This window comes from Capra hircus, chromosome 18 (genome assembly GCF_001704415.2).
Source record: "Capra hircus breed San Clemente chromosome 18, ASM170441v1, whole genome shotgun sequence".
Lineage (NCBI taxonomy): Eukaryota > Metazoa > Chordata > Mammalia > Artiodactyla > Bovidae > Capra > Capra hircus.
The window spans coordinates 45,058,981-45,347,338 of NC_030825.1; the positions used below are offsets into that span (position 1 = coordinate 45,058,981).

General features: G+C 49.1%; 2 protein-coding genes across 4 annotated transcripts; both read left to right on the top strand.

Annotated features, from left to right (window-relative positions):
• CHST8 (carbohydrate sulfotransferase 8) lies at positions 27,011-168,292 on the top strand. Its single transcript, XM_018062281.1, has 4 exons — positions 27,011-27,099; positions 95,631-95,845; positions 166,113-166,150; positions 166,723-168,292. The coding sequence occupies exons 2-4, from the start codon at positions 95,716-95,718 to the stop codon at positions 167,827-167,829; spliced, it is 1,275 nt and encodes a 424-aa protein (XP_017917770.1). The 5' UTR covers positions 27,011-27,099; positions 95,631-95,715; the 3' UTR covers positions 167,830-168,292.
• On the top strand, positions 200,013-216,039 carry KCTD15 (potassium channel tetramerization domain containing 15). Of its 3 annotated transcripts, none has more exons than XM_018062283.1 (7): positions 200,013-200,165; positions 201,807-201,905; positions 203,496-203,588; positions 204,235-204,410; positions 209,207-209,351; positions 211,639-211,944; positions 213,038-216,039. In XM_018062283.1, exons 3-7 carry the CDS (start codon positions 203,523-203,525, stop codon positions 213,194-213,196), a joined length of 852 nt encoding a protein of 283 aa, XP_017917772.1. In that variant the 5' UTR covers positions 200,013-200,165; positions 201,807-201,905; positions 203,496-203,522; the 3' UTR covers positions 213,197-216,039. The 3 variants fall into 3 exon arrangements, with proteins under 3 accessions (XP_017917772.1, XP_017917771.1, XP_017917773.1); XM_018062282.1 differs by having other exon boundaries at positions 201,810-201,905; XM_018062284.1 differs by lacking the exon at positions 200,013-200,165 and adding an exon at positions 200,380-201,502 and having other exon boundaries at positions 201,810-201,905.

The following is a 288,358-nucleotide window of genomic DNA, read 5'->3' on the forward strand; positions in this document are numbered from 1 at the left end:
CTGCAGGACACAGACTCTCTGGTTGTGCTGTGCGGGCTCAGTAGTTGTGACTCACAGGCCTACCTGGTCCATAGCATGTGGGATCTTAGTTTCCCAACCAGGGATCGAATGCACATCTCCAGCATTGCAAGGGAAATTCTTAGCCACTGGACCATAACGGAAGTCCCAGTAATATATTTTGGACCAATCAGGTCACCTAGTCATCATTAATTTTATCTGAGGTTCAGTCACACTATTTGATAATGTAAGAAACGTTGTATAATAAGCGGAAGGCAAATACTTAGCTAGTAGCATTAATAAGGTCATAAGTAAATATATCAGCTAAGGACTTTCATTAGGTGTGGCCCAGTCTCCCCCCAGGTCACCTGACTAGGCTGTTCTGCACAATCTCTATCTTTAAGGGAAATGATATATTGGCATTGTACATAAAGTTCACCAAAGATGTCTGCACACACTAGATGAGTGGTGGGTCATCGTGACCCCTTACAGGACTGACAAGGGAATGTCATCTTCTAAGGAATCACATGACTGGTGCCAAAAGAAGAAAAATTGATCTTTGAGACTGAGCGGGTATTTCTGCCAGGGGGAGGTCTGGTTAACACATAATGCACGTGCACAGAGCGCACTAGAATGGAGGGAGGAGGCTAAAGGGCAGAGGAAAGGTCTCATGCTTAAATTCTTCCTGTCTTGCCCAAAAATGTGAATTTTTATTTCATCACTATCTTTTCTTTCACCTCCATATCAAGAAAAAAGCCTTCCTTCACCCAAATGTCTCAGTTATCTATTGCTGCCCAACACTCCAGTCCAAAGTATAGGGGTTTAAAATATTAACCATTTGCTTATGATTCTCCGGATGGCAGTTGGGTGGTTTTTCTGCTAATCTCATCCGAGATCACTCACATGGCTAAAGCTGCAGTTGGTTTCGGCTTTTGGCTAGGGTGCTTTCATTTCTCCAACACATACCGTCCGTCTCCAGCTCTAAGAAGCTAGCCTGGCCTTCTTCGTGGCATGAGTGGGTAAAGTAGAAACTGTAACATCCCTTACAGCAGAGAATCCGACATGTCCCAGTGTCACCTCCTCACACTATACTGAAAGTTACGAGGCCAGCCTAAGCTTCAAGAGGTAAGGAGATAGGTTCTACCTCCTGACGAAATAGGGTTTCCCTGGTGGCTCCAACAATAAAGAATCTGCCTGTAATGCAAGAGACTGGGTTTGATCCCTGGGTTGGGAAGATTCCCTGGAGAAGGAAATGGCAACCCACTCCAGTATTCCTGCCTGGAGAATCCCATGGACAGAGGAGCCTGGCAGGCTACAGTCCATGGGGTCGCAAAGAGTCAGACTCGACTGAGTGACTAACACCTGATGGAAGGAACACCAAAATCACACTGCAAAGAGGCAGAGGAATGTGATTCAGTGGAGGCCAGTATAGTAACGCTCGACCACAAGGTGTTAAACTCACTCTTCTACAATGTGTTCTTGTACTATTTTAAGGTAAAATTCACTTAAGATAAAATCAACCATTAACCATTTCAAACTCCACAGTTCCACGGCACTCAGTGTATTCACAATGTTAGGAAACCGTCTCCATCTAGTTCCCAGACATTTTCATCATCTCCATCTAGTTCCAAGACATTTTCATCATTCTAAAAGAAAAACACATACTCATCGAACGATCACTCCCAAATCTCCTCTAACTTATTTTTTTCCGTCTCTGTAGATTTACCTATTCTGATTTATCTTTATTTAAAAGCAAAATGGCTGTCTGAGGAGGCCTTACAAATAGCTGTGAAAAGAAGAGAAGTGAAAAGCAAAGGAGAAAAGGAAAGATATAAGCATCTGAATGCAGAGTTCCAAAGAATAGCAAGGAGAGATAAGAACGTAAGACCACAAACTATAAAACTCCTAGAGGAGAACATAGGCAAAACGCTCTCCGACATAAATCACAGCAGGATCCTCTGTGACCCACCTCCCAGGATACTGGAAATAAAAGTAAAAATAAACAAATGGGACCTAATTAAAATTAAAAGCTTCTGCACAACAGAGGAAGCTATAAGCAAGGTGAAAAGACAGCCTTCGGAATGGGAGAAAATAATAGCAAATGAAGCAACTGACAAACAACTAATCTCAAAAATATACAAGCAACTCCTGAAGCTCAATTCCAGAAAAATAAACGACCCAATCAAAAAATGGGCCAAAGAACTAAATAGACATTTCTCCAAAGAAGACATACAGATGGCTAACAAACACATGAAAAGATGCTCAATATCACTCATTATCAGAGAAATGCAAATCAAAACCACAATGAAGTACCATTTCACGCCAGTCAGAATGGCTGCGATCCAAAAGTCTACAAGCAGTAAATGCTGGAGAGGGTGTGGAGAAAAGGGAACCCTCTTACACTGTTGGTGGGAATGCAAACTAGTACAGCTACTATGGAGAACAGTGTGGAGATTCCTTAAAAAACTGCAAATAGAACTGCCTTATGACCCAGCAATCCCACTGCTGGGCATACACATCGAGGAAACCAGAATTGAAAGAGACATGTGTACCCTGATGTTCATCGCAGCACTGTTTATAATAGCCAGGACATGGAAGCAACCTAGACATCCATCAGTAGACGAATGGATAAGAAAGCTGTGGTACATATACACTATGGAGTTTTACTCAGCCATTAAAAAGAATACGTTTGAATCAGTTCTAATGAAATGGATGAAACTGGAGCCCATTATACAGAGTGAAGCAAGCCAGAAAGAAAAATACCAATACAGTATACTAACACATATATATGGAATTTAGAAAGATGGTAATGATAACCCTGTATGCGAGACAGCAAAAGAGACACAGATGTATAGAACAGACTTTTGGACTCTGTGGGAGAAGGAGAGGGTGGGATGATTTGGGAGAAGAATGGCATTGAAACATGTATAACACCATATAAGAAACGAATCGCCAGTCTAGGTTTGATGCAGAATAAAGGATGCTTAGGGTTGGTGCACTGGGATGACCCAGAGGGATGGTATGGGGAGGGAGGTGGGAGGGGGGTTCAGGACGGGGAACATGTGTATACCTGTGGCAGATTCATTTTGACGTATGGCAAAACCAATACAATATTGTAAAGTGAAAAAAAAACTAATAAAATAAAATATGAAAAAAAAAAGAAAAAGAAAAGAAAGCCTTCCTCAGCGATCAATGCAAAGAAATAGAGGAAAACAACAGAATGGGAAAGACTAGAGCTCTCTTCAAGAAAATTAGAGACACCAAGGGAACATTTCATGCAAAGATGGGCTCGACAAAGGACAGAAATGGTATGGACCTAACAGAAGCAGAAGATATTAAGAGGTGGCAAGAATACACAGGAGAACTGTACAAAAAAAGAGCTTCATGACCCAGATACTTACAATGGTGTGATCACTCACCTAGAACCATACATCCTGGAATGTGAAGTCAAGTGGGCCTTAGAAAGAATCACTACGAACAAAGCTAGTGGCGGTGATGGAATCCCAGTTGAGCTATTTCTTTCTTTCTTTTTTTTTTTTTTGCTCTTTATTATTTTTTTTTTTACTTTATAATACTGTATTGGTTTTGCCATACATTGATATGAATCCACCACAGGTGTACATGAGTTCCCAATCCTAAACCCCCCCTCGCACCACCCTCCCCATATCATCTCTCTGGGTCATCGCAGTGCACCAGCCCCAAGCATCTTATATCCTGTATGGAACCTAGACTGGCAATTCGTTTCTTACATGATAGTATACATGTTTCAATGCCATTCTCCCAAATCATCCCACCCTCTCCCTCTCCCACAGAGTCCAAAAGTCTGCTCTGTACATCTGTGTCTCTTTTGCTGTCTCGCATACAGGGTTATCGTTACCATCTTTCTAAATTCCATATATATGTGTTAGCATACTGTATTGGTGTTTTTCTTTCTGGCTTACTTACTCTGTATAGTAGGCTCCAGTTTCATCCACCTCATTAGAACTGATTCAAATGTATTCTTTTTAATGGCTGAGTAATACTCCATTGTGTATATGTACCACAGCTTTCTTATCCATTCATCTGCCGAGGGACATCTAGGTTGCTTCCATGTCCTGGCTATTATAAACAGTGCTGCGAGGAACATTGGGGTACACATGTCTCTTTCAATTCTGGTTTCCTCGATGTGTATGCCCAGCAGTGGGATTGCTGGGTCATAAGGCAGTTCTATTTGCAGTTTTTTAAGGAATCTCCACACTGTTCTCCATAGTGGCTGTACTAGTTTGCATTCCCACCAACCAGTTGAGCTATTTCAAATCCTGAAAGATGATGCTGTGAAAGTGCTGCACTCAATATGCCAGCAAATTTGGAAAACTCAGCAGTGGCCACAGGACTGGAAAAGGTCAGTTTTCATTCCAATCCCAAAGAGAGACAATGCCAAAGAATGCTCAAACTACCACACAATTGCACTCATCTCACATGCTAGTAAAGTAATGCTCAAAATTCTCCAAGCCAGGCTTCAGCGATACGTGAACCGTGAACTACCAGATGTTCAAGCTTGTTTTAGAAAAGGCAGAGGAACCAGAGGTCAAATTGCCAACATCTGCTGGATCATGGAAAAAGCAAGAGAGTTCCAGAAAAACATCTATTTCTGCTTTATTGACTATGCCAAAGCCTTTGACTGTGTGGATCACAATAAACTGTGGAAAATTCTTCAAGATGGGAATACCAGACCACCTGACCTGCCTCTTGAGAAATCTGTATGCAAGTCAGGAAGCAACAGTTAGAGCTGGACATGAAACAACAGAGTGGTTCCAAATAGGAAAAGGAATACGTGAAGGCTGTATATTGTCACCCTGCCTATTTAACTTCTATGCAGAGTACATCATGGAAACGCTGGACTGGAAGAGACACAAGCTGGAATCAAGATTGCCAGGAGAAATATCAATAACCTCAGATATGCAGATGACACCATCCTAATGGCAGAAAGTGAAGAGGAATTAAAAAGCCTCTTGATGAAAGTGAAAGTGGAGAGTGAAAAAGTTGGCTTAAAGCTCAACATTCAGAAAACGAAGATCATGGCATCTGGTCCCATCACTTCATGGGAAATAGATGGGGAAACAGGGGAAACAGTGTCAGAGTATATTTGGGGGCTCCAAAATCACTGCAGATTGTGATTGCAGCCATGAAATTAAAAGACACTGACTTCTTGGAAGGAAAGTTATGAGCAACCTAGATAGCATATTGAAAAGCAGAGACATTACTTTGCCAACAAATGTCAGTCTAGTCAAGGCTATGGTTTTTCCAGTGGTCATGTATGGATGCGAGAGTTGGACTGTGAAGAAAGCTGAGCGCCGAAGAATTGATGTTTTTGAACTGTGGAGTTGGAGAAGACTCTTGAGAGTCCCTTGGACTGCAAGGAGATCCAACCAGTCCATTCTAAAGGAGATCAGTCCTGGGTGTTCATTGGAAGGACTGATGTTGAAGCTGAAACTCCAATACTTTGGCCACCTGATGCAAAGAGCTGACTCACTGGAAAAGACTGTGATGCTGGGAGGGATTGGGGGCAGGAGGAGAAGGGGACGACAGAGGATGAGATGGCTGGATGGCATCACCAACTCGATGTACGTGAGTCTGAGTGAACTCCGGGAGTTGGTGATGGACAGGGAGGCCTGGCATGCTGTGATTCATAGGGTCGCAAAGAGTTGGACTCGACTGAGCGACTGAACTGAACTGAACTGATGTTTTAATTAATTTTTATTGGAGTATTGTTGATTTACAATGTTGTATTAGTTTCTGTTGTTCAGCAAAATGAATCAGTTATACGTATACATATACCCACTCTTTTTTTAGATTCTTTCCCATAAAGATCATGACAAGCTTCCTAGGTGGCACTCATGGTAAACAATCTGCCTGCCACTGCCGGAGACATAAGAGACAGGGGTTCAGTCCCCGTGTCAGGAAGATGCCCTGGAGGAGGAAATGGCCATCGGCTCCAGTACGCTTGCCTGGGAAATTCCATCGACACAGCAGGAGCCTGGCAGCTACTGTCCGTGTGGATGCAGGCAGTCGGACATGACTGAGCACAGGCGTTAGGTCGTTAAAGAGTATTGAGTCGAGCTCCCTGTGTGGACTCACCTGTTCTGGATGTTTCATTTCAATAAAATCATTCAACATGTAGCCTTTGGTGCCTGGCTTCTTTCACTCAGCGTAATGTTTTCAAGGTTTACTCAACACTGTAGCATGTATTAACCCTTCATTCCTTCCCATGGTTTAATAATATACCATGGCGTGGACATGCCACATTCTGTTCATCCATTCATCGGCTGGTGAACCTTTGGTTGTCTCCATCTTTTGGAGATTGTGACTAGTGATGCTATGAGCATCTAGTACCCTTGATTCTTCTTACACTGAAACCTTTCCCGTATCTGGAATCCAATTTTGTACACGATTTGAAGTAGGAATCTAATTCCATTTTCTTCCTTTTATCCCATTGACATGTATTTATAGACTATGCTTCTTACACCGACTTTGTCTGTCACTCTGACCAAGTTACTCAACCTCTTTTGCTTTAGTTTCCTCATCTGTAACTTGGGATAGTAACAGTAGCCAAGCGGACAGAGCTGTTGTCAGGATTAAATGAATCAATCTGTGTAAAGTACCTAGAACAGGGCCCAGCGCAAGGGAAGTATTCGTTAAGCCTCTGCTTTCACTCTTAGCAATCCCAAATGTCTGCATATGTGAGGATCCATTTGTTTATTCTGGATCCACTTCTTTATTCTGTTGTTTTGTCTATTTCTATTTTTAAGGTGCATCCCTTTATATTCTGTTTCAATAGCCAATAAGCCAAGTTTTCCTTCATTGTTTCTCTTTAAAAAACAGGTCTTAGGTCTTCCCAGTCCTCTGGAATTCTTCCAATTGAATTTCATCATGTTCTTCTCCTTAAGTCCCGCTGGGATTTTTCATTGAAGTTACATTTATAGATTAATTTAGGGAAAACTGAAATATTTTTATTACGAAGTCTTCCTATGCCATAACATGGCTCTTCATTTATTAAGCTCTTATTTCATATCTCACAGAACAGTTTTATAGATTTTTCCGGTACAGTTATTGCGTTTTTTTTTATCCCTGGATATTTCAAATATTTTGTTGCCATGGTAAATGAGACTTTTTCACTATATTTAACAAGTTACTATTTGTATATAGGGAAACTATGGATCTCAGTTCTTTTTTTTGTTGTTGATGTTCTTACCATTTTTCAAATTTTTTTTTTAAAGCACAGAATCTTCAAGTAGTTATCTTCTTTTTTGCGTCATTATACACATCTATATTTTTTTCTTGACTTATTGCACAGGCTAAGACTCTCAGAACAATATTGGATAAGAGGCAGTAGCAGGCATAAGAGGGTACAGGGTGACAGTGGGTGGCAGGGCAGGCGTTCCAGCAGAACAGTGTGAACAGGAATATCAGTTCAGATTCAGTCACTCAGTTGTGTCTGACTCTTTGCAGCCCCATGGACTGCAGCATGCCAGGCTTCCCTGTTCATCACCAACTCCCAGAGCTTGCTCAAACTCATGTCTGAGTCAGGGATGCCATCCCCCCATCTCAGGCAGGAGGAAAGCAGTGACATATCTAGAGAGTGGTGCAAAGCAAGGAGAAGCTAGTCTTAATTCCCAGGGTAGAGATTGTGGATTTGACTTGACAAGCGGTGGATGTCAGACTGGCACGGTCAGGTTGTATTTTAGAAGCATAGTGGAGAAAGGACCATAGGGACGTGAGACTCAGAAAGGGTGACCAGTTAAGACCTCCTGAGTCATCAGAGGGGAGATGGTGAGGATTGGGGCTGTGTAGGAGTGTCAGCTGGAGCCCCCTGTAAAGAGCAACACCTAGTCTTCCACTGAGGTTGGGGTTAGGTCCTAAAGCCCTGGGGCCCTGTGCGGCATGGGGAGGTTTGTGCTTTCTCCTGAAGAGGTTCGAGTATGGCAGGACCAAGCTGATGGCCCTCCCTAAGGGCAGGCCCTGTGCCCTCCTTGTCTCACCCTCCAGAAGTATAACCCTCAGTTATACTTCCACGTGGAGACAGGATTTTGTGGGATTTGTTTTTGTTGTTGAATGTCACCTAAATAGCATTCCATAGAAACTCAAGATTTCAGGCCTCAAAGGGTTTTGACCCCAGCCTTCAGTGTAATATCTAAAACATCAGAAAGTGGTGGTAACTTTCCCCCCATGGTCAAGGCTTCCCCACCCACCTCCTCCATTATCTGACCTTGATTAGTTTAGCCCCATAACAGTCTGGGGCTTCAGTGAGCACCTCTAGGTTAGTGGGGGTGACTGGACCTCAAGGGTGTGATATGAGAATGGGGAGCAGGCCTGGGAGATGGTGACTCATTGTGGTGCCAACACCTCCCCACTCCTCCCAGCATCACCAGGGTGGTCATTCAGACCTCTTTCCTATCTTCTCTATCCAGCCATCAGTGCAGAAGAAGAGCAAGAGGCAGCTAGAGGATGATCTCAGACCTGGAGACTAAAGGGAAGAAGCCAGCTCAGCACCCGCAGCAGCAGCGCAATAAGGAACAGGTGGGCAGCAAGCAGGCAAGGGAGGAGGGATGACCGCTGGGGGACAGGGAGGGGAGCAGGTGAATGGAGGCTGGCCTTGTGAGGAGCTTGGGAAGTGAGTGTGTGTTTAAAAATGGGTGTTTGTTTAGGGAAACCAGGGTACCTCAAAGTCCTTGAGGGAAATCAATACAGAGGGAGTCTTGAAAGAGAGCCCTCTGTTGACCCCAAACTGCACCACAGAGCCCAACCCCTAGTGCCGAGAAGTCTATCTAGGCCCTGTTCCCAAGCTTTGCTCTGGTCCTCCGGGCTTTCTGCTGCCCTCATTGTCTTTATTGGCACAGGCATGAAAGCAGTGCATGTCGCTAGCTTCTGGGACCCCAAGGTACAAGGATCATGGGGAGCAGAAGATGGACCCTGATTTTCTGCTCAAGCCCAGCCCTTGATTCCTGGCTGCGGCCTTTGGTCGCTGGCAAATGGGTATCAGGTGGTAATGAAGGTGATGCACTCCTGGATGGGCAGGACCACTCCACCCACGCCCGATGATGTTCACAACCTTGTCTGGCAGTGCCAACGCTTCACCCAGGCGAGGCAGAAACACAGATCTACCTTTAGCAACAGAGGGTACAGAGTTTTCCAAGGCATCCAAAGCAAACCTCAGACTCCAAATAAGGTGGGAGATCACTCACCCTGGCAAGCTGCTTGTTCTGATTTCAGGGACCATGAACCCTGCTTCAAAGGTTCTTCAGGCTCTGAGGGACTTCCCTGGTGGCTCAATGGTTAAGAATCCCCCTTCTAGCGCAGGGCACGCAGGTTCGATCCCTGGGTGGGGAACTAAGATCCCACATGCCACAGGACAACTAAGCCTGCATGACACAGCTATTGAGCTCGCATGCTCTGGAGCCTGCATGCTGCAACTAGACAGAAGCCTGCACGCCGCAAGGAAAGATTCCACATGCCAACCCATCCAAAGAAATAAATCTTTTTTTAAAAGAAGGAGGGCTCTGAAATTGCAGCATCCTCTTTCCGTGCCAGACCGTAGCTTTCGAGCAGTGCCCCCACCCATCTCTGCTTGGCTTGTTGCTCACAGTGGGCGTGAAGATCCAATCCAAGTCTGATCTGGGCTTTTTCTGTGCGCTCACATTTCCTGGGAGGAGAGCCTATTGGAAATGGGCAGAGAGGGAGCATTTTAATTAACAGAGCTGGTCTGAAACATGAGGCTGATGCAACTTCGCTCCATGCCAAGGCTGATCACAGTTTAACATCGGGAGAAGAAAGCAATGAAGGAAATAGATCAGATGAGGCAATAGTGGGAGTTTATGAATCCTGTGCATTTTCTTATGGCTTCCCAGGAATGGCTTTTAAACTGGCTGTCACCCATGCACAAAATTATGGCCTCAACCAGGGAGGATGGGGAGGCCGACAAGACATACACCCGCGCGTAGGACACAGGCACTCACCCGCTCGTAATTCTTTCTTGTGCTGCAAAAGTGGAGAGCACTGTGATAGCAGAGAGAGATGTGACCCTTGTGATGTCTTTGGGAGAAAAAAAAAAAAAAGAACCTGAAAGCAACCCTGGGGGCAGGGGAGGGAAGAAGAGAACTAAGAAATAAATAACAAAGCAGGATGCTATTTACATACCCAGGGAAGACCTTTGAGACTGCTTGGAGCCTTGGATGTCAGTAATAACTCGGTGATGGAAATAAAGAGACTGCTCTGCAAACCCACATCGCCGGAGATAGTATCAGCCTTGTTTCTCCCTTTGTTTCCAGACAAATTCCAGCACAGCAGTGGGCAAGACAGGCCCGTGGAAGGGAACAGTGGGAGTGGGGTGGGGTGAGTCTAGGTGGTCCCCATGAAGACTCAATTATGTTGGCTGTGAAGAGATTAATTAGAATTGAATTTTCTATTGATGTAAAACTGCCTTTTGCACCTGCCGCTGGCATCCTCATTACTGGTTTTCTATTACAGGGGATTATACGATGCAGTGAAATAAAGTTTATGCCTCCTGAGTGATACTCTTAAAATAGGTTTACTGTACTTAACTGGTGGAGAAGAGGGTTACCTGAGAGAAATATGATGTAATCTATTTTTGTTCTGCTTTTTATTAGACAAGGGAACCTATATCCTCTCCTGGAAATTCCGAGGCACGGAGGTCTTAATGTCTGCTGGCCAGGCGATAAGCTCTGTGAGGGGAGGTCCAGGCTTGTCCTATTCACTCTGAGCCTGATGCTTCCAAGGATGACAGCGTGGAAGGAATCATCAGCTCCCTGCGCTAGGATGAGTCTCAGCCAGTGACTCTCTGGAATAGGTGACCCAGAGATCTGACTGTAGGGAATCAGAGTCCCTGGGATTTCTAGAACTCATCTCTTAGAAAGCTAGGAGGAGGGCGGAAGTGTGTGCGGAAGGGCAAATAGTATTCGTGCTTTGGAAAGAGAAATGCAAACAAACTCTATGTGAGAGGAAGCTCCCTCCTGTCCCACAAACAACCTGCCCATCTTTTCTAGTCAAGCATGGGCGGTGCCATCGTGAGTGGGACCATCTCTGCCCAGGTCATCGTCATTGTTGTCCAGTCTCTCAGTCGTGTCTGACTCTGCAACCCCATGGACTGTAACCCACCAAGCTCATCTGTCCATGGGATTCTCCAGGCAAGAATACTGAAGTGGGTTGCCAGTCCCTTCTCCAAGGGATCTTTCCAACTCAGGGATCAAACCTGTGTCTCCTGCATTGCTGGTGGAGTCTTTACCATCTGAGTGACCAGGGTGGGTGGTATCCAACGGTGGGCCAGAACCTGACCTCAGAGCTGTGGATACAACCAACTCAGAAAGAAGAAGAGATGGGCCTTTTTGTAGTGAGGTCACAGTTGTCTTTTCTATGACCAATTACATTAGATATTTCATCCCAACAAAGTGAAACCTCTGAGTCCAGCTTCTGTCATATATTAATTCAATGCATATTTATTGAGCACCTTCTATACATCAGGTGCAGCTGGGACTATGGCAGTGAACACGTCAGGCATGCTGTCTGGCCTGGAGTATATGTTCTGGTGGGTTGACAGGTCCTTCTAATTAGACACTCAGCATCCTTCCTCTGGAGCCAAAGCCCTAAGACATCATATCAGGAAACCAGTCACAGTCACAGCCTTAAGGATGAAACTGGGGATGAGGAGGACTTTTTAAAAGAAGTATTTTCATTGTAAAATAAAACAGGAAAATAACCCCAACAAATGTATACCTTGAAGATTTATTATAACAACCACCACCCAGATCAATACACAGAACTTCACCTGAATGTTCACAGATGCCCATCATGTCCCTGCTTTCAAACTCAGCTGCCATCCTCCCTACAGAAGTGACCCCTCTTTGGACTCTGATAGGAATCTGGTCTTTTGTCTTTCTTGACAGTTTTATCACCCAAGTGCCTTCCTACACGGGGGCTGTAGTCTTGCCATCTTTCAAAATCCCATCTCTCTTTTGAGTCTCTTTTAATTGACAGGCTTTCCTCCTCCATCCCTTTCTGTTCTTTACAATTTATCTGTTGAAGAATCTGGCCTTTTGACCCACAGGTGCCCACTGCCTGGATTCTGCTGATTGATACTCTCGGTGGAGTTCGAGGTGTTCCTCTGTATTTCCTGCAAATTGGGAGCTGAATCCAGAGGTTGGACCAGACTCAGTTCAGTCCTTTTGGGGAGACCATAGGTGGCGTTGTGTTATTTCATCAGGAGACACATAATGTCAGTTTGCCGCTCCTCTGTGTGGTTAACAGGTGTTGCTGCACAATGCCTAGCTCCGTTCATTCACTGGGGCTTTAAAATGGTGGTATTCTAATTCTATCCTTTTTCTTTCATATATTAACTTGAGTGCTTCCACTCATGCACTATTGGGGTACTCAGTGGTACAGTTTACATTTTAAAGGCAGGATAAATGTTTGATTCTTGCCCTTTATTTACCAGCTTTTGAGAGAATAAATTAGTTCTTTCTCTTCTGAAGGTGACTATGTTTTAAGTCATATGCTTTATGCAATATGCTTTATGCACTAAAGGTTTAAATACATTTGATGGATTTCAATTCATTACAATTATAATCTTTATTGAAGCTCAAATCATTCCATATTTGGCCCCTGGGAGCCTCTTACAGATGGTTTCCATGTCTTTTTGACATGATCTTTTAATACTTCAAGTCTCCATGTTATCTCTAGATATGGAATTCTATCTCTCTTTTTAATAAAAACATAAAATGTCAAGAAAATGAAAGATAAGCCATAGACTGGGAGAAAATATTGTAAAATCTGATAGAGGATTGCTATCCAAAGTATACAAAGAAATAAAAAGAATGAGCTTTCAAGCCACAAAGAGGCATGAAGGAAACTTAAACACATATTGCTAAATGAGGGAAGCCAATTCGAAAATCTACACCTATATGATTCTGATTTTTAGGGTAGTGAAAATATTCCGTATGACACTATTGATATAATGGTGGATACAGGTCAGTGTACATTTGTCAAAATCCACAGAACATACAATACAAAGACTGAACCCCAGTGTAAACAGTGGACTTTGGTTGCGGTTGGTCAGTGTTGGCTGATTGTTATAGACACCACACTGACCCTGAATGCTGCTGGCAAGGGAGGCTGTGTTCTGCAGTGGGAGCAGGCAGAGGGAGAACTCTCTGTGCCTTCTCGTCAATTTTGCCGTGAACCTAAAACAGTTCTTAAAAACCAATTCTATTAATTACAAAAAGTGATTACAATGCCTCACAAGCGTGTACAGATTCTTCCAATTTAATTTGAGAATTCTTGAGTATTTATTCAAACTCTTTTTTCTTATACCTGAATTCCTTTCTCTCACCCAAGACTCATAATTCTCAAGAGCGCAGATGACAGCATTAGAATATCCAGCTATTACTTGTTTGCTTTGTCTCATATGACATGCACAAAAGTCTCAGTGTAAGACACTAATACTACCTCAATCTGCATCATTATTAAAAATTATTCATGATACAATGAAGCATCACCTCACACCAGTCAGAATGGCCATCATTTAAAAAGTCTACAAATGATGAATGCTAGAGAGGGTGTGGAGAAAAAGGAGCTTGCCTACACTCTTGGTGGGAGCGTAAACCGGTGCAGCCACTATGGAGAGCAGTATAGGGATTCCTCAAAAAAATACTAAAAATAGAGTTACCATAAGATCCTGTAATCTCACTCCTGGGCATGTATCTGGAGGAAACTCTAATTTGAAAAGATACATGCACCCTAATGTTCACAGGAGCAGTGTTTACAATAGCCAACACATAGAAGCAACCTAAATGTCTATCAGTAGAGGAGTGGGGAAAGAAGACGCGGTACACATTGCCATGGAATATTACTCGGCCATGAAAAAGAATGGAATAATGCCATTTGCAGCAACCTAGGTAGACCTAAAGATTATCATCTTAAGTGACGTAAGTCAGACAGAGAAAGACAAATACCATATGGTATCATTTACATGTGGAATTTAAAAAATGATACAACTGAACTTCTTTACAAAACAGAAATAGACTCACAGACATAGAAAACAATCTTACAGTTACCAAGAGGAAGGCGGGGGGGTGGGGTGGGGGGATAAATTAGGAGTTTGGGATTAAGATATACACACTGCTGCTGCTGCTGCTAAGTTGCTTCAGTCATGTCCGACTCTGTGCGACCCCATAGACGGCAGCCCACCACACTACTGCATTAAAACTTGGTAACCAACAAGGACCTACTGTACAGCACAGCAAACTATATTCAATATCGTGTAATAACCTATAATGGAGAACAATCTGAAAAAGAATATATATATATATATATTTCTACAAATATTATACACGTGTAACTGAATCACTTTGCTCTACACTTGAAACTAAAAGAACACTGTAAATTAACTATATCTCAATTAAAAATAAAAGAATTTTATCACACCAAGTTATATTTTTGCTGACAAATTTGTAACAGATATAACAAGATCTTATTTGACTTCTATTAAGCCTGAGTACAATACAATTATTAGAATTTTAAAACATTAAAAAAACTGTTTTCATATTCTTTCCCCATTCTCTTATTTCTCCCATTAATAAATAGCTGTGTGTGTGAGCATTCAGTTGTGTGTGACTCCTTGCGACCCCATGGACTATAGCCCACTAGGCTTCTCTCCTTGGGATTTTTCAGGCAAGAACGCTGGAATAAGTTGCCATTTCCTCCTCCAGGAGATCCTCCCAACCCAAGGATCGATCTGTGTCTCCTGTGTCTCCTTCATCGGCAGGTGGATTTTTGTACCACTATGCCACCGACTGTGAAGAAGGCTGAGCACTGAAGAATTGATGCTTTTGAACTGTGGTGTTGGAGAAGACTCTTGAGAGTCCCTTGGACTGCAAGGAGATCCAACCAGTCCACTCTGAAGGAGATCAGTGCTGGGTGTTCTTTGGAAGGACTGATGCTAAAGCTGAAACTCTAGTACTTTGGCCACCTCATGCGAAGAGTTGACTCATTGGAAAAGACTCTGATGCTGGGAGGGATTAGGGGCAAGAGGAGAAGGGGATGACAGAGGATGAGATGGCTGGATGGCATCACTGACTCGATGGACGTGAGTCTGAGTGAACTCCGGGAGTTGGTGATGGACAGAGAGGCCTGGCGTGCTGCGATTCATGGGGTCACAAAGAGTTGGACACGACTGAGTGACTGAACTGAACTGAACTGAACTGATGCCACCTGGAAGCCCAATAAATAGCTGTTATATATCTATATTATCGTAATGTATAGCCATTACATATACTATGCTCTTTCATTTTTTATCCGTGTTTATTTTTAATTCCATAAACAACCAAATAGTTAGTGCTAGTGTTTACCTTTTTATGTTGATGTTTCTCTAGTCACTTTGGTTCACTGGTAGATTTCCCAGGAAGGGGCCAATATTCCACGAATTTTTGCACCCTGGTAAGAGTTTGTACCCTTTATACTTGAAAGTCGGTTTCCCTAGATCCTTGGGTCACAGTTTATTTTCTTGATTATCTTCAGTAAAGTCCTCTATTTTCTGGTGACACACGTTACAGTCAGAAAGTTGACAATAAGCCAATTTTCTGCCCCTTACAAGTCATTTGCTATTTTTGCTTACTCGAAGGAATTTTTTCTTCAAAGCCTCATTATTTTACTAAAAATGATACCCTGACATTGGTCATTCTGGGTCGATATTCTGAAGCCCATGATATGAGCCTTCAATGTGTAGTTTCAACCCTTCTTTCTTTTTTTTAAATTGGAGTATAGTTGCTTTACAATTTTGTGTTGGTTTCTGCTCTACAGCTAAGTGAATCACCTATACGTATACATGTATCCCCTCCCTCTCGGATCTCCCTCTCACCCCGCCCCATCCCACCCATTAGGTCATCTCAGAGCACCAAGACGAGCTCCCTGAGATCCACAGCAGTTTCCCACTAGCTATTATTTTACACATGGTAGTGTATATTGTCGATCCTAATCTCCCAGTTCACCCAGCCCTCCCCTTCCCCAAAGCCTGTGTCTACATATCCATTCTCTTATGTCTGCATCTCTATTCCTGCCCTGCAAATAGGTTCATCTGTACCATTTTTTTTTAGATTCCACATATATGCATCAATATATGATATTTGCTTTTCTCTTTCTGACTTACTTCACTCTGTGACAGACTCTAGGTCCATCCACATCTCTACAAATGACCCAGTTTGGCTCCTTTTCGTGGCTGAGTAATATTCTGTTGCATATACGTACCTCACCTTCTTCATTGATTCATTTGTCATTGGACATCTAGGTTGTTTCCATGTTCGGGCTAATGTAAATTGTGCTGCAGTGAACATTGGCGTACATGTGTCTTTTGAATTATGGTTTTCTCAGAGTATATGCCCAGTAGTGGGATTGCTGGGTCCTATGTCAACCCTTACTTTTTCCTGAAAGGTTTCCTTGAATTATATCTTTTAATATTTGTTCTGATCTCTACTTTTGTTTTTTCCTTCAGGGACTTCTATTCTCTGTACATTAAGTCATCTTTATCCAGCTTCAATATTTGTCATTTTCTCTTGACTCCTTTGTATCACGTTCTTTTGGATTTTTAATATTTTCCATTTTCCCAATCTCCTATTTCTTTCTAGTGCAATATCTGTCATGTTTATTTACTCCAGTGTTCTTCCTCGTTTAGTCTTAATTTCTGAAATGTTTTTTAAGTCAAATTCCTTCCTGAGTTTGTCATTTCATTTCTGAGTGTTTAAAATTTCTGATTTATGTTGTTTGTTATACCATCTCCTTAATTTCTTACAGCTTTTATTTTTGCAAATAGTAGGTTATAGCTTTCTGTTTGTTTTGTAGGTGTGTCTTTTTGTATGCTTTTAATTGTATGAAGGGAAGATATTCTATTCCTTATTCTCTCTCTTTTTCTACTTTGTGTGGAGTATGACCTCGTTTTTTCTCTTGTGCTCAGTTCTATAAAGATGAAATTAATTTTTTTAGCATTTAGGAAGAAGTTTAGTTCAAGATAGCTTTTCTAACTTCACAAAGCTCCCTCTTTCATTTCATGCAGTTAAAAGATCCTGCAGTTTGATTTCCAGCATTCTTTGCTCTTATAAACATGTCTCCACTTTTATCTGGGTCTTCTGTTTCCTGCCCCTCTTTTGTCCCTGCTCCGTTCAGCTCTGATTCCTCTTTCAGCAGCATCTCCTCCTGGAAGGAAGACTTGGCTGACCAGTTTCAGGATGCTCCATCCCCTTTAAATCATCTTATCTCATGCCTTTTGCACTTTACCTGATGTTGGAGGGGACAAAACCCCTCCCAGCTTCAGCTACTGTTCTAAAACTGGGTATCTATGCTTCCCAGTGAATACCTGCTGGGTGTTTCAGGTGGGGATTCTCTTGCTCTCAGGTCTGACAAGCACCCTCTTTCTTCCTTTTGCTAGTTATTCCAATGTTTGGGGGGGATACATTGCTCACTCGGTTTTTAGTTAGTTTTTATTTGTTTATCCCTGCTGCATGACTTGCAGGCTGTTTCCTTTCCCCAGCAAGGATGGAACCCCGCACTCATGGCAGTGGCAGCAGAGTCCTAACCACTGGGCCTCCAGGGACGTCCCATTGCCCCCTAGTTTTATTGAGAACGTTTCCCACCGGTTTTCAGTATACCTATCTAGTTGGTCTGTCTGTTTTCATTGCTGCTGTTTAGTTGCTAAGTTGTGTCAGATTCATTTGCCACTCCGTGGACTGCATGGCCCACCAGGCTCCTTTGTCCATGGGATTTCTCAGGCAAGAATACAGGAGTGGTTGCCATTTTCTCCTCCAGGGGACCATCCCAACAGACGGATCAAACCTGCATCTCCTGCATTGGCAGGCGGATTCTTTACCACTGTGCCACCTGGGAAGCCCTGGCTGTTTTCATTAGGGGATTCAAAATTATACTGCTGCCATCTTCTCAAAAATACCACAGGGAGAACTTTTAATACTGGCACTTTAACACCACCAAGGCATGCTTTACCACGACTGAACCAGAGGAGAAAAGCTATGTGAACAGTAATTTGTGTAGAGTGTCTTGTGCTGATAATGACATTGTAGCAAACCCTATTGATCCCCTCAGCCCATCTGAGTTCAACCCAGGAGATGTTTTCCACCTTAAGCTCCTATATCTCTCTTCTCTCTCTAGAGCTTTCCCTGGTGCCATCAAAGGTTGTTGGTCTGCCTTAGGCTTCCTGAGGTCACACTCAAATAAATTTCCTGAACCCAAATACTTGTCTTGGGTCTGCCTTTGGGGGACCATAACCCAAGACAGACACTAAACTCTGCTCCAGTGGCTTTCCCTGTTTTAAACATCTCTCATGTGGCACAACCTGCTTATGATTTTAGAAAATAGAATGATGTAGGCTTCATATTTTTTAATCTCCTTTGATGAGACATCTTTTACTCTACACAAATAAAATACTTGTCTTGCCTTGTCTATACCCTCTTTACTCCCTCAAAAGGCTCTGATTGTTTCCCCTAGACATTGTCATTTCTAAGTGCTACCCGTGTTTTCCAGAATTCAGCAATCTCACCTTCTAATTGTAGAATCTACCCTTTTTCTGGGCATGGAAATGAGAGTCCTTTATCTGTCAATGCCAGGGTATTCTTTTTTATTTATTTTTAATTGGAGGATAATTGGTTTACAATGCTGTGTTGGTTTCTGCCATACATCAACATATGAATCAGCCATAGGTATACATATGCTCCCTCCCTCTTGAGCCTCCCCCACACCTCCCACCCCCTCCCACCACTCTAGGTTATCACAGAGGACCAGGTTGAGCTCCCCATATTATACAGCAACTTGCCATTAGCTGTACCTATTTGCTATGGTATTCTTCATGTTTAACAAAATATTAATATACGTTGAATTATAGGCCCCCTGATTCTCTGTGGCTGTGAGTCTATGAGTAAGAACAGGCCAGATGAGATGAGGTCAGGTCAGATGCCACCTCCTCCACTTAGTCCTTCCCTGATTCCCCGGGAAGATGACTCAGCCATCTCCCTCATGGCACCATCATGACCTGCCTTGAATTCTAGTCCATCCATCTGCCTTCTTGCTTGACTGTGAGCTGCTCTTCTCTTTGCCTCCCCCATCCTGCCCCTAGCAGTTCCCCAAAGAAGGTGGGGCTGGGCAGTCTGTGCCTAGAGGCAGGAGGCTAGAAACTATAGTAGGGGCTGGGCTTCACCCTTGGGCTTGCCTCCAGCTGGTTCACACCTCTAAACAGGGTTATGTCCCACCTGCCCCCACCCTTCTGCCCTAAATCTTGGAACCAAGGCAACAAGGCTGGAACAAACACAAAAGGTGGACTTATTTGATCCTAAGACATCACTGCTAAGAACAGGCAGCTAGGAAGCCCTGGCTGAGGACAGGGATGAGGGACAGAGTGTGATAGGCACCACGCTGGGACCTGCAGGACTGCCTCCATGCCATAGGGCCCTTTGCATGGTGTCAAAAGAGGATATTTGGGTTGTCTTGTTTTTTTAAAGCCAACTTGAAACACTACTGACAGCAAGATGTCTCTGGCACAAAAGCCGACAGGGAGGCATCCGGCTCGCTGTTTCCATAGCTACTGACAGGACGCCACTGGGCAGCGCTCTGAACTCCAGAGCATCTCGGGCTCTGCCTGAAGGATGAAGTTTCCTCGGCTCTGGGAGAACTTGGCGATGAAATGGCAGTTGCTTATCTCAGTTTCTGCCACAACTGCCTTCTATTGTCATTGACAGGGTTTAATGTCATGAGGTACCCAAAACGGTTTTGCTGCAGAACACCTCTGCACCCAGGAGTCCTGGGAGGCTGGAGACATCCTTTCCCCCACAAACCTTCAGCAGGTCATCTGCTTCCAAAGCCTGGTGACCTTGGCATGCTCTCTGCTGTGGGGGATGGCTTCACAAGGCTGGGATGGGAGTTTCCTGGGTGGCTGGCTGGCTCTCCATGACATGCCAGGCTTCAAAAACCTTTGGAGGGGCTCAGGAATCAAACTTTCTCAGGCTTGCCCAGTTTCTCCTTCACCTGCAGAAGAAAGGTTCAGGTGATTCCCACCGACGTTAACTTAGCTGTTTCCTGTGGCAGCATCTTCGCAAAGAGGAGTGGATGGCAGAGACTGCAGGTTAGGGACCTGGTTTGGATGCTGGTCCAGGAACAGGCAGGCATTTCTGATCTGCTGCCCGGGAGGTCGCTCTGGGAGAGGGCAGGGAGTGCTGTCTGACTGATGGACTTCCGATCTGTTTCCTTGGATGCATCATTCACCAGGCTTTTGTTTTCAGCCCCTGTGGAGAGATGCATGCTGCCAGGCACTGTGCGGGCTCCTGGTACACTAAAAAATGTCACTTGCTCAGGCAGGACTGCCTGGAGAAGGGCAAGACCTGCTGCTGTTCTTCCATCTCCGCTGTGACCACCCACAAGGTTTCAGGCACACATGGCCTTTGCCAGAAGGGTTTGAGAAAACCTAGAGACTAACACCCTGCATCTGGGAGATTCTGAGAGTGCCTGTCCTCAGACAAGTACACATTGTAACAGAGCTTAGTGACCATCTTGCCTTCCAGCTCTGTGGGCTCAGACCTATGGCTCTTCTAGAAGGCAGTTTTTCTAGTCTGGCTTGCCACTTGCGTGTCCTCTTTGTGTCACATTTCTAAGCTCATCTTATGATAATTCCCCTCCCCACCAATCAGGGAAGTCTCAAGGTGTCCGTCCTTTCCCAACGGCATGCTCCCAGTGGCATCTGATAAATATTTCTAGAGTGTTCCCGTGGAAATATTTTGTTCAGTTCAAAGCGATCCTTTCTTTTCAAAAATCTCCAAACCCAGTTCTTAATACTAAGCATTAAATTTAGAATAGCATTCAAGTTTGCATCCTTTAAAAAAAAACGCCTTTAGCTATCTCAGGAACTCAGATAATACTTAAGCCCCACTTCCTTACCACATAATGGAAAGAGATGAAGTGATCCATGACTTTGGTGGTAAGGCCACACAGGCTGATGATACTAGAGATGAAATTCTGCCCTCAGAGATCCCACTGCCTCTCTCAGATCCCACAGAGCCCTGCATGAGCTGAGTAACCTACAGCCACTCTACCCCGGGGAGCCACCGGTAGGCACAAGAAAGGAAGCTGAGTTGTGCCAGTCTGGGTGAAGCCAGGAGTCCTATAAAATCAGCAAGCTCTCCCAATCAGTGAGTGTTTAAAAAGAAGTGCCATTTATTTATGTCATACAGTAATTCCTCATTTTAATAGTCACCTCAGTTAATGACTAACAGCACATAGCCCAAAAAAGGTCAGCCAAGTGACCTTGATTGAGTAGGGAGAACTTCTCATAATGAGCTCATTTGTATCTGGATACAGATAGATGCACAGAAACACTGCAGCGGCAAGGAAAGTCAGTGCCCGTTCATCTTCCAAGGTAGGGAGACGTGCCCTACCACCCCATTCCCAGTGACTTTGACACCAAACAAGTAAACTTCAGCTCAGCCCACATGATGTGAAGGCTGAATTCATTTGGTCCAAATTAAATCGCATTTATGAGTTGTGACACATAAATAGTCTAGAATTTTACACTTTTCACCCCAAAGTATGAAGAAAAATCTCCACCATTTATATTCAGGATCCATTGGATCCCCTCCTTCAGTTAAGCACTCTCTTCAACGATGTCCCCTCTCCACCATACTCGGACCATCAGAGGATGGTGGGACTTAAAGATTCGTGGGAACTCAAGGAGTGACCAGCAGCAGACTAGCTCCATAGTGGTTTTTTTTTTTCTTTCTTTCCTTCTTTTTTTTAATTAAGAAGCACCAGAATGAACTTGAAATTGGCAAGACCTCAAGAGAGAAACCAGGCTGGCTCTGAGCCCAGTTTGCACGGATGAGCTGGACATGGACTTGGATCTGGTTCCTTCTTGGACTCTAGAGTCAACAAAAATCTATCTGTGGATGCGCAGATACTAGATGGAAAGCCGGGTATCCCTTTCTGGAGACCCCAGGGTCCTCTAACCTTCTTCCCTGGTAGCTGCCCTCCTCCTTCCCAGATGCTAGGCTCTGCCTCTTCTCTGAAACCCCCAGTGTCCTTTCAAGAAACCCTCCTTTTTTACTTGTTAACCACAGTCAGTTTCCACTGTGTGCTATTCAGCAAATCTTTTCTGTTCCCCCACTCTCATTGTGTTAAGGACGAACACTGGTGTCATATTAGTCTGACCCAGAAACTTGCTCTTTAAAAAGGAACTGTTTGTTATTCTCTGGTGGTCCAGCAGTTGAGTGTCCAAGCTCCCAGTGCAGAGGAGTCTGGGTTCGATCCCCACGCAGGGAATTAGATCCTGCAACTTGCAACTAAGATCCCACATCTGGCACCTAAGACTCAGTGCAGCAAAAAAAAAAAGAGGCTTTTTTTTTTTTTTTGAACAAAGAACAAAGAAACTGTTCTTACGATGGTGAGTTTTGAGAAATTATAGCAGGTGTCTGGGATGTGTGGGCACCTTGAACCCCAATAGCATTGCTAATGCAGCCCACTTTCACACAGGCACTCTGACATTCAGGGAATTTCAGGCCACTCAACATAGAAGGAAACAGAGAAACCCATTTCTTCCAGCTCCTCAGAAACCAAAGCGGGGACAGAAAAGGAGAAAGGTCATGGGAAGTGGAGGAAAAGGGCAGGGAAGGGACATTCATCTGACACGGTCCCGGGTGGGCAAAGGAATCTCTGGGTCTCCTTTCCAGGTGAGGAAATTTTAGGAACTGTGGAATCACCGCTCGGGCCTGGAGGGGGCCTCAAGAGCCTGAGCGGCACTCCCCTCACCGTTCAAATGGGGCGGTGAGGTTGGGGGGAAGCTTGGCCACCATCTCAGAGCCGCTGGGAAGCAGCAAGTTCCCCAAGAGAGAGCCTCCCATCTAAATGGTGCTCAAATCAGCATGTCAGAGGTGTGTTGAACTGACTTTGGGAAACGCTGGGGTCAGATATTTTGGAGGCCAGAGTAGGGCTTCCCTGGTGGCTCAGTGGTAAAGAATCCATCTGCCAACGCAGGAGACACAGGATCCATCCCTGGGTTGGGAAGATCCCCTGGAGAAGAAAATAGCAACCCACTCTAGTATTCTTGCCTGGAAAATCCCAGGGACAGAGGAACCTGGTGGGCTATAGTCCATGGGGTTGCAAAAGTGTCGGACATGACTTAGCAACAAACCACCACCACCACCACGAATAGGGCCAGATGCTAGACACCGAAGCCCTAAGGTGGCTGATCTGAATGTGATTCAGAGCAGGCCAGCCATGGATTCCATTTCCCAAAATGCTTTCCCACCCTTCACCTCATCTGTGAAACCCTGCTGCCCTATAGCAGGGTGGCGTCTATTGTTCATTTTGCTAATGAAGAAACAGACTGGGAAGGGTTGTTGTTGTTTAGCCGGTAAGCTGTGTCTGACTCTTTGAGACCCCATGGACTGCGGTGCCCCAGGCTACCCTGTCCTTCACTATCTCCATGAGTTTGCTCACACTCATGTCCACTGAGTTGGTGATGCCATCCAACCTTCTCATCCTCTGTCGCCCCCTTCTCCTCCCTCTCTCATCTTTCTCAGTCTTTTCCAATGACTTGGCTCTTTGCAGCAGGTGGCCAAAAGTATCAGAGCTTCAGGGAAGGGCTAGGAGATGCACTCAAGGCCATCCAGCCAGCCACTGGAGAGCTGAGACGGGCCCCCAGTCCATCCCATCATTCTCGTCTTTCTCCCACAGGATAATGGAGACGGGTACTCCCAGACCTGCCATTCCAGATGGCTTCCATCTGCCTCCCGAGAACGGTGCCCTGGTGCATCTCACTGCAACAGAATGGAGGGTTTAGGACTAAGGATTCAGTCCCACCAGTGGGCTTACATGCCCGGTATCAAACACAAAGTGCATCCCCCACTGTGCTGCCTTCAGCTCCCTGCCCCAAGGCTTCAAGGATCTCTGTTGCTCCCGGGACTGGCCTGGGGCCCAGCAGGGGAAAGGTGGTTTGCCTGCTGCCCTCAGCCAAACCTGCACAGGCCCCCTCGGCACCCACACCTTTGGTGGCAACAGACGAGCTCACAAGCCTCTGTTTGCTCTCCTGGGGCCTGGGATGTGGACTCAGGAGGCCATCTAGTGCATATGTCCTCTTCCCTTAGTTGGGATGCAAAGGGACCAGTTTGCCACTGATCTTTCAGCAGAGACACACACATTAAGAACCGTAAGCGCTCACAGGGCTCCATGCCGGCTTTGCAGCTTCTCTCCACCTTCCTTGCCGCAGAGGCTGAGACTGACTTTCAAAAAAGGGCATGCAGCCCTGGGCAAATCCCGAGGAGGATAACTCAGTGTACATTGGTGCCAGGGATGGCAGACACCCTTTGGGGATTTTCCTGAGGGCCTCTGGAAACCAGAAGGAAATCTGAGTGCAAAACTGAACGTGTAGCGTATATCAAAGGAATACAGCATTGTTGATTCTTAGCGGGTCTGCCTGAATATTAGATGCAAATAAGTGCTAATAAGTACAGTGGGAAAAGCTAATGGAAAAACCGTTCTTCCCAGTCGGATCACTGTGCACAGATGCACAGGGCAGCTGAGACAGCCTGACCAGCCACACTCACGGCTGGCCTGGCCCGGGGAAAACCTGTGTAGACATGTCCTGTGGAGGTAGAGCTTGTGTAGACTCATCCAGGAGAAACACTTGTGGTCCAGAGCCTCTTCCTGGCTGCAGGGCTGGGGTCAGGGGACAGAAACTCCTCTCCGTATCCTTTCCCCACTGCCCAGTATGTGTATGTGTGTGTTTGTCTGAGTGAGTGTGCATGGTACTGAAGAGGTTCCCTTGACCACCAGGCTTCTTCAGCAACCAGCCCAGCTGCACAGCCAGGACCCCAGGTGGTGAGAGGGGACTGGAGGTGTAGGGAGGAAGGGCACAGGGGCTGGGATGGGGCAGTGCACTATGGGCTCCTCCTCGGGCAAGTAGCTTTCTGCTCACTTCACCAACAACCACAGCCCTCCTCCCTGCCATCTTTCCTCCTGATCTGTTCCGACAGCTTTTGCTCATGGGATGGATAAAGACACAACTGTCCTGCTCTCCTTGGACTGCAAGGAGATCAAACCAGTCAATCCTAAAGGAAATCAGTCCTGAATATTCAATGGAAGGACTGATGCTGAAGCTGAAGCTCCAATACTTTGGCCATCTGATGCGAAGAACTGACTCATTGGAAAAGACCCTGATGGACTTGAGTTTGAGCAAGCTCCAGGAGTTGGTGATGGACAGGCAGGCCTGGTGTGCTGTAGTCCGTGGGGTTGCAAAGAGTCGGACACCACTGAGCAACTGAACGGCCCTGCTCTCCCTGACATTTAAATGCTTGTCCCTTATATTCAGCCCCTCCAATCTGCACCTGACTGAGGTGAAGCACCTAGATTTCAGCTGTATACATCCGCCCCCTCTCACCATCTCCCATACACACAGAAATAACATGTGGCCAGTGGAGCTGTGGCTGGGGCTAGGGTCCTGGGTCTGATAGTCTCTGAGCTCAAAGTCTTGGAGAGGAAATCCTAGCATCCAACCTATTCTATTTGGAACCAGCAGGCCCAGTGCCAGCTCTGCCACCCTCCAGGTGTGTGGATTCCAGCAACTTGGTGGCTTGTGACTTGTATGCTCGGGGCCAAACTTGTACCTCAGCTTCCTCCTCTATAAAACAGGAATAATAACGCCTGGTTTGTTGTTGCAGGAACTGAGGGAGATCAAGGTAGCCTATCAGCAGATAGCACGAGAGGAGGGTGAACATCCTTCACTTTATTTTCCTAAAGGTTTCTGAAAATACTGAGCATCCCTTCAAGATGAAGATGTGACTGATTTATAGTTTCATACAGTTTCTGTGAAAGCCAGCCTGCTTTCCTTCCCGGCACCTGCTTGCCCCCTGCAGGTGGGGGCTGCCGCTTCTCCTAAAGAACAAGGACAAGAATCAGAGCCCCCCACCTACTCCCTTTGCCTCCCTGCTCTGTCCTGGGGTTGTGCGGCTATGGATACGTCACGTGTCCGCTCTGTTATTGTAGGGTGTGTAGGTAGAGGCGATGGTGGACCCAGGCTGACCCCTACGCCCTGACACAACAGGGACTTCAAGCAGACAGCCTTCAAGGGAAAGCCTGGGGCACTTTCAGCTGAATCCAGAGCCCCCGGAATTGGGCGATCCATGCGGACACAGGGTTCGAGGCTGCCCAAGACCTCGACTGAAACCCACCGAGGTTGTAGCCCAGGAACCTCTCACAGTCTTCTTCCGATCTCTCCTCTGCGTTCCGCCGGCCCCGCGCCCCCGCAACGTCGGGTCCTAGGTGCGCCCTCCTGCCCAGCTGCGGTCACGGCCCGCTCTGGTGACGCCTGGTCCTCTTCCCGGGTCCGCGCCGCGTGCGACCCAGCGAGGCAGTGGCAGCGCTCCGGCCGCGGTCTGGAGCCAAGTGGCAGCCCGGAGTCCGGCTCAGGGGGAACCTGGGAGACCGGCGCCGCCCGGGGCATCCCCACCCCCACCCCCGCGGCCGCCGGACCGCGCCCAGCGGCGTTTCCCTCCCGCCTTAGCCGCCCGTGGGGCCGCGCGAGTCGGAGAGCCCGCGTGGGCGCGGCGCCCGTGAGCTCGGGAGGGGAGAGTCGATCGAGGTGTGATCCCCTCCCGACCCGGCCACCGCCGCGGCCGCCACCACCGCGGGGCGGGGCCCAGGCCGGGGGCGGGGCGCCGGGCGGGCGCGGCGCTATTTCCAGCCTCGCCGGAGGCTCCGCTCGCACTTCGCTGGGAGCCTTCCTGGCGCGAGAAGCGGATCCAGCGGGGCTGTGAGGAGAGGAGACGACGGCGGCGGGAGACGGGAGGGGGGCGGACCGGAGCCGGGGACAGAGGAGGAGCACGCCGCCGCGCCCTCTCCCTCTTCTGCCTCTCGCCTCGCCGACCTCACGGGGCTCCGCTCGGAGCAGGAGGAGACGCCGGGCCCTAGCCGGGGCGGAGGGCGCCCTGCAGCCCAGGCGCCCCGAAACGGAGGATTCGCAGTGGAGGACCGCGCCGGGGCTGGAGCCCCCCGCGGCCCCGAAATCGCCGGCTGCGCCAGGTAAGTGCGCTGCGCCCCCGCCCCACCCCGTCCCCGCCCTGTGCCGGCTCCCGCCGGGAGCGGCGCCCCGAGGGGTCCCCTGGGGCTGCACTGCGCCCCAGCCCCGAGAAGCCCCGAGAAACGACGCGGTAAGAGTTCCAAGCCGCGGGCGGGGATAGAGCGCGCGGGGTTCCAGTCTGGCCGCACTTTGGGGACTGGCTCCAGTAGCGGGAACTTTAATTAGACTTCTGCTCCTTGGATTTTCCTCGTCGCCGCGCGTCTGTGAACTGTCACCCCGCGGGCTCAATCGGTCCCTGCGGATCCTCCGCTCCTCTTCTTCGCCCTGGATGCTGGGCGCGGGGAGGCAGCGTCGGCCCTGGAGAGAGCAGTGCGGGATCCCGGGGGCACCCCGAGCTTTCCCGCGCGCTGGGGACGGGGACTCGGAGACAGGTTGTGACAGGGAGGCCCGAAGGAGGAGTTAGAGGCTACCTTCTTGGCTTCCTACGCTACGGCGGAAGGTGCGCCCGCGTTCCATTTGCGCGCATCCTCACCCCACGACTCTCCGGCGCACCAGCCTGTTTTGTACTCAAGGAGAGTGTGTGTGCGTCAGTGATCCTGTGAAGGTGTGTGCGTGCGCGTGTCCAGGAGTGCAGTAGTGCAGGAGCCCGGGGGTGGGCGGTGAAAGGATCCGCTTTGCCGCGGGACCCAGCCGCACTCCAGCGGCGGCTGCAGCTCTAGCTGCTGGCTTCTAGTTCTGCGACCAGCTCTGGCCTCGCTCGAGGCCGTCCCCGCCCGGCCAAGGCGCGTTCGCGGGATTTAGTCGTGCCAGTGGTGGCGCTTGTGTCGGAGGTGACCTCTGTCTCTTCCCCTAACTTTGGCGGTACATTTAGGGCTCCGGGCCCTGCGACCCCGACCTGGAGCTGGCGGCAACCACGCAGCGCCCTGGGCTGTGGGCACCCGTTTCCCGGCTCTCTGTCCTAGCCGACAAGTAGGGGCCAACCCCCGGATTCCCTGTCCCTTAGCGGCCTTCGATATTGTGGTGGACCCTGGTCCTTGGGCCGCCTCCCAGCCGGAGCCTGGGCCGTGATTGGCTCTGCTAAGTGAAGCGGACTGGGCCCCCTGTTTATGTTTGGCCTCAATCTGGCCTGGCAGCAGAGCCTGAAGGAGAGGCCAGTGAGTGAAGGGACCAGTGTCGGGAGGAGCGGTGGTTGCAGAGGGGTTAGGGGCAGACAAGCCCCTTTCCTATCCCTGGCCTGCTTGCAAGCTGCGCTGCCAAGATCCCTTCCTTCCGCTGATCTCTCATATCTGAGTTCACCTTGACCCCTGCCCATGGGGTGGAGAACTTTCCCAAAGTCCAGCGCTAGAACAGTGCGGCCTCCAGGCAAGAGTGGCAGAGCCCTCTTTAAAATTTCCCAGCTGCCATAGCCTCTCCTAGCCACCCTTTGCTCCTGTCCCAAAGGCGAGTCAGACAGGCCACCAGGAAGGGTGACATTTTGGTCCCTGGAGGAGGCCCTGTTTTAATCCAGACAACCCACTGCATGTGTCAGGATGTGTTGTGGGGAGCCCTTGGCCGGTGTGAAGCACATTCCAAAGACTTGATCAGACTCGCCTCTGTGAAGTGACCCAAAAGAGGGGTAACATTCAGACTCTGAAGAGAATTGAGCCTCATAGGATGGTCGATATGCCAATAGCAGTTGAATAGAAAAAAAAAAAAACAACACCCCCAAAAGTCTGACCCCATCCATTGTCTGGCCCCTTCACCCTGGGACAGAGGGAAGGCACAGCATATTTATTTATTTACCTGGAATCAGACTCCGTGAGAGTGAATTATGTTCCCCTAGTATTGATTTTTAAAAGACCCCAAATTAAAAAGTCTAGGCTTTCTTAAAGCAAGGTCAAGGATTAATTATTTATAGAGAGACATCAATCAATCAGTGAGGGGAGGGGCTCACTTCCAAATTGCCTGAGCAGGCAAAAGGGAGCATCTTCTGATTTTCCCTGCTTTGGCTAGGAAAGAAACAGCCTTGTCTGACCTCTTGGGCTTCGCAGAGTTGTCCTGAACGGTGACCGGAGGAGTATGTTCTGTAACTCAGCCTGCAGTTGGAGATGCCTTTTTAATCTTGTAGCCAGAATATCACTTGGGAAATTTCATGCATATTTGCTGTGTTTCCATAATGAACATTTACTGATTACAGAGTATCAAGGGAATTTCATTTTTTAAACATTTATTCAAATCTCTGTTTATGAAAGCTAATAAGTCTGAGAAAGTTCAGTAACTACTTTTTTTTTTTTTTTTTTTGCCATATGGTTGTTGGGAAAATATGCCTGGTGGGCTCATCTCAGAATTCACCTTCTAAAGGAGGAACATCAGGTTCTCCTGATTGGAAATGCCGTGCAGGCTGCTTCTCTGTTCATCACTCCGGTTGATGTCGGTGGTGGCCGGACAGGCTATTTGTGGTTGTGCCGATTGAAGAGACGGGAGTTTTATTCATCGCTAGCTGATGCATCTGGTTGAAGGCACATGCAGTAGGCACTGGGATATTTGGGGGGATGATGGGGGAAGTTGTGGTGCCCAGTCTCTTGCCTGCTGCCTGGCCTAGAGTCTCAGACACTTGTCTTAGCCATACCTGCCACACCTCCCTGGTTTACCCACATGTGGCAACCATGTGGGAGAAACATGGAACTTGGAGGGAGCATATGGGCAAGAAAGTGGACAAAGGATTATGGTAGCTCTTTCATGAACAACTATGGCAATTAGAGTCAGTAAACACTGTGAAACAAGTACCCAGCCTTTCAGCTAATCAGAAGGTAATGAGTTATAAACAGGAAATTTATGTAGTGCTGGCCCAAGGAGACCAATGTGACTGTGACACGGGACAACGAGACATAAAAAAGTGATCAAGAATGATTGTCTGGATGTGTAAGTGGCCACAGTATCTGGGAGCCTGGGGATGTTTGCTGGGGGCAGGCAAGAGCGTGCTAACGGCGTGGTGACAGTAAGCTCCCCAGCACTGTCTTTGGAGCCACTGCCAAAGCTCATCTGATGCCAGAGCAGCTGTGTTCCCTCCCTCCTGGGAAAAGGCTGCCCAAAGGCAGAGGAAACCCTTGAGCTCAGGCAGCTGGAGGACAGAGCCGCATTAGCTCAGGTAGCAGGGGACACAGGAGACGCCGTCTCATTTCCTTCCGGCTGGAGGATGTGTGACCCTGCGGTCGGTAAATCACGGCGACAGAAGATGAGACTTACAAATTGGCCGTGGGAAAAAGTTGTGACTTTTACCCTGTACAAAACTACCTGTCATTTGTGATCTGGTGCTCCAGGCTGCACCTGCTGGCCACAGATGTGTCCTCAGCCACTGGCAGGCTGGAGCGGCCTGCATGCATCCAGGTGGGTTGACAGCAAGAAGCAAAATTCCATCGTGAAAGCAACCTTTGGGGAAGTCAGAGAGTGTCTGCAGGCAGGGGGCCTGGGTCCCAGCATTTCCACTCCCCACCTTGAAGGTCATGCACTCCTGGGAAATCGGTACTTCTTGCTGCTGGTGACTGAGAGCAAGACACCCTGTCCCTGCCAACCCAAGGCTAGAGCTGGGCCTGGTCAGCGACATTTATTTGACCTAAATTAGAACTGTTAACGTTGGAACCTAAAGCTAAAGAATGCTGTGTCCCATACTCCCAGCGTCAGACTCCTTGTTGCCCTCCATTCAGTGACCAAACACAAGCATGTATTTGGTGTCTGTTGTTGGATCAGGCTCTGGGAAAGGCCAAACTAAGAGCGGTCCCTCCTTTTGCAGGTTTTGTCATCTGGTGGAACAGAAACCCCATCACCATCCACTCATCATGCACCGATTTATGCTGTGCCAGACGGTCCCATTACTAAACGGTCACCAACGCATGTATGATTCTAGGCCCTGATGAACGTGTAGAGGAAATATCCGTGTGGTTGTGAGACAGAGGTTTACGATAGAGTAATCTGACCTAGACCGAGGGCCCTGGAGGACTTCCTGAGGAGGTGACTCTCCACTGAGATCTGAAAGAAGAGCTGTAACTAAGCATGGAGGGCGCTTTCCAGTGCAGAATGTGAATGAGTGAGAGAGATGGAGCTGACCAGGAGCTGTGGGAAGGCCCACGTGGCCAGCAGGGTGAAACGGGGAGATGGGGTTGGAGACTCAGACAGAGTCCTGATTGTAAACAGCCTCAAAGGCCGGGGAGGGGCCTGCTGCAGAGCAGGGAGCCCAGCGAGGAGGGGCTGCAGTAATCCTGGAAGGAGGCAGCTGTGGTCCTCCAGCGGGGCGGTGGACCTGAATCTCCTGGGGCCTGGTTCAGTGCAGAGCAGAGAAGACGAGGGGACGTGAGATGGTCAGGACCACGACTGGAAGATGTCAGCACCCTGAGGCAGGGCCCCTCGGACCAAAGTGTTCCAAGTGCTCCTCCACTCTCGCTGGGTTCGACCCCCCAGGGCCGGCAGGTCAGGCTGCCACTTGTGCGGCCCTGCCTCTGTGCCCCTGCCCACCTGTCTCACATCCTCAGCCAACCCCTGAGCCCTTGGGCCTGCTGCTGCCTCCCCCAGGTGTTCACCTTTTAGGCCTAGCTCGCGGTGGGCGCACAGCAGGTGGCAGCGCAGGGTCAGTGTTTTCATGAGGACTGTTGATCGGACACCCGCCGTCATGCCCCCCTGCTGGCCAGAGGTTTCATCCTTGGTAGGTCCTTAAGCTGCCCCGCTCTTGAGTCTGACCGGCAGCTGGTGGGCACCTGCCCAGAAAGAGCTCCTCTCCTGGGCCCTGCCTCAGTTCTCTCTCCTTTCCTTGCCTGCCCCCACCCTCTGCAAGGGGCTCTGCCCATGGCCTCAAGCTCCTAACCCCACTCCGATGTCAGTGAGCTCCCCGTGGCTGGCTGAGCTCAGCTCAGGCCCCGGCTTCCCTGCTGCCCTCGGCTGGGTACCCCCTGGGCTTTGTATTCCAGAACGCGGGTGGGGGGAGCAGGCCTGTGAGTCACCCCGCTTCCCGTTGTTCCCACGCTGCTGGCTTCAGGCCCTGAGCTGAGCGGCTGTGCCGAGCTGCCGGCAGCAGCCCGGGTCACTGTCACCTTGTTCTGCCTGGCCCTGAGCCAGCTCCTCCCTGGCGGGGCCAGACTGCGGGATGGGAGGAGTGAGAGCCCAGGAGAGGATGCTAGGAGGCACAGGTCTACTGCACGGGCCCCAGGCCTCTCTGGGGCTGATTCCTCCAGCTCTTGGGCTCTTTGCCTGGAGTGCAGCCTCTTCAGATTCTGGCTGCTGCCCTGCCCCTGCCTTGCCACCGCGGACCACAGGTCGAGCCCTTGTGCTTGTCAGTCTCAAGAGTGGAAAGGTGACCCAGGAGAGCGCCCCACCAGCAGACCCTAGCCTGGGCTCACGTTGACTCATACTTGGCAGACTGGTTGTCCCCGCTTCCGAGGCTGCCTCTCCTTGGGGGGCTGACTCATCTTCCTGGACAAGTCCCATCTGTCCCAGCCTGTGGGCACCGGGACCCTCCTCCAGCCCTGAGATGTGGGGGCTCTGCTTCTCCTGCTCCGCAGGGAGCATCCAGACCCCCAGCAAACACTGACGATGGTCCTGCCATGCTCTGCACCTCCTCTCAGGTCTGGAGGAAGCCGAGCGAATGCAGTAGGGCTTGATGTAAATCCTGGTCTCCCTGGGGTCTTGGCTGAGACGAGCTGGGCATGGAGAAGGTGGTCCGTGATGGCGGGCAGAGTGAGCTTAACCCTGCAGTCTGTCCACACTGGTGGAGCCCTTGTGTGATGCAGATACTGTGTCTATACCAGCTGAGCTGGTGCATGCTGCAGGCAGTCTGTCTACACTGGTTGAGTCAAGGGCGTGAGCCCTGGAATCTTCCATTTAGTCCGTGCCTGCCCCACTTTCAGTGGAGTCTTTGTACAGACTCTAAAACTCTCTCTGGCTTTGGGGGCTTCCCTGTGGCCAAGCTCAGCTCAACCCAGCTTCCCCTCCGACAAGGCCCTGACCGTCAGGCTGTGTCTCCCAGAGCTGGGATGGTTAAGCCCAAGGTACAACGCAGTCTGTCTATACTGGTTGAACCCAGTTCATGATGTAAGCCATTTGTCTATGCAGGTGGAAACAGTGGGTGACGCAGCCAGCCTTTTGGGGACTCCTCTGCCTTATTCACCAGGAATATTCTTTTTTTATCCTTTCCCTTATGTACATGTATTCATGCTGAATCACTTCAGTCATGTCTGACTCTTTGTGACCCAAAGGACTGTAGCCTGTCAGGCTCTTCTGCCGATGGGATTCTCCAGGCAAGAATACTGGAGTGGGTTGCCATGCCCTCCTCCAGGGGATCTTCTTGACCCAGGGGTCGAACCCGCGTCCCTTATGTCTCCTGTATTGGCAGGCAAGTTCTTGACCACTAGCACCACCTGGGAAGCCCTCCCTTGTACACATCTAGGTCCAATTTGAGCCTTCCTTCCTAGGAGCTTTTCTCAGTGGTTCCCTCAGTCTCCCACGTCTTGCTTGGATCTCTTTGGTGGAGGCTGGCACAGGACTGGGGGTGGTGTGTGCATGGGGCATGGTGACCCACTGCCATATGGTGCCCTCAGCCGGATGCCCCCTCCTGTCGGTGTGCTTGGGGACTGAGCCTGCCGCTGCCACCGTACAGGGGCCACCTGCTGTCAATGGGCACAGCCACTTCAACATCTTGCACAGCAGTCACTCCCGAGTCATTTAGGCCTGGAGATGCTGAGAAAGATTGAAGGCTGGAGGAGAAAGGGGTGACAGAGGATGAGATAGTTGGATGGCATCATCGACTCAATGGACGTGAGTTTAAGCAAACCCCGGGAGATGGTGAAGGACAGGGAAGCCTGGCGTGCTGAGTTCACGGGTCACAAAGAGTCGGATATGTCTGAACAGCTGAACAGCAGCGCTGCCTCGGTGCGCGTGGTGAACTGCATTGCTTCAGGCTGGGTCCATCTTGCCGTCTCCTGCTTAGATTCCGGGCCTCCGTCTCCGCTGATGTCATTTCACCTCCTGAGGGTTGGCGCATCTGCAGATTTAATTTCATGACCATTCATCCCTGGGAAAACACAATCTATGCCTATTATTTAACGCTTCTCAGTTCCCTCTGCCGTGAATTAAAGTGTCAATGGACAGCCATGGCAACCAGCTCCACCCCCTCGCTCCACCCCGCTGCCGCCTTGGGGTTGTGACTGAAGCCAGCTCTGGAGTCAGACTGCCTGGGTTCAAGGCCCAGCTTCACCACGTGGTCAGTCTGTGGACTAGGGACCCAGTTTCCTCACCTGTAGAACGGAGATGACAATAGAACACACCTCATGGAGCTGTTGTGCCTAACAGATAGCCCGCCCACAGTAGATGGCAACCGCTGTCATGTCATCGTCCTCATAAACTCCTATGTTTGGTCTTTTAGCCAAGGCTCAATCCTTCTCCATCTCAGGAGCAAGGGAACCTGGCAATCAAGGGCCTTGTCTAGTGATGTGATGAAGGCTTAGGGGCGCATGTGGCCCTACTGACTGGTGTCCCCTTTCTCAGCAGTCTCCTATGGATGCTTCTTCCTTGTCCTGTATTCAGTACATTTGAAATCTTTAAAAAAAAATTTTATTAAAGTTTAGTAGATTTCCAATGTTGTGTTTCTTCTATACAGCAGTGATTCAGTCATACATGTAAATATTAATATATATTCTGTTCCATGTTCTTTTCCAATATGTTTTATCCCAGCATATTGAATATAGTTTCCTGTGCTGTACAGCAGTATCTTGTTGTTTATCTCTCTTACACATAATAGTGTGCATCTGTTAATCCCACACTCCCAGTCTTTCCCTCCCCCAAACCCCTCTTGGCAGCCCTTAGTCTATTCTCTATATCTTGGAGTCTGTTTCTGTTTCATAGATAAGTTCATTTGCATCGTATTTTAGATTCCACGTGTCAGTGATATCATATGGTATTTGTCTTTCTTTTTGTGGTTTACTTTGCTTAGTACGATAATCTGCAGGTCCATCCATGTTGCTGCAAATGGCATTATTTCCTTCTTTTTCATGGCTGAGTAATATTCCATTGTATTGTGTACCACATCTTCTTATCCCGTCATCTGTTGATGGATGTTAGGTTGTTCTGTCTTGGCTATTGTGAATAGTTTTGCTGTGAATGTGGGGGTGCGTGTATCTTTTTGAATTAGACTTTCCTCCGGATATACGCCCAGGAGTGGGACTGCTGGATCGAATGGCAACTCTATTTTTAGTTTTTTGACGAACTTCCATACTGTTTTCCATAGTGGCAGCACCAATTTACATTCCCACCAGCAGTGTAGGTGGGATCCCTTTTGAAAACCTTTTATTCTAAATACAGGATGCGCTCTGAAGTGCGCACAGATTGTGGTATATGATGCAGTGAATATCTGCAAACAAAACAGGCCTGTGTGCCCTGCACCAGAGTGGGGATCAGAATATGGCAGCATCCCTGTGAGCCCTTCCAGGCGCTTCCCCTCCAGCACGGGTGACTACTCTTCTGATTCATAATGGCGTGGATTGGTTTTCTTTCTTTTTAAAGTTGACAGAAGTGGAGTTGTAAGTCTGCATACCTTTGTGTCTGGCTTTCCATTATGTTTGTGAGAGCTCCCCACGTTGCTGTAGATAGTTGTAGCTTGTTCTTTCCTTTTTTCCTTTTCTTTTTGGCTGCTCTGGGTCTTTGTCCTGGAGCACGGGCTGTTCTTTGCAGTGCGTGCACTCTCTCCTTGTGGCACGTGGGCCTAGTTGCCCTGTGGCATGTTGGATCTTAGTTCCCTGGCCAGGGATCAAACCTGTGTCCCTGCTTTGGAAGGTGGAGTCCTAACCACTGGACCACCAGGAAAGTCCCAGTTTGTTTGTTCTTGTTACTGTATAGGATCCCATCGTGTGAAGACATCCCCGTTTCTTTTTTGGTTCTCCTGTTGATTGATATTGGGGTTGTTCAGAGTTTGGGGCTTATGGACAGTGCTGCTGTGGACCTTCCTGCGTGTATCTCTTGGGCGTGGGTACACATTTTAATAAACATGTACCTGGAAGAGAATTGCTGAGTCTCAGAATATGCCCATGTTCGTTCCGTAGGTGATGGCAAACAGTTTTCCACAGTGGTTGTACTAATCCCCCTGACACATACCAGGCATATGTGAGAGTAGCAGCTGCTCCACCTCCTTCCCCACACTTTGTGTTGTCAGTTTCTTTCACTGTAGCTCTTCTATGAGTATGTAGAGGTATCACACTGTGGTTTCCATTTTATTCCCCAGACGACTAGTACGACTTTTTTTTTTTTTTTGGCCAGGAATGCATTGAAGTTGAAAACATTCTTGAACAAATTTGAAAATTCATTTCCATCTCTAAAACATGAAGTACCTTAAGTATCTAGGGTGCTGGTGATTCTCTCTGCAAAGCCGGTATAAATCCACCACATTGTTAGGCACTAGGTAGCCAGGTGTTTCTCTGGATGAAGCTGGGGACCTGGGCACCTGTCCCAGAATCACTGGATGAGCTCCCATGGTCTATCGCACTCTCCAGGGCTTGTCTTTCTTTGCCTTCACAAGTCCCAGGAGCATTGAGACCACCTCATGTGTTGTCTGCGCAGCTGTGTCTCAGTGCCTAGGACAGTCCCGGTGCAGAGTGGGACCGTGAACACCCACTGAATGAAGGGCCGGGCAACAGAGCATGGCCCGTTGGCTTCTGTCCTCTCCCACCCCAGATGACTTCCAACAACAGGGCTTGTTGGAAGCCTGGGCTGCTATGGGGAGGGCTCTGGAAGTTGAGTTCTCCAACCCAGGAGGGTGTTCCATCCTGGTGCTCCATTCCTCTAACTCTGGGATACCAACCTGTATTGGTCTGTGGCCTGTTAGGAACCAGGCCTCCCAGCAGGAGGTGAGCGGCGGGCAAGGGAAGCTTCATCTGCTGCTCGCTGTCTCTCCCCATCGCCCACATTACTGGTCCCTCATCACCCGGTCCATGGAAAAATTGTCTTGCAGGAAACCAACCCCTGGTGCCAGAAAAGTTGGGGACCACTGCTCTGAAAGACCCCCTCCAGCGGCCGTGCTCACCCCCAGGGCTGCAGGCACTGGCCATTTAGAAGCACCTCTGGGCCCTCGTCCCTGATGGGCTTATCTGTCATTGGGTCCCTCTGTAGAAAGCAAGACTCCTTCCCCCTCCAAGCTGCCTCCTCAGCTTTTCAACACCAGCTTCTCACAGATGACATGCAAAGGGCGCAGAGGAGATGCCCTCCCGTGAAGTGAAGGTGAAAGCGCCGTGTCTGTTATCACCTCATCCACTCCTGCCGTATCACGTTTCGATGGGGACCATGATAAAGCCTCCTTTCTTTGGGGGTGGCTCGGTCCTTTTCTCCTCAAGCGTGACATCATTTTATTTGGAGAGCAGCACGGCCAGTGAGGGATGAGAGCTCTGAGTCAGACCCAGGTTCAAATCCAGATTCTGTTCTTATTTGGTTCAGGGACCCAGCCATTGTCTCCAGAGATTCACACACAACTCTGATGCAACCTGTGGGGAGGTGACTGGGAGGTCGAGATCTCTGGGGCTGGGGAGTGAGGGCAAGGGACTCTAGCCAGAGCATCTGCCTGAAGGGGCTCTATAGAACGAGGGACATGGTCTAGCCCTCAGAGATGGGGAGGGGGAGATGACTCCTCAAGGATCACCCACTGTGAGCCCCACCCCCGAGGGTCCAAAACGTGATGTCCTCAGAGAAAGAAGTGTGTTGAGCCCCCAGGAAACTCTAGTCTAGTTGACCCTCATAGAGCAATGATCAGAGCTCACTGGAGAATTATAGAAGGCTTCCCGGAGGAGATGTGGGACTGCATGTCAAAGGCCAGGGGTGAGAACTTTATCCTGGTGCCAGCAGAAATTTTCTCCAGGATTGTGGGGCAGGGACAGTGTGAGCTAAATACCAATCGCTTTAAAATAGGGCAACAAAGAATCCATGACACATATTGTTTATGTGATGTGGAGGCGGGTGTGCAAAGATGGAAGAGCTAAAAGCAGTTTGGGAAAAACAACACCTTTTTTTGTGAAAAGACAGATTAGAAAGGTTTATGCTCTTCTGTGATAACTAATATGAAAAGTTTATCAAAGTTAAAAAAAAAAAAAACCTTCGACGCTTTCTCCAAATTGATTTGAAGACTTGGCAGATTTGAGGAATCGTTCAGTAACGTTTTATGGGTTGATGCTAATTTGATGCAGCAAACCCATGCATTGCGCCAATTTACTGCCAAACCAACATTAAGCATGGACCTTTCGTGCAAGGTTTATAGGCGGACAGCTCATAAAGATGCATGCTTGACAAGGATTCTGCTTCTCTTAGGATGTGCTCTATGAAGTGTTTATCAAAACCCAACTAAATCGCCCTCCCCTTTTACTCGTAAACAATCTCTGGGGACTTTAGGCCTGAATCTCATACAATATTTCATGCAGTTTCCCATGCAGCATTTCGTGCAGTATTTCACCACTCCCGGGTCCTGGTACCTGGGGAGCCTTGTGTGTAAAAGCCACAGGTACTGCGTGGTGATAGAAGAGGAAGCCCTTTGGGTGGAGGGTGCCCTGAGGGGCCACTTTGGAAATGACTTGATACCCAGGTCCTGGGAAGGCTGGTGACACTCTTCCTAAGGGGTTCTCCTGAAACAAATCAAAGGTTGCAATTAAATGAGATCTGTGTTGTTGTTTGTTGTTTTAATCGCTCAGCCGTGTCCAACTCTTTGCGACCCCATGGACTGTAGCCTTCCAGGCGCCTCTGTTCATGGGATTTCCCAGGCGAGAATACTGGAGTGGGTTGCTGTTTCCTTCTCCAGGGGATCTTCCCGACCAAGGGATCGAACCTGCATCTCCTTCATTGGCAAGTGAATTCTTTACCGCTGAGCCACCAAATGAGATCCGTGGCCCTGAGGAAGTACATTTCACGCTTTCGTTTCTGTTTCCTGGACTGATGTGTGGTGGATCCCCTCTGCCCATCTCTCTTCATCCAAATATGCTGTCACAGCCTCTTCAGTAAGGAGATATCACAGTTTGGTGCTTTGTTCTGCATGTCGAAAAGTGTTTAACAATAAAAATTATCAAAACTCTTGTCTTTCATTGCTGAAAACCACAGCGTCTGTTTTCCCAAAAGAAAATCGGACTTCCATTGATATTAGTCTAGTCTGTACCACTCTAATCCCTCGATTCCTCCCATCTAGTGTTAATTACAGGGCTTAAATGGAGAAGGTTGCTGGAGGGGGCAGGTGGGCATAACACTGTCGGCACAGAGCCTCATGGGGCTTCAAAAGGAGAGATTTGATCTTGGGCAAATGTCAAGGCAGTTTTGAAATCTGTGTTATGATATCAGCTCACTGCCAGTGTAGGGCTTCATCTGGATTTCATAAATATTGTATGGGGCTCTCTTCCTGCCACCTTGGCCAGCTGGAAAATACAACTGCCACCCCCCACCCCCACCCCCACCCCGCCACACACACGCATACACACACACACACAAACAAAACCATCACAATTGCAATCTACTGTAGAGTTGTCATGAAAAACCAATTGGTGATATTTCAATCACAATGTTCCTGTAACAAATTCCATTCAGATTTTGTTGGAAAGGGAGTTAAACCTTCCTCCTGCTGCTGGGAGAATCTACGCTAAATGTAGCTTCCTGGGGCCCTGGCAGCCATCCAGGGCTTTGTAAGTTATAGTTCTCCGACCTGGTTCTCCGAGTGACCTTGGAACCTCCGAGCGGCGGATTCCTCAGGTTGACACGTTGCCCTCTCTTGTCATCCTCTCTTGAGAGAATGTCCCTAAGCCAAGCGAGCGCTACCAGCACCCAGATCCTTCAGCTTGAGAGAAAGACTATGAGCAGAGGCTCTCAGGGAGCTCGTGGCAAGTGATTGGAAGACCGCTTGTTGCTGCTGACCTTTCCTCTGCGATTTATGCCAGCCGTGAAACAGTCCAGTATTGTGTGTAAAGGCAGCCTGCAGGTGACAGGAGTCTCTCCCCAGCACATAGCAGGTAATCCTGGAAAATAAGAAGAGGGACAGTCTGCAATTACATTCATCAGCTATTTTTGGTTAAGGAATAAACAAAATGGCCCAAAGTGCTGCTGTTATGGATTCTAGCAAAGGAGTGGCGTGTAGGAAAGATTAATGTACAATTAAAATCCATGTACGGGTAAATTACAGGGTGACAGCTATCTAATGCAAACACTGCAGACATGTAATTAAGAGGAGTTACGGGCTCTCGAGGGTAGATTTGCTGACGAAAGTCTTAGGGAGCTAGCTGTCTGTGGATCTGGAGGGGCAGGGAGGCTTGCTGGGATGGGGGCCATGCAGGTAGTGAGGAGGAGCCCCCGCCCCCCCACCACATCTGGGGGCACCCTGGGATGTGATGACCCCAGATCTTTCAGGCGGCACAGCTGCCCCTCCACGGGCCGCCGGTTCCTGTTCCAAGCTTCCAGCCCTTTCTGGAGCCATTCTGCTCTCCCCCTCACCTTTGGCTTTGTGACAGCGAATGCCCATGGATGTCTTTTTTCCCCCTCATTTTTAATTTCTCCTGCTTTGTCAGCTTTTTAAGGAATATGTTACATTATGTGGAAATTGGATGCTAACAAGATTTGTATGAATAAATTAGACTCTTAACTTTTTATGTTATTACAAAATTGAAATAGACTCTAATGACAGTCAGAATTAATGTTGTGTTTCAAATAAATGCCGGGATGTGACTGAATTTTCAGTGCACTCTCTTCTTGTGTCTCTAGCTCTCCCTAGAAGGCCTTGCCTGAGAAAGAGGAGCCTCTCTCAGAGCAGCCCCCACTCCCCACCCCCATCCCATCCAGAGAGGCTGCCTCTAGCACTCAGGCTGGCAGTGCCCCTCCAGGACGCTTCCCTGACCATCCCCAAGTGATGCTCTGCCAGATGCTACCGTGAGGGCTGCTGGGAATATCTGCAGCTGATGCTCCCAGCAGCATCCCTCCTCACCAAATAATTGCCCTCGCAGGATTTTCCTGGTGGTCCAGTGGCTAAGACTTCATGCTCTCAATGCAGGGGGCCTAGGTTCAATCCCTGGTCAAGGGACTAGTTTCTGCATGCCACAACTAATGATCTTAGTGCCGCAACTAAGACCTGGCACAGCCAAATAAATATATAGATTTTTAAAAATCACCCAAGGTTGCACCCCACCTGCATCCAATGACTGGCTGTGTCCATCCATCCCCACTCCAGATCCCCCTGTGGGGCTGGTTCAGGCCTGAGTTGTGAGGCATTGATGTCTGTTTCTCCATCTGCGCACTTCTGCCCTCCTCATTTCCTCACAGGAGCCTCTACCAAGAGCCCTTCCCAATAAACCTCAGCATTTCCAGGAAGCTAAGCTCTTGGGGATTTTGGTTTTCATAAACCAACTCTCTGCCTGGTGAGTCTGTTCTGCTGGCATCAGAGTCCCCAAGGATCAGGATCCTTCTTTCCGCTCTGTGTCCCCTTCTTAAGCCGGAGTGAGGCAGGGACCAGGCCTTGACCTCAGTCCTGGTCTCCCTGGGGAGGGTTTGAGCAGCAGCAGGGTCAAAGGACTCCCCCGGATCTGAGCTGCTTTGGATAGGGGGCAAACTTCAAGAGATTTTCTGCAACAAAACCCCATTGTTCCAAAGGAGCAGATCAGAGCAGGGGCTGAGGGCACTGGGATGTGAGCACTGGTTCCCACAGACAACGGTAAGAGGAAAGAGGGGCCAGGTAAGGTGGGGAGAGAGCATGACGTAGCCCAGACATGGAGTTTTCCAGCCGGGTGGAAAATTCAGCCCCCCAGTGCAGCCGGGCCTCCTGGAAAGGAGGTGGTGCAGTTTGGGGTGCCTGGGGGCACCTGTCTCTTCGGAAGAGGAGAGGGGAGCTCAGCTTCAGCTGCCATCGCAGTAACTGGTTCAGGGTAGCCAGATATTTGAATATTCAACAATGGGTAGATTTTTACATGAAGTCTTTCCCTTTCAAAAATCTAGAGACTAATTCAGAATTTAAAAATCAAAGTCTTACATGCCCAAACAACATGCCCACGAGCTGCATCTGGCTTCTGGGCTGGAGGAATTTGGAGCCCAGAGCTTCATTGACAAGGTGATCAATTCTCCCCTGGAGGGTAAGGGCCAGAGCTCTGGAAATGGATGGTCACTACCAAAACTGAAGCCATGCTGAAGAACTGTTGGGCTGCAGGCAGCTGTGACCTGCCCAGATGTGGCTTCTGTCCTGGGACATCCCCATCCATAATCTGCTGGAAAGGGGTCCTCACTGCTGGGGCTGCAGGTATCAGGCTGCTGGCTGGACCCCAAGAGCAGCTGGATCCTGGCAAGTCCAGCCCTGGCCAGTTGGACCACTCAGTGTGGGGTTTGGTGGGTGGATGGGTAGCAGAGGGACCTGGGCAGATCCCTCCACTCCATATCTGAGGGACCTCACCTGAAACTTTCTGCCTTCACCTTCACAAATCTTAGCAATTCCCTGCAGGAATGCCTGAAGAGCAAAAAAGAAGAAAAGTCTACATTGCCCAAACTGCCTTCTGTATCTGGGGTTCCCATCCATCGTCACAGAGTGGGAGAATCTTCTGTTTAAATCACTTTATGTACATAAACTCATAAGTCATATTCATTTTCTAAAAAATTCAATAATTTTTATGCCCACTGCACATAACCTGTTTAATCACTTTATACATCATGAATGGCTTTCCCTGGTAATGGATCTCTTTTCATCCTGCTTTTGACACCCACATGGGGTTCCTTCCAATGAATTTATCATAATTTATATAAACCATTCCCAGTTGGACATATTGGGGGGTTTTCATTTTTTGTTTTTCAGTTTTAAAGAACGTTGATGTGAATTTTCTTACTAGTATTCCCTTGTGTCATTTCAGGATAAATTTCTAGAAGTGGAATTGTTGGCTCAAAGGGTATGCCCACTTTTAAGACTTTTAACACTTCCTGACAGATCACCTTACAGAAAGACTTAGTGGTGCATGAGTGTGCCTTTTTTCATACCAGCAAATCTTTATTTTTTAAAATCTTTGTCAATTTGGCAGGTTAAAGAGTGGCATGCCTATTGTTTTTTTGAAATAACTTTTATTTACATCAAGGTGATATGTCTGCGCCATTTTTAAAGCATGAGAATGAAAGGTGTATAATATATCCAGCAATCCCCTGCATCATCCTTCCCCACCTCTCCCAGCCCTGCTCCCCAGAGGCAACTCCCTAGGACGCTTTGAGCTATTTCCCGGGCGTGTATTACTACTTCTATATTTATTTCCACGTCACATGCGTATACTGCAGGAGCAAAATGGCCAGCCAACCATCCCAGCATTATTTATTGAGCACTCACTCTTTGCTTGCTTTTTTAAAATGCCAGCTTCATCATCTGCTTAATTCTTGTATTTACTGAGCTGTTTTGGATCTCTTCTGTTTTTGTCTGTCTATTCTAGTACCAGAATCCACTATTTCAATGATTATAGCTTAGAAATAAACATTTGTAATACCTTAGAGGGCAAGTCTCCTCTTGTGCTTGTGTGGTGTCACATTTTTATTCATTTAGATACACTCTTAGAAATATTGGGTCAAATTTCAAATACTGTCCAATAGAAATTCGTATTTGGACTGTGTTTCACTTATAGATCGGAGAAGGCAATGGCACCCCACTCCAGTACTCTTGCCTGGAAAATCCTATGGACGGAGGAGCCTGGTAGGCTGCAGTCCATGGGGTCGCTAAGAGTCAGGCACGACTGAGCGACTTCACTTTCGCTTTTCATTTTCATCCATTGGAGAAGGCAATGGCAACCCACTCCAGTGTTCTTGCCTGGAGAATCCCAGAGACAGTGGGCCCCCGTCTATGGGGTCGCACAGAGTCGGACACGACTGAAGCGACTTAGCAGCAGCAGCAGCAGCAGCACTTACAAATAAATTTAGGAGAAGGTTGCAGATAAATTGACCTTTTAGTTTATTTATTATGTTTTACCATATTGAGTCTTCTGATTCATTTACTCAACAAATATGCATTGAAACCAATTGTGTGTCAGGTGCTTGGGGACCCGTCAGGAAACGAAAGAGAGGAAGATCCCAGTCCCCCATGAAGCCATGATGAGAGTTGCTTTGAAGAGCCAAGCAGGGTAAAGTGGGTTGGAGCTGGGGGTCAGGGAGGAGGGAGTGAGTGGGTCAGAGTAGGCCTCAAAGGTGAGATTTGGGGGAAAGGAGGACATAGACCAGGCAGGTGATCTGGGACAGTGGTTCTCAACCTGGGGCGATTGTGCCCCACCGGGGAATTTGGCAACATCTTGGGAGGTGCTATTGGTATTTAGTGGGTACAGGCGAGAGATACTGTTTCACATCCTACAAGGCACAGAGCAGCCCCCATAATAAAGAATTGTCTGGCCCCAAGTGTTGTTGGTGCCAAGATTGAGTAATCCTGATCCAGGCAAAGATTTTCTAGGCAGAGAGGCACTTAGTGAAAGGTCTTTAGGCAGGAGTGAGGAAAAGCAAAGAGGTGGAGAGATGGAGGGGAGGGCACAGGAGGGAGGATGGATGGGGAGACGGTCAATGATTCAGATTGTGCAGGGCAGGATAAAGGAATCTGACTTTACTCCATGTGAGGTGGGAGCAACTGTGGAATTTTAAACAGGGGAGTGTGCCATGATCGAGTTATGTTTTGAGAGGATCATTCTTTTCTTGCTGCCAGATGAAGGGCAAAGAGAGCTGGCAGGCTGTTGCAGTGAGAGGTGGTGGTCTGGGCTGAGATAGTAGCATGATGTGGAGAGAATGGATCTGATTCCAGAGATTTTGAAGACAGCTTACAGGATTTCCTTATGGATTAGTAATAGATGGGGTGTGAGGAACAGAAAGTTTTTGTCTGAGCAACTTGAAAGATGGAGTTACCCACAGTTGAGATGGGAAAGGTAGCGGGCAGAACTGGTGTTGGAGGGGATTCAGTTAAGGACACGCAGTATTTGAGATGTCCAACACACATCCCACTGCAGATGTTGAATATTTGGTTTGATATGAGTCTGGAGTTATAGAGAGTGGTAGGAGCTTGCCATATAAATTTGGCAGTCATCAGTGTGTGCCTTTTGAAGCCATAAGACCGACTGAGGTCAGCAAGGGAGTGAGTGCAGACAGAGAAGAAAAGAGGACCAAAGACGGACACGAAGAATATTCAAACATGAAGAAGCCAGGGAAATGAGAAGGGACAAACCGAGGAGACCAAGAGGTGGCTGGTGGTGTAGGAAGGATGCAGGAGGGTGCCGTGTCCTTGTTGTTGTTCAGTTGCTCAGCTGTGTCCAGCTCTTTGCTACCCCACGGACTGCAGCACACCAGGCTTCACAGTCCTTCACCGTCTCCCAGAGCTTGCTCAAACTCATGTCCATTGAATCGGTGACGCCATCCAACCATCTCATCCTCTGTCACCCCCTTCTCCTCCTGCCTTCAATCTTTCCCAGCATCAGGGTCTTTTCTAATGAGTCAGCTCTTCGCATCAGGTGGCCAAAGTATTGGGGCTTCAGCTTCAGCATCAGTCCTTCCAATGAATATTCAGGACTGATTTCCTTTAGGATTGATTGGTTTGATCTCCCTGCAGTCCAAGGGACCCTCAAGAGTCTTCTCCAGTTCGAAAGCATCAATTCTTTGGCACTCAGCTTTCTTTATGGTTCAAGTCTCACATCCATACATGACTACGGGAAAAACCATAGCTTTGACTAGACGGACATTTGTTGGCCAAGCGATGTCTCTGGTGTTTAATATGCTATCTGGGTTGGTCATAGCTTTTCTTCCAAGGAGCAAGCATCTTTTAATTTCATGGCTGCAGTCACCATCTGCAGTGATTTTGAAGCCCAAGAAAATTAAGTCTATCACTGTTTCCATTGTTTCCCCATCTATTTGCCGTGAAGTGATGGGACCAGATGCCATCCATGATCTTAGTTTTTTGAATGAGTTTTAAGCCAGCTTTTCCAGTCTCCTCTTTCACCTTCATCGTGTCCTCGGAGCCAAGTAAAGACGGTGCTTCATGGAGGAGCTTGTGGCACCTGTGTCAGATGTTGGTGGCAGGTCAGGTAAGATGAGAACCAAGGATTGACCAGTTTCCACTATGTGCCTTGGCAAGAGTGGCTTCAGTGAAGTGGGGGAAACAACATTCAGATTTAAGTGCGTCTGTGAGACAATGGCAAGGGAAGAGATTGTGAACACGGCACTCAGGTTTTGCTGTGAAAGAGAGCAGAGAGATGGAAAGGGGAGAGAGGAGAGGTTTTTGTTGTTGCTTGGTATTTCACTGGGAAAAATAACAGGATATTATTATGTCAATGGTAATGATCCAGTAAGATGTAGGTGGCAGAGGGGAGAGCTGCTGGTTTGAAGTTCTGGAGAACGTAAGAGAGCATTGAAGTTGGTAAAAATGGGGGCATTGATCCTCGGAGCACAGACATAACCTCTGGCCAAGCATAGAGAATGCTGGAAGACAGAATAGCAGGTGCCAAGACGGTGACTGAAATCTGGAGGTTCTCGGTCTCCTTCTCTGTCTCGCTCTCTCCACCCCCCACACACAACTTTATTGAGTTGTAATTACATACCATACTATTCACCCATTTAAAGTGTACAGTTTAATAGTTTTCAGGATGTCCACATCACTGTACAACCATCAGTAACATTTTCATCACCCCCAAAAGAAACTCTGTACTTACGAGCAGTCACTCCTTATTTACACCTCCCGAGTCCTATGCAGTCACTAACGTACTTTCTGTCTCTATAAGATTGCCTACTCTGGACATATCAATTGAGTCGTATAATATGTGGTCTTCCCCTTTCTTTCCTTTTTTTCACTTACCATAATGACTTCAAGGTTCATTCGTATTGTGGCACTTCATTCTTTTTATGGCTGAATAATATTCCATTGTGATGTATATGCTGCATATATTATTTTATCCTTTTATTAGTTGATGGAATTTGGGTTGTTTCTACCCTTTGGCTATGATTAATAAAGTTGCTGTGTACACATTATGGGACAAATTTCTTAGTGTATGTGTGTGTGTGTGATTGTGTGTGTTTTCATCTCTTTGGGGCATATAGAGAGGAGTGGAAATTCTGGGTCTTTAGGTAACTGTATGCTTAACCTTTTGAGAAACTGCCAGACTGCTTTCCAAAAGTGAAGTGAAGCCACTCAGTCGTGTCCGACTCTTTGCGACCCCAGGGACTGTAGTCTGTAGACCATAGCCAGGCTCCTCTGTCCATGGGATTTTCCAGGCAATAACACTGGAGTGGGTTGCCATAAAGGCTGTACCATTTCATGTTCCCACCAGCTATGTATGTGTGTTCTCATTTTTCCACTTTCTTGCCAATTTGTTTTTGTCTGTCCTTTAGATTTTAGTCATCGTAGTGAGTGTGAAGTAGTATTTGATTTGGATTTAGTATTTGATTTCATTGTAGTTTTTATTTGCATTTCTCTAATGATTAATGATTTGAGCATCTTTTTACGTGATTATTTGTCATTTATACATCCTTGGAAAATGTCTGGGCTTCCCAGGTGGTGCTAGTAATAAAGAACCTGCCTGCCAATGCAGGTAGACATGAGACACAGTTTTGATCCCTGGGTCCAGAAGATCCCCTGGAGGAGGGCATGGCAACCCACTCCAGTATTCTTTCCTGGAGAATCCCATGGACAGAGGAGCCTGGCAGACTGCACTCCATTGGACTGCACAGAGTCGCACAGAGTTGGACTGAAGCAACTCAGCATGAGCTCAGAAAATGTCTATTCAGATCCTTTGCCTATAAATTAATTTTTTAACTATCAAATTGTAAGATTTCTTTGTGTTAATATGTTCTGGATACAAGTTCCTTATCAGATACATAATTTGGAAATATTTTATCCCATTCTGTTGGGTTATCTTCTCAGTTTCTTGATAGCGTCATTTTTTAGCGCGAAAGTTTTTAACTTTTATGAAGTCCAGTTTTTAAATTTTTTTTCTTTTGTTGCTGTGCTTTGGTATTGTATTCAAAAATGCCTTGCTTAACTCAAGGTCATGAAGATTTACTCCTTTTTATTTTTTATTTGTATATATTTTTAATTTAATTTTCCTTTCTAATTAAATTGGCAAGTCTTCTCAGGACAATATTACATAATAGCTGGCTTCCCTGGTTCTATTCCTGACTTTAACGTTGCATTATTAATCATGATGCTTTCTATGGGATAAGAATTTCATAACTTAAAAAAGCAAGGTATCCTATCTTTCTAGTATTTATATGTGACTCAACGGACATGAGTTTGAGCAAACTCTCGGAGGGAGTGAAGGACAGGGGAGCCTGGCACACTGCAGCCCAGGGGGTCGCAGAGAGTCAGACACAACTTTAGTGACTGAAAACAACAACATATGTAATCTTTTTCCTCCTCCCCTGCAAATGTATTTAATCTATGTAGATAAACATGATTTTTATCCTTTGACCTAGTGATGCAATAAATTATATTAATAGATATTCTAATATTGAGCCACTCTATAATGCATTTCTGGATTAATCTTAATTTATTGGGGTACATAATTATTATATTATACTGCTTGTTCAGTAGCCAGAAGTTTTATAATTGCCTTTGTGTTTCTTTGACTCATGAATTATTAGACTCTTAAGCATTTCAAGGGCATATTTTTCTTTCCTGCTTTCCAATTTTGCTGCATTATAGCCAGAGATAGTGGTTTACATGTTATTCATTCTTTAATTTTAGTTGAGAATTGCTTTGTTTCTTAGTATATGGTCATTTCTTGTTCTATTCTGTTTGAAATAATATATACCCTCTGTTAGGTGCAGAATTCCTTTATCTATCTGTCTATCTATACATTCTTTAGCTCAATTTTGTTAATTGTACTATTTGTATCTCCTGTATCTTTAAGTTTTTGGTTGCTGAATTTATCAATTTCAGGATGAGATGTGTTAAAATCTCCTACTATGGTTATCCATTTGTTGATTTTTCTTTGTAATCTTATCAATTTTTACTTTTATTTTTTTAAAAACTATTATTATTATTAGGTGCATATGGGTTCAAGGTTGTTATATCTTCCTAGTGAATTATTCCTTTTTTCTCTATATAAGAATTTTTAAAACCCCATTGAAGCTTTTTTGCCTTAGATTTTATTTTACCTTATATTGTAAAAAACAATTTTTGTTATCTTTTAGATGGTGTAGCTTTGTAATTTCTCTTTATTTTTAGCATTTCTGAATCATCTTTTGGAAGAGTTTCTCATAGCAAGATTAATCTGTGTCTGTGTCTGTGTGTGTGGTTACTGGTGTATTGGCATTCTTTTTTCTGTTTCATTTTGTGTTTTCTACATTCCTTGCTTTTTCATTGTTTCTTTCTAAAAAATCTTCTCTGTTTTCTAAAAGATGAATCATATTTTCTTTTTTGCTTCCTTTACTGATTTGAAAGTTATATATTCTATTTGTTATTCTTTCGATGATGACCTTCAATTTTTCAGTATGAATACTTGGCTTAATAGAATATGAATTAAATAAAAATTTTTACTTTCTTTCAAAGCAGCACAATAATTGTAGAACACTTTAATTTTGATTATTTCCTCATCCCATACCTTTTGTCTAGTTAGCACTATATTGTTAATAAACTCGATTTTTAAATCATTGCCACTGTTGTTATTATTTACAGTTAGTGATTATCTAAATTTACAAATGTTTACCAACTTTTTGCTCACCTTTGCTTATTGCATCTTCTTCCTTCTCTCTGGGTCCATTTCTCTCTCTCTCTCTGTCCTTTTTTAAAGATTTTTTTGATGTGGAACATTTTTAAAGTCTATTGAATTTGTTACATTACTGCTTCTGGTCTATGTTTTTGTGGTTTTCTTGGCCATGCAGCATGTAAATCTTAGTTCCCTGACCAGGGATCAAAATGCATTGGAAGGCGAAGTTTTAACCACTGGACAGTCAGGAAAGTCCCAACTTTCATTTCTAACCTTATACCTCTTCAGTAGTCCTTTCAGAAAAGACCTGTGTAGAAGACCAAAGACTCTCTGGGACTTTGTTCATTTAAATATGATTTTTCCCTTAAGGGTTAATCAAGGTATGAAACTCTGGGATGACAGTTCTATTCCTTTAGCTCTTTGAAGACTTTCAGTTCAGTTCAGTTCAGTTGCTCAGTCGTGTCCGACTCTTTGTGACCCCATGGACCACAGCATGCCAGGCCTTCTTGTCCATCACCAGCTCCCCGAGTTTACCCAAACTCATGTCCATTGAATTGGTGATGCCATCCAACCATCTCATCCTCTGTTGCCCCCTTCTCCTCCTGCCTTCAATCTTTCCCAGCATCAGGGTCTTTCCAAATGAGTCAGTTCTTCACATGAGGTGGCCAGAGTATTGGAGTTTCAGCTTCAACATCAGTCCTTCCAATGAACACTCGGGACTGATCTCCTTTATGATGGACTGGTTGGATCTCCTTGCAGTCCAAGGGACTCCCAAGAGTCTTCTCCAACACCACAGTTCAAAAGCATCAATTCTTCGGTGCTCAGCTTTCTTTATAGTCCAACTATCATATCCATACATGACTACTGGAAAAACCATAGCCTTGACTAGACGGACCTTTGTTGGCCAAATAATGTCTCTGCTTTTTAATACGTCTAGGTTGGTCATAACTTTTCTTCCAAGGAATAAGCATCTTTTTATTTCATGGCTGCAGTCACCATTTACAGTGATTTTGGAGCCCCCAAAAATACAGTCTGCCACTGTTTCCCCATCTATTTGCCATGAAATGATGGGACCGGATGCCATGATCTTCATTTTCTGAATGTTGAGCTTTAAGCCAACTTTTTCACTTTCTTCTTTCACTTTCATCAAGAGGCTCTTTAGTTCATCTTTACTTTCTGCCATAAGGGTGGTGTCATCTGCATATATGAGACTATTGATATTTCTCTGGGCAGTCTTGATTCCAGCTTGTGCTTCATCCAGCCCAGCATTTCTCACGATGTACTCTGCATAGAAGTTAAATAGGCAGGGTGACAATATATAGCCTTGATGTACCCCTTTTCCTATTTGGAACCAGTCTGTTGTTCCTGTCCAGTTCTAACTGTTGCCTCCTGACCTGTATACAGATTTCTCAAGAGGCAGGTCAGGTGGTCTGGTATTCCCATCTCTTTCAGAATTTTCCATAGTTTATTGTGATCCACACAGTCAAAGGCTTTGGCATAGTCAGTAAAACAGATGTAGATGTTTTTCTGGAACTCTCTTGCTTTTTTGATGATCCAACACATGTTGGCAATTTGATCTCTGGTTCCTCTGCCTTTTCTAAAACCAGCTTGAACATCAGGAAGTTCACAGTTCACGTATTGCTAAAGCCTGGCTTGGAGAATTTTGAGCATTACTTTGCTAGCATGTGAGATGAGTACAATTGTGCAGTAGTTTGAACATTCTTTGGCATTGCCTTTCTTTGGGATTGGAATGAAAACTGACCTTTTCCAGTCCTGTAGCCCCACTGCTGAGTTTTCCAAATCTGCTGGCATATTGAGTGCAGCACTTTCACAGCATCATCTCTTAGGATTTGAAATAGCTCAGCTGGAATTCCGTCACCTCCACTAGCTTTGTTCATAGTGATGCTTCCTAAGGCCCACTTGCTTCACATTCCAGGATGTCTGGCTCTTGGTGAGTGATCACATCATCGTAATTATCTGGGTCATGAAGCTCTTTGAAGACTTAGTCCATTGCCTTTTGGTCTCCACTGTTCCTCAGAGAAGCTAGGAGTTATGGTGTCAGTCCTTTGTGGATAATGTCTTTATCTCTAGTTGTTTTGTGATTTTTCTCTGTTTTGATCTTCCTCAGCTTCATTCAGATATATCTAGGTATATAATTTTATTTCTGCTGCTGGGAAGTTGAAACATTTATTCAGTCTGATGACTTTCTTAAGGTCTGAAACATTTTCAGACATCATCTCTTCCAATAGTTATTTTCCTTTATTCTCGATGTCAGCCTTTGAAATGCCAACCTCATAATATATAGGAACAGTATAGCAAGCTGGTTAAGAACATGAACTCTGCAGATAACTATATGGATCTGACTCTATTTCAGGGCATAATAGTGGAGGAGAATTACATAAACTCTTTATTGGTTTTCTCACTGCCAAAGTCTTAGGTTGTTGCGATAATAAATGAGTTTTTATATGTAAAGTACTTAAAATAGCTCCCGGAACATGGTCATTTCTACGTAAGTCTTAGTTATTAGAGTTCCCTGGAATGCTCCAGAGACCCTACACTGCACTAATGTTTTTGTCTCAAGATCGTTATTGTAAGTTTTCTAGAAGGATCTGACTTTGTCTTAGTCTCTGGGGATGCATTTTTGCCAGAGTCTCCATGATTGTTAGCATTATCTGGGACTGTCTCATCTGTTCTCTTGCTTGTAACCTCAGTATTGTCCTTTCTATGTATGTATTTTGGGTGATAATGTGAGATTTATATCCTGGGCCACTACACCTTCTGTTATTAAACTCATACTGTATTTTTAATTTCAAGCATTTTTTTTTTATTATTCCTAGAAATTATCCGGAGACCTTTTAAGTCTGCATGCTAGTTTTTGTTCTTTCATTATTTTTAGTGTTTTTTTTTTTTTACTCACTTAATAATTTAAAACATATTATCTTTTGGGGTTTCTCCTTATTGTATTCATGGAACATTCGTCCTTCTGTTTATCTGCTGATTTTCCCTCATGGTGAATCATTTCCTTGAGCAGATTATAATTTCTGTATGATATTCTAGGGAAGCAAAAAATTATACAAGCTAATTTAAGAAGGGTGATTTCCTTTTTTTTTTTTTTACTGGTAGCTTTGTGGCTCTTAGGTTGTAAAAGCATTGCTTCACAACATTTCAAAAATTGTTTCTGCTGAGAGTTGCATGAATGCGTCAGTTGGGACTCGTTTTCCCCATTACTTCTGCATGCTGGGACTCCAGCACCGCACATATGGTATAAATTTGGATTTCATGGCCGTAGTATAGGGTTGGGATTGCCTTTCTTTCTGGAAACTGCTTCTCTCTAAGATCTTTTGTATTTCCCCAGACAGAGGTCGAGTGTTCCAGCCCCCATTTCACTGAGGTGAGACCCCCTCTAGAGCAGGAGCTCAGTTGCAGCTCCTCTTTCTGGAAGATGAGAGCCAGGCCGGCTCTCCTGCCCCTTGTGGACACTAACCCCGTAGCTCTGGCCTCTGGGGTCTGCCATCTGCCGTTCCGGGCCTCTGGGCCCCAGCTGACAGACAGCGTGTTGCTCCAGTTTTTACATCTCTTCATTTTTTGCCTCCAAAGATTTCCCTTTTTCCCTTTAAGCCCGATTAGGTATTTAATTATTTGATATTATATTTTATCCAGTGCTTCCATGCATTTGGAACTGGGAGTGGTGATGGTGGGGGCCGTGTGTCTGCCATGATCTTTTATTTAGTATTTTTACATCTAGAGTGACAAGCAAGATTAGTCTACGATTTTATTTTTGTTTCATCTTTGGCAGGTTTTGGTGCCAGGGTTATGTGTTATTCATAAAATTAATTAGGAAGTTTCTCTCCTTTCTTTATCCTCCGAAACATTTTAAATAGCATAGAAAATTTCTGTTCCTTGAAGGTTTGAAATTTTCCCGTGAAATCTGTCTGAGGACAACGCCTCTGGGGGTGGGAATGATTGTTTCCAACACTTATTTTCTATTCAGCTTTTCTACTTCTTAAATCAGACTGTGTAACTTCTGCTTCCCTAGACTATCATACATTTAATCAAGATTTTAAAATTTATTAGCATGGAATTCCGCTTGGTATTCTTATATTTTAATAGGCTTTTTTTTTCATCTCTGGGTATATCTCTTTCTCATTAATGTTTTTCTCTCTTTCTTTTTTGATTAGACTTACCAGAGATTTATATACTTTATTGACCTTTTCTAAGAAACAATTATTGAATTTTTTCATCCTGCTATTGAACTCTGAAAGATCTATCATTTCTTCTTTCATCTTTAATCCTCTTTTAAGGTTTATTATCTTGTTCATTTTCTAATTTTAAGTTGAATGTCCAGTTCACTTATTACCTTTTTTCTTTAAGAATAAAACATTTAAAATGATAAAAAATTTCCTCTGAGTACAGTTCTGGCTACATTCCATAAGTTTTGATGTGCATAAATTGTCATTATCATAATTTTTCATCGTCTGAAGTTGTTATTTTTATTTTCTTTTTGATATAAAAGAGGTATTCAGGAGAATATTTTAAAACTCTTTATTTTTTGTTATTAATTTCAGGTTAGATAATACTGTATCTCATATATATTTTTAAAACTACTGTGTTTATGTGAAATTTAAATTGATGCTGACTGTAATGTACACCATTATTTTATATGAGAATAAGAAAGAAAAAAAGATCACTGCTATTTAAATTCTAACATCCCCTCTATAGCCAGATGTATCATGGTTTCAGAGATGACATGAAAACATAAATCTTAGGATGCATAAAGTGTGTAGTTTATCATTCATTTTAAAATTTAAGTACAGGGACTTCCCTGGTGGTCCAGTGGTTAAGAATTCGCCTCCCAGTGCAGGGGACCCAGGTTCGATCCATGGTCGGGGAAGATCCCACATGCTGTAGAGCAACTAAGCCCACGCACCTCAACTACTGAGCCAGTGCTCTAGAGCCCGCGAGTCACAGCTACTGACCCCACACTCGCAACGAGAAGCCACCACATGAGAAGCCCACCCACCACAACGAAGAGTAGCCCCACTTGCTGCAACTAGAGAAAGCCCACAGATAGTAGCAAAAACCCAGCTCAGCCAAAAATAAACACATTAATAAGTTTTTTAATTATTAAAAAATAAATATAAGTACATTGTGGTCAGAGAATGTGATCTGCAGTATATTAGTTCTTCAAAATACATTGTAATCTGGTATTCAGTATGTGGTCAGTTTTTATAAATGTTTAGATGTTCTTGAACATAATGTATCTTCTCTATTTGCTGGCTATAAGAATACACACATATATTTGCATATTTCATATATGCACATATACACATGCATATATAAAGTCAATTTTGCAACTGTGCTTTTGAAATTTTCTATACACTTGCTAATTTTTTCTGTTGGTTTGATCTTTCCATTTCTGAGTGAGACCGGTTAAAATCTCCCACTCTGATGATGGATTTGTTAATTTTTCTTGTGATTGCCACTTTCTGCTTTATGTATTTTGAGGTTCTGTTGTTAGATGACTGCAAGTCCCTAATTGTTATACCTTCTTTTTCAGATTGTTTTTTTTCTTCTTGGGTTGTGCCTCTCTTTACCCCTATTAATTCTTTTTTTGCTTTGAATTCACTTTTATTTGATAATAATATCATGTCATCTTTCCTTTGGTTAGTACTTCCTGGCATTCCCCTTTCCAGCTACTTACTTCCCGCCTTTCTGTGTTGCTTTTAAAAGGATCTTACCATCAAAATTAATGGTTTTCATTGGCTGGCAGTAGGCTCTGTGCGCATATAAGCATTGTTTCTGAGGGCAGAGAGTATGAGGGAGTGTATGGGTTGGGGATTCTGCATGTGCAAGTCTGTGTCCTGGCTCTGCTCTCTATCGGCATTGGGCACTTGTGAAGTGAAGAAGTGAAGTCGCTCAGTCGTGTCCGACTCTTTGCGACCCCGTGGACTGTAGCCTACCAGGCTCCTCCCTCCATGGGATTCTCCAGGTAAGAGTAGTGGAGTGGGTTGCCAGTTCCTTCTCCAGGGGATCTTCCGACCCAGGAATTGAACCCGGGTCTCCCGCATTCTAGGCAGACACTTTAACCTCTGAGCCACCAGGGAAGCTTCTTTAACCTCTTGGGGCTTCAGTTACCCCATCTATAAAATGTAATTATAACGTCCCTAGCTCATGTGCTTGTTTGTAGGATTAAATAAGCCAATATGTATAAAATGCTTATACCACAGTTTGACATATGGTGAGCATCGCCAAATTTTAGAGGGGCTTAATCTCTTAAGGGCTTTCCAGGTGGCACTGGTGACAAAGAATCTGCCTGCCAATGCAGGAGGAGCAAGAGACATGGGTTCAATCCCTGGTTCAGGAAGATCCCCTGGAGAAGGAAAATGCAAAACCTGCTCCAGTATTCTTGCCTGAAAAATTCCATGAACAGAGGAGCCTGGTGGGTTACAGTAGTCCATGGGGCTGCAAAGAGTTGGACATGACAGAACAAATTAACACACAATTTTAATATTTATTGTTATCACTAATATTTTGGATTTATTTATATCATCTTTTTTTGTGGCTTCTGTTTATGTTCCTTTCTTACTTCTTGTCCAATCAATGCAATTTTCTTTTTCCTTTCTTTTTTTCCCTATTGATTTGAAAACTACAGATTTTTTTTATCATTTAATTGAGTACCCTCAAAATGTTAACATACATATTTAACTATAAATTTTTTTAGCAAGTCTAAAGTTATTACTTCTGTTGTCCTCCAAAACAATCAAGCAGTTTTGCACATGGGGACTGCATACCAAACACTTTCTCCTTCCATCTTCCTCGTTGTTATAGTTGAGAATTTTTTGCTACCTTAATGCAAAAATAGTATTTTTAATATGTAGAGTTGATCGTTAAATTTGCTGACATATTTTACCATGTTCCTGTTTTTTTAAATCCCGTTCATTCTGAGTTCATTTTTCTTAAAGAAATATATCCTTTAAGAATTCTTTTATTTTAGCTGGCACACCTGCAGCTTTGGGTGTCTGGAAATGTCTTTATTTTGCCCTCATTCTTGAATAATTGAATAGAATAACCTGTATTTTCCTATAACACCTACCAAAAATTGTATTCCTCTACTGTCTTCTAAGCATCTCTTGATGCTAAGGTGCCTGTGCTAAGTGACTTCAGTGGTGTTCAACTCTTTGCGTCCCTATGGGCCATAGCCCATCAGGTTTCTGTCCATACGATTTTCCAGGCAAGAGTACTAGAGTGGGTTGGATGCCCTCCTCCAGGGGATCTTCCCGACCCAGGGATCGAACCTGCATCTCTTATGTCTCCTGCATTGGCAAGTTCCTTATCAGTAGCACCACCTGGGAAGCCCCTAAGGTGTCTACTGTGGTCTAAATGGTGGCAGGTGATCTGTCTTCTCTTTCTGGTAAAGTTTAGGATTTCCCTTTCTGGTTTTCTAGAGCTTTACCAAGATGGGTGAATTTTTAAATTTTTTCCCCCTGTTTTAGCATTGCATGTACATTTTCAGGACAAAAAGCAATCATGTTTCTTCTGATCTGAAACAGTCTCAGTCATATTCCCTCAATTTATTGCTTTTCTACTAGCACCCCATTCTCTTCTTCTGGAGCTCTATTAGATGAATGAGGTGATTCTTTTCAGCAGTTGCATAGGATTCCAGAGTTTGGATGGACCAAAATTTAATGAAACATTCTTCTACTAGTGGAAATTTATATTTTTTGAACTTTCTTCTATTAGAAGCAATGCTGTAGCCAACATTTTTTCCTCTCTCTTGTTTGTTAGATTCTATTTTTATTGCATCATGATAAAATAATGACTTCTATTGAGTTTTTTTTTTGTAGTCTAATATAAGCCCATATTTCTAAATATTCTGAGAGTGATTGAAAAAATTGTATTCTGTTCGCTGAGCACAAAGGTGTGAGAGGGAGTGCCAGATTTTATTAGTCAAGCCTTTAATATTCTCACTTAATTTTGTTTGCATAATTTATCATTTGAAAAGTGTTTAAAAAAAAAACCTTTACGACTGGGGAAATGTCGTCTCTTTCCCCGCCCGCCCCCCCCACCCCGATCATTTGTTTTATAGACCCTGAAGCTATGTTGTGAGATGTATTAGTACCCACCTGTGAAGGTCAATCCGCGGGGCTGACCCTTGGCGTCCCGCTGAAGCTTTCCTGGACATCCTTTGTGGTTCTTGGACTCTTCCAGGCACCCTGACCTCCCAGAGGCTGCCCTGTCACCCGTCCTATGCCCAATGCACTGGGCTGGCTGGAATTCCTGTCCGTGTCTGTCTTCCTGCCCTGTGCCCTGACCAAATTTCCTCCATGGACACAGGCTCAAACTCCCACCCTGCCCGTTTCTAAATTTATTTGATCCATTCAGTGGAAGTTTGGAAGGAAAGAAGTTAGACAAATGGTGTTTGTTGTCATCCTTAACACAGAAGTCCCTTTCTTTCCAACAACTGCTTTTCCAGGCATGAATGTTCTTTCCTTACTCGGCTTGACCTCCTTCCTTAGCCCGAGACTCCTCAGGTGTCCAGGTGAATGATGTCCACCTATACATGCATTCATGGCAGGAAGTTTTCTAGCACCGCCAGCGCCCATGTGAGGGCACAGAAGCCGTGTGGAGCTGGCAGACTGGTCTTGATTCCAATCAATGAACGAAGAGGGACCCAACCTGAGGTTGGTCCATGGCTGGACCATCATGGCTGGACCTTCAGGACAGAGGCAGGGCCCACCCCCCAGCCATGCTCTTCTCTGCAGTCTGTACAGCCCCTGCCCAGTGTGTGGGTCCCCTGTGCCTATGGCCAATGTTTTCCCTGCACCTCTCATGCTTCCCCTGGGTAGCTAGAGCAGATGAGCGGAGCAGCTCCCTCCCACAGATCTGTTCACTGTCAGCAGGAGTGGATCTCTTTCTAATATTTATTTACCTATTTGGCCATGCTGGGTCTTAGCTGTGGCATGTGGGGTATAGTTCCCTGACCAGGGATTGAACCCAGACCCCCTCCATGTAGTCTTAGCCATTGAACCACCAGGGAAGTCTCCAGAGTGGGTCTTTTTTTAAAGGGAAAATCGCATGCATCTGGTGGGAGAGGTTCATACCCCTCAAGCATCCTCACTTGCCCCACTCCTCCTTCAGTTCTCACCTTGATGTCCTAGGCACAGGGCTCTTCCATTTCCCAGACCAGAGCCACACGCCATGGCCCCTTGCTTTGGGACTGTCTTGGCATTGCTGGGAACTCTTCAAGGGTAGTATATACAAGCTGGCGCATAGTGGGTGCAGTGCTCAGGGAGGGTTTGTGGAATAAAGGAAGAGGTGAAGGTAGGGGTGATAATGAAGGCAGGGGGCAATGAAGAGGCGATTCAAAGCGGGGAGGAGGCAGGTGCTCATGAGCCAAGTTCCAGGCTCTGCCTGTTCCTGACGCCCGCCTTTTCCGCACTGTTCCCAGTGGGTGCCAGCTCTGAATGCCTGTTTAAGTCACTCCACGAAGCTCAGCTTCTCAATCTGTTTTGTATTTGCAAGGGCCAGATTCATCTTCCTTTTTTAAAAGTCAAGCTTCTGAGAAAGTCATTTAAATTCACAGTGATTCTCCTTTCAAATAGCTCCTTTGACTGGTGTTTTTGGAGTCCTGGATCTTAGGGACTCTGCCAGGAGCGGCTGAGGGTCATGCAAAGACTCCTCGATGGGGCACAAGTTGTAGAGGAGGAGCAGGGCTTTTCGGGGGTGGGGAGTTGCCTTCAAATAGATGGGGTGTGTGTGTGTGCCAGGGTCCTGCGGTGCATCAGCTGAAAGGTTGCTTTCTGACGTGACCTGTGGACACTGGCTCCTTTTTCTTGGGAAGAAGGAGAGCTTGTTATGCTAAGTTCAGTGGCCACTCCAGATGTTTCTGTGCATTGAGATTAGAATCTGCAACACCCAGTCTTCAAATTTTCTAGATGGTTAAAAAGCATATATGTACTGTCTGGGAAAAATGTCCAAAACGTATTGTTAAGTTAAAAAGCAGACTGAACAGTATGTACTTATATACATTTACAGCTAAAAAATATATGCATGCAAAAAAGCCCAAACTGTATATTCTGTATTAACATAATTATAAATACATAGCTAGAAAGAAGTCTGGAAGGAATTGTGCCCAATTATCCCAGGATTGGGGAGCTTTCAAAATGATCTTTAATTGTATTGTTTGAAGTTTTTTTCCTATGAGAATATATTCCTGTGTATGTGTGTCATTTTAAGAGATGTATGGATTTAGAAGTGGGATTCTATATGGTTTACCTTGAGCTTCTGGGATTTTCATTTCTTTGAGAGATGGTGTTGAATGGCTTATGTGTGTGTGTGTGGTGTGTGTGTGCATGCTCAGTTGTGTCTGATTCTTTGCAACCCTTTGCCAGGCTCCTCTGTCCTTGGAATTTTCCAGGCGAGAATATTGGAGCAGGTTGCCATCTCCTACTCCAGGACATCTTTCTGACCCATGTCTCTTGCATTTCCTCCATTGGCCAGGGAATTTTTTTTTTTTTTTACCACTGCTGCCTGGGAAGCCCCATTGAATGGCTTACCCAATTTATTGGACATCTCAAAAGGTTACTTGATTGATGACTTATAAGTGAATTATATGTGTAGTTCAGGTCAGAGGTCAGCAAACCTTTGCTTAAAAGGCCAGGTAGCAATTATCTTAGGCTCTGTGAGCCAAAAGGTCTCTGCTGAAACTACTCAGCTCTGCAGTCAGAACATGAAGTAGCCATAGATGATATGAAAATGAATGAGTATTGCTGTGCCCCAATAAAACTTTATTTAAAGAAACAGATTGCTGGTAGGTATTGATCTGTGGGCCATAGCTGGGTGACTCCTAGGGTTTAATTGGGCTTCCTTATAGCTCAGCGGTAAAGAATCTGCCTGCAATGCAGGAGCCTCAGGAGATGCAGGCTTGATCCCTGTGTTGGGAAGATTCCCTGGAGGAGGGCATGGCAACCCACTCCAGTATTCTTGCCTGGACAGAGGAGCTGGTTGGGTACAGTCCATAGGGTCCTGAAGAGTCAGACACGACTGAAGTGGCTTAGCATGTAGCACATAGCAGGGTTTAATTGATCCTTAAGACACAGGTGGGTGTGAAAATAGAGAAAAAAGGCAAATGGAAATATTTTAGAAATCTAATCAGAGCTATCTTACTGAAAAAAAAACTGAGGATCTGCAAAGCCAAAGGGAAAAGAAAAACCATTGTTTTTCTTGAGCACTGTCCTGCAGCTTCTTCCAGCTGGACCAGGGAAGGCTTGGCTGCCAGGCCCCAGGAAGAAGTGTGAGGACTTCTCCTCTGAGGAAGCAAGCCTTCTGGGAGGTGCTCCCCAACCCTGTGCCAGACTGGGAGCGGCCTGAGCTTGCACACAGTTGCACTCTGTAAGCTTTGTTTGCCTGAACAGGGCTCTGAGTGGCCTGCCCAGCCCTGGGGAGGTGGTGGACAGGGTCAAATTGAGGCAGGTGAGTGACATCATCAGTTTTGGGAAGAGACAAGTGGCCTCCCTGCAGCTGGTTGCTGAAAACCAGGCCTCTCCTGGCACCAGCCTCAGCCCTTCTGACTGGGGCATCGGAACCCCTCTGTCTTATCCTGTTTTCTCCTGGGTCACCAGGCTGAGGTTGAGCACCATGGGCTGCAGGACAGGAAGGATGCATTAGTGCCCAGTTATGTAGGCCATGTGAATTAGACATGTGGCTTGAGATGGAGCACTTGTGTCTGGAACTGGGCACTTCATGCCTCGTGTAACCAGGGGGACAGGGAACCACTAGGGAGTGTGTGTTTCCTTTCACACTGAGTGAGCACTCATGCATGTGTGTGTGTGTGTATGCACATACACATACAGATGCCTGCAGATAAGCGTGTCTGGGAAACAATCTCTAACAGGTGGACACCCCAGCATCCCCTTCTCCAGCCTCATAAGGAGAGTTCTCTCTGCCTGGTGTTTCTCAGGTCTTTGTGTAGTCAAGGTGATCAAGGTAATGAGAGAAAGAAAGACAGAGGTCATCAGTCCTGGAAGGAAGAGAAAGTGAAAATCGCTCAGTCATGTCCGACTCTTTGCGACCCCATGGACTGTATAGACCATGGAATTCTCCAGGCCAGAATACTGGAGGGGGTAGCCTTTCCCTTCTCCAAGGGATCTTCCCAACCCAGGGATTGAACCCAGGTCTCCTGCATTGCGGGCAGACTCTTTACCAGCTGAGCCACAAGGGAAGCGCTGAAGGAAGAGAGAACAGGGTTACCCAGGAAAGTGCAGAATTATCACAGCAGAGAAAAGAAGGGAGTGGAAGGTGAGAGTGGCTGGGCAGGCCATGAAACTCAGTGCCTGATGCAAGCAGAGAAGGGGTTTAGGGCATTTCGGCCTTCAGAGGAGAGGGGTGGAGACAGCTGCTGTGCATACATGTGAGATATGGAGGCAGGATGGGGCAGGGCTCCAATAGACAGCTGGGCATTATCAGTGGGGTCCTTTTGTTATCTTAGTGAGCTTTGGGGATAGATTTAATTCGAGGTTGATTGTTAAGTGGCCATTTAAAAAATTCCATTTGTTGTAGTTTAAATAATTTATTAGTTTATAGCTTCCCCCAGAAGAATTCACTATTTCTCCCATCCCCCACCCCCCTGCCTCCAACGACCACCAATCCGTTACTTGTATCTATGAACTTGTCTTTGTTACTTTGGCATTTGGTGTCAGATTCAAAAAATCATCACCAAGCCTATGTTGAGGAGTTTACAAACTATGTTTTCTTCTAGTTTTATGACTTTAGCTCTTACAGTCTTTAATCCATTTTGAGTTAATTTTTGTGTTTAGGGTAAGATAGTGGTTCAGTTTCATTTTTTCATGTGTGATGTCTCTCTGGTTTTCTCTATAGCATTTATTGACAAGACTGTTTTTTTCCCCACATTGTATATTCTTGGCTCCTTTGTCATAAATTAATTGACCAGGTATGCAAGGGTTTATTTCTGGTATCTCTGTTCTATTCAATTGATCCATGTGTCTGTTTTTATGCCAACACCATACTGTTTTAAATGCCATAGCTTTGTAATATAACTTGAAATTAGAGATCATGATGCCTCCAGCTTTGTTCTTTCTATTTTTTTATTTATAATTATTTTATTCTTATCAGTGTGGAAAGAGTGAGATGGTAAAGTAAAGCTAACATCTAGAAAGTAAGGATACCACTACAGAATCAAAGAGCCACAAATGGAGCCTTTCCTTACATACTGTGTTGGTAGTATTGAAGGGTGTCATCATTTCTTAAGCATGACAAAAAATCCAGAAGGGTAGATTTCTTGAATTAGATATTGTGAACAAGATTTTCTGAGCATTCAGAGGTGGGGGAAAAGTGAAAAAAAAAAACTGACCTGGAAATTTATGCTCTCATAATTTAGCAGGATATAGTTTTATATGTATAAGGTATTTTATCATTGGTTCATCAATTCACCTACTCACTACCCACTCATTATAATGGTGTTAAGATTGGCATTTAAAAAGCTTCCATGAGAATCTGTTCTTTATCATCAGTCAATGAATTTTTAAGTTCAGTTCACTTCAGTTCAGTCACTCAGTCATGTCCGACTCTTTGCGACCCCATGTATCGCAGCACGCCAGGCCTCCTTGTCCATCACCAGCTCCCAGAGTTCACCCAAACCCACGTACATCGAATCGGTGATACCATCCAGCCATCTCATCCTCTGTCATCCCCTTTTCCTCCTGCCCCCAATCCCTCCCAGCATCAGAGTCTTTTCCAGTGAGTCAACTCTTCGCATGAGGTGGCCAAAGTATTGGAGTTTCAGCTTTACCATCATTCCTTCCAAAGAACACCCAGGATTGATCTTTAGAATGGACTGGTTGGACTCCTTGCAGTCCAAGGGACTCTCAAGAGTCTTCTCCAACTTGTTCTTTCTTAAGATTCAATTCAGTTCAGTCACTCAGTCATGTCTGACTCTTTGCATCCCCAGGGACTACAGCACGCCAGGCTTCCCTGTCCATCACCATCTCCCAGAACTTGCTCAAACTCATGTCCATCGAGCTAGTGATGCCATCTTATCCTCTGTTGTCCCATTCTCCTCCCACCTTCAATCTGTCCCAGCATCAGGGTCTTTTCTAAGAAGTCAGTTCTTCTCATCAGGCCAAAGTATTGGAGTTTTAGTTTCAGCATCTGTCCTTCCAATGAATATTCAAGACTGATTTCCTTTATGACTAACTAGTTTGATCTCCCTGCAGTTCAAGGGACTTTCAAGAGTCTTCTCCAACACCACATTCAAAAGCCTCAGTTCTTCAGTGCTCAGCTTTCTTTATAGTCCAACTCTCACATCCATGCATGACTATTGGAAAAACCATAGCTTTGACTAGACTGACCTTTGTTGGCAAAGTAATGTTTTTGCTTTTTAATATGCTGTCTGGGTTGGTCATAGCTTTTTTCCCCAAAGAACATCTTTTAATTTCATGGCTGCAGTCACCATCTGCAGTGATTTTGGAGCCCCTCAAAATAAAGTCTCTCACTATTTCCATTGTTTCCCCATCTATTGCCATGAAGTGATGGGACTGGATACCATGATCTTAGTTTTCTGAATGTTGAAGGGTTTTTTTTTAATTAATTAATTTTTTATTGAAGGATAATTGCTTGGCAGAATTTTGCTGTTTTCTGTCAAACCTCAAGATGAATCATCCATAGGTGTACATATATCCCCTCTGTTTCGAAACTCCCTTCCATCTCCTTCCCCATCCCACCCCTCTAGGTTAATACAGAGCCCCTGTTTGAGTTTCTGGAGCCATACAGCAAATTCCTGTTGGCTATCTATTTTACATATGGTAATGTAAGTTTCCATGTTACTCTCTCCATACATCTCACCCTCTCCTCCCCCCTCCCCATGTCCATAAGTCTATTCTCTATGTCTGTTTCTCCATTGTTGCCCTATAAATAAGTTCTTGAGTGCCATTTTTCTAGATTTGTGTGTATATATATATATATATATATATGTTATAATATGGTATTTGTCTTTCTTTCTCTGACTCACTTCACTCTGTATAATAGGTTCTAGGTTCATCCACCTCATTACAATGGACTCAAATGCATTCCTTTTTATGGCTGAGTAATATTCCATTGTGTGTATATACCACAACTTCCTTATCCATTCATCTGTTGATGGACATCTAGGTTGCTTCCATGTTCTAGCTACTGCAATAAACAATGTGATACATGTGTCTCTTTCTTTTTTTTAAATTAAATTTAATTTTTTTTAATTTTATTTTTACTTTATTTTACTTTACAATACTGTATTGGTTTTGCCATACATTGACATGAATCCACCACGGGTGTATACAAGCTCCCAATCCTGAATCCCCCTCCCACCTCCCACCCCATATCATCTCTCTGGATCATCCCCATGCACCAGCCCCAAGCATCCTGTATCCTGTATCAAACATAGACTGGCACTTCGTTTCTTACATGATAGTATACATGTTTCAATGCCATTCTCCCGAATGATCCCACCCTCTCCCTCTCCCTCAGAGTCCAAAAGTCCATTCTATACATCTGTGTCTCTTTTGCTGTCTCGCATACAGGGTCATCATTACCATCTTTCTAAATTCCGTATATATGTGTCAGTATATTGTATTGGTGTTTTTCTTTCTGGCTTACTTCACTCTGTGTAATCGGCTCCAGTTTCATCCATCTCATTAGAACTGATTCAAATGTATTCTTTTCAACGGCTGAGTAATACTCCATTGTGTATATGTACCACAGCTTTCTTATCCATTCATCTGCTGATGGACATCTAGGTTGTTTCCATGTCCTGGCTATTATAAACAGTGCTTCCATGAACACTGTGATACATGTGTCTCTTTCAATTCTGGTTTCCTTTGGGTATATGCCTAGGAGTGAGATTGCTGGATCATATGGTGGTTTTATTCCTAGTTTTTTAAGGAATCTCCATACTGTCTTCCATAGTGGCTGTATCAATTTACATTCCCACCAACAGTGCAAGAATGTTTCCTTTTCTCCACACCCTCTCCAGCATTTACTGTCTGCAGACTTTTGATGAGGGCCATTCTAACTGGTGTGAGGTGATATCTCATTATAGTTTGGATTTGTATTTCTCTAATAATAAGCGATGTTCAGCATCTTTTCATGTGTTTGTTAGCCATGAATGTTGAGTTTCAAACCAACTTTTTCATTCTCCTCTTTCACTTGCATCAAGAGGCTCTTTAGTTCTTCTCTTTTAAGGATGGTGTCATCTGCATATCTGAGGTTATTGATATTTCTCCTGGCAATCTTGATTCCAGTTTGTGCTTCATACAGCTTGGCATTTTGCATGATGTACTCTGCATATATGTTTAATAAGCAGGGTGAGAATATAAGCCTTTACATACTCCCTTCCTGATTTGGAACCAGTCTGTTATTCCATGTCCAGTTCTAACTGTTGCTTCCTGACCTGCATACAGATTTCTCAGGAGGCAGGTCTAGTGGTCTGGTATTCCCATCTCTTGAAGAATTTTCCACAGTTTGTTGTCATCCACACAGTCAAAGACTTGGTATAGTCAATAAAGCAGAAGTAGATGTTTTCCTGGAACTCTCTTGCTTTTTCTGTGATCCAACACATGTTGACAATTTGATCTCTGGTTCCTCTGTCTTTTCTAAATCCAGCTTGAACATCTGGAAGTTCATGGTTCACATACTGCTGAAGCCTGGCTTGGAGAATTTTGAGCATTACTTTGCTAGTTTGTGAGATGAGTGCAATTGTGCAGTAGTTTGAACATTCTTTGGCATTGTCTTTCTTTGGGATTGGGATGAAAACTGACCTTTTCCAGTCCTGTAGCCACTGCTGAGTTTTCCAGATTTGCTGGCATATTGAGTGCAGCACTTTCACAGCATCATCTTCCAGGATTTGAAATAGCTCAACTGGAATTCCATCACCTCCACTAGCTTTGTTTGTAGTGATGCTTCCTAAGGCCCACTTGACTTCACATTCCAGGATGTCTGGGTTAGGTCAGTGATCACACCATCGTGATTATCTGGGTCATAAAGATCTTTTTTGTATAGTTCTTCTGTGTATTCTTGCCACCTCATCTTAATATCTTCTGCTTCTGTTAGGTCCATACTATTTCTGTCCTTTATTGTGCCCATCTTTGCATGAAATGTTCCCTTGGTATCTCTGACTTTCTAGAATAGATCTCTAGTCTTTACCATTCTATTGTTTTCCTCTATTTCTTTGCATTGATCACTGAGGAAGGCTTTCTTAATCTCTCCTTGCTGCTCTTTGTAACTCTGCATTCAAATGGGTATATCCTTTCATTTCTCCGTTACCTTTAGCTTCTCTTCTTTTCTCAGCTATTTGTAAAGTCTCCTCAGAGAACCATTTGCCATTTAGAATTTCTTTTCCTTGGGGATGGTCTCGATCCCTGTCTCCTGTACAATGTCAGAAACCTCTATCCATAGTTCTTCAGACACTCTATCATATCTAATCCCTTGAATCTATTTGTCACTTCTACTGTATAATCATAAGGGATTTGATTTAGGTCATACCTAAATGGTCTAGTGGTTTTCCCTACTTTCTTGAATTTAAGTCTGAATTTGGCAATAAGGAGTTCATGATCTGAGCCACAGTCAGCTCCCAGTCTTGTTTTTGCTGACTGTATAGAGCATCTCCATCTTTGGCTGCAAAGAATATAGTCAATCTGATTTCGGTGTTGACCATCTGGTGATGTCCATGTGTAGAGTCATCTCTTGTGTTGTTGGAAGAGGGTGTTTGCTTTGACCAGTGAGTTTTCTTGGCAAAACTCTGTTAGCCTTTGGCCTGCTTCATTTTGTACTCCAAGGCCAAATTTGCCTGTTAACTCCAGGTATCTTAAGATTGTTACTCCAGTTCTTAAGATTGCTTTGGCTATTTGTTGTCTTTTATGGTGTTATGTAAATTTTAGCATTATTTTGCTATTTCTGTGAAAAATGTCATTGGAATTTTGATAGGAATTACCTTGAGTTTGTAGATTGTTTTGGGTAGTATTTTACAATATTAATTCTTTAAGTCCATCAACATGGAATATCTTTCCATTTATTTGTGTCTTTTTCAATTTCTTAAGTTAACCTGTATAAGTTTTCAATATACAGGTATTTCACCTGTTTGGTTAAACTTATTCTATTTTTGATGTAATTTTATAAGGATTGTTTTTCCTAATTTCTCTAATAGTCCCTTTTTAGTATATAGAAGTGCAACAGATTTTTATGTGTTGATTTTGTACTCTGCAGCTTTCCTGGATCTGTTTCTTAGTTCTGACAGTTTTTGATGAGTCTTTAGGGTTTTCTATATATAATATGTCGTCTGTAGATAGTGACTGTTTTACTTATTCCCTTCCAGTTTGCATGCCTTTTATTTATTTCATAATTTTTCTTGCCTATTTTCTTTATGGCTAGGACTTCTAATACTGTGTTGAATAAAAATAGTGAGAGTGGGCATCCTTGCCTTTTTCCTGATCTTAAAGGAAGAGCTTTCAGATTTTCACCACTAAGTGTGATGTTAGCTGTGAGCTTGTCATATATGGCCTTTATTATGTTGAGGTATGTTCTCTCTATGCTCATTTTGTTGAGAGTTTTTAATAATAAGTAGATGTTGGATTTTGTCAAATGCTTTTTACTTGTCTATTGAGATGAGCAAATGATTTTATCTTCCATTTTTTAATGTGGTATATTACAGTGATTTGCAGGCGTTGAACCATCCTTGCATTCTTGGAATAGATCCCATTTGATCATGATATATGATTCTTTTAATGTATTGTGGAATTTGGTATGGTAATGTTTTGTTGAGGAATTTTGCATCCATGTTCACCAGAGTTATCGGTCTGTAGTTTTCTTTTCCTGTGGCATCTTTGTCTGGTTTTCGTAGAAGAGCGATGTTAGCCTTGAATTTGGAAGCGTTCCTTCCTTCCTCGTCTGTCCTTTGGAAGAGTTTCAGAAGGATTGGCTTTAATTCTCTTTTGAATGTTTGGTAGGACTCACCAGAGGCGGTGCTGCCTTGTCCTGGACTCTTGTTTGTTAGGAGATCTTTGGTTACTGATTCAATATTCTTACCAATAATTAGTCTGTTCAGATTTTCTTTTTTAATTAATCAATTTTATTTTTGGCTGTGCTGAGTATTCATTGCTGCGCATGGGCTTCTTGCAGTTGTGACAAGCGGGGGCTATTGTCTAGTTGCAGTGTGTGGGTTTCTCATCGTGGTGGCTTCTTTTGCTGCAGAGCAAGAGCTTCAGGGTGAACGGGCGTTGTGCACGTTTCTCATTGTGGTGGCTTCCTTTGTTGCGGAGCAGGAGCTTTAGCGTGAATGGACGTCGGTTGTTGCAGCATGTGGGCTCTAGAGCGCTGGCTCAGTAGTTGTGGCCCGCTGGCTCAGCTGCCCCTCTGCACGTAGAATCTTCCCAGAGCAGGAATCGAACTCATGTACCCTAAATTAGCAGGCGGGTTCTTCACCACCGGGGAAGACCTGTTCAGATTTTTTCTTTCATCATGATTAAGTCTTGACAAGTAGTATATTTCTAGAAATTTACCCATTTTTTTCTAGGTCATCAAATGTGTTGATGTGTAATTGCTCTGATCTTCTGTATTTCTGTGGTATCAGTTGTATTGTTTTCTCTCTCATTCCTGATTTTATTTATTTGAGCCATCTCTCTTTTTTTCCTTGGTAAATCTAGCTAAATGTTGTCCATTTTGTTCATCTTTTCAAAAACCAATTTTTAGTTTCATTGATCTTTTTTAGTGTCTTTTTAGTCTTTGTTTCATTAATTTAAAAAAATTTTATTTGTTGATTTTGTGTCTTTGTCTGGTCTTAGTTGCGGCATGAAGCATCTTTCATTGCAGCTTGAGGGCTCCAGAGTTCATGAGCTCGGTAGTTGCCATATGCAGGCTTCTTTCTGGTTATGGAGCATGGGCTCAGTTGCCCTGTGGCAGGTGGGATCTTAGTTTCATGACCAGGAATTAAACCCATATCCCCTGCATTTGAAGGTGGATTCTTAACCACCTAACCACCGGGGACATCCCATATTTCATTCATTTCTGCTCTAATCTTTTCTATGTGCTTCCTTCTACTAATTTTGGGTTTCATTTGTACTTTCTCTAGTTCCTTGAGGTGTGAAGATGGCTCAGACCGTAAAGTGTCTGCCTGCAATGTGGGAGACCTGGGTTCGATCCCTGTGTTGGGAAGCTCCCCTGAAGAAGGAAATGGCAACCCACTCCAGTACTCTTGCTTGGAAAATTCCATGGACAAGAGGAGCCTTGTAGGCTATAGTCCATGGGGTTGCAAAGAGTTGGGCATGACTGAGTGACTTCACTTCACTTTGTCTGATGTATAACTATTCAAGCTTTCTTTTGGTGGCCATTTGCATGGATTATCCTTTCCCACCCTACACTTTCAATCTACCTGTATTCCTACATCCAAAGTGAGTCTCTTATAGGCAGCCTACAAATGAGTCTTGTTCTTGTATCTATCTCCTTTCTATGTCTTTTTTTTTGCCATACCACATGTTACGTGGGATCAAACCCTCGCCCCTTGCATTGGAAGCACAGAGTCTTAACCACTGGCCACCAGAGAATTCCCTCTAAGTCTTTCAACTGGAGAAGTTAGTTCATGTACATTTAAAGTAATTATTGATACATATGTGCTTATTCTTTGTTTTCTGGCTGTTTTATAGTGCTTCTCTGCTCCTATCTTCTCTTGCCTTCTTTGTGATTTGATGACTTTCTTGAGAGGTATGCTCATATTCCTCTCTCTTTTTCTTTTGTGTATTTACTATAAGTTTTTGCTTTGGGTGTACCATGAGGCTTACACAAAACTTACAGCTGTAATAGTCTATTTTAAGTTGATAACAACTTAAGTTGGACCCCACTGCAAAGCTTGACATTATTCCTTCCCATTCCCTCATTCCCCGTGTTTCACGGTTCTGATGTCACATTTGACATCTTTTTATCTGTTGTCTCCCTTAACTAATTGTAATCACAGTCGTTTGCACTACTTTTGTCTTTCAACCTTCATACTTGCTTCATAAATGATTAAAGTGCATTGAGTGGGTATTTTTCTGAAAGGGACCTCAAAAACATGCCAAAGTCAGCCTCATGGGCTATGCGTGTGTGCAGTCCTAGGATTGTACATACCAAGGCTGGACCACATAGGTGCAGCCGGCATCACTTAGCCTTGAAGAGTGGAGTGTGTAGAAGAGTGGATGGTACGTTCATTGTGTCTGTGTCCCAACAGACGATGCCAGCCTCGTGTGGATGTTGCCCAGAGACTCTTTTCCTGGTTCTGGGCTTGGTGGTAGGAAGGGCAGAGGGAGAAACAACGTAGGAGAAAGCCTTAACGCAGTGCCCAAACGGAATTTCCTCCCCTGCTGAAAGTTAGATCCAATTCACACCCTCGCACAGCCTGAAGGCTGGTGCCGGCTCTGTTTGATAACATCACAGCAAACGGCCGTCTTGGCTCTATTTTGGTCCTTGCCACTGCTGCTTCTCTCTGCACCTTTCAAGAAGCGCTCCTTCCCTTCTGGAAGGCTGGGGTGCCAAGCTCCCCCAGCTCCTTCCCATTTTGGTAAATTAAGGGACAAATGGTGCCAAATTGTTCTCGTCTCTTTCACGAAACTATTCGTAACCAGCTTATTTTCTTTTCCTCCATTGAGTGAGCACGTTAAAACTAAAATTAAATCATTACCCAAAGCACAGACAACGATCCCCTTCATAATTACATCCTCTTAATTGGCATCTGAGGACCCAGCTCATTTTTACACTTGCTGGAAAATGTCTCAGGCACATTTAATGTTTTTTTTTTTTTAAGGTTTAAAGGTCAACAAGAATATCTTACCTTAATTTGACAAGCGTGCAAGAAATAATGCAAGACTGGTTTATGTTCAGGTAATGCGCAAGGAAATCTATAAATCAGGCTGGGGGAATATGAGATGATGCCATATCAGAACCATCTGCCTTCGTCCTCAGAAGAATCAATACCACGAAGAAAGCACCAAAGATGTAGTGATTTATGCCTTTGTGTCGGCGGAGAAATATTGGCCATTTTTAGAGTCACCTCATATCATACTAAAACAACAGGGCCAGAGGGGAAGAATGAGAGTGGCCATAACCCTGCACGTGTCAGAGAGCAAATCTGACACTTGGTTTTTAATTGTCTCGGCTTGAGAAAGGATGATTCTGAGTTCCCTCCATTCCCCTAACTCTGCCCTCTCTGCTATTGTATGTAGGGAGGCTGCCATGAGTGCTGAGATGTGGAAGGGAATTAACTAAATTGCGTCTGAGTGATTGTTGCCAGGGGATAGAGGCTTAGAGCTTGGGGATCCTGGGTTTTCCATACTAGGCATGCTGTGTAAGCCCCTGCCTTCCTTTTTAAAAAAACGTTTTATTTTATTTTGGAGTATAGTTGATTAACAATGTTGTCATAGTTTCAGGTGTACAGCAAAGTGATTCAATTATACATATACATATATCTATTCTTTTTCAAATCCTTCCCCCATCTGTTGTTGATGTTGTCAGTAAGTCACGTGTGACTCTTTGCAACCCCATGGACTGCAACACGCCAGGATCTTCTGTCCTCCAGTATCTCCCAGAGTTTGCTCAAATTCATGTCCATTGAGTTGGTGATGCCATCCAACCATCTCATTCTCTGTCGCCCCCTTGTCCTTTTGCCTTCAGTCTTTCTTAGCATCAAGGTCTTTTCAAATGAGTTGGCTCTTCGCATCAGGTGGCCAAAGTATTGGAGCTTCAGCTTCAGCATCAGCCCTTCCAATGAATATTCAGGATCGATTTCCTTTAGAGGTGACTGGTTTGATCTCCTTGCAGTCCAAAGGACTCTCAAGGGTCTTTCCCATTTAGGTTGTTACATAATCCTGATCAGAGTTGCTTGTTCTATGCAGTAGGTCCTTGATGGTTACCTCTGCCTTCCTTTTGAGAGCCTTCACTGGCTGAGAGAACACACAGCCTCGGGGAACTCCACCCTCCAGCATGATGGATGTTGGGGCTTGGTCCTGACCAAGATGGGAAGAGGTACTGTGGCTTTGTGGGGGAGGGAAAGAAAGTCTCTGAGCAATTAGGGCTTGGAAAAACAAGTGGTATTGTTTCACCACCTTCCCCAGAGGGTCAACAGTAGTAATTCTCCAGGGGGATGGGAGGAAGAGGGACAGGCAGATGAAGCTCTGGCAGGTGGATCAGTATCTGGGGAGGGAGAGGAGGATTTGAAAGGCTTGAAAAAGAATATTTTGCCATTGGAGAGGTGTTTTGTGGAGAGGGTTCAAAGTATAAAATTAGATTTTCATAATCAAGCTATAGAAAGGAAAGCTTCTCTCAATTCTCCTGGCAGGTGGGACTCTGGAATTTTGAATGAAAGAGATTCTGAGCTTTTGCTCTCTGACAGTTGTGTTATGTATGTTGTGGACTAATATTGTGTGTTTATGTTGACATGTGTACTGTAGTTCCCATTACACATCATAAAAATATGCACTTTCTGTTTTACAGTGAAGACATGCTTTGGGGAAAAGTTTGATTTTTGTTTTTACTAAAGAGTAGCACAAAAAAGGGACAGTGAGGTTGTTATATCTTCCGTTCTATCCTTTCCAAGAGTTGAAGTTGGTCCTAACACTACACAAGCTGGACATCAAAGTAAAATCATTTCCATCACCACAGTACACTGTGCTCACCACTTTTTATGCAAAAGAAACCCATAGCCATATTCCTGCTTCTTGGAGCCTGAGTGTGGATGGGTGCCTGGCCTGCCCCCACTACCCTCTGCCTGCTGGCCCCGGAGGTCACACTGCCATCTACAAATCAAATTGAACATCAAGTTTTGCTTTCTTTGGTCCTTTCTGGGACAAAACTAATGGTAATGATGCATGATTTTTATATCAAGGGTAGATTTATCTGTAGTGCGAAGAGGAGGTGCACCTTCCTTGAGGCATTGGCAAATTCTGGACAGTCATGCCAAACCACCCTCATAGCTTAAACTGTTGGGCCAAGATCACATGAACTTTATTCTAAAGCCTGTGGGTCTAATTTTTCCCTGCAGAACGTCATTCTCTGCTTCACATGAAAGAAACTAGCATTATCAGGATCTTGTCACCAACCTGTGCAAAACTCTTGCACACTTCAAGGATACAGATTCTCACCTTTTGGGAACTCCCATGAAATCTACATTGAGGCAGCCAGACCTTGCCTTAGTGAAGAAGCTGAAAACACAGCCTGGAGGAAATCCGTTACTAGGGTGGCGGGGTAAAAGTTTTGCAAAAGGTCAGCTCTATTATTTGGCTATTAGTTGTGATGAACGGGTGATAAATGACAGCATGCACAGCTACCCAGGTGTGTGTGATCCATGGCTCGGGAGCCAGTCTGGGAGGAAACGCTGTTTTTCTAAGCCTTGGAGACTACCAGTGGAATTGATTATGTCTCTGAACTGGAGTCAAAGTTCTTCGAAGTAAATGAGCCGAATTGGAAAATAATATTAGACTTCCATTAGGGGTGTTCTTGCAATGCCAAATTCAAGAAAAGGACTCTGTGTGTGTGTGTCTGTGTGTGTGTGTCTGTGTGTGGATACAAGGGAAAGCCTCATAAATATTTTCAGAATATACTCCATCATTCTCTGCCAAGTTTCAGCGTTTGCCAGTTTTTAAAGAAGACGTCAACCTCGCTAGCAAAATAATTAATTTTGTTAAAAAAAAAAAAAAAACCTCAAAAGAACCAGAAACACCCACCCAATGCATTGGATGCCATGCTGTTTCCTTAATTCTGTGAAAATTTGCATGCCAGAGACTTTGGATTGCCCACTGGGTTCTCTAGGTCTGAACTGAAATTGTCAAAAGCGCTTGGTGAATAAATGGGCTGAAGGTAGACGTCACCATATTTGGGGGCTTTCCAAGTGACTCAGTGCTAAAGAATCTGCCCTTCAATGCAGGAAACCTGGGTTCTATCCCTGTGTCGGGAAGATCCCCTGGAGGAGGAGGTGGCAACCCACTCCAGTATCCTTGCCTAGAAAATCCCATGGACAGAGGAGCCTGGCAGGCTACAATCCAGAGGGTTGCAAAGAGTCGGACAAGACTGAATGACTGACTGTATTATATTTTTAATCATCAGGGAAAAGACCAACTGCATTGAATTTATGAAATTGATCATTCTGAAGTTTTCGGCACACTCAGCAGACATGATTGAAATAGTTTTGCAAACACGGAACTTCGGAATAAATATCAACCCCATTGCTCATCATGACACGTGTTGTAAAGGTTGCCCAAGGCCAGCACAGGCTGCAGAGGCATAGTGCTTGGAACGGCTGCTTATTTTCCCTTCTTGATGAAGTGCTTGAGGGCCAGTTTCATGGAAGCCCTTTCCAGAAACGTCACATTTTTCTGTAGGTTTGCCTATAGCCTTAGTCCCTGAAACATTTCTCAGAGACCCCTGTTGGAAGCTTCCACAGCTCCTGGTTCTTGCTGATATTCAGGCTTTGCTAGAAGGAGTTGTTTCTTTGGGTCCAGGTTGATGGATTTGCCTGGCAAAAAGCACTTTTGGGGATCTCTGTTTGTCTTCCCCAAAGCAGCCACTAACATGACGGAGCACTCTCTGTGTGCCAGGCATTTCTCTAAGAGTATCACCTTTATTCATTCAGTCCTTATAACAATTTGGGGAGGCAACCATTATTACCCCCACTTTGCAGATGAGAAAACTGAGGCATGAGGAATTTAAGTCACTTGCTCAGGGGCTACAGAGTTGATGAGTGATGGAGCTGGGATCTGGACCCAAGCAACCTGGCTTCTCCAGGCCTTCTCAGTCATCACTGTACATCTCATTATCTCATTTCCATTTGGCTCACATATACCAGGCAGCTGAGTTTCCTGCACTGCTAGGTATGAAAACCAGCTGGGAGGGCCAGGCTTAATGTAAAGAGTAACTTATAGTTTTTTTTCAGGATCCAGAATACTCACATGAGAAAAGCTCAGCAAGTGGACCTGAGACACACAGTAATACCTGAGCATCAAAGTAAAAACATGTAATTTTCAACATCATAATAAAGCTGTCTTCCTAAAGTGCCAATTCTCATTAGAATGGCAGACATGAATTTTCACGTTGTAGCTGAAATTTCTCACCTGGATTATTATGGTTGCCTGTTGCTTGTTTCTGCCCTTGCCTACCTACCTACATGGCCAGAGGGGTCCTGCTGAAATCAAGTCAGATAATGTCTTTCTTTTCTCCCCAGCTCACTGAGTCAAGGCCAACATCCTCTCAGTGGTCCATGTATGCTAAGTCGCTTCAGTCATGTCTGACTCTTTGCAACTCTATGGACCATAGCCTGCCAGGGTCCTCTGTCCATGGGATTCTCCAGACAAAAATACTGGATTGAGTTGCCATGCCCTCCTTCAGGGGGTCTTCCTGACCCAGGGATTGAACCCGTGTCTCTTATGTCTCCTGCATTGGCAGGCAGGTTCTTTACCACTAGCGCCACCTGGGAAGCCCTCAGTGGTCCATGACTGGCCCTTTATTACTTCTTTTTACCTTATCTCATTTCAACTTCGTTATGTTCACTTTTCCCAACACACTGGGTGTCAAGAATGCTCCCACCCCAGGGCCTTTGCACAGGCTGTTCCCTAGATATCCACATGGTTCAAATGCCACTTCTCAATGAAACCTCCACTCACATGCTTAGGTCTTGAGACTACCTCTAGCCTCCAACCCTCCTATCCCCTTCACCCTGCTATTTTCCTTTTCTCCATAGCATTTATTACCCTCTAGTATTATTTGTAATTTACTAATTTATTATTTTGGTAGCACTATCTCTTTCCTGTGTGTGTGTGTGTGGTGTGTTAGTCGCTTAGTCATGTCTGACTCTTTTGAGACCCCATGGACTATAGCCCACCAGGCTCCCCTGTCCATGGGATTCTCCAGGCAAGAATACTGGAGTGGGTTGCCATTTCCTTCTCCAGGCAGTCTTCCCGACCCAGAGATCAAACCCGGGTCTCCTGCACTGCAGGGAGATTCTTCACCATCTGAGCTACAGGGAAGCCCTGGTGGGATGTACTTCTGCAAGGGCAGAATCTTTGTCTGTTTGTTCACTAGTAGATTCCTGTTGCCTAGAACAGTGCCAAGCACATAGTAGGTGCTCATTAAATATTTATTATATATGTGGTTACCTCTAGAGGGAAGGGAGGGGTTAAGTAGAGGAAGGAATACAAAAGAGGCTCCAAATATTGTTAATTGTTTTATTCTTTAGGTTGAGGGTAAGTATACTGGTGGTTCTTTATATTATTTTAATATATTTTTTTGTCCGTCTGAAATGTTTCACAATGAATTTTCAAGAATCAAATTGGGTCCAAAAGTAAGATTTATATATGATTTGTATTAGTGGGATAGTCCCCTTCCCCATCCAAATGAATTACTTCTGTGTACCATCCTGTGTCAGTGGCTAACAGTTCAGGTTCTTGTTGATGTTCAGTGACTAAATTGTGTCCGACTCTTTGTGACCCCATGCGCTGCATCATGCCACGGTTCCCTCTCCTTCCCCACTTACCAGAGAGTGCTCCAACTCATGTCCATCGAGTCGGTGGTGCCATCCGACCATCTCGTCCTCTGTCGTCCCCTTCTCCTCCCGTCTTCACTCTTTCCCAGCATCAGGGTCCTTTCTAATGAGCGCCAGGCTCTTTGTATCAGGTGGCCAAAGTATTGGAGCTTCAACTTCAGATTCTTGGGGAGATGCATTTGTAACTGGGGGATGTCGAGGTGAGACAGGCTGGGACCTGAGATCTGGGACCCTTACAGTGCTTGCACCTGGCCAGATATCTCCCGAAGCAACAAAATTCAAGGAAACTAAAAGTGACTAAAACTAATTGTGTGCTTGTGAAGTTGGGGCAAATTATGGACAACAAGATACAAGAAGACTGAAAAACCGAACTGCCACTCTGAAGGTCCAGGAGCAAAAGCAGGGTATCATGCATGCCCCTGCACATAACATCACCAAAGGAGTGGGCAAACCACCCAAGCCACCCCTCTGGCCTGACCCCTGAACCCACCCCTACCCTCACCCCATATAAGGAAACAGCTCACTCTGCCTCGCTGCAGCAGGGCCCCAGAAAAGCCTTGTATGAGTTTCTTATCTGGTCTTATCAATTTCTATTGATTGAGGAAAGCCAAGAACCCTGGTCAGTAACAGAGGGACAGAAGGAGAAGGTGGGGCAGGGGCTCTGCCCATCAGGGCAGCTTGACTTGGAGGGTGGGCGAATTAAAGTACCCTGAGCTGACTTGCAGAACTGCCCATCAAAGTATGTTGGGGACAGCTGAGAAACAAGAGTAAGGCTGCACTGGGCCAGCTTCCAGAAGCAGGATGCTCAGGGGGTAAGGGATGTGTCTGATGGTCCTTGGCAGAAGGACTCGCGTCCCCTGTTCTCCAGAAGAGAGACGGAAAGAGGAATGAAGTTTCCCGAGCCACCAGGAAGGTGGAAAGTGGTGGTGAGTTCAGGCACCTGGTGAAAAATTCGGATGGGGGCTCCTCTGGGTTGAGATTGACCTGAGCAGGACAGAACTCAGATCTCAGCTCTGTGACTTTCTGTGGCCCCATAAGATCCCCAAATCCGCAAAAGGAGAGCCAGTTTCTGAGAGCCAGCTGTGTAGACAGTCTGTGACGGTCATGGCCGGTGGTCTACAGATGAGGAGGGCTGGTCTCAGCCAGGAGCACAGGTCCTGTCCTCATGCTTGATGGCAGCTTCCCAGGTGTTGACCAGTGACTCTGGAAAGTACAGCTCCTTCAGAGGAGTGCCATTGATCAGGCAGGACGGAAAGCAAGTGGTGGCGATTGTGACGAGTGAATATTCATTTGGCAATGGGAGAGAACACGCGGAGATTATGCCTGCGATGACTGGCTGGGCAGGATCAGTTCAGGACACAAGGTGGACCAGATGTCTAAAGGGCTGAGGCTCGGGGGCTGGACGGGGAGAGAGGGCCAGAGATGACTGGGACCACGAGGTTGCCACGTCACTCCACTCACAGCTCTCCGGATGCTGACTGAAACTGGGGCTGATGGAGTGCTTCTGGGATGTTGGCGGGGTTGGGGGGGGTGGGGTATCCTGTCTGAGGCCTCTGTCTTCAGATCGATCATTCACTGCACAGTGGCCCCTAGGCCTGTGCATGTAAAGAGTAGCTTACAGTTTACTGTACATCTGTGTACCGTACATCTGTACATCTGTGTACTGGGACATCTGTGTGCATGGAGGGGTATTAAGGGCCATTGCACACGCAGTTGCTGGGAGAGAGAAGTGGTGTGCTAAGCCTGCCTCCATCCAAGGGTCCTGCCACCCCCTTGGACACACTGAGGGGAGGGACTTCGATGAGGTCCCGCTGGAGCCATCTCTAGGCTCTAGTTGTACACATGAGGACTCAAACCAGCGAGGCTGTGAGATTTGGGAACCAGGGTCCTGTGTTGTGGTCCTCTTCACCCTGGGATAGGCGGATGGATGTTTGGAGTCACCCACATCACTCTGGGAGCCCTGGTCCTTAGCTGGAAGCTTCCTCGACAGAGGTGAGAGGTCATCACTGCTGGTCTGGGAGGTCAGCACCCTGTCAGCTCGTTGCCAGGTGCCCGGTCACCTGGGTGCAGCCCTGCTCTCCCCACCCAGCCCCAATTAACCATCTGTTGGAGTTGCCGCCAACATGGGGGAGGGACTCAGTTCCACTTCTCCATGCAGGCTGCTCAGCTAATGAGGGGGTTTGTGAAATTTTTAATTATGGCTTCCATGCCTGGCTTAATTATTTGCATATGGCTTTTACAAGTGAGAAAACGATGCCGGCGTGCAGCGCGTCTCCTCAGTCCCACGTTTGACTTTAATTAAAGGCAGAACCTGAGGTCTTTCCATCACTAATGATCGTGGAAAATTAGCTTCCAATTCCCAGGGGTCGCCAGAGTGATGCACCCTGAGGCGGAAGGAGGATGGAGTGGGGAGAGGGGGGCACCCCACAGATGGCAGATGGTCCTGCTGGGCTGCCACCCCTGAGTCCCCCCCACCCCAGCCCAGCCTCTTACCGCCTTCCCTCCAGGCCCTGCAGAAAAGCGAGCCTTGTTCTCCTCTCCCAGGCAGGAGGCCTGACCCCAGGCAGCGGTTGGGGTCGGGGAGCACTGCTGGGCTGGGGGTGAGGGCCGCTGTGGTCATCGTCCAGGCGCTGGGAATGGCCTGGGCTGCAGCTGGACTGCTCCTCGCTGGTGGCCACAGGGCAGGGAGGTGAGAGGCTGTGGATCCCACACACATCGGCACACATATGCACACACATCCACACATATGTCCACTCATGCACATATTCATCCAGGCACACGTACATCGGCCTTCACTCACTCCGTCCATAGGCCAGAGTCACAGAGACAGGTCTGCCTGTTTACACATATGTGGGCACACATGTAGTCACATAAGCGTTCATGCACGAGCAAGGGCCCTCTTCCTCACTCTTGTGGTCCCTCAAGCTCTCACTGTGTCTCAAGTGTCTGCTTGGGAGCCAGGGGGCCAGTGTTGCAGGCAGGGTGTGGCTTAGAGAGGGCTCCTGAGAGCCGCAGAGCAGCCCTGATCACCCCCCTTCCTCTACCCCCTGCCCACAGCCAATACAGGTCTGTGCTGGTGAGTGTCTGGAATATGCCTCCCTCGGTCACAGGCAGGGTTGATTCCACGGTCAGCAAGAGGAATGGTGGAGAGCATGTCCTTTGAACTTAGCTCTGAATTCAAATATGACCACCAGTTCCTAGCAGTGCGGCCTTGGGTAAGTTACTCAGCCTCTCTGAGTCTGTTTCCTCATCATTAAAATGGGGGTATAGTTGTTCACACAGCTTTTGTATGGAGCAGACAAGATAACTGTGCAGTGAACTCAGTGGCCAGTTCCAGGTCACCTCTCCCTCCTCCTCTTGTTCCCTAGTCTTTGAGATTGGGAGGAATTCAACCCACCCTCAGCTCCTGGGAGGCCAGTTCCACCCCACTGGTTCCAGGAAACCCAGGCCTGCATCCACCAGCAGAGGGCATTCCCCCAGCCCAGAGGTGTCATCAGCTCAGGGTTCAGTTGGGGATGGGACTCTCTCTGTCCTGTTGTAATGAGGATGGCTGCAAGTTGGACCATGGTTTAGCCATCATACAACCATAAAGGAGCCATCTGAGGATAAAACCTGTGTCTCAGGGACCCTTATAGCGCTTGTAGAGGAGTAGAGCCCCAGGAAGGACCTGAGTCCTGGTGACACCGTGAAATTTTGAGATTCCCACCAAGCTGGGGTTTTCTATTATTTACCTCCAAACATGTGCTGGTTGTCACAGGGATCATGGCAAATGCTGAGCCTGACACTGAACACAATTGATGGCAACCACTGAACCAGGCGAGAGCCAGTCTCCTGGCAACACCCCAGCTCCTCCCTCTCCCACCGAGGATGCTGCCTGGTAGGTGAGGGCTGAGTCTTCTGCTACAGAGGTATATTCCTTTGCTGAGACTGCCGTAACAGAATACCACAGGCTGGGGGTGGTTAAACAACCCAAACATGCTGTCTCAGTTCTGGAGTCCAGACGCCTGAGATCAAAGTGGTTCCCTTTGAGGATGGTGAGGAGGAGTCTGTTCCAGGCCTCTGGGGGGTTGCCTGCAGTCTTTGGCATCCCCTTGGCTTCTGAATCTCTGCCTTCATCCTCTCAGAGCATCTCTTCATGGGCATGTCTGTATCCAGATTTCCCCTTTTTTACAGGAACCTCAGTCCTGTTAGGTTAGAGGTTCACCCTCCTCCAGTGTGACCTCATTCTAAATCATTACCTCTGCAATGATCTTCTTTTCAAATAATATCCTATTTTGAGCTACTGGGGATTAGGACTTAAACCTATGAACTGGGAGGGAGGGACACCATTCAGTCCATAGCAGGAACAGTCGAATGTGAGCCTGTGTGTTTGCCACTACTCTGTGGGGATCCTATGTCGTGATTCCCCTGTCTCACCATAGTGACTCTGGGCAGAGACAGATGCCCTGGGCTGGAAGCCCCTGTTTCTGCCTGAGTGCCATCCGGTTCCAGAGCTATAGGAAGCCACTCTGACCAGCGGGGCTGCTGCAGCTTTGCTCCAATGTGACTGACTCATAAGCTTTTTCTCCCCTTAGCTGATCTTGCACAAAATTCCTTGAACTGTTAGGCATCTTTTTATCCAGTGATCAGGTGCTTTCCTTTAATCCAGGCTTTGCTTTTCATGGCATAGGCAGCAGTAGTGGAGCCCAGGCCAAATCCAGCTTGAATATGAGTTTTTTATTGGCTCAAGTCTATTTTTAAAATGTACATTGCTTGCCAATTGGATAATCAGGAAATTTCAAGTTAAAAATCCAGGTTTACAAACAAGAAAATATGAAGATTTGGATCCACTACCAACAGTCATTTAAAAAAGAATTTTCATATCGAAATTTCATATGATTATTTGACCCTATGGACTGTAACTGACCAGGCTCCTCTGTCCATGGGACTCTCTAGGCAAGAATACTGGAGTGGGTTGCCATGCCTTCCTTCAGGGGATCTTCCCAACTCAGGGTTAGAACCCAGTTCTCCTGCATTGCAGGCAGATTCTTTACTATCTGAGCCATCAGGAAAGCCCATTTTAGAAAATGGGCTGCTTTAAGCAAAGGTTCACTGAAGACCATCGCTTGGCATTCTGAGTCTCACATCATAAAAATATGTATTTGTACCTGTGTCTTCCTGTTTTTAGCAACCTGTAGAGAGTCAGGACTCAAGTGCCCCTTCACATGCAGAGTGGTACAGGGTACAACATGGGGCCTGTGTGGATACTATTCTGCTTTCAGATGCTCCCAGTTCACTGAGTGTTGTCCACTATTCCAGCCTGGCAAGCATGGCATGTCCAGGGTTGTAAAGGTTCAGCCCTTTCCTGCCTGTGTCCTTGAGACTGAAAGATGAGGACAACCAGGACTCAAGGCTTCAGAAAAGAGGTTACGGGCTCAGGGAGAGAAAAGCCAGACCCATCCCCACCCCCCACCCTTGCCTTGTAGGTTGTTCAAGGTAAGCAAAAAAAATCAACAGAATCGTTTGGTGAGAGGGGCAAGATCAACCACAGGGAAGGGACAGGGACCCAGCATCCCATTCCACCTGCCCTGAGCCTCTTTACTCCACCGCAGAACAGCATCCCATCACAGCAGGAATCTTCACAAAGAGCCTTATGCTATCAGTCTCCCAGAGACTAACTTCTTGGTTGAGAAAACTGAAGCTCAGAAATGTAAAATGATGATGCCCAAAGTCTCCCAGGGAGAAAATTTAATGTTAAGTAGCAGACAGTTCAGAGTCCAGTGATCGTTTCTCTACACTAACTTCTCACTGTTAACTTGTGTTGGAGGAAAGCCTGCAGCCTCTTTAAAACATACAAGGCAGATGCCTTGCCTGGCCTGGGGCTGTCAGGAAATGGTAAGACATGAGACTCGGTACTCACAGGCCTTGTGGGACATGCTGAGATATTTAAACTTGGACCACAGGGGAACTGGACACACTCAGATGGTTTTAAACAGGGAAGGACCGCAAATGCAAGACAGGGATTGGGATGGAGGTAGGGAGCTGTCCATGACCCCAGTGCTGAATCAGCCCCCCCGAAAGGCTGGAAAACATAGGACAGGTTCAGAGGACCAAGTCTACAGTTGGATGTAGGGGGAAACAGAAGGGAGTGGAGGTTAGTCCTAAATTTATGGTTTTCCAACACTCTGTGATGAAAGAGGGGGAAGGCATTGAGGGGGAGGAGACTTGAAATATGGGAAGTCAAGTGAAGGAAGAAATGAGGCAGAAGCTCGTGAAGAAGGCAGGCTCCTACCTCATGCATAGCCACTCATTAGAACTTCCAGGTCACTCACAGTCTTGGTGCCTTCCTGAGAGCCTGAGAAAGACCCGATTCTCCACACAACAATCAGAACAGAGCCAACAGACTTGATTGTTCTGCCATATCCTTAGTCTTTGAGCCCTCAGGCTGGAAGGAGCCAGCCTGTTTTGAGAAATCCAGGGACAGTCATGCTGGACTAGTAAAAATCAAGAATGTGGTTGGTCAGCCCCGGAGCCAGCTCAGAAAAGCCAGCTTGGTCCCACAGGACACCCAGGGGACACCTGCCAGGCTCCACATGACGTCAACTTCAAAAGGACTCAGCTGGCCCTAGGGCACAAGCATTCCTCCCCTTCCTCCCTCCTCTTCCTAACCTTTCATCACTCACCACACGTTGCCCAAATACCTCCTCTGTGCCAGGCACTTTTGCCAGCTGGGAGCACAAAGGCAAGTCCTCTGGGGGCGGCACAGGGAGAGGGATTCCCTGGAAGGAAGCCAGCCCTCCTTGCCATTCTCTCCTCCTCTGGAGTCTATGGATTCCCATTTGCAACTTGGCAGCAGCTGCACCCTGCCAGGGGCCAGGGCATTCTGGGTTTACTCGTACACTCCTTTCTGTCCATATTATACCCCAACTCTCAATTTTGAGAAGTAAATATGCAATTTTTTCCTCCCTGTAATTTTCCCTGCTGTGGCTGTTGGATGTCAGAGCAGCTGGAAAATGTGAACAGCTCAGTGCTTTCTAAAAGTAAAAGGAGGCCGTGCAGCTTCATACATCGTCTGCTGCTCTTGGCAAGATCCGACAGCTCTGCTGGGAGGGAAGATGCTCTCCAGGCTGTACTGTCAGGGGAACTTTTAACCCAAATAATCCACGTCCCCGCCTACCATTAGCAATGAGATAATTGCCAAAAAGTAAGCGTATGTGTGTTCGCACACAGGCACACGTGTGTGTGTTGCAGAGATGTTAGTAGAGGTGAAACGAAGGTGTCTGCTTATGCAGTCAAACTTTCTGCGTGTTCCTCAGGAGACTTTCAAACCCTTGTGTCTCAGTAACTGAAGGTCAGGACAGTCTGATCTACGCCTTTGTTTGGAAGAAGCGAGTCAAAGAGATCTGGGGTGGCTTATTTACTGTGTAACCTTGACAATGTTTAGTCTCTCTGGGTCTTAATTTTATCATTTGTAAAACAGAGCAGAGGACTTGGAGATATGCTTCCTCGAGCCTCTTCCAGGAAGGACTTACTGACCACCCATGGGACAGAGGGGGTCAGCTGTAAGCTCCCTAGGGATCTGCAGGAAACTGCCTCATCCCACGTCATGCCCTTCCCCGGGCACCCTGCATCCAGCTACCGAATCAGGTGGAAGCATACGGGCACAGCCATTTCTGCTGGCTGCTGGATGCTCTGACAGCTGACAGCCACTCCTGAGCTCCCATCCAGGCTTTGTCGAACCTGCGTCCCTGACCAACTTCTCCTTCTACTCACTTCCCCTTCCTCCCTTTTCTCTTCATAGACATTGAACCTTGATAATATCTTGCACCCCAAACTCTATCTCAACCTCTCCTTACAGAAAACCAATCCTGTGACAAACAGGGATAAAGATTTCCACTTCGAGAGGTTATTGTGTGAATGCTAAATGGGTTGTTTATGTAGTACCCAGCATAATGCCTGGAACATTAACAAAGCATGACAAATGTCTATTCCTTTTCTCTTAAAAGCTGTGACACCCAGAAAGAGAAAAATGAATATCGTATACTAAAGCATATATGAGAGAAGGCAGTGGCGCCCCACTCCAGTCCTCTTGCCTGGAAAATCCCATGGATGGAGGAGCCTGGTGGGTTGCAGTCCGTGGGGTCGCTAAGAGTCGGACACGACTGAGCGACTTCCCTTTCACTTTCCACTTTCATGCATTGGAGAAGGAAATGGCAACCCACTCCAGTGCCTGGAGAATCCCAGAGACGGGGGAGCCTGGTGGGCTGCCATCTATGTGGTCCCACAGAGTTGGACACGACTGAAGTGACTTAGCAGTAGCAGTAAAGCATATATATGGAATCTAGAAAAATGGTACTGATGAACTTATTTGCAAAGCAGCAGTGGAGACCCAGACATAGAAAACAGACTTATGGACATGGGAAGTGGGGCAGGAAGGAGAGGATGGGATGTATGGAGAGGGTAACAGGGAAACATGTTACTGTATGTAAAGTAGACGTGCTTAATCTCCCAGTCGTGTCTGACTCTTTGCAACCCCATTGACTGTAGCCCACCAAGCGCCTCTGTCCATAGGGATTGTCCAGGCAGAAATACTAGAGTGGGTTGTCATGCCCTCCTCCAGGGGATCTTCCTGACCCAGGGTCAAACCCAGGTCTCCTGCATTGCAGGCAGATTCGTTACCATCTGAGTTACCAGGGAAGCCCAAGAATACTGGAGTGGATAGCTTATCCCTTCTCCAAGGGATCTTCCCGACCCAGGAATCGAACCCGGGCCTCCTGCGTTAGCAGGCAGAGTCTTCACCATCTGAGCTACCAGGGAAGCCCCAACAGGCTGAGGACAGGCCCTGCTGGGATAAAATAGGTAGCCAATGGAAATTTGCCCTATGACTCAGGGAACTCAAACCAGGGCTCTGTAACAACCCAGAGGAGTGGATGGAGAGGGAGGTTAGAGGGAGGTTCAAGAAGGAGGGGACATAGGTATATCTATGGCTGATTCATGTTGATGTTTGGCAGAAACCAACACAATACTGTAAAGCAATTATCCTTCAATTAAACATAAATAAATTTTTAAAAACTTAAAAAAAAAAAAAACTGATGCTAAGCCCCATTCCCGGCCTTGCAAAGCACTTGTTCATAGCCTGTGCTCTGTGATACTGGTTTGGATAAAGTCCAGAGGGGAAAGTGGCCCTGAAATTTCCTTCCAGCTGCTAAGTTTAAGGACCTGGCAGAGGACTCTGGAGCCAGCCTTGTCCCTGTGAAGTTCATTATCCATGGATCACATCAGCCCTCTTCAAGGTTCCTCACTGAAAAGAAATCGAGCATGCAAATACTCTTTTATCATAATCACCACGTATCCACAGGGTAATTCATAAAAGAGCTGGAAATATATTGAAATTCAATATTGTTTTAGTCCAAATCAATATTAATAATTGTTTGCATTTTTAAAGTGCAATTTGCAATTGAAAAATGCACAAAGATCAACCAGTAGTTGCTAACACATCAAATTTTCCTGTTAAAGGCATATTCCCTTACCTTTAAAGTGTTTCTTATACAACAGAGGATGGCGCTGATCCATGAAAATGTTATCTATTATTTACATGCACAACATTAGAATTTAGCTTCCATTATGCATGAGCTGAAAGGCCAGTAACTTTCAAGTGCTTGATTTTTTTTAATTATACTTCTTATTTTGAAATAATTATAGATTAGCATATGATTGTAAGAAGTAATACAGAGGAATACTGTGTACCCTTTATCCATTTTTCCCCAATAGTAATGTCTTATAAAACTACAGTGTAGTATCCCAGTAAGAATGTTGACATAGATACAGTCAAAATAGAGGGCATTTCTATCACCACAAGGATGCCCCTTGTTGCCGTTTTACATTCTTTAAAAATTAAAGATTTTTAAATGACAACGGTGACCATGAATATGGTGGGACTTAAATCATTATCCCTGTTTAGACTTTTTAGACTTCTGCCTTAAAATGATTTTTATCATTAAATGAGGCGCTGTCCCAGCTGGACTTGATGGGTTCAAACACAGAGCAGTGGTCACCCAGGTAGAGTGGACCCAAGAGAGACTCGCCTCAACCAGGCAGGCCTCAGGCATGACTGTGGACCAGAAAGAACCTGAGAACATGTTTTCCAGTTTGACACTTGCAGGGGGGTCCTTTGTCCTTTACAATAAGGATGAGATTATCTTGAAGGGAAACAGTTTGGCAGCTTTGGTCCCTAGAGACACAGCATTGGCCCAGATTTGTGGCAAGGGACAGTCAGCAGCTGTGGGTGAGGGACACCTCGCCAGAGGGCCACCTGCTCTGCCTGAAAGTGGCCTCCTGCAGATAAAATTCACAAGATGTCTTTCTGTTCTCCAAGACGTGTTAGTCACACTCTAGAGCTGCAAGGAACTTGGAAACTCATCTACAGTGCTTATTTTGGATGTAGATTGATTCCAAGATTAGGCAAATCAAATCCTAAGGGTCAACAGTTAAATTGGAGGGACAGCCAGGCCCAGAACCTGGGCCCCCTGCTCTGAGCCTTGCTTGCATCCCATGACATCTGGCCACTTTGCAGGGAGGGGGCTGCCTGGGTTTGTAAACCCATTTCCTCTATATCCTGGTCATGTTTCACACAGGCATGAACTTGACAATTCTGGTCCTTCTTAGCGCCTGGGCCTGCACCTGTGGGATGAGTGAAACGATAAGATAGTGATTTCTGCTGTTTGCTTTCACTGATTTTTGATTGAAGTAAAATTAATATTGTTGTTATTTATATACACGATGTAAACCATTTTAACCATTTTTAAGTCCAAAGGCATTAAGTACATTCACATTGTTGTGCAGCCATCACCTCTGTACTTCTCCAGAACTTTTTTCATATTCCCCAACTGAAAGTCTGTCCCCATTAAGTAATAAATCCCCATTCCCCGCCCTCCCCCCGCAGTCCCTGGTAACCACTATTCTACTTCCTGTCTCTGAGTTTGTCTACATGGAATCATGCAGTATTTGATTCTGCCTATTGTGACTGGCTCCTTTCCCATAGCATTATGTCCTCAAGGTTCATTCATGTTATACCATGAATTGCTTTCACTGGGTTTTGATCAACCCATGCAAACTACTGTTCATGGAGTTCTCATGTTAAAAAAAAAAAAAAAAGATGCACAGAACTATACAAAGGAGATCTTCATGACCCAGATAACCACAATGGTATGAGCACTCACCTAAGCCAGACATCCTGCAATGCAAAGTCAAGTGGGCCTTAGGAAGCATTACTATGAACAAAGCTAGTGGAGATGATGGAATTCCAGCTGATCTATTTCAAGTCCTAAAAGATGATGCTGTGAAAGTACTGCACTCAATATGCCAGCAAATTTGGAAACCTCAGTAGCGGCCACAGGACTGGAAAAGGTCAGTTTTCATTCCAGAGAAATTTCATTCCAAATTCATTCCAAAGAAAGACAATGCCAAAGAATGTTCAAACTACCGCACAATTACACTCATCTCACACACTAGTAAAGTAATGCTCAAAACTCTCCAAGCTAGGTTTCAATAGTATGTGAACCAAGAACTTCCAGATGTTCAAGATGGATTTAGAAAAGACAGAGGAACCAGAGATCAAATTGTCAACATGTGTTAGATCATAGGAAAAGCTAGAGAATTACAGAAAAACATCTACTTCTGCTTTACTGACTATGCCAAAGCTCTTGACTGTGTGGATCAAAACAAACTGTGGAAAATCTGAAAGAGATGGGAATACCAGACCACTAGACCTGCCTCCTGAGAAATCTGTATGCAGGTCAAGAAGCAACAGTTAGAACCAGACATGGAACAATGGACTAGGTTCCAAATATGGAAAGGAGTCCATCAAGGCTGTATATTGTCACAATGCTTATTTAACTTATATGCAGCATACATCACTCAAAATGCACAAGCTGAAATCAAGATTGCTGGAAGAAATATCAATAACCTCAGATAAGCAGATGACACCACCCTTATGGCAGAAAGTGAAGAGGAATTAAAGAGCCTCTTGATGAAAGAAGAGAGGGAAAAAGCTGGCTTAAAACTCAACATTCAGAAAAATAAGATCATGATTTCTGGTCCCATTGCTTCATGGCAGATAGATAGAGAAATAATGGAAACAGTGAGAAACTTTATTTTGGGGGGGGGGCGCCTCCCAAATCACTGCAGATGGTGACTGCAGCTGTGAAACTAAAAGACATTTGCTCCTTGGAAGAAAAGCTATGACCAACCTAGACAGCATATTAAAAAGCAGAGACATTACTTTGTTGACAAAGGCCCATCTAGTCAAAGCTATGGTTTTTCCAGTAGTCATGTATGGATGTGAGAGTTGGACCGTAAAGAAAGCCGAGCACCGAAGAATTGATGCTTTTGAACTGTATTGTTGGAGAAGGCTTTTGAGAGTCCTTTGGACTGCAAGGAGATCAAACCAGTCAGTCATAAAGGAAATCAGTCCTGAATATTCATTGGAAGGACTGAAGTTGAAGCTGAAACTACAATACTTTGGCCACCTGATGCAAAGAACTGACTCCTGAGAAAAGATCCTGATGCTGGGAAAGATTGAAAACAGGAGGAGAAGGGGGGAACAGAGAAAGAAATGGCTGGATGGCATCAACAATTCGTGAGCATGAGTCTGAGCAAGCTCCAGGAGCTGGTGACGGACAGTGAAGCCTGGTGTGCTACAGTCCATGGGGTCGCAAAGAGTTGGACACAACTGAGCGACTGAACCGACTGACCAGTGCAAACTACATTTTTGTTTGGGAGTTCCCTAGCATCATACTGTATTTTAAAGGTTTGAGAATCATCCATTTTATAGGATCTAAATCACATATATTTGTTTGTGTTGTGTGTTCTAATATACTCGTAGAAATAGAGTCATCATTTACCTCTACAAATATATTAGTCTTCAAGCCCCATGTTTTGAAATCTGCCCTATCAAACATGAAGATACAAAAATGGCATCCTGGTGGTGAGTGTGCCTAGGGTGTTTGGGAGCTGTCAGTTTCTGTCGGGTTTCCTGGTGGAGCTCAGTTCCTTGTCTCTTCTTTAGTCATAGGATTGAACTACTCGTTGAACCTGATTCCAGCTCAGACCTGATCAAAACAGACCCTCAGCTCCCTGAAACAGAAATAACCTTTTTAAAATTCCAGGTTCATGAAGTGCCTCTCTCCAGATGGTCCAATCACCTCTATTAACTCACACTCATTCAACATGTGGCAAAGGTTATTGATCACCTGTGCCAGGCACTGTGCTAAGTGCTGGGAATACAAAGATGTGCGAAGAGTCCAAAACAGGCATGAGAATGCTCTCCACATAGTGGAGGGAGGGCTGTAACTGAGATACCCGCACTCACAAGATTGAGGATACTGCCTGCAAGCTGGTGGGGAGGGAATTAGTTTTTTTACCTGTAGGATTATTTTTCCATACCCTGTCCTTTATTTAGGGTAATAAAGTACCCTAAAAATATAAGTTCTGGGCAGAGATGATACCCATAGTTTGGTCTATTCCTCATAGCAAAGAGGGAGGTGCAGCCTGTGGCATCTTGGCCAGGCTCTCAGGACCCTCCTGCCATGGCTTCCCTTCATCCTCTTTGTATGAGCTGGGCTGTGGTGTTCCTAGTGGGGCCGTGGGGACAAGGTTTGGGGCTGTTTGAACCTGATTTGTACCTCGGCCTTCGCCTCAGGGTCGCCTTTCTCTCTCCCTGCAGACAGCATGGGAGATTGGAGGGAATCCTTGCTTTGTAACAAGGGAGTGGTTATCAAATAAAATGCTTCCCCCAGGAATGGGGTGCAGTCATGCCTGCCCGGATGTGCTGAGGCTGGGCCCTGCCCATTTCAGGACCCAGGTCAGCGCTCTGCCGTGTCAGCGGTGAGGCAGGAGTCTGCAGCGCCCCCCCTCCTCCCCCCACCCCCGCCTCAGAGTCTTGAGCCCTTGCAGCCATCCGTCATCCTCGCAGAGCATTGCAACTTTATGCCTGTGTATAAAAACTGGAGGGACTCGTCCCAGAGTTTGCGGCTGCCATCGCCGCTGCCGTTAGAGCAGTTTTAATTAGCTGCAGGATTTTAATGAGCTGAAATCTAGAAGAACCCCATCTCAGAACTAAGCAGGAGCCGAACACAGGGAAGAACTCTGACAAAACAGATGGAGGTGGTGTTCTCAGGGGACTGGGCTGTGTGCTTTGTTTCAGCAAGGAGCAAATGAGTTACCGAGGCCAGGAGGTTGAGGAAGGAAGCCAGTGGGTCAGCCCCAGCGCCAGCCTTGGTGTGGGCAGAGCTGGAAGCGTGGCCCCCTCTGCTGCCATAGCGGAATGCTCGGTGCTGGATTCAAGGTGACGGCAATGTCTGGCTCTATTCTCCTCAAGTTGCCATAGCAGCCTCTCTCCCGATGAGCAGCTTCTCTTGGAGCCCTCAGCCAGGAGGGACGTCATTGTTCACTCCTGCCGGTTCGAGGAGGAAGCGACTGGACAGAGAACTTTCCCAGGCCTGAGGCCCGCACACCCACTGGGTGCACCCACCGACGCAAGGCTGGACGCCTCCTCCTGCCTCCAGTGGGGCACAGGGGTGGGTCTCCACAGCCTGAGGGGGTCCTCTGGGTGACTGGGGGAAGTATCCGGGCCTTGGAGCATCTGCAGCCAACTGTGTCCTTGGAGCCATCCGTCCGTCTGCCTGCCGGCCCTTCGCCACTGGAGGTGCGTGCGTTTTGGCTGAATTCCCAAGTCCTTGCTTGTGCCCTGAAGTGAATTTTCTAGAGACAAAATTTTAAATCAGATAAATAAGGAAATAGGAGAAATCCTTGGCCCTGCCCTGTGTCCCAGGAGGTGTTTACAAGATTAATTGGATTTCTCTTTCTTCCTGTAAAAATTGGTGACGCCATTCGGGGCCTCAGGGAGAGAAGCCACCAGGAGCACTAGGAACTGTGAGGAGGGCAGGACCTTCTGAAATCTCAGTGGGCTATTTATTTTTCTTGCCTCACCCCTCCCCCTTCCACTCCATCATTTGAATTTTCTTCTTGTCTGCTGATCTTAGAAGGGAAGTAGCAGAGGGTTCTTCACTTGTCATCGGAGTGTGATGCAGTGCGTGCTGAGCCTATACCCATTCCACTGGGAGTGGGGGCTTGTGAATGTGTTTGCGGGGTCCAGGGCAGCCCACCCCCAGCCTTGACTGTCGTGACCTCCCTAGGCAGCAGCTCAACTCGCAGGGGAGGGAGACAGCCTTTGAGCATCATCTCCCTGTGGCCTTGAAAATAACATGTGACTTTGAAGACAGGGACTCTCATGGGGACTATAGGGGATCAGATGTGCCCACCGTCTGGAGTGTCTCGTGGTCTGTTGGTGATCTCTCACCTACCTCTCTTTAAAGGAAGGAGTTTCCTACAGATTCTGTGATGTCGTTCTTTCCCTCCTGGGGCCTTGAAGACTCAGTCAGGCTGCAAACCATTCCCCCAGGAGAGGAGGCAGGCTAACCTTTGATTCCTGTTTGCACAAAGCAGGGAGTTAGCTAATCAGATGGTCTCCAGTGAGAGCCAACCCTGGGAGAAAGGCTGGGGCCTGAGGCTTAGAAGCTAAGTCTGGGCAGGGGAAGCCATGCATGTCTCTAACACCAGTTTCCCTGGGTGTAGCGAGGGTGCTTGTATTCTCTTGGGGGAGAGTCTCTAAACTGAGATGCTTGAATGGTTGATGCTCCTGCCACCATGAAAGTGCAGGTTCTGAGGTCAGGGGTGTGGTCTTCAGCCTGGCTCCAGCCACATGGGCTTCTGGAAGCCTGGCTCCAGTTGGTGGGCTTGGTTTGGGCTGCTTCGGAAACAAGTGAGAACAGGTCGTGGCTGGAGGAGGCGGGAGATCTGTACTGGCTTGAACGGTGACCGTGTGACAGATTAGAAAGGAGAGGAGGCTGACCAGCTCTTCTGCAGCCACTTCCGCAGTGCCAGCCACCATGCAAACAACGCGATAATGATCACACGTGCCTCTGAGTCCCTTTTTCTCATCAAATAGTCTTTGGGTCAGGATTGGGCAACACATTATTAGCTGCCTTACCAGGCCACTGTGTCTGCTGGCCATCGACTTGCCATCCTTTCTTCCCCTCTTCCTCTCTTCTTTCTTCTCCCCTCCTTGAGAAATGTCCTAATTTGGGGATTCACCCTAGATCAGATTGGTTTCCTGACCTCGTGTCTCACTCTGAAGGCTGGTGTGTCTGCAGGCAGTATGTCAACACCTTGGCCAGCATAAGCTGGGTGTCCTTATAGCCATGGCCTTGTGTATAGGTTCAACCTGTGGGTCCTGCACAGAGGGCCTGTCATCACTGAGGGAGGGTCCTGGGAGACCGCCCGCCATCAGGCATGCTGTGGGCTTTGTCCTTCCCTGGAGCCTGGGGCCTGCACCCCTGCACCTGCGTCTTTTCAGAATGATGAGCCAGGTCCCCAGGATGGTCCCATCTGGGGCCACCATGGAGAAGGACGCCACAGACCCTGAGGGGCTTCAGGGTCTGAGCCTGTGGGGACATGTTGCTGCCCATTTTAACCCACTGCAAGCTGGAGGCAGGGTATCCCTGGTTTTGGCAGGAAGCAGCCACCTTTCTCTGCAGCGAGGTGGTGGGGGGTACGGGAGGGGCCGTTGCAAGGAGGTCAGGGCCATCTGGAACCCCAGAGCCAATGCTAGAGGCAAACAGCGCCCGGTCAGCACTGCCTCCAAAACATGAAAGCTGGGATGTCGTGGGAAACTCCTGTTCGCACAGCCCAGAGAGCCTGGCATTCAGGCGCGTTCCCGAGCATGGAGGCCTGGGGCAGGTTAATTAAAGTTAACTGAGTGAAAAAATAATTACAGAGACTGCGGAGGGGAGAAACCCAAACCTGCAATTTAACTCTCAGCCTCAGAGCCTTGCTGAGAACTGTCTAGTCCTTGGAAATGTGTGTTTGGGCAGGGGAGGATGGGGTTTCTCTGATTATCACTTCCTGCCTCATGCCCCATCTTCAGGTTGGATACAGAAGGACAAAAGCTGGGCTTTCCTCCCCCAGCACCTGGGTGCCAGGTCAGAGATGGGTTCCCTGTTCAGAATGTCAAGGCAAGGAGACTCCAGGCAGGGCTCATCCTTGCGCTGAGTAGCACACTGGTCTGGGGCCTGATCAGCACCCTGCTGTGTTTCAGGGGTTACTGGGGACTGCCTACCTGGCCTCAGTCTTCCTTGGGCACTGCCCTGTGCCAGGCAGGGACAAGTTCCCAAAGGGCTCCTTAGGTGGAAAAAGGGTGATGTCCCTGAATCCAGGTGGGTAGGGTCGGGTGAAGATAAGGGGAACAAGTGATAGCCTGCTTGAACCACCCACCACACCCCCGCCCCACCCCCCACTGCAGGAACTTACATCTTCCCTTTAGGCAGATGGCCTTGGGGGGCTGTCATCTCTTTCTTTTGGCCACGCCACATGGCATACAGGATCCTAGTTCTCCCGACCAGGGGTCGAACCCATTCCCCTCGCTGTGGAAACTCGAAATCCTAACCACTGGGCCACCAGGGAAGTCCCAGGGTGCCCCCGTCTTGACCCACAGCTTGACCCAACTGATGTCACTAGTTGGTATCGGGATATTTGGCAGGCGTCTCTTCTACTTCAAGGGGAGTGAAGGTGGGGGCAAGCAACATGGGCCTGGCCTGGGTCTGCAGTGGCCGGATCAGCAGGTGTCCATCTGCAGGGACACAGCCTCTGAGCCTGGGATCTGTCAGATCTGGGTCTGGCCACCCATCTCAGCTCCAGACTGCTTCCAGAGCTCGGATGACCATGATCTGGCTGGAACTTCAGCCCCTGTCGGTGTGACTAGCCAGCAGGGCTATGATTCCACCCAGCTCAGCCTTCCGTCTGTCGGGGGCAGGGACAGCTCTGGCTGATACAGTGGCGAGTCAGTCAGTCCCTGACATCTCTGGGCCTGAGAGGCCCTTTCTCAAAGCTTCTGGTTCTATGGAGACCCATGTCCCCAGCATCCTGAAGATGGGAGCCAAGGCAGAGACAGGCCCAAGAACTTCTACTGGGCCTATTGTGAGCCACAGGGACCTGGATTCCTGCCTGAACAGGGCAGGTGGTGGCTGCTGTCCCCTGGCTGTGGGTGATGGGGTCCACACCAGGGTCCCCCTCCTGGTGGGAGCTGGGGAGTATCTCTCTCCGTGGCTTTTCTAAAGGTTCAGATACAGGAGACCCTGGCAGGAGGCTGGTGTCTCAGCCCCAGGTGGTGACCCGGCTTCACCTCCTTGGGCTTCAGAAGGTCAAAGGGACGCACGTAAGGGTGGAGGGGTCCAGGGACTCCGCTTGGTCGCGAGCAGTGACCGGGGCCCTGGGCCTCAGTGATGGGCCGTCTTTCTCCCCCACTGCTCCGCAGACCTGGCCTGATGGACGCCCGGTGTGGACAATGAGGGAAGAACGCACCTCCCGCACCCGAGAGGTGACCCCCGAGCGAGCCCCGGATGTCCCCGCGAGCAGGAACGATGCGACTGGCTTGCATGTTCTCGTCCATCCTGCTGTTCGGAGCTGCAGGACTCCTTCTCTTCATCAGCCTGCAGGACCCCACGGAGCTCGCCCCCCACCCAGCGCCAGGTGAGCCCTTGCACTCGGCCCTGCCGCCTGCTTGACCCGGCTCTCCCGCCCGAGGTGCAGGCCTTCTTGCTGCCCCGGGGCCAAGGCAGAGGTTCCAGTCACCAGCCGCAGCGTGGGGGCACTGTATCTGAGGTCAGGCCACCAACCATGTGTTTCTGGCCTCTGACCTCTGGCCCGTGCACTGCTCTTGGGAAGAATGGCCAGGCTGCCCCTCTCTCATCTGGTCGTTGCCTCTGGTGAAACTCAGATTTCAGGGAACCACCACCTCTCGGGTCCTCTCCCACATGGTCTGGGATATCAGAGGACAAGTGACTTCTCCCTGAGCCCAGGCCTCCCCAATGGGACTCTGATTCTCTGCCCAGCGCTGGGGACCTCTTGAGTTCAGCCTCTCCAGCCTGGGCAAGAAAGTCGGGGTGCCTCAGTGCCTCCCGGCTTTGTAAATGCTGAAGAGCCTCCTGATGGCCTCCCCACCTGCTGCCTCCCAGCCCACTGGACTCGCAGAGGTGGGGATGGCAGTGAGGGGAGAGCAGGAAGGATGGTCCTGAAGCCTCATGGTGGACAGAAGGTAGAGAGGGGCGCTCAGGCAAGGCCCCTCTGACTGGGACGTGGCCGAGCCCCAGAGAGCATAGCCGACCTGGAGGGCCGCCAGCTTGGGGCCAAAGCCAGGAATCATTGGCATCATGTGAGGGGAAAGCACAGTTGCCAGGCCAAGCCCCTGTGTTTACAACAGAGGTCCCAGAGTCCTTGTTAGGGGAGGGTCCTTGATGGCTGGACACCCCTGGGCTCCCAGACACGGACAGAAGAAAAGGGGCGTGGAGGCTGGAGGGTTAGTCAGAGGCATTCCCCCGCACCATCCCTGCCTACAGCCCACAGCCCAGGAGTGCAGGACACAGTGTTAGGGGGTCCCTAGCCCTGAGTGGGGAGGGCACAGGGCCCGCCACGGCTCACATGCTCAGGGCAGCCTGCATCCACGCTAAACTCAGCCTGGGGGCCCATAGGTGCCACGTGGAAAGGCGGAAGGAGCAGGAGGCCAGAGCTGGGCCTGGCAGCTGCTATTGGAGACCCTGGCGGGAGAGGCTGGTGAGTCGTTTCTTTCATCCCTGAGCTTCAGCCGGAAGCAGCCCAGCGTTGGGCGGACCCCCTGGGGCCGGTGGTGAGTCACTGGTGCTGACTCACGCTTGGGCTGGACCCTCCATGGAGGTGGCTGTCGAAGATGGGTCTGGCTGCTTCCCAGCTGCAGAAGCAGAGACCCGTGACTGAGCCGGTCCCTCTGTGGAGACTTTGCAGCTTCACGTGGGCCCCAGTGTGGCCAGCGACTCTGTGAGCAGCACCTAGCTCCATGGGCCGCATCCCCCCAGAGTGCTCAGAGTTGCTCTCCACAGTTGTGTGTTATATGAGCGGGAGCAAGCTCCCAAAAAAGGCCTCTCGGACACGGCTTGGGGATCACGGCGCCGTGTGTTCTCTGCACGTCTTGGTGTGTGCGCGCGCGGTTGGGGCACACATGGGCAGAGGGTTCTCATGTCCTCTGTCTGCTTTCTGTGGGACCAGCCTGGGAGAGAAGCCTCGAGCGTGTCTGTGGTGTCCACTGGGGCCGGGTGCCCACCCGTGGTGTCTTCTGGGGACCGGTGTGATAGTCCTGAGTGGGGTCGCTGCCTGGTGACCTCGACACGTGCCCTGCCGTGCTCCAGCAGCTGACAGCGCAAAGACCTTGCCTCTTGTGTCACAGATTCCTGTCCTCGCTGGCTGGCATGGCCTGCACAGCTACCCTGGTGCACATGTGCGGATTACCTTGATCACTGGTGGAGTGGGGGCCCAGCGGACAGTGAGGGTTTCTGGGGTGGGTAGACTGGCAGGCGGGGTGGCAGGAAGCTGAGGCCAGCCTCCCCCTGCAGCCGGGGATGTCGAGGACCTGGCAGACCCAGGTGAGGAGCATGCTTGGGTTTTGAGCTCCCTTCTTCTGGCTGTAAATGGAGCCGGACCACCTGGACGTAGCACCTGGACGTTCTATGTAAATCACCTCAAACACAGTCGTAAAACTTTAAGTAATGCTTACGTTACTCTCCCTGAGCAAAGTGTTCCTGACACAGGCTGTTTGTGTTGATTTGTTACTATTCATTTATTCTTCCCCTGTACTTCTCACGGCAGCCTAATTGTGATTCGGTACCAAGAAAGCAATATCAAAGTAATTTTCCACAACATTAGTTACAATTTTCTTCTGATCTTTCAAGTGAAACAATCCCATCCTGTTGTCTTCTCTGTGCACATAAACCTTGATTACATTTATCTGTTGGAAACCAGTGCTTACAAAGTGTATGTATCCAGCTGCATGGGTGGTTTGGCCCCAAGAGTCCTGGATAAGTCAGAATTTCAGCCCTGGGAGATGTAGACGTGAGAGGCTGCCCTGCCATCCAGATTGGGCAAGGCGGTGGGGGCATCTAGAGAGGACATTCCCCACGGGCTCTTCTGGGGTTTTTTCCAGCAGCAGAAACTTTCCTGGGAATGCAGTCTGGGACCCGCTGTTGGTGGCGTTGGCCAAGATGGGAGGGGGAGGGTGGTCAGGTGAAGATGCAGAAACAAGCTTGGAAAGGCGGACAGAGCCATTAGCTGTTTGTGCTCCCTTGGGGCTGGCGTGTCCTTCAGATTTCTCCCATGCAGCTACCAGCTCTTAAAAGCACCTGAACTTTTCAGAGACCAGTCAGCAAATCTCACCTTGCTTCGTGCATTAGATGCAACCCTGTGGGATTGCCAGCTTCTGTAAACCAAGCGCTATTTTCCAAAATGTTTGCTATATTTTAGACCAAACCTTTTGGAACATAAATCACTGCTGGTTCACCTGCCTTCATTCTAAGATTAGGTGTTCTTAGGTATCAGAGAATCTACCTATCCTACTGTTTTTCATGTCTCCAATATTGCCAGGCCCTGAGGCCTCCGGAAACTCACGTCTTGACCCAGGAGACTACTCCTGCCCCTTCCCACAGTGGAAGAGAGCCGACCAGAACTGGGAATAACACATCCCATCATGCTGGCCCTGCAGGTGCAGAGGGCACTCTCCACGTGTGTGTTATGAGTGGCCCGTCTTTATATACAGGCTTTAATACAAAGCAGAACTTTGTATTTTGGAGAGCTTGGGACACACAGAGAAGTAGATTAGAATAGTACAGTGAACCCCACATCCCGGGCACCCGACAGCCTCAACGGCGCCCCATCCACAGGCCCATACACTTGTCTCTTTTCAGAGCATATATACTAGGGCCAGTCAGTTCAGTCATAAATATTTCTTTTTAAAAAAGTGTCCTGGTTTAGTTTGGCTGCACTGGGTCTTTGTGGCTGTTTGCAGGCTTTTTCCGCTTGTGGTGTGAGCACTTGTTATGCTGTGGCTTCTCTTGTTGCGGAGCACGTGTTCTAGGAGCACGGGCTTCAGCGGTTTTGACTCTCAGGCCCTAGAGCACGGGCTCCGTAGTTGTGGCTCACAGGCTTGGTTGCTCCACAGCGTGTGGAATCATCCGGACCAGGGATCCCACCCGTGTCCCCTCCATTGGCAGGGGGGGTTCTTATCCATTGTACCACCAGGGATGTCCCTTAAATATTTCTTATAAAAAAATTTTTTATTGGAGTATAGTTGATTTACAGTGTTGCGTCAGTTTCTGCTGTACAGCAAAGTAAATCAGTCATACATATGCCTACATCCACTCTTTCTTAGGTTCTTTTCCCATGTAGGTCATTACAGAGTATTGAGTAGGGTTCCCTGTGCTACACAGGAGGTCCTTATTAGTTATCTATTTTATGTATAGCAGTGTGTTTATGTCAGTCCTAATTTATTCCCCCCCCCCTTGCTTCCCTGCATAACCATAAAGCCATAAAACCATAAATATTTCAATGTATTTCTTAGCTGAAAAGATAAGAATTCTTTCTTTTAACATTCAACAGTTGTTTAATCTCATCAAATGTCCAGTGTTCACATTTCTAGTCATCCCACAAATGTGACAAACACCTTTATTTCCAATTTGTCTTGTCAGTATCCGGATAAGGCTCACGTGTTACAACTGGTGGGCGAGTCGTTTAAGCCTCTCTCAGTCTCTGAGATGTCCTGCATGCCTTTGCTTCCCTCTTGCTATTTACTGGAGGAAACTGGGTCACAGGTTCTGTAAGTTTCCCACAGTTTGGATTTTTGCTGATCGTGCCTGTTTGGTATAGAACAACATAGCCTTCTGCCCCTTGTACTCCCTGTAAATTATGTAAATTACATAAATTTAGCAGTTGATCAGATATAGGTTTGTTTTCCCTTTTTTGGCAAAAATTCATATGTGATCCTGTGTTCTTCTGTGGGGAGGAGTACATCTGCCCAGCTTTGAGTTACTGGTTAGCCACTGACCCTGTGGCTTCCTAAGTGGCTCAATGGTAAAGAATTCGCCTGCTAATGCAAGAGAGGCGAGTTCGATCCCTGGGTCGGGAAGATCCCCCGGAGTAGGAAATGGCACCCCACTCCAGTATTCTTTCCTGGAAAGTTCCATGGAAGAGGAGCCTGGCGGGCTACAGTCTGTGGGGTCGCAAAGAGTGACCCAACTGAGTGACTAAGCAAGCAGGCACTCTGCCTGCTCAGTGGCATCAGTGACCAGTTTCATAGAAGACAATTTTTCCACGGACCAGGGCAGGGCGATGGTTTCGGGACGCTTCAAGCCCCGCTGACCTGACAGGAGGCGGAGCTCAGGCGGTAATGTAAGCGATGAGAAGCAGCTGTAAATACAGATGAAGCTTTGCGCCGCCTCCCGCCGCTCACCCGCTCTACAGCCTGGTTCCTAACAGGCCACAGCCTGATACTGGTCAGTGGCCCAGAGGTTGGGCCCCCTGGCCTAGACCATCCAATCAAGGCTGCACAATTCAATGTTCTTTTTTAAATTTATTTTTTAAGTTGAAGTTTAGTTGATTTGCCATGTTGTATTGATTATTGCTTTACAGCAAAATGATTCAGTTATGCACACATATGCTTTGTTTCTCGTTCTTTTCCATTACGGCTTGTCATAGGGTGCTGAGTATAGTTCTCTGTACTATGCAGTAGGACCTCAGTGTTTATCCATTCTGTACATAAAAGCTTACATCCGCTAACCCCAGCCTCCTGCTTCGTCCCTCCCCCGACTCCCTCCCCCGTGATCTTCTAATTGTACCATTTCTTCTACATTCTTTTAAGTGGGATGGATTTTGTTTTAATGGAATGAGGTGAGACATTGTTAGTGACCCGTGAAGCCAAAGTGAACAGTGCCTGGATTGGGTTATTTGTTGATATGTTTTCAAAAATGTGACCTTACGATACAGATTCTGTTGCTAGCACACTACAGATTTTTTTTTTTTAATGCTTGGTTTTTGTAGAGTGGATTATTATTTTCTTAAATGCTTGGTTTTTGTAGAGTGGATTTTTGTTAAAGCAGGCCACCCCCACGTTTTAGTGAAGTGGCTCTTTGCTTTCCCAAAGCCGTGGAACTGTGGGTGGGGGGGGATGCTGGGGACTGAGGCTAGTGCTGGGATGCTCAGGGAGGAAGGCAGCCACAGGGTTGGCCCAGGGTGCCCTGAGTGCAGACAGTCTCTGATGACTCAGCCCATAACCAGCCCTGGGGTGTTACTTCCAGGGCATCCAGGAATAATAATAGTCATAACAAAAGTTTACCACATGCCAGCTCTTGTGCCAAGCCCTTTATGTGGTTTTATTTTCCCCTGTGGCTGTGCCACCCAGCATGCAGGATCTTAGGAACCCATGCCCCCTGGGAGTGTGGAGTCTTAGCCACTGGACCACCAGGGAAGTCCCCCTTTCCGTGTGTGTGTGTGTTCAGTCACTAAGTCCTGTACGACTCTTTGCCGCCCCATGGACTGCAGCACACCAGGTTTCCCTATCCTTCACTGTCTTTCGGAGTTTGCTCAAATTCATGTCCACTGAGTCAGTGATCCAGCCATCCAACCATCTCATCCTCTGCTGCCTGCTTCTCCTTTTGCCTTCAGTCTTTCCCAGGATCAGAGTCTTTTCCAATGAGTCAGCTCTTTGTATCAGGTGGCCACTTACAGAGTGGACACAGACATACATCACTGATGGGGGCTAATGCTCCCAGTTGCTCACTGTGTGCCCAGCAAATGTGTGTCAAAGACACACGTTTGACATGTATTTAGTGCCCATTTAATACCTTTGGAACCCCTTAAGTTAAATACCATTACACCATTTGACAGACAAGACTCCTGTGGTAAGAGAGGTTACGTGCCATGCCGGGATTCATCCGTAGGGAGCCAACTGTTGCCTGCAGCACCTCCTGCCTTTGCAACACCAGTGATGCTCGCTCGATCCGACCTGTCCAGATCCAGAGCAGAGTGTGGATCAAGGACACATGAGAAAATATGCATGAGAAGAGCTCCCAGCGCATCAGGGGCTGGCGTGAGACTTACGGACCCAGACTCACGGCTGAAGGCTCAGGCAGGCCCCGGTTCCCATGAGCCCTTGGAGTGCTACAGGGGCGCAAGCCTTTGCTGCAGGCTCAGTCAGGGAGCCCTGGGGATTCTGAGGGTGCAGCAGCCGTCAGAGAGCCCACTCCAGTGACTGCATGTCATGGAACTGTGGACAATAGCAGAGGAAGAGACCTCAGGCACGCAGAGAGTGGCTGGGAGGGGTGGAATGGGGACAGAAGAGAGGGCGAGGCCTGGGGCAGGCAGGCAGGGGCAGGAGAGGGTGGTTCAGCGGCATCATAAGGTTGGGGCAGAGTTGGCGACCACATGGATGGGAAGCTGAGGAGGGCAGCTGTCAGGGTTTCAAGGTGACTCTGGCTCCGGGTTTCTGGCATTGGTAGAGGGGAGTTGGGGTGCCACCCATCAAGGGAGACACTCCAGACGGGGAGTGGTTGGGGGAGGGGAGTAGAGATCGCGTGTTCTGTTTTGGGCAGATGGCCTCTGAGATGCTAGGCAGGGTGTGTGGAATTGCCCTGCGTCTCCTCCACCCAGGGTTGCAGACTCACAGACCACGGGAACAGGTGAGAGGAGCAGAAAGCTCCCTCCCTGCCCCACTCCTCCTCCATTGCGTCTCCTTTCACACAGGTCACACACTCACTCCTTCGCTGTCACACACCTGAGGGCAAAGTCCCGACTGGAGGAGTCAGGAGGGCTTCCTGGAGGAGGGGAGCTGTGGCTTGCTTGATTGCCTTCTCCAGGGCGCAAGAGGTGACAAGATGCTGACCATCGGCAGCAGCAGTGAAGTGGACTTGGGCAAGACTCAGAGCCTGGGGTGTCTCTCCCCAGTGCATGTTAAGTGTTCGTTGCTGTTCAGTCGCTCAGTCATGTCCAGCTCTTTGCAACCCCTTGAACTTCAGCACACCAGGCTTCTCTCTCCTTCACTATCTCCCTGAGTTTGCCCAAATTCATGTCCATTGAGTCAGTGATGCCATCCAACCATCCTATCCTCTGTCGCCCCCTTCTCCTCCTACCCTCAGTCTTTCCCAGCATCAGGGTCTTTCCCAAGGAGTCAGTTCTTCTCATCAGGGGGCCAAAGTATTGGAGCTTCAGCTTCAGCATCAGTCCTTCCAATGAATATTCAGGGTTGATTTCCTTTAGGATTGACAGATGCTAAGAATGGTGCCCTATATCTCATAGAAACTGACAGAGCCAGAATTGACTCAGAAATCAACAGAACTTCTTTGGTTCCCTGGAGCAGGGCTGTGTTGGCCAGAGAAAGTGTGGCTCTCACTGTTGGTTCCATGGTTACTGCCCGTGCCAACTCTGAAGGCTACAGAACAATCTCAGAGGATTTGTCTTGTTCCTGCAGTGACTGCCTTTATTTGGGTGTGACCCTTTTAACCCTGAGATGCCACCAAGCCAAAGGCTGTAGGAGTAACTGCTGAGTTGCTCTCAACAGCTCATCCATGTGGAAAGAAAGTGAAGTCGCTCAGTCGTGTCCGACTCTTTGTGACCCCATGTACTGTAGCCTACCAGACTTCTTCGTCCATGGAATTTTCCAGGCAAGAGTACTGGAGTGGGTTGCCATTCCCTTCTCCAGGGGATCTTCCCAACCCAGGGATCAAACCTGGGTCTCCTGCATTGCAAGCAGACACTTTACCGTCTGAGCCACCAGGGAAGTCATGTGAGGGTGATGGAATAACCAGAAGTGTGCTGGCCGTCCTCCCCCCTCTCCACTGCCAGAGGATGGGCAGCCTGTGGAGCCCGGGTGCCTAAGCCCACACTCCCTCCCTGGCCAGGGGAACCAGCCCCTCCAGTTTCCATGGTGCTGTCTGCTTTGCCCAGGCAAGTGGGTTTTATTGGAATCCTCTTGAGTCTGTCTCCTGAAATCCTTTCCTAACGGCATTGCGGAACATCATATATATTTCCTACAACCCTTGCGAAGCTGACACCTCCTTGTTGTGACTGTGAATATCAGAAGTGACATGTAATTGCAGTGATCCATCCTGTTAAGTAGCTGGCAATATATCATTGCAAAATCAGCACGGCTGGGACTCTCAGAACTCGGTGTTTCTAAACAATGCACCTGCAAACGTGTGTGTTCAAACTCTCTTCACCAAATGCTGCCCAGGATTCACTAAGGCTGCCTCACCCGCCATACCTTGCCTTGCCTTTCTTTGACCATAGCGAAGAAAAATTAACGCTAGGTAAAACCAAAAAGAAGAACTTCCCAGGTGGCACTAGTGGTAAAGAACCTGCCTGCCAATCAGGAGACGTCAGAGACGTGGGTTCAGTCCCTGGGTCGGGAAGATCCCCCGCAGGAGGAAATGAAATCTTGCCTGGAGAATCCCATGGACAGAGGAGCCTGGCAGGCTACAGTCCATAGGGTTGCACAGAGTCAGACACAATTGAAGTGACTTAGCATGCATACACACAAAACCAAAAGAAAAATTAATGCTGGGTAGTGTTGTTGCCTGAAGAATCCCAGGGACGGGGAAGCCTGGTGGGCTGCCGTCTATGGGGTCTCACAGAGTCAGACACGACTGAAGCGACTTAGCAGCAGCAGCAGCAGCAGCAGCAGCAGCAGCAGCAGCAGCAGCAGCAACTGAGTTTTCAGTTCTCTGGAGGGTCTGCCTCGTGACACAGAAAGCAGTGGATTCTCAAAGGCAGAACTGAGGCCAGGATGCTTGTGGCAGTACTCCTTCCAAGCGTGGCCCCGGGGCTTCCTGTCCCCCTTTCCTCAACTCGAGGGGCTTTACTGGGAGTTCCTTCTGGCGCCACAGTTCGGGCGATGAGCAGGATCAGCCCAGCTATCACTGTGCTGGCAGAGGGAAGAAAACTGGTCGGGTCAGTGTAGATAGTTGGAGGGTTGGGGACCAGGGGTGACCAGAGCCCATGGCATGATGGCTGAGCCCCACCTTGATGGAGTGGGAGCATTGAGGCAGGGCCTGCACACCTTAGGGCACCACTCACACTGTGCTCTGTGCTGATTCAGCATAGAGTTGATTTAAACTATGGTGTGAAGGGCGCCCCCTGGAGATGTGCAGAGAATAGTACTGACGAAGGGGCAGACATGGGACCTCCATGGCAATCAGACAGTGAGAGCCAGAAAAGGGAGGGGGATGTGTCCGAACACATAGCCCTCAAGGGACTTCGCTGGTGGTCCAGTGGTTAAGACTCTGCCTTGCAATGCAGGGGACGTGGTTCGGTCCCTGGTCAGGGAACAGTGATCTCACATGCCATGGAGCCACCGAGGCCGAGCCACGGCCACTGAGCCCGAGTGCCCTAGAGCACGGATGAGGCAACTAGAGAGTCCGTGCACCGTAACAAAGGATCTTGCGTGATGCAACCAAGATCCCTCATGCTGAAACTAAGACCGAACACAGCCGAATAAATAAATTTTTTTAAAAGAAGATCACATGGCCTTCAAGTGTTGGTACAGGAGCCCAGAGGGGCTGGTGGGCGCTGCGGGTGCCGGTTTCGGAATCTTCTTTGAAGTCTGCTTTTGAGGGGAGCTTTGTAAGAGACCTAGCCCTCCCTCAGGGGTGCCCACCATGAGCCCCTCTGCAGTAGGACTTTCTCTGCCCCCATCCCCTCTCCTGAGACACTGCCCCAGCCCCCAGCACCCTGGTACCTGCCTCTCTGATGTGGCCCCATTTCCGGGGTCCCTCCCTCCCCACTGCAGAAGACACCCTGGAGGTCTACCAGCCAGAGCCTTGCTTTTCCTTTGGTGCATTTAGAAGACGCTAAATGAAAAATAATGAGCGTGTAGGAACTAAATACAGGAATCACCTAATTAAATTAGGAAACAGACATCTTATCACTGTAATCTGAAAATTGATATTAATAGAATATGGTCCCAGCATCATTATGCTAAAGGTTCCTCAGGGTGGGGAAATTAAGAAGGAGAGCGGAACGGAAAATTGGGACAATCGTATCCAATAAGAGCAAGACTTATGTTTTAAAGGAACTAAAGTAAAATGCTAAAAATAGAATATAGGATCACTGTGAGGCTCTAATGAAGTAATGGACAAAGATGGCTTTGAAAACCACAGAGCTCTACACTCATGTAGGATGATAATTTTTTAAATGAGACAATGTAATTAAGCTTCAGTGTGCATGAAACCTAGTAATAGTTATCATTTATTGGCGCCAGGCACTGTCTCGGGTGCCTTTACTTTATCTCCCTTCACCCAGTGAGATACAGGCATCCTTGTCCTGAACTTAGATTCAGAGAGGTTAGGTCAGTTGCCCAAAGTCCCGCAGCTAGAGTGGCAGAACCCAGATTCAAACGCAGCTTTGCCTGCTTGCAAAGCCCTTCCTAGGCTCACTTTGCAGCCCTCGCCTGCTGCCACTCCTTAATGGCACGGTCAGCAGTTCTTACATTTTCTGATGTCTTTCTGCCATCTTCTCAAAGGGCATTTCTTGCCGACACGCAGCAGGTTTCTTTGGCAGCCTGACTCCCTGCCCAAACCCGAGGGCTTCTCTGGCTTCTTGGTTAATACAGCCCACACAAAGACCCCTTCTGAAATTACAGTGCAGCTGGGAAACTGGGTCTCCCTTTGTGTCCCAGTCCAGGTGGAGCTGGACGGGGCTGAGTGACCTGAGCTGGACTGGAGGTTCCGAGGCTCAAGCCTCCCCCGGAAGCCCTGGTTTCAGGTTGTGTCTCCACAGCAGCTGATTGTTCCGCAGCCCCCAGGCCCCCACCTGGGAGGCGAGTCAGGCTCTATTCCCCTGCAGTGTGAGTCACTACTCCGTGGGCCCAGAGCGGGGCTCAGGTGTGGGTTGACCCCTTTCCCATCTGCCCCGCCCAGAATGAATAGGCGGGACCCAGTGGGGAGGAGGGGGGCTCAAGATCTGAGTGTGAGATGCCCAGAAGTACTCCTGGTCTGGGTCACTGCGGCGAGCTCACCTGGGCAGGCAGCAGTGGGGCATATGCACCCCACACCTCCCCCGCTTTGTGCCCATTCACCAGCCAGGCATCTTCAGCGGCGGTGGGGTCACTTGACTTGACATCAGAGTCAACCCCCCCCCCCCAGCTCAGCCCGAGAGCTCTGCCAGGAAGAGCAGGAGGGTAGGGCAAGACCTCAATCCCCAAGGCACAGGCCTCCAGGGGTGGCCTCGTGCCTGGCTTGTTTCCCTGCTCAGCCCTACTTGGTCTGCAGTCTCAGGGCGGTGGGAGGGGGTGTGGGGAGAGGGGCTTGGGACACAGTGATTTTCGCTGCCAGCATGGGAAGGGCCCGGTCAGGTCCTAACACATGCTAATCCAGGCCCCACTATCCTTCCAGAAGTCCTAGGCTGCTAGCGTGGGCGACACAGAGGTGGTTCTGTGCGGGAACCTGATCCAAGGACAAGGGCCGTTGCTATGATTGTCGCATTTCTCCATGTCACCAGGTGGTTCTTGTGGGTTTTTTTCCAACCTGGAAAAGGTCACGGTGGTAGTTATGACAACAGAAGTGCTGGAGGACGGTTCTGGAAGCCTCTGTGGGTCCATGGTGCAGCGGGCACATCAGGGTGCTCTGTGTGTGGGCTGAGACCTGAGTGCCTCTGGCCAGGCTCTGTGGGGGCTCTCACCTGAACCCCACTGCCTGCCAGGTGGCTGTATACATAAACTGCCTTTCCGTTTATGGTGACACTTTCCATGTGGCTTTAGGGTCACTAAGGGTGTCCTTCCCAAAATCTTTGCAGGAAGCTGGGGACTTAGGCAGATCTCATCTGAGTCAGAAGCTCATTGTTATGTATCTGCTGATGTTTCCATTATAAAGCTTATCCCTCAGGATTTGGGACTCTACAGTTTTAATTTGGAAGTTTAGTTGCTCAGTCGTGTCTGACTCTTTGAGGCCCCATGGACCGTAGCCCACCAGGTTCCTCTGTCCATGGGATTTCCCAGGCAAGAATACTGGAGTAGGTTTCCATTCCCTTCACCAGGGGATCTTCCCGACCCAGGGATCAAACTTGGGTTTCCCACATTGCAAGTGGATTCTTTACCATCTGACCCACCAGGGAAACCTACAGGTTTAACTTGGATCATGGTAAAACTTGGTGGACAATTCTCTCATTTAAAATTTTCTATTTATATGGGGAAAACAGCCAAATGTAAATGGGTTCCATTGCCCTCAACAGCTGCTGCTCTGATGCCCCTGCACAGCTGATTGGCTCCCAACAGAGAGGTGAGGAGCCCTGGCGGGGTGTGTGGGGGGGGGGTCTTTCCATGCTCCTGGTCTGGGGTACAGGCAGGAAACTGGGGGCTGCCTCTCCCCGAGCCCTACAGCCTGGCCACAGCGTTTCCCAGCCCTCCTCAGAAGTGCTGAAGACTGACCACCTACAGGGTAGGCTGGCCCCATACAAGCTACCCGCTCACCCCAACTTGGGTGCCCCAAAGCAGGTCCCATGTTGCTCAGTTGGTAAAGAATCTGCCTGCAATGCTGGAGACCTGGGTTCGATTCCTGGGTCAGGAAGATCCCCTGAAGAAGAAAATGGCAACCCACTCCAGTATTCTTGCCTGGAGAATCCTGTGGACAGAGGAGCCTGGCAGGCTACAGTCCATAGGCTCACAAGAGTCGGACACAACTCAGTGCTATTTTTCTTTCTTTAAAACAGGTCAAGGGTCCAGTCCCCAGCCAGTGACTCTCAGTCCAGGCAGTTCCCAACCTGGGTTCGATCTGTGAACCCCTCGCTGCATTTTGCTCATATGTCTCAATGTGCATAGGTCCTGGGAAGAAAAGGTAGCCTGGAAAGAGTCTAGGATCCCCACCCCAACTCCCCAAAGGCTACAAGCATCTGTGAGTGCTTTCCACCCCTTTCCCTCAGGGTCTGGGCGTGCCCGGGACAGAGGGAGATAAGAAAGAGGAAGGGATGGGGCGGGGCGGGGGGGGATGTCAGTAAAAAATAGAGTGGGGTCACCAGGCCCATCAGAGTATGTCCCTGCACAGAGCTGCCAGGGAGACCACCGGGAGCGGCGTTCGGGGGAAAGGGGGACAGATGGCTCCTGGCTCCTTGGGCAGGGCTGCTGCTCAGCTCCAGCCAAGAGTTCTGTGTGGGATGTGGGCCCAGGGTAGCCAGATCTTCCTTTTTATTCTTTCAAGGAAGCGAGACATCTGTAACATACAGTTATGTCATTTCTTCTGATTTATAAGTGGCTGCTCAAATTTTAGAAAGTGTTTTCAGAGTTAGTTGGTCACACTTGGCACCTCCTGTTGGTCAGATGGGCTGGAAGGAGAGGGGCTGTGTACCGCCCCAACCTCCTTGGGGCTGAGACCTGCCCCTTCCCACCTTCTTTGTGCTACCGACCCCCATCGTCACCCCCAGGACAGAGAGGTGGTAGGTCTCCTTGCCAGACAAGGAACTCATTAACTCTTTCCAGCCTTGGCAAGATTCCCTTTAAGCCAGTCCCAGGCAGAGCTTTTCCAGGTGTCTACTGATCAATGGTGGCCTCCCGGAGCCCGAGGGGCCCCTACCCAGCTTAGGGGCCCCACCAGATCACCCCTCACCATTCAGGCATGGGACCTGGGGTGAGACGCCCAGAAGGTGACTGATCTGCAGAAGTGTCAGGGAGTCAAGGGTCAGGGAGTGGCTCCACGTCCGGGGCAGTGGCCTTGGGGCTGTGAGTGGCACCTGAGTGTCCCAGTAGCATCCAGGGAGGGCCACCTGGGAGTGTGCTGTGAGCAGTGTGTTGGTCTGAGTGCTGGGTGCCTGCTGGGTGCCAGGCACTGCAGCTGACCTTCTTTATAAATATTCTTACTCTGAAGCCTCACAGCAGTGAGGGAAACTGAGGCCCAGAGAGGCAGAGTCAGCTGCACAAGGTTACACAAAGAGGAGGCTTCCCTGGTGGCTCAGACGGTAAAGTGTCTGCCTGCAATGCAGGAGACCCAGCTCTGGAGAAGGAAATGGCAACCCACTCCAGTATTCTTGCCTGGAAAATCTCATGGACAGAGGAGCTTGGTGGGCTGCAGTCCATGGGGTTGCAAAGAGTCGGACACGACGGAGCGACTTCACTTTCACTCTTCACATTTCACACAACGAGGAACTAATAGTACCTAAACTAGAACCTGGGTGTTTGGGTCCCAAAGACACAGATCAAACCAGTCAATCTTAAAGGAAATCAACCCTGACTATTCCTTGGAAGGACTGATGCTGAAGCTGAAGCTCCAATACTTTGGATGCAAAGACCCGACTCGTTGGAAAAGACCCTGATGCTGGGAAAGATTGAGGGCAAGAAGAGAAGGGGGCGACAGAAGATGATGGTTGGATGGCGTCACTGATTCAATGGACATGAATTTGAGCAAACTCCGGGAGACAGTGAAGGACAGGGAAGCCTAGTGTGCTGCAGCTATGGGGTGGCAAAGAGTTGGACATGACTCAGCGACTGAACAGCAACAACTGACCGCCACTCAGAGCTGAGATGCACAGTGTTGGAGGGCCAGCCGGGGTGCCTGCATACGCTGCCATGCTGATGTGTGGGGTGCACTTCTTTCCTGTGAGTTGCAGGCATATTCTGGTTTGTTCATAGATCTACTGGTGAAGGACGGAGACCTCTGTGAATGGTGTGCGTGTCTGACTCTCATTCACGGTCCTGTGTAGGAGTGTATATGTGTGCAACCACGAGGTACGTGTGTGTGTGCCTTGGGCTCGCAGCTCACACAGGGACCGTTTCCCACTGAAGTTGGGGGCTGACTCCTCGTTGTGCACACTGACAGTCCCGCCTGCCACAAGCAGCGTGGGACACACACAATCAGGGCCCGGGCTGGGGCAAGTGACTTGAGTACCAGGGCAGGAGTTGTCTGCAGGTTGTCAGCACAGAAGTGGGTGAGAAATTAATTACCATTCCAGCAGGAACTCGGCAAACCAGTTATTGTAACCCCCTGCCTGCGACCGGAGCAGACCAAATAATGAAATTACATTCATAATATTTCAGGTTGAGTGATTGCTGCTCGAATTAGTTCCTTCCCAGAACCCAGCCAGAAGTAGCGGCAGTAATTAAAGGATTTTCTCGGCTAAACCAAGTCTGCTCGTCAGGCACGTACAATATACAGGGCTTGCGAAATGTGTGCCAGCCTGCACCTGCCTGGGAACGGGATGACAGTCGGTGAGGGCAGGAAGGCCACCAGGCAGGAGGAGGTGGGTTCTTACAGCTTTCCCACTTTCGTTCATCTATGTTAGAGGTATTTATTGAGTCCCAGTATAGCCAGACACTGGGAATCTGCAGGGAATAGGGCCATGAGGCCCCTGTGCTCATGGAACTCAGCAGTGAGTACTGTGTCTGCACACGGTCAGTTGCGTCCAACCCTTTGAAACCCCCAGGGACTGTAGCCCGTCAGGCTTCTCTGTCCATGGAATTTTCCAGGAAAGAATACTGGAGCAGGTTGCCGTTTCCTACTCCATGGCATCTTCCCAACCCACGATCAAACGCGAGTCTCTTGAGTCTCCTGGCAGGAGGATTCTTTACCACTGTGCCACCTGGTAAGCCCCAGAAAGTAGGGTGATGGGGAATTCCTGGTGTCCACCCACCTCTTTCCAAAGCAGACTGGTCCCAGGAGTCCTGTGATGTCTAGAACTGCCTCTTCCTTCCACTTTAGGGCCCCAAATTAGGGTCTGAGGCTGACACCATGCTGGGACTCCCTGCTCATCAGAGAAGGAGGAAGGAAGGGCATTGGAATGGCATGATCCCCACCTGACCTGTCCTGTGTCCTCGAGCGGGGGTGAGGGAACCAGGTCCAACCACAGGAGTCAGGTGGAGCTCGTACCCAGGCTGGACCCTCCCTCCCCCAAGCCAGTTTTGTGTTTCTTCCTTTTGCTTCCCTGAGATTAACACACAGCCCTCCTCGGGGAGCAGAAAATGCCAGAATCCCAAGAGAGCAAAGATCGGTAGCGTCGCTGACAGAGCTGATGCACCCACCCACCCTGGGTAAAACAGAACCTACAACTTCCTTAAAACTCCAGAAGGAAAGTGAAATCCCAGGACTAGCAAGTGAGAAGGATTAGTGAGAAGCAGTGAGCACCAGGGGACACCTGCCACCAGGCCTGCGGCTAGAGCCTTTTATACAAAACAGCTTTATCCGGGTATGATTTACATGCCATAAAATTCACCTGTTTTAAGTGCACGCTTCAGTGATTTTTTAGTAAATTTACAGAGCTCTGTAATCGCCACAATCCAATTTTAGGGTATTTTCATTGCCACCGCCCCCTCCCCAGGTCTCTGCAGTCACTCCCCATTGCCTCAGGCACCCACTAATCTGCTTTCTGTCTTTATAGATCTGCTCATAAATGTAATCATACAATATGTAGTCTTTTACATCTGGCTTGTTTCACTTAGCGTCATGTTTGTGATCACTTGTCATCACGTAACCTTTCAGTAGTTACCCCTCTTTATCGTTCCGTAGTATTCTGTTCCATGGATTTTTGGTTTATCCACTCACCAGTGGATGGACACTTGGAATGTTTATACTTTTTGTCTGTTATGAAGAATGTCACTAGGAACATTCATATGCAAGTCTTCCTGTGAACATATGTTTTCGTTTCTCTTGGGTAGATACTTAGAAGTAGAATTGCTAGATTGCTTAGTGGCTTTATGTTGAATTTTCAAAGAAACTGTTGCCAAAATGGCTACACTGTTTATGTTCCTGCCAATAATGTATGAGGGTTCCAATTTCTCCACATTCTCATCAACACTTGTTATTATCTGTCTTTTTCATTATAGGCATTCTAGTGAGTATAAGGGTATCTCATTGTTAGTTTAATTTGCCTTCTCTAATGACTAATGCTGTTGAGCATATTCTCATGTGCTTATCAGTCATTTGAATATATTCTGTGGTGAAATATCTATTCAGATCTTTTGCCCATCTTTTAAATTGAGTTATTTGTCTTTTATGGAGTTGTTATTTTGTTTTGTAGATACAAGTACTTATTAGATTTGCAAATAATTTCTCCCATCTGTGGTTTGTGTTTTCATTTTCTTAATGGTGTCTTTTGAAGTGCAAAAAGTTTTTAAATTTGAAGAAGTACATTTCTCTCTCTCTTTTTTTTCTTTTATGGATCATTCTTTTGGTGTTGTATGTAAGAAATCTTTGCCTAGCTTAAAGTTATAAAGATTTTCCACCTATGCTTTCCTTTTAAAGTTTTCTGGTTTCAGCTCTTCTATGTCTATGATACATCTTGCGTTAATGTCTGTGTTTTATGTGAGACTATGGTCTTTTTCTTCCCTGATGGTTCAGATGGTAAAGAACCTGCCTGCAATGTGGGAGATGCAAGAGATGCGGGTTCCATCCCTGGGTCGGGAAGATCCTCTAGATAAGGAACTGGCCACCCACTCCAGTATTCTTGCCTGGAAATCCCATGGACAGAGGAGTCTGACAGTCCACGGGGTCGCAAAGAGTCAGATAAGACTCAGCGACTAACACAGTGATCTTTTGCAGGTGGATATCCAGTTTCCTAGCACTGCTTATTGAAAGCTGTCTTGCCCCTCCCCACCCCCATTGAATTGCCTTGCTGCTTTTGATTTTCCAGGCAAGAGTACTGGAGTGGGTTGCCATTGCCTTCTTCTGGTCCAGATAAAGTGGCTTTAAATGTAAGGATTTGTTGCTGGTGTCTTAATTCGTTTCCACTGATCTATTTGTTGATCCTTCCCTGGTGGCTCAGTGGTACAGAACCTGCCTGTGATGCAGGTGATGTGTGTTTAATCCTTGGGTCAGGAATATCCCCTGGAGTAGGAAATGGCAACCCACACCAGTATTCTTGCCTGGAGAATCTAGAAGAGCCTGGCGGGCTACAGTCCATGAGGTCATGAGAGTCAGACATGACTGAGCAACTGAGCATGTGTGTGATGTAGAAGAATATAAATATTTACTTTAAAAAATAATAAAAACCTGGACTTCTCTGGTGGTCCAGTGGTTAAGGATCCACCTGCCAGGTTCAGTCCCTGGTCCAGGAAGATCCCACATGCCTAGGTACCACAACTACTGAGTCCACACTCTTTAGCCCACAGGCCACAACTACTGAAGCCTGAACACCTAGAGCCTGTTCTCCGTAAGAGAAGCCACCGCAGGGAGAAGCCTGAGCATTGTACCTAGAGAGTAGCCCCCCGCCCTTGCCACAACTAGAGAGAGCTTGTGCATAGCAACAAAGACAAAATATAATAATAAAAATAAACACTCATCTTGCGGGGGCTTAGGAATTACAATAACATGGAGGCTTGCATGGGGGCCGGTAATTGGATTCAAAAGTTCTGAGATCTTTATCTTGTTACAAAGCAAAATGAGATAGTAATAAACTTTGGACTTTACTTTGAGCCACAATGTGGCTCAATCCTGGAAGTAAAATGTATATCTTCTGAGTCTCTGCACTGGCCCCTCTCAGTGTAGAGCTGAGCACCTGTTCACCTCTTTAGTGAAAGGGGATTCCCAGCCTGTGTTTGTGGGGATGGTAAACCCTCAGCACTAGACAGATGAGCTCAACAGCCATGGACTAGTCACAGCCTGGGGGAGGAGGACCCCGCGTGCCACACCCCTCGGGAACAGGGAGAGAGAACAAGCAGGAGTCACAGGAGGCAGGCTAGTAGTATCAGGAGGGTGAGGCGGCCCCTGGGTCTCACGGGAGGATGTCATTGGCTTGTTCGAACGATTCCACAGGCTGCTAGGGCACTGAAACCTGCTACTTGGGGTAAGCAGAAATAATCTGGTCCCCTTGATGGGTTTTCGGCTAGAGGACCTTCTCTGCAGGAGCAGAGTTGGGAGGGGCCTTGCCTTGGGCCGCTGGAGGCCCTCCCGGTTTCACCAGGCAGCACATGGCATTGAGCCTTAATTTTAGGCCTTACCCTTCAGCAGCAGACTGTCCCATAGGAGCCTAAGAGTAGAAATACCTCATCCCGTGTGGGGGCAGCCCTGAGCCAGGGTCTGGAAAAGGGGCTTCTTGCCGTAGTCTCAGGACTCCCCCCAACCCGGCTAGGATGCTGGGACCTTCCTGGCTCCTGCTCGTTACCCTCTGCCCTTCTACCCTGCCTGTCTGTACATCCATCTCTCTCCACCATCTGTCCATCCTCATATCCATTTTATAGGCACATGCTGTAAAAACCCATAGCCTCCAGGCCTAGTCTGTGACCCCTGCAGAAATGATGTCGGGGCTTCCTGAGTGGTTCAGTGCCTAAGGCTCCATGCTCCCAATGCCGAGAGCCCAGGTTGGATCCCTGGTCAGGGAACTAGATCCCACATGCTGCAACTGAAGGTCCCACACACCCCAACAATGACTGGAGATGCCTCAGGCTGCAACTCAGACCCAGGGCAGCCAGATAAATAAACATACACATATTTCTAAAAAGAGGAAGAAAGGATTATATAGAGGGAGACTGGCCAACCAGTGTGGCCCTCACCCCATGGACTGCAGCCAGGATCCAACAGCGAGGCCCTGAGCCCAGCACTGGGGTTTCTGGTACTCATACCCCCGACCTGCCACAGGTAACCCAGCATCACCTGCCACAGACCCCTTCATCCCTGATGCACACAAGGGGTCTGGAGCCTGGGCCTTGCTCACTGCCGTTTCAGGAACCAGCGTAGTTCAGCGGGCGGTTGAAGCGAGGCTCCACCTGCCACATGTGGCTGCTCCCAGTCCACAGGGCTTTGTGAAAAGCGCCGCATCTTCCAGCGTCTCCTCTCAAAGCAGAAGAACGGGCATGGGTCCCCCTGGCAGGTACCACTTCAGCAGTAAAGCAGCAGCAGGCTCCCCCCTCAGCCCTTTGAGGCACCGTCTCAGAGGCAGTGGAGGCAGTTGTGCTGGTGAGGCAGTTGCCCCCCCACCCTCTTTCCCTTCCCAGGGTCTCCATTCTTTGAGGCATGTAGCTACCAGGCAAAACCCGAGCATTCCGAGTTGTTCCTGTTGGAGAGGCTGGGACGGGTTTTGAGCCATGGATTCTAGACAGAGGCTGGCTGAGGAGTGTGAGGCTGGATGAGAGCAGCCTGCATGCCAGCTTCCATACCTGGCACCTGAAGGGGCAGCTGCAACTTAGAATAATGGTTCTCAGCCTGGGCTGCGTGTTAGAGTCACCTGCGTGCTCAGTCACTCAGTCGTGTCCTACTCTTTGCAACTCCATGGACTGCAGCCCGCCAGGCTCCTCTGTCCATGGGATTCTCCAGGCAAGAATACTGGAGTGGGTTGCCATGCCCTCCTCTGGCAATTTTCCCGACCCAGGGATCGAATTTGAGTCTCATGTCTCCTGCATTGGCAGGAAGGTTCCTTACCACTAGCACTACCTGGGAAACCCTGCGGAAGTGTTAAAAATCTGATGTCCAAGTTGCCCCCACCAAGCCCCACCAAGCCCCAGCCTTCCCATCCAAGACCAATCAAATCCAAATCTCCTGGGGGAAAGGGACCCAGGCAGCAGCAGTTTTCCCAGCTCCCCAGGCCTCTCCACTATGCAAACAATTTTGAAAGCCACTGGATTCAGAATAGTGTTTCTCAGACTTTAACATAACTGCAGGTCACTTGGACAACCTGTCAAAATGCAGATTCGGATTCTGTAGGTCTAGGTTGGGCCCAGGATTCTGCATGGCTGACAGCAAGCGTTCATAATTGGAATCACGCCTCTGAAAGTGTGGCTGTGGACCGGCAGCATCCACAAAGCTTGGGAGCTCCCTAAAGATGCTGGGAGCTTCCTAAAGATGCAGACTCTCGGGCCTGCTGCCAGATGTACTGAATTAGAATCTGCATTTTGATAAGATTCCCAGGTGGTCTGAATGCACTTGGGGGTTGAGACATGCTGGTTTAGGAGACTTTAATGGCCTAGCAAGGGCTTCCCAGGTGGCATTAGTGGTAAAGAAGCTGCCTGCCTGTGGAAAGATCCCCTGGAGGAGGGTATGGCACCCCACTCCAGTACTCTTGCCTGGAGAATCCCATGGTGAGAGGAGCCTGGCGGGCTACGTTCCATAGGGTCACGAAGAGTCAGACACGACTGCAGTGACTTAGCATGCACGCCAGCGGCCCAGCAAGCCTTAGAGAGAGGGATAGTCCTCTCTGCTTCCGGGGCCTCATCAGGGGTCACAGGCAAAGGTCTCTTTGCCATCAGATGACAGAGCCCAGGCTTGGGTCCTTCCAGAATCCTGACAGCCCTTTCGTTCTCTCACTCTCCTACGCTGGGGCCTGACCCAGCTGGATATGGGCCTCCCTTTGCTCTCCCCGAGCTTCAGCACTTCCTTCTGCATCCTGCCTGGTGGGAGATCCTGACACCGGGCCTGCTCACACTGCCTGAAGCCTTGAGACTTTGGCTGCAGCTTTGCCGAGCAGCCTTGCCCATTGGGGGAGCGCACAGCCTGCTGGCACACAGCACCCGCTCCAACACAGGTTCCCACTGCACCCTCCCTGCAGAGCCAGTCAGCCCCACCCTCCACAGAGCCCTGACCCCAGCACCAAGGCCACTGGCTGCCGCCCTCTCCCACATACCCACTTCCTTCTAGAGGGCTTGGCTGGGGTGCCTGCTCTGCTGTTCTCATAGTTACCCTGTTGCCATCTGAGCTGCCTCTCTGCTCCCACCAGTAAAGAACTCCAGCTCTGCCCTCAAACAAGTCACTAGCTCACCCTGCACCCTTGGCCCTCCCTTTCCCCACCCTCTGGGGCTGCTGTTTGATCCAGTCATGGGTGGGCTATGAGTGGCCCACCGTTCCCAGTCCACTGTCTACCTGGCCTGTCCCCTGCCTTGTCGCCTGAGACAGGGGCATCAGAGCCAGGGGTCGACCAGAGCCTTGTCGATCTGAGCCCCTTCAGGAGCTGGGACTCCCACTCCCAGGGGTGGGGAACTCAGGAGGTTTTGGCCTCAGTCTTGCAGCTTCTCCTGGAACTGGGGGCAGGGCGCGAAGCAGACCCAGAGGACTGGTTTGGGAACTGATAGAGACGGACCTTAAGGTAGTGCTGATAGGGCTGTGATTTAGAAAACGGAAGATAAGACTTGCTGGGACTGTCAGCTCTGCATCCCAGCATGCTTCTGGTTGCCTTGGCAACTCAACAGGTTCAACCCCTTTTCCGGGCATCGCTGTCTGCTCAGTCGGGAGGTGAAAGGAGCCCTGGTGATGTGCAGGTCTTCAGCAAGCAGATAGCTCAGCGCCCAAGATGTTCCTCACCTCTTCACTGGATTTGCTGACCTCGCTTGTCGTCCTGCTACGTGCAAGATCCTGTGATCATGTCCAACCAGCCACCCATCATCCGTAAACAGTCCCTGAGTGTCTGCTGTGTGCCTGGCTTCGTGCTGGCCTCTTTAGGCCAGTATATGAGTTCCCAGCTCTCTAAATCAAACAGGAATGCCCTCTGTGGGTCCAAAGATAACTGGGCAAGCCCGGAAGTCAAGAAAGCCATAGAGATTTTTTGTTTTTTACCAGCACATATGTGAGTTCATTTAGAAGATATTCTCAACACATATACACCATGAGCCTGCCTACCACCCTCTGTCAGGCCCTGCTTATATACATGTAATTTGCATAAACACAATCACGTTCTTCACACTGTAATCTGTTTTCTTTCACCTGATGCTACACAGGGGCTTCCCAGGTGTCGCTGGTGGTGATGAACCTGCTTGCCAATGCAGAGACATAAAGACTCAGGTTCCATCCCTGGGTCGGGAAGATGCCCTGGAAGAGGGCATGGCAACCCACTCCAGTATTCTTGCCTAGAGAATCCCCATGGACAGAGGATCCTGGTGGGCTACAGTCCATGGTGATGCAAAGAGTTGGACACAACTAGATCAACTTAGCCCACACACATGCAACGCTGAATGATGGACCTCTTTCCACAAAACATGTAAAGATTCTTTTCACCCTTTTTAATGGCCTAAAGGTCTTCATTGTAAAGATGTACCATCGGTTTATTTAACCAGCTCCCTATTGATTTATGTTTCAGGCGTTTGCTGTTTTCTGGCTAGTTTGTGAATTATTTCTGTTTCCTCTGGGGTCATCTTTACCTGTTTGCTGCTTTCGGTCTCTGTCATGTTGGACGCGGTTCTCAAATGCTTGACGACCCTTAGATGTCAATTCATAGTTGAGAGCAAGTCACCAAACGCCTGATTATTTGATGTAAGGTTGGGGGCAGGGCTCTACTTCATGAGGTGCGGGGAGGAATCGACCATCTAACTGGAGTCTTCCAAGGAAGTGTGAGTTATATGCTAGGCCCACCACGGACTAAGGGGCTCAAGCAACAGAAATGTGTTTAGTCACAGTCCTGGTGGCTGGAAGTCCAAGATCAAGGTGATGGTAGCATTGGTTTCTTCTGAGGCCTGTCTCCTTGGCTTACAGATAGCTGTCTTCTCCCTGTGTCTCTTTAAAAAAAACAGTATTATTTATTAATTTATAAGACCTGGCTGTGCCAGCACAAGGAATCTTTCAGCTGGAGCGTGTGAACCCTTAGTTGCAGCATGCAAATGCTTAGTTGCGGCATGTGGTATCTGGTTCCCTGATCAGGAATCGAACCCAGGCCCCCTGCATTCAGAGTGCTGAGTCTTAGCCATTGGACCACCAGGGAAGTCCCCTCCCTGTGTCTTCACATATCTTTATCTATGTCTGAATTCTTCTTATGAAGGACACCAATCACATTGGATTAGAACCCACCCACATGACCTCCTTTTAACTTCACTGCCTCTTTAAAGACCCTATCTTTAGTCACATTCTGCAGTCCTGAGGGTCAGGGCTTCAACATATGAATTTGGGGGGGACACAGCTTAGCCCGTAACGGAGAGATTTGCAGTCTCCAGTCTGAGGGGGAGACCCTGGTGCATGCAGTCAGTCCTCTTATTTCAGAGCTGCCCTGCTCCCCTCCCAATCCGGAGCCCTCAGACCCTTTGCAGTTTCCTCAGAGGGGAAATTTTCCATCTCCTGCTCTGTAGGTCGGGGTGCAGCTGGTGCTTAGGGAACAGTCTGCCTGGCTGCTGGGCTTTCAAGCCCACACGCCAGCTCTGGCAGCTGAGCTGCTCTGAGTCTTGAGCTTCTCCGGGTTCTGGGAAGCAGATCAGCCCTCCACACGCACTTCCATAAGCTCTGCTATGCCTCTCTGTCACCCTACAGAATCTGTTACAACCCTCCATCCAGCTCTCCAAGTTCCAAATACATGTCAGAATCTGTCGTCTGCTGTCCCCCTGCAGGTCTCTGCTCCCGTGGGGCCTCTATCTGTTTCATTCCCTGGCTGTCATTACGCTAGAATCTTGGGAGGACGATGAGATGAATGTGTATGTTCAACCCACTGTGTCCACCCAGAAGCCTCCTGGCCTGCAGGGGTCTGGGGGAGGCCCAGAAGCAGCGTAGACTCAGCTCAAAGTCCCGCATTTCATGGTGATGGGGTTAGTTTCCAGGTTGTTTCTGGCCAATCATTCTGACTCAGGGTCGTTCCTGGTGGCGCACGCGTAGCCCTGCCAAGATGGATGGCAGCGAGGATTCCTGGAGGTCGTTAGGACATATGCTCTGGTGTCTCCTCTCTCCTCTTGACCTTTCCCAATTCTTCTGGTTGGTGGTGGCTTGTTAGTTCCGTGTTCCTTACCAGGACCTCCTGTTGTAAAATGACTCATGCAAATGGTCACTGCGGTGCCTGGCCAGGATGGGCGGTTTTGGTCAGTGGTTTCCTGAACACAGACACCTGGGGCTTGGGGGTGGGATAAGACTGAGGCTGCTAGTGCGGCCTGTGGAGCTGCCCTTTGAACCCTGAATCCCTGTTGCTACTCGAGAGAGGGAAGGAGGTTTCCAGGTCTTGCTCCACATGAGAGGGTCTCTGGACCACAAGGCTTGGTTCCCACGACCTGGAACTGCCTTGCCTGCCAGCCCCTTCTTCCCCTGGTGATGTCACAGGTGTGACACTCTACAGCCAGAGACAGGGCGGGCGTCTGACACCTCCAAAATAATACATGTTTTCCAAACTGTTGCTGAAGCTGCTAAAATGTTTTTTAAAAACCGTTTACACTTCCTTTGATATAAGGCAAATACCTTCTGTCGACTGGGCATGGGTTGGAAGGCAGGGGCCTGACTGGAGAAGCTGGATCAGAGCAAGGACTCCTCAGAACTTAAGGACAGACCTGGAGGGAGACCCAGCCCTGGGGTGGGAGGGTGGGGGGCTGTGTCTGTGAGGGAAGGGGACCTGCAGGGCAGGCAGGAAGAGGCGGTGCTGAGTTGCAAGATAATCCCTAGTGAGAGTCATCTGTGTTTAGTCCTGGTTTGAATTTTTCCTTCTGAGGTCTCTGTGTGTCTTTGGGGGCTGTGTGTTTATATCTGAGGAGACACTCCCCGACTTCTGGTGTTTGTTTTGGAAAGCCTGAGCTCGTGGAGGAACTATTCTCAGGCAAAGGGAGGAGGGGGTCTTTTATTTTTGGTTAAAATTTTTTTCTTTATTTACACTTTAGTTGCAGCACTCAGGGTCTGTAGGGACATCTGGGGAGACTGGCAGTCTGAGGGTTGTTCCTCCACGTACCTGCAGTGGTCAAGCAGAACCAAAGAACAGAGGGCCTTCACGGATACCCCAGACTGTCTAAGCCTGGGGGCTTCTCAGGACCCTCAAAGGAAGAGAGGGGGCCAAAAATGGCTGGGCTTGAGCCTCCTTTCAGCAGAATGGGGCCTGGAGCAATTTACTTTATTGTTTTTATAATATTTATTTATTATCTCTTTGACTGTGTTGGGTCTTAGTTCCAGCATGCGGGATCTTCGTGGCTTCATGCAGGATATTTCATTGCGGTGCATGGACTCTCTAATTGTGGCCCTTGGGCTTAGCTGCCCTGTGGTGTATGAGATCTTACGTTTCCCATCCAGAGATTAAACACTGGTCCCCTGCTTTACAAGGCAAATTCTTAACCACTGGGCCACCAGGAAAGTCCCTGGAGCAATTTACTTCGGTTTCAAGAAATGAAGAAACTTGTGCAGTGGGGCCAGAACCATTCACAGCAAGCTGGGCTTCACATGGCTTATGACCATCCCCTGCAAACCAGCCAGGGAGGCTGCCGGCCGTCGTGACAGTGCCCCTGGACACTCAGGTGTCAGCCACTGGATGAGGGGTAGGGCCACAGGGAGACACCTGGGCTCCAGCTTCCCCGCCTTGGGAGCTTCAGCACTGAGTAATCCATGGGTAGCTTTTGGGACGTGGGGCAGCCTTGCTGTCTGTCTGAGTGGCCGTCTTCTGCAGAAGCTGAGAGTTACCCCTCTGAACGGTGAAAACTCCCAGCCAGACCTTCCTGACCAGGGACCAACCTGGCAGACGAGGGAAAGGACCCAACACTCCCCATACCTTGGTGAGCCAGGGAGGAGCTGTGTGGGCCCTGTGGTCCACACACATCCACACGTGCACACACAGAGACCACCTCACAGACTACATAACACATACACACGCATCACGTGCACACACACACACACACACACACAGGCCCTATCACAGACCGCATAACACGCGCACACACACACGCACACACCACCACCCATCCCATCAGCTGCAGTTCACCAGCCAAAGGCGTGCACAGTTGAAGCTCTGCTGCCACACCCGGCATTTGCCTGCTGCAGGGTGGCAGCCCCTTCCCCGCCTTTAGCCTTCTGGGGCTCCCACGGTGACTACAGCACACGTCGTGATGAGAGCTGGGTGCCTCCTTCACTCCAAAGCAATGAGGGTACAGCAGGCAGGGAGCTGGTCAGGCAGAGGTGTGCGGTGCAGGAGCCCACCTTCCCATCCTAAAGGCCACCCCTTGGTTCCTCTCCCCCTGCGGGGTCAGCCTAGCCCGAGAGCTGGGCCAGGGATGGGGAGCCCACAACACGGATGGCCCTGCCCATCATTGTTGTGCTCTGCCTCAGCCTGGACACAGGGAGTAATAGTGCTTGGACCCAGCCCAAGCCAGGGTGGTGGAAGCTGGTCTGACCAGACATGGTCTGTCTGTCCTCGGCCTGTGCCTATGGCCATCCCCAGGCTCAAAGCCATTTGTCCCAGATGTGGCGGGTAGGTAGCAACAGGAAACCAAAGTCCACATATACACAAATGAAAACCTTGTGGGAGGTGATAGGGCCCAACAAGAAGATTGGCAGTCCCTTGGGGCCCTTTCTGGGAGCTGTGACCCACGCTGAAGCCCAATTGCAAGGTCCCTAGAACCCATGTTGGCTTTCGAGGTGTGCGTTTGCCTTTCCACCAGCAGAGGGCGCCCTGAGTCAGCTCACCACAGTCTAGTCTCCCCTCAGTCCGCTGTCCTCTGTCTGCAGAACTGGGCACTCCCAGGACAGGGCACCCCCAGGTCTGTTCCTGCCTCAGTCCACCTCCAGCCACCTTCTCACCTCTCATCACCTCAGTGGGTGCTGATCTTAGCATGCTAGGTGCTTAATATGCTGTCTGTTGAATGGACAGAAAGATGGATAGATGGACAGATGAAAGGAAGGAAAGAGAGGGAAAGGAGGAAGCACTTATGGGTAGCTGGACAGATGGTGGGTGGTGGACAAGCAGCTGGATAGACAGATGGACATATCAACTGTTGGATGGATGGGTGGGTGGGTTGGCAGGTTGATGGGTGGATAAATGGATGGATGGACAGACAGACTGATGGACGGATGGACAAGTAAATGTACTATAAGAAGGAAAGCAGAGGAGGGCAGTAAAGGCTAATTGATCAACTGAAGCTATAGTCCTTCCTGTGGACTAAATTCAGGAAACAGAGAGGAAGCTTGTTTTCCAGCTTCTTCAGGAACAAGGTGCAAATGCTGATATTTCCTCAAATTCAGGGGTTCCTGTAGTCTTGTCATGAAGTTTCTCTCTGATCTCTGGGGGTCCACCTCTTCCCCTCTCCAACCTGAGCTGGACGTTCATGACTAGGACGCAAACCTGAAGTGGCATGACTGCCGAGATGAGGTTCCTGGAGAAAAACCACCATTTCCCACGCAGTGTACACCACTGGCCCAGCACCCCGCCCCTCACGCCGATTCAGCCCTCGTCTCCCCTGCTCCTCGCGTTCTTTGTCTGGCCCTGGCTCAGGCTGTGGGCTGCTGGCATGAGTACACTAAGTGGATCAATAGCATGTCAGCCCTTTGCCAAGAGCAAGCGACATCAGTCAAGTGCCGAGTGACAGCTAATCATTTTTCACCTGGTGTTCACCCTTCCCCAGATCCACGGCTCTGCTCCGAGACCTGCTGGAGATCAGGAGGCGGTGTCAGACTCTGCCCACCTCCCCCGCAGGCTGAGGGCGCTCACCCAGGTCACGTTTCCGCTCCCAACATGCAGTCCCACCGATTGTGTGGCTTAATGGGAATGTGAGCACGCCCTGGGCTCGTGTGCACACATATGCCTGTGTGTGTGAACAGATCTGTGCATGTGAGCAGCCTGGAGAGTAAGTGCCTGGCCTTTGGGGTGTGCATAGGCCTGTGAACATAGTTGAGAATGTGTGCACCTGTATGTGTGAGTGTGTCTGCGTGCATCTCTGAGTGTCTGTGTGTGTGCATGCACTGGTGTACAGAAGCCCGTGTCTGTGAGTGTGTGTGCATGTGTGTGTCTACATGAAGGTAGGTGTCAGGGCCGGTGTCCATCATCAGGGTGCTGCTGTACATGCCAGAGGTCCCCTGAGCCCTCTTCTGGAAGAAGGTGCCTGACGGATGTGCTACTCTGGGCCATCTCACGGTCACTGCCCCCTTAGCTGGTGCCTGGAAGGGAGAAGTGATGGCTGGAACTCTGCTTATCCATTGTCCCTTTGCTGCTGGAGGAAGCAGGTGCTAGAGAGAGGAGGGGCATCTGTAGGGAGAAGGGTCCTGGGCTGACGGGAACTTCTCAGTTGAAAGGGACGGCATCAGGTAGGGCTGTATTCAGGTGCTATCCTAGTCATAAGCGCCCAGCTTCTCCCTTCGTAACCTGTGTTTCTCTTTAAGGGCTTTACTCCCAGGCGGTCTCTCCCCAAGGGGCAGCCCGGCATCTCCAGGCCTCCACTGACAGCCTAGCTTCATCATCACCTGAACCTTCCTGAGCCAGCGCCTGTGGCTAGGGATGGACTAAGCGTGTTGGTGCAGCTGGATCACAGGTCCCTCTTGGCGTGGGTGTGTGTCACTCTGTCCAAACTGTAGGGACTGAGAGTGGGGGGCAGGGGTGCAGCGGGTGCTCATGGGATGGAAACAGGGAGGTGGGGTGAGAGGAGCAGGGTGTGGGTACAGCTCTCCCTGGTATAGGTCTCACGTCCCAGACAGAAACGGGTAAAGCCTAAAGGGTACTGAGGCCACCTCCTCGGTGCCCCAGCCCTTCGTGGGGGCTCACAACAGCCACTCTGCAGGCCCTGGGTGAGCTCAGCTGCTCTGGTTTCAGGCTTTCCATGACCATGGCCTCCAGCCACATGCCCTTGACCAGGCTCCACTGGTTACCAGCCACCCAGGCCCTGAACTGGCTCCTCCCCATGAAACCCGAACCCTACCCCAGTCTCCCTGGGCAGGCCCTGTCCATCTTCTGCTCTGTAGCCTGCCCCCTTCCTGATGAACCCTGACCCACCGGTGGGATCTGTGCCCTGGTGTGGGGCCCCTAACCCCTTGCAGCCTCTCAGAAGAAGGGAGAGGTGCTGGACTGGCCCCTCTCTCCACTGCCCTGCAGAGTCAGGTACAGCCTATGGGGTCCTTGCTCTCCCAAGTGATCCTTTCTGGATGGAGTCACCCAGGGCCCTTCTGGGGTCCAGCCAGAGGGGCTGCAAGCAGCTCTCTGCATGAAGCTGCTGGGTTGCTGGAAGCAGGAGGCAGCTCTTCCAAGTGCCCATGAATAATTGAAGACACCTTAACGTGTGCGTCTGCAGCCTGGAGGACGCCCCTCCCCCACTGCATGCAGGAGCAGGCCCAGACCTGCGGTGCAGCTGGGTGAGTTCCATCTGCCCTTCTGGGCCTGCCCTTCCCCCACCCCTATGCCAGTCTCCTCCCCCGCCCCCCTCCTTGGAGCCCTCAAGGCGGCAGAGGGTCTGCTGAGGGCCTGCTGCCCAAGGCAGGCATGGCAAAGCAGGAACGACCAGGTTGCACACAGAGGGGTGGGGGCCGGAGAGGGGCCTGGGCCATCCCCACCAGCTCCTCCTCCTGGAGCTGTTCCAGGGGGCCCAGAGAGAGAGCGGCCACAGCTGGGCTGATCCCAGCTAGGGGCCAGGCTGGAGCTGCTCCAAGGCAGTTCCCTGGTGGAGGGACCGGCAGGTGATGGAGAGAGGGGGCAGCTAGTGAGTGTGCCAGCTCTGGGGAGCTGTCTGTGCATGTGACATGCTGAGGGTGGGGGCAGAAGTCACAAGGGCCATGAGCGTGCGTGTGCAAGGGCGTCATACTGTGTGGATGCACCAGGATCTGAGTGGCTGAGGGGTCACACCTGGGTCTCCCATCTGCCCTTCTGGGCAGGTCTATGGCTCTGCATGTCACAGAGCCTTGATCAGGGTTGGGGGGTCCCAAGCTTGGAAGGGCATCTCCCTTTGGCTCCAGGCTGACCTCACCCTCATAGTCCCAGAGGCACCCCAGGGCCATCCCGCCCCAGAGCACATCCACCGGTCGCTGTCAGGCTCCTCCAGACCCTCATTCTGAGAGCTGAGCCTGAAGTCCCAACCCTTCCCTTCAAACCTGAAATTTTCGGTAATGAAATTTGTGAAAGGTGAAAATTAAAAACCAGCAGCCACATTCCTTGGTCACTGCGCCAGCCCGGGCTCCCTGCTGGTTGCCGGGGGCGGTCTTGGAGGCAGCTGCAAGCCCTGCTCTGACCTCTCCCCTCTGCTGGCATGCAAACGGCCTTGGTGTCCTCCTTTAGAAAGGGCTGACTCCTCCCTCCTTCCCTTCCTCCTTTGTTCCGAATGCCACCCAAGTGGGAGGTGGGGGTTTCTCCTGTGGCTCTTTCTTCCCTCCCCCCGACCTCCCGCCTGGCCCTCACCTGGGACTCTGGGAGGTTTTAAAAAGGTGTGAGCAGGGTGGGGAGACCCAGGCTGGGGCATCCAGCCACAAGTGACCGTTCACCCCGGGGCCCAGTGTCCCCCTGTGCTCCCTCGTCTGGCCATGGTAGATCCTTTGGGGAGGCTCGGGTCAGGGTGGACTGGGTGGGGGCCTGGGCTCAGCTGGACTTGCCGCTGGGGATGCTTGGAATGGGGCCCCTCAGGGCTCTCGCCTGCCCCCACTAGCCCAGAGAGGAGCAGCCAGGATGGGACAGAAGCGGCATTACTCATGGGGGTGTGGGCACGCTGGACCTGGAAGAGGGTGGTCAGCTGGAGACTGGAATTGACCTGGCTCTGCCCTGAGACCTTCGTGCACCTGGGCAGAGGGTCTTAGGGCCACTGCTCTCTGGAGATAGCTGTGCTGTACCCCGGGAGTGCAAGGTGGGGCTCAGGGTAGGGCAGGGGACACAGCCGGGTCACACGGGCCTGGCCGCTCTGGGCATTGGGCCACTTAAATGTGAGGCATCAGCCTAGGGGTGGCCCAAGGTCTTGGGCCCTAGACCTCCCTGCTAGGTGGGAAATAGGATGGAGCTGGGTCCCTTTCCTGGGAGCAGAGAGACCCACCAACTCTTTGCCCCTCACAAAGTGCCCAGCCCTACACTTAGCAAAGGTGGCTGTGGGTTTATATTTTCATCACGACCACCACGCCACGAAGTAGAGGCTCCCCTGGCAAGGGGCAAGAGAGCTGTGGGCTGAGGATTGTGAGCCAAGGGAGCCAGAGGAAAAGGTGACATCGGGGCTTCCCATCTGCCCAGCCTCAGCGCTGCTCCCTCCCCACAGCCCCCACACCAGCACAGGCCTGGCTGCACTCCCCTATTGCTCCCAACCTGACGGGTCCCCTCCCAAGTACATGTACCTGATGGGATGACGTGCTTTGTCCAGAATCACGCGGGAGCCAACAGCTGTGTGTCCGGCTCCCCAGGTGTGCCCAGGTCACGGTGCCAGACACACGGCGGTCTTCAGAATCATGTGTGTTCTGGCACCAAGGCTGAACCTGGGTTCCTGCCAGCAGGGAGATCCGGCACTGTGGGCATCCCCTCCTGAAGGTCCCCCATCTGCAGAGCTTCGGATGGAAAGACAGGGCTGGACCACAGTCTCGTGCTAACCCAGGAGGCTCTCACAGCAGCTCTTAGCATCGCCCCAGGAGTCCTGGCTCTGGGATCCCCCGAGGACAGGGCAGGGGGAGGGGGCTGCAAGCCTGGGGGCCGGTGCATCCATGCACTCGAGTGTCTGTGCACGTGAGTGACATGTGGCCCTCAGGGGAGCTAGGAGCCTGCGACTGCCCCAAGGAGTGGCACTGGGAGTGGGGGGCTGGCTGCTGTTCGCTGGGGGTCCCTTGTCTCAGCTGGCTTCTTTATTAATCTGTTGTGCAAGCAGACTCTGGGTTCATGTTGTGAAGCTGGCCATTTGCTCCTGTTTCCTGCATGCCCCCCGGGAGGAGGACCACATGTTAAATATTTGCGGTTTTGCTGCGTTAGGTTTTAAAGTTCAGCAGTAATTACTGTGACCAGGTGCCAAGTGGATCTGCTCCCCGGTGACGTCTCCTGCTGTAGTGGGCTGGTGGCTGCATTCCAGGCCAGCTTCTATGTGCTGTTTGCAAAAACTTCTGTGCCTCCCCTTTGCTGCCCTGGTCCCACTGCCTGAGCCTGGAACCTAGCCAGGCTCTACCACCTGTGGTGGGCCATGGATGGGTGGTCCCAGAGGGTCAAGGGCAGGACTATGGGCACCAATGTGGGCCTGCCGCGAGCAGAGCCCGGGGGCTCCAGCCAGCCTGAGCCTCATGGCAGGTTCATAGCCCCACCTTTGTGACAGTCCACAAAAATTCTGGCAGAACTTTATTTCCAGAATAGATTTCAGTTGTTCAGTTCTAGACCACCCACTCCAACCCACTTTGTGCCTGATTGCTTAGCTACTCTTTCAGGTATATTCTGCCCAACCCAAGGTTTCTTGGACAAATTCGGGATAATAAATAGTCCCATCTGGTTCAGAACCCTCTCCCAGCTCCAGCCTGGGCGAGGGGTGGTGTCTGTGTCCTCCATCTGGTCGTATGCTGCTGCTTTGGGGTGGCTCCTATACAGGGGTGGTGGTACCCCTCAGCTTCCTGGGTAGCATCTGCTTCTTCCCCCGGCTTTTCTCAGGACTTCACAGTGCAGCCCTCAATGATGGATGTGCTTCAGGGTAGCTGCTAGATCCAAAGAAGGGGGATGGAGAAGTAGTGCCAACTGGTGCCAGGTGAAGAAGAGGCGTGTCCAGGCTGGACTTCACATAACCATGCCCCAGGGGCTTCAGCAGTCTCAGGAGAGAGCCTCCAGCATGTCCCAATACTTGGGTTTGGTTCACCCAGGTCTCTCTGGCCTTGCTGGGGCTGGCTGCAGGTATAAAAATGTGCACCTGTCCTCAAAGGCATCAATTGATGCTTTTGAGCTGTGGTGTTGGAGAAGACTCTTGAGAGTCGCTTGGACTGCAAGGAGCTCAAACCAGTCCATCCTAAAGGAAATCAGTCCTGAATGTTCATTGGAAGGACTGACGCTGAAGCTCAAGCTCCAATAATTTGGCCACCTGATGTGAAGAACTGACTCTTTGGAAAAGACCCTGATGCTGGGAAGATTGAAGGCAGAAGAAGGGGACGAGAGAGGATCAGATGGTTGGATGGCATCATCAACTCGATGGACAGGAGTTTGAGCAAGCTCCGGGAGTTGGTGATGAACAGGGAAGCCTGGTGTGTTGCAGTCCGTGGGGTCGCAAAGAGTCAGACACTACTGAGCGGCTGACATGAACTGAACCGACCTGTCCTCAGGAGACTCACAGCCCACTAGGGAAGAGAGGTGTGAGGGAGCCTGGAGCAGGGGAGGGAGGGAGATAGACCCCACCCCTTCCAGCTCCCTGGGAGACTGTGAGCTGGGGTCCAGAGGGGCTGGGGCTTCCCAGGCAAAGAATGCATCCTAAGGCAGGCTTGCCCCCTTGAGGGAGCCTTGGGCCTCAGGATGGAGGCAAGCACACACCCATGGTCTCGACTGCTCTAGTCCAACTTTCAATCCACCCTCTGTGGACCACATCGTGTCCTGTGGGAGGGGCTGGGAACAGGCAGGACGAGCATCTGATCCTGTGCTGACAAAACGCGGGGAACTGCTCTGCTGGCGTCTAGCAGGAGTGAGACGCAGATGAAATGGGGCCACCCTCGTTTTGATCCAGAATGCCCTGCCTTTTGGGCATCCCAAGAGCTCCAGGCCTTAGTCACCAATGGAACTTGGAGGGAAATCCAGTGAGAGCTCAGAGGGAAATGGGGCACAGTCAAGGTGCAGTCAGGGCGTCAGGCTCATCTGAAGGTTTGACTGAGGGCGCATCTGTTTCTAAGCTCAACCAAACGGCTTTTGGGGGGAGTTTTTCCTCCCAGGCCCAAGAACTCCCTCGGTTCCTTGCTGCATGGGCGTCTCCATAGGATGACTTACAACCTGGGAGCTGGCTTCTTTCAGAGCAAGGAAGCAGGACAGGGCAGACCAGATGGGGCATCTCAGTGTCTCTATGATTTACCCTCAGAAGCGGCGTGCATCACATTAGCTGGCTCATGCGTGTTGTGTATTAGGGGCTGGTCTCCCACATGCAGGGAGAAGGGATCAGAAGGCAAGTTACCAGGCAGGGCTTTCCTTGGGTACCAGCTCGGGCGTGGCCGGCCACAGGTGGGATGTGATTGAGGCGCTTTCACAAGGAAATAACATTTTCTGATTCACGTCGTAAAGGATCACTCTGGTGCTGTGTGGAGGAACAACTGGGGTGGGGCAAGGATGAAGCAGGGAGACTTCACTGCTCTGAGACTAGTTTCCCTATTTGTAAATTGGGTGTAAGATTAGTCATAGAGCCTTCCTCACAAGGTCGTTATGAGAATTAAATGAGATAAATGGGGATGAAGCTCAGCCTGGGCTATGCAGTCCTGTCCTCTTTTTCGTTTGAAAGTGTTGCTGCCGCTGCCCCTCCCAGGGTCTGGCATTTGCTGCTGCTCCCTTTGTTGTTTTGTTGCCAAACCCAAGTTTGTGTATCTGACACACAAACACACCAGACCATCAGAGTGAAGCCAAACAGACCGAACCATCAGTTTGGAGCGCAGAGAGGTTTCTTAACTGAGTGAGCCCCAACCGAGAAGATGTGACACATAGTCTTGTTTCAGATCCATCCTCCCGGCTGGCTGGAGCATAAGGTGTTTGTTTTGTTTGTTTGTTTGTTTAACTTTATTCATTTATTTGGGCTTCCCAGGTGGTACTAGTGGTAAAGAACCTACCTGCCAATGCAAGCAGCGCTGGTTCGATCCCTAGGTTGGAAAGATCCCCTGGAGGAGGAAATGGCAACCCAATCCAATATTCTTGCCTGGGAAATCCCATGGACAGAGGGGACTGGTGGGCTACAGTCCATGGGGTCACAAAGAGTCAGACAGGCCTGCAGTGACTTTGCATGCGTTTGCTTATTTATTTTGGGAGCTGCACCATGTGGCATGTGGGATCTTAGTTCCCCGACTAGGGATCAAACTCGTGCCCCCTGCGCTGGGAGCTCCTAGTCTTAACCCCTGGACTTTCAGGGAAGCCCCAGGCCATACGGTTTTTAAAGGTAACGTTTGGGGTGAGGGCTGCAGGGGGAATGCCTTTCTTCTGATTGGTTGGTAGTGTTTCAGGAATCCCAATCATCAGCCTCTGGCGCCAGCCAGTCTGGGGTCTACACACCTGTCCCCAGCACGTGGTCACCTCCCTCCACCTGGGTGGGGGGGTCTTAGTTCCTGCAGAACAACCACATATCCTTTGAGGAGGAACTAGGACTCTGTTTTGTTGCTGAACTGTTGTCTCTTGACTGCTCTTCCTTTGTTTCTGCCTTCCCTCATTTCCCTAAATAGTACTGCTTGAATCTCCTCTTTGAAACTCAGGGAAGCCCGTGGAGACTGAAGCCTTTTTCTACGAACCATAAACGGGCCACAGAAAGGCCTCTGCACCCAGGAAGGCCCTGCAGGGTCTTGCTCAGCTTCGATCCCCCTTTGCTTTGCTGTGATCCTGAGGGAAATAGGCATAGGACGGGAAAAAGAATAACATTTTGGATAGAGAGGTTAACCCTAAACTTGTAGGGGAACTCAGTTTCAGGGGGACTCGGCTCATGACCTTCAGCTCATGGGATGTGTTTCTGTGTGTCTGGATGTCTGCACACAATGATTGGAGACAAGTTCAAGTTCTTCCCATGGAGCCCTGGGCCCTGTGTGGCCAAGTGTGGCCCAGTTCTCTGGTTTGCCCAAGAAGAGCCTGGGCAGAGGAAAGGTATGAGGTTGCTCTGTTTTCCTTGCTGGCTGCCTCAGATCCCATTTCCACCTGAAGCAGCTCATAGCCTCAGGGGAAACAGGAGAGACTTTTCAGCACCTTGATCACGTGGCAGAGATCGGGGTGCAAGTGTGGGGGTCTTTCATCCACACGCTGGGGTCCGGCCAGGTCTGCCACCACACTGAGCGTTGAGCTGTGAGCCCAGCCAAGAGCTGGGTGTGTTCCCTGCGATGCTGTCTCTTTCTTTGGAGGGTCTGGAAAACAGCTCCCTGAAGCTCATGACCCCTTAACCTAAGGATGAGATCAGCAAGAATCCTTGCTCCGCCTTGGCCCTTAGGAAGCTCAAGCCCACGTTGTTTCTCGGTGGGCACCACAGTGCAGCTGCAACACCCAAGACTTGGCATCCGACCTCGCAGGGAGGCCGCGGTCCATGCAGCTAAGCGCCAGGGAGGCCACAGTCCATGCAGCTAAGCGCCAGGGAGGCCGCAGTCCATGCAGCTAAGCGCCAGGGAGGCCGCAGTCCATGCAGCTAAGCGCCAGGGAGGCCACAGTCCATGCAGCTAAGCGCCATGCAGACTCCAGCCACAGGTGGCGTCCCCAGGCTACCCACCCTGCTCAAATTCAGGGCTCCAGCGATCCCCTCAAGTCTGATACCCAGGAAAGTGGGATATTTACAGTTACAGCTTCATTATAAAGGGCGCACAGAGAGCAGGTATGGGAAGGTCCTGAACCCAGAGCTTCCATGTCCTTCCCCGTGGAGTCAGGGCATGTCACCCTCCTGGCACGCCGTTGTGTTTAACCAGGAGCTCCCCTGAGCCTCAGTGTCCAGTGTTTTAACTGAGGTTTCTGAATGGAGGCAGGATCTGTTAATCACTGACAAAAGGGTGGAACTCAGTCTCCAGGGCCCCACCCCTCTTCCATCAGGGGCTGAAAAGTTCCTGCCCTCTAAGCCGATGGTTGACCCTTCTTCTGGTGACCAGCTCCCATCCTGAAGCTCTTAGGAGAGCCAGCAAGAGTCCCCTTGTTAGCATAACAAAGACCCCTATCACTCAGGAAATTCCAAGGGTTTTTATAAGCTCTCTGCCAATAACCTGAGGACAAAGACCAGTTATATTCTTTATTATATCACAGCCTGTTCTCAAGCGAATGTGTCATTGTGAAATGCAACTTTCAGCTTTGCTTCAGGATCCATTTATAGGCCTTCTCTTGCTTTTCCTTTGTCAGTCACTCTTTTAATTTATGCTGTCGTATCTTGTATGCCATCCTTAACCCTCTCTGCACAAGACGGAGTATGATTGATAGATGAGCCCTAGTTCTAGCTTCAGCTCCCAGAGAACATGTGACCTCAGAGTGACGGCTTCCTGTGTGTGGCACACCTGGCATCTATCACCACGGATCCTGCACAGATCTGGAGGGCCCCCCGCACATCCACAGCCTGCTGCAGAGACTTCAGTTGACCATCTGTGGGTTCTCCAAGTTAAGGCTCCTTTCTCTATGAGCAGACAGCATTGGGGTGTGTCTGCTGGGGTGTGCCCCCATGACATAACTTGGGGTGCTGCCTTCGGATGGGGTGGGGAAGAAGGGGAGGAGGTGGTGGCTGGCCAGGCCAGATCCCAGGCTCCTACCTCCAAGGAGTATGCACTGCCTTTGTCTCTCCAGTTATAGGAGCTCAGTGCAGAGAGAAGGCGGGAGGGCACCTGTGCGGGGCAGGAGAGGCAGCTCCAGAGTCCACTGAGAGTGGGGACCCAGCTTCCTGCCCCCAGAGCTGCCCCTCCCATCAGGCCTAGCACCCCTCCCTGGGACCTCTGACTTACCCTGAGTACCTTTCATACCCAGGAGATGGGAGAGTAAAGATTGTGCCTGGACAGTTTGGGGGTGAGGTCCCAGTGACAACCATCAACCCCCCCAGTTGGTCCCCAAAGCAAACATCCCCGCTCCCTGCATCAAGTTGAGCAGAGGGTGAGCAGGGTCCCTGTCCCAGGGTCCTCTGTGCCTCAGTCAAGAGAAGCTAGAGGCTATAGTCAGTTGCAGGTGGAGAAGCCTGTGGCCCCGGGCTGGGAGGAGGCAACCTTCAAAGGCATGTGCTTGCTGGCAGGGAGCAGTGTCGGACCTGGCTTTCTGTTAGAAAAATCCCAGCTGTTGGCAGAGACAAAGACAAACCCTGGACACAGCCTGGGTGGGGAGAGATGGAAGAGAGGAGAGGCGGGGTCAGCTTCAGGTCCCCTCCCCCACCCCCTCATCCAACCACAGAAGCCACCTTGCTTCCCAGCACGGGGTGAGGGGGCACCTCCAGCCAAGGCTTCAAACACTTCACACACAGAGTAAGTGGGGGTGGGTTGGAGAAGAGAACTCACAGATTGATAGGGAGAGGCACCGAGTATGCCCCTGGCAGCATGAGGACGTGGATGGGAGAGGGGGCAGTGCCAGTCTCCAGCTGAGCACTGACCCATCTCCTGGTTCCCTGCCCACAGATGGCTGGGGGCATCCGCCCTAGTCTGTCTTCTCTCCCTCTCTCTTTCTCTCTGTCACACACACACACACACACACACACACACACACACACACACACACACTTCTGTCTACATCAGCCACAGAAAACCAGACTCTGCCTTCCACCATCACTAACACCTGTGGATGGAATCAAACATCTCCTCACGTCCTTGTGTGTTAAGCCACTCAGCCGTGTCCAGCTCTTTGCGACCCCATGGACTGTAGCCCACCAGGCTCCTCTGTCTGTGGGATTCTCCAGGCAAGAATACTGGAGTGGGTAGCCATTCCCTTCTCCAGGGCATCTTCCTGACCCAGGGATCAAACCTGGGTCTCCTGCATTACAGGCGGATTCTTCACCGTCTGAGCCACCAGGGGCATTTTTCAAAGGTGTCATCCCCCCCATTGACAAGGCGGACAGCTCCCTGTTGAGGAACCGAGCCAAGAACTTGTGGTGACCGGAGAGACACCCGAGCCCCAGCCTTCTCTTGGCAGGGCCTTTAGCCTTGCTCCCTTGCATCGACTCTCAGCCTGGAGATGGCCCTGGAGGCCTTCTGGGCGGAGGCAGTCTCTGAGATCTCTGCCTAAGCCTGTGCGCCTCGGAGTTCCTGTTGTTGTTTAGTCACTCAGCTGTGTCCGACTCTTTGTGACCCCACGTGTCATAGCACCCCAGGCTCCTCTGTCCATGGGCTTCTTCAAGCAAGAGTACTGCAGTGTGTTGCCATGTCCTTCTCCAGGGGGTCTTCTAGACTCAGGGATCGAACCCATGTCTCCTGCATTGGCAGGCAGATTCTTTACCCCTGAGCCACCAGGGAAGCCCCCATCAAGTTCCTAGCAGCAGTCCAAACACTGCCCTTGGGCTGAATGACTTGCTTCCATTCCTATCAGTCATGCTTACTGAACTGAGAATTGGGCCCTGAAGGGCAGGAAAGGAGGCTGGCAGGTGGATTAGAAAGAACTACAAAGTCCAGGTGCTTTGGGGGGAACCGGCAGTGAAGCGCTGGCCAGGAACTGATTAAGCCAGACTCAGTACTGCCCTGGGGTCCTGCCTGCCACCCCCAGGGGCCCTCTAGGACTCCACTCCCAACTCCTGGGGAGACCGCCTCTCTTCATCAGCTAGAAGCCTGGATGTTGTCAAGGGAGGAGGCGTTAGTCTAACCCAGGGCTCAACCCCAGATGCAGGCAGAATCGCAAGGGGCCCTCCCAGAGAAGGAGTGGGTGGTGCTTCCTGCTGGCACATAAAAAGGCTCCCCACCTCACCCTGGCTAACCCAGTTCCCCTCCCACCTGGCTGTTTCTTTAGCCAGGCACTGCACCTCCAGAGGGGACTTCCCTGGTGACTCAGAAGGTAAAGAATCCACCTGCCAATACAGGAGACAGGGGCTCGATCCCTGGGTTGGGAAGATCCCCTGGAGGAGGGTATGGCAACCCGCTCTAGTATTCTTGCCTGGAGAGTCCCATGGACAGAGGAGCCTGGTGGGCTACAGTCCATAGGGTTGCAAAGAGTCAGACACAAATGAGGCAACGTTGCACACATGCCCTCTTCTCCGGAGAGTGGGGCTTTGCTTTTACAGAGAAGTGGTCTCCCTGAGGACCCTTGTGAGGCATTCGGGGAGCCCTGCTTCAGCTCAGACTAGGTGCACAGTCCGTGCCTGCCAGGACAATCCGGGTGATCACCTACTTGGCAGACAGTGTATGTGGGCAGTTTGGGGGGCTAGGACACTGCAGACGTCCCAGGTCCTTCGGGCTTGGGAAGTGTCCTGGCCAGACTCCCTTCCTGTTCCTGAAGAGATGGTCTAGCACCAGTGGACACACTACCCCGCCCCCCACCTCCCTCCATCACAAAAGTTGGAGGTCTGTGGCCTTGTAGGATACAGCCCACAGCCCTGTCCCCAACATACAGGAAAGAAAGAATGCGTGGTGTGTCCTTCTCCATCCACGTGCAGAGCCACGTGCAGATGGGAAATACATTCAAAGCTGCAGTAGGAATCACCTGCCTGGTGACCAGGCATAAGGGTGGCCTGGATTAGAGCTGAGACAGTTCACTTCCCCTTGCTGTCAGGTCCTTACAGTCAGCTTCACAAATTCAAGGGAAAGGCCGCAGGACAGAACTCCTAGAAGGAGTTATCCTCAGGGAGTGCCTGGGCTCGTCGCGCCCTCCTCCCAGGCTGGGTGCTGTAGCCATTGCTTCCCCTGGGGCTTCCCCGGGGCCTTCAGCTTGTTCTCCACCCAGCCTGTCCCCGTGCCTGATGCTGGGCTCTCTGTCTTTCCCTGACCACCTGTCGCGTGACTCCTGCATTTGCTAGTCACCCACCTGGCCCCTGGGCTGTGACTCAGCATTTAGCTCCGGATCCTGGAGAATTTTCTCCTGTCATCCTCAGCAACAAGTGGTTGCAGCTTTCATTATCATAAGACCAAAAAAACAGTGTAGCTGAGAAAATAGATGTGTGCCTTCCACCCTACACTGGGAACATCTTGACATTTAAATCCAATTACCCTTTTCCCATTCTTGATGAGGATATGACATGTAGCTAGAGAACATTCTGCTAGATAAATATATCATAATCTCAGCCTGCTCATAACATCCCAGAGCTGATCCGGGGACTCTGTGTCTCCCATCCTCCCTGGCCGCTCTCGGCCAGTGTGAGAGGATGGGGGTCACGGACCGGCCACTTCAAATGGCCTTGAAAATGTGTGTTTCAAAAATTTGGGCAACATTTGATCTCTGCCCTTCCCAGAGTCATTAAAATTAATTGGGGAGATGGCAAGATTGCAGAGGCAGGACCTGTGTCAACCTTTGCAAAGACTCTGTGGCCATTCTGAGGTCTCCATCCCTGGGTTTTTGGCAAAATGCCACAACCCAGGGAGGCTGTAGCCGAGTGGAATTTATGAAACACTTTCCCATATTACTGCAAAACTTCAGTTCTGTCAGATGCAGGGAGTCATGGATACCCAATGAGTGAGAAAACCAATACAGACCTGTGTGCTTTTATTCTGATGTCAATATCAGTTCTCTTGGACATCAGGGACATCTGGGGCTTCCCCTGGTGGCTCAGAGGTTGAAGCGTCTGCCTGGAATGTGGGAGACCTGGGTTCGATCCCTGGGTTGGGAAGATCCCCTGGAGAAGGAAATGGCAACCCACTCCAGTACTCTTGCCTGGAGAACCCCACGGAGGGAGGAGGCTGGTAGGCTACAGTCCATGGGGTTGCAAAGAGTCAGACACAACTGAGCGACTTCACTTTCACTTTTTTCTTTTGGACATCTGGAAAGATGAAGCTCAAGTTCTTTAACAAGGGCACACATGCTTGCCTGGCCAGAGATGGGGACAATGGGAGGAGAGGAAATTACCAGAATTAATTAAGGCTGTGAGAATCTTGCCTTCCTTCCCTTTCAGCTGAACTCCCTGTTGTGGGCTGTGTCCAAATTCAAGACACAGCTCCCTACCCAGCCCTCACCCCTTCAGAAATCCATTTATCAGTTAAAGTCACAAGGCATGTCTTGACCTTCCTCTCTCCATTTCCACCCACAGAGAGAAAGGGAGAAAGTGAAATGTAAGGTCATGGAGATTTTAGAAAGAGTATCCTTTTAGGTGACTCTCCTTTTAGGTGTTCCAAACACCTAATCTGTTTCTCAACCCACTCTCAGCCATGGCTGTTACCAGCCCAAGCTGACACTTCTCCCACTCCCACGAGACAGAATGATAATAAGCAGAGAAAGGTTGCCCTCACCCCATCTTCACCCATTCCCCTGGAAGTCACAGAAGCAGAAAACCTTCCCTCCTTCCTTCCTTCCCCTTCTTCAGAACTGGGTGACCAGTTGTCTTCCTCCCCTGAGGCTCTGATTATCCTCAGATACTTCACACAATGTCTGGCCTTACTCATCCCAAATAATACTTGTTTTATCCTGTGTGCTCAGGGCTAGTTAATAAATAAGAATTAAGTCATTCATTTTCTTTTTGCTGCAAATCACAGCATGAAACTCGAGGAATACTTACATTTATGAATGCATGGGTGTGAAATCGTGTGTCTGCTTGTGTGTTAAATGGAATTCAAGGCTTATTCCACCAGTCCCAAAAACACTGTTCCCAAGAGCTCACTGGTATTATGTATTTACAAAAACACACTTGTCTCTTCTAATAGTCCCTGAATGCTCAGGTAATAGTTTGAAAATGACAGCTCTCTTCTCTGACATCCAGGCTCTGGGCATCTCTCAGAAAGAGAAGATCTAGGGATCTGATGGGGTTTGGGCTGATAAACATTCCCTGGTGGCTCAGATGGTAAAGAATATGCCTGCAGTACAGGAGGTAAAGGTTCAGTCCCTGGCTTGGGAAGATCCCCTGGAGAAAGGAATGGCTACCCACTCCAGTACTCTGGCCTGGAGAATCCCATGGACAGAGGAGCCTGGAGGGCTACCGTCCCTAGAGTCACAAAGTGTCAGCCACGACTGAGTGACTAACATACACACATGGAGAACCAGACAAGCCTAAACCCAGGAAAGTGGTGCCCCGCACTCAAGGCTTTGGTCAGGAGCAGCCCAGGTAGAGGTTAGCTCTCAGAAAGAAACGGGAGTAAGAATGGGGACCTTGTCACCTTCTTTACCAATCCTTCCATACCTTTTAAAAGAAGGCTGTGCTTTAAAATATTTTCTAAATCAATTTTTAATAAATGTCTACAACTTGTCCTGGGATTAAATGCAAATATGAGGCTGTGCTAGACCTGTGCAGCAAGTCCTGAGTAGAGAAAGTCAAACCAGGGCATCAAGCAGACCTCTCGCAGCTTCCTACAAGAGTGCCTCACTATGGGTTGTGGGGTTCCTTAGTAGAAATTCCCAGTCCCTGAAGGTGAGGGGGCAGCCCCAGTGACCCCCAAGGCTGTGGGTATGTTTGCAGATCTGTGTCATGAAAACCAAGTGCCACACTAAAGTTCAACATCTGAGCACCTGTCAGGCAAGAAGACTTGGGGTTTCCCTGTGGCCTGTGGGTTGTGTGGCCATTTGAAAGTGAGTCTGGGTCAGAGACATTGCTGGCCGAGGTCACTTCAGAGCATTAGTGGAAGCACCCTTTCCAGGCAGAGGAAAGTCACTGTGAAACAGGCCTAGGTCGGCAGCCTAAGACATACTCTTAGGTTCTTGAGATTAAACCACATCATGGAGGTTCAACTGGAGGAGTGGATCCTAACATTTGGGGGCCTTCCTCTTCCTCTCCTTTTCTCTCTTCTCCTGTTCTCTCTGTCTCTCTCAACCACCCACACACACGCACACACCCCCCACACAGCACACAGACACACACACACACACACACACACACACACACACACACACACACACACCCATCCCCCACACACACACACACGCACTGCTCACCAGCTTACCATCTCCGGAGGTTCAAGGACCCCTAAAGGCCATTACATGTTCACCTGCCTGACTTCCCCACTGGACGTTGAACCCCTCTAGAGATAAATGCTTTATTTTTATATCGGCCCCCAGAACTGGTATCATGTGAACATCTTGGCTTCTGAGCTTTCTGAAAAGTTCATGATGTTGAGACTCAGTTGCAGTCATTTCACTTGATCATGCTAACGGCCAGGACTTCACCTGGTTATCCACAGTGATGTCTTTTGATAGACTTCACACTGCATCTCCAAGGGCTCCTGGAATGGGAGACCAGAACACAACCTGGGGCCAAAACCTGGAATTTTGTTTTTTTTTTTTTTTAAAAAAAAGAAGCTATTTGGAGCTGTCCGTGGTCCTGAAAACAGCCTCCCTTCTTCCAGTTGGCTGAGTTGCCACCACAAGTTCCCGTTTCAGGCATGTCTTAGTGCCCAGTCTCAGCCTGGTTTCAATCACCTAACTGCTAGTTGCTATACTTCTTAGTGCAGCTTAGATTCCAGAAAGAATCTGGCCTTTTGCTTCAGTCACGCTATTAGTCCTTGCAGCTATGGACATGATCCTGTCTGAATCAGCTCTGCTCAGGGCTTCTGCCAGGACCTCAGTCTTGCCAGGCCCTGAACCAGGGCTTGGCCTCTGATTGCAAAGCTGTATTTCTATTTCAGGCTTTTGCATGCTTGCTTCCTTGGGAAAGCAGACTCTGAGACAGAGATTTATGTGCAGGAAGTTTATTGGGACTATATTGACAGAGGACAGGAGAGTTAAAGTAGTTTTGGAGCAAACTAAACATCTACTGTTGTCCATTCCAAGTCAATGTGAACTGTTTCTGATACTCTTTTTTGACAGGGATGGAAAAGAATCTATTTGTCAAACCATGGTCATATACCATGTACCCGCGGCCGCGTAAATCTAGCAAAGATACCACACCTGACACAGTGGTTACAGCTGGGGCTACAGCTTGAGAGTCTGCAGCAATCTACTGTCATCCTCCAGTATCCACTTGTCATTTGTAGGGACTAGACTAGTGAATTACATGGCAATTTGATGGTTTGACTATTCCTGCATCTTTTAGGTCTTTAAAGGTAGCACTAATCTGCCATTTCCCCAGGAATGGCAAAATAGAAAATTAAATATTACCTTTGATTTAATATCTTGGCTCAGGGCGTACAGTAAATTCCAGAGGCTTCCTAGGCTCCTCACTATGGTAGCTCTTATCCCATGGGTCAGGACCTAGGGGCTCTGCCAACTATCACATGTGTTCATTTCAGTGGTAAATTCAGAGATGGGGAGAATGACCATTGGAGTGGGGAAGTCTGTGAACCTGACTTGAGGCAGATATGGGCCATTTATTGTTGTTGTTCAGTTTCCCAGTCATGTCTGACTTTTTTTGATCCCATTAATGGCAACACTCCAGGCTTCCCTGTTCTTCACTATCTCCTAGAGTTTCTCAAACTCATGTCCATTGAGTTAGTGATACCATCCAGCCATCTCATCCCCTTTCATCCCCTTCTCCTCTTGCCCTCAATCTTTCCCAGCTTCAGGGTCTTTTCCAGTGAGTCAGGTGGCCAAAGTATTGGAGCCTCAGCCTTAGCATCAGTCTTTCCAATGAATATTCAAGGTTGATTTCCTTTAAGATTGACTGGTTTGATCTCCTTGCTGTCCAAGCAACTCTCAAGAGTCTTCTCTGGCACCACAGTTTGAAAGCATCAGTTCTTCGGTGCTCAGCCTTCTTTATGGTCCAATCCCACATCCATACATGACTACTGGAAAAACCATGGCTTTGATTATATGGACCTTTGTCGACAAATTTATTACCTGGTCCCTATATTCTCTCACTGTACCAGGAAGGCTACGTGACAGGTCAGGTTTCCAAGAGCCAAGTCCCTAGATACAAATGTCAACTCAGACAAAAATCTAGACATATTTAGGTGTTGTTTCCCCCAACCCCTGCAGCATGCACTTATCCAAATAAATGGTTGCCAGTCACTTTGAGGAAGGCCTGCTATGCACAGATGCCGTGATGATAGAAGGTTCATCCACTTGGGGACCCAACCTCCCTTCAGTCATTGAGTTCTGGATTTGAAAACTGGTCCAGAGATCATGCCATTTTATTGAAACAGCTACCCTCAGCCTCCTGGTTGTCCATCTTTGGCTTCTTCCCATTTTATATGTTGATCACTACCCTTGATGGCTGCCCATCTTTCTTGCCCTTGTGATGCCATGTTCTATTAACCTTCTTCATAGCTTTCTGCAGGTCAGCTCCTCTTGGTTGATGCCCTGACACTGCTGCTCATTAGAATTTGTTTATGATGGCTGAGCACTGCCATGTAGGTTTTGTAATATTATTTCATGAGCCTATCATCTCCCCTTGATAACAGGGACTCCTGATCTCTAATGATGGGTCTTTATTCAGTCCTGTCCTACATAGGAGAGCCACTACTGAGCTCCCTATTGATGCTGGTACCCCTCTCACCAGTGCATTCTCTATTGCTTTAGACAGGGGAGCACCCCCCGGTCCTCCTACAAAACACAGTCATGTGGTGAGTTCTCCAGCCTTTCATTCATCACCCTGGCATGATCACCTTTGTGAGCCTTTTGATCTCTTCCTGCACTGTCTGCCACAGCAGTTCAATCTTGTCTGCTTCATTTGTGTGGGCCATAGCCTTCCCTGTGCTTCTAAGAGCCATCCTAGCAGTGTTTTAGCAGCAGCATCTGGGCTCCTTGCCATACTCCTCAATCCTGTATCCCAGGAGAGCGCTCCCCTGTAAATTGTTCCTCCTTATTCAACTTGATGTTCTGATTTCTCGCCTAACACCCTCGGAATAAAGTTCAATGTATATTTCTGGGTCCTTCACCTCTCTCAGGAGTATAGTCCCTTTCCTCTTTACATCCATCCATCCAGATATCGCCAACCCATTTCTCCCGTTCCCATTCCTTCTCCATCAGGTGCTTGACATTGCTGAGAATTAACCTTCTCTGCAGCTCTGCTACTCCTACTGTGAAGTCCTAGGACTGGTCCTCTTACTGCAGAAGATGAGAGTCTTTCGATACCCTGCCAGAGAGGTGAGAGCCAACCAACTCCATCGTCCCTCACCTTAGCATCTGCTCTCTGAGATCTCTGGCACCGACAGTTGGAGTCCTGCAGAGCAGACTCTGGGGATGTGCAGGAAGTACGTGAGGAGGGTGTTCTCTTGGATCAACACCTGTGGGGGAAGGGAGGGAAGCAAGAGTGGGAAGAGGGAGAAGTCAAACTGTGATGTAGCCAGCCAGCCCCACTTGGAGCTTTGGAGCTGGGATGGCCCTGAATTCAGGCAAGGGGCTGCAGCCTTCATTCTGCATCAGCCAGTCACTGGATGCAGACAGCCCCAGGGAAGATGCAACCTTGGGTGAGGCGACTTTCTGCAGCCCAGCCGAGAGCAATCTCTGGAGGGAAATTCGGCTGTGAGCAGTGTCGCTGGGCTTCCATGGTGGCCACTTCACCCAGTCATCCCCCAAATCTTATCTGATCCCAGCCTCCCTGCACTTCCGGCCCCACTCTCCTGGCTCCTTCCTCCCATATGTGCCTAAAGGCTTCCTTTATGAGAGTAGTTTTTTCCAAATTGCTTTGCTTACTCAAGGATCATTGAAAATTAACCGTGGCTAATGTTATAAAAAAAAACACTTTTATATTTATTTTTGTTTATTTATTTGGCGACACTTGGTGTTGGTTGTAACACATGGGATCTTTAGTTGCAGTGTGTGGGGTCAAACCTGGGCCCTGTGCACTGGGAGCTTGGAGTCTTAGCCCGTGGACCAGGGAAGTTCCTGTTCAAGTCCTTGAATTCACTTCTTTTTTTCAGTTTTATAAAAGCTTTTTCCTTCCAGGAATTGCCATTTGGTTTCTGAGATATGAGCATGATATCTGTAAAGCGGAAATAGCAGTGTTTTTAACACGGCACTTTAGAGTTCTAAAACGTGTTCACACAATTTTTTATCAGTTTAATTGAGGTATAATTTATACACAGGAAAACATTGTGTAAGTGAGTTCTGACAAATGTATACCATCTTCCCAATCAAGATATACAGCATTTCCTTCACCTCCAGAACATTCTTTTATATGCCTGCTCATTCAGCTCCCTCCACCCCATCCCTCGGGTAACCACCCATCTTATTCTGACACTAGAGATTAGTTTTGCCTCTTGTAGAATTTTATCTGAAATACTGCAGGACGTACAGAAAGGCTTCTTTTGTTCAGCGGGAGGTCTGTGAGCGTCACCCATGGTGTGGTTTGTTTCTTTTTATGGACAGTAAAATTCCATTGTATGGATATGCCACAATTTGCTTCTCCATTGGTGCAGGTGGTGCTAGTGGTAAAGAACCCGCCTGCCAAAGCGGGAAACAAGAGACACAGGTTCGATCCCTGGGTCAGGAAGGTCCCCTGGAGGAGGGCATGGCAACCCACTCCAGTATTCCTGCCTGGAGAATCCCATGGACAGAGGAGCCTGGCGGGCTACGGTCCGTGGGGTTGCACAGAGTCAGACACAATTGACACAACTTAGCGTGCATACACGCGGTTCTTAGAGTTTACAGTAAATGGGTGTGACCCGTACACAGCCATGCAGCCTTGAGTAGCTAGGAGGGGGCTTCATGAGCCAGGAAACCAGATCTCACTCCAGCATCACTTAACCAAAGAGCCCTGGGAAATGGTGCTCTGGCCAAATAACTGGAGCATTTGGTAATTTCTTCCAAGGTGTGTATTTTTCTAGAAGATTCTCTAGGCATTTTGTTTGGATGCTAGTTGAGTTAGTATCCTGCCGAGCAGTATTAATTTTCCTTGCTGATTCAGGGTAATAGTAATTGAGGGGCAGACCTGCAGAGCAGTGGGCTTGGGCACATGCATGTCAAATGGACTGTATATCATGACATCAGACATTTCGAGAAAATTGCTTTTCCTCCCTGAATGCCAAGTCATAAATAATTTCAGGTTGGGAAGAGCTCTGGTAAGCATGTGCTTGACTCCAGGGAATGGCCTGTAAATACTGTGAGCCACAGAATAAAAAACGAGGGGGACAGATTTGTGGGGTCACATCTTATCTGGATCTTGCTATAACTCTTTGCAGTTGATGCTGTGGGTGTCCCGTTCAGCTCTGCTTTCCCGGTGATACACCCGTCACCTGCCACCATGAGTATGGGCTGCTAATGGCTCACAGCTGCACCCTTAATTCAGAGATTTGACCTCAGCTGACAGGAGCCTCTTCCAGAAGGTGACGCCTCCCTCCCGGAGGTGGCCTGCAACCAGGCACACGCTGGTAAATGGGCTTTGGGGGCAGGGAACAAACCAGCCAAGCCCTGATGTGTAGCATTGTCACACTGTCCAATGTCTGCGGTGAAGCTGCTCCCACCGTGGCCAATTCCAGGCTACCTTGCAAAAATAAACAAGTTGCTTAGGAGTATAAGCATGTGCAAAAGAAAAACGACCTTTAAAAGGCAAGGGAATGATAAACACAAAATTCAGTGCAGTGGGCGTCCTGACCGGCCAGGATGGGAATGTTGGAGAGGGGCCAAGGGAATCTGGGTGATACTGATACTATTTAATAAAGCTGTGTTTCTTAAGCTGGGTGGTGAATGCCTGGATGTTTGTGTTCTTTTTCTTTATACCATGTAGATTAGATGCTACATATTTTCTTCTGAGTAAATGAAATATTTGGTGACAAAAGCAATTCTAAAGACGTCTTCTGAGCTTTGAACTTGTCTTGGCCTGCACGTGTGGGGCATGGCTTTTTGGTAGAGACCAGTAGAAGCAGCTTGAAGGCTGGTCTTGACTCCCCCTGCAGCCACCCCCTGGGTGTGGCTGCAAACTTTACACTCCTAACAAGCTCTGAGTGTGGTCTGGGGGATAGAGATTCCTGTTTCTCTCAGAATGGGCAGCAGGAGGAGATGAGTAAGGGACTGTGGACACAACTGCCCTGTGCAGCGCCCACCTCTCATCAGGAATCAAGGGGAAGGCTCTCCTCAGGCCTGAGGCTGGATCTGCCCCCACCTCACCCAAAGCAGTTCTTCTTTCGACCTGGAGGGGCTGTGAGAGCCGGGCCACCCCTCGGTGTGATACTGAGTGTGTGTGCTAAGTCACTTCAGTTGTGTCCAACTCTGCAACACTATAGAGTGTAGCCCACCAGGCTCCTCTGTCCAAGGAAGTCTCCAGGCAAGAATACTGGAGTGGGTTGCCATGCCCTCCTCCAGGGGGTCTTCCCGACCCAGGGATTGAACCCGCGTCTCTTAAGTCTCCTATATTGGCAGACGGGTTCTTTACCACTAGCTCTATCTGGGAAGCCTGTGATACTGAGCATCTGGATCTAAATTTGCCCCAGGTACTTCGTAGGCTTGGGCACTCTGCTTTTCCTCTCCCGTAGATGAGCTCCTGCCACCCTCCCCACAGTAACCGTTATCAAGCCATTCTCCATGAGAGGAGATGAAATACTGGAGCAGGTCTGGAACCTGCCAAGGCAGAAGATGGAGCCACAGCTTCCAGCAGGAGGGCTTGCTCCCAGAGTCACACAGAGCCCCCTCCATTCTGGTGCCGGCACCTCTGAGCAGCTTACAGCACTGTCCCCTCCAGCAGCCCAGGTTCTCTTCACCAGAGGCTTCCTTCCCGGGGCTTCATTTCTGCTTGCAGCCTGGGCAGTGCTCCCCACTGGGGAGGGAAAGACAGAGGCTGTGATCCAGACCTGGGTGCCCAGGGGCTCCTACCATCAGAACACAGCTGAGGGGTGCATGGGGAGCGGTCTGCACACTCCCTTACCAGTTTGTTCACATCACCCTGTCCTCTGGGAGACACAATTTCCTGTGGGCACAAAGCCACTGATTTCCTGCTATAGAGATGGTGAAACTGAGTCTGCAGGCCAGTGAATTGGTGCTGCTCACAGGCTTGGTGGGGACTCTCACAGCTCAGACCTCCAGGGCCAGGCCACCTTCATTCATCTGGAAGCTGGTGCCGCAGGAAAAGAGGGACCACAGCCCAGGTGGAGGCAGCCAGGACTGCAGGCAGAGAGCCAAGGGGAGTCTAAAGAAAGATGTCAGGTTGGGAAGCTCACGCCCCTTGGGTGCACACAGATGCCTGAAGGCATCAGAGATGTTCCAGATGCTGTTTTGGATGAGGCCAGCGCTGAAGGCTGGAGAGGGGTTAGCAAGGAAAATTCCCCTGCCCTGGAGTCGACCCCGAGAGAGGCCCAGTGGGGTGCGGGTGAGGGGCCAGGTGCTGAGGAGAGGGGGCGAGACAACCTGTGTCTCACACTCAGCAGGACCCTGCCTCCGGGCAGGAACGACTCCGTGAGAAAGCAGTGGTGGGGAGGAGAGCTGACCTGGGGGCCAAGGACCACGTGGTTCAAATCCTGGGTCAGCCACTGACCAGCTGTGTGTCCTTGGGTGGCTTCATGTGTGTGCACCTCCGTCTCTTCGTGAGTCCATTTGGGTCAAAATGGCACCAACCTTGTGGGCTTGTGTAAGGGTCCAGAGCTTCTACAAGGGTACCTGGAATTGACAAATACCCTCACTGACCAGGGACAGCAGGGTCAGTGTGGGAGCAGAGCAAGGTCTTCCCTGGGTGGCCCCCAGGGTGGTCTCTGGGTGCTGTGGGAAAGTTGCTGAGACCGGAGACCCACCCCTCTAGGATCAGAGCTCCAGGGAAGGGAGGCAGGGGCCCCCTGCAGAGGGAGGGCACGTGTGGCAGGCCCCCACCTCAGATGGGGAGGGGCCGTATCAGGCACTCGGATCTCCGAGTGGCTCCTGCCCTTCGTCTGTCCACAGACTGTACTGCCTGAGTCCTGCAGGCCCGAGGGCCTTGGTGAAGCTGGAGCCTGGGTCAAGGGTGATCCCAGGCAGCTGAAGTGATTGAGGGGCCACGGCACCCAGAGGCAGGCTAGGGGGGACAGGCCAGGAAAGACTCAGACCCTGCATCAGTGCATCAGGCTGCTCTGATCTCTTCCCAAGGAGGAGAGGCCAGGGATATGGAAGCCGAGAGCGACATGGGGCTGGAGAAGGGTATTCTGAACAGGAAGGTGTCAGCGTGGGGTCATTAGTGAGTGGGGTCACAGGGCGTGACTAGGTGAGGTTACCCAGTGGAGTCGGGGGGCGGGTAGGAGTATGTGCTCTTGGACAGGGGGCTGTCACATGACCACGGATGGACACAGCTGAACTCAGCTTTCCCAGCTGCACACACAACTAGATGCCCTCACCCGGGGCTCTGGTCCCCACAAGGGCACTCACTGGGTCAGACCCTTTCTCCTTAGAGTCTTTTGTGCATTTCTCCCCAGGGCTACTTGGACCTGAGGGCCTGTCCCCCGAGAAGCCACAGATTAGCACCCCGCTGTGTCCCGGACCACCCCCCAGCCAAACCCCAACCTTGGGCCAGGCCATCCCATCTACAGAGGTTCTGCCAGAAGAGTGCTTTCACTCCCCTGATTCACCAGCTGCCAGGCTCCTGGGGGCCACCTTCTCAGCTCCCTGTCAGGGCTCCTGAACTAATGAGCCTTTTAATTGGTTGCTCAGAGAGAATCAAAGTGGGAAAAAATAGGCAAAGCAAAATAAAACGTTCCTTTCGGTTTACCAGGAGTTGGCATGAAAACCTCATGGTTCTCCCATGAGACCCTAGACAGTGGGTGCCCACCCCCGGGGGAGGGCGGAAGCAGCTGTGGGCACTGGACTGAATAGCCAGTATCTGACCCTAGACAGCGGGTGCCCACCCCCAGGGGAGGGCGGAGGCAGCTGTGGGCACTGGACTGAATAGCCCGTATCCGTTCAGGCCAGCGTCACCGTGTCACTCAACTGCAGACCAGGGCACCCTCTGCCGACCCCGCAGCCCTCCCAGCCTGACCAGGGAGGGCCTGAGGATTTCATTATGAGCTCAGATTATCATCAAGTACAAGGGGCAGTGAAGGGGACGTTGTAAGTGCTCCCTTTAATAATGAATCCCATTTCCTCTTGCAGTTGGTTTTCTTGCAACAGATGCTGTTGCAGAAAGTGGAGCAAAATGGAAAAGACAAAAAGGCCCCATGGCCCCAGAGCCTTCCCGGCAGATGTCTGGGAGGGCAGGGCAGGGCGCCTGAGGCCCGCCCACAGGGACTCATATGTTTGGATGATTCTCAGCTTGGCTCGTATTGGGGAAGCATGGAGCCGCCTTCCCGCTGTTCAATAACTGATGACCATTTTTCTCCAATTAAACTGAGATTGAAGGATCCTCAGACTTAGACACCCAAGGAAAATAATTAGTGCTTAAAATGTTAATTGTGCTCAGATGTGCCTTTGCCTCTGGAAGCTGTCTACAGGCGAGCGTGCAGGAAGGCAGGGAGAGGGCTCTGCCACCACCCAACTGGCTGGTCTTCCCAGGAACCCCAGAGTGGGCAGTACCCCCGAGTACTCATCCTATCCATGTGAAGCCAGTCGTGATGACTCTGTGAGACCTGCTGTGAGCCCCTGCCTGGCCAGCCTACTGTCCCCAGACACTGGCAGGCAGTGTTGCCTCATGGTTAGAACAAAGGCCTGGAGTCAGACAGGTCTGGCCTGGCCCCTGGCTCTGCCACCGACAGGGCCAGCAGCCTGGATGCCAGCAACATAGGTAACCTGAGACTCAGGCCAGGCCCCAGGTAAGTAATTCCAGGAGCACACCAGTCCCCTTTCATCAGGACCGGGAGGATTGGGGGTTGAGGGCTTTCACTGTGTTCTCTCCTCGGGGGTTATGCAGGCTGCTCCCCCCAAGAACGGTTCTTCCTCGGAGAGGAAGGGATGTGGGAGCCACCCACACCTCCCCCCAGCCACGTTCCCACCAACCAGCTCGCCAGCTAGGGGAGACGTCTCCCTGCCCCTGAGAGGATTCATCCCACCCTGGGTGCTTCCTCTCATATATTTCCACATGCGCGCCCCAGTTCCTTTCTCTGTGGAGACGACATGCCTAAGAGGCTTAGGCTCCTTCATGCCATGCATCCCAAAGAAATCCACTTAGAAATTCCGTGTTCCCTGATCCCCTACATAATAAGATTCCTTTATCTCTTGTTGTCATGGGAAGTATATATTAACTGATTAATATTAATGTGTTGGCCGATTAATATTAATACCAAGCCGGTTCGTACTTCACAAGGCAGGGCTCTTGATGAGCGCCGTGGAGCCCAGACAGCTGTCGGGTTTTGGCAGATCCCAGGAGAGATGCTGACCCTCTCTGCCGTGCCTCGTTACGGACAGCGTGTCATTAGTGGTGTCTGTCGGAGCTGGCATGGGAGTGTGTTTGGACTCTGAGCGTGGCAATTAGAATCCTTGCCATCCAGGACAGCATATTTTATCATTTAAATAGCATTTTCACATTCTCTTAACATATTTTCCCAGTAACATTGTTAAATTAGGTGATAAAAGGTTATTTCTTGCTCCTGAAGTTGAGATACATTACCATTACTCCTTAGCTGCCTGGGATTAGAAAGGTTTTGGTTTTCTATGTTCTGAAGTTTTCATTATCAAAATTTGCCAGACTTTTTAAGACAGACAACACTTTTTTTTTTTTTTTTTTTTTGGCCTTTGTTTTCATCAAAGATGGGCAGAAGCTTTGTCTCTCGACATCCTGGAGATTGCTCCCAGCGTTTGGTGGAAAGGGTCATGCCATCTAAGTTGAAGCAGCCAGGATGTACACTCAGGGCGCAAGGGGGTCAGAGGGGGTCCTGGGTTACCACGGCTGCTGTACCCTGGCCACCTCCTGAGCATCAGGGAAGCCAAAAATGGTCAGGGGCTGGGCTTTCTGTCCATCTTGCTCCGGGGAGGGCATAGCCCCAGGCTGCATCGCTGGCCAGTGGGGCTGGGCTGGGGCCTGCCTGTGTTTGTGTAGCTTCCTCTGTCCCCCCTCCAGCTACCCACCTGTCCAGTCCTTGCCCAACCTCCATCTCAAGTCCTTTCCCTGAGTGACGTGCACAGCCTACTAGACATCAAATAAGTAACTAATGAGGACCTACTATGCAGCGCAGGGAACTCCACTCAACACGCGGTAATGACCTACATAGGAAAAGAATCTAAAACAGAGTGGATACGTGTGTTTGTTGTTCAGATGCTAAATCGTGTCTGACTCTTTGTGACCCATGGACTGCAGCACACCCTGTCCTTCACTGTCTCCCAGAGCTTGCTCAAACTCATGTCCATTGAGTCAGTGTGGCCATCCAACCATCTCATTCTCTGCTGCCCCTTCCCCTTTTGGCTTCAACCTTTCCTAGCAGCAGGGTCTTTTCCAATAAACTGTCTCTTCGCATCAGGTGGCCAAAGTATTGGAGGTTCAGCTTCAAGTATATGTATATATATAGCTGATTCACTTTGCTGTACACCTGAAACTCACACAACATTGTAAATCAAATCTGTGTGCATGTTAGTCGCTTAGTCATGTCCAGCTCTTTGCGACCCATGGATTGTAGCCCATAGCGCTCCTCTGTCCATGGAATTCTCCAGGCAGGAATACTGGACTGGGTAGCCATTCCCTTCTCCAGGGGATCAACTATACTCCAATTAAAAAATGGTCTTAAAAAAATCCCTTTCCTGGACCTCAACCCATTCACCCACTATCTGCGTTCCATCCATGTCCCCCATCCACCAACCGTCTCCCCACCATCCACCACCACCACCCACGTGCCATCCTCTGCTCATCCCACCACTATCTGCTGTGCCACTCACATGCCATCTCCCATCCATCACCTGTGCTGCATCACATCTGACGTGGAAGACATTCTGTGTGTACCACATGAGCCTTCCCCCGCCCCAATTTCCCCACCCACACCTCCCAGTTAAATGTGCCATGAGCAGCGGCGGGAGCCAATACCTGGTTGTACATCACTTTCCCCCAGTGCTCAGCATCCCTGAGTTGCCTCTTGTCATGACCTCCAATGGCACACAGTCTTTGATGTGGCACTGTAGGCCACTGGGTTCTTCTGAGAACAATCCCTTTGCCTAGAAAGAGAGTGCATGGACCAGAAGAGCCGCTGTGTTCCCATGCAATGAGCAGATGTTGTTTAGTTGCTAAGTCGTGTCTGATTCTTTTGCAACCCCATGGACTCTAGCCCGGCAGGCTTCTCTGTCCATGGGATTTCCCAAGCAAGAATACTGTTAGTGGGTTGCTGTTTCCTTTTACAGGGAATCTTCCCGACCTAGGGATCGAACCTGCATCTCTTGCATTGGCAGGTGGATTCTTTACCACTGAACCACAATGGTAGCCTGAGGGATGAGCAGATGTCTCCCCAAAACTTGACCCCAGTCCAGCCTCCTCCCATCACCCTTCCCCCAGTTTGATGCCAGGGACAGGATCCATTTTACCAACGTGAAGGCTTGCACTCTCACAGATTTCTGGCCAGAAGGGAGCTTCATTTGGTCCGGTGGAAATGGTCCAGGTTGCTTCATGGCTGCTCCTCGAGTGTTCCCTCTCTTGCGTGCCATCTCCAGCCTCTGCCCTGCCCCCATTCCCAGACACTGGGGGCACGGGGGATGGCGTCTCTGACTTCAGCTGGGGAAACGGCTATGGAATTCTTCCTGAGCCCAGGCTGGGGTCCTATCTAAGCCTTGAGGTTGACTTCAGTCTCTCTGAGCTCTCTTCTGCAGGGTGAGGTCTCCAGAGTGTGTGTTGGGCGGGGGTGGAAGGGGGTGTGTAGAGATCCCCTATCTGCAGATTGTGAGTGAGAGATGCCAGCCAGGGGCACCTGTCTGCAGTGGAATCAGCCCTCATTCTACCCAGGAGCCCTGCCCTGCAAAGTGACCCTAGCCTGGGCCAGCCAGGTCCTCTCTTTACCCAAGACAGGGCTGCAGACTGGAAAATGGCCCAAGTGTGTCCAGATGCTGTTTGATGCACAGAGGAGAAATGTAGCCTCCAGAAGCGTACAGGGATTCCTGGGCCCCGACCTCAGCTGGCTCCTGTTCTCAATTGGAGAGGGTGGATTCCTGGGCCCCAACCTCAGCTGGCGCTTGTTCTCAGCCCGGATGCAATAGGGCAGACAGTGGCTGAAAGCTGGAGATGATATTCTCAGGATGTCCACCAACCATGAGCCTCCCCCAGTACCCAGCATAATGGTACCTCCCTGTGAGTTTCCAACTCTTCCGAAATCTCTGCCAACTCCAGCCACAGATTCTCACACAAGCCTTGGGCATTCAAAGCCTGATACCCGCCTATCCAGGTGCCCCTCTGTCTGATGCCCTGTGTGTTCTGGGCACTCCCTGCCCCACATATGCTGTTACACAGCAGCCCCTCATTCTGTAATCACCTCCCTAACAAACAGAAAACATGCTCGTCGCTGTTGTAAGCATCCCTGGTGTGATTTATTGCCATCATCACAATATTTTGTTTGGAGCTGTAAACCTCCAGACATAAATCAAGTCATTAGAAGGAATGACGTTTAATCCTGCAGAAAAAGCCTCAGTGGGCTGAACCGTTCTCACCCAGCCAGCGAATCATTCATTCTAGAGAGGATGGCTGCAAACACGCTAACACATTTGGGCCCTCATCTCTGCTGCACACAGATGTGGACGGGTGGAGGCCTGAGTTGGGCTGCTTTTGTTTTGTGGAATTGCACATTCTCGACTGCAAAGTGATGCCCAAAACACGTGCCCGGCAATCCAGACAGGAGTCTTAATTCAGAAAGAAATGCACACAGCCGGGAGGGGCCGAGTCTGTGCCTGTGATCTGTGCTCGTCGTCCTGAGAGCAGCTGCTGGTTGGACTTCAAAGGAAGCAGAAAAACAGCTCAGAACATCTTCTTCAGCTCTCTGTTCACAGTGACCCTCGCCACCCTTCGAGCAGCTATTACACAGGGACCGTGTTCTCTTTGCAAAGTGGGCAGGTCTGATTTCCAGGGCTTTGCTGCTCATTCGCAGGCCGAGGCTAAGAGGAGAACTGAGCCTTGAACGGAATGTTCAAGGACCTCAGACAGCGCCTGCCAGGAACCCGGCAGCCCCCGCCGCACGCAGGCAAACAGACATCGCATTCCCTGCAAAGAGTGCCTCTCGGAGTTAACATGACATCCCCCAAATGCGAGGAGGATCAGATGTCTGTGCTCCCCAGGATGGCCTGGGGCTGCTGTGGTCAGCCCCTTGTCAGCCCAGTGTGGTCCATTGCTGGTTGGACCTCTGGGTGCTGAGCTGGGAGGAGCCAAGGGCTGGCCAGCCAGAAGAAAGAAGGAAGAGGAAGTAGGTTTTAGCCAGGTAGTTAGGGAAGGGGCATCTCCACAGCCAGCTGGGATTCGGGTTAGCTGTGAACTGCATCTCTCCAGACCGATGGCAGAGAACACTTGGGTTGACTGCCAGGGTCCCCCGCCTACCCTTTGCCATCTGTGAGTCACCAGAACTCCATTCTGCTCAGGGACACAGAGGATGATCTCTGAAATGCTGCTGCCCCTTGAGGGTCTCAGTTGGGCTGGAGGAGACCCTGGAGACAAGTTGGGCCTGGGTGGTGCTGGAATCAAGGCCAGGGACCCCTCTGGGCATGATCAGTGGCCATGCATGGCCATCTGCGGCACCCTGCTAAGGACCAGCGCTTCCATCTCTGAGCACCTGGGCAGCCCTTTGTAGGAACCCGACTCCCCAAGGGGGCCTGGGGCACCTCCCTCACTGAGCAGCCCCTGCAGCAGTTGGGGGCTGGGGGACGCTTCAAGGAAGCATCAGCTAGAAGGATTTGCTTTGTGGCTTTTCAGGGTATCGCAAGCAACAGCTGTGACGGGTCTGACAGCCGCAGACCAGCTCAGTAATTGACGCGGCGCCTGGATCGTCACATCCAGAAGCCGGCCAGAACCAGACCGATCATTATCTTGCGGTCAGTCCACCATGGTAATGAGGCTGCCCCGTCGGCAGCCTCCGATGACCTGACTCGGCTCCAGTGAAGAAGTGTCTGTCACAGGCCTGGGCCAGTTGGTGTGGTTGGCATTCTTCCTGCAAACAGACAGCCCCTTGGTGGGCCTACTGCAGCCTTGGGCTCCAGAATGGCTCCCTCATTTTTATTTTCTGGTCACCCCCGATGGAAACTCACCAATATTTAAGCCAAATTAGGCCCTTTCCTGCAGAGCTGGCTGGAGAGCGGTCACCAGGGGCCCTGACAGCCAAACAGGAGGAACATTACATCCACCCATTTAACCTGGCCACGGCCACTCAGAGCTGAAGCCGTGGCTCCCCACAGGCTCAGGACAAAGGCAGGACTCGGGCCAGGCTCACTGCCGGGGCTTCAGGTAACTGGCTGCCTCAGCCCTGCTCTCTGTCCTCGGAAAGTGCTGGTCCCACACTGTCAGTGATCCCCCGAGAGCCACAGATGTGCCTCCACTTATGCTCCTGCTAACCCTGGCCTCCCTTTTCCCCCTCCTTCAGCTGTAAATCCATCTAGCTGATGCTTCCTTGACGTGCTCCCCCCACCTGCTGCAGCGGCCACTCGGTGAGGGAGGCACCTCAGGCCCCCTGGGGGAGTCAGGTTCCTACAAAGGGCTGCCCAGGGGCTCCGGGATGGATGCACTGGTCCCTAGCAGGGCACCCCAGATGGCCATGCATTGGCAATCATGCTGATTGTGGATGTCTGCCATTGGGAGACCCATCGGCATCTCAGACTCGGCAAGGATCTGCCTCCCTTTGTGGGAAGGGGCATCAGCATCCACCCACTGCTCAAGTCAGAAGCCAGCATCCCTGACTCTGCTCCCAGTCAGTCCCCGGGGCCTGCTGATGCAGGGAGCAGGCTGGTACCAGCCCACGAGGTCCCAGTTCCACATTCGCACCTGTAGCTTGGAATCTGCCATGGTAGGAGTAGGTACACCACGGAAATCAGCAAACGCTACAATTAGGCTCCTCCCCACCCCCACTCCACCACCCCCAGAGCCAGTCATTACACCTTAACCAGCACACCCACTGCTGACTATTCCTCCTGAAATAGTCTTCACATCGTTCTCCACTTTCTTTAAGATTTTTTTTTAAAGGACCATCTTTATTGAATATTACAATACTGCTTCTGTTTTATGTGTTTTGGGGTTTGGGGGAGTTTGGATGTGAGGCATATGGGATCTTAGCTCCCCAGCCAGGAATCAAATCTGCACCCCCTGCAATGGAGGGTGAGATCTTATGCACTGGATCACCAGTAGGTAAGATCCCTTTTCCGCCACATTCTGCCATCCTCACCTGGGTCCAGGCCTCAGATATCTCCGCCTGAACAATGGCAACATTTGCTGACCAGACCTTCTGCTCTGTTTTCAACTCTTCACCTCGGAATGACCCTTAAATTCACAATAATGCTCAGCTTAAACCCCTTCTAGGCTTCCCCTCAGGGCTTAGGAGAGAAGCGAAGGACCTTCTGCCTTTGCCAGGACCATAAGGCCTCTGCAGCCTTGGCCCTGCCATTTCTTGACACCCTTCCATGAACCCTGATGTCACGGTGCAAGGCCACCAAAGTCTGCCAGCGATGCCCTCGTTACCCACGTTTGGACTTAGTTGCTCAGTCACATCCGACTCTTTGCGACCCCGAGGACTGTAGCCCACCAGGCTCCTCTGTCCGTGGAATTCTCCAGGAAAGAATACTGGAGTGGGTTGCCATGTCCTACTTCAGGGGATCTTCCCAACCCAGGAATCGAACCCGCATCCCCTGTGTCTCCTGTACTGCAGGCAGATTCTTTATCCACGGGACCATTGAGGAAGCCCAGGTGCCAATTGATTGTCACTACCTGAGGGAGACCTCACCTGATGCCCTGGGGTTGCTGGCATGCCCCACCACATGCTGCCTACCACATCCTAAATTGCCCCATCACACATGGAGGGCAGCTGTTCAGTGCCTCACCTCCTCACTGGACTGAAAACTCCATGGGGCAGAGCCATGACGGTCTCGTTCACGGCCAGGACGCTGTCACCGGCGCCTAAGACCCTGCCTGGCACGCGCAGTGCTCGGTGTGGGCGAATGGATGGACGGCGGCCGCCTGCGTGACTGTTCTGTCAGATCGCATAATGCAGGGGAGGCAGGGACGGGGCCGCCGCCAGGGGGCGCTGTGGCTGTGCTGGCGAGCGTCATGAACTGGGCTCTTTCTCGTCTGCAGCAGCATTCACTCGCCCCTGCTTATCCTTCCAGGCCCATGAGTGCTGAATACGTAAAAGGAAGAAAGAAGCAGGACTTGCTCTAAAGCGTGTGCCACAGGCTCTCAGAAACTGCCTGGGTGTGAACACACCCTCCCCGCCCAGCGCAGGCCGCAGCACACAGCAGGGAGCACACAGGTGCCCTCGTGGTGGAACACAGCACAAGACCCACCAAGTCCCACTCCATGCAACATGCACACACGGCGGAGCAGCTGTGTGTGCGTGGCGTGTGCACGGGGGCCACACACCCCCAGACACGATGGAGTCACCCCTGGCTTGGACAGAGGAGAGCCTCAAAGTGGGAGCTGAGGACCCTTCCCCCGAGAGCAGGCGGGCACACAGAGGATGCTCAGGGACACCCCTCCCCCAGCCGGGTGGTGGGCGGCAGCACAGCGGGGGGCCTTGCAGACCAGCTAACTGCCTGGCTGGTTGACTGACAGGCAGCTCCAAGGGAATTCACAGCCAAGGCTGAGCTGACAGGGAACTACTCAGTTGAATCGTGGATCCTAATCACAGAGGCGAGGGGATGGAATCACTAAACAAAACGAGGAGCAGTCAGAGCCGTCAGGTGCCCATCTGCCCAGGACGGGAAGATTTCCGCTTCCCTCCCCCGCAGGCAGGTCCCAGAGTCCCTGCGCTGGTGCAGGAGCTGGGCTCGGGAAACCCAGGCGCTGCAAAGTGCCCAGGTGATGGGACATCACAAGCCGGGGGCCTCCATCCTCTGAGCTCTCTCTGTGCCCAGCACCGTGCATCACTTCATTTACACATTTGCAGACCCACAAGATCCGTAATTTTCATCCCCTTTTCCAGATGAGGACGCTAAAGCCCAGGGAGGTTAAGGTCGCAAAGCAGTGTTCTCATTTTTTTTCCTCTTTTTACATATGCTGCCTCTTGTGTGCATGGACAGTCATGTCTGACTCTGTGACCCTATGGAGTGCAGCCTGCCAGGCTCCTCTGTCCATGGGATTTTCCAGGCAAGAATACTGGAGTGGGTTGCCATTTCCTCCTCCAGGGATCAAATCGATGTCTCCTGCATTGGCAGGAGGTTTCTTTACCACTGAGCCACCTGGGAAGCCCTTTAAATATACTGAAAGTGAAAGTCACTCAATCATGTCCAACTCTTGCAACCCCATGGACTGTAGTCCATGGAATTCTTCAGGCCAGAACATCCCCTGAAGTTCTCCAGGGGAACTTCTCAACCCAGTGATCGAACCCAGGTCTCTCGCATTGCAGGCAGATTCTTTACCAGCTGAGCCACAAGGGAAGCCCAATATACTGACCCCTTGTTAAAAGCTGTGACTCGGGGTGCAGTCTCTCAGTTAAGGGAGAGGAAACCCTTGCTCAAGTCTGGGCCAAGGGTCAGGGGTCACTGTGGGATCCCACTGTGAGTTTGGGTGTCTCAGAACAACTTGAAGAAGCTCCCCCACCCAGGGGCTGAGGCCAGAGGGCAGGGCCCTGCAGGGCCACCCACCGTCCTGCCTGGGAGCACGTTTGGCCTGACCCCTGCCTTTCCCCAAGGTCCAGGTTCTGACCCCAGAGCCATCCATCTTTGGGGGCCAGCAGCAGCTGGCACCTTTGTCTGGGGCCCCCCTCTCTCCTGGAGCCCCATTTTCGTGCCCTGGGCCATGGGGGCAGCAGAGGTGGCAGGGCCGTGCTCTGAGGCCCTAGCAGAGAATCTAATGGGTTGAATGTCCCAGTGAACACAAGTGAGAATTTAAGGCCCTTTGGTGAGGCTTCTTCCATTTGAATTCTGTGCCCTGAGTCCAAGCTGCCCTCTAATTGCTGAGAGTGTTTAAACTTCCGTTTTGCATCAAATCTGCATATATTAACAACCGGCCCAGAGGAACACAGCAGCTCACAAGTAGGCAGGCAGAGGCCAGAGGGGGTTTGGGAGGGCTTGCCCCTCAAAGGGCAGAGCCTGAGCTGGTAGGAAGAGTCGGAGGAGGAATGGCCACCATGGGGGCCCAGAGGCAGGCCCAGCCAGGGGCCCCCCAAGTGGCAATGGGAGGCAGCCAGCTGAGAGTACCCAGACCCCCAAACCCCACATAGCCTGGGTGGGTGGACAGACCTTCGGCCAGGGCAGCACATGTCTACAGCCAGCCACTTGGCTGGCAGCTGCCACCAGATGCACAGACCCTCCCCAGGCTGCCAGGCTGAGCTGGAGAAGCCCAGCTGGGGGTTGGTGGACTCCAGCCAGAACCCTGGAGAAGCCCAACACCCTTCCCCTACTCCAGGGCCAGCTCTCAGTTCAGGCAACATCAGCTTTTCCACAAGCATTTATTGAGCTCCTGCTGTGTGCCAGGCCTGGTGCCAGACGTTGACACAGTCCTTGTCCCAAGAACACAGAGAACTAACACAATCCTTTGTCACTGATGGGGCCACCCAATCCTGCAGCGAAAGTGTTTCCTCACCTCCTCTAGGCAGTTCCAGCCAGTGCTCTTAAAGCCCCCTGAACTCACTCCCCCCTCCCCCATTATGACTTTGAATTGTGCCCCACTTCCCACCAAATAGGTTGAAGTCTCAACCTCTAGTACCTGTGAAGGTGACCATAATATATATAGGGTCTTGCTGATGTCATCAAGATGAAGTCATTAGGGTGGGCCCTAATTCAGAATGTCCAGTACTTTGGCCACCTGATGTGAACAGCTGACTTGTTGGAAAAGACCCTGATGCTGGGAAAGATTGAAGGCAGGAGGAGAAGGGGACGACGGAGGATGAGATGGTTGGATGGCATCACTGATTCAATGGACATGAACTTGGGCAAACTCTGGGAGATGGTGAGGGGCAGTGAGGGCTCACAGAGTCGGACACAATGACTGAACAACCAAAAAATTCAGAATGGCCAAGGGAGAAGAGACAAGTAGACAGGTACATAAAATAATCATGTGAAGATGGAGACGGGGGGACTTCCCTGGTGGCACCATGGTCAAGACTTTGCCTTCCAGTGCAGAGGATGTGAGTTCAATCCCTAGTTGGGGAGATAAGATCCAACATGCCTCCTGACCAAAAGACCACAACATAGAAGCCATATTGTAACAAATTCAATAAAGACTTAAAAAGATGGAGGCAGAGATTGGATGTAAATTGCCACAGCCAAGGAACATCTGGGGCAGCCCGATAGCTAGACAAGGCAAGGAAGGATGCTCCCCTTGAGCATTCAGAGGAAGCAGGGCCCTGCTGACACCTTCATTTCAGACATCTGGCCTCCAGAACTGTGAGAGAATAACTTTTCGTTATTTTTAAACCAGCTAGCCTTGTGATACTCTGTTAGAGCAGCCCTGCCTGGAGAATCCCAGGGATGGGGGAGCCTGGTGGGCTTCTGTCTGTGGGGTCGCACAGAGTCGGACACGACTGAAGTGACTTAGCAGCAGCAGCAGCAGGAAATTAATATGCCTCCTGTGAGGGTCAAGTTTATATGTCAACTTGACTAGGCTATGGTGCCCAGAGAGTTGGTCAGGCACCAGTCTAGATGTTACAGGGAGGGAATTTTTTGACGTTATTACCTTGAGATCAATGGACTTCGAGTGGACTTCCCTAGTGGTCCAGTGGTTAGCAGTCTGCTTGCCAATGCAGGGGATACAGATTTGATCCCTGGTCTGGGAAGATCCCACGTGCCACGGAGTGACGAAGTGCCTGCACCATAACTACTGAGCCCACACCCTGCAATTACTGAAGTCCGTGTGCTCTGGGGCCTGCGTGCAGTGACTGCTGAGCCTGCTTGCTGCAAATACTGAAGCCCGTGCACCTACAGTCCATGCTGTAACAAGAGAAGGCACTGCAATGAGAAGCCTGTACAAAGAGTAGCCCCAGCTCACCACAGCTAGAGGAAGCCTGAGTGCAGCCATAGAGACCTAGCGCAGCACCCCCAATCCTTCTCATTAATTTAAAAAAAAAAAGACTTCAAGTAAAGCAGATTACCCTCCATATGTGGGTGGGCCTCATCTAATCAGTTGAAGGCCATAGGAGGAAAGAAGGCACCAGACGGCCTCAGATCTGAGCTGCACCATCAGCTCTTCCCTGGATCTCTAGCCTGTTGGCCTGCCCTGCAGATTTCACCCAACCCCCACAATTACAAGAGCCAATTCCTTAAAATAATCCCCCTGCTATATGATATACAAATTATATATAAATGTGTATATATATATATATATATATATATATGTATGTATGTATGTATGTATGTATGTATGTATCCTATTGGTTGTTTCTCTGGAGGACCCTGGTTCAGAAACCTTTCAGATTTCCTGTGGAGTAGAGCCTGGCAGCTCCCTTGGGGTTTGTTCTCTGACCCCAGTGGGAAGGCAGTACATGTGCCCTGGTTGCGTTTTTTTTTTTTCCTGCCGGCATCCCAGTTTCACACCCTGTAGCTCATCACCGCTTGTGTGAGGTCCTGCACACTGGCCAGCTGTGCAGCTGCCCCAGAGCAAGGAGGCCTTTCTCCTGCACGCATGGTAGGTGTCTCGTTCTTTCTAACTGGGATGTGGAAACATTCATGCCCCAGAGGCAACTGACAGGGAACCTGGGGTGGGACCGATGCCTGGAGGCTGACTCTAGCACATGAGGGAACCAGGCTGCAGTGGGGGATTTGCCTTCAATGTCCCTTCTGGCTCCCTCCAGCCTGAAACCCCTAAAGTTCCCTGCCAGATGGGCAGCATAAGTGGATGTGGGCATGGGGATGTCCACCACACAGGCTCAGCCACTAGAAGAGCCAGGCTGTGGAAAAGGAGCCAAGGAGCCCCAGCTGAGTGCAGAAACCTCTGGGGAATCCAAGGACCATGAGTCTGAAGCTCCCGAAAGGTCAGGGTCTTTGAACTTCCACTCATACCCTGTGACCTCTCCAGTTCTCTCCCATCTCTGCCCCACTTTGTGGGTCTGGATGACCATGCTTTCCCCAATGTTCCAGTGTTTAGAGTGGCAGGACCCTCTCCCCACTGCCCATCAGGGCCCAGGGCTAGAATTTGAGCAGCCAGAATAGCAATCACTGTCCTCAAATGACCCACTTGGGGCTAAGGGGTCAGGGGCTCATGAGGCAGCCCTTTCTAAGTACTTGGGTCCTTTTTGGACCCACATCAGTGTTGCCTGTCTACACAACCTGACTGAAAGACTAGTTTCCAACCCCTACCCCCAGTGGGTCCTGGGCATCCAGGATTGAGGCTTCTGAATGCAACCCACCAGGTCTCCCTCTTGTGATTCAGAGAGGAGTGGTGGGCAAGGGACCCTCCCCTCAATAGCCCACATGCTTGAAACCTCCCCTCCCCAGCTCTGCCTCAGGTCCAGGCTGCCTGGCCTAATTATAGGAAACTGGCCTCACACACTCTCACATCAGCCTCTGCCTCGCCTTGGCAGGTAACCAGAGAGCTTTTTCAGCCAGACGCTCAGAAGAAAACCTTCAGCCAATGAAGAGCTCACAGTGTGGAGCACAGTTGGCAGCCTCAATAACTCACGCCTTGTTTATTCTCACTGATGCTCACTCTTATCGTACTGCATGTGTTTCAACCACTCTGCGAATGTCCTCTGTCCAGAGAGAGAAAGTGGTGGTTTATTTCTTACTGTATGGGGGGAGAGGGCTCCCTTAAAGGTTGTTAATATTATGCTGAAGGGAGAGGACAGGAGACTCAGACACTGAAAGGAGAGTGTATACATGACTGGCCCTGGGGGTTCCTGTTGCAGAGTGAAGGTCGGGGACAGGAGATGAGAGGCAGCATGGTGACACTGGATGGAAGAGAGGGCGGGGCTGTGGCTTTTATCTATGTTGTACACCTTTTGGGGGGCTTGGCAGGTGGTCTTATAGTGAGGCGAAGCCCCCTCCAGGTTCCCCATGGCATGGGTTCCAGGGCCCCTGGTGGCAGTACTTTCCTGGTTGTGCAGTAGAGGCACTCCCCTGGCTGGCTCCCCAGAGCTGTCCAGGGTCCTGAAATTCAGTCCTCTGGGGAATGCACAGACACCCGCCCCAACCGCCACCCAAGTCTCAGATGCCCAAGACATCTCCTAGCTGTCACGTCTTAGAGCTGCAGGTGGTCTTTGTTTCACCCTTTATCTGAGCAGTGGATATAGAGCCACTTCCTTGATGGAAAAAGTAGGGACACTTAGCCTCTGGCCAATGGGGCCATTTCTGTTACACTCCACTGTTAAGTTTCTTTACTCCAAAGTGGCCAAATGGGATGGGCTCACAGTCTTTGCAAACAAGCTGCCATAAGTTTAAGGGTCATGACCATTCAGCTTGTGGCAAACTCAAGCTCCATATAAAATCTGTTATTGGGTTTTCCACAAGGTAATCCTTTTTTTCAAAGGGGGCAATTGCGGCCAGGTTAGCTTTGTTGGGGAAAAGTGCCCAAGAGGTCAGGAGACTCACGCAGCCCTGGGCTCTGTCAGGAAGGACTTTATTGCCAGTCCGCGCTCAGAGATCTGGCCTGACCAGCCTTGGAAAGCCCTTAGGCTCAGGGCCCTCTTGTGAAGTCTGCACAGATAAAAATGGGTCAGGCCTCACAGTCCACCACCCTCCAGGCTGAGGGAATGGTGCCAGTGGGAGGTCAGGGCTGTAGAAGCTGTGACCTCTGTAAGCGCATCCTTGTCTCACTTTGCCTGCTGGCAAGATGCCTTCTGTAAGTGGCTCCTCAGCCCCATTCTCAGCCAAATCTGGCATGACTCATTTGCTCCAGAAAAGGAATATAAATAAGCACCATTGCACCTTGACAAGCTGACAGGATTGACAAGCAGAGTAAATTCCCGTATCTGAGACTCTGAGGAGGAGAGGTGATTTAACAGAGCCAGCTGCCGTCACCAGAAAAAAATAATTAAGGAAACCCGGCAGTGTGGAGGAAAACTGAGTGTGCAGAGGAGCCCTTCTGGTGGAGTATCAGCTGGAAATGAGCTTAGGAAGCTCATGCTGGGGACAGGCCGCATGAAGAGATGAGAGAGTGCAGCGGGGGTGGGAGGTGGCTAGCCAAGGGAAGGAGGCTGTGGGCTGACTAGGGGATCCTGGTGAGGGGCTTAATTCTAGAGGCTTCTGCCTCAAGGTCAAGCACCCACTGCTCACACCCCACCCTCCTGAGGGGTGCAGTCAGTTCTACATGGAGCTTGCCCCTCTCCATGGAAGAGTCAGGAAGGCCTGTTCCAGAGCTGACCCATGCACACACGCACACATAATGCTCATAAGCTGGGGGATACCCAGAAAGGTATGGACACTCTGCCCTTTACCCAGGGAAGGGCCAGTCCCTGGACAAAGAGGTCAAAGAAGAACACTGTAGCAGAAGAAAGATGCATTGTGACAAGCTGTGCCTTCACTTGCACCTCTTTGGGGTCTTGGGAAAGGTCCTGGCAGGCTCAGGGAAGTTAGGTTTCCCAGCCCAGAGGTGTCCTCACAGCCTCCCACTCTCATTTGCTGATGAATGAAGAATTGTGGGCACATGCTCAGACTGAGCAGTATAAGGCCAGGGTCATAGCAGGGTCTGCACCTGTAAAACTGGACCTCACAAGGAATCAGCAGAGTCCCTGGGTGAGGGACAGAGAGCCTGGGTGTCCCCTGGCCAGCTGGGCTCCAGACACTGGACCTCTGCAGAGTACACAGACCCAGCAGGGGAAGTGTCTCCAGAACAACCCCACCCCCACCCCCAAGCAGCAGCCAGAACTCAACCAGGTATGGTTTATGCAGTGCCCCATTGTGCCAGCTGGGAGCTGGAGCTCTCTGCTTGTTTTAAGGATCGTTGGTTCTGATTGTGACTGCGGCTTGTGGGAAACCCTCAGAGAAGCCATGTCCACTCACATGGCACAGGGGTGGGAAGAGCCCAATGCCTCCATGGCCCGGTAGGGACGGGGAAGGAGGCCAAGACTTCTAAATAGCACCGCCTCCTTGAAGGAAATCCTCTCATCCTCGCAGGAACTCCCTTCAAATAGGCCAAATCCTCTCTTCCTGGCCAAAGATTTGCCTCTCCAAAGCTTGCTCGTCCTGAATGACCCCAGCCCCAGTGCAGACAAAGCACCTCCTTGGTGGGGGCAGAGGGGATGATCCGAGGTGTGGCCAGTGATGCCCTGATCTCTCTCCATCGCCTCCTAGTCCCCAGTAAGGGCTTGCTGGGCGATCAGTCACTATTTGGGGCTCTCCTCCGCCCTTTGGAGGAAACCAGGGTGGGCAGAATGAGATCAGCTCACCCTAGAGCTCCAGGACCAGCTAGGGGCCCAAATTGCAAAGCAGATGCTGAGGTGAAGGAACTTTCCAGAGCCAGTGGGGAGGCCCCAGTCCAAGGGGAATGAGTCCACTCCCAGACCTGTGTGCCAAGTACAGACACAAGTGTGCCATATTCACGGAGCCAGGGCACAGAGAGAAGATGGACAGATCTTCCTGAAGCTCCCTTCCATATGTCTCAATGACAGTGTGAGGTGGGGGCAGCCTGTGAGGTTCCCAGCTGCTCCATTGAGCAGGGATGTGGGCGAGGCACCTTCTGGACTCTCCAGGTCACACTAGGATGTAGGATGCTCAGAAGTTAACATCAGGCGGGAGCCAGCGGGACCAAGTCTTTGCTGCACCCTCTGCTCTCCACGTGGGCCAGGGAAGTGGAGGGGCACTTGCACCATGCCTTGCGTCTCCTCCTGGCCCCCTGAACTGTTTTTTCACCGAGCTCACACCAAGTGCCCACCAGCCCAGGCACCCACAGTCAGGAACTTACAGGCGGGTTCCACTGCTCACAGGAGACCACGTGGTACTTCCACTGCCAATACTATCCTCTCTGTTTGCTTTTTAGGAATAAAGTTCAGCATCAGGCCACAGCAGCCGCACAACGTGAGTTCTGAGAGTTTGATAAATCTCAGCATGGGCGGCTTGGGGAAGGTTGGGGAGGCCAGGGAAGAAATTCAGAGCTCACATTAAATCTATTCTTGGAAAGAAAAATGTGTCCTGCCTTTCCCAGGAGCCTTGGGAACAAAGCCGGGGACCTTGGACCCATGAATTTCCCTTTCCCGTGGATGGCGGCTCCCGCCTGTGCTAATAGAAGCGTTAAATCTGAGCCTGGTTCCTTCAGGCCACCAGCTTCCCCTTCGCCTCCTCGCCAGGAGGTTGTTCCTGGGAGACCTGCGCCATCTCGTGGCCAAAGTAACACTTGCCCCCCCCACCCCCCACCCCAAGACACACACCACGGCCCTTGAGGGGAGACGGGGCTCTGGCGACTGTATGCGAGCTCAGACCAAAGGGGTCGCATCCTGCAGGGCCAGGCTGTCCGCTTCGCCCTCATTTGAGAAAAACCTCAGTCCACAGAGGAGGCAGGGACCCCGGCCTTGGCGAGTGCCTGGTCCCTTGGGCGCCTTAGTGCCCAGCCGATCTGTCCACGCTGCTAACCACCTCTCTTCTTGCCCCAGGACTTCCCACCAGGCAGTTCCCAGGATGGTCCTTTTAAGGCAGCCACGGAGAGGGTCACCCGAGACTTGTCCAGCCGCGCCCCGCGGGGCCTGAGCCTGCGGATGTCCCAGGACCCTCAAGCTCAGCTAAACGTGGGGGCCCGTCTGCGACCCCGGCAGCGCCGCCGAAGGCTGCTCATCAAGAAAATGCCGGCTGCGGCGGCCCTCCCCGCCAACAGCTCGGCCCGCACGTTGGTCCGGCCGGCCCCCGGGGCCCTGGACGGCCGCTGGGCCAGCCTGCGCGAGACCCAGCGGGAGCGCAAGCGGGTGATGCGGGAGGCGTGCGCCAAGTACCGCGCGAGCAGCAGCCGCAGGGCGGTCACGCCCCGCCACGTGTCCCGCATCTTCGTGGAGGACCGCCACCGCGTGCTGTACTGCGAGGTGCCCAAGGCAGGCTGCTCCAACTGGAAGCGCGTGCTCATGGTGCTGGCCGGGCTGGCCTCGTCCACCGCCGACATCCAGCACGACGCCGTGCACTACGGCAGCGCCCTCAAGCGGCTGGACACCTTCGACCGCCAGGGCATCCTCCACCGCCTCAGCACCTACACCAAGATGCTCTTCGTGCGCGAGCCCTTCGAGAGGCTGGTCTCCGCCTTCCGCGACAAGTTCGAGCACCCCAATAGCTACTACCACCCCGTCTTCGGCAAGGCCATCCTGGCCCGCTACCGGGCCAACGCCTCTCGGGAGGCCCTGCGGACGGGCTCGGGCGTGCGGTTCCCCGAGTTCGTGCAGTACCTGCTGGACGTGCACCGGCCGGTGGGCATGGACATCCACTGGGACCATGTCAGCCGGCTCTGCAGCCCCTGCCTCATCGATTATGACTTTGTGGGCAAGTTTGAGAGCATGGAGGACGATGCCAACTTCTTCCTGAGCCTCATCCACGCGCCGCGGAACCTAACCTTCCCGCGGTTCAAGGACCGGCACTCGGAGGAGGCGCGGACGACAGCCCGCATCACCCACCAGTACTTCGCCCAGCTCTCTACCCTGCAGCGGCAGCGCACCTACGACTTCTACTACATGGACTACCTGATGTTCAACTACTCCAAGCCCTTTGCAGACCTGTACTGAGGGCCGGGGCCGGCGCCACCACTCACCGGTCCGCAGGGGCATCCCACTCCCCCTTGGGTCCTCATCTGGGAGCTGAGATGTACCCAGAGCAACAGGGCTCTGAGGAGGCCCTGAGGGTGGCGCAGGCCCTTCAGGGGGCGGGGGGCGGACAGAGGCCCAGGCCTTGGACCAGACCCTGGTCCTTGTCCCATAACCCCCTCCCATACTCCTCAAATAAGGAAGATGCTGGGGGCTGGTGGGGAGGGTGGTGAGCTGGACACTCCAGAGTCCCGGCTGCCCACACCCAGCTCCGTGAAGAGTCAGGATGACCAGGGAAGTCTGAGGCCCAGCGGACGAGGGCCCCAGCAGTAAGGGATTTCCCTTAGCATTGCCTTGAACCAAACCGCAGGGTTTGCAGCTTTTCTACGACCCAGGGGGGAGTTTCCCTTGGATGAGGTTTGAAATAAAGCACATGGTTTCCAGAGCAGGGGTGTCTATACTTTGTGTGTTGGTGTGGGAGCACAGGGACCCTTCCCCGGGGCTTTCTGGGGCTCTTTCCCCCTTGGGAGGATGGTGGGAGCCAGGCGCCTGCAGCCCCCGCCCAGGGCCTGCGCAGAAGAAGCAGAGGCCCCAGCAGTGCCGGTTCAGGGCCCGCAGTAGCATCTCCACCCAGGCTCCCAAGGCCAGGACGCCACCAACGAGGTGCTGAGATCTCGGTACCGGCACACTTCATCCTGAAAGAAGACAGACCTGTCCCCGTGGAGGCCCTTCTATCAGTGCACTTTGTGGGGGCCTTCTGGGACTGCCAGAGCACTGACAAGCTCTCTAGACCAACTGTCCTTTGGGGCTGCCCCTGCGGCCAATGCTAGGCTGCACATGGGTCTCAGGGGATGCGGCATTTCCAGGTGAGAATGATGCCACCCCTGGCTTTCTTTTCTATTTTATTTTATTGGCTGTGCTGGGTCTCTGTTACTGTGCACAAGCTTTCTCTAGTTGCAGTAAGAGGGTTTCTCATTGCAATGGCTCTCCTGTTGCAGAGCTCGGGTTCTAGAGGACCCAGGTTCAGAAGTCGTGGTGCATGGGCTTAACTACCCTGAGGCACGTGGAATCTTCCCAGACCAGGGATCGAGTCCATGTTCCCTGCATTGGCCAGCTGACTGTTAACCACTGGTCCACCAGGGAAGTCCTGTCTCTGGCTTTCTGAACCTCGGGATAAGTAGGGCTTTGGCCCAATGATGTCATCTGCAGACCCCCTAACACTGGCCTTGATCCCTGACTTCATTCATCTGACAGAACCACCTCAAAGCCGCCAGGGTTGCCTGCTTCTATTTGAACTGACGGAGGGAGGGGAGAAGCTGTAGAGGAACCACCTCCTCCAAAAGCTTACACTGTCACATGCAGAAATGGTTCTGAAATTGTCAAAAGCCAGGGTGACTATTGAAAGGTCTCAGAGAAAGTGGTGGAGCTCTGAGTGTGGGCATGACCGTGGCAGTTTTGGGGTCTTGTTTTAATGGGAAGTGCAGCCTGGCTGTTTCTAGGGCCCTGTCTGTCTGTCAGACACTTTGGGCCTCATCTTTCTGTCAGCCTGTCCCCCAGTAGTCTGCCGCAGGCCCTCCTGGGTCTTTCTGTGGCCTGTCTGCGGATCCCTCCCAGGAGATTGCTCTCTATCTGTTCCCATGTGCTAAGGGGGAATCTCCCAGACCCTGACAGGATGCTGCTGGTCCTCAGGGTGAAACAAGCTCCTGGATCCCAGCCAGGCTCATGCTTACTCCATCTCTCTTTTGGGGCTCTAGAAAGTTTAAGAGTAGTAGAACAAGGGAGTTAGGCTGCCCCTTTCTTGCTCCAGGCCAAAGGCATCCAAGAATGCTGAGTAGGGCAAGGCCTCTCCTTGAGTTGCAGCTGACAGCGACCTGGGCCATAGGACAGAAGGAATTCAGAGGGGCAGGGAGGAGGCCGGGGTCAGGGCCCGAGACTTGAAGGTGTGGAAGGCAGGAAGAGGCTGCGAGGCTGACCCACACGCAGGCCAGGGCCAGGTCAATGTGAGAAGAGGCAGGGAGAGCCTGGCTCACCATGACCCAGAAAGTGCCTCTTCTGGGCTGCAGTGCCCACAAAGTGAGGCAGAATTCATTGTGTAGAAACAGTGTCTCTGGTCGAGGACACATTTGACAAATGTGTCTCCAGTATTCTTGCCTGGAGATTCCCATGGACAGAGGAGCCTGTCAGGCTGTAGTCCATAGGGCCTCACAGAGTCAGATACGACTGAAGCGACTTAGTACGTACGCACATGGCAATGTCACTGGTCTGCTCAACAAAGAGAGAACCAGAAGCCAGGCTGGGGCAGCCTGCAGGATGCCTTCACCTGGTACTGCTGCTTGGAGACGATCAGGATTGCCCCGGGGACCATCCTTCCATGGTGTTGTGTGTGTGTGTGTGTGTGTGTGTGTGTGTGTGTGTGTGTTGGAAAGTAGGAAAGGATACCTTGTGTCAACTCACAGAGACAACCAGGCCTGGGTTGGGCAGATGTGCACACACAACACAGGCTTCCCAGGTGCGCTAGCGGTAAAGAACCTGCCTGCCAATACAGGAGATGCAGGAGACTGGGGTTCCATCCCCGGGTTGAGGAAATCCCCTGGAGGAGGGCGTGGAAAGCCACTCCAGTGTTCTTGCCTGGGGAATCCCCGTGGACAGAGGAGCCTGGTGGGCTACAGTCCATACACATGACTGAAGAGTCGGACACAACTGAAGTGACTGAGCATGCATGCACTCACAAAACATCCATCAAAGAGGGTCTTTCCTTCTGGTGCCAGTGGCCGGGGATGCAGTCCAGGCAATGATCGTGATCACCATTTGATGGTCCCCAGCACAAGCTCCAGAAGCCCAGCCCTGAGACCTCACCCTGGATCCACTGAGGTGGTCCTGGACCCAGCTCCAGCCCCCAAGCCCAGCCTCATCTAGCCCTAGCGCTTGGAGACAATGGACTTAACTGTTGACATAGGAAAGTGTGTGCGTATTTCTGGGGGAGGAGGGTAGCATGCGAGTCTGTGTATGTGTATTTTGTGAGTGGTGTGGCAGGGGTCTGTCTTATGGGCATCTGTGTCTGGGGTGAGAGTATGTGTACATGTGTGTGAGCCTATATATGCGTTGAGGGGTTGGGGGTACTGTGGACAGTCCTCCTTTGTTCACCATTTTGTGGGGTAGAGTCTGAAGGGGGCCGTTTGGGTCAGGGACCCAAGAAGGGGCTACAGGCTCCCCCCAGGGGTCATGCAGGTCCATCAAGTTAGAAAAAGTAACCACTGAACCCCAGTGCCCTTTACGGACTTGGTCCTCCAAATGGGCCCTTTCTGGGAGCAACCCACAGTGAAGTCCCACAAGGCCTTTTTCCTGACAGTGGCTAAGACCTCCCCAGACATGAGCCCGGTTCTCTGAGTATTAAAGAGAAGGCATGCATACTAAGTCATTTCCGTCATGTCTGACTGTTTGCGACTCCATGGACTGTAGCCCACCAGTCTCCTCTGTCTGTGGGAATCTCCAGGCAAGAGAGAATACTGGAGTGGGTTGTCGTGCCCTCCTCCAGGGACTCTTCCTGACCCAGGGATTGAACCCACATCTCTTCTGTCTCCTGCACTGGCAAGCTGGTTCTTTACCACTAGTCCACCTGGGAAGCCGGTTAAAGAGAATAGCTGTCCCACAAACCTAGGGTCCCCATGAGACCTGTGAGCCCCATAGTCTCTGGGGAGAGGAGATGCCAGGTCAAGCCAGGTGGCACCTGTGGCTCCAAGACAAGACAAAACTCTCCCGTTTGCTGTCACCATGGGCCCTGGCCATCCAGATAGTGATGGGTGAGCAGTGGATGGAGGGACAGTTGTCCAGCATCCTCTCCCCTTCCAGGCAGGGCTTGTCAATTCCATCCTCAGGTTGAGTCCCCTCGGTGGAACTCAGGAGAGACCTGAGGGCAGGAGGTGGTCTCCTCTCTCTCCCACCATCTTCTCAGCCCTCTCCTCTCTGGGGAGCACGCATGGCTAACCAAGGGAATTTCCTCCTAGTATGTGCCCCACCTCACCCAGTGCTGGGGAACCACAGCTGGGACAGGATGATTAGTGTTGATCCATGGCCCCAGGACCCCTGGTGGCTCAAACGGTAAAGAATCAGCCTGCAATGCAGGAGACCTGGGTTCAATCCCTGGGTTGGGACGATCCCCTGGAGGAGGGCATGGCAACCCACTCCAATATGCTTGCCTGGAGAATCCTCATGGACAAAGGTGCCTAGTGGGCTATAGTCCCTGGGGTCGCAAAGAGTCGGATACGACTGAGCAACTAAGCACTAAGCACAGGGCCCTAGGAGTGGACCAGGGTCATCTCCAGGACCTGGGGGTGGATGGGTCTGGGGCTGAGCAGGGCTGAAATCATCCTGCCCCATCTCTGGGCCCCCATGCTGGTGGGTACAATGACCCTGAATGAGGCTGGCGGCATGTGTCAGCCTTGGCTCCTCTTGCTGGAGAGGGCGGCCTCCAGGGTCTACAGGGCCCAGGCGAGGGAGAGGGCCTGCGAGCCCTGAGCTTTGGTTCCTCTGGATGGTGCGCCTGACGGTGAGGCCGGTGCTGCTCCCTGACTTCTCACGCTGTGCAGAAGGGCCCTTTGCACAGGAGATTCAGTTGCAAAATGACAGCAGACAGTGCCCAGGGGTCTGCAGGAGCTGGGGCCACCTGGGAACCTCCGTCCCCTCCCCCACCTCTCGGACGGCCTCCGAAAGAGGAGGGGAGGGGAGAGAGTAGGCTGGAGGGCTGCTCCTGAGAGCATCTGAAGCCCAGAACAAGGGTCCGGGGTCAGAGGTCAAAGTGAGTAATTCCAAACCGTGGGGCCCAGGATGTGCCGGCATGAATCAAGCGCTCTTGATGGGCAGGTGCGATGCTGGCCACTCCCACGCGCTGCTTGATACAGCCCTCCTGGCAGCTCTGACCACGCCTCTACCTTATAGATGAAAAGACCGAGGCACAAGGACTCCCGCCCAGAGCTGCACAGCAACCGCACCTGGTGCCGGAATCCCACCCGGAGGACTGGGCGCCCTCGCTTTTGTGCACGCCCACCGCCCCGCCCCGGTCAACCTCAAGGCAGTTCAAGAAGCGGGCGCGGAAGGGGGCGCGGCAGGGCGCACGCCTTCTCAGGCAGAGACAGCACTAGGCCACCAGAGGGCGCTAAATCCTCACTCCCGATCCGCGGCCTGAGCATCCCCGACCGGTCCACGAGGTGGCAGCAACGCCCCGCTTGTGTGTAGCTCTTGCGGTCCGGAGCGTGCCCCAGACACAGAGGAGACTGTTGGTCTTCTGCCCGTTGCCCCTCCCAGCCTTGGGGCCGCAGGGACCCTGCTTCCCCAACTCTCTCTCCAGGCAGACTGTGGAGGTCAGTCTCAAACCCACCAGCTCCGGAGGACCCCAAACATCCCCAGCGCCCCTCATGGGTCTAATGGGGCGGTAAGCTTTCAGGAAGCCCTGGAGGGCACAGACCAGTCCACACGGACAGAAGGGTCAGGGGTCAGCTGCGGTGCTGCCTTCAGGCCTGCTGGCTTCACTCCCCTCTTTGGCAAGCTTATATGGGGGGCACACCCTGACCCACCTTGGCCATTGTTCCTGCTGTCTCCTGACCCTGGCAAACCCCAAATCAGCCAACCCCTGCAGCCTGCCCCCTCAGCTGCAAGGGGCGAGGACTCACTGGGCTCTCCGTACACTCGCCATCACAACCTCTCAGGGCTACCAACAGCCTGCAAGCATCCGTCCTCCACTGTGCATGAGGGTGACCCGAGCCTTCTGTGGCCTCAGCCCCACCACACACACATGTTCACATGGATGCGCACACACGTGTTCACACGGGTGCGCACACACATACACACATGCCTAGATCGGCACACACATGCCTAGATGGGAACACACACGCACATGCACGCGCGCGCACACGCACACACACACAGAAATGTGCAGAACTGACAGAGTGCCTTACTGCAGTGCAAGGAAGGGGAGGGCCAGGTAGGCCCTCACGTCTCCTGTCAAACTGATGCTCCAAGTGCACTGAGCCCAGTTGCCCCCTCCCCCTGCCCTGCCAGGGTCCACCCTCCAATCCCTCTCAGAGCCCAGCCCCTTGTCTCCTCCTCAGAGGCATTGCCCTCTCTCTGCTGGCTCATTAGGCTTCAGCAGCGCCCTGTCTTCAAAACCAAAGGAGCCTTAGCCCCCAAACCAAAGAGGCCCTCCAGCCCTGGCCCCATTTCTGTCTGCTCCTTCTCTGTAAAACTTGTCTCGCCACCTCACGCATCCTCCAGCCTTTTGCTCTTGACCCCACTGTGGTCTGCCTGCCAGTCCCCCCACCCACAGAAATGGCTCGCTTCTGAGTCCCCAGCTATCCCATGTTCTGAATTTGACAGTTACCCCTCAATCTACATGCTCCCTGGACCAGCTCGCCAGACACACTCCGCTGTCTGGTGGACTCCCAAACCGGCACCTCCAGCCCTGACCTCAGACCGCACCCCTGCTGGCTGTGTCAGGGCACCTCCCATCTCTCCCAGCTTTCCTCCCCAGGCCTCTCATCAGCCTTCCATCCCTGACTGGCCCTGGAGGTCATTCTCTCCGTGCCCTAAGGGTATCCTGAATCCATGCACTTCTCTGCTTGTCGAGTACCCTCATCTTTTTTTCCATGTGGGATCTTAATTCCTCAACCAGGGATTGAATCCATGTCCCCTGCAGTGGAAGCATGGAATCTTAATCACTGAACCACCAGGATTCTGCTTCGTTCCCTTGTAGGCCCTTGAAGCAATGTTAAGAATTCTGGCTTTACTGCTATACTGCAGACTGCTCTAAGCATTTCATATATATTACCTTATGTAATCGTCACCACAACCCTGAAAGGTAGGTACAGTCATTTATCCTCCCAGTTTTTACAGAAGAGGAAACTGACACACAGAGAGGTTATGTAATTTGCCCAAGCTCACACAGCTATGAAGAGAATGTTCCAAGATTCAGCCCCTGGCATTCTGGCCCTGGTATCCCCCAGTGTGCTCTCATGCTTCTGCAGAAAAAGGTTAGAACTAGACTCCTGCTGGGCACATGGGGGTGGAAAGAAGGGAAGGGAGACAGAAGTAGTGGCCCAAGGGATCTGGGCTCAACAAGAAGGGCTGCCGGCAGGGGGAAGGTGGAGGTGTCTGTAGAGGAAGTAAGGTGGGCATTGGGAGTCTGTGACCTTGGAGATGGTGTGGTTTCTTGTCATGACAAGAACCGACTGTAGCTGGCTGGGGAGGGGAGCAGACGACGGGGAGCACAGAGCTTGTAGAAAGTCAATGTCTCACAGACATACGTTCTTCAGCTTCCTCTTGGCCTAAGGACGCCCTCCTCCCACACCTGTGTCTGCACCCAACCCCAGCACGTCATTCCTGTCACTTGCCTGTCACCTGGGACAGTCTGTGTCTACCTGACTATCTGGAACCGCTGTGTGTAGCCTGACTGCGGGCTAGGTGGTGTCACCTGGGCTTCGAGTCGGACCTCTCTTTGGGGTACAAAGCCTGGCAGTGGGGCTGGGACCTGCTGGTGGGGAGACCCAGGTGGGCGAAGGGCAGTTTGGGCTAACTCGGGAAAGACGACCCAGCCAGGCAGGATGGGCCAGGGCAGTGGAGGCGGATAGGTCAGGAAGGAAAGCTGCATTCTTACTTTCCAAGCCCATGTGCTGAATTTTACTTTTCCTTTTATTTATTTCTTCTGCTTAAATCCTGTTTCTCTCCCTGAGGCATCTAATCTATTATTTAACATTGGATTGTGCGATTGAAACTCCCAGGCAAATTGAAAATTATTTGTGTTTGAGGTTTCAGGCATGAAGCCGAGGCAACTGTTTCTGGGAAATTCTGGGCACCTGGGTGAAGGTGAAGAGCCCGCAGCCCTGCCCCTTGAAGGGGTGGGGGGAGCGGCTGGGGGTCCAAGCCCCCAGGCCCCGCCCGGCTCAACCCAGGCCTCATGTAGCCGGTGCCCACAACTCAGGAGTCATTCATCTCCACTTGGCATTTCACTTGGAGACACCGTCTGCACCTCCCACCAAGCAGGTGCCCTCGGCCCCCAGCCCCGCATCCACCCTGGAGGAGGCCTGGGTCACAGGAGAATGAATGGCACAAGGACCAGGTTCGCCATTATTTCTTAGGGCTCAGGCTCTCCGTGGGTTTGCAGCCAGGGTTGCTGACCTAATGGGGTCTGTGAGGTTGCAGGGCCCAGGGTGGGGCTGAGGGCCCTGATCTGGGGCAGGGAGTGACCGGCCTCGGGAGCCTGAGGGCTGAGAGGAAAGTCATCCCATAAGGCTGCCTCCAAGGACACTCCTCCAAGGAATCCCCAACCCCGCCCCTACCCCCAGGCAGAGTGGGCTTGAATTTCCACAGGGCTCTTGCCTCCTGTGTGCAGGGTGGGGAGGGCAGCACCTCTTCGTGGTGATAAGGAGATTGGATTTTGTGCTAGAAACAACGGGAAGCCACAGAAGGGCTTTGAGACCTGGAGATGCAACAGCTTTTCTATGTCAAAAAAGATGGGTTAAAAAAAATGCATAAGGGACTTCCCTGGCTGCCCTGTGATTAAGATTCTGACCTTCCAATGCAGGGGTTTCAGTGTTGATCCCTGATTGGGAACTAAGATCCCACTTTCTGCAGGGCACAGCCAAAAGATAAAATTTTATATATATATATATATATTTTTTTTTTTTTTTTTTTTTTGAGAAAAGGATTTTCCTGGCAGCCCAGTGATTAAGACTCTGTGCTTCCACTTCAGGGGACTCAGGTTCAGTCAGGGAACTAGGATCCCACATGCCTCACAGTGAGGCTAAAAAGGAAAAAAAAAACGTTAAAAAAAAAAAAAAGAAAGGTCCATAAGAGGAGAGGCCATGGGCACTCATCCCCACCAGGTTTCCTGAGCCGCCATACGTGCCAGGCACTGTGCTGGGCGCTGGGGGCACATGGAGCTGGCTCCCGTGTGCTCCTGCTAAGAACCAGGGCCCAGTACGTGGGATGACGCTGGGACTGTGGGTCCCCTACGTGGATCAACCCTCAGCCACTCAGTCGGGTCAGAGAGCTTCTGCTGCCCCTACAGGAACATGATGGGGAGGGCGGGTGTGTCCACGTGCGCGCGCGGCCGCTCAGTCGTGTGACTCTTTGCCACCCCAGGGACTGTAGCCTGCCAGGCTCCTCTGTCCTTGGGGATTCTCCAGGCAAGAATGCTGGAGTGGGCTGCCGTTTCCTCCTCAAGGGGATCTTCCCACCACAGGGGTGGAACCCAGGGCTCCCGCACTGCAGGCGGATTCTTTACTGTCTGAGCCAGTGGGGCAGGTGCACAAAAGACTCTCCCAGAACAGCCTGCCTCCAGCTCCTGTCGCAAACCTCAGGAAACGCTGATAAGCTTATAGTATAAATGTCGCTTTGCACCACTTGCCCCAGAGAAGGCATCGTCTTTTCAGAGGCCTCTGGAATATATACAAAAGTTTATCACAGGGCTTTCCTGGTGCCTCAGTGGTAGAGAATCTGCCTACCAATGCAGGAGACCCTGGTTCGATCCCTAATCCAAAGCCCACGTGACAGCAACTAAGCCCGTGCGCCACAGCTATTGAGCCAGCGCGCTAGAGCCACGGAGCAGCACGACGGAAGCCCGTGTGCCCTGGAACCCGTGCTCCGCAACAGGAAAGCCTCCTCAATGAGAAGCCAGCACACCGCAGCTAGAGTAGCCCCCTGCTTGTCACAACTAGAGAAAAGCCCGTGCAGCAACCAAGACCCAGCACAGCCAAAATAAATACAAATAAACAAACTTTTTAAAAAAGGTTTTCACAGCTCCCTCTGAGTCTCTCTGTCTCTGTCACACACACACACACCCCTCAGTTCCCAAGGAAGGCATGTAAAATATAAAAGTCACATATTCAGACATCAGTGATGTGATTGGAGCTTACAAGAGCTGGGACCTTTTGGTAGCAAGTATAAGAAATGTGTTGGCAGCAGCTTCAGTTGAAGGAGGACCTGATGAGAGGTCCAGGAAAATGGGGGGACACACAGAGCAGGGCTGCAGGGGCCCAAGCCCAGGACCCGGAGTGCCACCAAGGCTCTTTATCGGGCTTCCTCTGCTCCCCTGGAGGGCTGTTTCCTGCTTCTCTGTCCTACTGTGCATCATCCACTTCCTCTGCTCCTTCAGTGCCCACAGTAGAAACTCAGGCAGGGGACTCGCCAGGGACCCCGCTGCCCAGGGAGGGACTGGACCCAGCCCCCGTCCCAGGGACACTCTCATGGGCCCTGCAGGTCTGTCTCTAGAAATCTGTCCTGCAGAAACTCCAGGCAGGAAGACAAGAATATGCAGGAAATGATCACTGCAGCATGATGCGAACTAGCTATTAAAACACTGGAAACACTTAAATGGTCATCAGTGGAGAAATAGACAAATGCTATCCACTCATGCTGCCAAACTTGATGTATCCGCCTAATTAAGAAAGCAATAGTTCCCCTCATTCACTTATTCAACAAATACCTTCTGAGCACTTGTGGGAGGTGCACTGTGCTCAGTGAAGGGGACGCAGTAGTGAACAAAACCAAACCCCATCCTTGCCTCACAGAGCTCTCTCTACCTGGGGAGTCTGACGCTAACGATGTATTAACACCGCAGGTGCAGCTTCCTGAGCTCCGGAGGGCTGTGTTGCAGATGACCTGGATAGAGAAGTCAGGGAAGACTTCCTGGAGGAAGTGGTGATTGCACCCAGATCAGGACAAGAGGGAGATGAAGGAAAAGAGCATGTACAAATGTCCAGGGGTAAAAGATTGTGTGGCCAATGAGGGAAGGAGGAAAAGAGATGGTGGTGGATGCCACGGTGAGGCACGCAGATGCCCCTCGGGAGGGCAGAGCCTCCAGTGTCAGCAGCACCGCTGGCAGACAATGCTCTTATGGGATTGTCTAGACTAAAGACGGGGGCTTCCCAGGGGGTGCTAGTGATGAAGACCCCACCTGCCACTGCAGGAGGCACAAGAGAAATGGGTTTGATTCCTGAGTCAGGGAGATCCCCTGGAGGAGGAAATGGCAACCCACTCCAGTATTCTTGCCTGGAGAACCCCATGGACAGAGAAGCCTGGCGGGCTACAGTCCCAGGGGTCAAAAAGAGTCGGACACGACTGAAGGGACTTAGCAGGCACACACGTAGGCTAAAGACAGGTGCTTGCTTAAGGTCACGGCACACCCAGTGTCTAATCGACATGGAAACAGAAAGGCCCAGCACACTCATACAACAATTCTGAAGGGCCATCCAGCCTCAAAGCTCCACCTACGTGGTCTGAACGATGGCCCCCCAAGACGTCCACACCCTAACCCCCAGAACTTGTGAATATGCTAGTTTACAGGGCCAAAGGATTCTCTTCACTATTATTAAGGATTGAGAGGTGGGGTGGTGATCCTGGCTCATCCGTGGGGGGAAGGCACAATGTAATCACAAGTGCCCTTATAAAGGGAGGCAGGGGCTTCCCTGGTGGTCCAGTGGCTAAGACTCCAAGTTCCCAATGCAGAAAGTCTGGGTTCGATCCTTCATCTGGGAGCTAGATTCCATATGCTGCCGCTAAGACTTCAAAGGCCACAACTAAAGATCCTGCATGCCACAACTAAGACCCCCCTGCAGCCAAATAAATAAGTAAAGAAATAATTTCTTTAATTAAAAATGAATTTAAAGGAAGCAGAAGGGTCAGAGTCAGGGAGGAAAAGGAAACAATGAAGGCAGAGGTCAGAATGATGGAAGGAAGAAGCTATGAACCAAGGAAGGCAGAAAGCCTCCAGAGAAAAGCAAGGAAACCCCTTCTTCCTGCAGCCTTCAGAAGGAACACAGCCCTGCGGACCCATTCTCAACTTCTGAACTCCGGAACTGTAAGGTAAGAAAGTTGTGCTGCTCTGAGCCACTCTGTTTGTGACCATTTGTTATAACAGCAACGGGAAACTGACACAGCTTTGGAGACCAACTTCTGGGTCCTGGGAACTCTCCCTTATCAACCTCTTGCGTGCTAGTAAGTTCCGCTTGCTGGGGAACCCCTCCTACAGCAGCGAGGGCTGAGGAGTCTGAGAAAGCAGGTGCTGGGGTGGGATTTGGGGGCAGATTCACCCCTCTCCTGCCTGGCGACAGTAGTAGGTGGATTGCAACAAGCTGACAATACGTTAGAACGTTAGAACGTTCACCTTCGATGAATTAAGATAGTTCACCTGTGAAAGGCAATGCAATGCTGAGGGCAGCTATTTGGATACCTGAGAAATAGCAAAATAAGTGGATTTAGGTGGCTATGGCTAAACTTGACTAGCCCTTTGAAAAAAAAGATAACCAAAAGCTGAGAGTAATTAAGAGCTAAGCGTGAAAGGAAATCCTCAAGTCCTGTAGTGGGAGAACGGACAAAGAGGAGGAGCTCAGAGCAGCCAAGTTCCAAAGAAGATTAAACTCAACCTAACTTAGCTCTGTGTCAAGACTGTGCTCTGATGGGGAGAGGATGGCCCCTTGACATTTCAGATGGGACATCTGAGTTGATGCACTCCAAATCTGAAATCCCTTGATTGTCTTGAACCCTCTGAGCCTTGCAGAAGTAACCCATTCTTCCCTATTAAGGGCTGCCGCTGCTGCTGCTGCTAAATCACTTCAGTCGTGTCCAACTCTTTGCAACCCCATGGACTATAGCCCACCAGGCTTCTCTGTCCATGGGATTCTCCAGGCAAGAATACTGGAGTGGGTTGCCAAGCCCTCCTCCAGGGAGTCTTCCCTACCCAGGAATCGAAGTCATGTCTCTTATGTCTCCTGCATTGTCAGGCAGGTTCTTTACCAGTAGCACCAGCTGGGAAGCCCCTATTAAGGGTTGTGAAGTTGTGAAGTTGCTCAGTCATGTCCGACTCTTTGCGACCCCATGGACTGTAGCCTATCAGGCTCCTCCATCCATGGGATTTTCCAGGCAAGAGTGCTGGAGTGGGTTGCCATTTCCTTCTCCAGGGGATCTTCCCGGCCCAGGAATCGAACCTGGGTCTCCTGTGGGCCCGGTGCTGGTGGGGTCAGCTCTCATGGCACAAGGGTCCCTAACAGCAACGAGGGCAAGGGAGCCCCAAACAATCATGGTCTGGTGGTGATGCTGACCCATCTGAAGAGAGGTAGATGCAATCATTATAATGAGTGGTCAGGTCAGAGTGGCCCCAGGTGACCAGGCCTAGAGCAAGTCCTCCAAAGGTGTTCCCTGGAACACGAAATAGGTGGGCAGCCAGCAAATGTCCTACTTGAGCTGTACAATCAGAGAAATCAAGAATGGACAGTCAGGAGGCCAAGGGCAATCCTCCCAGTGAAACAAAAATGTCAGGACTCCTCATCAAGTTTCCGGAGGTCAGTTTTCAGATCCGGAACCCACTGACTAAAGGAGACACTGAGCCCGCAGGATGAGCCAGTAACACAAAGCAAGTGTATCTAGCGATCATACCTCAGTCCTCCTGAAACATGTCCCACAGAAAGAGGCCACCTGAGTAAATCTAGGACATAAGACAGAGCGTGGCTTGATGAAGATGTGCTGAGCTCTGGTGTACCGTGGTGGCCCCCCATTAGTGGGGCCCTACAGCCCAGGTGACAGATGGAATATTGGACCAGGCCTGGCTCACAGTGGATCCAGTGGGTCCATAGATTCACCCAGTGCTCATTTCCCCACTCCCCAAAGTGCGATTAGAGACTGTAATTGCCACAACCCCCACTTTGACTCCTTGGCTTGCAAGGTGAGAGATTTTGTGGTGGGGTAGGCAGAGAGGAAGCCTCTGAAACTGTCTTCTTTTCCCTTCTGAGATAATAAATTAAAAAAAAAAAAGATATCTCTGGGACTTCCCTGCTAGACCAGGGGTTAAGAATCCACCTTACAGTGCAGGGTACGTGGGTTCGATTCCTGGTCCGGGAACTAAGATCCCAGATGCCAATGGGGCAACTGAGCCCCTGGAGCTGAAGGCTGTGTGCCCACACAGCTACTGAAGGCCGTGTGCCCCAGAGCCCATGCTCCGCAGCAAGAGAAGCCACCGCAAGAAGCCCACTCGCCTCAACTAGAGAGTAGCCTGCATGCAGGAACAAAGACCCAGCACAGCCAAGAACAAATAAATAAAAACTTTAGAAAGAATGTTAAAAAGCACACAATATCCCATCCCAAATGGGGGAGGGAGAGGGGGAGGGTGGTACCAGATATTGGAGCTCCCTTTTAAAAGCTCAAGGATCAAAGGGTAATGGTCCTCATTACAGTTCCATGGAACTGACCAGTTTGGCCCCTGCAAAAACAAGACAGATCTCAGAGATGACAGCGCAAATCCAGTCAAGTTCTAGCCAGAATCACAGCTTCCATGACAAATGTGATAGTCTGGCTAGTGGAGATCATCACGGCCTCAGTCCGTAGTACTCCTCGGTCCATAGTACTTGGCCACCGATCTAGCAAATGCATTACATTCTATCCTTAACAGGAAAGGGGATCAAAAACAGTTTACAGGGACTTCCCTGGTGGTCCAGGGGCTAACACTGCATGCTCCCAATGCAGGAGGCCTGGGTTCTATCCCTGGTCAGGGCACTAGATCCCACATGCTGCAGCTAAGACCCGGTGCAGCCAAAATAAATCTTTAAAAAATAGTTTGTGTTCAGTTGGAATGGCTAATAGTATACCTTCACAGTCTTACCCCAGAAATATATTCACTCTTCAGGCCCCTGTCTAATCATAGGCCCCAAAGACCTGAACTGGCCCCCTATCTTGCAAAAGATTGCATTGGTCTGCTGTATCAATAACCTCGTGCTCATCAGAATGAATGAACAAGAAGTAGCTAGTATGCTATGGATCCACACACTCCAAAGGGTGAGGGGGTAAGCCCAGTGAAGTTTCAGGGACCAGTCACACCAGTTTGACTTTCAGGAGCTGCAGTGATCTGGAACACGCCGGGGCAACCACAGCAAAGGACCAGTAGGGACTTCCCAGGTGGTCCAGGGGCCAAGACTCCGTGCTCTTAGGGCAGAGGGCCTGGGTTTGATTCCTGGTCAAGGAACTAGATCCCTCATATGCAAATAAGAGTTTGCCTGGGCTTCCCCGATAGCTCAGCTGGTAAAGAATTTACCTGCAATGAAGGAGACCCCGGTTCAATTCCTGGATTCAGGAAGATCCGCTGGAGAAGAGATAGGCTACCCACTGCAGTATTCTTGGGCTTCCCCGGTGGCTCAGCTGGTAAAGAATCTGCCTGCAATGGGGAGACCTAGGTTCGATCACTGGGTTGGGAAGATCTCCTGGAGAAGGGAATGGCTACCCACTCCAGTATTCTGGCCTGGAGAATTCCATGGACTGTATAATTCATGGGGTCACAAAGAGTGGGACATGACTGAGCGGCTTGGTTTCACTTTCACTTCACGCCACAACTAAGAGTTCACATGCTGAAATGACGATCAAAGATCCCGAGTGCTGAAATGAAGACCTGGCACAGCCAAATAAATAAATCTGTCTTTTTAAAGTGAAGTCGCTCAGTCGTCTTCGACTCTTTGCAACCCCATGGACTGTAGCCTACCAGCCTCCTCCCTCCGTGGGGATTCTCCAGGCAAGAGTACTGGAGTGGGTTGCCATTTCCTTCTCCAGAGGATCTTCCCGACCCAGGGATCGAGCCCGGGTCTCCCACATTCCAGGCAGATGCTTTAACCTCTGAGTCCCTGGTTGCTCAGATGGTCTTTTTAAAGCGAAGAACAAATAATAGCACCTTGCACCTTCCACCTCAGAGAAGGAAGCGTAACGCTTGGTGGGATTCCTTGGGTCCTCAAGGCACCGTCCGCATGTAGAAGTACTCCAAACCACATACCAGGAGACCTGAAAAGCTGCCAGCTTTGATTCAGCCCAGAGATGGACAGGACTTTGCAGCAGGTCCAGGCTCTGACACAAGAAGTGCCGACTCGGGCTGTACCACAGAGAGGGCCCCTCTCGGTGTCAGCAAATGGAGGTGTGAGGCCCAGCACACGATCTTAAGATGCACTAGTCAGATCACTTCCTGTATCTCCCTGAATCTGCCAGTTACGAAAGCGATGGAAGAGCCTGTACAAGCACAGTTAAAGTGGTGCTGGAGGTATCAGCACTGGGAAAGAGACCATGTACAGTTTTTGGCAAGCCCCATGGAGAGAATTATGATGCAGACTCTTCAGGTTCTGCCATAAAGTCATGCCATATGGAAAATTATAAATCTTTTGAAAAGCAGTTCCTGGCACGCTGTGGGTCCTGGTATAGACAGCGTAAAGTGAAAGTGAAGTCGCTCAGTCGTGTCCGACTCTTTGCGACCCCATGGACTGTAGCCTATCAGGCTCCTCCGTCGATGGGATTTTCCAGGCTAGAGTGCTGGAGTGGGTTGCCATTTCCTTCTCCAGGGGATCTTCCTGACCCAGGAATCGAATCCAGGTCTCCCGCATTGCAGGGAGATGCTTTACTGTCTGAGCCACCAGGGAAGCCCATAGACAGCGTACGTCACCATAAATATTAAAAAGGGAAAAAAAAGTGGTTGGGAGATGAGAAGGAGAATGATTAGACAGAAGTGAGGCTGTCCGGGGCTGTCATGCAGAAGGGACCTGGCACAAAGAGTGATTCTTTCTTAAAAAAAAAAAAAAAAAAGAGTGATTCTTTCTGTATCACTGGAGAGCATCCTTCAAGGAGGAGGAGGCACTAGACAACCAGAACCAACTCAACAGAATGACTTGGCCAAGTGACATCAACTGGCTCCTGCCTGTGCCCCTGCTGGTCCCAGGGGCGGAGGTGGAGCTCTGAAGAGGCCTGAGAGGATGGGCTCTCACTCAGCGAGGCTGCTCCAGCTGCTGCTGCTGCTCAACAGTCACTCTTCCAGCAACAGAGCCCAAGCTAAGTCGTTGACACAGGGTCGTTTCTTGAAGACACTAGAAATCCAAGTTGACCACACTGGATCTCTTTCATCCTGAAAGAAGCGGTGATTCATTTTATTAGGAGTAAACACAATAGATCAAATGTCTGTCAACAGAGGAACGGGTAAAGAAGATGTCGTTCGCGTATACAATGGAACATTGTGTGTGCGTGTCCAGTCGCTTCAGTCGCGTCTGACTCTTTGCGACCCCATGGACTGTAGCCTGCCAGCTTCCGCTGTCCATGGGACTCTCCAGGAAAGGATACTGGGGTGGGTTGCCATGCCCTCCTCCAGGGGATTTCCTGACCCAGGGATCAAATCGGTGCCTCCCGTGTCTCCTGCACTGCAGACAGATTCTTTACCAGAGCCACTGGGGATGCCCCACGACGGAATATTTCTCAGCCATAAAAAGGTACAAAATTATGCCATTTGCAGAGACCTGGATGAACCCAGAGACTATTGCACAGAGTGAACTAAGTCAGAAAGAGAAAAATAAATATGGAATATAAATGCATATAGGTGCAATCAGAAAAATGGTATTGATGATCTTATCTGCAAAGCAGGAAAAGACACAGATGTAAAAAGCAAATGTATGGATTCCACGGTGGAAGGTGGGTGGGATGGACTCAGAGATGGGGATTGACATATATACACTATTGACACTATGTATAAAATAGATCACTAATTATAGTTAGTTGTGTAGCACAGGGAACTCTACCCGGTGCTCAGTGGTGACTTAAGCAGGAAGGAAGTCCAACAAAGAGGGGTACATGTAAATGGACACCTGACCCACTTTGCTGCAGAGCAGAAACTAACACCATCATAAAGCAACTATACTCCAATAGCAATTAATTTTAAAAAATCAACAGGTTGACGTGAGTCTACCCATGTGTGACTGGCAGAATAACAACCTTTCCACACAAAGACGTCCTTGCCCTAATTCCCAGAACCTATGAATATGCTCCCTTTACTAAGCCAAAGGGACTTTGAAGGTGTGATTAATGATCTTGAGATGGGGAGACTTTCCTAAATTATCTAGGTGAGGATAGTGTCCTTCTAAGTAAAAGAGGGAGGCAAGAAAGCATCAGAGTGATGTGCTGTGAAGGGAACTTGGCAAGGTTTCAGCCAGAAGTTAGTTGCAGGATCTTTTTGAAAAGATCCTTCTGGCTACCACGAGGAAAATAAATTGTGAGAGTGAGACTGAGGCAATGAGACCAGAAGATAGTCCTGCAGGCATCCAGATAAGAGTTCCAGATGAGATGAGATGAGGAGGTGGCGGGACCAGAGTGGTGGGGGTGCAGACGGAGAAACGTGGGTGGGTATGAAGGATAATTTGACAGACGCTGGAGATGGCTGCAGATGAGAAGTGGAGAAGAGGGCTTCCCTGGTGGTCCAGTGGTTAAGAATCTGCCTTGCAATGCAGGGGGTATCGTTTCGGTCCCCGGTCTAGGAAGCTTCCACACGCCATGGAGCAACTAAACCCGTGTGCTGTAACTACAGAGCCTCGCACCCAGCGCCCGAGCTCCAGAAGAGAAGCCGTGGCAATGAGAAATCCGAGCACTGCAGCTAGAAAGTAGCCCCCGATCACCGCGACTAGAGAAAGCCTGAGCGCAGCATCGAAAACTCAACACATCCAAAAATAAAAATAAATTCATTAAATAATTTTTTTTAAACTGACATGGTCTATTAGTTACAAAAGAAAGAAAGAAATGAACAACAGGCTCATAGAGAAGGAAATTCCTGGATGACTCCCAGGTTCTGTCTTGTACAAATAAGCGGTAGGGTGAGATGGGGACACGGGGAGGAGGCCAGGTTGGAAGGGGATGAGGCTGAGTCGGGATATGTTGAGCCTGAGGAACCTCTGAGACATCCCTGGGGAGGCGTCGGGTGGGCAACAGGACCCATGGGTGGGAGGAGGTATAAATACGTGAGTCACTGTCAGGCAGAGCTGCTGTGAGTGAGACTATAGGGGGAGAAAGTGTAAGAGGAGAGGAGAAGGAGGCCTGGGAAATAGCCAAATAGGGTGAAAGAGCCGGGAAACAAAGCTGCAAAGCAGTGGGCTGAGTAAGAGGGGAAAGAAACAGGCAAAACTGGCTCTGCGGATGTCAAGTGCAACAGCCCGTCCAAGGATGGATATGCTGCAGAAACGAACATTCCCTAAAAAAACCAAAGGCCGCAAAAGACTGACGTTTATTTCTCCCTCACTGTGTGGGGCCAGTGTGGGTCAGCAGGGACTCTGCTCATCCTGGTCCCTTGGGAACTGGGTTGACAGAAGCTCCAACCCAAAACCAGTCTTCACAATTGCCCAGGCAGGGAAGGGGCGTAGTGTGGCCCATGCGGCACGTACATGAAGGGGCGTGTGGATTTTTTTTTTTCTGCTTTTGTTTTTATTAAATTTCACTGTAATGAGGTCCACGCAAAAGGAGAGGGTGAAGCCTGGGGAACATGCAGGGGACACAGGAACACGGTCTTGTGTCAGAGCCACAGCTTCTGTCTTGCAGGAGAGGGATGAAAAGAAAAGGCCAGGCTGGAGCTGGGGTGGAAGAGGGAAGAGAGAGACTGTGCGGCTGCCTCCCCCCACACCCGGGAAGCACCTCCAGGCCCTGGACCCTGCCCCTCACTTGCCCTGGTCCCCTAGGGGTCCATCTCTTGTCCTGCTTCTGGCCCCAGTGGCTCTTTCTTTTGCCACCTCTTTGGTTCTCTTATTTTGGGGGGTATTCTTCTTTTGGTTTTCCTTGGTATTCTTATTTCTTATTTGGTTTGACTTATTTTCCCCTGACAGATTCAGGCTTGGCACACACTTTGAGGGCCTCGCCTAACTTCAGAGGAGGCAGGGAGGGAGTTCACAGAGAACGAGAGCTGGGAGCTATTGAAAGCCTAGATCAGCAGGGGAGAAGTGGCTGGCCAAGCCACAGGCTGCTGAGAGACAGAGTGACATGAGGACTGAAAAATGGAGGTGATGTGGGTCCTTGGAGGCCTGACAAAGAGCTCTGTGGTGGTCTTAAAGGATTAAAGGCCAGAAGGATCCCACTCCTGGGCCTACATCCAGAGAAAACCAGAATCCAAAAGGAATCACACAGCCCAAAGTTCATTGCAGCACTGTTTACGATAGCCAAGGCATAGAAGCAACCTAAATGTCCATCAGCAGAGGAATGGATAAAGGGGATGTGGTGCACATATGCAGTGGAATGCTACTCAGTAAAAACAGAACAAAATAACACCATTTGCAGCCACATGGATGAACCTAGAGATGACCGTATGAATGAAGTCGGGCAGAGAAAGACAAATACCATGCGGCATCACTTATAGGTGGAATCTTAAAAAAATAGTACAAATAAACGTATTTACAAAACAGAAATAGAGTCACAGACGTAGAAAGCGAATGTCTGGTTACCAAGGGGAAAAGCAGGGGAAGGATAAATTGGAAGATTTAGGGTTGGCCTAACATACTGAAAAAAAGTGAAAGTGTTAGGTTCTCAGTCATGACTGACTCTTTGTGACCTGCCAGGCTCCCCTGTCCATGGGGATTCTCTAGGCAAGAATACTGGAGTGGGTAGTGATGCCCTCCTCCAGGGGATTTTCCAAACCCAGGGATGGAACCCAGGTCTCCCACATTGCAGGCAGATTCTTCACCACCTGAGCCACCAGGAAAGCCCAGGAATACTGGAGTGGGTAGCCTATTCCTTCTCCAGGGGATCCTCCTGACTACGGAATCAAACAGGGTCTTTTGCATTGTAGGTGGATTCTTCACCAGTTGAGCTACCAGGGAAGCCCAAGAGTGGATATATGTATACATATAACTGATTCACTTTGCTGTACACCTGAAATTAACACAACATGGAATATACTCCAATAAAAAGAAATAAATCAGTGCCAGAAGGTGACTGGAATTGACTGGGGAGGGACTGGAAGGCGAGAAGGGAACAGGAAGTGTAGACCACACCGCCCATTCCATCAGCTGGGAAGGCGGAGCAAGGCAGAGAAGAGGCTGGGAGAGGACGCCCAAACAGTTCAGAGTTTTGTTTCCTTTTTCTTAGCGGGAGATAATGAATGTGTGTGAAGGCCAATGGAAAGCATCCTTTGAAAGGGAGAGATTAACTGTGCAAGAGAAAGATGGGTTAGTCACAGGGAAGAAGGTCTGTATTAACTGATGCAACTGGAACCTTGGAATTTCCTGCCCCCAACAGCCTTCAGCTCACTCCAGGACCTGAGTGGGCCTCTTCCTTGGGTTCACTGTCCCAAGCATGAACAGCACCCACAAATGTGTGCACCCCAAGGTCTGAGAGGTGAGCAAGTGGCAGTCATCTGTGGGCCATGTGGACAGCCTGGATGTGCAGGGTGGGTATGAATACAGTGTTCAGGAAGCCTCCCACTGTGGGGATGGAGACAGGTGCAGTGAGAGATTGGGGTTGGCCTGGACCAGTTCTCTTCACCCCCCATCCCCACATTCCAGCATGCCACGCCAAGAAATCTGAGAATTTCAAACAGAATCCCACCTTCTAGATCACTATAAAGGTATATTTGTTGAGACTGGAGCGTGTAATGTATTTTGATGTAACAATTGTGAGCTTCTTTTATAGCTCAATTGGTAAACAATCTGCCTGCGATGCAGAAGACCCCAGTTCAATTTCTGGGTTGGGAAGATCCGCTGGAGAAGGGATAGGCTACCCACTCCAGTATTCTTGGGCTTCCCTCGTGGCTCAGCTGGTAAAGAGTCCTCCTGCAATGCGGGAGACCTGGCTTCAATCCCTGGGTTGGGAAGATCCCCTGGAGCAGGGAAAGGCTACCCACTCCAGTATTCTGGCCTGGAGAATTCCATGGACTGTAGTCCATGGGATTGCAAAGAGTCAGACATGACTGAGTGACCTTCACTTTCAAGTATTTAGACATAAGATGTGTGGATCTCCACTTATCCTCTTGTTCTGAACCCTGTCAATATTAAGGGTGGGCCAAGATATGTAATAAATAAACAGACAAATACACATAAATATATATTACTTTATATATGATTTATATTGTATATAATCTATAATAAATATGTATTACATAATTCTAAATCATAGAATAAAAGGTATCACATTATATATAGTATATACATTCCTACTCCAATTGGATTGGGATTGTGTGCGCACGCGCGCGCACACACACACACACACACACACACAAAAGGATACAATTTGTATCAGTCAGCTTGTGCTGTGTGACAAAGAAACCCACAATTTCAGTGGCATACAACACTAAGCATTTATTGCTTCTGAGCTGGTGGTTGCTAGTGCAGCCCCACCCCACGTGTTTCATTCTGGGGCTCAGCCTGGAAGGTCAGCGGCAGCCTGGGGCATTTTCTTGCTTCTGCAATGGCAGAAGCTCGATCCTGAGGCAAGTTCACACACTTCAAGCCTCTGCTCCTTAAGCAGCATCTGCCAACTTCCCTTCAGTGAAGCCCAGGATGGGGGACTGGAGGAGTACATTCTCCCACGCATGATGCCCTGGCAAGGGTATAGATGTTGAAAGCCACTGCAAGGCAGGGAAAAGCTGCTATCAATAATTTAGTCTATCAGGTACCAAACTGAGGTTCCCTAGGAAGAGGAATATGAGACTGTCAGGGTGGATATGGTGGTGGTGGTGGTGTGTGTGTGTTGGAGTGGGGCATAATTTGGAACTCTAATTACTACAATAACATTTTTTTTCTTCTTTTTACAATTTACCTGTAATCCTACATTCCTCTGTAGGAAAGCAAAAATCAGACCTTCATTCTCCCAAGTCCCAGTCAAAATCCTAACATAAAATTTTTACTACTTGATTCACCAGGAAGACGGGCTAGCCATTTTGAAAAACAAATTCTTTGTTAGATCCTGACCTCAAACCACATACAAAAGTTAATTCTAAGAGGATAAGAGACCTAAATGCAAAAACAGAGCTGTAACAATTTGTTGGGAGATAATATTTCGAGATATAGAAAGATGCCTTTTCTCTTTGCACTTCCTTGGGTGACCTTCCAGCTTTCCAGCCAGAGGCTTGCATCGCCTAGAGGTGGAGAGAGAGAGAGACAGAGAGGGAGGCGGAGGGAAGAGAAGGGAGGGGGACTGAAGAAGGAGGAGGAGGATGGGCAAAGGGAGGGGGTGGGAGAGGAGGCAGAAAGGAGGGGAATGAGGGATGGGGGAGGGAGAGGGCAGAAAGAAGGGAGAGGGAGGAAGGGAGCAGGGAGGAGTGGACCACACCCACCCATGCAGCTCTTCCAAAAGCAGCCTGCTGGGAGGTGGAAGGTGGGAGATGGAGGTGGGAGGTGGGGCCGTTCCTTCCCTCTGACACCAGTGGCCAGAAACCACAGTTTTCAGCAAAAGCATCAAAGACCCAGTTCCACCAGGAAAGGCCTTTGGGGACCCCTGGCACATAACACACAGATGCGCTGGCTGAGGGAGGGGCCAGGGCAGGAGGCAGAGCCCCCCATCCCCCAGCAGATCAAAGCAGTGACAAGGGAGGGTGCCTACCATGACTGTGAGAAGAGTTCAGTGGCCAAAACACAGTGCAAGAGGAGGCACCCACGGATACCACCTATGTGAAAGTTCAACACACACACACATGTCATCACTGTTTCTGAATACACTCATGTGTTGCAAAAAGTATAAACATGTGCTCAGGAATGTAGCACCTTTGCGGGTGCAATTACAGGGTGGGGGGAAGAAGGGAGGGATTTTCATTTGATTTTTAAAAAGGGATCTGAAGCAAATATTGGAGCTGTGACTATTTGTCATGTCTGGGTGGTGGGTATGTAGACATTTGTTAGGTGATTTTCTGTATTTTGAAATACACAGTAGCGGGGAAGACAGACTGCAGACTAGTGGGAAGAGTTTGACGCCACAGTTTAAACACCATGTACCGCGTGCGTGTGTGCCTAGGTGCTCAGATGCATATGCACACGTGCCTTTGATTCTGCGCAGCTCCATGCGTATCTGCGCTTGTGCAGCACTGCGTGTGCGTGTGTGTGTGCACTGCGTCTCCCTTCGTGTCTGCCACTTCTATGTGCATGCGTCTGTGCGACTGTATGTGTCCACGGTTGTGCTCGCGTGTCTTTGACTGTGTGTGCGCTGTGTGTGTATCTGTGCTGTGTGAACAGGAATAGGAAGGCCACTGGCTGAACAAATACCAGATCACTGACTCATTGCTCTCTGGGAAGAAGAAACCAATTTTTGTTTCTCCTTTGTACGTTTCGCTGTGTGTATGGTTTTTGATTTTGTTTTGTTTTATAATGATCATGTAGTCTTTCTTCAAATTTAAAAATACTTTTAAAAAGACAGTAAAGAGTTTCTCAGTTTGAAAAATGGGAAGAATTTATCAGCAGACCCTAGATGCCCTCCGGGGCTCCCCTTTGCCCCTGGGTCCCAACCTGGGATTCCATCCACCCCCAAGCGCACTGAGCTCCGAGGAGCCTAAGGACATTTCCTACCCCCACCCCAAGGGCATGGCCCAAAGCAAGCATGAAATTTCTCTGAAGTTTGTTTTATCTTGCAATGTTAGGCAACCTTTACATTCTCCCCTTTAATGTATACATGCTTATCTTAATTATACAATCACGAGGTTTTAACCCCGAAATCTTGCAGTCAAGGGGCCTCCCTCTCACTCACCTTGCCTAGCTTATGTGTGTCTCCTGTAGGTAGGTGTTGGGCCAACACTGCTTGAAGTAGGATCCAGGGGTGTAACTACGGCCCCACCAGAGATTCTGGAAGGTCAGTTGGAAGAGCAAGCAACCATGCTCCTTCCAAGGGTGCTTACGCTGGGCTGAGCCCAGCTCTCTGTGTCAGCTGTCACACTGAAATCTCCCAACGAGGGCAGCAGCTCGGCACTGTTACTGTTCTCACGTTACAGGGGCGGCTACACGACTTCGTGAGATGAAACCGAAGGTCACCCAGTTGTACTCAGAAGTCCAAGTTCCTGCCATATACAGACTGTCTCCCTGCAGCAGGAGTCCCCAACCTCCGGATCTGATGCTAGATAATCCAGGCGGAGCTGACGTAGCAAAATAGAAGTAAAGTACACAATTAACGGAACGTGCTTGAATCATCCTGAAACCATCCCCCACTCCCCATCCAGGGTAAAATGATCTGCCACAAAACCAGTTCCTGGTGCCAAAAAGGTTGGGGACTGCTGCTGCAGAATAGGCCCCGGGAGAATGAATTGCCTGGGACAAGGAAGACGGTGGGTGTGCCGAGCTTTGGCCGGAGGAAGGAACCCTGGGCAGGTTGCTGACTGATCAAAGGCTGTCTCCCTGTCTCAACTCTATTTTTCCCTGAGGCCCGTGTCAATGCATACGCAGGGCCCCTGGGGTCCTGTGACCCAGGGCCACTTCAGTGGTTGCCTGGAGCCCGAGTGGCAGCCACACAAAGTCATTTAGGGGCAGGATTTGGTGCTTCCCAGGCATCCAGGCCAGCCTGACACTGACTGAGAGACGTGCAGGACCCTAGAGAGGGCCTCGCGGCCCCCAGTGACTGCAGCAGCCTCATATTTCTGGAATTCTTTTCTGTGTGTGTCATGGGGAGAGCCACACATGTCAAATGCCCTGATGAACACCAGGCGCTGTTGACAGGGAACAGCCTCGTCTTCAGACCTTGAGGGGTTGCTGGGAGGACCTCATGACTTCACGGATGTAGCTCCAGAGAAAGAGACCTGAGACGAAGCCAGAAGTGAGAAGGGCGGAGGGCCTGGGGCCAGTGGCCTGGCCTGGTTGCCTGGGGGCAGCCATATTTCGGCAGGTCAGCTGTCTCCTGGGACTCTAGAAGGATCTGGAGCATCATCTGTGTGGCAGCCTCTCTGCAGGTGCCCTTTGGGGCTCTGCCTTCCTTCCAGGTGGGTCTGCCCTTATGGCTCAGATGGTAAAAGAATCTGCCTGTAATGCTGGAGAACTGGGTTTGATCCCTAGGCAAAGGAAAGGCTATCGACTCCAGTGTTCTTGCCTGGAGAATTCCATGGACAGAGGAGTCTGGCGGGTTACAGTCCACGGGGTTATAAAGAGTTGGGAACAACTGAGAGACTAACACTTGTCCCTTCCTTCCAGCTCAGGGTTCTGGTCAATAGCTCTTCACCTTTGGGGTCCCCAACACAAAACCCATCCTCTCCTCTTTTCCCCAGGCAGATCCTGACTGTGCTCGGGGTCTACCTTCCTCCCCATGCAGTACCTCCAGCCCCCTGCAGGCCAGGACTAAGCCTGATTGGTTCACGTTTTCCCTGGGACTGGCTTGCAGGTTGGCCAGTGGGATGTGCCAGAGAGAGCTGTGAGGGCCACTGGATTGATAGGGACAGGGTAAAGGGACAAAATAGGTGATTAATTAATAGATTAGTTAATCCTATTAGGGGATTGTAAGTAGAAAAAATATCGGAGACCCCTGTAAGTTAATGATTACTCAGGAGAGCAGGTTTACTTAACCACAAAACCAAGCAGGCTTGCTTAACAAAACCAGGCAACAGAAGCACGGAATGTGCCCCCAAACAATATAACAATGTTGGCATCAGATCCACATCCTGCCCAGTGAGCTCAGTAAGTTAATGATCCCTAGGACATGCTCTCTGCATACATGAAAAAGGATAATTTGTGGACCTAGCTTGTACACCAGGCTTCCCTGGTGACTCAGATGGTAAAGCGTCTGCCTGCAATGCGGGAGACCCAGGTTCGGTCCCTGGGTTGGAAAGATTCCCTGGAGAAGGAAATGGCAACCCACTCCAGTACTCTTGCATGGAAAATTTCATGGACAGAGGAGCCTGGTAGGCTACAATCCAAGGGATCACAAAGAGTCGGATGCGACTGAGGGACTTCACTTTCTTTCTTTACCTTGTTCGTACAAAGACAAGAAAACTCTCCTGCTTAACCTGGAGGAGGAGCTGATGATGGAGGCATGATATCTACTCAAGAAAGGGAAAGAAATTCTTCTCTCCCTCCCCACTTTTCCTTTGATTATAAAACTGTAGCCCAGTAAGTTCCCAGGGTATGACATAAAGGACTACGGTACTGGAGCTCTTTGGAGGCCCTGAAACACCACCAAACAGTTTCAGGAGCATTTCCTTGTTCTCTGTGCAGGGAGCTTTGAACTACATTATTTTGAAACCAGGGAGGACATGGCATAAGAACAGGAGGGTGTGCAGAGGACAGCAGGGAAAGTGGAGGGAGCCTGGGTCCCTGGACACTCTGCTGAGTCTCCGAGTGGACTTTAGGGCCACTCGTCTCCACTGGCCATTATACCAAAAAGAATCTGCTTTCCTTATCATGAAGCCATTGTGAGGGTTTTGTTGTTCAGTCACTAGTCATGTCCAACTCTTTGTGACCTCATGGACTGCAGCATGTCAGGCTTCCCTGTCCTTCACCATCTCTTGGAGCTTGCTCAAACTCATGTTCCCTGAGTCAGTGATGCCATCCAACTATGTCATCCTCTGTCACCCCCTTCTCCTCCTGCCCTCAATCTTTCCCAGCATCAGGATCTTTTCCAGTGAGTTGGCTCTTCGCATCAGGTGGCCAAAGTATTGGAGCTGCAGCTTCAGCATCAGTCCTTCCAATGAATATTCAGGGTTGACTTCCTTTAGGACTGATTGACCTCCTTGCAGTCCAAGGAACTCAAGAGTCTTCTCCAGCACCGCAGTTGGAAAGCATCAATTTTTCATCACTCAGCCTTCTTTATGGTCCAACTATCACACCAGTACATGGACTACTGGAAAAACCATAGCTTTGACAAGCTGGACCTTTGTCGGCTAAGTGATGTCTCTGCTTTTTAATTTGCTGTCTAGGTTTGTCATAACTTTTCTTCCAAGAGAGTTTTATTACTTGCACACAAATTCACAGAGACTCAGAATCTGGTAAACATGCTGAAACTTCTCTTGGGAAGAAGGTTCAGATGCCGAATATTGATCAGTGGTGGGGTTTTGATCCCCCAGAGGTCATCCACAAGCTGCCACCATGTTAGGGTTCCTGGTCTTGTCTCACCGCCACCCTGATGCTGGCTCCTGGAGAGGGCAGGTGGCTTGGCTTTGAGCAGCATACCTGGGCTGCAGGCAGAAGGCAAGAAGGAGGGGATGGTCTATAGCCCCTGCAGACAGGCTCTACTTTCGCTCCATCCGAAGCCTAAGTCCCTCAAAGCATGGTGCTGGGGACTGGGCAGAACTCCCTGAGAGCTGGGTGGTCCTGTTTTATTACCTCCCATCTCTCAATCATGTTTGGACTGCAACTCTCCAGGGACTAGGCCAACTGGCTGACAGTCAGGAGCTCCGTTTGCAGGGGGCAGTAGTAACCAACCCCCATTTCACTACCCCCTTTATTCTCTAGGTTCACTGGGATCCTAGAAAGAAGACTGGGGGATTCCTGGTGTGGAGGCAGAGGTCAAGTAGATGTCAGACTGTGATCTCTGGGACAGGCTGGCTCCATTCTAGCCTGGAGGTGGGCACAGAACTACAGGGGTCTGGCTTTCACCCCAGGGAGCCTGGGGTGGGGAAGCAGACAGCCTTGCCACAACACCTCAGCTTCTCCCCATACCCCCCACCCCACACTCGCCCCTCTCAGACAGCAGCCGCTGTGTTACATACAGCCTGTTCATCTGCTATCTGGTCACGGATTTTCTGAAAAGGCTGAGTTCAGCAGACCCTGGGACCTCATTTTCTTATTTAGGTCTTCACCTTAAAATATAGTCTACAAACAGCAGCAACAAAATACAAAATTACACTGGAAACCACTTTGAAATGTCCAGAGACTGTCTTATCCATAGCACCTACATGCAGGGCCCGACCTGCATCAGCTTTGTGTGAACTCACGGACACCAACCTCAAAGCAAGCTCAGGTTTGAACTCACTTTTTAAAATGTGTAAACCATAACGGCTCAAGGGCTAGTCAAATCTACTGATAAAGCAAGTTCCATTCTGATTAGACTCACATCCAATTTCATCCAATCACTCACATCCAATTTCTTGGACTATAGTAATGAAATGAGATGTATTTCACAAGATGTTTCAGTATGTTTTCAGTTCTAATTATACATCTTCAATTAAAAAAGAAAACCCCTCACCATTACATTATACACCACAGATCATTAAGTGCCTATCATAGCCCATGTCCAAGTCTCTCAATGTAAAAGATGGTTGACATTTAGCCGGGAACTTTTAAAACACTTGAGAATAAATTATGGCCCAAACTTACTCTTCTTAATGACACGTATAAAGTTCAGCTCTTTAATAAAAGGATTCAGGAATATGAAAACAAAGTTCCCAGCAATATTAAGGAAATAAAGGTCTTCCAAAATGGTCAGTTCTTATTTCGATTAAATTGTGCATTTTTAATACAGTTGGTATAAAGTGAAACTCTTAAAAAAACATAGAGGAATTTAAAATGAAACGGAACCTCCTCTTTGCAGGGTCACCAGTACCACAGTGAGATTTGTCTCTTAAACAATGACACTTACTATCTCTGTAGTCCCATGAATACTTTTGAAGTGTCATATTAAAACCAATCTCGTGGCCTTGAGGCAAAGAGAAGCAATTAGTCTTGGAGTTGTGAATAAATAAAAATCCATTTATACACCCGTCCTTGACATGTACCTTGCAAATCTTAGAAACTTCATCTAGTGGGAAAAGAAATGTTAAATCATGAATACCAATACTAATCACATCGCCATGTGGCTTCCTAAAACAGTTTAGTTTATACCCATCTTTTAAGTATTAATTTATATGTATATATTCATCCATATTGAACACAAAACAAAGAAGCTCTAGCAGGCACCTGGGGGTGAGGGGAGAGTGGTGAAGGGTGATGGGAGCCACAGGGACGGCCCCATGACAAGCAGGTTTTCAGTGGGTCTGTGTTTCTCAACGGGCCTTCCGGGATGCCTCAGCAGTAAAGAATCTTCCAGTAATGCAGGAGATGCAGGAGGCTGGGGTTCAACCCTTGGGTGGGGAACATCCCTTGGAGGAGGAAATGGCAACTCACTCCAGTATTCTTGCCTGGAAAGTCCCATGGACAGAGGAGCCTGGCAGGCTGCAGTCCATAGGGTTGCAATGAGTGGGACACGACTGAGCCTGCACCCGGGTGCTCCTGAAAAGGGAGCCTGAAGCACTCTTCCTCATGCTTCCTCCTTCCCCCTAAGCTCTCAAAGGCTGAAAAGGTTTGTTTTATCTACACATGCCCTTCTCCATTTGTGATCCCAGCCAGCACTGAAGTGAGGACCCTGGAGGTCCAAGTATTTGGATACTTGCTTCACTTCTTATTTGGGTCCGTCCCTCAGTGCCTGAACGGAAGGGTGTAGATGGGGGCTTTGCTGCTCCTTAGCCTTGAGCAGCCCTGGAGAGACTGGGGCAGTCACCAGGGAGCAAAGCAGGCCTGCAGGGCCTGGCCCAGATGTAAAGAGCAGAGAGTGGTGCTGTCAGGCCCGAGCTGGGAGCCAGAAGTCTGGGGGGCGCCAGGGCGTGGGGAGCAGGGTGGGCAGCCCCTGGGCCGTGCTGCAGCCGCTGCACAGATCCCTGACCTACTTCCACGGCCCCTTTCTGTTCTAGGAGCAGCTAAAAATCCATAAATTAAGGAAATTAACTGATGGGGCCTGCGGCATCTTTGTAAGCTATTTAAATCTATAAATTTACAACATCTTCTGCATATATCAAGTAATTGAACTAACTGCAGGGATGTAACTTTAATGAGAAAATTTCCCCCTTCTCCTGTAGTTCGAGCTCTAAAATAAATAAATAAATAAAACCTTCCCTCGGAGGGAAGTTTCTGCTTATTCCCGCGTGGAGAAGTTACTGGAGCTCTTTCCACGCGCGAGGTCCCCTGGTCAATGGCAGGCAGGCTCCCACCGGGTCCTCCTCTCACCACCTTCCCCCGCCCGGGTTCGGAGCCGCCCCGAGCGCCCCTGTGAGTGAGGCCGCTAGAGGGCGTCCAGATCCGGCTGGAGCTCGGGGTGGGGGCCCCAGCGCCGCTCCGGGCCGGAGCGCACCGGTCCTCCAGCTCGAGCCTGGCTCTGGCCCGGGCGTCCCCGGAGAGACGGACGGGGGCGCAGTGCAGGCGGGGCGGACTGCACCGGAGGCTCCGCGCTCCGTTTCCTAGGAGCCGGGAAATGGTCCAGGAGGGGGGGGGGGGCGGGGGGGACGGACGGGGCGCAAGGGAAACAGGAGAAAGAGGAAGGGGAGGAGGAGGAGGTAGGAGAGAAGGAGGAAGGGGCAGCCGACCCGGGGACCGAGGGGACGCCCGGAGCGCAGGCCTCGGTGCCGCGAAGAGTCTTGGCGGTAGACGTCTCCATCGCGCCGCGCGCGGAAAGGAAATGGCGCGTCTGGCCGCGGGCGGCCGGCCGGGCGCCCCCCGTGCTCCCCTCCCCGGCGGTGGCAGACCGCGCGCCCGCAGACGTCACGCGCGGCGCGGCGCCCCGGTAGAGGGGCAGTCGGGGCAGGGACCCAGGGAGGACGGCCGGGAAGGGGGAGGGGTGGCCCTGGCCCCCAGCTCCTCTCCTGCCCGGGCCGACTCGCAGCCTACTTTCTTCCCAAGTCCCGCCCCTACCCCCGGGCGCCGCGGCGGCGGCTGCTCTCCTCTTTGTAACCGAGGAGTCAAGAAATGTGAGAAACGTGCCCTGTGTTACTTATTTGGGAGCCGAAAATTTATGCCCAGCTGAAAGCGCCCGGGGAAATATTACATCAGATGAAATGACAATGATTAAAATCAGCTTCTCCCCCGCCCCCTCTCGAGCCCGGAGGAAGCCTGGGCGCCGCGTGGCTGGCCGGCGGGGGGCGGGGGGCTGGGCGGCGGAGGGCGCGGGGGCCTGGGCGCACCGCTCCCGGGAGGGTCCTGGCGGAGGCCCCGGCGGGAAGGCGCGGGCTCCGGGGGAGGCGGGTGTGCTCGCCCGGCTAAAGGAAGGGAAACAGCGCATTTTTGTCGCCGAGCGCGGCAGGCGCGGGCGCGCGGAGCTAATTGCGACTCTAATCCTCTGCCCCGCGGCACAGCCGAGCCCCGAGCCAGGAGTCGCCGCGCGCTCCCGCTCGCGCTCGCCGCGCTGGGTTAATTTTGAGCCGGATCGCTGCCCTTTGCGTCCGGGCTCGGCCGAGACGGGGCGCGGGCTACAGGCTAAGGTGGGGGGCTGGTTTTCTCGCCAGCAATCGGAGAAGGCCGCTGGAGAAGAGAGGAGGGAGGAAAGGAGGTGGGAGCGGCGGGAGGGCAGCCGGAGAGCGGCGCGAAGAGGAGGCGGCGGCGGCGGCCGCGAAGAGGGGAGGAGGCGAGGGGAGGGCGGGGAGGGGAGGCCCCGGCGCGCCGCGCCGCGAGGGGCCGCGCGAAGCGGGGGCCGGGGCGGGAGGGGTGGGTGGGGGGAGGGTTGGGGGCGAGAGAGAAAGTAACTCCAGGACGAGACCGGAGCGACCCGCGCAGCGAGCACAGGCTGCGAGGCTGAGCCCGGCTCCCAAGACCGGCGGCTGCGGGGGGCGGGGGCTGCACCCGAGCCCGATCCGCCGCTCCGGCTCCGAGGTAAGCACCGCGCGGGCGGCCACCACTCAGCTACGCGCACCCCTGTCCCCGAAGTGGCTGCGATACCCAGAAAGTCGCCCGGCCGGGATTCGGACCTGGGCGGGGGCGGCTGCTTTGTCCGGGTGCAGGGTGGCGGGGGCTGACGGCGAGGGGGCACCCAGCACAAAGGCCTGGCGCGGGAGTGGGGGATTGCCCACGTGGGCCGGCCCTCGCCCCGGGTGGACCCTCCCCTCGCGGGCGGTCAGCGAGCTTCCTGCCGCGCGGGGTGGGGGTTTCCTCAGGTCTCGGCACTCGGGCCTCGGTGCAGGGCCGACCGCCCTGCAGGGCCGGCGAGTTTCCGAGGTCAGAACCCGGCTCACGCAGCCTGGGCTTCAGGCTGACTGGGCCCGGCTTGGTGTCCAAATCAGAGCGAGGAAAAGTCTCCAACGGGACGGACGTGCGTCCTGTGACGCCCACCCGCGAGTCCGAAACGGAGCGGGAGGGGCTGGCGCGCTGGTGGTCGTTCCAAGCGCTCGGGGTCTGGAGCCCCCAGGCGGGCCGCGCGGAGACGCGATCGCCGCGTCCGGATCCCTGCTGCCCGGCGGTAGCCCCTGACCTGGTCGCGGGCACCGCTCACACTCGCAAATGCCTCCCCCCTCCCCCGCAGCTGGAGCGCGTTTCCGTCCTCCCGTTGCCCCCCACCCCCGACTGCAAAAAGATAAGCTTCAAGTTTTCCACTCCGTGTCTCAAATGTGCATGGAGGAATTTAACTGCACGAATGAATAACAGCATTAGTTTCAATTAATTTTTTTTTAAACCCTGGCAACAATAAACTTTGAGAACAAAAGCGCTTTTACGTCCTTAATTAGGCGAGCTTCCCATCTGTGGTCTCTAAGTGTCTGCCTCCTGATTTAACTTCGTCTTCCGCCCCGCCCCTGCCGCACACCCTCCCGGTCCTGCCAGGCGGTTTGGGTTCCGCGGCCACCCCAGCCCCGCGGCGCCGCCGGCCTGGGCCCAGCCAACTCCGGCCGCCCCGAAGTTCACACCGGCCGGCGGGCTCCGCGGCAGGGCAGGCGCGCGCCAGGTGGCCCGCCTGCCTCCCTTCTGGCCCACCTCCTGGACAACTCGGCAGGCCCCCGGCTCTCTGGCCCCGGGGCTGGCGCCCTGGGCACAGAGCTGAAGAGAGTTCTCCAGCCGCCTTCTGTTTACCTTTTATGGTTAAAATAACAGCTTAGCAAAGAAGCGACTTCACGAAGAAGCGATTTAGTGAAATCGTCTCAAGCTGCCGCAGCTCAGCCAGTTTAATCACCCCCAGAGAGCTGAACAACTGCGAGCACAATGGGACACAAAATCATTTTGTGTGTAAATGAGCGTGGCATTCTGCTCGCTTCCCTCTGCTCTGGCGGGCGGGGCTTGGCAGCGGGCGGGCGTGGGACCCGGGGATCCCGCCTCAGCTCGGAGAAACGGGTCAATACCCAGCCAGTTTGGAAACCCGCGGGGCCGGGCCGTGGAGCCCGGTACCGCCGAGGCCCCTGCAACAGGCGGTCTTGGCCGACCTCGGGAGGGCCGTGGCGCGCGCGGGCTGGGTCGTGGGTTTGATGCGGGTGCTGGCAGAATGAACTTGCGTCTCTTCCTGCACCCACTTTGTGCTTCTGATCTCAGCAGTGGTGTCGGGGAAAGGGTCCTTGTCCAGCACAGATGTGTTTGTCGGAGGGAGCAGTGGAGGTTCGCGTCAAGGCGTACAGCCTGGGGCTTCCAATGGTGAGTGTCTGGTTTGCCGTGAACATCAGGTTGTGCTTGTGATGGAGAAGAGGCTGGGTGAGAACAGGATGGAGCAGCTTTTTGATGGGTACTTGGTGTGAAATGTCACTTCCGAGCAGTGTCCTGGCAGTTGGGCAAATATTGTGCTGTCCGCTTTGACAGAATTTCCACTGGAATTCCTTCCAGCTCAGTTTATCCTCAGTGTGGCTTTCCTTCTGACTCCTCCCCCCAGCAGAGCCTCCCAGGGCAGGGGAACCCATTCCTGAGATGTGTTTTGGTTTCTCAGAACTTGAGATAAGTGACCTGGTTTTCTTTCTTGAAACTTGAGGGAACTCAGGAATGCCAAAAGCAGCCGAGCCTGGACGGCTGTAAATTAAACATCACTGTCTGCTAATGGCAACCCCCACTCCAGTTTCCTGTCAGAGAACTTGCCAGCACACGGAGGGCAGAACAAATCCTAGGAGAATGACCTGAGTGAAATTTGCAGGCTTTGATTCTCATTCGACCTTGGTCCATGTATGAAAACTGGATGTTGACTTTCAAGGCACAAAGTCAATCCTTGAGGGAGGGTGGGGTTAAACCTGCAAGAGATAAGTACAGCTTTAGGTGTGGGGAAGCCAGTGGGGGGAGGGGAGGGGGTGATACTCCGTGTCCACCTTCCCCAGCCCCAGGTCAGTGGAAGGGTCTGCTTAAAACTGATCTTCTCCCGGCCCTCCTGCGTAGGGTCTGCAGAATGTCTTCAGGCAGCTTCTGGAGACTGTGGGACAATCTTATTTCAGGTGGCCAGGGCACAGAGGAGAGTCGCTGAGTGACTATAGGGAGAGGCAGGGTTCATTAGCTAAGCTGCTCTCTCCTTCTGGCCATCTCTGTAATGCCTTGGGGCTTGATTCCCAGGGGATCTAGAATATATCAGGCACAGTCAAGACCTTTCTGGGGGCCTGGGGAGAAGCTGCAGAGGTGCAGGCTGAGCAAACAAAGACAAGTTTTCCTCTCTAAGGAGCCATAGGGGGAGTGGCGGCTTCCTCGGTGACTTTTGCTCTTCCCTGGCTTCTGCTGGAAGAGGCTTCTCTGGGTCCAGCCAGTCTCAGGCTGCATGTTAACACTGCAGAGACCGTGTTTAAAGAGGTAGTGGGGCTCCCCAGCCCCTGGAGGGTGGGAGATCCTCTCCGAGCTGTGGTTCCCAGGGTGCTCTCTGAAGCAAGAGGAGACACGCTTGGTAACGTGGCTCGAAACCAAAATACCAAGCAAATTGGATTTATTCTGAAACATTTTGGGGGCAATAATGGTGAGCATATGTTTCAGTACTGTCATTAGCTGAATTAGCAGACATGGAGCTGCCCTGAGAACACGTGTGTGAGTGAGTGTGTGTGAGTGAATGTGTGTGTGTGCATGTGTGTATAACTAATCTCCTATGGCCCAGAGGCTTGCCTTGGGGTGTGGGGACAGGCTAGTTGCCATCTGTGTGGTAGGGCATGGGATCTTGGGAAGCATGTTGAGAGAGGACGATTATAAGCATCTTTGACTGGGAGACACGGCACCCCAGACCACTGAGGAGTAAGTCGTGTTTGGTTTTGTCGGTGCTCCCCACAGATGTTCTGGGCAGCGATGGAAGCCTAGATGCCTCACCGCAAGGAGCGGCCGAGCGGGTCCTCGCTTCACGCCCACGGCAGCACCGGCACGGCGGTGAGAGCTGGCAGGGTGGGCTGGGTCGGGGGCTGGTGGCCCCCTTTATGCCCTCTTCCTGAGCACCTGCTCACTGGCTGCCCTTCCTCGAAGCCATAGCCGTGGTGCTCAAGAGATGGCTGTTGACTGGCTGTACAATTATGTATTTTCTCGAAACAAAAATGCTCTTAATTTGATGTGAAATTTACTACATGTATAAAACTCAACGCCTTAGGTGCTGAGGAAGTCACTAATTTAGAGGTGTCTCGTTACTGAGACAAACTTGCAAAAACCCCTGAATCCCAATTCACAAATTGGTGATTCGTTTGTCAGGGGATATTTCACATCTAACACATAAGCCTGCGACCTTTAATTAGAATTTTGCAGTTTGTTTTATGCCCCTGGAGGCTGACACCTTGAAAAAAATTTTTTTTTTCTTGATTTCTTATTGCTAATAAGCATCTTTCTTTTTCTTCCCCCTCTGGTACTTTGAAGAAAATGATGCAAATGCACTTAATTACAGTGGTGGCCATAATTTGTCAGGCGAATATGTGATCAGGCACAAGCAGAAGTGATCTGATTAGATCTGTGATCACATTGGCAATCAAGGGAGTGCCTAGCTCTGTTGTGGAGAAACCGTTGTTGTGTCCCTTGTTTCCATCTCCAGGAGGGAGGAAGCATGTCTCGGCTGTCTCTCACCCGGTCGCCTGTGTCTCCCCTGGCCGCCCAGGGGATCCCGCTGCCAGCCCAGCTCACGAAGTCCAATGCGCCTGTGCACATCGACGTGGGCGGCCACATGTACACCAGCAGCCTGGCCACTCTCACCAAGTACCCAGACTCCAGGTAAGAGCCGAGCCCCTCACGGCACCGGGGCGTGTGGTGGCCATAGGGAGCATGTGAAACCTGCTGCCAGCTGACACACAGGGCTCCCCAGGGTCCCTCTGCTCTCAGACCTGCCTGCCCATGGCTGCTCAGCGCAGGGACTTATGACCCTGAGCTGGTGGCGCTGGTGGAGCTCCTGACCCACTGGCAGAGGCCACTTTTCAGAGCCAGCCCCATCTGAAGCTGGCCAGCAGCTGGCTGGAGAACCTCATGTTCCTTCAGGTTCCTCTTGTGTGTGACTCACGCCTGGCCTTTGCAGGAGACTGGTTGTGAGCCATGCTGTGTACTTCTTGGGGTCATTTGGGGGAGAAGTAGTTCATCCTATTTCCAAGTCTTAATGACTGGGATAGTGCATAAGTTCAAGGATGGTGGCGGGGGAGGGGGCGGGGGCGCAGCTGCGATTTGTCATCTTTGTTTGAGTGGCCACTGCTGGACCCCCAGGGCTAGCAGCAGGCTCCTTTGGAGTTGGGAGGGGGTGGGTGGCAGTGACTGGCTAAGAATTCCAGGATGTCCGGGGATATCCACAGCTATGGACGAGCATGAGCCACATACCACCATCAGCAGATGAAGGATCTCTGACCAGGGAGCTTTACCCTCTGCCCGGCTCCCTGGTGACCCTGACTCCTGAGCCTGTGGGGGCTCCAGGCACTGCCGACTGCCCTGCTCTTGCCTGTCGGGCATTTTCTCCTAGGTTTCTTCGTTGGTATGTAACAGCAGGGCTGACCGGAGGTGGGATGGGTCTCTGAGCAGCCCTGGGCGGTGATGCTGCATGCTGCTGGCTGAGCCCAGGACCGCCTGTTCCGAGTACCGCAGGGTGGCCACCGCCAAGGGCTGGCAGCAGGAGGGCCACCCCTGCAGGCATCACCTCTGTTTTAGACATTTAAAATAAAAAGAGGAGATAATTAATCCCCCAGACGCCAAGGGATGTCTCTGGGAAGCTTTCTGATCTAGCCGCCTTGTTGCTGGTGTGGTTGCTTATGGAGGAAGGGTTTGTAGCGTGTGGAGGTGGCTGCATAGAGAGCGCACTGGAGGCCAAGGGGGTGCCCTGGAGGAGGGACCGCTGGAGGTCGATGCAGCGTCTGGTTCAGAATTTGGGGTATGGGGTGCAAGTGTGGTTGGAGCTCTCTGCCTCCTCAGACAGAGGCTAGGCCTGGGGCACTCGTGACCCGGGGACCTTGAGGGGCAGCAGCCAGGAGGCCACGTTGGCGATGTTGGCCTGGCACTAACCGGCAGGGCCCTGTCTAGGATGGGAGATGGATTCTGCTTATTTCATTTCAATTTTGCCTTCTGCGGCATTCACGCGTTGTTTGAGATAGATCATCCCTTAATCAGCTGACATTTGCGAGTGACATTCATAAAACCCTTGCCCACCACCTCTCTGAAGAGTGTTTTTTGAAATCAGACACTTGCCTTTCTGGAGTAATCACAACCCAGGCCTGGGAGGACCAGCTTCCTCATTCTGCCTCCCGGCTGCTGCCTGGAGCATGGCGGGCGGGGGTGGTCCTCCCCTCCCAGCCATCCAAACTGCACCCCCCCACACATCCTGCTTTGGGGCAGGCCCCCTGGCCAGGCTGCCTCAGTGGTCCCATGACCTGTGGGACCCTCAGGCCACCAAGATGGGCCCAGGGGGGTGGCAGTCTGCATTCTTCCCCGGGGCTGAACCTCAGGATAAATCTGCTGTTCTGCCTGGATGGCTCTGCCTGGCCTGGCCCGCAGGAGAGGTGCTCCCGAGACGGAAGCTCTGGCCTAGAGGCCATGGAGGTGGAATGACTTGTAGGACAGTCAGGACAGTGGGTCAGGCCAGGTCTGACATGTGCGTTGGGCAGCTGTGCTGGCTGGAGCCCTTCACATCTCTCTCTTCCTTCTTTGAGTGAATGTTAAAATTAAAAAAAAAAAAAAAAAAAAAAAACAGTTTTTCACTAATTGTGGAAAGAATGATCAGTGGCTCACCCAGGGTCACTGAGGTATAAGTCACCTGGAAATAGAGGATTGTGTTAAGGTCACCGGGGAAGGGGGCTCATTCTGGATGTCAAGTCCCACCCTGGGCAATGCTGTGAGATAAGGGGGCTTGTGCCTTCACCCCTTCGGACCCTGTGCCCACAGAGCTAGGTCTGGGCTCTCGTTCTTGGTTGGTCAGGGTGGCTCCATAGCAGGGAGCCCCCACTGGTGCTAGTCAGCCCAGGATGGCCATTGGTCCTCGCCTGGAACCCGCCCAGCCCAGCTGCCCAGGACTGGGAGTGGACTCCTGTGTCTGCCTCCACGCTTGCTGGACATCACTTAGCTCCTGCATCACAGCCCCATGCTGGTGTCCATCCTGGCTGTGGGAGGCCACCAATGTCCAGGAACCTAGGAAGTAAACCTGGGTGTAACCACTGAAACATCCAGGAAATTAGAGCCAAAACTTAAAAAAAAAAAAGAAGTAAAAAGAAGGTGACCCTATCAGCTGGGGTCAGAACTGGCCAGATTATTCCTTATACACCTTCTGAAGTCAGTACCCCAAACTTACAGCCTCCCTTGGAGGGTGGCCCGGGGTAGGAACAGGCTCTCTAAGACTTCACAAGTGTCAGTGGGTGCCTTTGAGGTGACTGCCCTAACCTTCCCTCAAGCTGCACACCTCTTTAACAGCTTCAGACCCTGAGGGCACAAGAAGCCTTACGCTGGGAAGAGATGCTGAACCATGGAAAGACCTAGAACCAGCCAGTCCCAAGATAAGACAGAATGAGAGCCTTCTAGCCTCAGACCCTTAAGACGACCTAGAACCCAGGCAGCCCTGGAATGTGGTGGACTGGGAGTCCCCTAGACCACCAGGATGGTCTGAGGGGTTTGCAACACAGAGGGCCTGGAAATATTGCTTGCTGCACAGAACGCTTGAGCTCAACCAGGAAGGCTGGAGAAAGTTCCGTGGGGAGGCTGACCTGCAGACGTGGCTCTTTCATCTTCCTGCCGGTGGCACGTGGGGGCCCTCGGTGGGCTGCTGATGACTGCCCATGGTGCCTGACAGCCTCAGTCAGTCCTGTCTGTCTCCAGGCAAGTTGGGTGGCCTTCATTCTGATATCTGGGTGCCCGTGCTCTGCTGAGGTTAGGTCTGGGGGAATTTAACACCTAGAATAGGCATGGAGCCCACAGAGCTTGCCAGCAGGGTGATGTCCCCCAGTGCCATTGTCACCAGGCCTGGAGGTCAAGAGGGCTCTGTGGCTTTTGGAACTCTGAGATGAGTTGTATCTGGGTGACCGCAGCACTGGTTTCACAGACTCAGGCTGCTCCACACCTCCCCATGGGTTCTGACCCGCTCACACTCATTTATGAGGCAGCCTTGACTTATATACAGCCCTATTGGGCCATGTCCCAAGTGAAACGGGGTTAGTCACTCACCCTCCTGGCTGATGAGTGTGCCAGGCCAGCAGAGCAGACAGTGTTGGTGCGGGGCCCCTAGAGAGGCTGTGGGTGCTGTGACCCCTCAGCTTCTACCCAGCTCGTTGCCCTGGGTGGCAGGGGTGAGACAGCCTGAGAGTGGTGACTTGGAGCGGAGGGTGGGATGGGCTGCCGAGGGAGATGGGAACTTTCCTGGAGGTCCTTGCCGCTGCAGGTAGAGAGTGGGGGGGCTGAGCCTCGACTTGTACAGACTGAGCTGGGAGGCCTGGGGCCGGGATCCAGCCACCCTTCTCCCAGGCTGTGCTGAGTCCAGCTGGGGACACGTGTGCGGCCTGCCTGCTACAGTGGTGTCCCTGGGGAGACCCTGCTGCCCTCCCTCCTGTTCCTGAGTCAAGCTCTTGATGCCCCCCACCCCTCTTCAGGGGATCCTAACCCTCCCCACTGGGGTCTGGGGTCTGCAGGGGATGTGCAGAGCCTGCCACCCTGGGCAGTGGGGAGGCCTGGTCCTCCGCCCGGAAGTGGAGGGGGCCAGGCATCGGGGCTCCCCAAGAGCGTCCTTCAGGTCAGAACCACCGCCCTTCAGAGGATGGGGTGCTGGGAGCTGCCTCCCTCCCAGCCCCCCTCACTGGTGTGCACACTCTGTGGCAGGTGTGCACACTTACGTTCCTGTGTGTGTGCACACACTGGACACTGGGTGTCTGCCCTGTGACTGCACCCACACGTGCTGTCCCTGTGGTCTGCCCTGAGCCGAAGCTGTGGGTGGGTCGTTTGTAAGTTTGTTGAGTGTGCGTAGCTGTCTCTCTGGTGGACTCGTGTTGTCAGTGTGTCCCTCACCAGGATGTGTCTGGTTCTGCCTGTGGTCGGTGTGCTTCGAGGGCGGAGCCCGTGTGACCCTGTGCCTGTTGCTGGGTGTGTTGTGTCCAATGCTTGTTCATGCAGGTTGGGTGAGGCGTGTGACCCAGGAGTGTCTTGGCTGGCTTACACATGTTCACCAGGCGTGTGGCTGCGGGCTGGGGTATCTGATGGTTGGTGGGGGCTTTCTGGGCGGGTCTGTCAGGCAAGGGTTTGTGTGCATGGGACAAGGTGTCTGTCTCATTGTAGTTTTCCAGGCCTGTCACCTGTGTCAGCGGGCAGGGGTGTAGAGCTGGATGTGACTCTCTCTGGCTATAGCTTGTGAGTGTAGGTGGGGCATTTGCATGTGCTGGTTGCCACGCTGGTGTCCTGGCTGCCACTGGTGTGTGCACACGTCCTTTTCAGGCCTGGTATAGTCCCAGAATCACTCATGTAATGCCCCTCACCCATCCAGCAGGGTGGGCTCTAAGGAGTAGGGGGCGGGGCAGTAGACCAGCCCTACCATCCCACATCCCACCTTCCATCTCTCCCAGAATAAGCCGCCTCTTCAATGGCACCGAGCCCATTGTCCTGGACAGTTTGAAGCAACACTATTTCATCGACCGGGATGGGGAGATTTTCCGCTACGTCCTGAGCTTCCTGCGGACATCCAAACTGCTGCTTCCTGATGACTTCAAGGTAAGTCCGCAGCCGGCGGCTCCCCGGCACAGCCTGTGCGGTGGCATTACACAGGGGACGCTGTGACTTAATAAGCGGACCCACGGTTGTTATGGCAACCATAAAAACTTAAACGATGAAGCCGAGGGCTAAATCAGTTTTTCTAAACTAATTTTGTTTTCTCACATTTTTAGCTTATTTATCAGGGTGTAACAACAATTAAGCAGCGACAGCAAGCACTTACCCCAGTTGTATGCTGAAGGACCGTCATGTGCTGGAGTTACAGGAGTTAGAGGTTCCCAAAGCTGGTCCTTGTCGGCACTTGGCAGAGGGAACACCCTGATCCACCCCAAAAAGAACTTTAAACAAAAGTTCTCACCCCCCAGTCCTGGGATGAGCCTGTCTGCAGCAGCCAACCTGGTTCTGAGAGTCCTGCCTCCAGGGTTGGACTCCTCTGTGGCTTAGGGATCCCAGAGGCAGGAAATCCGGGCTGGGACTACCCCAGCTCCAACCAGCAAATGTCCTTCCTTCCTTCCAGCACCCAGAGGACCCATTGGTCCTAGGGCCGTTTTATCCTTCATTGAATTCAGTTTCTGGGTGCCAGCAACTGAACTCAGGCTAAAAATGCAGTGGGAGAAGGCAGATATAGGTCCTGTGCTCACAGTGGTTATAGTTTATGGGATGATAGATGTTGAACAGAAAACCACTTAAATTCCACAGGGGCAGAGAAGCAGGAAGTACTGTGAGAGGAAACCTCGGGGAACCTGGCCTGGGTGGGTTTGGAGGGAAGAGTGTTTCTCTGGGTGATGATGGAGAAACAGAGCAGAAGGGTATGAGGGCCTTGGGGGTGAGGAGCAGCGAGGGTAAGGAGCTAGATAGGTGGCAGCCTGGGGCTGTATGAACTGGGAGGGGAAAAGCAGGAAGAGGCTGCAGATTGTGTCTGGTCCCTGAATGCAGAGGGAGGGTGAGTAGGGGCAGGACCCTCAGATCTGTTGTGTGAAGGATGTGGAGGGAGCAGTAAGGTGGAGGCAGCGAAGGTAGAATGAAGTGGTAGATTCGATTCACATTTGGGAAAAAGATGCAAAAGCCACAGTGTGGACAGTGGGGGTCAGGGGGCTCTTGAGGGTTCCCCTGACCTGCAGCTTGAGTCCTGAGTGGATGCGTGGAGGCCCAGGGTAGAACAGGCTGAAGCAGCCCATGCCTGTGTGGAAGAACTGGTGGGGCGTCTGGGGGAGGTATTCTGGGCTTTAAGAAAGGATGTGGGGGTTGCTGGTTTGCAGATATCATTTAAAACCTCTAGTGGATGAGAACAGGGGCCCAGCATGAAGCTGTGATGAACTCTTGTGGTTCTTGACAGGATAGGTTCTTGACTGATGGCAGGCGTGGGGTGACTCTGAAGGCTAGGGTCAGTCAGCAGGCAGAGTGACTTAGGGCCAGCAGTGTGGGCCCAGCTTTAGGAATTGGACTTCCTTGCCTGCTCCCAGGGGTCCTCGGGCTCACCAGTGGGACTTGAGCTGAGTGGTTTGGTCATGGGTCATCAGCTGTTCAGGGCTGGGGTGGGTGTGGGTGGACATGTGTTTGAGGGAGCAGGGGACCAATGTCAGGGCCTTGAGGGGAGGTCAGTGTGAGCCCGCCAGCCTGAGTTTGAGCTGCTGGTGAGAGGTGAGCGGCCCCCCTCAGACACCTCCTCACACTGCTGGCCAAGGCAGGGACCAACCTTGCTGCTGACCTTTAAGCTTCACCCACTCTGAGCTGTGTGATAACATCCATTTTATAGATGAGGAAACTAAGGCTCAGAAAAGGTCTGGTAGATGCTGCTGCTGCTGAAAATCCAACCCAGGCAGGTCCCTTTCACCTCCCTGGAGGACAGTGAGCATCTCCAGGGAGGGAGGCAGGGCTGTCCTGTGCCCACCCCAGCCTGTCCTCTCAGAGAAGGCAGCAGGTCCCCAACCATCCGCATAGCCTCAGGCTCTTCTAGTCTAGCTTCCAGGTCTTTCTAGAAACTTCTCTCTGCTTCGGGAGAGGGGGATAAAGCTTCTCCTGTGGCTTAGGGCCCGATGGAAGGGCTTACAGGGTCTGGGACAGGTGCACACCAGCCACTGCCCTTGGGCGGAGGCCAGACGTTTTGGGGGGCACACTCTCACTGGAGCCTCACTTTCCTGATCTGTACAATGGGGACAACCATCCCAGCCCACACTGTGCTGGGGGTGGGGGTGGGGGCAAAATTCCCGCGGACTTTGAGCGGGCGGGGTCGCTGGAGCTCTGGAGCCAGAAGGGCGGGCCCCCCACCGTATGCGCATGCCTGCAGGACTTCAGCCTGCTGTACGAGGAGGCGCGCTATTACCAGCTACAGCCCATGGTGCGCGAGCTGGAGCGCTGGCAGCAGGAGCAGGAGCAGCGGCGCCGCAGCCGGGCCTGCGACTGCCTGGTGGTGCGGGTCACGCCTGACCTGGGCGAGCGGATCGCGCTCAGCGGCGAGAAGGCCCTCATCGAGGAGGTCTTCCCCGAGACCGGGGACGTCATGTGCAACTCGGTCAACGCTGGTTGGAACCAGGACCCCACGCACGTCATCCGCTTCCCGCTCAACGGCTACTGCCGGCTCAACTCGGTGCAGGTGAGGGCCGGCCGCCCCTGCCTCCTCCCGCTCTGCCTCCCCGAAGCCCTGGGGCTGCGGCAGAGGGAGAGTAGTGGGGGGGGAGGCCGGGTCCCTAGGATGGCGAGGCCCTCCGTGCCATCTTACAGAAAAGGCAACAATGTGTCGATGCATAATTTATGTCCCGCTCATAATTAAATGATGGCGCCTGGGGGATGGACTTAAAAAAATTGATCTGTGCTTTTTTTTTTTCCAAAAGGATGTTCTATAAAAATGGCCTAGAGTATTTTCAACTAAGTGTGCTTCATTTGACACCCAGAGTCTGACTTTGGATTCAAATTAAACCCAGGCAATAGGAGCAGCAGGTCAGAGGCTGAGAGTGGGGGCGGTTTGGAGCCCCCTTCCTCATCATGCTGACCTGGGGCCACCAGCATCCACGGCACAGCTTCCCAGAGCATTTCTAGACTGGTTTTCCCCGCATGGGTCTAAGAGTTGGGAAGCCCCTGATGGAATGGGGGCCTATTTTCCACCTGCTCTTCCAGACCCAAGAGCAGACTCCTGCTTCAGGCTTGGATGGGACAGAGCGCACTTGGTAGGGAGAACTCTGTAGCCTGTCCTTCAGAACTTGCTAGTGAGTTGCCGGACACAGGTGTCAGACACACTGACTGGGCCTCCCTCTCACAGAGGCACAAACCCACGTGAACATGGAGACCTGCAGAAACGGAGAGAACTCCTCTCCACCGCGAGCTCCCTTGAGCTGATCAGGCCCCAGGCCTCAAACCATCTGGGATTCCTAGCTCAGGGAAGCAGGTGGCTGCCCTGAGGCCAGGGGCCGGCTCTCTGCTGCTGGGGCCTCGGTGAGGGAGGGGGACCCAGGACCATGTGTCTGGGAGAGAGGGGCCCAGTCAAGGTTGTGGACCCCCGAGGGCAGTGGGATGGCACCCATCCAGGTTTTATCTCTTAAGGGGCCCTGACCCTTCTGTGGCTGCCCCGCTGGTGGTTGTGCCCAGACTCCTGTCAGGAGAAGGTAACTCACCCTGGCAAGTGCCCACCAGGCCCAGGGGGGCAGACTCTTGCGTCTGGGCTTTGCTGACCCCTGTTTCTTCCCCGGCAGGTCCTGGAGAGGCTCTTCCAGAGGGGTTTCAGCGTGGCCGCATCCTGCGGGGGGGGCGTGGACTCCTCCCAATTCAGCGAGTATGTGCTTTGCCGGGAGGAGCGGCGACCACAGCCCAACCCCACTGCTGTCCGAATAAAGCAGGAGCCCCTGGACTAGGCCCTGCCTCAGTGTCCACCTGAGGCCCCTTGGCCCTAGGGACACCCCCAGGGACCTGGAAACAGTGCTGAGGAGTTCTGCCTACGCCTTCTTAGCAGTGGGCATGAGACTGAGGGTGGGGCCGGAGGGTCCAGAGCCTGCCTGGGGAGCCCCAAGGCCCAGGGCGTCATAACAGAACGTGGGATGCTGGAGGCATGCCCACCAGAGGACCGTGGATGTGACCCAAAGATGCCGAGGGGGGAACTCGCCGCCAGTCTTCTGGGCCCCTGGCTCCCAGCCTGGTACAGCACCCTTGAGGCTCTGCACGTGCAGAGGCAGGGTCAGCAGAGGCCGCCCTGGTCCACTCCAGAGGAGCTGTCCGTCTTTCTCCATGCGGCAGACTCCAGTGGGTCTCCTTGCGTCAGAGATGGCTTATTTTTCTACAGTATTTAAGACGGAAGTAATTGTCAATGCACAAGTCAGAGAGGCCGACAAGGACCCCTGCTTCTTTATCTGGTGCTCAGCTCAGTGGGACGCGGCAGCATGTCTGTGTGGGGGCGGTGGAAGAGCTGCGGGACCCTCTGCCCAAGTTCCTGCAGAACAGGACTTGGAGACTCCTGGTCTCTGCTCTAGGGACAGAGGGCAGGCATGGCAGTGCCGTTGGGGCTGAAACACGGCCCGCACGGGGTGGGGCCGCTGGGAGGAGGGTGGTATGGGCGTCGGGGAGGGACCACTCTGGGACCATTCGAGAGCCTGTCTTTGCTGCCGCTTGGGGCACAGGCCACACTTGAGCGTCACTTGACCTACTCATGCCCGGGGGCTTTGGTTTCTATCTGTGTACACCCACACGGGCTCCGAGAGAAGTCACTCCCCGTCGGGATCAGCACCGGGGCCACGCTGCATCCTTACCTCAGGAATGGGCCCCACGGTGAAGGAGCCCATCTCTCAGCAGCATCCTCTGGGTCCCCAGCTCAGGAAGCCGTCCTGCACTCTGATTTTCCCACAGTCACCTGCATTACTGAATTTTTAATCAAACTATGGTTACACTAGTCTGCCAGTAAGACCGGGACACAGTCAGGCCTTGGGTTCTTGGCCCCAGATTCCAACGAGGACTGCCTGCTAGAGTCCTTGCAGACCTGCTGCCTCCCAGATGACAGGCCCAAAGATGGACACCCTCTGTCTTGTCACACTTCCCCTCCCCAGATGGCTCTTCCCCAGGGGCTGGAGAAACTGCAGAGAACTGCTGGGCGGGTGGGGCGTCCCGGCCGCCCCACCCCTTGTATGATGCCTGTAGACTTGTATATGACTCCTTTAATATTGTAAAGATGCTGATGTACAATTGTCGTGTGTTTGTGTAAACACATTATGTTCCTAGTTCATGCCATAAATGATGCTACAAAGCGAAAGACTGAGGCTCCGTCCTGTGCCCAAGCGGGAATCCAGATTCCAGCATTCCGTGCCCCGCAGGGAGCTTTGGGGATGAGATTCCTTGGGTTCCAGGGAGGAAAAACCAGCGGCGGTAGTTGGGGGAGGGGCAGGGACGAGGGTCCTGAGCTGGCTATTTATTGCTTTGGGGTGTTTCCTCACGGCTGTAGCTGTCCCCTCTGGGCAGCACAGTTTCTGAATTCTGATTCACAGCCCCTAACCAGATAACAAGCTGAGGGATGGCAGACCAAAGGTGTCCAGGGGAGCTTTTGACCCCAGTTTTCAGTGTTTGTGATTTTTCCCTCTGGTTTTTTTGGTTGAGGGTTGAGAGGCTGAGGTCCTCTTTGGAGCACCACAGAGCAGTAGGAGAAGGTGGCAGTCCCTGGCCCAGGTCAGCCTGGAGACATGCAGCCAGCGAAAGCATGGGGAGCTGCCGGTCCCCCTAGGTCGGGGGGTGGGTTGCAGGGGGAGGAGTTGGAATGTATTCACCAGACGTCCACTTTTAATGAGCCTGTTTGTATTTTCCCTCAAAGTCCTTATGTTCTAACTGAGCAAGAGCCTTTTCCCCTGCTGCTAGGGGCCACCAACCTCGCCCTGCCTGGAGGGCATGCACAGCCACTCCTCTGAGGCCACAGAGCTGTTGCCATCCCACCATACAGTGAATTTGCTGGACAGACTTGCCAGCCTTCTTTGCTCAGCAACATGCCTACAGTTGGCACATGGGCATTTTGGCTTCTGAGGTTCACATCTGAGAGGAGGAGAAAGTGTTGTGTTTATTAGAAAGGAAGTCTGGTGAAAACAGCTTAGTGGCATGTGCGTTTATGGATTTTTCTGGCATGATAGCCAGCATAGTTGCCCGTTGGTGGAGATCCCCTAACATTTTCAAGCAAACATATTTGATTAAACCATTGTACTAAAAAAAAAAAAAACCATAAAAAGAGTAACTACCTACCTTACTGAATGTTTCTCTTAATTATTTCCTTACAATTAAGTCAAACCAGGAAGTTTGATTTGATATAATCTAGGGAATTTCTAAATTTGTAGAGAAATTCTATGTTCCCAAAGTAATGCTAAAATTCTAAGATAGTCCCCATAAACAATAAGTAAAAACATTTTTATACTTCCTGGAATGAATACACTATATTGTAAGTAATCTCTTGATCACAAGCCAGCAGTATGAATGTTACTTCTGCTCTTCATAAATTATTCTTGATTATAAGCAACTGGACAGCTGACTGTGCCAATACTTCCCTGTTTCCCACCAGGCCTCTCTGCCTGTGCAGGAGAGAATTTGTCAAAGCCACAGCAGGAGATGTTGGCCACTGTCCTGATCAATGGGGCTCAAAACCAGGTCACAACACTATTAAGTTTTTTTTTTCCCCCCAAAGCTCCCTCTTGACTCTGTTCCATAGAATAAATAAAGGACATTTTATAAATTATACACCCAGCTCTAGCGCTTTGTTTCTCACCCATTGAGGCAGCCACAGAAAGGTACTCTGGCGTGGATTTCTCTGGAGCCACTGCCCCCACACTTGTGACTTGGCTTGACCACTGAATAAGGACCTTGAGTAGCCCTAGTCCCACATACGGAGCCTTCTTGGTCTAGGTGAAGAGTTGCTGTGGAGGGTTGGGCCCTTTTACACTGTATTCATTTTGCTCATGAGTATATGTCAACCAGGGGCTTCCCAGGTAGCCAGTGGTAAAGAATCCACCTGCCAATGCAGGAGACACCGGTTCTATGGGTTGGGAAGATCCCCTGGGAGGAGGAAATGGCAACCCTGGAAAATCCCATAGACAGAGGAGCTTGATGGGCAGTAATCCATAGGGTTGCAAAGAGTTGGACACGACTGAAGTGACTTAGCAAGCATATGTAAACCAGGGACTTCCCAGGTGGCTCAGTGGTAAAGAAACTGCTTGCCAATGGACGAGACTCAGATTAGATCACTGAGTTAGGAAGATCCCCTGGAGGAGGAAAGGGCAACCCACTCCAGTATTCTTGCCTGGAAAATCCCATGGACAGAGGAACCTGGCAGGCTGCAGTTCATGGGATTGCAGAGTCGGACACGACTGAGCAGGCATACACTCACATAGATAAACCAAACCCAACCAAACCAGCTGACAAACGGGTAGAGAAGCAAGGATGTGAGAAATGGCTCCTGACCAACGGAAGATCAATTTAGCTGAGCCTAAATTAGACCACAGGATTGGGGGCGACCCTGCTCCCCATCCAGGAGGCAGTCCTGTGATCTCTGGAGAATGCTGTCTGTTAAGATGGCCCCATCCCACTGGGCCCCTCCTACCCTCCTGACTCCCAGACACAAGAGGTCAGCTGCAGTGGCCCTGGAGGACACTGTAGGACCCATAAGATCGGAGTGTCCCCTAAGGGGATGACAAAGAGGGACATACAGATGCAGGAGCTGCTGGAGAATCTCCAGTTTGAGGCAGAGCACTTGACTCAAGCCACTGGGCAGTTCTAGATCAAGCTGGAGGGCCAGCTGTTGGTCAGAGGACACATGCTGGCCTTGAGCCTGACATCTAGGTTGACAAGGGATGTTGAAAGAACTGTGATGTCACAGACTGATGGTCATCAGACCAAAGTTTGACTTCGGTTGACTTTAAGGTGGGTAGGCAGATGTTTTTCAGCCACGAACTGACAGCTACATAATGCTGGTCTTGTCTCAGAGGTGATGAGGACGTGGCTGGCCCCCATTCTGCTCACCCACTCTCCACCCAAAGAGGGCAACTCCATGTAGAGAGAAGCCTTGCCCCACCCGGAGACAAAGGCTCACGGGGCAGCCTTTTGTGGACGGAGGTAAAGAAAAAGGCATGGGTGGCAGCTAGGGGCAGCTTCCTGCCAGGGGTCAGGCTAGCAGTGCAGTTCTCTCAGGAGCCGCAGATTGACCCAGATGGAACCCAACCCCGGTGTGGTTCGAAGGTCAGAACAGGATCTCACAGCCCCTGCATCCGCCCTGCCACACGTCCTCTGTAAGTCCAGGGGCACTGCCCTGAGAGCTTTTAATGCAAGGAGAGCCCAGCCCCTGGGAAAACTCCCCAATCGTACCCCCTGCTCCCCGGCTGGTCTTGTTTGGGAATGCCAGATGGCAGCTCTCTGCTCCCAAGCCCCAGAGTTGAAAAAACAAGGCACCTGAATGATCCTCAGGGAGCTCTTCAAACCTCAGAGGCTCAGGGAGAGTGGGAGCCACTTCTAGGATACGTATCCAGGCACTGCTGCCTGTAAGCAGTTGACTATTCACAGGGAAGAAGCACTCTATGTTTCCAATCTCTCCCTCCCACCCCCATTGGAAGGTTGTCCTGGGACAGTATTTGTTCTATTTTGGGATCATGTAACTTTGACTTGAACAGCGGGCTAATGCGGCTGCAGCGGCTTTGGACCTCAGTCAGCAAATGGGTCCTCACTGCAAAGATCTTTATCTTCCTGCTCACCCGATGAATGCCATTGACTGAGGGTCACATGTGCCAGTCACTGCAGGTGCTTGGAGAACAAGACAGCCCACAAGGCTAAGAGAAGATGTCCATTTATCCACAACAATTGTTGGAGGCTCTGTACACTTATCTGGAAGAGAACTTTCCATATGACAGTTTTCAAGTTGGTCACAACATCGAACATAGATTACCCCCAAATTCCTCGGTTTGCAAGTAGAGTCAACCACCTCTCCAGCCCCAATGACTGGTACCTCTATAGTGAACGAGGCGTCCTTGAAATTCTAATGAGACATCCAGGGACTGAAGCAGGCACACTCCCCAGGAGGAACACAAAGGAGAGGGCTAGAGGTCGGTGGCATTTGGATTTTCGTCTTAGTTTCCGTTACACTAAACAGCCAGTCCTGACAGCCGTCTCTGGGCCTGACAGCAAGCCGGACAATCATCTCCTTGACCCAGAGTCATGGCTCTAGGATGACAACAGCTGGGTCACCCCGGCCCTGACTCCCAGGACCTCTTCACATAGCCATCACAAACCGCGACAAATCCGTAGAAGAGCAGGGGCGGAGCCCGGGAAGCGCTAGGATGCCTAAGCCAAGTGCCTGGAAGGATGCCCGCCCAGCCCCCAGGAGAACACGGGTCCCCACATCCCTGGCTGGACGGGGTGGGAGGTGCGCCACCTGCCACGGGTTTAAGCGGCTGGGAGCCAAGCTTGCTGCTCGAAGCCCATGTCTAGAATGTCACCAGAGCTTCCTCTTCAGTGTCCTGGACTCCGGCCAGGGCTCCCGCGGAAGCTGCGGTCTGGGGCGAACAGTCTGCACCAGCAGGGCGGGGCGGCTGCTCCCATTCCGGACGCGGGCCACGCCCCCTTGGACGCGAACACACCCCCATTTCCCGGGGCTCACGGGACACGCCTCTCCCTGCAGCCAAACAGCACCAAGCAGATTTGTACGAGTACGCACAAGGTCCTGGAATTCTCGCCCGGTTGCCACACAATATAAGGAGCATAACTGGGGCGGGGGGGAGGGGCGGGGGGGGCGGCGGAGGTTGTGCAACTGCTGGAGGAGCCGGGGTGCGCGGCCAGGGCTGTCCAAGTTCTCATCGCAGGGATCCAGGGAGCCTGGGACAGAGTCAGACACCAACATTGCCACCTTTGGGTGTCACTGATGGCCTCGCTCCATCGGGGAGCAGTGTGGCCCTGGCGAGAGTTGGGGAGCCCAGGTCCCTGCTGGGCCAATGGGAGTGAAGCTTGGGCAGAGGGGCCCGCGCCTGCAGCCAGGGTAGCAGAAGTCGAAGCAGCGGCGACAGCCGGGCCTGGCAGTGTCCAATGAGCACAGGGCCAGCCCCAAAGCCCCTAGGCTGGATGCATACCAGATCCTGAGGGAGGGCAGTAGGGGGAGCGCTGGGCGAGGCCCCACCCAACAAAAGTAGGAGACTGACACCCCCTTTCCCAGCCCGAGGGCAGCTGGGCTGCATTCTCAGGCCCACAGAGCCCCCATGGGTGGGTCCCTCCTGGGGGCCCTGTGAGTCACTTCCCCAGGCCCTGGAGGCCTCGGCTGAAGGTGCCTCCCTCTGCAGCAAAGCCTCCTTTGTTCTTCTGCTGGCTTCACTTCACAACCCTTTCCTCCCCTCTGGGTTGCAGATGCAGGTTCTGAGGGTTTGGGGGGCACTGACTATCAGCAGCACAGAGGTGGCAGATGGAAAGTGGTCTGGCATTGCAGAAGGCTGGCACCTCCATTCCTCTGTCCCCTGCTCTCAGAGCTCAGGCTCTCTCACCACCCCAGACATCTGGGGAAACCCCCACCTCCCGCACAGGTAGTGGGTGTGCAGCCTTCAGAGCTCAGTCCTGGACGAGTACCAGGAGGGAGGGTGGTTTGAATGTGCTCACCCTGGCTGGCACCGCCTAGAGCTGCTCAACTGGCCCCTGACGCTTCTCTTGCATCACGAAGAGGCTCCCTTGGCTCAGATGACTGAGGCACCATCACTCACTCTCATGCTCTCCATTCCCTCAGCCTCCCCTACCTCCCATGCCCCATTGGAAGCCCAGCCCAGGAATGGAATTTGTCAAAGTGCCCTCAGACACAGCCTCTTGTCTGCCTTCTCTCCCCTCCCCACCTGCCATCTCCAGCTGGGCTGACCACGTGGGGGGCTCACTGTCCCCAAGGGATGGGAGGGGGGTGGTCACCTGCCCACTCTGCTCTGAAGGCAGTCACCCGCTTGGTGTGATGAGCACCAGCCTTGCAGCCAACTAGAACTCTTGTTTGGAAGAAGTAGAAAACTTAAATTTCAGGAAAAAAAAGCTGTGCACAAAGATTCTCAAATTTTATTTACAATAGTAAAAATGAAAATAGGGGTTCAGAGATCAGACAAGACAGGGCACATTCAGGGTAGTATGGCCGTAGACGATCTTATTTACAAAGCAGAAATAGAGACACAAATAAAGAGAACAAACGTATGGATACCAAGGGGGAAAGAGGGGTGGTGGGATGAATTGGGAGATTGGGACTGGCATATATACACTCTTGATACTATGTATAAAATAGATAACTAATAAGAACCTACTGTATAACAGAGCACTCTACTCAATGCACTATGGTCACCTAAGTGGGAAGGAAATCTCCAAAGGAGGGGATATATGTGTACGTGTGCTGATTCACTTTGCTGTATCGCAGAAACTAACACAACTTTGTAAAGCAACTACACTCCAGTAAAAAATGTGTTTAAATGGGAGAATGTGTCCTAAAAACAGAGAGAAGATGAAATCTATTATGGAACATCATTTGATAAAATGTATTTATCCTTCTATAAAGACTTATTGTCTCCAGTCTGCCAGGCCCTTGTAGGGCCTGGGTTCAAGCAGAGCGGCTTCTGGAGGCCAGGCTCTGAGCCATGAGTGTTTCACACATTAACTCACCAAATCCTTCAACCACAGCTGGGATGAAGGAGCGATCAAGTCTCATTTATAGAGAAAATGAAAGGTGTGAGATCCCACAGCTAATGAGGGCTAGAGGAGCAATCCCAGAGTCCACGCTCCTGCCACTGAAAGCAACTATTGTGTTAGCTTCATATTGCTGCTGTGACACAGTACCACAAACTTAGTGTCATAAAACATAAATTTATCATGATGCAGTTCTAGAGGTCGGAATTCTGACATGGGTTTGCCAGGCTAAAATCAAGGTGTCCGTGGAGCTGACTGGTGGCTCTAGGGAAAAATATGTTTCCTTGACTTTTCCAGTTTCTAGAGGCTGCCCACATTCTTTGGCTCATGGCCCCTTCCATCTTCAAAGCCAGTACAGTAATATCCTTAAATATTTCTGACTCTGACTCTTCTGGACTCATGATTACATTCGGCCCACCCAGATAATATGGGCTTCCTTTGTGGCTCAACTGGTAAAGAATCTGCCTGCAATGCGGGAGACCTGGGTTCAATCCCTGGGTTGGAAAGATCCCCTGGAGAAGGGAATGGCTACCCACTCCAGTATTCTGGCCTGGAGAATTCCATGGACTCTATAGGCTATGGGGTAGCAAAGCACTGGACACAACTGAGTGACTTTCACTTTCACCCAGATAATCCAGGATAATCTCACTATTTCAAGATCAACTGATTAACCTTAATTCTATTTGCAACCTTACTTGTTCTTTGCCACAACACCTAATACATTCACAGATTCCTAGGTTTAGGATGTGGACATATTTGGGGGCATTATTCTGTCTGCCAGAGCTAAGTAGCAACCTTAACCAATCAGAGACTTTTTATTGAGCACCAACTATATGCCTATGAGCTTCCCTGGTGGCTCAGATGGTAAAGAATCCGCCTGCAACGCAGGAGACCCGGGTTTGATCCCTGGGTCAGGAAGACCCCCTGGAGAAGGGAATGACTACCCACTCCAGTGTTCTTGCCTAGAGAATCCCATGGACAGAGGAGCCTCCAAGGCTTAGTCCATGGGGTCACAAAGGGTCAGACATGACTGAGCGACTAACACTTTCACTTTCTTTCAGCTATATGCCTAGCACTAGTGTAGGTGCTGTGCATGTGTGTGCTAAGTTGCTTTAGTCATGTCTGACTCTGCACAGCCCTATGGACTGTAGCCCACCAGGCTCCTCTGTCCACGGGATTCTCCAGGCAAGAATACTAGAGCGGGTTGCCACGCCCTCCTCCAGGGGATCTTCCCGACCCAGACACCAAATCTGCACCTCTGGTGTCTCCTGTATTGCAGGCAGGTTCTCCACCCCCAGCGCCACCTGGGAAGCCCAGTGCAGGTGCTGCTGACGTACAACAGTGAAAGAAGAAGGCAAATCCCTGACCTTGTGGCGCTTATGCTCCAGCAGAGGGGGATGCCCAGTAAAAATAAATAAATAAATGAGCAAAACATAACATAGGTTAGATGGTGCTAAGTCAAGGGGAAAATATTAAGCAGAGAAAGGGATAGGCCATTATGTGTGCACTGCTATTTCAGCCAATGTACTGGACATCTACCATTTGTCCCTCTATTCCCACCCTGCTCCTGGTGGGCTAACATCTGTGAACAGCATGGTTCTCTTACCCTCTGCCTTCCTTTTGGTCATGGCTGATGAGAAACACCTTCAGGAGACCTGAGGGCAGAATACAACTGAGGTCAGCATCCCTCATCCAAAGGCCTCACCCCCTATTAGGAGTCTTTTCATGCAGCCCACCCAGCTCCAAGAACATCTTCCTTTCCTTGCCCTTTCAAGCCTAGGGATGGTAACTATGGCTGCCTTTATTAGTCCCAGGGTGACTCATCACCATTTCTGGTTTCCCTAAACCCTGTCCACTTTTTGTAATAGTATTTTATTAAACTCTCTTCAGCTTGTTCCAGCTGGAGGGTGCCATCTGTTTTCCCAGGAAGCCTTGCTGAGCTGGTAACATTTAGATAAAACCCCTAAAGAAGGTAAGGTGGGAGACATGCAGATATCTGGTGGAAGAGCACTTTGGGCATGGTGGCTGCAAATGCAAAGGTCCTGGGGTAGGTAAAATCATGCATGATGTGTTTGAGACACAGCCAGAAGGAAGCTTATGTGGCTGGAGTAAGTAAAGGAGTGATAGGAGGTGAGGTCACAGGGGTACTTGGTACAGGACAGAAGTCAGATCATGTAGGGCCTTTGAAGAAAGTACTGCTAGTGCCCCACCTGTATCCCCTCAGCACTGCCCACTGATGCGTGAAGACCCTCTGGCTTCCTACCGCCCCTGCAGCTCTCTGTCTGAGGGCCTTTTCTGGCCACAGGAATACAGCAAGGCATGTCAGGGAGTTATTATCCTTGCAAGTAGGTCTCAGACAATGTGGAGTTAGTGAATAAATACCCAAATGCCTTAGCACTTGTGAGGCATGCCCTAGGCAGCCTCCCAGAGGTCCCCAGAAGCACAGAGCTCTGGTGCCCACAGCGATAACTCACTTATTAACACACCTTGTATTGGCATCTTTCCTTTCCCTGTCTTACTTCCCCATTTCTCTCTCTCTCTCTGCTCTTGGGGACCTCCCAAATGAACTTCTTGTACTCAAGCTCTTGTCTCAGCATCAGCCTCTAGAGCATCCTAATCTAAGGTAGCCTGTGGGCATTACTAGGAGTTGGACTTTTAAGAGACTAAGATGAGCTTTCACTGCAGAATGGTCATTAGAGGAATGACATGGACTGAAGGGAGCAAAGGGAAAGGAAGAGAGACCAGTTAGATGCTATAGTAATAGTCTGGAGGAGAGATGAAGGTGGCTTGCAGCAGGGTAGAAGCAGTGGAGATGGTAAGATTTTGGAACACACTTTGAAAAGAAGAGTCAAGGTGATTTGCTGTCTGTTTGGATATGGGATATAAAAGACACTAAACTGTCTAGGGCAATTTCAAGTTTTTGCCCTGAGCAAAGCAAGGATGGAGTTGCATTTTACTGAGATGAGGAAGACTATTGGGGGGAGAGTAAAATACAGAAGGTTGGGAGCTCAGGTTTAGACATGCTTAGTTGAGATGCCTGCTAGACATATGAGTGGAGATGGTGAGCAGGCAGATAGTCAGGTACACAAGTGGGGAACTTGGGGGGAGGCCAGGCTGCAGGCAGAAGTTGGAGGATCAGCGGTTGAGAGGTAGTAGATAAAGACTGGGTGAGGTCTCCAAGGGAGTGAGGGGAGAAAGAATAGGGAAGAGGCCCCAGGACTGAGCCTTGGCACCTAAGGTCTAAAAGTTAGGAGAGATAAGAAGGGATTAGCAGAGGAGTCTGAGAAGGAGCAGCCAGCAAAGTGGGAGGAAGGCCAGGAGGCTGAACGAGGAAGATGAGATCAATCTGCCAGATGCCACTGATGAGGCAGGTATGAGGCCCAGCCTGGGGCTTGCTGCTGGATTCAGGAGCATAGAGCGCATTGATGACTTCAATACTCACCCCATCAAGTGGAATGAGGAGGCAAGAATCTAAATATTCTAGACAGAATCGGAGAAAATTGGAAACAAGTATGGACAACCTTGAAGGAAAATGTATCAAATATTTTAAATTAATTTTCATTTTGAAACAATCCCAAATCCATAGAGATGTTGCAAGCCCCATATAAAACAATTTTTGTTTTGATGAGCCATTTCATAGTAACTCATTGACATGATGTTCCTTCCATCACCCCCCAAAACTGATGTGTGTTTTTCACAAACAGGGACATTCTCTCCTATAGCCACCAAACAATCTCAAACATCAGGCAAGTACACTGGCACGTTATCAGCCTCTACTCCTCTGGCCCACTGGGTCACCGCCTCTTCTGATAGCTTTAATAGCAAGGTAGCCAGTCCAGAATCACGAGTTGCATTTAGCAGCCATGGCCATGTGGTTTTAGGATCTCCATCTGGGAAATTTCCCCTGTCTTTCCCTAACTTTCATATTCTTAACATCTTTGATGATTACAAGCCAGTTATTTTACAGAATGTCCCTCAATTTTGGCTCACTGGTATTTTCTCATGATAAGAGCAGGATATATGACCCAGCAATGCTACTCTTAGGTACATCCTCAAAAGAATTACAAACAGATGGCCAAATAAATACTTGCACAGCACTACTCACAACAGCTGATAAGTAGAAACAACCCAAATGTCCAGCAGCGGTTGAATAGACAAACAAGATGGTATATATGTGCGCAGTGCTAAGCAGCTTCAGTCTTGTCTGCCTCTTGGCGACCCTACGGACTGTAGCCCGCCAGGCTCCTCTGTCTAAGGGATTCTCCAGGCAAGACACTGGAGTGGGTTCCCATGCCCTCCTCCAGGGGATCTTCCTGACCCAGGGATTGAGCCCACATCTCTTTACATCTCCTTCATTGGCAGGTGGGTTCTTTACCACTAGCATCACCTGAAAAGCCCTGGTATATATATGTGGAATCTTAAAAACATGGTGTGAAACAGAAGGTGAAAGTGAAGAAAAATGGTGTAAACGAACCTATTCACAAAACAGAAAAAAGCCTTGTGGTTACCAAGGGGGAAAAGGGAGAAGGATAAATTGGGAGATAGGGATTAACATACACATACTGCTCCTACTGCTGCTAAGTCGCTTCAGTGGTGTCCAACTCTGTGCGACCCCATAGACGGCCTCCCACCAGGCTCCCCTGGCCCTGGGATTCTCCAGGCAAGAACACTATATATAAAATAGGTAACTAATAAGAAGCTACTGTATAGCACAGGGAACTCTACTCAGTATTCTGTAATGATCTATATGCGAGAGGAATTTTTTAAAGAGTGGGTATATAACATGTATAATCTGTATGTATAACAGATTTACTTATCTGTAAAGCAGGAACTAACACAACATTGTAAATCAACTATACTCCAATAAAGTGAAGTGAAAGTTGCTCAGTCGTGTCCAACTATGCAACCCCATAGACTATACAGGCCATGGAATTCTCCAGACCAGAATACTAGAGTGGGTAGCCTTTCCCTTCTCCAGGAGATCTTCCCAACCCAAGGATTGAACCCAGGTCTCCTGCACTGCAGGTGGACTCTTTTACCAGCTGAGCCACAGGGAAGCCCAAGAATACTAGAATGGGTAGCCTATCCCTTCTCCAGGGGATCTTCCAGACCCAGGAATCAAACCAGGGTCTCCTGCATTGCAGGCAGATTCTTTACCAACTGTGCTATCAGGGAAGCCTATACTTCAATACAAGTTAATTTTAATAAAAGGGTGGCATAGCTATACAATGGAATACTATTCGGCCATAAAAAGGTGTTGATATATGCTTCATGGATGAATTTCAAAAGCATTATCTAAGGTGAAAGAAAGCAGACACAAAAGGTTACATATTATATGAGTCCATTTATATGCAATATCCAGAATAGGTAAATCCATAGAGGCAGAAAGCAGGTTAGTGGTTTCCAGGGACTGGAGGTAGGTGGTAATAGGGAGTTACTGCTTAATGAGTAGGGTGGGGTTTTTTTTGTTTGTTTGTTTGTTTTGAGTAATACTTTTGAACTAGATGGAGGTGGCAGTTCCATAACATTGTGAATGAACTAAATTTCACAGAATCATTTGCTTTAAAATGGTGATGTTTACGTTACTTGAATTTTACCTTAATTTAAAAAATAAAGATTCAGGTTTTGCATCTTTGGCCAGATGATCCCAGACAGGTATTCTTGTTTTGCTTATTGCCGTCTACCAGGTTGTAAGTGATTTCCATTTGTTCCCTTACTGATGATGATCGCTTTGATCATCAGATCAAGGTGGTGTCTACCAGGTTTCTCCTCCTCAAAGTTACTCTTTTCCTCTTTGTAATGAACAGTACTGTGAAGTTATGCAACACTTGGTTCTTTGTGGAATTTTCCGTCTATTTGTTTATCTGTTTATGTCAATGACTTCATAGTTATCCATTTCTATTCTATTCATTGGGTTATAATCTATTACCGTATTTGCTTTGGTGCTTCAATTACCCCAGATTTGTCCAGTAGGAGCTTCTTTATGCTGACTTTCATATTCTTTTGACATGTCCTCATTATTTTTAATACCTCCTTGCTTCCTGGCATAACAAGGTCATCTTGTATTTTTCCTGCTCTGATCCTAGAGTTCCTAAAGGGATTCTATTTCTTTATAATGGAGACTAGTATTTAGAAGCCAAGATATAGGGCTAAGCATACTCTTTGCTACTGGGTATCATTTCTCCCAGACATTCTCAGTGGACAATGCCAGGGAATATAAGTGTGTGTGTACATCTCGTGCTTTTATACATATTTATATACTTCCATGAGCTTCCCTGGTGGCTCAGATGGTAAAGAATCCACTTGCAATGCAGGAGACATGGGTTTGATCCTGGGTCAGGAAGATCCACCGGAGAAGGGAACGGCTACCCTCTCCAGTATTCTTGCCTGGAGAATTCTGTGAATAGAGGAGCCTGGAAGGCTACAGGCCATAGGGTTGCAGAGTCAGGCACTATAACACTTTCACTTTCATATACTTCTATACATATAGAAAATTATGAGTTCTTACCAATAATTCCAATCTAGTATTCTCCCTTTTCCAACTATGAGAAACACAGTTGCCAGAGGCTTCAAGTATCCAGTCACTGCCCTCTTCCCAAATCCTCAGATGCCTTCCTCATCCCCCTTCAGCTCTGACATCTGTACTAGGTCACACCCTTGCACAGGTGTTCTCATCCAGCATGGGTTCCAACACCCTCATCTTGCACTGAAACACTCTTTTCTGCAGATGTCTTGCTCAACTCTCAGGATGCAAGGTGTACCTTGGATGACTTCAGCTTCCTGCCTTGTTCAGCCCCACCTAATAAATGTTTTCTTGAATTGTTAAGGAAAGAAAAAGAGATAGAAGAACTCTGATAAAACACCAGGCATAAAAAGTAGATGAACAAACTCTATGCAGTCTATATTTACAGTTTTAAATTTTTGAAAAAAATAAAATAAATTTTGGGTGAAAAAAAAGACTGCAGAAATTACACTAAAATAATAATCAGTATGATTGTAGAGGTTTTTTCCTTTTCCATATTTCCCAAATTATCTGTAATATGTTACTTTGCAATTAAAAGCATAACTAAAATAGCACATTCTTTTTTAAAAAAATATTTATTTATTTGGCTGTGCTGGCACACAGGATTGTTAGTTGTGGCGCATGGGATCTTTAGTTGTAGCATGCAAACTCCTAGTTGGGCACATGGGATCTAGTTCCCTGACCAGGGATTGAACCTGGGCCCTCTACATTGGGAGCACAGAGTCTTGCTCACTGGACCAGAAGGGAAGTTCCAAATAACACTTTCTAAATCATTGCAAGCTGCATTCAGTGTGCTCAGGATTCATGCTGATGGCCCAAGAAGATACCCACAATTTTAATAGAAGGTCTGGAGAAAAGCAGGTTTAATATCAAAACAAACCTGGATCAGAATACAACAATTTGATAAAAATTCAATTCTTAGGAATTTTTAAAATAAAACTTGAATACCAGTTCTGGCAAAAGATGATACTTTTTTCTGCTTCTATGTTGTAAGACTCAATACGGTGTGCTGTCTTGACATCTGGTACAATCAGGAGGCCCTCAAATGGCGTAACTGCAAGTTCCCTCCTCACTCTGCTCCCACAGATACGATCCCCTAGCCAAACAACCTCCTTATCAAAGGGACCCTGGTCCCTTTGCATCCTGAGTATCAGGTTTCCGTACTCTATCAGTCCATGGAATTATTCAAACAAGTTGATAATTATTCCACATTCACTTGTGGGAATCAGGGGGCACCCCATCGTCTTGATACTATGTGGCCTGCCTCCTACAGCTCCTGTTTGTTCCCTCTGTTCCCAAGCGCAACCCCCATGTGACCCTACGTGGCATGTGGTGTCCTGCCTCAGGCTATGACTATATGTGACTATTAAAAACCTGGGGAGCTCGTTTACCCATCTCAGCAATTGTATATTCAACCATCCCCACAAACCTAGGGCAGGAAGACCTCCCTCACCAGTGGAGTAAAGAAAAGGTGTTAAAACACTGCCCTCTAATGATAACTAAATATCTTGGAAATTATTTAACAGACAACAGTTAAAAGACTCTTAAAGTCAGAAAGCAGAAGGCAGACTAGCTAGGGGCTTCAGGACTTGAGGAACAACAACACAGTGAATTTCCCATTTTCTTTTTTATCTTACATATATCAAGAAGTAGGTGTCAAAGAGTCCTACAACTCAGAACCACCGACAGATGTTAAAAAAAAATTAAAGACAAGGAAGGTCTGCTCTTTCTGGACAAAGGACAAAGAAAAAGACTCAAATAGACTTAGCGGGGAGCCTCTGTGATGGAGGCACTGGCAGATGGTCTGGTCCACCTGCAACAGTTGACCAACCAGAGTAGAGGTTGGTGAATTGGTCAACCTGCAAGGGGCGGCAGCAGCTAGAGGCATAAAAAGAGCCAGGCCCAGCAGCTTTTGTCCCCCACCCCTAACCCCCCGCTGAAGAAGACGTTGCAGCAATACCAGGCAGCCTGGGGAACGGCACCAGCAAATGGCACCAACAGAGACTGAGCAGTAGCGCCAGCAGCACTAGAAGAATGAAGCTGGAAAACCAGAATCACACCGAGAGGCTTCCGTAAGCAAACCAGCACTGTGACTAACGCATGTAGGTTCTGGTATACATACACATCTACATATGATGTAGATACCAGCACCTATATGCTAAAACAGATTTAAATAAGTCAAGAGTTCAGTTTAGTTCAGTCACTCAGTTGGGTCTAACTCTTTGCAACTCCATGGACTGTGGTACACCAGGCTTCCCTGTCCATCACCAACTCCTGAAGCTTGTGCAAACTCATGTCCATCGAGTCAGTGATGCCACCCAACCATCTCATCCTCTGTCATCCCCTTCTCCTCCTGCCTTCAATCTTCCCCAGCATCAGAGCAATCTTTCCCAGTGAGTCAGTTTTCCCATCAGGTGGCCAAAGTATTGGAGCTTCAGCTTCAGCATCAGTCCTTCCAATGAATATTCAGGACTGATTTCCTTTAGGATGGACTGCTTTGATCTCCTTGCAGTCCAAAGGACTCTCAAGAGTCTTTGCCACAGTTCAAAAGCATCAATTCTTTAGCACTCAGCTTTCTTTATCATCCAACTCTCACATCCCTATACTACTACTGGAAAAACCTTAGCTTTGACTAGACAGACCTTTGTTGGCAAAGTTATGTCTCTGTTTTTTTAAAATGCTGTCTAGGTTGGTCATAGCTTTTCTTCCAAGGAGCAAGTATCTTTTAATTTCATGGCTGCAGTCACCATCTGCAGTGATTTTGCAGTCCGATAAAATAAAGTCTGATACTTTATTGCCATTGTTTTCCCATCTATTTGCCATGAGGTGATAGGACCGGATGCCATGATCTTACTTTTTGAATGTTGAGTTTTAACCCAGCTTTTTCACTCTCCCCTTTCACGTTCATCAAGAGGATCTTTAGTTCCTCTTAACTTTCTGCCGTAAGGATGATGTCATCTGTATATCTGAGGTTATTGATATTTCTCCTGGCAATCTTGATTCCAGTTTGTGCTTCATCCAGATCGGCATTTCGCATGATATACTCTGCATATAGGGTTTCTCTGGTTGGCTCAGATGGTAAAGAATCTGCCTGCAATGCAGGAGACCTGGGTTAGATCCCTGGGCTGGGAAGATCCCCTGGAGGAGGGCATGGCAACCCACTCCAATATTCTTGCCTGGAGAATTCCCATGGACAGGGGAGCCTGGTGGGTTATAGTCCATGGGGTTGCAAAGAGTCAGACACAACTAAGCAACTAAGCACGCACGCATGCACGCACATGCACACACACACACTCACTCTGCATATAAGTTAAACAAGCAGGGTGACAATATACAGCCTTGATGTACTTCTTTCCCTATTTGGAACCAGTCTGGTGTTCCATGTCTAGTTCTAACTGTTGCTTCTTGACCTGCATACAAAAGTCAAGAGTATCATAACATAAAGACAAAAGCATCTAGGATACAACTGAAAAATCAACAACAGTTTAAATGAGAAAACTGATTGTAATAACTAGATAAATTAGATGTCAGAACCACCTGACAATTTTAAAGCCATGCCATAAAAATTCTTCAACAAACACAAATTCTCTAGGAACAAATTTAAAAATTAAAAATTTTAGCAAAAAGTAACTGTAATAAAAGACAACCAAATGGAAATTATAAAACTAAAAAATACAACAACTGGAAAAAAAAAACTTGCTAGATGGATTCAACAGTAAAATGGAGATGACAGAGGATAGAAATGATGAACTTGAAAACAGATCAATAGCATTTACTCAATCTAAATAAACAGAAAGCAGATTAAGAATTTACAGAGCTTCAGAATTCTGTAGACAGTAACAAAAGATGTAACATTAATATGATCCAAGTTCAAGAAAGAGAGGAGAAAAGAATGTGGGACAGAAAAATATGAGAAGAAATTCTAGAAGAAATCTACACCAAGATATAGCTTCATCAAACCTCTGAAAACTAAAAGTGATGGGAAAAAAAATCATAAAACCAGTCAGTGAGTAATAACACATTACCTGTAAAGAAAGATCAATTTAAATAACACTGAATTTCTCATTGGGAACAATGGAGGTTAGAAGGAAGTGGCACAGCAGTTTTTCAAGTGCTGAAGAACCATTAACTATGAATCTTCTAACCAGTGAAACTATTCTTTCAGGAATAAGAGAAAAGAAAGTCCTTTTCAGATAAAGAAAAACTAAGATAATTTGTTGCTTGCAGACCCATCCTAACAGGAAGCTCTTCAAACAGAAAGAAAACGATAAAAGTAGAAGACGGAGTCATTCAGAAAAGAAAGAAAAGCAATGGAATGGGTAAAAAATAGAAGTCAGTACAACAGACTATCCTCCACCTCACGAATCTGTTTGATCATATTTTGTGGTTGAAGAAAAGGTTATAACACCAACTGGTATATAGAGAGGAAACTCAAGTCCATTATGTTTAAAATGTGGAGATGGTAAAAGGATCTAAATGGAAGTATGGTTTCTACCCTTCACTTGAAGTGGTCAGACACTGACACCAATAGACTGTGATGCTATATATGTATATGGTAATACCTAGAGCAATACTTAGAAAACTATATAAAGCGACATACTCAAACATATCATAAAGAGTTCAAAACAAAGCTCTAAAAATGCTCAAATAGCCCATGGGAAGGTAAGAATAGAAGAAACAGAGCAATGAGAATCAGAGACAACGAACAGAAAACAAATAATAAAATGGCAGACTTAAACATATCAATAAGTGCTTTAAAAATGAATGCTCTAAATTCACAAATTAAAAGACAGAGATTGACAGAGCATGTAGAAAAGCACAACCCAAGGATATGCTGCCTACGAAAAACTCACTTCAAACACAGCAACCGAGAGAGGTTAAAAATAAAAGGATGGAAAAGACACATCATGCAAACATTAATTTTTTTTAAATTGGCAGTGACTTTTTAGATTTGACACCAAAAGCAAAGGCAACAAATGCAAAAATAAATAAGTGGGACTATATCAAACTAAAACGCTTCTGCACGGCAAAAGAAAACATCAACAAAAGTGAAAAGGCAGCCTACAAAATGGGAGACTGCTACTGCTGCTGCTAAGTTGCTTCAGTCGTGTCCGACTCTGTGCGACCCCATAGACGGAAGCCCACCAGGCTCCGCCGCCCCTGGGATTCTCCAGGCAAGAACACTGGAGTGGGTAGCCATTTCCTTCGCCAATGCATGAAAGTGAAACGTGAAAGTGAAGTCGCTCAGTCGTGTCCGACTCTTTGCGGACCTCATGGACTGCAGCCCACCAGGCTCCTCCGTCCATGGGATTTTCAAGGCAAGAGTACTGGAGTGGGGTGCCATTGCCTTCTCCGACAAAATGGGAGAAAATACTTGCAAATCATATATCTGATAAAAGGTTAATATCCAAAATATATAGCAACCTCAGTATATATTTAAAAATTTTAAATGGGCAGAGGATCTAAATAGATGCTTTTCCAAAGAAGACATACAGATGGCCAACAGGTACTTAACATCACTAATCATCAGGGAAATGCAAATCAAAACCATAATGAGATATCACCTCGTATCGGTTAGAATGACTATTAGCAAAAAGACAAGAGATCATAAATATTGACGAGGATGTGGAGAAAGGAAACCATTATGTGTGGGTGGTTGGAGGTAAAGTGGTACAGCCACTATGGAAAATAGTATGGAGGCTCCTCAAAACATTAAACATAGAACTACCATATGAACCAACAATTCTACCCCTGGATATTTATCCGCATAAAACGAAAGCACTAACTCAAACATGTCCCCCAAACGTTCATTGCTCCCATGTTCATATACTAGCCAAGACATGGAAACAACGTAAGTGTTCACTGATCGATAATGGATACAGAATATTTGGTATATTTATACAATGGGGTCTTATTCAACCAGAAAAAGAATGAAGTCTTGCCATGTGGAACAATATGGATGAAACTTGAGGGCACTATGCTAAGTAAGATAAGTCAGAGAAAGAAAAACACTGTTTCACTTATATGTGGAATCTAAAAAACAAAACTGATATAAACAAACAAAAGCAAACTAAACTCACAGATACAGAGAACAGACTGGTGGTTGCCAGAGGCAGGAGCTGGGGGTGGAGAAAACGGGTGAAGGCTGTCAAAAGATGTAAAGTTCTAGTGATAAAAAAATTAGTCCTGGGAGAGGTAATATAAAGTATGGTGACCACAATTAATAATATTGTACTATATATATTTTAAAATTGCTAAGAGAATAGATCTTTTTTTAAAAAATTAATTGATCAATTAATTTTGGCTGTGTCAGTTCTTAATTGTGGCCCATGGGATTTTTGCTGGAAAACATGGGCTCAGCCAACAGAGACCATGTCCTGGGTTATACAACAAATCTTAACAAATTTAAAAGGACTGAAATCATACAGAGTGTGTTCTCTGACCATAAGGGACTCAAACTAGAAATCAATAACAGAAAGACAACAAGAAAATCTCTGGATGCTTTGAAACGAAACAACTCACTTTTAAACAGTCCATGGATCAAAGGAGAAGCCTCAAAAGAAATTTTAAAAATATATCACTTTGTGAAAATGAAAACAATGAAGACACAACATATCAAAATTTGTGAGATGCAGCTAAAGAAGTGATGAGAAGGAAATTTCTACAACTAAATGCTTACATTCGAAAAAAAGGAAAAGTCTCAAATAAATCATGTACACTCCCATCTCAAGAATCTAGAAAAAGAAATTAAAAGCATACCAAAAAAAAGAAAAGAAAAGAAAAGAAAAGCCCACCTCTCTCCATGGACTTCTCCAGGCAAGAACACTGGAGTTGGTAGCCATTCCTTTCTCCAGGGGATCTTCCTGACCTAGGGATCGAACCCACGTCTCCTGCATTGCAAGCAGATTCTTTACTGTCTGAGGCACTGGAGAAGACCAGAGAAAGAAGTTAAAAGCATACAGATTGGGATGGAACAAATAAAACATTCTCTTATTTGCACATGACATGTTGTTGATGAGTAAAATTACAAGAAATTTACAGAAAAACAATAAAAACACCTCCTAGAGCTTATAAATGAGTTCAGCACAGTTGCAGGAGACACCATCAACACACAAAAATCAACTGCATTTCTATATACTCACATGAATAAGTTAAAACTAAAATAAAGAATGCAACAGCATTTAAAATTGTACCAAATAAAATTAAATACTTAGGTATACATCCAACGAAACATGTAAAAGGTCTATTTGATGAAAATGACAAAATGCTGATGAAAGAAATCAGAGACCAAAATACCTGAAGAGACATACTATGTTCATTAACTGGAAGACACAACATAGTAAAGATGTGACGTCTCCCTAAAATGATCTACAGGTTTAATGCAACTTCTATCAAATTCTCAGCAAGATTTTTTGTAGATGAAGTCAAACTTACTCTAAAATTTATATGGGAAGATATAGGCCCTAGCTTGACCAAAACAATTTGAAAAAGAATACAGGGATAACCAAAGAAACAAAATAGAATTCAGTGCTGAATGCAAATATAGAAGCTTGACATATGAGAGAGGTGACTTTAAAATGAGTGGACAAAGGAATTACTCAATAAGTACTGTTGGGACTACTGACTACATATAGAAAAAAATAAAATCATCTCCCCCTACCATTTCACAGTATATATGAAAATAAAATCCTAAATGTGAAAAGCAAGATGTAAACACTTAAAAGAAATAACATAGGTGCATTTCTGCATCTGGCCATCATATACCACAAACAATTAGAAAATTGGACAAAATATACAAATCCACCATTTTCTTTTTTGTTTTTTAAAGCAACTTTTTTTTTTCTATTTTTTTCTCAGCCAGTTTTATCGAGATATAGTTAATATGCTGTTGCTGTTTAGTCGCTAAGCCACGTCTCACTCTTTGTGACCCCATGGACTGAGCCTGCCAGGTTCTTCTGTCCATGGGATTTCCCAGCAAGAAACTAGAGTGGGTTGCCATTTCCTTCTCCAGGGAATCTTCCCGACCCATGTCAACAGGCGGATTCTTTATCACTGAGCAACTTGGGAATCCCCCAAATCACCTATTTTCTAACACCAAACAACAGGCAGTGCAGGACTGTGAATCACTTTGGCTTTCTGCTTGCTGGCACCTTTGGACTGTGCCACAGGGGAAGGAATTATTCAAGCAGAGCAAGGCACTCCTATTCAATTGAGAATACAGAGACAGAGTTCAGAGAAGCGAAGGAGACTGGAATTTTCAGGACACAATAGAGGAAGAGGAGCTATGTACAGTACAATCTCTAGAAATATGTATAGGCATTCCCTTGATTCTTTAGTTGCAATTAAACTGTATGTGAGACTCAAAGAGGCTGGATAAGGAGCAACTTATCCTGAAAAGAATAGTTATCAAGAAGCAATAAGTGGGAAAATTCCCAGAGCTCACGCAGAGCTGGAAGATGTTAGAATTCTAACAGGCAGAGTGGAGAGAATTCATTGAACACATAGACCATTCTGTAAATACCCTAGAAGGAACACAGTGCAGTATCGGAGCCAAACTAGGCCTAGCAGAAAGACAACTCTAGACCCAACAAACATTAAAGAAAAAAAAGCTTCAAATGATCCACAGGTAACTTGGTTGGTTGTCAAAATAAAACTTCACTTTCTTAAAAGGAAGACAACAAAATCCAGTCACTAAACAATGTCTGCTACTGCTAAGCTGCTTCAGTCGTGTCCGACTCTGTGCGACCCCATGCAGCCCACCAGGCTCCTCCGTCCATGGGATTTTCCAGGCAACAGTACTGGAGTGGGGTGCCATTGCCTTCTCCGAAACAATGTCTAGCATCCAATAAAAATTATTAGGTATGTGAAAATGTGACCTATAACCATGAAAAAAATGAGGCAATACAATATACCAGAAATAATAGAGATGATAACATTATCAGGCAAAAATTTAATCAGCTATGTTTTTAATTGCAAGATTTAAAGGGAATATAGTGAGACTAATGGAATGTATAAAGAGAAAAGCCAAAGTGAACTTCTAGAGATGAACAGTTATCTTCTGAAAGGAAAATCTCACTGGATGGGATTAATATCAGAATAGATACTGAAGAAGATAAAAACCAGCAAACATGAAGACAGAATTTGAAAGCATAGAAATAAATTTAAGCAGAAAGAAAAAAACTTTTAAAAATGAACAGCTTCAGTGATCTGTAGAACAATATCAAGCAGTGTAGAAAATTGAACATGATCAACCATCTTGACATAACTGACATTTATAGAACACTGCACTTAACAGTGGAAGAATACACATTCATTTCAAGTGCACTTTAATCAGTCACCAAAATAGACTATTGGCTGTTATATAACACAAGCCTCAATAAATCTAAAAGGTTTGAAATAATAGGCTTTTCTGACCATACAATGTTAAATTAAAAATCAGTAACAATAAGACATCTATTAAATACCTGAATATTTGTAAATTAAATAATACAGTTTTAAATACTCAATGAGTAAAGAAGAAATCACCCTGCTTATTTAACTTATATGCAGAGTACATCATGTGCAATGCTGGGCTGAATGAATCCCAAGCTGGAATCAAGATTGCTGGGAGAAATATCAACCACCTCAGATATGCAGATGATATCACTTTAATGGCAGAAAGTGAAGAGGAACTAAGAGCCTCTTGAGGAAGATGAAAGAGGAGAGTGAAAAAGCTGGCTGAAAACTAACATTTAAAAACCAAAGATCATGGCTTTGGTTTTATCACTTCATGGCAAACGGACAGGGAAAATGTGGAAACAGTGTCAGATTCCATTTTCTTGGGCTCCAGAATCTACATAGACGGTGATTGCAAGCACAAAATTAAAAGACACTTGTTCCTTTTAATAGCTACGACAAAGCTAGACAGCATATTCAAAAGCAGAGATATCACTTTGCCTACAAAGGTCCATATAGTCAAAGCTATGACTTTTCCAGTAGTCATGTGTGTATATGAGAGTTGGACCATAAAGAAAGCTGAGCATCAAAGAACTGATGCTTTCGAATTGTGGTGTTGGAGGCTTGGACAGCAAGGAGATCAAACCAGCCAATCGTAAAGGAAATCAACCCCGACTATTCATTGGAAGGACTGGTGCTGAAGCTGACACTCCAATACTTTGGCCACCTGATGGGAGGAGCTGACTCATTTGAAAAGACCCTGATGCTGGGAAAGATTGAGGGCAAGAGGAGAAGGGGACGACAGAGGATGAGATGGTTGGATGACATCACTGAGTTAATGGACATGAGTTTGAGCAACCTCAGGGAGACAGTGAAGAACAGGGAAGCCTGGCATGCTGTTCATGGGTTGCAAAGAGTCACATACAGCTTAGCAACTGAACAACAACAGAAGAAGAAATCACAATTAAATGAAACAAGCTTAATTATTGGCACACAGCAAATGTGGAATTGAGTGTAGTTAAATAGTGCTTAGCTGAAAACTAAGGTCTTTCAATGCATATATTTAGAAAATAAAAGTCTAAAGTTAATAATCTATGATACTATATTAAGAAACTAGAAAAAGAAGAACAAATCAAACCAAAAGAAAATAGAATATAGGAAATAGTATAAATAAGATAAAACATAAACAAATTGAAGATAAAAACAACAGAGAAAAATCAATGACATTAAAACATGATTTTAAAAAAAAATCAATAAGATCTAAAAACTTCTGGTTAAATTGATCACAAAAAAGTGAAGATAATTACCAACACCATATGCAAAAGAAAAGCCATACTAAGTAATATACAAACATTAAAAGAATAATGAGGAATATTACAAACATCTTTATGACAATAAATTTTATGATGCAGAAAACTGGACAAGCTGCTTGAAAGATACAAAGAAACAAAACTGACTCAGTAAGAAACAGAGATTCTAAATAGTCCTCCAAATCTCGACAGCATATTAAAAAGCAGAGATGTCACTTTGCTGACAAAGGTCCATAGAGTCAAAACTATGGGGGCTTCCCTGGTAGCTCAGCTGGTAAAGAATCTGCCTGCAATACAGGAGACCTCAGTTCCATTTCTGGGTCAGGAAGATCCCCTGGAGAAGGGATAGGCTACCCACTCCAGTATTCTGGCCTGGAGAATTCCCTGGACAGAGGGGCCTGACAGGCTCTAGGCCATGGACTCGCAAAGAGTCAGACATGACTGAGAGACTTTCACTGTCATGGTTTTTCCAATAGTCATGTACGGATGTGAGAGCTGAACCATAAAGAAGGCTGAGCGCTGAAAGACTGATGCTTGTGAATTGTGGTGCTGGAGAAGACTCTTGAGACCCTTGGACTGCAAGGAAATCAAACCAGTCAATCCTAAAGGAAATCAACTTTGAATATTCATTGGAAGGGCTGATGCTAAAGCTGAAGCTCCAATACTTTGGCCATCTTATGCAAAAGCCAACTCATTGGAAAAGACCCTGACGCTGGAAAAGATTGAAGGCAAAAAGACAAGAGGGCAGCAGAGGATGAGGTTGCTTGAAAGCATCACCTACTAAGTGGACATGAATTTAAGCAGATTTTAGGAGATAGTGAAGAACAGAGAAACCTGGTGTGCTTCAGTCCATGGAGTCGCAGTCTGATATGATTAGCAACAGAACAACATTTAAAACTGACAAAATTACTGGGCCTAGGTGGCTTCATTGATTATTTCTGTGAAACACTTAAGAAATCATTCATCAGTTCACTTCAGTCGCTCAGTCGTATCCGACTCTGCGAGCCCATGAATTGCAGCATGCCAGGCCTCCCTGTCCATCACCAACTCATGGAGTTCACTCAGACTCACGTCCATCGAGTCGGTGATGCCATCCGGCCATCTCATCCTCTGTCATCCCCTTCTCCTCCTGCCCCCAATCCCTCCCAGCATCAGAGTCTTTTCCAATGAGTCAACTCTTCACATGAGGTGGCCAAAGTACTGGAGTTTCAGCTTTAGCATCATTCCTTCCAAAGAAATCCCAGGGCTGATCTCCTTCGGAATGCTGGTTGGATCTCCTTGCAGTCAGGATACATAAATTTTTTCCAGAAAATACAGAAGAAAGGAACCACTTCCCAACTCATTTTATGAAGCCAGTATTATAATTGGCAATATTATAATTGCACCTGATAATACAGCCATGAAATTAAAAGACACTTACTCCTTAGAAGGAAAGTTATGACCAACCTAGACAGCATGTTAAAAAGCAGAGACATTACTTTACCAACAAAGGTCTGTCTAGTCAAAGCTATGGTTTTTCCAGTAGTCATGTATGGATGTGAGAGTTGGACTATAAAGAAAGCTGAGTGCCAAAGAATTGATGCTTTTGAACTGTGGTGTTGGAGAAGGCTCTTGAGAGTCCCTTGGACTGCAAGGAGATCCAACCAGTCCATCCTAAGCGAGATCAGTCCTGAGTGTTCATTGGAAGGACTGATGTTGAAGCTGAAACTCCAGTACTTTGGCCACCTGATGTGAAGAGCTGACACATTTGAAAAGACCCTGATGCTGGGAAAGATTGAAGGCAGAAGGAGAAGGGGACAACAGAGTATGAGATGGTTGGATGGCATCACTGACTCAATGGAGGTGAGTTTGAGTAAACTCTGGGAGTTGGTGATGGACAGGGAGGCCTGGAGTGCTGTGGTCCATAGGGTCTCGAAGTTGGACATGACTGAGTGACTGAACTGAACTGAAACCAAACACATACATTATAAGAAAAGAATACTCCAGGCTGATATACTTCATTAACTTTGGTGTATACGTCTTCAACAAAATACGAACAAATTAATTCCAACAATAGATGACCAAATGTGGTTTTCCTGAGGAATGTTAGATTGGTTTAACGTTTTAAAAATCAATGCAATTCATTTTGTTAATGGAATAAAGGAGAAAAATTCATATGACCATCTCAAAAGATGCAAAAAGAAGCTTTTGACAAAATTCATCATTCATTTATGAAAAAGAAAAAACTCAGCAAACAAGGACTAGAAGGGAACGTCTTGAGTATCGGGCTACACCTAACATCATACGGAATGTTTTCATTCTGAGGTCAGGAATAACAAGATTTCCACTCTCACCCCACTTCTGTTTAACATTGTATTGAATATCCTAGTCAATGCAATAAGGTAAGAAAATTTTAACACAGACATCTTGTTTAGGAAGAATTTTTTTCTTCAAAGATGACATAATATCATACAGGAAAATCCTAAGAAATGTTCAAAAGCCTACTAGAAATAATAAATGAATTTAGCAAAGCCTCAGAGTCAAATCCAGTATTAATAACCCAGCTTTTTTGCATATTAGCAACAAACAATTGAAAAGTTAAGTTTTTAAAAATTGACAATAGCACCTAAAACCATGAAATTATATAGGACTAATTTTAACAATGGGGGCTTCTCTGGTGACTCAGTGGTAAAGAATCCACCTGCCAATACAAGGGACTCACGTTCGATCCCTGAGTCAGGAAGGTCCCCTGCAGAAGGAAATGGCACTCCAGCATTCTTGCCTGGGAAGTCCCATGGACAGAGGAGCCTGGTGGGCTACAGTTCATGAAACTGCAAAGAGTTGGACACAATTTAGTAGCTGTAAGTGTGTGTGTCTGTGTGTCTGTGAGTTTAGTCACTCAGTTATGTCCAGCTCTTTGAGATGCTTTAACTGTGGGATTCTCCAGTCAAGAATACTGGAGTAGGTTGCAATGCCCTTCTCCAGAGGATCTTCCCAACCCAGGAATTGAACCAGCATATCTTGTGTCTCCCGCATTGCAGATGGATTCTTTACCCACTGAATCACTGAGAAGCCTAAACAACAACAAATGTAACAATAGATTTTCAAGACTTTTATATTTAACACTATAAAACACTTGAGATAAACTAAAGAAGACCTAAATAAGTGGAGAAATATTCCATGTTTATTGATTGAAGACTCAATATAGTTAAAATGTCAACTCCTTCCAAGTGGATCTACAGATTCAAAACAATCCCAATTAAAAATGTCAGTGGGCTTTCATGTTTGGGTTGACTGGGACAAGTTTATTCTAAAATTTATATGGAAATGTAAAGGTCTAGAACATCTAAAACAATTTTGAAAAAAAAAGGAAGAGAAAAGTTGGAGGACTTGTGCTAACTGACTTCAAGACTTTTGGTAAAACAATAGTAACAAAGACAGCACGGGGTTTCCTTGGGGACTCAGTGGTGAAGAATCTGACTGCCAGGGCAAGAGGCGTGAGTTCAGTCCCTCATCCGGGAGGATTCCACACGCTGTGGAGCAGCTAGGCCCAGAGCCACAGCTACTGAGCCCACGTGTTACAACTACTGAGCCACGTACCCAGAGTCCATGTACCGTGACAGAAGCCACTGTAATGAGAAGCCCAAGAACCAAACTAAAGAGTAGCCCCCCACTTGCCCCGACTAGATAAAAGCCTATGTAGCAACAAAGACCCAGCCCAGCCAAAAATGAATAAATAAATAACTTTCTTTAAAAAGGACAATTGGTGTCAGGATAGACGTATAGATAACTGGATATAGATTCTGAAAAACAGATCAGAAGTCCAGAAATAGACCCACACTTAAATAGTTTCTTGATTTTTTTTTTTTTTCCTTTCAGTTACTTGATTTTTGACACAAGTTCTAAGGTTATTTGATTGGGAAAATGATAGTCTTTACAGCAAATGGTGCCAGACCAATTGGACATGTGTAGGGGAAAAAAATGTCACCAACACTCCAGTACTCTTGCCTGGAAAATCCCATGGATGGAGGAGCCTGGTAGGCTGCAGTCCATGGGGTCGCTAGGAGTCAGACACGACTGAGTGACTTCACTTTCACTTTTCACTTTCATGCATTGGAGAAGGAAATGGCAACCCACTTCAGTGTTCTTGCCTGGAGAATCCCAGGGATTGGGGAGCCTGGTGGGCTGCCATCTATTGGGTCACACAGAGTTGGACATGACTGAAGTGACTTAGCAGCAGCAGGGGAAAAAATCAGCTCAACCCTTATCTCACAACTTACACAAAACTTAACTTGAAATAGATTCATAGACCTAAATGTAAAATATAAAATGATAAAATCTACAGTAGTAAACTTAGGAGAAAATCTTTGTAAGCTGGTAGTAAGCAAAGATGAGTTGAATAAGACATATTTTCTTTTCATAAAAGACAGTTCTGACAAACTAGATTTTATCAAAATGAATAAAAAAAAACTTCTGCTTTCTGAAAGACAATGTCAAAACATAAAAATTCAAGACATAAGTGGAGAGTAAATGTTCTTAACACATGTCTTACAAAGGACTTCATAATATCTACAAATGGTTCAATAAGACAAACAACCCAAAATGAAAATGGGAAAAAGATATGAACAGACATTTCACAGGCCAAGAAACACATGAACAGATGTTCAACATTATTCATCATTGGGGAAATATCAATTAAGACCACAATAAGATACCACTAAACACCCACTAGGAGAAGGCAACAGCATCCCACTCCAGTACTCTTGCCTGGAAAACCCCAAGGATGGAGAAGCCTGGTAGGCTGCAGTCCATGGGGTCGCTAGGAGTCAGACACGACTGAGTGACTTCACTTTCACTTTTCACCTTCATGCATTGGAGAAGGAAATGGCAACCCACTCCAGTGTTCTTGCCTGGAGAATCCCAGGGACGAGGGAGCCTGGTGGGCTGCAGTCCATGGGGTTGCTGAGGGTCGGACACAACTGAGCGACTTCACTTTCACGCATTGGAGAAGGAAATGGCAATCCACTCCAGTGTTCTTGCCTGGAGAATCCCAGGGACGGGGGAGCCTGGTGGGCTGCCATCTATGGGGTCGCACAGTGTTGGACACGACTGAAGCAACTTAGCAGCAGCAGCAGCAGCAGCAGCAAACACCCACTAAAATGGGTTAAAATTAAAAAGACTGACCATACCAAGTTTTGGTAGAGCAACTAGAACTCTTTTATATTTCAGAAGTGTAAAATGGTTCAATTTGTTTGCAAACAGCCTAGAAGTTTTCATAATAGTGTTAAACATATACTTATATATGAATCAGTGATTCCACACCTATAGATTTACCTAAGAAACAGCAAAATGCATATACATAACAAATATGGGCACACAAATGTTCACAGCAGCCTTATTCATAATAGCCCTATTGGAAATAAACGTGTAACAGATTTCCTGGAAAAATAAATTGTGTTATATCCATACAATGGAATACTACTCAGCAATAAAAATGATGTACCTGTGACAGCATGGATGAAAGTCAAAACCGTGATGCTGAACAAGAAGAAGCCAGAAGTCTATCTATGTGCCATATATTTTATTGATATGAAATCTGGAAAAGTTAAGCTCATTTATAGTGACAGAAAGTTGATGAGTCATTGCCTAGGGCTGGAGAGTAGGAAGGCAGTTTGTCTGGGCACGTATGAGGTAACAGTCTGTGTTTTCTTTTGGGGGCAGGGTTACATGGTTGTATACATTTGTCAAAACACGGCAGGCACTACACTTCAAATGGGTGCATTTTATTGTGTGTAAATTATGTCTCAATCCATTTGAATTAAGAAGTATAGGAAAATAATTTTGTCATTGAGGTTACAGAAGGATTTTTTGGAATAAAATAGAAAAATTACAAACCACAAAAGAAAGAGAGACTTTTACCACATTAAAATTTTAAAGTTCTGCACATCAAAAGACACCACTAGCAATGTTAAAAACCAAACCAAAATAAACAAAAAAAGCCACAGTCCAGTCAAAAGAAAACCCAAGTCCACAAGCTTGGAGGAGATATTTACAACCCCTATAACAACAACAACAACAACAATCATATCCAGAGTATTTCACAAACTGTTATAAATAAGAAAAATATGAATAATCTAATAGAAACAAGTCAGGATATCATCAGGCAAATCATAGGTGAGAAAAAAAAGAAGAAAGTCCATAAATATGTGAAAAGATATTCAAGCTTACTATTAAATAGGGCAACATAAATAAGAATGGCAAAACGACATCAGCTGTTGGAAGGATGTTAGAAATGGGACCAGTTCTGTGTTCCCTGTGGGAGTGTGCCTTCACAGCAGAATCTGGAGGTGAACTGGGCGAGAACTCAGCAAGCTGAAGCTACACTCCCCAGAGTGCCCAAGGCTGGGTGCACAAGGAGATTCTAAAAGGTGTTACCTGCTGCATTGTCTATTAGCCCCAAACTGGGACTACCCTCAACTTTCATTAACTGAGCAAGGGATAAATAAAATGTAGCACATGTAGACACATGGCTGATTCACATTATTGTACGGCAGAAACTAACACATTATAAAGCAATTATATTCCAATGAAAAAATGTAGTACAGTCATATGATGAAATATATTCAGCAATTAAAATGAATAACCTAGATCTGGACACATCACCACGATATACATTTTATATATAGAGAGAGAGATGGTGGAAAAGCAAGCTACAAAACCTGCCCCAGAAAGGGGACCCTGAGAGGGCTGTCCCCACTCTATAGAGATAAAAGGGGGACCTGCTGGGCAATAAGGCATTCCCCCAGACTGGGACTTCCCAACAGAGACCTGGTCCAAGCTGTTCACCAGCAATGCAGGTCTTTTGAATGTGTGGGATGCTGCTGCTGGCCTCCCGTCTCACCGTGGCAATAAGATATGAACAAGTGCCGGAAAGCGCTGTGATCCCACACAACCCGCGCTGCAGAATTCCAGATGAGCAGGCCCACAGGGCCTCCTGCGCCACACCACATCACAACCTTGCCTCCGTGTTTCTTCTCCACTCCCATTCCACTTACTTAGGCTCCACAGACTTGCTTTGAGGTTTGACACTTTCACATTTTTAATATAAATTCAGATTCTTAAGACACTAGCATCAAATAGGAAGAAAAAGAAAAAATAAAAAGCTACTTCCTAGTTTCCCAACTGCCCTTTGTCTCCAAAACCGACATGCATGGAAGAGTAGCTTGTATGTTGAAAACTTTTAACTCAAAGAGAAATCTGCTTCTTTTCCTTCCCATGCACTCTGACCTCAATAATCCCAAATGAGTTTGTGGATGGAGCCTTGTTGTGATTTTAAACATGCGACTTCTGATCCCCCTTCTGAGGCTGGGGTGTAGGAAGGTGGGGTATGGGGATGACCGCAGTTTGTCTCTGAGAAGGACCCTACCTGAGTCTTTGTCTGTCTTCTGTGGGGAATATAAAAAGCAACAGAATCTGTTTGCCCAAGCAACAGGATGGGCAAAGCAGATGAAGGCCCTTTTTTGTAGCCATCAGAGAACACTACTGAGAAATGAGACCCACTTCCCCTTCTCCAGAGAGCCAAGCCTGCTCCTTTTGGCCTTCCACATCCTCTTTACCTGGCTCTCCACCCTCAGGGCTGGCCCAGGTGGTCTGAAATAATGGGCTCCTTTGTCTCTGGCTTTTAGTGGGGGTTCAGCCCCCAGGGATTCTCCGGCTCAAGACTGGAAAGAGAGAGGGCATTTATCCCCTATGGGGCCACCCTTGCTAAAGGTTACTGCCCAGAGGAGCTTCACACAAGCCCACTCACAACCAGCTTCTTGTGACAATATCCTAACAGTGAAATAAACCTTCATTATCATTGTCTTAGCAATCTCTCTCCATTAAGAAGAAAACTTGGTCCTTCCTCCTCCTGTGTCTTTCTCCTTTACTTCCACATGGAACGCATCTCATACTTCTGGTCACCAGATGTGTGTGTGTGGTGGGGGCCGTGGGGTGGGGGGTGGTGGTTCCCACAGCAAGCAAGTCTGCACCATCAGCTGGATGTCCTACCATTTAACTCAGTTTTGCCACAATCAACCTGAAAATATCGTCAGATCCCACGGTTAAGGGCTCAGTCTCACAAGGCTGCCCCACCCCTCACCCTACCTTCAGATGCCGGTTGCAAGTCTGGGTTGCCACCTGTGCTTCTGACGGATCAGCTATAAATCAGAAGCTCCCACGACCCTCTCTTTGTTGTTACTGTTGTTCAGTCGCTAATTTGTGCCCAAATTTGTGACCCCATGGACTGCAGCACTCCAGGCTTCACTATCTCCCAGAGTTTGCTCAAATTCATGTCCATTGAATCCATTCATGTTAGGTACTGCCTCATCCTCTGCCACCCCCTTCTCTTTTTGCCTTCAGTCTCTCCCAGCACTGGGGTCTTTTTCAGTGAGACAGCTCTTTCAATCAGGTGGCCAGAGTATTGGAGCTTCAGCTCCAATAATCCACAACCCTCTCTTTGGGCTCAATTAATTCGCTAGAGCAGCTCACAAAACTCAGGGAAGTGGTTACTTACATTTACCAGGTTATAAAAGGATATGATAAATATGATGAGCAGCCAGATATAGAGACACGCAGGGCAAGATCCAGGAGGGTCCCAAGTCCAGGAGCTTCTGTGTCCGTAGAATTAGGGTGCTTCACCCTCCTGGTATGTGGATGTGTTCACCAACATGGAAGTTCTCTGAACCCTGTACTTTTGGGATTTTTTGTGGTGGCTTCATCAGACAGACATGATCTATCATTAACTTCATTTTCTTCCTTTTCAAGAGAATCAGGGGCGGGGCTGAAAATTCCAAGCTTCTAATCATGGCTTGGTCTCTCTGGTGGCCAGTTGTCATCCAGGAGCACCGCCTCCCACCCCCAGCCCCGCCCAGAGTCACTTCATTAGAACCAAAGACACTCCTATCACCCAGAAAATTACCAGGGCTTCAGGAACCTCATGACAGGAACCAAAGGCAAAGACCAAAACATATTTTCTGTTATCTCACACTCTCTGTCTCCTTCCACTCATTCATTTACAGCATCTATTTATGCAACACCCATCATGTTCTCAGCATTGGGAAGCTGACAAGGAGGAGCTGGATGCAGTTCCTGCCTTCCTTAGAATGTGATGTGTCTGGGAGAGAAGTGCAGATACAGAGCTGGGATGGTCACAAGGAGAGGAGGGTTGGGCATTCCTAGGTAGTAATTTCAGGCACTCGAGATTCAGAGCAGTTGCCTCACCCGCAACTTCTACAAGTGCCTCGGCGCTGGAGGCAGGTGTACAAGTTGGAAAACAACCCCTTCCCTTCCCTATTGAAGATTACGGTCTACTAGGGGGTATGCGGGCTTCCCTGGGGGCTCAGTGGGTAAAGAATCTGCCTGCAATGCAGGAGACCCCAGTTTGATCCCTGAGTCAGGAAGATCCCCTGGAGAAGGAACCCACTCCAGTATTCTTGCCCGGAGAATCCCATGGACAGAGGAGCCTGGTAGGCTACGGATCATGGGATTACAAGCGTCGGACACGACGTAGGGACTAAACCACCACCACTACAGGGGAATGTCGGCTGAGTGGGGCTGTCTGATGAGGAAGGATTTCTGGTGGGGAAGCAGCCTGTTGGCACAGGGGAGAGTGGGGAAGGAGGGAGTCCACTAATGCTCTATCACACCAGGAAGGGGCTCCTTTAGTGAAAGGCCTTGAAAGTGTTTACAAAATAGAGTGGCTTCAAATAATACGAAACACTGCTCCTGAATTCTTGAGTCACCCAGAGACTAACCAACTCCTACGTGCGTGTGTGTGCTCAGCCATGTACGACTCTTTGCGACCCCATGGGCTGCAGCCCGCCAGGCTCCTCCATCCATGAGATTTCCCAGGCAAGAATACTGGAGAGGGTTGCCATTTCCTTCTCTAGGGGATCTTCCTGACCCAGGGATCGAACCTGTGTCTCCTGCATTGGTAGCAGGTTCTTTACCACTGAGCCACCAGGGAAGCCCAACCCGTTTCTAACTAGTATTCAACGGCTAGGACGTTACCACCTGGTTCCCCGGGAGCCTTGGGACCAGCTCCGTAAGAAACACCTGTAAGTGGACCCACGAGCAATGCATATGGGCTGCCTTCTTGGGAGAGTGTGGCCCACTCTTCCTTTTCATTCAACCCAACAGCAAAACCCGTAGTCTACCAATCTACCAACGAATGTTACCCCCCATCTTTGCCTGTGCTGCTACCCTGACCAAGTCCCTGCCCTGCAGGTCCCCTGCCTTCAGCCCAGCATGAAACCATCTGTCAGAGGTGCAGAAGGAACTCCACAAGAAGGAGGTGACCCCTTCAATGGAGGGGATCAGTGGGGTGGAGAAAGAATGGCGCCCCGAGGCCAGGTGGAGTTTGGAGAGGTGGTAGTAATAGGAAGCATAATCGTGATGATGATCAACGCATCACAGCTAATCATCAGTAGCTGTGGCTCAGGTGCTGGGCTAAGGGCTTTGTGTGAATCTGTCCCTCAGTCCTCTCTGAAATCTGCAGGGGAGACGCTGAGGAAACTGAAATGAAACAGGCAAGTTACCTGCCTGAGGTGACTCTGGGGTGTGTACTCTTCACACCAGTGCCATGTGGACTTAGAGAGGGCTTCCCAGCTGGCTTAGTAGGTAAAGAACCTACCTGCAATGCAGGAGGCACGGGTTTGATCCCTGGCCTGGGAAGACTCTTGGAGGAGGGCATGGTCACCCACTCCAGTATTCTCGCCTGGAGAATTCCACGGACAGAGGAGCCTGGCGGGCTGCAGTCCGTGGGGTCGCACAGAGGTGGACACGACTGAAGCAACTGAACACACACACACATACCTGTGCAGAGAGCACAGCATAGGTGACGACTGTGGTCAGGAGTGGGCAGCACAAAGCGGGTTTGGAGATGAGCAGGAAGCCAGTTCAGCCAGGGCAGAGGCTGGGTGAGGGGCGCTGAGGAGCCCTCTGGTGAGTGCTTCCAGGGTCAGGGCTGGAGGGGGAGGCGGTGGGGGGGGGAGGGCGAGACCCCAGGAGGGCAACCCTGCTGGCTGTGGCGCTTCAGGCAGAAGTGGCTGCCTCGTCAGCCCCTTTTCATTCACATAAAGCTGTGTTTGTTTCCATTTATCTGCTTGGCTTTTCAGCCAAGATGCTGTTAGAAAAACATATTGCTCTAATTTAATCCACATGTGCATCCCCAGGACGGACTCTAAAAGGAAACTTCAGGTCCTGAGTCTCAGGCCCAAAGCTCCAGCCCTGTGGATGTGGCAGGGAAGGGTTGTGGCCTTGGGACTGACCCACACTCACCTTTCAGGGTCCCCCTGAGCGAGTCTGCACCCTGCTGTGTCCTGAGCAAGTAGGAGAGGCGTGTCATGGGAAAGCAGGCTTACAAGGAAGCCTCTATGGCCTGTACCCTGTAGGACAGAGCAGGCAGAGGGACTGGGCATGAGAGGTTTGACTTCCCATCACCTTCTTCTTCTCCCTTCCCCAGGAACAAGGTCTCAAAAGTCAAGCAGAGGTGACATGAGGTAATTTACCCGATTGCTCGGGGGAGATGCTGTCTGCAGGATGGGCCCCAGCCAGGGCTCTATGATGTGGCAGAAGAACACAAGTGATATATACGTTATCTAAAAACGTGATACAGGTGAACTTACTTACAAAACAGAAGCAGACTCACAGACATAAAAAACAGACTTATGGTTATCAAAGGTGAAAGTGGGGAGGGATAAATTAGGAGTTTGGGATTAAAATTTATACATTTATATACATAAAGTAGATAACTATAGCACAGGAAACTATACTCAATCTCTTGTAATGGAAAAGAATCTAAAAAAAGACTATATAGGGCTTCCCTGGTGGTCCAGCGGTAAAGAACCTACGTTGCAAAGCGGGGGACACCAGTTCGATCCCTGGGCGGGAAAGATCCCATATAGTACAGGACAACTAAGTCTGTGGCCACAATACTGAGCCCGTGCTCTAGAGCCCTCAAGCCCTAGAGCCCGTGCTCCGCACCAAAAGAGCCACCAAAATGAGAAGCCTGTGCACCACAACTTGAAAGTAACCCCAGACACTGCAACTAAAGAAAGCTCGCGTGCAGCAGTGAATACCCAGTACGGCCAAAATAGGTAATTATTTGTTAATTTTTAAATGAAGAGTACATAAATATATACACGTATAACTGAATCACTGCTGTACGCCTGAAGGAACACAACGTTGCAAATCAATTACATTTCAATTTTTTTAAAAAAAGAGCAAGAACACATGAAATCTGTGCCAACACCTGGCTGTGTGTTGTGGGCCATGGTTTCAGAAACTGGTCTCTCAGCCCCACCTCGCTGGCAGGAAGCCAGCAGGGAACAAAGCCAGGGCACTCATTTCAATACTGCCTTCAAATTCTGCTTCCGTCACAGAACTTATTTTGAATATAATTATTTGGAGGAACCCGTTGTCACAAATCAGGAAACAGGACCTCTCACACACAGATGTTTACTCCTGATTGGGACAGGAGACACAGCATAGGAGGACAGAGCCTAAGCGTCTGACTTCGACTCACAGTCTAGGCCCTTTGGGTGGCTTCTGCGTCAGGGTCTCAGTGAATGAATGAATCCACACAGAAACGCTGCTCCTCCTTCCCCAAGTCGGCCACCGCTGGAGTTGTTCCCTCTACTCCAAAACTTACCGTCTACTTGGTCTGGCCTTGGATTCCAAGCAAAGGCACACTTAGACACCTGTATGTAAAGAAACTGATGTCTGAGGCAGCACGGGAACGTTCACACAAGCTTACACCTGGGACCCCTTTCACACGTGGTTCCGAGAGTTGGGCCCACCCTTTAGCAAGGAAGGGCCAGGACCTGCCCTCAGAACCCATGCGGGTGGCAACTTAGAGGACGTGGCTGGGAAGATGGGATTTGGACAGCTAATGAATTTTTTGGAATTATACTAAAATGCATTCCATCAGAAGCAGCAGAGGAAATGAAACCAGTATGTGAGAACATCAGCATGGAATGGGTTTCCATTTACTGTCCACAGACTGGAGAACAGTCCTTGTTCATGTCTCTGACCAGGCTGTCTCGGCAGGGTCCCCTCTGCCAACAGGGCTCCCTGGGGTCTTAGACTGAAAGTTTTGAAATCTCCTGGCCACCGACTACACCTCTCAATCTGAAGACAGGGGTCCGGAAGCAGCCCGGAGGCGGCTATCAGGAGCCTCCTTTAGGATGGAAGGGTCTAGGAGACCTTCCTGAGCATGGCGGGACCCCAAGCGCCCCTCCCTAGATGGGCAAGGTGAGGGACATCATTCTGGATTTCTCAAGGACTGGTGTCCAGGGCAGGCTCGAGCCTGTGGCCCTGTAGGGGTGACTTAGCCCAATTCCTGGCCAATTCTTTGATGATCTTCACACAAAGGAGCTAGTGGGCTACCACAGTGGGAGACATTTAGCAAGAACCCAGGGCCAAGAGCAGGCTGAGGGCACAGACCAGAGGCTAGACCAGCACACATTCAGCCCTGCGCTGCTGGATGGATCCAAAGTGAAGGTCCATGCGCGCAGCTGTGAGCTCACCACCTGGGGGGTAAAGGCAAGGAGGCTCCCAGACGCAACATCAGATCTAGTACCAGAAACAAGCCACCCACTTAGACTCCAAGGAGAAAACCTGGCCCCTCGTGAACTCCGGGCACCCGGATACAAACGGCACTTTACTTCCTTATTGGTGCCTCAGACAGTAAAGAATTTGCTTGTTGTTCAGGAGATCCCGGTTCAATCCCTGGGTCGGGAAGATCCCCTGGAGAAGGGAATGGCAACCCACTCCAGTATTTTTGGCTGGAGAATTCCAAGGACAGAGGAGCCTTGTGGGGCTACATTCCATGGAATCATGAAGTGTTGAACATGACGGAGCAACTAACACTTTCACGCCCTTTACTTCCTTATTGCGGCTGTGCTGAAATGTTGGTTTATCAGATTGGTCTTTCCCAGGTCCAGTGACCAATCTTTATTGGAAGGAAACCACCTTTCACCATTAACAAAGTTGGTGACAGCGATACAAATTTGCTCCCTGCTCACAGGCATCAAGGCCACCCAGGTTCCTCTGGTAGAAACTTTCTTAGGGCTTGACAAGAATTTGATGTGATTCTTTTTCCTGTGAAGGGCTGGGCCTCTCGACACAATGCTATATAGTAACCCTATAATCTTGGGCCTCAGTCAAAACATATTTCAACATCATATTCTGGTCAATAAATAAATGTTTATTTTAAAACAATTTACTATGGCTGTTTTTTTTTAAGAGGGTGAGAGAACAGAATTTCTTGGGACTAGATTTCTCCTTGCCCCTAAGTGGTTCTCTCTACCAGAAAGGCTGTGTCATATGCTCAGGTCATAATTAACCACAGCGCTGCTTGGGAGAAAGGGACAATGAGAGGGCATTTGACAAAGAGTTAACAGATGTCATTTCAGAGGCGGCTGGCCCGCTGCTGCTGGGTCATTTGGTGGATGGGAGCTGATTTTGCTGCTGTCGTAAACAGAGAGTGGTAATAATTATATGCAGGCTGCATTAGGCATAACAGATTGGATGTATAACATTCTGCTAAAAACCAGCTCGTATCCTGTTTCTCAACATACAATGGAAACGACCCCTGGTTCCTAGTTTTGAAAGTCGTCTCCCAGGATTCTTAGACTTCCTGATTGAGAAATAGGTCATGTTCTTTCGGGGCTAATTCTGCCGAGGTCCGGGGACGGCAGAGATCTCTGCCCTAGAACAAGTACGGACACACTTCAGCAAGCCAGCATCACCGCCCCGCCGAGTCGCCTTTTTCCATTTGAAAAATGAAAGAATTAAATTCAAAACAAACAACTTCAATTTAACACCAAACTACAGGATAACCAATCTTAAAAATGTCACAGCGTAATGGATCTTAATACCCACAGAAAACACAAAAACAGCACCATTGTTCCCCAGCAAGGCAGAGCAACCTCGTAGAATTTCAGTGAAGGAGAAAGAAGGGAAAAACACCTTATTACTTCCAACCCCTGCGAGCCATTTTGGTCTCCAAAGGTTTTAGGCTGCCCGAGGCCGTGTGTCTGCAGTGTTTCGGGAAATGACTTGCCTTTGCACGAACGCTGCTCGGTTCTGCAGCGAGGCTGCCTGCCCCGGAGCTGCGCCGCTCCATTTCTGGTTAACTCTTCCTTCCCGGGCCCGCCGCTCGCAGGAGCAGTGTGGACAGGGCTGGCGGTGGGCGGTCAAGGCCCAGGGACGCCAAGGCCGTGGCTACTCGGCCTCCTGCGGGGCAGCCAGGGACTCGCCCAAACCAGAGCCGCTTCTCAAAGGTGGCAGCTCTGGCAGAAAGGCCAGTTATTCCCTTTGCTCTTCAGAGAATCGATCTTCAAACTAAGCTATAAAGCAGCTGTCATGAAACACAACACGGCTGAAGCCAGGGGACAGAAGTGGGACTTTGTGGGCCAAGACTGGCTGATCCAGCCTCTAGGGACCCTGGGTAGGAACAGCTCACTGTCTCCGCCACCGGCCGGGCAGGACTGTCTTCTGGTGAGTGTGGTGCCAGCAGGCTCCGGCCTGTTCCCAAAGCAGGACTTGGGGTCAAGGACACTGGCCTCCCCCACTGACTGAGTGAAGCAGAGGAAGAGAAACACATTGGGACTGCACATCTGAGCAGGGAGACAGGCAGCAAACCGCTTAGCACTTAAGAGGTTAACACAATTCCTAAGTGTTCGGCAATCACTGCAATTTAGTGCCATTTCGATTATTACACAATAAACAGACCATGTTGTCTGGAAGCAAATTTTTATGAGTATAGCTGAAGGGGCTGCAACTTATTTAGCTGCTGAAACTCAAAGGGAAAGAGCGTTTCCGAATGCTAACACCACAGATCAGAAACCCAGGTAGCAGCAAAGGGTTATGCTTAGGTCACAGCTCCGGCAACACTATACCCTGACCTTTTCAAACGAGGGTGTCGTTAAAAGGCAACCAAGTTCAGCCAAGTGTTCTTTAAACAGAACCATGTTAATAACAATATTGTTGAGTTTCAGAGTGAAAGATTTGGGAATTTTCAGAAACATGTTATGTTCAGGAAAGAACATCATGTTAACATGGCTTGGGAATATGTAAACCGTTTTGCCTGTCTCAAATATACATTATACACACACACACACACATACACACACACACACATACACGGAGGTACACATGCACACCAAAAACAGCCAATTCATAGATACTAGCCACGGCTGTATTTTACAGGTGAAAAGTGACAGTGTTAGTTGCTCAATAGTGTCTGACTCTTTGCGACCCTATGGACTATAGCCAACCAGGCTCCTCTGTCCATGGAATTCTCCAGGCAAGAATACCAGAGTGGGTAGCTGTTCCCTTCTCCAGGGGATCTTCCAGACCCAAGGATTGAACCTGGGTCTTCTGCATTGCAGGTGGATTCTTTATTGTCTGAGCCACCAGGGAAGCATTTTAGAGGTACTTGTGTGTAATGCTCACAAGGAGATCAAATTCCTAATATAACAAGGATGGAAACATTTAATCTGGAAAAGGGGGTTGGAGGAGAGGCTGAGACCCTCCAAGTCTGTACAAAGTCTCACTGCAGACAGACCTTCAAGGGGCCCTTGTCCTTCCCACCCCACCCTCCACCCAACAAAGCATGCAGAAGTTCAGATCCAGGGAGGAGGACAGCCCTGCCCCAGCTCCACCATGGAGGAAAGAAATCACCCCAGATGCACTTCAGGACTCTTTGGTTCAAATGGGCACATATGCACACAGCCTTTTTTTACACTAAGGCTTGCCAAGGCCTCTCACCTTCACAAGATGTCTGAAGCAACTAAGCATGGAGGTTGTTCTTCTTACCCCCAGTTAACAGATGAGATGACTGAGGCTCTGCCCGAGAAGCAACAGCTTAATAAAGCACCCCAACAACGGCTCTGTCTCAGGAACTCCTCCCTGAATCCCAGAAGGAAGGTCTAGGCTCCCTCCTTTAGGAGAACTGGCTGGACAAGCTTGCAGCAAACCACTGACCCAAAGAGCCTGGGACCCCTCACTACACAGGGTCCCTGGGACCCAAGGAGCTTAATGTGGGCAGCATGGGGGCAGCGCAAAGCTACAGAGGTCCACCCTAATCCCAGGAAGTGAGGAAGGTGCCTGCTGCTGACAGAGATGGGATGAGGATTATGGGAACATAGCCTCTGCCTTGTGACTGGCACGGCCCCTTGTGTTCAGGAGGCTGGGCTGGATCCTCAGGCTGCCTGGGCCCAGCTAGTAAACAGTAGGTGGTGCAGAAAGGAGGTTCTAGCTGCTGACACCGGAGAAGGCAATGGCACCCCACTCCAGTGTTCTTGCCTGGAGAATCCCAGGGATGGGGGAGACTGGTGGGCTGGCGTCTATGGGGTCGCACAGAGTCAGACACGACTGAAGCGACTTAGCAGCAGCAGCAGCAACAGGTGCTGACACCAGGAAAGAGTCTCCACTCCACCTTTTTCAGATCAGCCTCCAGACTGCTGAAATCTTACCTTTAGGATAGCAGGAGTGCTCAAATGCAGGAGTGCACATGCGTGCATGCCAAGTCACTCAGTCACGTCCCACTCGTTGCGACCCCGTGGACTGCAGCCCACCAGGTTCCTCTGCCCATGAGCTTCTCCAGAAGAGAATATTGGAGTGGGTTGCCATGCCCTCCTCCAGGGGATCTTCCCGACCCAAGGATTGAACTCGCTCTCTTCTGTCTCCTGCATTGGTAGGCAGGTTCTTTACCACTGACAGTACCTGGGAAAGCCCACTGGAGTGCACAAGAATCCTCAAATACTGGAGTGCACCTGTTCAAAACACACAATTCTGATGAAGTAGGTCTTGAGCGGGGCCCAGGGACTCAGTAAACAGGCTGCTCACGTAAGTCACATAACAGGTGGTTAGAAGAGCACAGTTTGGGGAACCCCAATTTGGGGTAACATTTCTTTGTGTGTGCAGCATCCTACCTAGTGATAAAAGAACTTTTCATGTACTGAGGTAGGGGGAAGTCATTCTGGCTTATATATGAATTAACTTGCCCTGTATGCTAACTAAAACAGCCTGTTTATGGCCTATCAAACATACATTATACATCTGCTTTCAGTATTAACGAAAGGGTACATTGGCCGGAAATAAAGAATGTCCATATTAAAAATAAAGATGAAAAAGCCTTTCTTCCTGGGACACCAGTGCTTGTCCTCCTTCCACGATAAGACTCCCTCCCCGGGTGCCGAGGCCATACTGACTAGCTGTGTACTGCTGATCTATTTTTTGGACACCTGACTTGTTTAATGTTCTTTGTTCTGACGAGATACAAAGCTGTGCTGAAAACCATGCTTCTCCGGAGCAGTCCCTCAGAGTTAGCTGAGAGGCCGGCTTCTAGACGATAGTCAGTTTGACTCAAATAAACTCTTTTCTATTCCTATCATAGATTGTTTATCGATTATTTTAGTCCATACTAGGTCTTTCAAAAAACGCTTACGCTCCGGGGAGGGGTAGCTTATTCAGTTCCTGACATGAGTTTATGAGATACTCTCAACCATCCTCCAATCTGTCCATCCATCCATTCGTCACCAATCCAGCCATCCATCCTTCTGCTCAGCGGATCTTTCTTGAACACCTGTTCTGTGTCAAGCCATGTTCTAGGTGCTGGAGTGGTAGAAAGAGGTCTCAGTATGCAGAGGAGGGAGCAAATCTTAAAGGGGGCTAATGACTCAGAAAGGCGACACCACTGTGGGAGATGCAGAGATGGGTGAGCCCACCACGACTGCACACACTGTTGGCCCTGGGCATGGGGTCTCACAGCAGGCCCTGTGTTGCTTGGACCACGGTAAAAGATGGCTCACGGCACAGTTTGAACCCTAAGGCACTAATCATCTCCTTGAGAGGTCTCTTCTTGCTGTCTCAGAGAGAAAAAATGTACACCATCCTTGCACAGTGAAAGAGAGGAGGCATGGGCAGGAAGGGAAACAGGTACAGGAGGGGGATGACAAAAAAGACTGCAGAAATTCTGCATGCAGGGCCCCTTTAGAGACCCAGGTTGAGCCTATTCGGAGCCCAGAGGCCACCAGACTTACAGCCTCTCGTCCTCATGCTCCGGCTCTATTTTGAATTCTCTTTGAAACACTATAACTGGCCATTTGAAACAACCCTAGTAATTATAAAGCCATCATCCACGTGGTCCAGTCTCAGGGAAGAGTCTCAGATGAAACACCATCGACCAACCTAAAGGTAATTTCAAAATAAGCCAAGTTCAACCCTCACACTTGTCTAACAGTCTGAAGGAGATAACAGATTACAGCACCGCTTGGGAACCCGTCTCTTCCCTCCTGCTTTCTCCCTGGAGTACTGCGGTGGCCCCATCTTTCCTACCCTCCTCAACACTATCCCCCAGGCCTCTCGCTCTCTAGCCTGACCTTCTCTCCCTCTCTTTTTCTTTCTGATCCTGCTGTCAAAACCCCCAAGGGACTGGCCTGCTTGCCCAGAGAGGGAAGTTGCTGCATGATGGTGAGGCCCTTGCACCTATCTGAAAAATGGAGACAATAGCATGACCTCATGAGTTTGTGGTAAGAATCAAATTATTTAAATAAAGCTTTTCATAAAGTAATTGGTATATGGTGGGCAACTGATGAATAACGTCCCCCACATGAAAACTTAAATGTAGGGAGAACATAGTAGATTTTGTTTCAGAAGAATTTATTATTTCACATAAAATGATTCTACACATTATAAATTTGGAGAGAATGTTCTCATAGTTTATGGCAAGGAGAACTGGAGAGTACAGTTACTATTATGCAATGTTTTTCCCTTCAATAATTCCCATACTGATAGTCTAATGAAAATGGGTTCCCAAAATTCTGCATTTTTCTCATGTGTGTCTGTGCTAGCATTTATGTTATATTCTGAATTAACAAACATCAAACGCTAAAAAATTACATATGCATAAAAATGGGGAAAGGAATTTACATCTTTTGTAAGTCTCAGTGGGAACATAGTCAAACCTCTAGCCCTACCAGATACTCCCAGCTGAAACCACATGGTAATTTTGGAAGAGGGGAGCATTAATGACTACAAAACAAAAAGAAGGCTATTTGGGCATGTGCTAAAAAAAAAAAAGCCTTAAATCAGGTTATCGTTATCACTGGATATTGACTAATGAATATCATTCTCAATAAAGAACCTTCTGGCTTACTAATGTTCTTTCTGTTAAAATAGCATTCAGATCATTTATATGATGCAAAGTTAATGCCAACCCCAAACAAAATAAAGAAAGGAAAGAATGTCAAAAGAACAAACTTTTAAACTCTGCACTTTTTATTATTAGATGCTATTCCTAACTTGTTAAAATTGATCAAATAGAAAGCTGTGAAAAGAGAAAAAATTAAGCCAACTAGAAAAGTGTGACTTGGATTTAATATTTTATAATTGCCAAGGGACATACTGAGATCAATGAATTTTTGCCTGAGATGAACGTCAGAAAGAGATGTACTTCAGTCTTTTAGGGAACATTGGTCTATTTAATTCCTGTGTCTGATGCATGTGAAATAGGCCTGCGTTGGCCTTCTTTCTTTGCCAGGGGCACTGCCAGCAGCGAACATTACCACTTTTAATAGGCCGCTGTCTGAGGAGTGGCAAGGGATCCGATAACCCATCGACTCTAATGGATCTGCCTGTTTATTCACTTACACCTTTTTTTCCAGCTAATTTTAGTTTTGCATGCTGAGTTGTTTCACTTTGAATTAAATGAAAAGAAACAAAGGAAAAAGCCCGTGCAGCTAATAAACCATGATTATGTTCATCATGGCCCCTTCTCGACTGGCTCCTCCACATACCAGGTACCCCATCAGAGAACAAATTCACTGTGGCATTTTTTCCACTTGTTGACAAAATTAATATTTTATACATGCTCAAATTCAGAGGAAAGATGAGATTATTCAAATCACTTGACGTAAAACACACTGTTGTTTATAGCAGATCTAAATGCCCAGCCTCAGGCCCCAGACGTCCTCAGATTTCACACACCCGGTCAGTGACTTTTCCTGCCTGGGGACTCACCCCAGAGCTCTCTGCAGGGTCATACAAACAGGACAAATGCCCAGATGCTTTGCTTTGTCTAATGAAAAACCAGAGGAGACTAGGTCTGAATGCCCTTCAACGGAAATAACAGGAATCAGTGCTTTAAAAACATCTTCCCTCCCCAACTCCTTCCTTACGCCCAGAAAGTTTGAAGTTTTCAGAAACCTTTTAGGCCAACATATGCCAAGGGACAGGAGAGGGACAAGGACGTCCAATATGGGAGATGATGAAAAAGGGGTCTGCCTCCCTAGATTTGCCAAACAGGAGCCATTTTCCACTGTGGGATTTTGTTACACAGATCCTGCCTACAGAGAGGGTGGGCAGGGACACCCCTGCGCCACGGGGACTTCCCCGTGATTCGTGGTCCCAGCAGGTTCTGGGGGCTGCCACCTCCAGTGGTAAAGTCAGCCTTGATTAAAGGGTGGTGGCCTGAACTTTGGGGTAGGCTAACATCTCCCAAAGACCAGAAGTCTCACCTCTGACAGCTCATGCCCCAAGGTCACTATGCCAAGGATGGCACCAGTCTGTGTGGCTGAGTTGTCTCCTGGCCAAAAATTAAGAAGATTGTTGCCCGATCAAAAACTAAGATCATTGATAATTTTTAGAGAGGGATCTGGAAATTTTTAGAGACTCTAGACTCGTTGGGAGGAATAGAACATGATGCATCATGGAATTGAATGTCAACAGTTCTCTGAATGAAATCCTTTTGAGATGAAACAGCCTAATACTTATGTTTGGCCTCACGCAATTAAAACCGGGTAATTTTTTAGCCTGTTTGTCTTCGCTACAATCTGTCACTTGAAGGAGAAAGCCCCTGAGCATCCCAGCTGTATCCAGTGAACACAATGGCTCTTCTCCCCACTGAGCTTCAGCGCAGCCGGAAGTCAGGCAGTGCACAGACTCCTCAACCCTGCCTTTCCTGGACACACATTCCTGAGCTATGCTTTCTACCCTCCAAGTTCCACATCACCTAACCAGTCTTTCCTTCATTCAGCAACATTTCTTCAGTAAATCTCCATCGACTTCTTCCCTATGCAAAGGACTAGACTGCTCAGTCGCTGGCTGGGAACTGAGTAAGATGTATTTCCATTTGCTTAAGAAATGAAGAAATGCGGTGTGTAGGGTCCCCGGCTTACCTCCCTGCAGTGTCATTCAATCCTGCTGTTCAACTCAGAGTCTAAGAGGCTTTCTCTCTTATCAACACACAGGGTACCATAAAATAACGGATAGGTCCACAGTCCGTGCCTGCGGCGTCACTGTGAGCACGTCCTCAACAAGCAAGAAACTGCAGTCACCGAATAATTATATTTCCCCTCGATCTGTGTGTGTGTGTGTGTGTGTGTGTGTGTGTGTGTGGACCTGGCTCTTCACTCTCACACCCAGTGTGCAAAGCAGACGGGGGAACAACAGACTCAAGTTGGAAGTGATTTACTTCATTAGCTGGGATTACAAGTTTAACTTACAAACCAGAGGTCAAAATTTCTCATTAACAAGGGGGCCGTGAATCGCTGCAGGCTTTGGTTCAAGAGGAGACCACTCTTATTACTAACTACACATTTCAATCTGTCTTTGATGTTCTCCTTCTTCCCTCCTCCCTTTTATTTTTTGGCAGAGGAGCTGATTTTAATTGTGGCACTACAACAAGGCTCCCTCCATCCCGGGGAGCAGCCTCCTGTCTGCTGCCGCCGAGTGAGCCAGGCTGCGAGATTGGGTGCAGCCCATCGCTCAGGGCACATTTTAATGGCTCCCCTTCCCTACAAGGCTTGGATTGTTTTCCACGTGATTCTGGTTAATTTCGCTGCGGGAAAGGGCATCGGTTTTCCTTGTGAGCTTCTGATCCGTCTGCCTCAGAGAGGTGAAATATATTAAAACAGAGAAGGAGGCTGTCGTTCTAACTTTCCAAATGCACATTCTCCAGCACTCAGAATACAGAAAGAAGTTTGACAGAGACCATGATGCTAGGGAAAAAAAAAAAAGTGCTCTTTTGATAAATCAGCTTTGGTTGTTTACAAAATACTCACACTGCCTCCCTGTGCCTCTTCTCTTCAAAACCACTGCCAAGGGTTAAAAGAAGCAACTCAAATGAGATGCAACCTTTGCAGAGGACAGTAGGAATCTCAAAATTCAACAGCATAGAAGCCTTCTCCAAATAGGAACAATGAAAAAATATAGCCGAGCTTGTGGTGGGCAGTAAAAATAACAGGATGCTTAACACACACTTTCTATTTCCAAAGACCGAGCCCTTCACGCAGGCCACAGTGGCACCATGACCGTGTTAACTGAAACAGGGCTCTGAACAGAGTCACTGATGGAAATGATTACAATATCTAATTATTTAGAAGCATAGCAGTTATCGAAAATAACTAAATTGTTATTCCGGTCTAGTCTGGTAAGAAGGTCACATTCAAACCACATAAGCTCTAAATGCTCCTCTGTGTCTGTTAATGTGCAGGGACATCGCCATTCAAACCTGTTCTCCCTGAGAAGTTTTCTTAGTGGCCACTGTGTGAAGAGCCCATAGGTACCACGGAGATGATGGATGGGTGCCCAGGGCCCAGCAGAGAGGCGGCCGCGCTGCCCTGGATTCGGACGGCACAGTTAGCCGCCTGAATGGGGCTTGCCTGCTTGGCTGTACCCGGATCCGGGTAAGGCGGTTTGGTGTGGAAGCCACATGATGTGGGGAAGAAAGGCCACTGTGCAAGAGAAGTAAGATTAAGTGGGGGTACAGCAGGGTTCTGCGGAGGACCAGTCCCCACTCTGTGCTCCTCCTTCTTGGAAGACGACTGCATTCTTTGTTAATGTTCAGGTCGAGTCCCTTTAAATCTCCAGGTTCCTTTAACAAAAAATGCTTGTTAGAACTCAAGGAATCTGTTTGACCTGGAGGTGGGAGCCGTTCTCAGCTGGGGCCAGTCAGCAGCTCAGACCTGGGGAGCATCAGTGGCTCCAGGTTGTAGTAGCCCGAGAACCACAGCCATCTGGGCTAGCGGCCACTTCCTGCCACCCGGCAGCACCTCCGGCCAGGCCAGGCGGTTACCTTGACCCGGCTGACTGCTGAGGCATCTCACCCACTCTGGTCGGGGGGCCCCCTCGGCAGCCTTTCAATTTCAACAGGGGGCTATCTTAACAAGGAGACATCTTAGAAAGGTCATTATTGCTCATCTAATTTCAAACAGGCACCACAATGAAGGGCTGTCTTTGTGTGGGATTAATTTTAAAACCTCAGGATTTGATGTCAGTGGGAAAGAAACCAGCGTGGGACTCATACTGCTGCCTTCCCCTGCTTCTGGCCATCGCCGGCGGCGCGTTTCTTAGGAGATGAAAACTCTGACAAGCCCTTCAGTCAAGCTGAAAGCAGGCTGCAGTCCAACAACACCCACAGGCCTCCAGGGCATCCTGTGACCCCTCCGAAAAGTCACATTCACTTTGCTCTTGAGAAAGGAAAAATAATGCTGGAGGCATTTTATTTTAAACCATGTGAAATAAGGAAATGTGAAGATGCGAAAATGAAGTGGAAAAAAAAAGTTAGAATTCATTTCCGTCCTTCGCAAAGGCTTAGAAGCCAAACTGGTTCATTTTGAAGAGTGCAAAAATCTGATCCATTCACCAGTAGGCAGAGACTACAAAATGCTTAAGGTAAAATATGTAAATATGTAAAATTATCTGTTGAAAACCATCTCCTTTTGTGCTTGAAAGAATTTTTTTAAAGCATCTTTATTTCTATTCTGCATTAATATACTGTTGAACAGAAAAGTTACTTTCTGGCAAAGACAACAAAACCAAGGTGCTGAAAATAAAGTGATTTTAAAATGAAGTCCACAGATAAAAGGAAGGACAAAACGGATTCCATTTTCCCATCCCCTTGGATGGCATTTTTAGTAATAATTTAAAGTATATCATTAATATAAAAAATTATAGAATCCAGTTTTTTCAAAAGCAGTATTTGCTTGAAAACTTAAAACTCAACTGCCTGCCTCCATTGCTGTCTCTTGCTGTCTCTTTCGGAAGTGGGGTCTTCCTCTCCCTAGATTTCCTCCAGCTCCCCCAACCTAGTCCCCCAACATCCCTCCTGATAGAATAGCAGCCGCCTCAGCAGCGAGTGAAGAACACACACAGCAAATAATTGCCACCAACAGCTCTCAGTCACGTCCGACTCTTTTGAGACCCCATGGACTATATCCCACCAGGCTCCTCTGTCCAAGGGATTCTCTAGGCAAGAATACTGGAGTGGGTTTCCATTTCCTTCTCTAGGTGATCTTTCTGACCCAGGGATCAAACCTGGATCTCCTGCATTGCAGGTGGACTCTTTACCACTGAGCTACCAGGGAAGTCCTTATTTCTAAATATTCTCAAATTAGTTTCTTTTTAAATATGTAGAATAGCAGAATAAATGCATATGATTACATTATTATTAATCTAGTTTGATTTAAATACTGTATCGCAACAAAAATGGTTTGTTACATGATTTCCAACTTAAAGAAAAAAGGCGTTTCCCCCACCCCCAACCCCATTCCCTGGGTTAGGAAGATTCCTTAGAGGAGGGCACAACAATCCACTCCAGTGTTCTTGCCTGGAGAATCCCATGGACAGAGGAGCCTGGCGGGCTACAGTCCATGGGGTTGCAAAGAGTCGGACACGATTGAGCGACTTAGCACACAGCACATTTCTTTTGGGAGGGTGTTTAACCAACTAAGGGATTGTCTCATCAAGCCAACATTTTTACACTGTAGCTGTCCTGTCTCTTCCTGGATAGAAGCTTCCATACTGGCTGGGCATCCAGCTACCTCAGCCAGGCATAGAGAGATGAGCCTAGGATTGAGATGGGTGGTGTCTGAGGGCAAATCAGCTGAGCTTTCAAGCCAGGTATACAGAATGCTCAGATTCTAGAGGGGCAAATGGGATGTGCATTTGAACCCGTATTTACTGCAGCAGCATCGCTGAGGGGAAATAAAGGCACTTAAAACTGAAAAATTGCTTTTGCAAATCCTAGGCTATTTTCTGAAAAATCAGAATGCAGACCGTAGAAGGCTTTCTGAAAACTGTTTTCAAATCTGCTTTCTCTAAATTCGCATGTTCCTATCCCTTGTTTTTAGGTTTTATTTTGTTAAAATCTATTTCCTCTACAGGGTCACCAAAAAATGAATATTTAAAAAAATCATATAGGAACTTCCCTGGTGGTCCAGTGGCTAAGATGCTGCATTCCCAATGCAGGGGGCACGATTCGTCCCTGGTCAGGGAACTAGATCCCACATGCTGCAACTAAGACCCAGCATAGCCAAATAATTTTTATTTTTTAAAAAGCCAGTGTATGCTGTGCTTAAAAACACACACACACACACACACACACACACACACACACACACACACTCAAAAGATAATTGTCCAGAAAGGTTTCCTTGCTCCTCCCCATGCTGATAGAAGACAAGTTACAGAGTCCATTCCCCAGCCCCTTCTCCTCTTCCTAGGCAGACCAAGCGATGCTCAAGGCAGCCCAGCAAGGAGGGTGTAAAGAGCTAGAAAGCAGCTTATGGGGTCAGTAAGATGAGACTGGAAGCCAGGGTGTAAAGTGGTGGCATTTTGTTCATCATAGATTTTTTTTGCATTAATTCTTATTAAACATATATTGCATTAAAATATTATTTATCTTGATTACTGAGTGCTTTGGTATGCTGTGCATGCTAAGTTGCTTCAGTCGTGTCTGACTTTTTGTGACCCTATGGACTGTAGCCCACAGGCTCTCTGTCCATGGGATTCTTCAGGCAAAAATGCTGGAGTGAGTTATCATTTCCTCCTCCAGGGGATCTTCCCAACCCAGGGATTGAACCTGCGTCTCCTATGTCTCCTATATTGGCAGGTGGGTTCTTTACCACTAGTGCCATCTGGGAAGCCCAGTTTAGACACTGCCTTAAATTTTGCCCCCAGGCAGGTGCCTCGCTCACCTCTCCCTGGTCCTGGCTTTGTTGGTGGGAATGATGGATGTCTCACTAGCTGACTGGGGTCCCACAAGGACCAGCCAACATGGCAGAGGAGGGGCCATTTCTCTCAATGCCTTGCCTCCGGATGGCTGGAAGCAATTTCTTTACTGGCCCTTCCCAATCCAGGCTCACTGGGATCTCTCTTCTTAGGTCTCATTCCTTCATAAAGATTTCCGAAACTATAAGCCTCCAATTTTAAGAAATGCAGGATAAGAAAGAGTTACTGAATTAAAAGAAGAGTTTTCTTGAACATCACACTAGAATAAACTATTCTAAGTATTGCTTTGGCCAAAAAGTTCATTCAGGCATTTCTGTAAGATCTTATGCAAAAACCCGAATAAACCTTTTGACCAACCAAATACATCAGAAACCACATTCACAGTACATCAAGGTCTGCTGTTCTGATTAAGGGCTTGAAGAGACAGGAGATGTATGTTAGCATCATTATTTTCAACCACCTCTGGGCGACATTTATGGAGCTGAGAGCTTGATAACATTTTATTTATTTAGTTCCCAGAAAGGCTGCTGGTGTATCTGAGGTTGCACAGTTACACGTACCAGCTGTGGGAATGAGCTGGCACATGAATTCATATTGGACTCCAAAGCCCCCATACTATGGAGCTTTGGAGATAAGTTTTACTCTTTTTGCACATTTTTCTGGCCTAGCTCTGTGCCAGGATGCTGAGCCCAGGGCTGAAGGTTGCCCAGTTGGTGCAATTGAGGCTCCCACACCACCCTCACCTTGTAAACCTAAGGACCCCTGAGCATGACCCAGGAGAAGCAGGTTCCCCATCCACACAGACATGGGCAGAAGCAGGTTTCTAGACCTATTGGGCAGCCCTTTACAGCAAAGGTGTGTCCAGGACCAGCGTCCATTCCTGCAGATGATGCTCTCAGAGGGGTCAGCAGCAGCACTGCTTTTTAAATTTATTTATGTTTTATTTGGCTGCATCAGTCTTAGTTGCAGCACATGAGATCTTCTTGCATCATACAGGATCTTTCGTTGCAGCGTTGGGGTGAGCTCAGCAGTTGCAGGCATGCGGGCTCTCTAGTTCTGACTCATAGGCTCCAGTGTGGGGGCTTAGTTGCTACACAGCATGTGGGATCTTAGTTCCCTGGCCAGGGATCGAACCTGTGCCCCCTGCATTGCAAGGCACATTCATAACCACTGGACCACCAGGGAAGTCCCAGGAGTACTGACTTTTTAAAACTTTTATTTATTTGTGGCTGCACCGGGTCTTTGTCGCTGCACATGGACTTCCTCTACGTGCAGCGAGTGGGGGCTCCTCTTTGTTGTGGTGTGCGGGGCTTCTCGTTGCAGTGTCTTCTGTTGTAGAGCACAGTCTCGAGGCAGGCAGGCCTCAGCAGTTGTGGCACATAGGCTTAGTTGCTCCACGGCACATGGACTCTTCCTAGACCAGGTATCGAACCCATGCTCTCTGCACTGGCAGGCAGATTCTTAACCACTGGACCACCAGGGAAGTCCCGGAGTACTGAATTGTAATTCAGGGTCCTTATGCAAAACAAATCAAGACTTCCTCTCTAAGCCAACAAGAGAAATAGATTTCCAGCTTGAAAGGAAGAGAGGAGGAGTCTGGGGAGGAACCTTAGCTGTCACAGCTGGAAACTTCAGCATCAGGAAGGGCATCTCCATGTCATGCTCCCTCTCCAGTCAAGGACAAAGCAATCAGAAGCCTGGCTCTTCACCTTCCCTCCCTGGGGTTTCCTTCTGCGTGTCCAGGCTCCCTGACTTTCTCACTCTGCTCTTCCCTTCCCTCCCCTCGGCAAGCCCCAGAAGGCTTTTGCACACATGTGCTCACTCCCATTCCTTCTTAGCCATTCTCTCAGCTTTCCATGTTGCATTCTGCCAACTGTCCCTAGATGCAGTCTGTTTCCCCTAGCATACTCTTTTCAAAATTAGTCTATATCCTCCACAAGGTACAGTAACCCATTTGTCTCCCCAAAACCTATAGCATTGTAGAGAAAACTCAAGCCATTCCACCCTTGCCAAACTCCTGTAATCCATGGCTAACCTCAACCTTCTAAAAGGTAGCCACTGTACATGAGTCTGTACATATTCTTTCTGATTTTTGTTCTGTGTCTTTGCAACACACGTAGGACTCCGTTAAAACTATGCAGTATTTGTTGTTATTGATGAAGGTTTTTTTTTTACATGAAAAATACATATATTGTCTGCAGATTTCTTTTTTTGGCTCAATAATACATCTTAGAGATCTATTTGCATACATATAGGTTCAACTCAATTTTTTAAAATTGCTATATAAAACTCCACACTGTGAGATGCCTTAATCTATTTGGGCTTTCCAATACTGGTGGGCATTTGAGTTTCTACAATTACAGAGACTGGTATGATCATTTCTCTGTGTGTGCATATATATGTTTCTTGGGGGCAGGTAAAGCAGAAGGGAAATTGCTGGGTTTCAGGGTATACACATTTCTAGTTCTAAAGGACACGGCTAGGCCCTCCAAAACAGTTGCACCAATAGGGAGCTCTGAGAGCACTATCCTGACATTCTCACTAGTACCTGATACTATCAGACTTGTAAATTTTTACCCATTTGATGAGTGAGAAATGCTACCTCATTTTTCAAATTTAATTTTTTGTTAGAGTGCAGTTGTTTTGGACTTCCCCAGTGGCTCAGCGGTAAAGGATCTGCCTGCAATACAGGCGACTCAGGTTTGATCTCTGGGTTGGGAAGGTTCCCTAGAGAAGGGAATGGCAACCACCCCAGTATTCTTGCCTGGAAAACCCCATGGACAGAGCAGCCTGGCAGGATACAGTCCATGGGGCCGAAGAAGAGTCGGACACAAATGAGTGACTAAACAACAACAGTTGATTTACAACGTTGGGTTAGTTTCAGGTGTACAGCAAAGTGATTCATTTATACAATATTCATTCTTATTCAGATTTCAATATTCTTTCATATAGGTTACTACAGAATAAGTATAGTTCCGTGTTCTAGACAGTAGATCCTTGTTGATTATCTATTTTACATAGTAGTAGTATGTTAATCCCAAATTCCTAATTTATTCCTCCCCTGCCCATCTTGCCCCTTAGGTAACCATAAGTTTGTTTTTCAAGTCTGTGAGGCTGTTCCTGTTTTGTAAATAAGTTCATTTGCATCATTTCTTTAGTTTCCACATATAAATGATATCATATGATATTTATCTTTCTCTTAGCTTACTTCACTTACTATGATAATCTCTAGGTCCATCCATGTTGCTGCAGAAAGTGTTACTTCATTTTATTTAAAAAATAATTCTATTTATTCACTTCTGGCTGTGCCGGGTCTTCGTTGCTATAGGGCTTTTCTGCAGTGGTGGTGTGCAGGCTTCTCATTGCAGTGGCTTCTCCTGTGGCTGAATGTGGGCCCTAGGGTGCATGGGCTTTAGTAGTTGAGGCACACGGGTTCAGTAGTTGTGGTTCCCAGGCTCTAGAGCACAGATTCAATAGCTGTGGCTCATGGGGCTTGGTTGCTTCTTGGCAGGTGGGATCTTCCCAGATTAGGGATCAAACCCATGTCTCCTGCATTGGCAGACAGATTCTTTACCACTGAGCCACCAGGGAACCCCTATTTCATTCTTTTTTTCTGGCTGAGTACTATTCCAGTATATATATAAACACTACCTCATTTAAGTTGCATTTCCCTTAAGGTTTGGTAGGATTGAGCATTCTTTTTAAAAATCAATTTCTGAGCCATTTTCCATGCCTCTTTTGTGACCCTATTCATATTCATATACCTATTCATACCTACTCATATTCTTTGCCCATTTGAGCAGCTTGTCTTTTCACCTTATCACTTGCTTTCCTGATTGAGCACACAGGAGGTGCTTGGGACACAGGGAATTTCAAGCTACTTATCCACTCTCTACGGGGACACAGCAGCTTTGGGCCAACCTGTAGGGCTTTGATGTATTCCTTTAAAGGGGATCAAATAGCACCTCTTCTGGGAAGTTTTCACAGTATTCTCATGGCACTGGGGGGCCACTGGTCCTGAAGCTGGTAGGGACATGCGTTGACACTGACCAGAAGCCACTTAAAATCAGGGGACTCTGGCACACACTACACCTTGGGCCCCACAGCCAGCTGGGGTTTCCATGTGGAGCTCAGCAGCCTCTAATGGGCTAGTCCTGGGCCTGCCTCAGCCCAAAGCCTGGGGCTCCATGGGCCCCACCTGTAGAAGCCTTCACCAGTTGAGGGCCTACTGTGTGCATGCCATACTCAAGGTGGCCCACGACTGCCATTTTGTTTCATCCCACTACGTTGACGGATGCCAACTCCAAGTTCTGCACTTTTCTCCAAAGCTCCCAGTGTGGCCCTGGGAAGACTGGGATTTGAACTTGGATCAGCATCCCTGCCTTGCTGATAGCCCTGCTGTGCTCCTGGGCTGGCTGCTCCTGGAAGCTGAAGAGTACAGGTCAGTGCAATCAGGGCCCAGTCACAGCATCCCACAGCCCTCCCAACACCTTTGCCCACCTGGTCCATCTCCAGAGCCCTGGTGGCAGAGCACTGGGGAGCCTGAATTCTCAGTGAGGGGAACACCTGCCTCCCCTTTCCCAAAGCCTCACATGAGAGGATGCTGAATAACAGGGACACAAGGGGACAGTCATCCTTGAACTGAGAAAACCTTGGGTGGAGGATCAGAGTCAGCCAGAGGACCACCCACCCCAAGTGCCCCAGCCCCATGAGCCAAAGGAAGAGAGAAAGAAGATGGGACAGGGGACTTTCTGGATGGTCCAGTGGTTAAGAACCTGCCTGCCAATGCTGAGGACACAGGTTTGATCCCTGATCTGGGAACTAAGATCCCACATACTGTGGGGCAATGAATCCAGTGCACCACAACTTCTGAAGCCCTTGAGCCTAGAGTCCATGCTCCTCAACAAGAGAAGCCCCTGCAATGAGGAGCCCGTGCACTGCGATGAAGAAGAGCAGCTCCCACTCACCGTGACTGGAGAAAACCTACACACAGCAGCAAAGACCCAGAATGGCCGAAAGTAAATTATAAATAATAGGAAGAGAGAAAATGGGCGAGGGGTTCTCGAAGGTAAACAGACAAAATTCTGGTCAAATTCCAATACATCTTCCTCTTAACATTTAATACTAAAAAATCATAGTGCAAAAAAAAAAATAATAATAAATAAATAAAAAATAAAAAATCGTAGTGGTGACCTGTTTGCCTCTTGTGAATTCCAGCGCTCTCAGAGAGCCTATCTCTTGAGGTGACAAGCCGGGGGTACCTGAATTCATTACTGCCTGATTAATTATGCTGCCTTTGTAGGAGGGAAATGGGGACTTCAATCAGACACAGCCACCACCCCCAGCCACCACCTCGTCAGGCCAGACGCTGCCTGCAAGCCTGGCCCGACTCCCAGTGTGGGGGTGACTAGGAAGCTGGGATTGGTGGCTGGTTAGATGTGGTTGCCAGCGGTCAGAGGGCTTGGGATGTGGGGCCCTCTCTGCAGAAAAGAGCTTTGGGGCTGTCGAGGGAGGGAGGGGCGAGTTGGATCCAGTAGTAGCTGAGTGGAGATTTCTACTCTGTCCCAGTAAGGGCCTGGCCACAAGGCCCTCCTCCGGATTCTCTGAAACTGGGTATCATCCCTTCGGGAGGGAGCAGGGTCTCAGAAGGTGCTATTTAGCATAAATGTATCCCTTGGGACACATGGTCACTTGGGTGAAGGCAAAGGTTTACCCAGAGCTGTGCGTGGGCACAGCCCCGACGAGCATCAAGGCAGAGTCTTGCCCTCTGGAGTGGAGCTCTGGGCAGCACCAGGCACGGAGCAGCGTAAGAACTGCACCTCCCAACTGGTTTATTAGCCCCAAAGGCGCCCCTGCTGCGGCCCTTTATCCTGCACACTCTGCATTTATCCGGGTCTGTCTACCAAGTTGTGAAGCACAGTCATATTTGAAGACTTGCACAGTGATGTATTTTTTCAAAGAAGAAAAGACTAAATATCTTTGGAAATATCAGTTCCCCACCCCTATCCTGAGGCTGCTCTGTGGAGCAACAGAAGGCGCTCATTCCAGCCTCGCGGCTTGTGAGCCTTGGCCTCAGTGGGTATGGTTTAAAATCATACCCTGTCATAGATGTGCTGTGTGACCGTGGCCAAGGTACCTAACTTCTCTGAGTCTTATGTTTTCACAGAAACTATATCCCACAGGGGTAGTTGTGAGAGCTAAATAAGAGAGCACACGTGAAGTCCTTGTTCTTGCGCCAGAGTGCCTCCTGACACGGGCCAGCTTGATCCAGGTGTTTTGCTTCCACTTTGTCAACCCTGAGCAGTCAAAATGGGAAGTGCTGGGTTTTGATACTAAGCTGTGCATGAATCCATCCTCCCACTGCCAAACTTCCAGGGGTGTGGAGAACATGTAGTACGGGGCAATTCTGTAAAGCCCTGTTTCTAGGTCACAGCAGAGCAATCCAGACGCACCAGCTTTGCTGAAGTCCCCTCCCCGCTGCCCCCAGACTGCCCTCCCTGGAGGTGTCACGAGCCTCCTGACAAGCCACTTGGCAAGTATGGTCAGGGGCACCCTCAAGGGACGAGGAGGGAGGGAACAGGGCCCAGGAAGACCCAGGACAGTTGCTCACGTACTAGGGACAGGGGTGTGTGAGCAGAAGGGTCACCAGGGAAGCCATGAAGGGTCGGCAGTGATTCAAGGGCTCCAGGAAACCAGGAGAGGGCGTCACCAATCAGAAGCTGAGACCAGAGTCCAGTCCAGGGAAAAGTGTAGGTCCAGGCTGGTCAGAAGCGGTCACAGGCCAAGCAGCAGGAGTGCTCCGCCTGGTAGGAGCACTGAGGCTTGGACACCCCACTCAGACTTGTGGTGCAGGCCCAGCACCTGAAAGAGGGCTGGGCTGGGTGTCAGAACCTTCACTCGGAACCCGAGAGCACACAGCATGAGGTCCTACCAGAAACAAGGGGACCAGGTCCCCAAAAGAAAGCTCTAGTAACTAGATTCTCCTGAGGATCAGCGGGAGTGAGGTTGGGGCACAGAGACAGACCATCCAAAGAAAAATAGGGCAACAGCCTCTACAGCATCTTTGTTTTCAGCAGCTGAACCTACAAGGTTCAAACTTCAGAGATTTAAAAACAAGTTAATTGGGAAAGCTATAAAATATATAAAGGCCGTTTAATGACCTGACCTTCAGATGGGAACAGCAGTCACCTCCCTTAGGTTTCCAGGTGTCTAGACACATGCTCAATACCACCTGGGACATCTGGTTCCCACACTCCCCCTGCCAAAACTCACTCAGAGAACCTGCATATAGCCTCCTTGGGGTCTTTTTTCTCAGTATGGGAAACTGGCCTCTCCTCAAACCTGACTATGAAACTGCCAAAGGGACCCCTGAAAAGACAAATGTGAAAGAACAGACATCAGGGCAGTGGCTCTTACTTGCTACCCCTTTGGAATCATAATATGCCCATTACACTGGTAAGAGATGAAGAGATTTGCCCGAAGGAAAAACCAATGTCTATGGACTGAATTGTGTCCCCTCCAAATTTACACATGGCAACCCACTCCAGTATTCTTGCCTGGAGAATCCCATGGGTGGAGGAGCCTGGTGGGCTACAGCCCATGGGGTCACACAGAGTCAGGCACAACTGAAGCGACTCAGTATGCACACAGAAATTTATATGTTGACGTTCTAACCTCTCATGAGATAGTACTCAGAGATGGAGGCTTTGAGAGGTAACTAGGTTAGATGACATCATGAGGGTGGGGCTCCCATGATGGGATTAGTGGTCTTATTACAATACCAGTGAGCTCACTCTTTCTGCCATGTGAGGACACAGTTAGAAGGCAGTCCTCTGCAAGCCAGAAAGAGAGCTCAGAACCTGTCCATACTGGCATCTTGATCTCAGACTTCCACCCTTCAAAATGTTGAGAAAATCAGTTTCTATTGATTAAGCCATCCAATCTGTGGTACTTTGTTAAGGCAGCCAGAGAAGACTGTGACACCTGTGAATGGTCTTTTCTTCATTTTTCTCCGGTCTGGTTTTGAAGCTAACCTGTTGGCCAAAAGGACTCGGTGAATGTCTTGCACAAGAGCCAGATGCAGCTGCCAGTTCTAAATGAGTAAAGGACCCTAGAGAAACTGTCAAGAAAACGCTAGGACCCTGATGATGAGAGGATCATCCACAAAGACAAAGGCCTTCGTTCACCTTCAGTCGCTCTATCTCACTACCTATCAGAAGGTGACATGCTGATGCCAAGTCCCAAAGACAGGAAGGCCAACGGGGTGAGCAGTGGGTGGAGGAGGCACCAGACTCCAACCCCATCTGGGACTTCTGGGCATTTCAACCCATCAGCAGAGCAGACAAGGAGGCTGAAAGGTGTTCCCTCCGACTCCTCACATTGCTTCACAAACACCAGCCCCCAGCCCAGGGGATCCATGAGTTGAAAAGAAGGTCTCCAGGACACCTACCACTCAGTCGCCTTGTGTAGGAAGAACACTGGACCAAGTGTCGAAAGGCTTGGCGTCTACAGACCAGCTACTCAATTTGTAAGCTGGGGCCTTGGGACAAGGTACTCAACCTCTCTGTGCCTGAATTTCCAACCTATAAATTGTATGCACACTTCGCACATTTGGTTATTATGGGGATCAATGAGAGAATAAACAGTGGAGGTTCTGTAAGGGTTATTTTCCTTCCTCTTCCCTTTTTCCCTACCTTGGCCTCTTGTGTTTACCTGTTTGCTGTTAATTTTATAGGTATTTCACAAAACTCACTGACTGGGGAGAAAACTCTTCCCCTTTAAAAAAAAAAAAATGATGTCCATCCAGGGGCTAGGGCTTTGTGCTTTCAAAGGAGGGGGCACAGGCTCAATCCCAGCATAGGTTCAATCCTGCATGCCACATGGCACAGCCAAAAAAGAAGTCATAAGTTTTTTTGGAAAGACTATGGGTCTTAGTTCAGAAAAAAACAAGACTAGGGGGAAAAAAAAACATGTTAATGAGTCTGGCACATAGTAGGTGCTCAATGAATATTTGAGAAAGGAACTCTGCAGAAAGAATGAGTCCCTCTCTCATTGGGCTCCTGTGTCTTAACTACAGCGCTCACTCAGAGATGTGGGGGTCCCATCCATGCTTGCCTCTCTCAATTTTTGAATAGATAATGGCCAGAAATTTTCTAAAATTGATGAAATACATAAATCCACAGATTTAAGAATCCGTTTAGAGCCCTGTGAGTGAGTGAAAGTCACTTAGTCACATCTGTGGGGGTCCCATCCATGCTTGCCTAGTTTGAGCTCCACTAGGCAGGATTGCAGCCATGAAATTAAAAGACGCTTACTCCTTGGAAGGAAAGTTATGACCAACCTAGAGAGCATATTGAAAAGCAGAGACATTACTTTGCCAACAAAGGTCCATCTAGTCAAGGCTATGGTTTTTCCAGTGGTCACGTATGGATGTGAGAGTTGGACTGTGAAGAAAGCTGAGTGCTGAAGAATTGATGCTTTTGAACTGTGGTGCTGGAGAAGACTCTTGAAAGTCCCTTGGACTGCAAGGAGATCCAACCAGTCCATCCTAAAGGAGATCAGTCCTGGGTGTTGATTGGAAGGACTGAAGCTCCAGTACTTTGACCACCTCATGCGAAGAGCTGACTCATTGGAAAAGACTCTGATGCTGGGAGGGATTGAGGGCAGGAGAAGGGGACGACAGAAGATGAGATGGCTGGATGGCATCACCGACTCAATGGACATGAGTTTGAGTGAACTCTGGGAGTTGGTGATGGACAGGGAGGCCTGGCGTGCTACAATTCATGGGGTCACAAAGAGTCGGACACGACTGACCGACTGAACTGAACTAAACTGAGGACAAGCACTACCTAATACTGAACCTGACATCTGGCAAAGCTCAGCAAACTTGGGGTAAACAGAGAGAGAGCTGTGAGTGTTTATACACTATATACATGCAGATTGCCAGACTCAATGGTGTGGTTTTCAGGCTAGCAGGAAGCTCTTGGCACCTGACTCTTGGGAGTATGGGTGGCATGTGGGTAAAACAGAGTGTGATCCTTCTTTAAGAAAATGCTAGCTTCAAAGACATGAAAACAATCAACTGGATCCAATAAAAATCAGAAAAATACATTTTCTATGAATTATTATTGACAGTGCCAAATTTGTGTGGTCACAGAAATATTTATCTTTCTGCCTCTCAACAATCTCTTTAGTCCTTGTTTGCATAGTATGTTGTTCTTTGATTTTTGGTAGTTTGACTCAGATATGTCTAGATGTGATTTTTTTTTTTTTTTGAATTTACACTGCTTAGGGCTCTAAAGGCTTTCCTGGTAGTTCAGCTGGTGAAGAATCCACCTGCAATGCAGGAGACTCTGGTTTGATTCCTGGGTTGGGAAGATCTGCTGGAGAAGTTAGGATACCCACTCCAGTATTCTTGGGCTTCTCTTGTGGCTCAGCTGGTAAAGAATCTGCCTGCAATGTGGGAGACCTAGGTTTGATCCCTGGGTTGGGAAGATCCCCTGCAGAAGGGAACAGCTACCCCTTCCAGTATTCTGGTCTGGAGAATTCCATGGACAACAGTCCATGGGGTCGCAAAGAGCCAGATGTGACTAAGTGACTTTCACTCACTCACAGGGCTCTAAACGGATTCTTAAATCTGTGGATTTATGTATTTCATCAATTTTAGAAAATTTCTGGCCATTATCTATTCAAAAATTGCTCCATTCAATTCTCTCCCTCCCTGTCATTTTCTGGGACTTCAGTTACAATTTTGCTAAAACCTTTTACTATGTCCAAAATATGATACACTCTTTCTGTATTTTCCATTCTTTTATCTCTTGGTGATTCATTTCAGATTATTTTCTTTCTTCCAATTCACCTCTCTCATCTGTCTAATCTACTTTGAACTTATCTAATATGTTCTTCTAGTCAAGGCTATGGTTTTTCCAATAGTCACGTATGGATGTGAGAGTTGGACTGTGAAGAAACCTGAGCGCCAAAGAATTGATGCTTTTGAACTGTGGTGTTGGAGAAGACTCTTGAAAGTCCCTTGGACTGCAAGGAGATCCAACCAGTCCATTCTAAGGAAAACAGCCCTGGGTGTTCTTTGGAAGGAATGATGCTAAAGCTGAAACTCCAGTACTTTGGCCACCTCATGCGAAGAGTTGACTCATTGGAAAAGACTGATGCTGGGAGGGAATGGGGTCAGGAGGAAAAGGGGATGACAGAGGATGAGATGGCTGGATGGCATCACCGACTCAACGGACGTGAGTTTGAGTGAACTCCAGGAGTTGGTGATGGACAGGGAGGCCTGGCGTGCTGCAATTCATGGGGTCGCAAAGAGTCAGATATGACTGAGTGACTGAACTGAACTGAACTGAATACGTTCTTATTTTTAATTACATTCTCTCAGTTGTAAAATTTCCATTGATTCTTTGTATATATATATAATATATATACCCTGTTGGAATTTTCCATTTTGTCTTTATCTCCTGAAATGTATTGATCAGAGGTTATTCTATCAATATGTGTCTATATCTGATAACTCCAATAACTGGATTTCTGTGAATCAGTTTATATTATCTTTCTCCTCTTGGTTGAAGGTGACTTGGTCTCCTGTATGCAAGACAGCAAAAAAGACACAGATGTGTATAGCAGACTTTTGGACTCAGAGGGAGAGGGAGAGGGTGGGATGATTTGGGAGAATGGCATTGAAACATGTATACTATCATGTAAGAATTGAATCACCAGTCTATGTCCGATGCAGGAGACAGCATGCTTGGGGCTGGTGCACGGGGATGACCCAGAGGAATGTTGTGGGGAGGGAGGTGGGAGGGGGGTTCATGTTTGGGATCGTATGTACACCCGTGGTGGATTCATGACAGTGTATGGCAAAACCAATACAGTATTGTAAAGTAAAATAAAGTTAAAATAAAAATTAAAAAAAAAAAGGTGACTTGGCCTTATCTCCTAGTATGCCTAGTAAATTTTGATCAACTGCAACATGTTGTATATGAAAAGTTGTAGACAAATGTAGTATTGTAGATAATGCTATCTTTCTCCAGAGATTTTCTTTTGCTTTTGTAAAGCAGTTAGTATAGAGGCAGACCATCTTAACCTCATTTGAGTCAAAGCTGAACCTTTGTGAGAGTTGAGTTGGTCCTTTTTTGATTTGTCCTTCCTACTGGTGTAACCTTTCAGAGTGAAGTGAGGTCGCTCAGTTGTGTCTGACTCTTTGCGACCCATGGACTGTAGCCTACCAGGTTCCACCATCCATGGGATTTTCCAGGCAAGAGTACTGGAGTGGGTTGCCATTTCCTTCTCCAGGAGATCTTCCTGGCCCAGGGATTGAACCTGGGTCTCCTGCATTGTAGGCAGATGCGTTACTGTCTGAGCCACCAGGGAAGAGACCTTTCAGAGGTCCTAACCAAAAGCCCAGGATATTACCAGGGTCTCTCCGAGACTGCCACAGCTTTCCTCAACTTCTTAGCATTGAAATCACTGTTCTTAGAGATGCCTTAAGGGGAATAACAGTGCTGTTATGTACTGAATATTTCTGCCTCCCCCACTCATATACTGAAGCCCTGGCCCTCAAAGTGCTCATAAAAGGAAGTGAAGCCTTGGGAAGGTAATCAGGTTTAGGTCGGGTCAAGTGTAGGGTGTAGCCTCTGTGATGGGATTAGTGCTCTTGTAGGAGGAGGAAGAGACACCAGAGCTCCCTCTCTGCCATGTGAAGACAGACACAGAGAGAAGGTGGCAATCTGCCAGGCAGCCTTCACCAAGAACCAAATCTGCTGACACCTTGATCTTGGACTTTCAGCCTCTATAACTGTGAGAAAGAAATGTCTATTGTTTAAACCACCCAGACTATGGCATATTTTATAGCAGCCCAAGCTTAGACAAATGTCAAATGTCAGGCTCACCTTCCTATGTTTCCATTCTCTCCAGGATCTTGCCCTCTCAGGTTCTCACTGTCAGATATATTCATTAAATTATCCAGCTGTTTTATTTGTTTAAGGTAGGAAGTTTAGTTTGATCTAGCCTGGTGTTCCAGAGCCAGAAGCAGAGGTCTCAACTATTCCTATAGCATAATTCCTGTTATAATGATGGCTAGCACAAAAATTAAGGTTTAGCTTATTAGCTTTAGTGTAATAAATTCCATCTGGGTGGGTAAAAAAAATACAAATTGGTTCAACCAATTGGAAAAAGTAGAAAATTATAGTTTCCTATTAAGGTAAATTATTCTAATTAAATTAGTATAAGAAGCTTTTGAGCAGTCACTGGAAACATACAATATATCATAGCTAATTTCCCAATATTTTCCCACAGTGAAGTATACCTTTGGTTTACAGCAGTAAAAATTAGAGGAGCTGCTAGCATTCCCAGCCCTCCACCAGGCTCTGGATCACACTGCTAGATGCTGCCAGGTCCTAAAAAAACAGCACATTTGACTCAGCATCATAGCCCAGGCAAACTCATTCAACAAACACAGAGCAACCGAATTTAAACAGTCATATCTTACTTCTCCAACAGTTTCAGAAATTGTCCTTTTAAAGTACAAACATCCACAAAAACCAAGAAGATGAAAAGAGAATAATTCTCTATAATGGAGTAAAGATGTGATATTTCCAACTACTTGCTAAATGACAACTAGTGTTTTAAGCTTTGCCCCAACAGATGGTTCATGTCACATGGGTGAAAAGGCCATCAAAGCACAAAGTTTGACCTGTTTTGGCCGAATATCAGCATGAACAATTAACCTGAAGGCCAGGCTGCATGCTGTATATTAAACTGCATATCCTACATGAAGAGAGGGAGGTTAAGAACAGTTGGGAAGGCCGAGAGTATACACTATAGGCACCCATCTTTTGAGGAGCAAATGGGCTTTACCACCAAGGCTGAGTCTTGGTATAACTTAAGTTACTAAGTGAAATGCCTTGGGAACCAGATAGACAGAAATAAATCTAGGAGTCCAAGAAACCATTCCCAAAGAAGGTTATAGACTGGTTAATATGATGATGCTTTGGCCTTCAAATACAACTGGGGGACTCACGTTTGGATTGTCTCAGCTCACAACATAAAGGATGATGACAGGAAGTACACAGTGCAAGGGGGTGGGGAGGGGTGTCACTCAACTCCCTGGAAGGACACACAGAGAAGAAAAAAGTTGGTTACCGGCACGTTACAACTCCAGAATCTATTAGGATTAAACGGATGTAGACCTAGTCTAACCACCTTACCTTATAGAAGATGAACTGATGCCACCCATGAACTCCTTTTCATCTGTCAGAATCCATATCAAATGTCAGCTCTTTTGCAAAGCCTTCCATGCTTCTATTTGGCAGCTTCCTTCTTTGTTATTTTCTAATCTTAAGTGTCAGTGCCACGATTTAGAAGCCCAAGCAGACAGGAGGTTCTCCAGAGTTTTTGTTGAATGGACAAGTGAGAAGTGAGATGTACAGTCACAGAGCAAGACAAGGGCCAGTCGTCCTGAGCTCCATCCCAGGTAATTTTGTCAGGCTTCAAGGCTGGTTCCCAAGTTTGAGAATACCTTGCAAAAAGTAAAACATAAAAAAAAAGAATAATAAAATGAACCACCATATACTCATTACTAATGTCCAACCCTGTTTCCAACACTTACTTTTTCTTATTTCTACATAAAATTATTCAGAAATAAATTCCAGATTTCATATCATTTCATCTGTATTTTAGTACTGCATTTCCAAATTTCAACATACATTGAAAATGTTCAAATCTTTGTTAATACTTAAAAATATAACCATGATATTACCCATCTGAAATAATATAATAATACTTTTTAAATATCCAGTACCTAGTAGTGTTCAAATTTACAAGTGTCCTATGAATGTCAATTTTTCCTTTCATTTATTCAATTTAGAATCTAAATGCAATACTTTCTATACAATTATTATTAAAGAACTGGGCCATTTATAGTTTCACAAAATGTAGATTGTTTTGAGTATGTTCCACAGTGCTGTTGAGCTAGATGACTCTTGATCAGATGCTGCTTTGATTTGTGTGAGGGCAGGGACATAAGGAGTATCAAGATGACTTCATAGCTGGTGATGAGTTTTTTCATTAGCACATCATGTGGGTTCTCTCTTTTCAAGACTTAGTAGTCATAGCTGATCATGCCTAGATCCAATCATTCATTAAGAATACAAAATGGTGATGTTCTGTCTATAATTCTTTCTTCATTTATTAGCTGGAAATACTTTCACAAAGAGAAATCTCCCCCCCCCCCCCACCCCCATCTACCATCTGGCCACCCAAGCCCAATTTTAAAAGAATTTGAACCAAGACCATGCTTTCTCTCAAAGTAGAATCCTCTGCAGGAGGATGAACAGCTTCAAGGAAACCTTCATTTATTATTTTTTAGTCAAGAACTAACTGAAAGACGGTGGGCCTGACAGCTGCAGAAAGACCATCTCACTTGGTTCTGAGGACCTACCTGCCCTGAGATTTTCTTTAGAAGCATTGCTCCTAGGCTTGCTCTAAAGGTCTACCTTTTCTCTTTGAAAATGTTTTCTCCTGTAATTAAGGGAGTTTCTAATTTGGGGAATGGATAAAAATTCATCAAACTTATATTTTAAAAAAGTCATAATCCTGAAGCTGCAAATATCTGGCTCCAGGGAAATCCCGGATGGCGGAAAGATGCTAATCAGGATAGAATTTAAGACAATAGTTTATAATCTTTCATCCTCAGAACCGAGACTAACCCAAGGAAATGCCAAGCAAAAAAGTAAAGCCGGCGATTGATTCTGCATTTTGAGAAACTGACCAAGTTTCTTGATCAAATGCTGATTGCAAGTCTGACTCAAGGTTGAGCATATAAAAGAATCCTCCAGGGTACCCCGCTTTCGGTCTCAGCATGCTGCGATTTTGAAAAAAACAAGACTCTGGCAATCAGAGACCTCACTCGTTCCACTGCCGCAGAGGAAATGAAGGATGCTTCGCCTCCAGTTCCTGGCTCCTGCTGACATGCCCTCGGGTTCATGCTGGCGCCAGGCAGGGAGGGAGAGTGGTCGCTGTCTTACTGTCTGCAGAGGTTAAACGGAATCTCTACTCCTCGACTGAGGAAAGAAAGACCTCTTCCTCGTGAATTTCGTGAGGCTGGGGACCGCCGCGGTGATACTGCGAAGCTGTCAGGGCAGCGTGCCCAGACCTTCCTGCGTCCCTAGCCCCTGTCTTCTACTCCAAACCCCCAGGACTCAGGCCCTGGGAAAAAATCCTGGCCTTCGTGGGGTCTCTCCTTGCAGGCTTTCCCTTGGCTTCCTTGTGGTTGGCTAACTTACGGTGAGGCCTTGGCACAGTGTGTGCCTCAGCTTCCCCAGTTGTAAAGTAATAAGGTTACTTTATTCGCAGCCTTGATTCGCAGAATCACCCAGGAAGCTTCAACATAAACCTTCGGTCAGGGTGCCCTTGGGAGCCACCGGATCGGAAAGGGGCTCCAGAGCTCGCAGCCCGGGCTGGAACCCAGGATCCGGGCTCTCCCGCCTCTCCAGCCGCTCCACCCACCCTCCTGCTCGCGTCCTCGGCCCGGGCGGGGTCATGCACGTCTCCGAACGGGTTCCGGGAGGCCGGGCGGGGCGGACCCGGCTGGGCAGCCCCACCGGAAAGACTCGTTTCAGCCGGCGCAGGCGGAGACCGGGAGGAAACAGACTTGTCTCCCCCGCCTCGGGCCGTCCGGGTCCCCAGCCCCCAGCGCAGCCCCAACGAAGTCGGAGAAACGCCGGCCGGCAGCTGGACAGCCCTCGGGTCACCCACTCCCACGCCCGTCGGGCTTCACCACCCCCCCCCCCCCAGCACCCCAGGCCACACCTGGGCTCCGCCTTGGGTCCCGGGGCTCTGACTGCAGAGCTTCAATGGGGGAGGGGAGACCGACCCAGAAGAGGGAGGGCGCGACCCGTGCAAGGGCCTCGTTGCCTAGGAACCGACCCCGCCTTGGGCACAGGCCGCAAGCAGCCGTGGCGCAGCTGCTTCTTCCCCCTTCCCCCACGCCCTCCGGAGAAGCCCTGGTAGCCGCAGTGCTCAGGCGACCCCAGGCGGAGACCGGAACCCCGGACGGCTGCTTTGCGGGTGAAAGCCCGCGGGCACGCCAGCGGACGACCCCCGTCCCGCCCGCCCCGCGTGGGCCGCGGGCGCCGCGCCTCTGGGCTCCGGGTGGGGCCATCCGGCCGGCCCAGTCACGCCACCTCCGTGGGCCGCACCTCCTAATGGGGCGCTCGGGCTGAGCTGAGCCTTGCGGCGGCGAGACCCAAGCCCGAGTCTGGGGGGCAGCCAGAACCCGCCCGGGGTCTCTGGGGTTTGCAGCTCAGGCCATCTGGTCAGCTGGCGCGTCCAGGGCCTCCAGCTTCGCCCCAGGGGCGTCAGGGCACGAGCGAGGCCGGCGCTTGTTCAGGCTGCGGCCCTGCTGAGCCGGGACAAAGCACGGCCTCCTCAGGGGCCTCGTCTCTGCCTTTACTGTTGGGTAAGATCGCTCCCTTCCCCGCTACCCACCCCCCTGCCCCGCCCCCCGCCCCCCGCCCCCACCCCCGCCCCCACCCCCGTTTCTGCTACAGCTCCCCTAGGGACAGAGTGACGCACGAGGCCGGGCATCCAGGCGTTTTCCACGCCCTCTGTGAGAACGGAAAACTAGACAGAAAACAGCCCTTTCAGGGAAGACGGCGCAGGTGACCAAGAGACCAAAAGCATGTCAGATCTCTCTGGGAATTTATGCCAGGCGAGGCGGGCAGATCGGCAAGTACGACTGTTTGGAAAATACCCACAGTACCCATTGGCCTTTTAGAACAAGTGCTGCTTAATTGTCAAGCTGGGTTTAGACGGAAACCAGTCTGGAGACCAGTTAAGAGAGAAGTGCCAAGACCAAAGCCCCCAAACTGGGCATCAGGAGACTTGAGCGTCAGAGCTGCCCAGTCCCATAATCCTGTGTGACTTGGTCAATGTATGTACAGTCAGTCTCTGAGCCTCACAGTGTTCTCATGCATAAAAAGAGCCTGCCCTACTTCAGAGTACAGCAGGAGACAGCAGACATGACAACTGGCTGCTACCAGTTTCCTTACCCCCTGGAAAAGAATGCACAACTGCCAAGACTTCTGGGAGGGAGATGATACCATCCCTCAAGGAAGAGAACTTAAATAAGAACTTTATTTTTCCTTCTGCAAAAGTATAACTCCATCCTGGAGAAACCTAAAAAATCAAGGAGTCATTAGAAGCCATTTATTGGGTTTTAACTTTTTTTTTGTTTTAATCACAGAGATGGATGGAGGGTGGACAGGAATGCTGGTGTTCTAGATCTAAGAGAGTTAAGAGCATCAATTATGGAATCACACATTTCTGAATTAGAGTCCCACCTCTATTTACAAGCGTTGTTACTTCAGATAAGTGACTTAACCTCTCCGAGCCTCAGACTGCTTAGCTATCGAATGGGGAAAATAATAGCACCAGAAAATAATAATAATATGGGGCTGTTAGAAAATTAAGTGAGATGATTATAACAGTGCTTGGTACAGGCCCAGCACATTGTAATACATGATAAATGTGAACTAGTGCTTTTTCTTTTATTCACAGTGGTTCCTACTCTTTCCCTTACCAACATTCTATTGTAAAAAATGTCAAATATACAGAAAAATTCAAAGAATTGTGCAGCAAACACTTATGCATGTTCCACCTACATGATACAGTTAATATTTACAATACTTGCTTTATCACATATCTGTTCATCTGCAGGCCTCCAGGACTGTGAGAAATTGAATATCTGTTGTGTAAGCCACTTGGTCTGTGGGTTTTGTTATGGTAGCCCTAGCAAACACACACAGAACACTTTAGGATTAGATGAAAATTTGAGTTATCAGTGCAAGTACATGGTTTTCAATGTACCTTAAAATAGATATAAAAATAGATGCAGGTGTAAATGTGTGTGTATTATATAAATAGGTGTATGTATGTTTGCATGTATGTATATGCATTCATGTGTTTCCTATTTCTGTTCCCATCCCTGTTCACTGAGAGTCCCTGGGAGCAATGACATCCCCAAAGGCACAAGTTCCCCTAGTGTCCAGATCTTGCTTTCTAAATACCATTCTCCACTAAAAAGGCAAAGTAGAGAAAGAACAAGATGAGCCTGGAACATCTTGTGGTGCCAGAAAATAAAGAAGTGCCCAAAGAATGATATGGACATGTCAAACACACAGAAGGAGTTCCCCCTGGCCACGTCTGGGGCAACTGAATGAAAACCCATGAATCTGTACTGATAAGTGAAAGTGAAGTTACTCAGTCATGTCTGACTCTTTGCAACCCCATGGACTGGAGCCTACTAGGCTCCTCTGTCCATGGAGTTTTCCAGGCAAGAGTACTGGAGTGGGTTGCCATTTCCTTCTCCAGGGGATCTTCCCGACCCAGGGATTGAACCCAGGTCTCCCGCACTGCAGGCAGACGCTTTACCATCTGAGCCACCAGGGAAGCTATCTGTACTGATACTCATGATTAAATGGGAAGAACAGTAGAATGCTTCCCTATGGCAGAATGCCAGCTGTATAAGGAACAGTGGAGTCAGAAAAGCATCATTTCACAACTAAGAATTCATCTAAGAATCATCAGTGGGTGTTAGAACTAATAGGAAGTTTGATGAGGAATGAGATAGAATTTTCAAAACACTTTCCCCACAAAATGATTACTAATTACAAAGGTAAAAAGTAATTTTGTAGTAAAGCAGCTTGGTAGATACAAATCGAGCTTAATCAAGTTACCATCATCAGTAATGGGATAAATTGAAAATTGATGCTACCTAATAAGGTATACCTAGAAGAGCAACCTGTGACCTTCCCACTCATATAAATCTGAATCTAAACATGAGGGGACATCAGTCAAACCAAACTGAGGGACAGTTACAAAATACCTGGTCTGTATTCAAACACCTTCAAAAATATTGAAGTTATAAAAGTCAAGGAAAGTCAGGAACAGGGGGAATATTTCCAGACTGAAGGAGACTAGAAGATGTGATAATTAAATGCTTCATGTGATTCTAAACCCAATCCTTCTGCTATAAAGGATGTGACTGAAACAACTGGTGAAACTTGAATAAGGTCTGAGGAGTAGATGTGAGTAACGTGTCAATGTTAATTTCACAATTGTAGCTGTGCACTGTGCTTATTTAGGAGAATGTCTTTGTAGGAAATACGCATTCAAGTTTTAGGGATTGACAGGGCATCAAGCCAGCAACTTATGTTCATGTTGTTCAAGAACAGTGAAGTTCTTCATACTGTATTTGTTATTCTTCTGTAGATTTGAAATTATTTAAAGATAAAAATTATCTATAGAAGATATACAGATGGCAAATAAGCAAATGAAAAGATGTTTAGCATCGTTTGTCATTAGGGAAATGCAAATCAAAATGGCAATGCAATACTGCTACACACATATTAGAATGGCTAAAATCCAAAAAACTGACAATACCAATTGCTGATGAGGAAATGTGAAGCAACAGGAACTCATATTGCTGATAGGAATGCAAAATAGAGCAGCCACTTTGGAAGATCATTTGGCAGTTTCTTACAAAGTGCAACCCAGTCTTACCAAACAACCCAGTCATACTCCTAGGCATTTATCTAACTGGATTGAAAACTATGTCCACACAAAAGTCTGTCCATTAATACTTATAGTAATTTTATTCATAATTATCCCAAATTGGAAGCAACCAAGATATTCTTCTGTAAGCGAAAGAGTCTGTGCGTGCACACTAAGTCGCTTCAGTTGTGTCCGACTCTATGCGACCCTATGGACTTGTAGCCCACCAGGTTCCTCTGTCCATGGGGATTCTCCAGGCAGGAATACTGAGTAGGTTGCCCTGCCCTCCTCCAGGGGATCTTCCTGACCCAGGGATCAAACCCATGTCTCTTATGTCTCCTGCATTAGCAGGCAGGTTCTTTACCACTGGGAAGCCACCTGCCACCTGGGAAGCCCCAAGTTAAAGGATCAGTTCAGCTCAGTCACTCAGTCATGTCTGACTCTTTGCAACCCCATGAATCACAGCACACCAGGCCTCCCTGTCCATCACTGACTCCTGGAGTTCACTCAAACTCATGTCCATTGAGTCGGTGATGCCATCCAGCATCACCCTGTCGTCATCTCATCCCCTGTCGTCCCCTTCCCCTCCTGCCCCCAATCCCTCCCAGTATCAGGGTCTTTTCCAATGAGTCAACTCTTCGCATGAGGTGGCCAAAGTATTGGAGTTTCAGTTTTAGCATCATTTCTTCCAAAGAAATCCCAGGGCTGATCTCCTTCAGAATGGACTGATTGGATCTCCTTGCAGTCCAAGGGACTCTCAAGAGTCTTCTCCAACACTACAGTTCAAAAGCATCAATTTTCCGGTGCTCAGCCTTCTTCACAGTCCAACTCTCACATCCATACATGACCACTGGAAAAGCCATAGCCTTGACTAGATGGACCTTTGTTGGCAAAGTAATGTCTCTGCTTTTCAATATGCTATCTAGCTTGGTCATAACTTTCCTTTCAAGGAGTTAAAGGATAAGCAGTGATAAATCCATTCAGTGGAATACTATTTAGTGATAAAAAGGAGTTGTTGCTGTTTAGCCCATCAGGCTCCTCTGTCCTTGGGGTTTCCCAGGAAAGAATACTGGAGCAGGTTACCATTTCCTTTTCCAGGGGATCTTCCCAACCCAGGGTTTAAACCAGTGTCTCCTGCTTGGCAGGCAGACTCTTTACCGCTGAGCCACCTGGGAAGTCCAAAAGGTTAAAAATCAATTACATCAATTAAATTAGAAAAATAAAAAATTTTAAGTTATGTTGTTCAGTCACTAAGTCACATCTAACTCTTGTGACCCCGTGGACTGTAAATATGGGTAAATATTAAATATATATTGCCAAAATGAAAGTACCCAGTCTGAGAAGGCTTTTTTTATGATATCATATTTTATGATTCCATTTATATGACATTTTAGGAAAGGCAAAACTGTAGAGATGGTAAACAGATCAGTGGTTGCCAGAGGTTTGGAAAAGAAGGCTTATTTGAGCAAAACACAGGTGATTTTTGTTTTTAAGGCAGAGAAACTATATGAGCTGTAATGGTGGATACGTGCCACTATGCATTTATCAAACCCATAGAACTTTACAGAGCAAAGAATTTAAGTTGCGTAAATTTAAAGAAATCATTTAAGAGGCTGGAGAACCCCAGGATGGAATGCAGATGATAAGAGAATTGAACTGTATTAGAAATGGATGAAGTAAGTTCACTGAAGGGATTGGGACAGTAACTTAAGAAATGAGTGGAGGGACTTCGCTGCCAATCCAGTGGTTAAGAGTCCATGCTTCCAATGCAGGGGACACAGGTTCAATTCCTTACAGTCAGGAAACTATAAGATCCCACATGCTTCACAGCACAATTAAAAAAAAAAAAAGCAGCAGCAGAGAGAGAAGACTTAGCACTAAAGGCAAAGGGAACTGTACATACATACTGAACTTAGTCGACACAGTGTTCCCCCTGGGGGTTGATGTTATTCACTCACTCTGTGTCCAGCTCTTACGACCCCAAGGACTGCAGCATGCCAGACTTCCCTGTCCTTCACTGTCTCCCAGAGTTTGCTCAAACTCATGTCCACTGAGTCAGTGATGCCATCCAACCATTTCATCCTTCGTAGCCCCCTTCTTGCCCTCAATCTTTCCCAGCATCAGAGTCTTTTCCAATGAGTCAACTCTGTGCATTAGGTGGCCAAAGTACTGGAGTTTCAGCTACAGCATCAGTCCTTCCAGTGAATATTCAGGGTTTATTTCTTTTAGGATTGACTGGTTGGATCTCCTTGCAGTCCAAGGGACTCTCAAGAGTCTTCTCCAACACCACAGTTCAAAAGCATCAATTTTCGGCACTTAGCCTTCTTCTTCTTAGTTCAGCTCTCACATCCATACATGACTACCGGAAAAACCAGAGCTTTGACTATATGCACCTTTGCTGACAAAGTGATGTCTCCACTTTTTAATACGCTGTCTAGGTTTGTCATAGCTTTCTTTCCAAGGAGCAAATGTCTTTTAATTTCATGGTTTCAGTCACCGTCCGCAGT

What these genes read in the sequence shown, in the direction of transcription:
- CHST8 (XM_018062281.1), top strand. Translation starts at nt 95,716, where the DNA reads ATGTCCCCGCGAGCAGGAACGATGCGACTGGCTTGCATGTTCTCGTCC. An exon ending in CGCCCCCCACCCAGCGCCAG is followed by an intron (nt 95,846 to 166,112) that starts GTGAGCCCTTGC and finishes TTTGCTTTTTAG; the next exon opens with GAATAAAGTTCAGCATCAGG. An exon ending in GGCCACAGCAGCCGCACAAC is followed by an intron (nt 166,151 to 166,722) that starts GTGAGTTCTGAG and finishes TTCTTGCCCCAG; the next exon opens with GACTTCCCACCAGGCAGTTC.
- KCTD15 (XM_018062283.1), top strand. Translation starts at nt 203,523, where the DNA reads ATGCCTCACCGCAAGGAGCGGCCGAGCGGGTCCTCGCTTCACGCCCAC. An exon ending in ACCAAGTACCCAGACTCCAG is followed by an intron (nt 204,411 to 209,206) that starts GTAAGAGCCGAG and finishes CATCTCTCCCAG; the next exon opens with AATAAGCCGCCTCTTCAATG. An exon ending in GCCGGCTCAACTCGGTGCAG is followed by an intron (nt 211,945 to 213,037) that starts GTGAGGGCCGGC and finishes CTTCCCCGGCAG; the next exon opens with GTCCTGGAGAGGCTCTTCCA.